The 243,793-nt window shown below is 36.8% G+C and overlaps 1 protein-coding gene across 1 annotated transcript; it reads left to right on the top strand.

Annotated features, from left to right (window-relative positions):
• The first annotated feature begins 1,473 nt into the window (after nucleotides 1-1,473).
• Nucleotides 1,474-186,427, top strand: LMX1A (LIM homeobox transcription factor 1 alpha). Its single transcript, XM_003767377.2, has 8 exons — nucleotides 1,474-1,587; nucleotides 4,661-4,847; nucleotides 132,393-132,625; nucleotides 175,395-175,567; nucleotides 178,218-178,295; nucleotides 181,291-181,360; nucleotides 183,853-184,023; nucleotides 186,216-186,427. The coding sequence occupies exons 1-8, from the start codon at nucleotides 1,512-1,514 to the stop codon at nucleotides 186,374-186,376; spliced, it is 1,149 nt and encodes a 382-aa protein (XP_003767425.1). The 5' UTR covers nucleotides 1,474-1,511; the 3' UTR covers nucleotides 186,377-186,427.
• The last annotated feature ends 57,366 nt before the right edge of the window (nucleotides 186,428-243,793 follow it).

Below are 243,793 nucleotides of genomic sequence, written 5' to 3'. Positions count from 1 at the left end.
CCAAGGGACTTGCTTCCGACCCTCCCCTTCCTTCTTTCCCTCCTACATGAGAGCACAACACACACACACACACACACACACACACACACACACGCACGCACAGCTCAGTAACAAGGAATCCGCCAGAAGGAAAGAGGATCCGAACCCGCACCCCGAGACCCCGTGCTCCCCTCTATCACTCCAATCCGTAACTAGTTCGGAGAAGCGCACCGAGCCGTTCGTAGGCCCGCGGGCCGGCTGCGGCCAACACAGCGGGATTCCGGGAAGCCGAGGCTCCAGCTGCTCCCGACGCTAGTGGAGGCAGCGTGGGCCGGTCGGTGAGGGAAACGCGCGGCCGGCTGCTTAGGGAAGTGGCAGTGGAGCACGGGCCAGCCCCTCCTCCAGCTGCCCACCCAGCTTAGCCGTCTCCCGTGGCGGACCTTTCTTCGGCGGAGCTCGCTCTCCGGGCCGCTGCCCTGCCGGGACCGACTAGCTCGCGTCTGACTTTGTCTCTCCTTCGGGGACCCGGCTCTCTCCAATCAGGTAAGTTTGCCTGCTTCCACCGCCCGGATCTAGCGGCTCTCGATCGCCTGTGTAGTTGAAAGTTTATTTGAAATGCGCCCAATACTGAAACCGTGCAGTTCCCTCCCCCGCACAACTGCCCTGGCCTGGCCCGGCTGATGGGACTCTCTTGGCACCCCCCCCCCCCCCGACCCACCTCCCCAGCTCGGGCCTCCTCTCTCTCCTCTGTGAGACTAGTGGAAAGGGTCGATCGGGCGCCCCCAATCAGCCAGTCCCGTGAGGTAGAGCTCAGAGCCTTAGCTCAAACCACCTTCCCTTCATCTCAGTCGCGCGATTACTCCGGTTGCCTGGAGGTGAAGGCCGATGCTGAGCTAGAGATGAAACGGGGGTGTCGGGTGGGACCGAAAACCCAATGCAAGTAGGTAGGTTCAGAGCAGAGAGACACAGAGAGGCTACCCCCTAGATTTCCATTGCATTACTGCCCCTCTCCCAATAGTCAGACTCCCACTTAGGCTCTGGGGTTTAAAAAAAAAAAAAAAAAAAAAGAAACAAAAGTGAACAGACATAAGTGGAGATTTCTGGATTAAGGGTGCTCCGGTTTGGGAGATGAGAGATGGAGAGAAAATTTGGGGTGCCCCGAGGCAGAGAGACTTGGGGGAGGGAGCTGACTTGGCCCTAATGACTCAATTCGCTGTCACTAAAAACAATCAGCTCGACCCCGTGCACCTTCTCTGTGACCTGTCTCCCACTCCCTTCTCTCACCCACCCCCTTCTCTGCCCCCTCCTCCCCCCCTCCCGGCAATGTCTCTCTCCTCTAGACCCTCCTCTCCTCTCTTTCAGTCTAACTCGGACACTCCCTCTTGCCTTTCCCTTGGGTGTGTGGCGCCTGTCTGTGGTGTGTCCAGGTCGGTCTCGGGAGGGGTAGTCCGAAGGGAACAGCAAGTCCCTTTGCTCTTCTTTCCCAAGCAGGTCGGCTCCCCTCCCACTCCCTGGTCCCCGGAAATCTCACCATGCTGGACGGACTAAAGATGGAAGAGAACTTTCAGAGCGCGATCGAGACTTCGGCCTCCTTTTCCTCGCTGCTGGGTAAGTGGAGACAGGGAGTGTGTGTGTGTGTGTGTGTGTGTGTGTGTGTTGGGGGGTGCTTCCCGCGATTCCCCAGTGCCCTCCTCTCGAAGTCTCGCCTCTGATCCTCTTCGCGGACTGAGAGCCGAGTTTGGGCAGCCTTGGAAGAGGGAATTCTCTCGGATTCCTATGGAGTTCTCTCTAGGATTCCTTTCGAAAGTACCAGCATTCGGCCTCTCACCTTATTAGAGACACATGCAGTTCCCTCCAGAACAACACACAGCAACGCAACTCACTTGGTATTCTTTCCCCACCAAAACCAATCCCAGAAACTACGCCAGCCTCTCCAACCCTGCGCACAGAGCGCGGAATTCCCCAATCCCGGGAGGAGCCCGGGAACTGGGGCAACTTCTCCTAGAAGTGGCAAGCCATTAAAAACCCTCTCTTTTAATCTATTAGCATATCGACGTCTTCTAAATGCTCCCCTTTTTCTTCTGGCTCTGTCTCCCCCCAAGTTTTCCCCATCTTAGGGAGGAGGAGAAGGTGAGGTTGGGCATCTCGAGGCCTTCTCCTCTGCCCTTGGTCAGGTAGGGTCAGACTCAGGCGCTGCTCAAGTTCGAGGCTATTTCTTTGACTTCTCTACCACCCGGGACTTGGAAGCCCGTGGCAGGGGCGGGGCAGGGGCGGAAAGAGAAGACTTTTGGGTTCTGGAACATTTCCTGGGGTTCCTTTAAGTGAAGAAAGACGAAAGAAATCACGCCTAGAACTTATCGGGAAAGGCACTGGGCTACAGAGTATTTTACTCTTGGATCTGAAGCTGGGAGCCTTGGGTTATCTCTGCTGAGGTCTTCCAGGCCTTCGTGTACTAACATTACTTGGTTTCGGCTCTTCCCTTTTCCCCACGGACCTTCCTGTGTCGATTGTGGCTCAGATAGCCCGGGACCGAAGGAATTGGGGATCCAGAGAAAAGGGTTGTTTGAGTTCCCTTTGAGCCGTTTCGCAGATAGATCCACAGTCACCCCTGTGGATGTGTATTCCCTTTCTCTCATGGACAGGGAAAAGAATGGGTGTAGGTTATATCGTTATTGTTGTTATTATTATTAAGATAATTTCGTTTTTATTTTTTAAACATTTACACCACAGGGACGGAATAAGGAGAGACAAGTATGACTGGATAAGTCAGTTTAAGGGAAGAATCTGACGCCCTTGGACATTTCCCCTTTTTCTGTCCATTCTCCCCTAAATTCCCTAAAAATAAGACGAATTAAGTCCTGGTCTCAGGTAGGAGCAGCCTCCCAAGCTTTGGTCAGCCCAGGTAGTCCTTGATTTCACTTTGAACTCAACCAACAGAATCCACAACTTTGCTTTTCTTTCCACTACCACCTAGGAGATATTCTCTCTCTCTCTCTCTCTCTCTCTCTCTCTCTCTCTCTTCTCTGTGTCCTCTCTCTCTGTTTCTCTTCTCTGTGTCCTCTCTCTCTGTTTCTCTTCTCCGTGTCCTCTCTCTCTGTGTGTCCTCTCTCTCTCTCTCTCTGTCTCTCTCTCTGTCTCTCTTCTTTCTTCTTCTTCTTCTTCTTCTTCTTCTTCTTCTTCTTCTTCTTCTTCTTCTTCTTCTTCTTCTTCTTCTTCTTCTTCTTTTCTTCTTCTTCTTCTTCTTCTTCTTCTTCTTCTTCTTCTTCTTCTTCTTCTTCTTCTTCTTCTTTTCTTCTTCTTCTTCTTCTTCCTCTCTGTCTCTCTCTGTCTCTCTCTCTTCCCTTTACCAGGATGCTTAGAGACTACCACCTATAAATCTATGAGTGTCTTTGGATGACAATAGAGAAATTTCAGGCAATGTCATTTATCTGAGAATATTTCTCTCCAGGGATTGGGGATGCATTCCCCGCACCCTTTTTACGGCTCCGTCTTTCACTTCATATATATATATATATATATATATACACACACGTTTCTTTTCTCCAAAGAAAAAGCCAGAAACAAATACGGGTAAAGGCTTGAATCCCTTTGCGAAAGCATACGTTCCTAATAACTTCAAATAATACCTTCCAAGCCCAGCCTTTGCTTCCGTCTGGGAACGTGAAAGAGGATAAATCGAGACAAAAAACAAAACACAAAAAATCCTGTTAAAATAAGGAAGGGGGGCACATTAAAAGGAGAGGGAAAAGATAATTTCTTTCGCTTTTTCTATCAAATTTTCGTTACACTTGTTGTGATCCCACGGAAGTGTGCTGGGCCTCCCGAATCTGAACCCCGTAGTTCATCCCAGCGATTTTGGAACAATCTTGCACCCGGTGGGGCTTCTTTGGGATTCTTTCTGTCTCCAGGTTTTTACTAGGTCGCTGAGTCGGGTCACCAAATTGGAAACCATTCCAGGGTTTTCCCATCCGCGGTCCTGGAGGCTGAAATTTTGTGGGTTCATTGTTGGGAGAAATAATTATCTTTGCGGAGACGCAGGCGTGATTTCCCAATGCCTCGGGGTAACTCCGGTAGAAAACAATATGTTATATTAATAATAATGGCAAATAATCATTTGTTTTTCAATATGTCTCATTCAAAACCGTTAGTTCGCCGTCTAACCGTTTTATTCCATTTATCCGGGTAAGCGAACGCGTGTGCTTAAAACTGATCGAGAATATCTAAAGCAACCATTAACTACGGATTAATCTTCACTTGCCTAACCGGCGCGAGCTTAAATTTATAACTACATAGACCTCCCCCCACCCCCACCCCCAATAAATGTAGGTTTCTACCTTCTCTCCCTGTACCCCTCCCCCTTCTTCTAACAGGGTAAGAATGAAACAAAAACAGAATTCCACTGGTCCCAGTTAATTAGAAAGGACAATTTCGTTCTGACATTTCTCTGTAGCTCTCCTCAACTCAGTTAATTCGTTCTTCTCCGAGTCCTTGGCTCGAACCCTGTCTGGGACGAGCGGTCTTTGCTGTCGTAGTAAGTTAGGTGCCTTTCAGAAACCAAGCGGCGTCTGGGACTGGAAGGCCAGCAGCAGGGGTGACAAGTCCAGGGGAGGGTGAGGAGAGTTTGGCGCGGTCTCAGTGGCCTTCGGTGCCAATCTCCCGGTGTTGATGTGTCTGCTTGCAGGGAGAGCCGTGAATCCCAAGTCGGTTTGTGAGGGCTGTCAGCGGGTCATTTCGGACAGATTTCTGCTACGACTCAATGACAGCTTCTGGCATGAACAGTGTGTTCAATGCGCCTCTTGCAAAGAGCCCCTGGAGACCACCTGCTTCTACAGAGACAAGAAACTCTACTGCAAATACGACTATGAGAAGTAAGTGGCGGCATCCTCCTCCCCTTCCTCCCCCCGCCCCCCCGCCCCAGGCGCCCCGGGAGAGGGCCCACAGTGCTGCTTTGCCTTTGTCTGCGTCCACGGACGCACATACACACGTGTAAAGACTGGGGCATACTGGGAGACACAAAAGTATATCGATAAGTATCATAAAACAGAATCCTCAGGAGTGATTTCTTCCTCTCCCTATTTCTCTCTCTCTCTCTCTCTCTCTCTCTCTCTCTCTCTCTCTCTCTCTCTCTCTCTCACACACACACACACACACACACACACACACGGACAAACAAATGAAGCTGCCCGGATTCGCGTTGCATTGCTGTCTCATTTCCCAAAGGAACCAGTCAGTGATTCTCTTGTTCCTCGCTCTCTCCTTTCCTGTTCCCAATTCTCCCAATGATTTCCCTGACATGTTCTAGTTGTGACTTCTTGTGGCTCTTTTCTCTTAAAAAAAATCCCAGGAAAGTGTTCCACAGGACCCCCGAGGTTTCCAGTGTTCGCACCTCCCAAGGGAAGGACTCGATCCTTCTTTTTCTTTCTTTCTTTTTTTTTTTCTTTTAATGTCTCTTGCCCTCTCTTTTCTGTGCACACACGAAAAACCTTCCTTCAGAGTCCGCTGACCAGCAGCATCTGACTAGGGGCTGTTGTGATGGTTGGGGCGGTTGGAGTCCCCAGTTTATTAGGGAAAGTATATTGATTAGTGTCTATTCGAGAGCAATGAATAGTGCTATTTTAAACATCGGGCAAAGGCATAAAATCTTGAAAACTATTGCTGTGACTATTTTCTGAGCAGAAGTGAACGGAAAAGGGTGGTGGTGAGGGGAGAGGGAAGGTCTTTTATTTGGTAAAAGAGTGTTTCACAGTTGGGTCTTTTATTTAATAAAGGGGTCTTTCGTAGTTGAGCTGTCTAGCCTCCGCCAAGCCCTTTAAGACAAATTTCCAAATTATGGCAATAGCTTTCAGGTACTATAGAGGTGAGATGTGAGAATCTTACTACCACTTTTATTTCTCTGGGTTACTGCTTTACTATCCTTCCCAGAATCTTCCTTACCATCTACCTTAATTCACACTCTTGTGACTACCTTAGCTATCGGGTCCTGGGGATCGTTCATACTAAACCTAAGAGGGTCCGAGGCCCCATTCACCACTCCCTACTCGAATTGCCCTAATTTACCCTAAATCTCTTTCCCAGTTAATATGATTCTGATCAGTCATAGGTTTAGATTCATTGTTTTTAAAGGATTTGGGACATTTTTTAAGAAAAAAAGGGGGCTCTAGCTACAGAAACATCTTAAAAAAATAAAATTGGTATCGCTTTTTGGTTTCTTAAAGGAGTCAGGCTGGATGAGACCAGGGGAAAAGGGAGTTAAAGGAATTTGCTAGTTCTTTCCCCGGCAGAGCTGGAGTGGAGTGGAAAGTGAAAATTGTATGGAGAGAACTACTACTTTCCCTGGTGGAGATCCCTACTTAATAAAGACATTAGCTAAAGATGGCTAGGAAGAGTAGGGGAGGAAAAGGGAGTGATTGAAAAAGATTCTGACTTGACTCTTGTATTTGTGTGAAAGGGCTAGTGTGCATATATTTCACAATTGTCATTAAATATGGCCCTCGAATAAAATGGATTAAAGTATATAAGCAGAATCAAAGGAGGATTAGTCTGTTTGGAAAATGGTTTCCTTTGTGTTATTCAAAATATGCAATAGGGGTGTGCCTAAGGAGTCTTAATACAACAAAAGACATTGAGAAAAAACAGATATATTGGCACTGTTACTACCATGTTTCCAGAGAAATTTACTAAAATACTGTCACTTAACAATTACACTCAAGGGGTGCACGCTCAAGAAATTTTTTTCATCACTTTGTGCTGCTTTGAGGTAGTATGGTTTGTGTTCTATCTCCCCTTCCCCTTTCATATGAGAATAGTGTAGGTCAGTTTCCAAAAAAAGATCATATTAAACTGCCCCTCTTTTTTTAGCTTGTTATTATACAATGCCAAAATCTTTGGATGAAAAGTAGAAAATCCAGGAAATCAATGAGATATTATGTCTCTACAATTTTAACTACAAAGCCCATTTGAAATGGCTGGTCCATTGTTTATTTCCCCCCAAGGGATTTTGATATTGAATTTGTGAAGTTTTTATGTTTTAATTTATGAACTCCAAGGTATACCTATCTTCATGCAACTTAAAGCATTAGAGTTTGGAAGTACGTTTAAGTTAATAGATATAAGTGGATTTTTATTCAGTTTGTTATTTAAAGAATAAAGAAAAATCAAAGATAAACTTTAAAGTCAATGTGATTAGTTGTGGCAAATCTTTATTAAGGAATCCTGCCAATATCAAAAAGAAAAGACAATCTTAAAACAACAACAACAACAACAAAACTTTACAATGTCCTCCCTATTTCCCTTCCCCCTATTTCAAACTTTCAGTTTCTGAACATGATTTGAGCCCCTTAGCTCATTTTGATTCTGCCCTATTCACAAAGCTATTTTTACTATAATAGATGTATTGTTCATCTAACTAACTGTGAGGCTTGTAAGTGAGGGATATCAGAGGTATTGAGATACATTGTCTCATTAAAAAAAAAAACACAACTTTCCCCCTCAATTTCAATAGCACAGATTGCTTTCATAGATGTCCCAAAATAAGTTTATTAAATGAAATAAAGCAAAGATATCAGAATGACAAATATTAATTGAACAATTCTTAAATAGAAAATACTGTTTATATTCTATGCCCATTTTATTTTAAAAGACATGGTCTTTGTTATTGATCAGTTTATAAACTAATTCTACAAATGGACAAAACAAGTCCTTAAAAAGTTTTCAGACCTTGTCTCCTCCCCCTTTTTCAGTATTGAAATTCTACAGTTTTCATTTTGGGGACTTTTTGTCATTGTGAAGAGTCTGATGATCTTGGAGTCAGGAAGATATATGTTCAAATGCCAATCCTTACACTTTCAAGGCAGGTGAGCTTGGATAAGTTGTTTAAATTCCATGTGCTTCAAGCAACTTTCCAGGATTACAACAAAATAAGAGACAGACTGTGAATTTGCTCTGGTGAAGGGAATTTTCACTCTGAGGAAATAGTAGATCTTAAAAAGTATTCCATTAAACCTGGGCAAATTGGTCATTCTCACAAGGTTATAGTGAAGACAGAGATTAAGATAGAAATTGGGCATATGTGGCATTCAAGATGATTTAAGGGGGAAAAGAAAGAGGAAGATGAACTCTGGTTTAAATAATTCTTTTGTGTTAAAGTTCTATTTTTATTTTAACTGCATCATTAGGAAAAAGAAATCTAATGGCTAAAAATGGCTAAAATAAGAGAGGACTCTGACATACATAGGGGCAATTTAAGCAATGTTCTGTTTGGCTACTATTTGGTTCTCCAGTGGCATGTCCTCTGTAGTTCTATGATTTCAAGAAAGCCCCTCAAGAGTGTAAACTTTCCTTCATCATCAAATTATCTTCTCCAACAAATCAAAAAGGAAATTTGATTGATATTTCTCAGTGAATGCAACAGTTGTTTGAGTATCCTAGAGGGACCCCCATTCAGTGAAGAGCAAATATTTGTGTTCTTAAACTTTGGTATCATGCACTAGAGTGACCTAGGAAGTAGCCTTCAAGTAATCACTCAGATCAATTAGAAATCAAGGGAAAGAGAATAAACATTTATTAAGTATCTACTATATGCTAGGGAGCAACTATACCAAGCATTTTAGATAGAAAATTGTTCTGATTCCATTCATTTTTACTCACAATAAACTTCTTGGAAGTAACTTGTCCAATATTTGTATGAATTCCATCATATTTTGAATTCTTTTATAAGGCTAGACTATGCCATCTAACATTGATTTAGGTGATAAAAATCTGGATATTTAGATACTGGCTTTAAATATCTTAAAAAGCCAGAAAATTATTTGACAATTAATATTATTTTTCCCCAATTCAGGGATTTCTACTTATGCAACTCTTGTTCTTTATTTAAGTGAGTTCCTCTGTGATCTGGTTAGTTCAGAGTTTTCCCTGAATTACTTCCAAACAAATTCTATAGTTGGACTTAAGTCAGGGATAGAAGAAGATGCTGAATAATGGGAATGTGGTAATACAATAGATAATTAAGACTTCTGGAAAAAAAATCCCATGTCAAAATTAAGTATATATCATTACTTTCATGTGCTAGGAGTCTGGGTGCATCGGGCTCAGGCTATTTCCCCTCACATATTTGGACAAGTTTATCATCATCTTTAGATTGTCTGAGACATCCTAGGAGCTGTGTGGGCTAGTATTGCTGTCATCATTGTCTGTTTCCACAACATCATAACTCCCCACATGTCAGCAAATCTCCTTGAGAAACCTTTCCTCAGAGGGAGGATTTCTGTGTTGTCTTCCCTCCCTCCTTTTCTCATTTTTGGAACAGAACAATTATCCGAAGAGAGGGATTTAACTGGAGAAAGAAAGTGAATATCACACATAAGGGCCTGCATGTCTTTGGAGCCTGCTGATTGGCAGCCCTGCAGTGAAAATACAGCAGTGATAGGAATCTCTATTAAGACTTGGAATAAACCAGTTCTACATTTGATCCATTCAGAGGAGGACGTATGTGTGTATCTGGCAGTGTGGAGGGGGGGAGGGGTTCAATTTGATTTTGTCAGAGTTAACATTACTTGGAGATCACAACTAGTTATGCAGTTGCTCATAAAAGGAAGCCACAAATGAAATTATAGAGACAATTGTTTGTTTTGCTTGACTTTATCTTTTTTGGCTTGGCTCCTAGAGTAATAAAATTTAAGGGATATAAAAAAAAATCAAACACAGGGAGGCAATAAATTGTTGACTGCTTCGTTAAGTTGCAGAGAACTCATTTGATCTGCATCTCATAAACTCAGATCCACCTTGATCTGAGATTCTTTTTTTTTTATTTAAAAACAATTTTAAGGCAGATTTGTCTTTTCTTGGTTGCAAAGGGTGACTGGAAACTATCTTATTCCAAGGTGTTTTCTGGGTCTTTCCTCCTTCATAGTAAGTATAGACCAGCTGACACTAAAATAATAATAATAATAAAAAAGAAATCAATGGGATAAGGAATATGGAAATGAAGGGTAGGAGCTAGGAGCAAAAAAAAAAAAAAAAAAATGATATTAACATTATGTATCGCTTCCCCTAACTTTTATCCACAACCTGGCTTTGTGATATCTTTTATGATCTTAATACTTATCGAGAAACCTTTCTGAATAGGTTCTTTAGTCTTTTTGAGCATATTGGTCGTTCCAGTACTTTTTGCTATGTATTTTACTTTGAAACAAATTGACCAGAATAGAGGTCTGTAATTAGATTCCCCCCCACACACACCCGTGTAGATTTCTCACCTCTTAACTTTCATTAATGTTGATTTTAACCTTTGATCTAAGCAAAATAATGACACAAATGCTTGGGAGATTTTTTTGTTGTTTTAAACTAGAGAGGTTTTTTAATGATTCTGAACAAATATTGTTTGTCTTCTAAAAAGTTTCCTTAGCTAAATTACCAACAATTTGAGAAAAGAAAAATAGATTTGGGTTCTAATGTTGGGAAGTAAGGAAATGGGTAAAGATTTGTTTTATTAAAGTACAACTTAAACTATCAAAAATAGATAATGAATACAATTGATGTATTATACTATACATATATATATTTAACATATCAATTTATTACTGACATAGCAAGTTATATATATAAATGTATACATATATAGATAAACATACGTATACATGCATATATATACATATAAATACATATACATAAACATGCAAACATATACATATACACATATTCTTTGTAACAAATCAGTGGAATTGATTATATCTCTGTTTTCAATTAGATTATTAAATGAATTTGGAAAAATATTCTGAAAAGTATGTTTGTTTCTATCCTCCTAAAGCTTCTGAAACAGGTAGTTATTCTCCTTCAATTTCAATCAATTCAACAAATATTATTGTTTGAAATCTCAGCTATTCTTTACTGCTCTTTAATTTGATTTTGTGTGTGCTTCTGATAATGAAATAATGTGTAGAAAGTGCTCTGTAAACCTCAACGCCCATTTAATGTAAGCTATTATTAATAATTAGTTGTCTTATTGTAAACCTTTAGAGGGAAGCTCATTAGAGATTTGTTTATAGGAGAGAGGGGGAAATCTCTTTTTTCCTCCAAGAAGCATGCTGTTGCTCTCCTCCAGAGGTGTCCTCTCTCTAGGGCTAAGAATCAGTCTCTAAGGACTTACCATATCACTTTGCTCTGTGTTTCCCAGAGAGAATATAGAAAAGCGTTCTGTCTGGAAGCCCCTTAGGCTTTTGGTGGGGAGAGACCAGTTTCCTTTTGGAGTTAATGTCTACTAGGCTCTGGGAGAAAATATCAGAGGGAATATACAAGAGATTCCTCTCTCCTTTGTGTTCAGAGGAAGGCATGTTTTCTAGCACTTCAGGGAGAATCAGGCTTAATGTTTCTTATGATTTAAATTTTCCCCTGAGTTCTTTGAATGACAGTGCAGGGTGCCTGATTCAACTTATTGCAATTAAAATTAGTTATGTCATAGTTGACCAGTGAGGACTGGAGCTTTGTGTCTTTTGTCATATGTTAAAGCGAACCAGCATCTAAGTGAAAGGTAGCAGACCAACTCGTGGAGACAAAGCTGATGTCTTTCAAATGTCAAATTGTTGTTTTAATTTAAACATGAACTACCACCGCCATACTTTAACCAAGGTGAAGTTAATAAAATTGCTCTGGCTCTGGCATTAATTAGCAGAGGAGGATTAGCATTATTTTGGCGAAAAGGAGGCATAAACATTGTAATCTTAGCTACATGTTTGTTTTCACACTACTGAAAATAAATAAAATGGGAATTAGGGAAGGGATTAAGTTTCTCTGGGAGTTAGATAGTAGAACCCATTGAAATAAGGAAAAAATCCTGAACTCAGTTAAGACATTTCCTAAGAAATAAAATTGTTGCCGTCTTATCCCAAATATCTTGTGTCTGCTCTGTTCTTGGGGAAAATGACTTCTAGGCACTTGGGAAGGATTTTGGAGTTCTCCCTCCCTCCCCTATCCCTTTCTCCTAAATCAGGGAGAGAAAATAATTTTTAGAGGTCAACACCTGACTTACATGCATGGATTAGCAAGCCTTTAATGAGACCATGGCCAACTCCCCCACTTATATAATTGCACCATAATGTCATGGCAACTAAAAATACATTAGGGGTTGAGTCTGTTCCTAGTCCTTTAACTGAAGTCACATGAAATATCTTGGTCTCATCCAGCCTTTCAGGATTCCAAAGTGAGGATTCTATTTTTGGATAACAGCAAATAAACTTGGATTATAGTTCTCTTCATATTGTTCTTTTTACTCCTCTCCATTAGATTTGTTGTTGTTTTTAATCATTATCATATTATAGACAGACACTGATAAATATCTGGCAGACATAGAGTAGGGCTTCCATGTCTAACCAGGCAGATTAGAAGAGAATAAAAAGAAGGTCAAATAAAATACTCAATACTCATTTCACTTGCTGGATTTAAACCTCATACTAAATCTAAATCTAAATCTAAATCTATCTATACTTAGGCCTTTCCAAATCTCTTCCCTTCTCTAACTTTTACTATTGCAAAAATCTTGGAATTGTACAACTATCAAGGCCACATATCTGTGATGAATGAGTCCAATGTCCAGCAGATCAATGGGTTTCCCACCTAAGACAACAATACATTTTCCCCCATTGTCACATTGACAGATGGTTATCTCAGTAACTCAGTATTGGTCATGTAGACTCTGAAACATGGGCCAACCATACTGTAAACCCAGTCATTTCCGTCATTTCCTCATCCTGAGTTGGGTGGTGAGGGATATTATTATCAGGATTCTGTGATCATCATTGCTATTAGCAACTCTTTATTGCATGGATGGATGCCTGTCACGTTCGTTTGTCTGGTGTTGAGTTTTACTTACTGTTAGACAAAGGAGGATTTGCATGTTATAGTGCTTTAGAGAGGCATTTGATACTTATGGTTAGATCAGAGTTTGGATACCTGTTACCTGAAGGTAGCATGCTTTAGGAGAAAAAGTGTTGGGCTATGAGTCAAAAGACTTTGACCTCTGCCACTAGCTAGTTGGGTCAGGTTAGGAGGTCATTGGATAAATTTTGATCCCAGTTTCATCCTCTATAAAATGAAGCTATATACTAGTAATTTCTAAGGTTCTCACTAGGTTTCATATTTGGTATCTCTTATCTTCATTTTTCCTCCCCAGACTAAAAAGGTAGAAAGGAAAGAGGAAGGAAACATTTAACACAAGAAAAGAAGAATTTGTGAAAGGAATTCTGGGTAGAAGGTTTATCTTTTGTTTCTCCAGAAGAGTGCCTAACTTTTCATCCCTCAGAGGACTGACCAATTGTCTTCACATTCCTGTTTTGCTGACATACCAAAAGGGTCCTCTGGATGTTTCTCATTTTCTAAATCAACCCCCACCCCCTCTTTTACACCTCATCCTTTCTTTCACTCACTTTTAGGTTTACTCTTCCCTATCCTAGCCTAAGTAGCCTTTAAAAGGATTTAATACAAAACAAAACAAAACAACTAAAAAAAAAAAAAAAAAAAAACCTGATCTCTAGATTAGCCTCTTAAGCTCATTAAAGTTCCCTTAAATACTGCAATGTTGGGCTCCTAGGGGATATCCCCCCCAAACCATATTTTCATTCTTAACATTGTTGTCATTCACCATGAGGCAGATTAAGGCAAGCTCCCCCTGAGCCCCAGAAATAGGCCCTCACTCTCTGTAGGGGGTAACCGAATAGGTCTTTGTTTGAGCCCAAGGACAGCATGCAACCAAAAGATGGAGGATGCTGGGCCTTCGTTCTAGAATGGAGGTAAGGGTAGAAGGAGAAAGAGGAAGAGATGGATTGCTTTTCTACCATTAATTTTGAAATCTTAAGAAGAGGTGCTAAGTTCTATGGATACTGAACAGCTGCGGGGAGGAGTTGGGGATCCTAGTGTTTGGGGAGCACTTTTCTTGGATCTAGTTTACCTTAGACCACCGTTTCTAGTCATTGCCATTGGAATACAGGGATTGGAGAAGGGATAGTTAAGGTAAGCAGCTACTGTTAGCCTGGGTTTCATGAGCTGACCTCGTGCAAGAGTAAATACTGAAGGTGAGAAGATCTCAGGGATTCTCTCTCCTGGAACTCTAGCCCTAAGGATAAAGCAAGATTCCTGAGCATTGCCTCAGACATCCCAAGCTCTTCAGAACCAGGTACTTATTTTTGACCACATTGAAACTGTGGTTAATTATGTAATTTTAGCCCTTCTCCTCTCCTCCTTCTCCTTTTCTCCTCCTCCCCCTCCTCTTCAAAGCTCCTCCTTAATACTCTCCACCCCCTCCCTGTCATCACAGGCTTCATTTCCTAATGCTGGCTCTTAGGGAGATCTTTTTGGTTTTGACAGTGGAACAAATCCCTTTTAACATAACCATCACTGCTCTCCTCCCCTGCTGCTGTTCCTCCCCTCCCTCCTTTTTCCCATTTGCCCCTCCTTATATAGTAGTGGAGAAAACTATTGAGAGTATACCTCTTGCCCCAAGGCTTCCATATTCACCCTGAGGCACAGTGGCTGTTGCCTGAGCTCCTAAGAGTGAGGGAGAGGAAAATCCCTTAATAGCAGCCCACATTTATGGTGTTTTAAGATTTACTAAAGCAAAGTCCTTTATTTCACAACCATCTTTGGAGATGGGTAACTCAGCTGTTGTTTGTCATTCCATTGCAGAATCTCAGGTTCCAAGAGGTAAAAGCTAGAGTCAGTATCAGTATTGGGATTCAAATTGAGCTCTTTCCCCTTTCACAGGCTCTTTGGTAATGTAGAAGGCAAATATGATAGGATGCCTTGATCCTCCAAAGAGGAGAAAAGTCTCAAAAGGATCCAGTATTTTTCTTTGACAAGTACTTTCTACAATAATGACTATCCACTCTCTCCCCCTAACCTGCTAAGTCCATCTCTTTCTTCTGATGCTATTCCTTAGTCATAGCATGGTATAATGGCACTTTGGAGGTTAATATCCTCAGCTGCTCACTTTCACTACTTCACCTATCCTATCTAATTTTAGATCTTGCAGCTTGTACCTTGACATCATCTTTCATTGTCCCCTTCCTTCCACTCATCCAACTACAATCCTGTGCAGGCTCTCCTAAACTTTTATAGTCACACAAGCCTGTAATCCCTGCTACTAAGGGAGGCTGAAGCTGGTGGATAAATTGAGTTCAGGAGTAGTAAACTACATTAGGGCTAATACCCATCGAGTGTCTGTACCAAGTTTTGCATTAATGTGCCTCTGGAATCATGGGGCCACCAGGCTGCCTAAGTAGAGGTATACCTAGCCCATCTAGTAGTGGGGTTGGATATATGAATAGCTGCTGCACTTTTAGCTTTGTCAAGCTATGGAAACTGAGCCTAAAAAAAGTTCTGCAAAAACTGGAAAAAATATTTTATAAAAACAACATGCTGTTTTGTATAGTCCCATGAAAGCATCCATTTGTTATCTGCTATATTTCATGTGCGCAAATAACTTTGATGTGCTACAATCAGTAGAATATGTATTCTCAGTTGTTTTTCTAGGAAGGGAAGAAGTTTATATACTAAACTATCACACTAGTTGATGTAAAATGCAGGAACAAATAAGACAGAAGTAAAGTTGAGAAAATTGTCAAATGGTGTGTTTACATGTGTGTGTGTGTGCATGTGTGTACTGTGCATGTATGTGTGTTGCATGATTGTCCTAAGTATAAAAGTAGCATGGCAGCCAGTTTCAGCATTATTACTAAAATTCTACCCCAAATTATCTTTTTCTCACTGGTCCAGTTATGGTCACATAAAAGATCATTAAAGATTCATTCATTTGAGTTAAGCACTCTCCTTGTTAAAAGGCATATATTCCTAGAAAAGTAAAACCTAAGTCATTTAAATGACCTCACTGAAGTTTTTTTCAAATAATTCATTATGGGTTGGAGGTGACCTTGTGATCTATACCAAAGAAGTGTGGAGTCAGTAGGCCCTGCTAAGTTAGAGGGACTTTGGATGTGATGGGTCACCGTCCTGGTTAATGACCACCTTATCTGTTCTCCTATTTCAGGAAAGCCCCAGCCACAATTCAGTCTGATTCCCAGCCATCTTCTCAATTCCTTTACCAAAGTCTTTTCTTCCAGATTCTTGCCTTTCCCTTTCCAACTCTCCATTTGCCATTTTTGGAACCATGATCAAAGCAACTTCTCAGTTTGTCCTGTGGAACTGGGTCTTGACAAATAAGAGTCAATCTTCCAGATATTTAATCTCAGGCAGTTTTCTAAGTAGCAGCTTAGAAATGTAAGAAAATGTAAGTGAAAATGTAAGACTTGGATTTAAAAAGTCTAAAAAATATGTGATGATGCCATACAATACTCTGTGTTTCACTCTAAGTGTAATCTCATGCTTACCATCAAACGTCTCTTATAGGCTCCTTATTTAGTCTGTTTCACAATTACCTTATTACATTTGCAAAGATTCTTCTACCAATGTGATGATTTTTAACAACTTATAAATCCCATTTCTTGCTAAAAAGAGTAGAGGATTTTATTATCCTTCCTTTCTATTTCTATTCTCTTCTATTCAAGTAGCATTGAGAAACTTTTAACTGCCAGAAGCTGTTCGCACTTTCAGCAGTGGAATTGTTAGAAAGAAATCCTGAGTTGTTAGAAAACACCACACTATTCACTTCATTCTACTCCATTTCCTAACATCCCTTTTGACGATGTGACAGTAATGAATATCAATTCAATAAGTATGTAGTAAGCATCTGCTATGTATGAAAGCAGTGATTATAGACTTCTTGAGTAAATGACTTGTCTCAGGTCTTCCTGACTCCAGGCCCTGCTCCCTATCTATGCCATCTAGCTGTCCTCTCATTAGGTGCAATGAATACATTTCAATGGATTCTTCCATCTTCTTGTGGGTTACAAATACTCCTTTGCTTTTAAATTCCAGTTGTCCCAGTACCTCAGTAAAACACTACATAGAAAGAGTTAATATCTATCTTCAGTCTTGTTTTTCTGGGCTTTAGTTATGGAGGCACCCAAAATGACTTCTTGGGAAATTTCCTCTGTAAATAGATTCCAGGGCTCAAGAAACTTAAGACAGCTGCGTGACCCTGGACAAGTCATTTATTCCTAGCAGCTGCCAAATTAGAATCAATGCATTTTCTGTTGTTATTGCTGATGTTTTTTTCTTTTTTCATACAAGAATCTCTTCTTGGATCTGGGAAAATTCAGAGTCACATGATATTTTAAAGTAAAGGAGACCAAGGTATTCACCTAGTCAGTGCTATTCACCTAGATTGATGCTGTTCAATCAGCAATCATTTAAGTATTTATGAAGTAGGGAGCTCTGGCAATATCAAGACAGACAAAACCCTCAAATACTACCTGGTCATATTGAATTTACACAATAATTAGATTGACAATATGTGAATAAATAAGTACATATAAGATATAATACCATAGTGGTACAGTCTTAACTTTTCTAGGTCATATGCTTGGTTAATTAGTTTGCTTATTTTAATTGTCATCTATTATGTATGAATAATTTTTATTAAAAAAGATAAATCCTTATGATATATCATTTGATTCAGATAACTAGTTTCAGCAAGAGCATAATTTTTAATTTATAAAAATGAAAATGAATTTAAAATGATCAACTAATAGCTATAAAAATATCATGTTATAGGATGAAAGCTGTTAAAGGAATACAAATTTTATATTTAATGTTTTATTTTTCCAAAGTAAAACTATCTTCACCTCCTAGATATTGTCTACAAGTGTCAGGCAGCCCAGGGCATAGCCATCAAGACAGATCCCTGAGGCATTGTCCATTATATGTGCCCGCTTATTTTTCCTTCCTCTGCTCTTATTACTTCCTTTCTCTTCCTTTCCTTTATTTTTTTTTTCTTTCTTCCTTTTCTTGCTTAGTCACAATAGTGGTAGTCAGAACCAAAAAGGTAATTCCACCACTACCCTGTGAAATTAGCAATGTTTAGTATTGATCACTCAGTATTGATGATTCTAACAATAACACTAATAATCTGGGCCATTGGATTTCGAGCTGGGAGGTGTTTTTGATTTTTTCCAATCCAGGAATTCTTAACTAGTTCTCTAAGATTACATGAATAAATTTCAGACAGTCTATGAACATGGAAGGGGAAAAAAAACCTACCTCTTTATTTTCCTTTGTAATCCTATGTATTATGCATTTAAAAACATTTTGAGAAGGGGTCCTTGAGTTACTCTATTAAAGATGTCCATGATACAAGAAAGATGAATACCTGCTCTGTTCCATTCTTGTTATTTCGCAGATGGTAGACCTGAATAGGAAGTTACAAGCTGGTAGGACATAAGTTCCTTGGTTTAGAATTGGAAGCCATTCTGACCCAGCCCCCCATTTTATCCATGATGATACTGAAGGTCAGTTCGAGGAAATGATATTCTTTAAAGCATTGAGTTTGTAAATGACAGATCACATGCTCAACATGGGTCTTCTTACTATATCACACTGCCCTGGCTATTAATCTGTGATTGTGTGTCAAGACAACAAAAGTCAATTTACTATGTATGTGCACTCATATATTTATGTTTGTGTTTGCTGATATACTTGTTTTATATCATAAAACTCAAACTAATTTATGGAGTGAAATTTTCACTTTTCAACTGATTGCATTGGTTGGTATAGTGTGCAGTGAATTTTTTACTTTTCAACTGGTTGCTCTGGTATAGCATAGAATTAAAATGAATGTATCAGAAGGGGTGATGGGATGGAGAACTTTAAAAAAAATTACAATACTTAATGGAATATTATTTTTCGATTTCCCCGTTGACAGTTAAAGAGCAAGGGCCAAATGAAATGCATTCTTTTAAATGGCAACATTGACACAGTGGGATTGTAGAAAAGCCATTAGCAGCCAAACCTAGTTAATATCAGCTCAGGTAATGCTGCTCCATCATTTGGCCCTCCCCTGTCTCAATTATTAAAGGATTAAAGGACAACCCCAATAGACTTCTTTAAAAGTTTAATGATGCTGAGAATTATAGAGGTTGAACTATTAAGAGGCAGCTGATTTCAGCTTTGGCCCTGAGATTGTTGGTTAACCAGAGAGGAAAAGAGGTTGAAAAGCTCACATTACCTTTATATCATGGGGAAAAACCACACTATAGGAAGAGCTATGAAGCAGTGTTGGTTGATAAAGTTGGTTCAGGGCATGATATACTCTTTTATGACCTTCAACAATCTGTTATTCCATATAGTGGGTACTTCCTTCACCAAGAAAGTTTACAACCCTTTCCTTTGTTAGTTAGCATTTTCATGACTTACTTTGTCCAAAAATATTTATTACCTGGCAACTGAAGATCCTTGATGCTAAAGATGCTAGTCTGCTGGTGATAAACAAAGAATCGATCAATGATCTCATTCTCCAAACCTTTCTGACATGGAAAGATCTACCAGAGTTTATCCTTGTCATTCTCACAGCCTTCAGGAAGCCAGAGTCAAGTCTCCACCCTCCAGAGTAGAAACCTAGTGGAAAAGTAAAAGAAATAGGTTTTCTTATTTAGTGTGTAAGACTGAACTTATTTACAGAGATCCTAGTCAATTGTACCAACAATCTAAATAGGAATTTTCTTTTCTTTTACTTGAAATGTTGGAGATTCCTTTAGTTAGATATAGAGCTAATTGTAAAATAAATATTCAAAAACCCATCAGGTTTGTGAATCATAGAATTTGAGTTATTTTATCCATTAGTTAGTCACACTATTTAATTTACACCTTTTTGTAATGAAAGACATATATTGGGCCCAACGGATATGCTGGTGACAGAGGCCAAACTTGATGGGATCCTACCCACATTTTTGACCTTGTTAACTTTCAGATACTAAGAATGAGCTAATTAGCTACAAATAGAGTAGTCAAAACTCACAGACACTTTGGATGCAATAAATTCTGTATACATATGGCTTGAAGGAAATCCAAAGGTCATCTTAAGTTATCAGGGAAGAATAATATGCCTACTCTTTTCTCAATGGGTGACCACTTGTTTTACTCAAAAAGAAAACCAGAAGATTGTACAAATTTCCTTAGTAAGCCTGGTCAATGCCTAATAGTTCTTAACATTAAGAAATTGGATAACAAGGTATGGTGGAATGGACTCGATCCTAAGTCAGAAAACTGGAGTTCTAGGCTAGCTCAACTACTTATTAGCTATGTGATTTTGCAAAAGTTATTTTTGCAACTCTGATGGTCCTTAGTTTCCTTATTTGTAAAACAAGGTGTCTAGACTACATGAACTGCAGGACTCCTAAACATGTTTTATTGATTTTAAATGATCCATAACACTTCTTGCTGTGCCTAAATTAATTTCTTATTGGGTCTTTCTTTCAGAACAGAAAATTATCATCTTTCCTAGTCAGATCAAATCATCTAAGTTCATTTCATCTTTTCTGGCCGCTTCTAAGTTGGGAAGTACCAGGAAGAAGTGTATTTTCTCTATAGCATGAGGTACTGAGCTGTGATCTGACCACAATGCTGAGTAACCTCTAAGATTAATTTCTTTGTACTTCCTGGTTTCTCTTAAGACCCCTGACATTTGCGCAGGGAAATAAGTCTGATGAGTGAATTGCAACTTGTCTTAAAAAAATTGTCTGGAGAGTGTCATAAGTTCAAATTTTATGCTCCCAAGAAAACATTTCAGAAGAGAAAAAAATCCTCTTTGTCCTTTATTAATCACCAGATGAACAAATCTCCATGGGAAAGTGGGTTCATCCTTTTAGGAGTTTCCTAAAGTTCAGGGTTGTTTGGGCAGTAGTTTTTTTTTTTTTATAGCTCCTGAATAAATGAATTTCCTTTTTAAAATTTATTTTTTTTTGAATGAATCTATTTCCAGATAGTCTTTTGTTAGACTACATATATTTGACCTCAACATGGAATCAATCAATTATTACTCATTCAGAATTGCCACCATACTAATATAACAAACTGGGAGGAAACCTGGATATGGAGTCAGAATGCTGTGGTCCAAGCTTAGACCTATTGCCAACAACCTGTGTGACTTGGGGCAAGTCCCTTGATTTCTCTGTAGCTCAGTATTCTCATCCAATAAATGAGACAACGGGACTACATGATAATATATATATGATAAAAATTTAGACCTGGGAAGGAACTTACATATACATATATAGTCAAAATTTTTATCATCTGATTGATAATTGTTTCAGGAGGCAATGTGTTCCCCAACCCCATGGTTTTTCAGCAAAGGCTGGATGACCATTTGTTGGGTATATGGTTGCAAGGATTTTTCAGGTAGATAGGCTCTAGGATCCTTCCACTTCTGAGATTCTGGAAAACGGATGATCTGCAAGTAATACTCTATCCCCCTTCTGGTAATTAATGCCATCCTTCGATTTCTTTAAAAGATTTTCTTAAATCAAGTGTATAAGAAAAAGGTGTGAGGCAAAGGAGGGGAAGAAAAATCAGGTTTTGTCTGGATAGTTGTTTTAGGATTCCATCTGGAAGAAAGGGATTATATTAACCATGTCCATAGACTGAGAATAAACTGGCACAGGAGCTGGGTGATGCCAGGAGTTGAGGAATGATAGTAATGGAGTGACTCTGCCGATGGCAGCCATCCAGGATGAGGTGGCTCAGCTTGAGCCAAAGACAATAAGTGTGATGGTGAGGGTGAGAGGCAGTCACAAACAGCTAACAGCTCAGCAGGCAGTAGCCATGGTTGTTGTCTAAATCAGTGTGGAAAGGACAACTGGGCACACAATTTTTTTTTCTTTTCTTCACCTCTAAGTTGCATTATCATATGCAGGGAAAGACAAAGTCAGCAGTTTTCTCTTCAAAAATGGAAAGCAATGACATTGCTGTACACAATCAAATACACAGAAACACATGCACCAAGTTATATATACCCCAAAGCTAACCTAAACTAATCAGGTAGCCTCCAGAAATTGTCATCACATTTAGTATTTGCTGACACTTCTCAATCCAATGTGTAATTTAATGATTTATCAACCAAATGAATTTTTATCCAGTTATTCTCATGAAGATATTTTATTTTGAGAGAGGCATAGAAACTTTGACCTCTGCTTCAGACCTGGGCTGGTTCATCTCTCCTTAGGAAGCTTGGTAATCCTCATTACGCTAGTCACAGGTTTAGTGTAGACACTTGATGAATGGTATTATAGAGCTAAGAATTCTCAAGTCTAAGTCAAGACACCTTCTTGATTCTGAACAATTACATATCTTTCTAAAAAAGTATTGAGTCTGATTTCATAGAATGAATTACTGAAAGGATAAAAGTAAAGTCTTGTATTTAGTTTCAAAAAACTCATCTTCACAAATAAAATATGGAAGAAAAGTGGCTAGATAACAATTACTTTAGAAATAATCTCACAATTTTAGTGGATTTTAGTGCAGTTTCAGTAGGTATGAAGAGTGTGCTATGGAAGCCACCAATGCTATAGGACTATAGAGTGCATTAAGAATCATATTCCAGACTAAACAGGTGTTAGTTCCTCTGGTGTCTATTCTACTCATGCTCCATCTGGAGTGTTATTTTCACCGTTGAGCCTTGAAGTTCAGGAAGGATGTTGTAAAGTTATGGAGAGGAGAAATCAGAATGGCAAAGGACATGCCAGAGAAGCATGAGTTGAAGAAATTGTAGATGTTTTGATTGTAGAAGACTTAGAAGAAGCATAGTAGTTATTTCCAAAGCTTTAAGAGCTGTTATAAGAGAAATTAGTTTTATTCTACATGGTCCCAGGGGTTAAAACTAAGGACAATGAGTCAAAGCTTATAAATAAGAAGATTCTAGCTTAATGTAAAAGGAGGGAAACTTTCATTTTTTGCAACATCTCTCCAATATTCTCTTCTGTGATACTTCCATAAGAGCAGTTCAGGTCTTCATTACATCATGCTTGGATTATTACAATAATCTGCTGGTAGGTCTGCCTGCCTCAAGTCTCTCCCCATGACAATCTATCCTTTTCTCTGACATTCTTAAAATGCAGTTCCATCCTCCTACTCAATAAATTTCAGTTGTTCCCAATTGCCTCTAGGAGCAAATACAAAATGCTGTTTGGCATTCAAAGCCATCATAAATAACCCTCTCATGCCTTTCCAGTCTTTTTACACCTTATTCCCAGACATGTACTTTTCACATCAATGGCATTAGCCTGGCAGATACTCCATAAACAAGGGACCCCTCTCAATTCTGGGCATTTTCTCTGATTATCCCCAATGCCTGCATCATTCTCCCTTCTTCTCTTTGAGTACTGCCTTCCCTGGTTTGCTTTATATCTTAAAGAAAATGCCACCTTCTATAGGAAACCTCCAAACCCTCTTAATTCTAGTACCTTCCCTCTGTTAATTTTTAAAAATTAACCCATATATCACTTTGTACAGATTTGATTGTATCTCCCCATTAAGATGGAAGCTCTTTGAAGGCAGGTACTGTCTTTTGCCTCTGTTCTGTAGCTCCAGTGGTTAGCACAGTATCTGATGCATAATAGACACTTAATCTTTGTTGATTTTTTGATTCTGCAAAGCATAAATTTCCCCCCTGTGTCTCTCCTATTCAGAGCCATACCCCATAACAAAAACCTTTAAAATTTGTGGAAGAAAAAAGTTCATACATTGAAAAAAATTGATAATATAGTCAATGTTCCACACTTATAGACATTTACTTCCCACCTTTGCAAAGTAGATTTTGAGGTTTCTTAAAAATCAGCAGTTCTACAAAAAAAGAATGATTAGAAAATAATAACTCATCATTTTATTAGCCTAAATAAAAACTATTGGTGTGCTCACAGCATGAAATAAAGGTAGAACTATAAATAAATTATTGTTTCAATGAATACTTTAAGGATACATGATTTCACTGGCAGAGACTTTCTCCACTGAAGACAAATGCAATATTGCATACCTAACTGTCTAGTTTCATGAGTTGTACTGGTTGCAAAGAGTTCATCAGTTGATGTTCAAGCCTTAATGAGCTAGTCAGCTATAAAATCTGTTGCTTATTCTTGAGGGCATAGAATTTCCATAGAGGGAAAAATATATCAGGAGGTTGAGAAAAAGCTGTAATGAATCTTGATTTGTAAAGTTTCTTCCAATGTTACTATCCCTCTTCTTTACTGATTTCTGAAAGATCTTGTCAACAGATTGAATACAGGAACTGAGATAGTGAATAGTCTAGGATGACTTCCATGCTATTAACTTGAGGGACTGGGAGGATGTTGTTGCCTATTATAGTAGCAGGGAAGATTTTTCACATGGATTACATTCTAGCCAAATCTCTCTCCTCCAACACATAAAAAATATTAACCTTGGAAATAGCAATATGATTACTAACATTCTCTGATCCTTTTAGCTTATCTTTATAGAAAAAAGACAGGCTATTGAAAACATGTGATAATAGGCTAGTTTGGGTTTTTTATCCTTTGCTCTCAAAAAAGATCAATGACATCACCCTGGTAATATCTTGACTTTTGAGTGAGGCACCAATCTCAGAACAATTCAAATTGCACTTGATTTAAAAGCCAATAGAGAAACTTATGCATCCGAGATGGTGAAAAAGTTACTTTCAAAAGGATCTATAAATAAAAAATTTGAGCTGGTCAGGTAACTAGAGGAAAAGGTAACAATGATACTAGCTAGCATTTTTATAGTGTCTTAAGGTTTTCAAAGCATTTTTCATATAGTTACCTCAACTGAAGTCCTATACAGCCACCCATAAAATACTAAGGGTAACAGAGGAAGGCTTATGGTACATTGGATAGATCCTCAATTCATTGGAATTACATAGGATTTTTTTTCCCTATATTTCCTTCTGTTTTATATTGTTCCCTGCAGTACATTTTTGATTTTTTCTCCATTCTTCCCTAGAGAAGATCACAATTAAACATTAATGTATATTCCTAGATGCACACATATATTTAAAGCCATATTGTATATATTTCTAATGATGCATTCTTTCTTTGGAAGTGGATATAATCTTCCTTTAGAAGTCAAAGTGTTTCCATGTTTTTCTACCATTAACTGGTTGATCGTTTTTTATAGCAAATGATATTCCATCATAATCGCATACTCCAACTTGTTTAGTCATACCCCAATTGAAGAACATCCATCATTTTAACCAATCTGATGGGCATAAGAGCATATATTTACCTTTTAATTGTTTTTTTTTTTTTTTTTTTTTTTAAAGAGCTCTTTCCCCGAAATACCTTCCCAAGGTTTGTAATACAAGTTTTGTTGTTCTGTTTAGATGATGAGAAAAATGAGACTTTGGGATATCAAATGACTGATTCATAATTATCTAGAGAGTAAGCCTCAGAGCCTTCTAAATATTGTGAGAAGATGAGATCTACATTTTTGAATTTATTGGCAGTGCATTAGAATGGAATAAATATGACATTTTAGTTGGAGGGCTTGGATTCAAATGTTAGTCCCATTATGTATGTCGTGTGTGGTCTTGGGCCCATTTCTAAGGTTAATTTTCCTTATTAGTTTTTTTTAAGGGGGGGTGAGTAGAAGGATTAAGGTAGATCATGTCCAAGATCCCATTCAACTTCAATTCTATGATCCTATGAACTTAGATTTCATCATGCATTCCATATACATAAAGGATTGGGTAGTTTAGCCCTAGAAATCCTTTCCATCTTGGAAATTCCTAATTAGTCGAGTTTTAAGACCTGATGTAGCATTGAATTCAACCTCAATTGAGGCTGAATGTGCTACTGAAAATGCCAGAAGGACGTTATGTAATTATCCATTTAGTGTGTGCTTGTTGAGGGCAGATTGCCATTTAGTAGGCACTTCATAAATGCTTTTTGAATGACTAAAACACAACTTTGAATCAGATGTATGTATTTGTATGAGGTGAATAACAGCATTAGGATAAACAAAGTCTTCAAATATTGAAGCACTTTATTTGGTTTGTTGGCCCTATTAAGGAAGACTTGATGGTTTTGCATATTAAGATCACTCCCTTAAGACTAAGGGAGAGATAAAACAATTTGCCTAAGGTCACACATGCACAGCTAGTTAGTGGCAGGCACCAGAATCCAAGTCATGTCTTATTTCTCCAATACTTTGTTTGATTTTAGACACTTTGTTCACCCCCAAAGCTTTTTTAATACTTGCAGTTGCTTATGTTGCTGTTCGATCACGCCTAATACTTTATGACCCTATTTAGTGTTTTCTTGACTGAGACATCATAATGGTTTGCCATTTCTTTCTTAGCTCCCTTTACAAATGAGAAAATGGAGGCAAATGGGATTAAATGATTTGCCTAGAGTCACACAGCTAGTGAGTGTCTGATGTCACATTTAAACTCAGGAAGATAAGTATTCCTGATTGCAGGTGAGGTATTCTATCCATTAGACCACCTACCTGTCCTAGTAACTAATAGTTGCTTCTAGCACTCAACTATTCTTTGCATTTCATCTTGTCTTTGCTAAATTAGCTCAGTAGATTTGCATATTTTTACATTATTCATAAAGTAGTACCTGAAGTTTTTTGACTGCATAAGTTAACTTTAGATAAACAAACAATGTGGTTGACATCTTTTTGGGCCAAAGAATCTCTGATGTCTATGAATAATGAAGCAAATATCTTAGCTTTTGTTTGCCTTTTCTAGGTGCCATTCCTTGTATTTCTCAGCTTAGTAGGTCTGTTGGCTTATAGAGATGCACCTCAATATATTTGGTCATAACATCTTGCATTTTTACTGATCCAATTAATAGAAAATTCAAACGGCTTTTTAGACATGGTGGTGCTAGAGTCAGACAAAATTGAATTTAAATCCCACCTTTGATGCTTGTTAGCTGTGTGACCATGGAAAAATCACTTAATCTCAATGAGTCACAGTTTTCTCATCTGTAAAGTGGGAACACTAATACCCATGGTACTTAGCTCACAGAGTAATATCTCAGATAAGATAATGCATATAAACTCTTTTCGGTTTTTTAAAGCAGTGGTTATTATGCTTAGAATCTCACTATATAGCTGAAGAAAAATGTAAGACACAGAGAGGAAAATATTTTAAGGTAATTTGAAGAGTCAATACTAAGGACAGGAAGACTAGTGTCTTGATTTCTTGGCTGAGATTAACTGTGACTGACTGATTCTTTTACTTCTCTAACATGTTCCTTGTATCACCAAGAAGATAATTGCTCTAATATTATTATTATTTGATTTTCTCACTTACTTCCATGGTGTTACAATGGGAATCTTTCTGGGACAAGTCACTATTCTGTTACTATACTTTTATATTTAATGTTCTATAGATTATAATCTTGCCAGATAAAACAACTACCTTGTCTAGTTGAATAAAGGTATTAGTGGGTAAACTTGCTCTCCAGAGGCTCCCCATAAGCATTCTTGGTACAATTTCAATAGCAAACAACATAACAGGGATGATATATGTTTAAAACATTTTGTTCGATAGAGCTTAGAAATTATGACTATTTGCAATGGCAAAATCTATCAAAAATGTTGCTATAAATTTTTATAAATCCATATTATGTATAGTCAATTATAGGCAATATTTCAGTCTATAATAATGATCTAGTTTGAGTACTGTTTATTAATTGAGTTCTCTAACATATTTTGAAGTCCACATTGTGGTAGGAGTCCATTAAAGATAATGAGTTTCTGATGTGTAATTCTAATTTTTCTAGATACGTGGTGGATATTAATTATTTGTAGTCTGCCATAATATCATATAATTTATTATTCACTTGCATAATCTACATTGATCACTAAATTTGGACTCTTCTGCATGACTCCTTTATTGTTTCTAGTGACAGTAACCCAGTCCTGAATTGTCATCATATGTTTTTCCATTTTCAATATCAAGTACACATTAAATCATTTGTTTGAAGTTCTTCACTAACATAACTATTGCTTGATTCATATATATGTCACTCATCCAGGGCTTTTTGATTCCAAGCTTGGGTTTTAGCCATTTAAAAGACTCCACCTTGGGGTAAACAACTTCAAGTTACATTCAACAAATTAAATGTTGTAATGATGCTTTTAGGCTTTACTATTGCTCATTGAAGTGGTGCTTGCTTGTTCCAAAAATATTTCTATAGGTTTTGATTTGTGTTCAAAGAATAACTGACAGCCTTCTTCCTCATTTTTGATGAAGAGGTATCAATTTCTTGACAGGTGTCTTAGAATGATGGGTCCTATGTTTTGTTAAAATGTATAGATTTTTGTTAGGGTCCTGGTCAAATCCATTATGATCCATTTTAAAGTCTAAAAATGTACATTAAGACTGATACTGCATGGATGTTAGTTAAGTCCTTGAAATATGCTTTTTCCATTCAAAGATTTTATTTCACGACCCCATCCTTTCTCTCTCTTTTTCTTTCTTTCTTTTTTTCTTCCTTCTTTCCTTCCTTCCTTCCTTCCTTCCTTCCTTCCTTCCTTCCTTCCTTCCTTCCTTCCTTCCTTCCTTCCTTCCTTTCTTTCTGTCTTTCTCTCTCTCTCTCTCTCGCTCCTCTTTCTTGTTCTTCTCATCTTCCTCCTCCTCCCCCTTCTTTTCCTATTCTTCTTCCTTTTCCATTTCATTATCCTCTTCTTGTCCTTTTCTCTGTAGTATTGTTTTACAAAGCACTTTCCACATAACATCACCATGAGATGAAATATATATTTCAAATATTTTTCTCAATTTGTAGATGAGAAAACTGAGGCCCAGAGAGGGGAAGCTATTTGACCATAGCAACACACTAATGTTAAAAGAGATATTGTATAATCTCTTGACAACTATACAACTGGAATTAAAGTTTTCTCTATCTTGCCAGGCCCGTTTTCTCTTACAGGTAGGGATGAGGTGGTGGATGCCTAGGGAGACTAGGAAACAGTACATTTTAACATCACTAATTTCTATTCTTATCAATAGTATTAACATATTAATATAATGTTTTAAAGTTAACAAAACACTTTACATGCATTTTCTCATTTGATGTGAAGAAAGCAAAATTCAAAATTAAACCCACTCTTATTTTTATTCTGCCTTTAGTTTTTGAGTGAAGGGGACTAAAGTGTCCAATCCTCCATGACTCATTTACACAGCTGTGGCATCTGGCAGTTTGCCAGAAGCCTCCATCCTGTCCTGCACGAGCTGTTAAGACATCCCTCCAGGAACGAGATGAGTTGTGTTTGAATTTTGTCCAGTTCAGACATAGTCATTGCTTTGGGGAGAATTTGGAAGGTCACACAGGTTGTAAATGATAGCGATGAGATCAGTAGTCGATTCCTCCACTTCTAAATCTAGTGTTGAATATATTATATTCCACTGTCTAGTAGCCTGTTCAGAGTCATGGATTGATAGGTTAATTGAAAAAGGAGTAGAGCCATGAACCTGTTGGCCTTCTCCACTGGTCACTTGTTTCTATGAGCAGCAGACTTAGAATTGAAGGAAAAGATCAAAGAAGAACACAGTCAAAGATATATTAAATATTCATTAAATGTTCTCCTTATTTCTTTTCTTCCCACTTTCATTCCTTTTAGCTTTCTACTCTCGCATTTAACTGGAACATTGAAATGCCAAATATTGAAATATGCACAGCAACTTTTCTTGTCCATCCTCTATGTGAGGGAGGAATATTTGTAAATTACTTCCTCTTAGGATCCCTGATTGGATGAGGTAATGGCAGTACCGGAGATGGAATGGGCCTCTCCCCACCTTAAAGAATTCCTAGGGAAAGGTTTCTAAGGTCCTGCATAAAGCTGGATGGATTTACATTGTAGACAATGGTGCTTTCACAGTTTTTAATTACACTTGACTTCTTCCAAAGCCTCCTGCTGGCAGTAGCTACCTTGTTGAAAAGGGACCAGATTTGGGCTGCTGGCACCCTCTGGCCAGAACTGTATGACCAGCCTTTACATGGCTGTTACAATGAGGCTTTGGCTCCTAGGACAATGCCTGTGTTGTGGAAAGGAGGAGTTTGATTTTTCCAGGGGGGATATTATTTTGAAATTCCAAATGGCCTCTAAGTGACAGGACTAGCTACGTTCAAGTTTTGGCCCTCTGGTGGCAGGTGGATTCTGGAGTGAGTTTGGGATTTCAGCACTCACATTTTCTTATATTACTGTGCCAATAGCAATGTCCTGAGCATGAAACAGAAGAAAAACTACTTTAGTAGGAGTCAGAAGACCTGATAGCTCTACTAGTAAATATTTGTGTGACTTTGTAAAAATCTCTTACATTTTAGTAGCCTCATATTTCCCATATATAGGATAATTGTGGTTGGACAAAATGATCTCTTGAGTCCTTTCTATCCCTAAATCATTTTATCCTATAGAACCTTGAAAACAAGGAATTCTGGACATAAGAACATCTTTTTCTTTAATATTTGCTTTTGCCTCTACGTTTGATCAGTCTTCCTTTGGACCAAATAGTTACTTGGTTTGCTGTGCTCCTGAAGCCAATTTAGTTGCATGTTGGTAGCAGCTTTGGACAGGGGATAAAGTACAGTTCTTTAAGGTTTCTAGTACTGAGAGATTTCTTGAAAGCTGTGGTCCTGGACTGTTAACTATAAATTTAGTTTGATGAAAAGGGCCTAATTCACTCCAAGTTCAAAAGCCACCTACCAATAATCTTAGTTTCTCATCTGTAAAATGAGGAGATTGGGCTAATTGACCTTAAAAATACCATCTTGATCTAAATCTGTGATTTCAACATCCTCTGATGCTTTAATCAAGACCTTATGGATCTGAACTGATTCACAGATAAAGTACTATATTAAACTCTATATTATGCATACTATACTAAAAAGTATATAGGAGGACTGATTGTTCTCCAGAGGGAAGAGGCAAGTCATGGCTACTAGTTTATCCTGCGAGACTTAGTTGGTTCTAGCCTTGACTACTTGGATATAGCAGCCACTGTGGATCCAAGGACAGGAGATTAAATCAGCTCTGGCTCTGTTCTGTTACTGCCAATTTCTCAATGCTAACTCTCCCCTGTGGATGACTGTCTTGAAAGGGAATACAATGGAAAGCTGAGCCCTGGCACTCGCTTGGAGGCTGGAAGGTGCTTATGGTTAATATCCTCTTTATTTACAGATATTCCTCACTGATCTAGGGAGTACCACTTGGTGCCCAGAGGGCAGAGAGAAATACCGAGTCTCCCAGGCCATCATATGGAAATCAGTTTTACTGACAGCTCAGGCTTGTCCAAAACCCGACCACCTTCCTTTCCATCTCCTCCCCTCTCTCTTTTCCGCTTTTTCCCCTCCCCCTCCGCTGAGTTTCTTTAATCATTACTTCCACCCAGCCTTCTCCAGCCTATTGGAAAGGTCTTAGAAGCCAGTGATGGATTTGACTGAACAGTGTGTAATATAAAAGGGCAGAGCTGGGCCTGAAGGGACCAGGAGCTGCACTAGCTCTGTTATTGCTTCCTCCAACAGGCCAGTGCTGGGGAGCTCCACTGGGATTACTCACACAATATTACTGCCACTGGTGAAGGTGGAGGGAGGAAGGGGGGGGGGGGGCAGGAGAGGGGGAGGGGCTGAGGATTACCGGAGGTGCTGCTGCTGATCACAAAAATAAAAATAATAAAAATATTATAATAATAGTAAAAACAGTAATGATTCTGTTTTCCAGGTTTATTAATTTTGGGAAGTCTGGTTTATTAACTTTTCCTGGCTTATTAACTTTGAGAAGTCAGTGCTCATCACAGCAAATGCCTGAGGCTTGTCTAATGTGCTAGAGCTCATCAGTCCGAGGCACTCCAAGAGAAAGCAGAGCGCAGGAGGGAGGGGGAGACAGGAGGAGGGAGGAGTGGTGATATTTAAAGTAATTAGAGAGACTTTATTGAAATCAAATGCATGGGCAAGAGATGGTAATTAACTGAGAGAAGGGGATGCTATGTTCTTTCCATACACAAGGACCACTGGGCTGTCTTGGATAATCCTCATCTTGGGGCACTGGATGGTTTGTGAAAAGACACCATTTGGAGAAATTTTGAAAAAGAGAAATCAAATTTAATGATGCAGGTGAAAGGCATTTTTGTGGCTCCTTTCTCTGCATTACTGATGTAAAATGAATCTGAGGAGAACAAGAAAACAGACAAAGTATTGTGATGTTTTTAAAAGACTAAATGAGGATATCCTGGATGTAATAAAAATATTCTTTCTATGTCCTTGAAGTCATCCACTATTATCAAGAATCTCATACACACTAAAGGGGAAGAAAACACCAGAAAGCAGTCCAAGGAGAAAAAATTTGGAATTTTGAGTGGACTAGAACAAAAGGTAGATATTGGGCATTAAGACTTCACATCAAATAATCCCCAGTGAAAATATAATAATTGTCAAGTGCATTTCTGTTACTAATATAATGCTACATAAATTTTATTGTTAATATGAATATACTAACATATCTTTTTCCTTTGATCCTCACAAAAAACCTGTGAGGTGGGTATTATGGGTATTATTAATCTAATTCTACTGATTAGGAAAATAGAGATAATAAATGACTTGGCTGCAGTCACACAAGCTCTTGAGTCAATGGTAGCTGTGGGATTCAAACTCAGGTTATAAAACCACATAAAATCTTAATCCAAATCCTCATTTTACAAATTAGGAAACCGAGGACTATACTGAACTGGAGAAGAATGTGGCAAACAACTCCAATATCTTTTCCAAGGAAACCCCAAAAGGGGTCATGAAGAGTTAGACACAACTGAAAAATGACTGAATAACAAACAAGAATAATTAGTTAAAATAGAAAACTACCAGATTTGTTTCTCCCCTATCTGTATGTATCATATTTCAACCTAAACATGGTCAAGCTAGCGGCCTCCTTCTCTCCTGTGGTTACACAAGATCCTCTCCAGAGTCCTATATCTTAAGGTCTCAGGTTCTTCTCCCACTTGTCCTAAGTGCCAGCATTACAAACTCTCTCTCTGATGATTCCACTCTTGTTTAGAACATGCAGTAAACCACTCTATAATTCAACCATAAGCACCAAAATACTGAGTTGAAGATAAATTCTTAGATCAGGATATAGAAGATCTTCCTTTGGTAAATGTAGGAAAGCTTAAACTATGACAAAAAAGTCCTACTTCAGGATCAATTGTAGAATGTAGGATCCAGAATCACCATGACAAAGTCATAGTTGCTACAGTCTTAACTGCATGCCACCATTTTATTCTTCCCACTCTGATGGGTCTGAATGACTCTTTGTATCAAAGGCATCTTCCGAAGACAGTTCATTGAAAGAAATAAGGTTCTAGAGCCACCATTCCATTCTGTTCATGATTATGTTTTCTAGATCATAGAGACGTCCATCATTTTGTAGGTGAGGAAATTCTTGAGTCCCAAGAAAAAGAACTGATTTGGCCAATGTTACCTGAAAAGAAAGCATCAAAGCTGAGATTTGATTTTTGTTTTACCAGGAAAACATTCTCCCTAGTTGAAGAAGCACCATGGCTAGTTAGTACTTGGCTACTGCTGGAAATAATGTGGTTGAGTTTTTCTCCTAACCTACAAGTGGAATAGTTAAATACCTTGTTAACTTTATTGAGCACCTGCTGTTTTAAGATCATTGAGCTAGAGCCCATGGGAGGACATAAGAAAAACCCAAGAGCTGGTCTTTGTGCTTAGTGACTCACAGTCTACATAAGATAATATGTACACATTAGAAATAGTATGAGACATCAGCTGCAGCATAAGTAATGGTTATAATTTTATGACATTATGATTTTTTTCAAATTACCTTCTTACTGATTTTATTCCCCACTATGATGTCGGCAGACTGAACAGTTTATTACTTATATAAGAAATTTCTCTCATAGTATGGTTCTATTGGGATCATGTTCTCTTTACTAGTCAATTAAACTTTTAAACATAATCAGTTCTTAACATGGAGAACTCTTAATACTGCTGTTGCCAGTAAATAAGGGTCTTTTAAAAATTGTCTCTCAAAATCTCAAAAAAAGTCTTTCACTATTAAAAAGTTATCAAGATGAGGCCATTCTAATAATCATTTACAGTTAAAACTTTTAATTTTATATGAAGGTAATTAAAATTGAGACTATATTGTGATAAAAGTGAGATTACTGTTTATATAATCAGTATATATCATATAAATGATATCAGTATATATCATATAAATGACTACACACAAAAATCCAAACAAAAATAAGTAGTGTGAGAACAATTGGGAGAGATGCAAAAGGCAATGGGACAAATAAAATATACAAATTATTTATTTTCCTCATAAGGAAAATGATGTTTGGGAAAAGACGCATCAGTGAAATAGGGTAGAGTAAAGCTGAATCTCAGTGCTGTCTGCTTAGCATGTAGTAAGCACTTAATAAATACTTTTCATTCATTTTCTAGTCATATGGAATCTGAGATCACAAGTTCCATTCTCGACTTTGCTTCTTGATTCCACTGTGAACGTTTCATCCTTGAAAGTTTCAGTTTTCTCATTTGCTTCAGAAGATTGAACTAAATGTCCTTTAAGGTTCTTTCTAGAGCTGACTTTAGGATTTTATAGGCGGTATGATATGGTGTAAAGGGAAGGGAAGAGAAGAAGTATTTAGTAAGTGTGAGCCATGTGCTAAGCATTTAATAAATAGTTCATTTTTACCCTGGGGGAGGGGGGGATAGATGCTATTACCATACTCATTTTACAGTCAAGAAAACTGAGGCAGATGCAGATTCAGGGACTTGTCTAGGGTCATATAGCTAGTAAGTGTCTAAGGCTATATTTAAACTCAAATCTTCCCGACTCCTGTTGCACTGCTCTGTGCATAATGGTGTCCCCCAGCCACTTAGCACAGTAGTCTTAGAACTAGATGATCTGGATCGGAGTGCCAGCTGTCTGAATATGTACAAGTCACATTTAACTTTAGGTTCCTATTTTTTTTTTTAAATAAGGCTTTAGGACAATTTAAGGGAGTCCTTGAATAAGGCATTGGACTTATACTGACAGGGAGGAGGGAGAAGGGCCTTCTTGTTAGAGGGAATCATATATGAGATAATGAATGTATTCTACTGCAAGAAGCATGTTGGAGGTTTTATCTTCCAAGGTGGTAAGAGGGGATTGAGAAATAATGCAACATGTCAAGGGTGTCAAACTTAGACCAGCTGAAGTTTTCAAGTTAACCCAAACCAGATTAAAATGTAAGTGGGGAAAGTTTAACACAATAAATGAAAACACAATAAAACCTAGATAATGCTAATTTGTGTTTTCTAAGGCAATATGCTGTCCTCAGGGATCTGTTTCTGAGTCTGACAACCAAGAGGGATGGCTTGGAATCCCATAGCCTCTCTTGTATATCAATTATGAAACTCTGGGAAAACTCTAGGATTCTGAAATCTGGTTCAGAGAAGTTGCCAACCTACATTCATGGAAGAAGTTTGGATTTCCTTAGTGGTAGAGACTAGAGTTTCTTAAACTTTTTCCACTCCTTATCACTTTTCTCCTGAGAAATTTTTATGTGACTACAGGTATGTAGGTATAAAAAATAGGTATACAAATAAAACATTGTCTAATAATAAATCATAATTTTGTCATCTCGCATTTAATTACAAGATCCCAAGACTGTGACCCACAATTTAAAATTCTGTAGCGTAGACCCATGGAATCACATATCTTTACCCACAAGCACAAAAGGGGGAAAGAGGCAGCAAGTAAACCTATTTGACTTGGGAAAAAAAAGGGTTGAATTGGAAGAAAGAAAAGAAAAAGGAGATAAGCAGAAGCAGGGAATGTGATTAGGATATAATGTAAAAGGTGTGAGCTTCACATAATTATTAACATGGACTATTGTGTATTCTTTTTCACAGATGTGAGTAATGAACTTGTCTAAGGAAGTTGATTTTGTATATGGGATGGGACAGGGTGTTGAAAAATTAGAGAAGAACAACTAGAAACCAGTTTTACAAATGAAAAAGGAGGTTAAAAGTGCATCAATTTCTTCTGTCTGTGTAATGTTTTCTCATTTTCCTTTCCACCCATTCGCCAACATCATCCACAAATCTCTCTCAGTCCATTCTATGGGAAATCTTATTTTGTAGTCTCTGAATTGGCAGATGTTTTCTAGAGAGTAGTCTGCCTTTCCCCCATTCACTAAACCTGGCCCCCATGTCAGACTGAGCTCATCCTTGTTTCCACCATGCTTTGAGAGGTCTGTGGATGTAAAGGGCAGGGAATGCATTTAGTAAGTTCTGCGAACGTTTCTGAATGCTGAGGTTTCCGGCATTTGACCTGTGGGATTTCTCTGAAGTTTTGTTTGAAACCACAAATGCCTTACTCCTTTCCAGAACTCCTCACCCCAACACCTCCCAGTCAGAGAATGCTTCAGAGATGGAGACTGAGCAGGATAATTACATAGGGTAATAGTTCTGTTGTTCTTGAAAGGACCTGTTTGGCCAGTGAAAGGTGTTGGGCTGACAAGCCTTCAATCAGAGGTACCTACGAGGCTCACCCATTCTTCTGGCACCAGTAATGTACTCATTTCTTATCCGATATTGTCTCTCTCTTCATTTTTCTCCTCCTTCCGCCCCTCAGCATTTCTCTCCATAATTTTCATTTGAACATGAGAGAGACCTTACTTAGAGAACAATGAATTCTACCTGCTAGAAAGTTAAGGAATTTGTCCAAAATCACACACCAGATCTTCCTGACTTCAGTCCCTATGCTTTATCCACTAAACTCCCCAGGGCTATGCTTGAACCCAGGCCCACAAAGGGGAGGGAGGAATGTATATAGGGAAAAAGATTTAAATCCTAAGATTTTGGAGACTTCATGGTATAATAGACTCCATGGGCACTGGATTTGACATTAGAATAAAAATGGATTCAAATTCTGCCTCAGACATTTACTAGATCTCAGTTTCCTCCTCTGTAAAATGATGATTGGATTTAATGGAATCTAAAGGTCCTTTTTGCTCTATAATTCTGTATCTTCTTTTTTTGTTCCTATATTTTTTTTCTTTTTGCATATGAAACTGTCAAACTATTATGGCTACAATTTGCTTTCTCTTTTAAATATATAATAAAATTATGTCTTTTTTTCCTCTCCCTTCCTCCTCCCTTTCCCATAGCTATCATCAGACACAAATATGTAAATATATGCAAAATCATTCTATCTGTACTTCTATTTATCATTTTTTCCTCTGGTTGTAGATACATTGTTCTTATGTCCTTTGTAGTTAATTTTGATATTTAAAATAGTCGAAATGACTTATTTGTTTAAAGTTGTTATTAAAACAGTATTGTTACTACTGTATATAGCATTCTTTTGGTTCTGCTCATTTATTGTTCATTATTTCATGTAAATCTATTCATGTTTTTCTGAAATTATTGTGCTCATCATTTTGTATAGAACAACAGTATCACATTACAATCATATGCTCTAACTTATTCAACCATTCCCTATCTGAAGGACATCCTCATAGTTTCCAGTTTTTTTGCCACCACAGAAAGAGCTAGTATAAATATTTTAGAACATATACGTTATTTTCTTTTTCCCTACTCATCTTGAGAAATAGACCTAATAGGGGGTTTGCTGGTCAAAGGCTAGAGACAGTTTTATAATGTTTTGGTTATTATGAGTATCTTCTTGATGTCAAGAGGTTCAAGGAAGTCCTCAAGTACACAGAGTGAACTCCCTTTGGAGAATTTATGAGGGGCCATGGATATCAGTTGCCTAGAAAGACCAGATTTGGAAAGTTTGTAAATAAGCAATATATATATATATATATATATATATATATATATATATATATATAGTTTTTTTCTTTCCTACTTGACTTCATTGATATGGGGAACTCCAAATGGGGAAAATCCCCTTACCAATAAAGTTTGTTAATTATTCAACTCCAACTTAGAGAGTTTCCTGTGCCACTTGAGGGTGAGTGACTTTAACTCAGATGTCCCTGACTTTAAAACCAAGCTTCTATAAACTACACCTGCAAGACACAACAGGGAGTTTTATCTAACTTTGTGAGATTCTTGTAATATAATTAGGATAGTTCTTGGTAATCCTAGTGGCAAGATAAAAAAAAAAAAATTAGAGAATTGGAATTTGAGCAGGGAGGGGCCATTGAGTCCAATCTTTACTTGAAAAGCATTTTTACTCTAACATTCCCCACTTCTCAAAGACATCTCTAATTATTAATAGACTTTTTCTCTTCAATATTCAGCCTTATCTGTTTCTTTTGTGCAGTTGCCATCTAGTTCTTCTGATTGTGCCCTGGAGGAACAAAAATAATAAATTTAATTCTTCTATATTTATTTTAAGGTTGCCTCTTCCAAGCCTTCTCTTCTCCAGACTAAACATATCTAATTCTTTCAAGAGCTGTTCAAGTGACACAGACTCAGGTGACCCTTACCATCCTCGTTATTGTTTAGTTGTGTCCAACTCTTTGTGACCACATGGACTGTGTCATCCCAATACCATCCATGATGTATTCTTGGCAAAGATACTGGAGTGGTTTGCTATTTCCTTCTCCTTTGGATTAAGGAAAATAGAGGTTAAGTGACCTGCCAAAGATCACACACCTGTGAGTATTTGAGACCAGGTTTGAACTCAGGCCTTCCTGACTCCAGGCCCAGGGCTCTATCCACTGTGCTACCCAGCTACCTCACCATCCTGGTTGCCCTCCATATATTCTTCAGCTTTTCAATGTTCTTCTTAAACTTTGATGCACAGAAGTGAGGTTTGAAGAAGCCAGAGCACTCATGAGAGCAGCTGATGGTACAGTGGATGGAGTGCTGGTCTAGAGTTAAGAAGCCCTGAATTCAAATCTAACCTCAGGTACGTACTAATTATGTGACCATAAGCAAGTCACTTCATTTCTGTTTGTCTTAGTTTTCTTAGGTGTGGGGGTGAGAATAGCACCTACTTCGCAGGATTGTTTTGAGCATCAAATGAGGTAATATTTGTAAAGGTGCTAATTAGCACAGTGCCTAACACAAACCAGGTACTACACAAATGCTTGTTCCCTTCCCCTTCCAGTGCACAGTAGACTCTTACCTTCCTCTACCTGGAAGCTATACTTCCTCTTAATTCAGGTTAAGGCTGAATTAACTTTTTTGATTGCCATGTTCTGCTGCTAACTTGTACTGATTATGCAGTTCACTAAAACCTTTAGATCTTTTTTCAAAGCATTTGTATAATTAAGCCTCCTTCACCTTAGTGACAGTTAAGACTGTGGTGGGCTCACTATGAGTACTAAGTAAATACTTAGATTCATGGACTTTGTCTTTGTATTGAAACACATAACAATGCATTACATACATACATACATGTATACATATATTTATATTAAATATATGTATACATGTATGCATATATAGGTATACATATAAGCACATACCTACACTGATGTATGAATGTGTGCATGTGTATATATGTATATATTTGGTGTTTAATAAATGTTTATTGACTTGAATTAAATGGACTGTATTTAGACTATGAAACTAAAAGAAGTGAAGGACTGGAAGGATTATGGAAGCAACAGAAACAGAAATGAGGAAAGAGAGAAAAGGTTTTTTTTTTTTTTTTTTGATGGAAATAAGAGGAAGAATCAGTTTCTATTTGCAAAATGTTGAGTTTGAGATGCTGGAAAAATACTGAGTTGGGATAACTTCTACTTGGTGCTTCATGATTATATTCAGAAGTAGACTAGGATTGAATTATAGATTTGGAAATCATTTTCATGGAGACAAAGTTGAATCCTTGGGGTTTAATGATATCACTGAGAGAAGATTTGGAGAGAGGAGAGAAAAGGGTCCAGAACAGAGTCTTGGGATATCCTTACTCATAGCTGGTACATCATGGATCAAGCAAAGAATACTGAAGAACAGCTCAACAAGTAGGGGGATGATCAGGAGAGACTTGTCCTAACAACCCAAGGAAGAGAGAATAATTGGAAAAGGGATAGTTAATTAGTCTGTAGGTATTTGAACAGGAATTTTCCTTACAACAGCTCAGGCCTTCATTTTAGGACTTCTAGCAGGCAGTAAGCCACTATCTCCTGATGCAGGAAGACATTAGTAATTAAGCACAAATATTCTTGAGTCTCACAAGTCTTAAGTCAGTTATTTAACCTTTCAACCATGCAGTTAATTGACTAATTATTTACATTTTATAAATATGATATAATTAGACTATATAAACAATAAAAATGAGGTGAAATAAAAATTAAAAATATATGAAAAACAAATAAAACAAAATGATAATAAAATAAAAGAATAATAAAAATAGGGGGGGAAAGGAAATGGGAAAAATATAAATGCCAGTTGCAACCATCTTTTCTGGTTTATATTTCAACAGGTTTATTGCCTCCCAAAAGTAATTCTCTGATGTGGTTTCAGTTTATTCTGATGATGTTTGTGAGTATATTTAGTCACAAAAGCTTCAAAAAAATCAAAACAAAATTACCTTTCAGTCATTTTAACTTTAAAAAAATAAATGTGGACTACAACTCTCTTGTGGGAAGTATGTAATAAAATAATAATAAAAAAAAAAAAAAACAAAAATGAACATCCAAAGAAGTAAGAATGGTGACTTCAGAATGGGAATTTGCCATAACTCTCACTATTCTATGGTTGATAGGACAGGTAGGCAAACATGGTAGGCTCATAGAATGTTAGAAGTAGCAAGGATTTCAGAAGTCATCTAGGCTACCTTACTCACATGTCAGAAAATTGAACTATTTAGTCAGGAACTTATCTTGGCTGTTATTGGCAGGTGGCTGAACTCCTGGTGGGCTGGCCTCCTGTTCTACTGGAATTATTCATCGAATATTAGGTTTCTTTTCTGTTGGCTACTGTCACATATCACTAGGATGCCTGGGCCATTCTGTCATGTTTGCAGATTGCAGAAGAAAATATCAACTGGTCCTTGCAGCCTCCAGAGCCAGAATTCTGCAAGTAAGACTCATTTGTCACTCGACTATTGCCATGGTCTCCTAACATGGCTTATCACTACCACTTTATTCCCTCTCTAATCCATCCTTCTTCATATTTCTGTCACTTGGGTCTTCTTTATTCGAAGATCTGACTACATCACTCTTTTTGCTCCAAATCCATTTATGAATAGCTTTCTAATGCCTTACAAAAATATTTAAATCTCCTTAACCTGGTATTCAAGGCCATCCCTTATTTGGTGCTATTCTTTCTCTGTCTCTCTTTCTGTCTCTCTGTCTCTGGCTGTCTCTGTCTTTGTCTCTGTCTCTGTTTCTCTCGGTGTCTCTCTCTTTCTGTCTTGTCTATCTTTTTGTTTCTGTCTCTCTCTCTCTTTCATTCTCTCTTTCTGTCTCTGTCTCTTTCTTTATCCCTGCTATATATGCCATACTTCAGATTAAATGTCTCCCTACTACCCCACCCCATTATCTAGCTTTTCCTTGAACAGTCCCAAGGAAGAGAAAAGTCATGCCTTTTGGGGGCAGCTGTCTCACTCTAAGAGAGCTATAAGCACTTCTTCCTTATATTAAACTAAACTTGCTAATTTGAAGATTTTCATGAATTAATCCTAGTTCTGTCTTCTAGGTCCTACCAGGACAATCACAGTCCTTCTCAATCTTTCAGATGCTTGTAGACCTTCAATAACTAAAGACAGATATCATGATCCCATTCAATATCTTGTCCAAGCTAAATAAACATCCTCACTTCTGTTAGGGCATGTTCTCTAGGACCTTGATCATCATCAGTTTATTACTTGTTGTTTAGATGTTTTTCTGTAGCATCTGACTTTTGGGGGGCTATCTTGGCTAATATTGGAATAGTTTGCCATTTCCTTTTCCAACTCATTTTACAGATAAGGAAACTGAAGAAAACAATATTAAGTGACTTCCCCAGGGTCACACAAGTAGTAACTGAGGCTGGATTTGAACTCAGGTCCTCCTGACTCTATGGCCAGAGTTCTATCCAATGTGCCATTTTGCTCTTCTCCCTAACCCCCTTTGAATTTTGAATTTATTGTTAATCTTCCATATACACACACACACACACACACACACAGAAGTGAGCATAGGACTCCAGATGTGAAATGTCTACTCACAGCAGAGTACAGCAGGGCTACCATCCCCTGCCTCATTCTCAATCCTCTGGTTCTCTTAATGTAGTGCACGGAGCCCTGGGCCTGAAGTCAGGAAAAAACAAATTTGCCTGCTTTAGACTCTTAATGCACATATTACCTTCCTTCATGTAACTGTCTGCCTAAGTTTTTCCTTCTGTAAAATGGGGTTAGTAATAAAACCTCCCTCCCAGGGTTGTTATGAGGATAAAATTAGATATTTATAAAGTTCTTTGTACACTTTAAAACACAAAGTCTGAACCACTATTATTACTCATTTAATCTCAAATTACATTTAGGTTTCTATCCATTTTATCATACTGAATTTGTACTTTCCCACAAATAGTTAGCTCTTGTCTCTCTTTCTGATCCACATGATGTTTTTCTCTTCCTTGAAGGAAGAGGTGCTTTCCCTCATAGGTTCATGGAGAAAAGTGCCCCAAGATACATTGCTTTTGTGGCAACTATTAATTGCTTCCTGAATTTATAGAACATAAATAAAATAGGTTGCCAGGGAATGAATTACTGAGTGGATAAATGCCATGCCATAAATGCATTGTTGACCTTGACCCCAGAAGATGACGTGTGATCCAAGAAAGCTCTCAAGAAATTTACCAGAACCTATTTCAGCTGAAGGTGATGTGTTTTAAATCCTCAAGTAATGCAATGAGGGAATCAAATTAGATAATAGTTTGCAGAAACCTGCTGGGCAGGAAGCCCCAAGGAGAATGGCTTCATCCCTCAGCATTATCATACTGCAGTGTTTTGGGGCATACCTATGTTCCATTGGGTTTTAGTTGTGTGTTGACCTGTATTTGCTTAATGACACCCTGGCTAGAGTTCTAAGTCCACATTTCGTCCTTCAGATCTGGGGTCATTTTAGCATTGAGGTGCTTTATTATTTTCATTAAAATGGGAATTCTTATTTTCTTATTTTTTAAGATCTAATTTTTAATTAACCTAGAAGGAAGGAAGAGTAAAGAGGTCAGAGATTTAGATAAAAGCATAGGATTTTAAATGGGAGGGAACCTTGGAGACCTTATTTTTGTAGATTAGGAAACTGAGACCCAGAGAGGGTGATTTGCTGAAGGTCACACAAATAATTGCATCCATTCCTCTGGCCTCCTTTGCAGTGGTCTCCATTAAGATTTTTCAGAGAACCACATCCAGGTGTAGCAAATAATTTGGTGGGTTCTAAATGCAATTTCAGATAATTTGCATATCAACCCAACTTTAAAAGTAAAGGGAAAAGTAATAATAGATGACATTTGTATATCATTTATCAAAGCAAGATACATACATTTTCTCATTTCTTCCCCACAATGACATTGACGTAGGCAATTATCCCCAAATTCAGATAAAGAAATAAAAAATGAGACATTTTTAAATGACTTTCCAGTGACCATATAACCAATAAGTGGCGAGATGGACTCTGAATGCAGGTTTTCCCAGATTTAAAGTTCAGACCTTTAACAAACATATTGGAAGTTTCTAGTACTCCTTTCCTTGCCTTACTTTACCCTAAGGCACTGAGGACAAATACAAGAGTCCAAAGAAATGTTTGAAGTCTAAACCAGAGTGTTCTATGACAAAGAGAAGAGAAAAACAAACTTACATATCAATTTATGCTATATTGCATACCTACTAAGTACAGGACATTTTGATACAAGTGCCTTCTACAAAGTATAATGAATAAATTTAACAAATAATTATTAAATTAAATTCAACAAACATTTCTTTAATCGGTAAACTATTATTTATTTTTACTTCACCAATAAATCCCAATATATCACACCATCTTTCTCCTTCTAAAGGGCCATCCCTTATAACAAATAATTTTTTCAAAAACATATTAAGGACAATGAACCAAATCTTCAATAAAATCTGATGTTATATCCAGACTTCCACACCCATAGGCTCCATAAAGGACAGAAACTTGGAAGGAAAAATGGAGATAATTTGTTGAACCTCTATCAGTTACCATTTCATGGTCTTCTCTCATTTAGTGGCATAAAGACATAGCCCAGGCTCCCCTATTTAGTCTTGTTTTCACAAGGGAGAGGCAACATGGTACATAAATAAAGCTCTGGACTTGAAATCAAAATTGATTTCTGGTCCCCACTCTGCAACCTACTGGCTAAATGACTATGAAAAAAATCCTGTAAATTCTCCAAATCACAATTTTTCTCATCTGTAAAAAGTAATATTGCAGTCCCATACCTTCCATTTAAGTCTTACTTTGAATCCTCATTGTGTCAAAACGTAGACTTTGGGTCTAGCCAAATTGGCCTTGCCTCCATTCTTCCCTGTATATCTCTAGTCTTTCTACATTTGCATTGACCAGAGAATTATCATAAAATCTCTCTTCCTTTAAGATACTACTCTGACACCCCCATTTTTTGGGATGAAGACTATTCTGATTTCTAGAGCCCCCTTCTAATTTCTAGTGTGTCACCCCTCCCAAACCACCTTAATATTTAACTATTTTGTATGTATTTGTATTTGTATTTATTCACTTTGTTGCATATATATATATGTTCATTGTCTCCCCCATTTCAATGTAAGATCTTTGAATGTAGATTTTTTCCTTGTCTTTGTTTATGAGATTTCCCATCAATAGGAGGATGTTCTGCCTTATTCTCCCAGAGCCAGGTCAGCTACTCCTGCTGCTCCTCAGGATTCTAGGGGTAACTAGGTGGTACAGTGAACAGTACAATGGGCATGAAATCAGGAAGCCTCACCTTTATTAGTTCAAATTTGACCATGTATTAGCTGTGGGATCCTGGGCAAATCACCTAACTTTGCTTCAGTTTCTTATTTGTAAAATGAGGAAGAGCTGGACAGGATTGCAAAACAACAGCAGCAAAGTTCTAAGGTACCTTGAGGTATTGGGGCATCTTCTCAGGCCTTTAACTCTAACCCCTACCAAATGCATTACACACATTGTTAGGTTTCAGTGACTAGGAATCAAAGGAAGACTGTATAAAAATTGAACGTAGGATAGTAGCAAGGTGAAGAAAAGAGACAGGAGAAATGATATGTAGAGGGTAACAGGAACAAGAGGTTAAAAGGAGAGATATGAGGTCTCCAAACACTACCTTTACTTGCTTTATAATCTAGGACACCATGCTGATTATAGGTTGCTAGACACCATGCTGTCATGAATGAGCTTACCTATGAGAAAAAAATTCTATGCGTGAGCAACAGCTGCTCTTTAGTCTGACAAAAAATCTCTCTTGAAGGAGATGGGGTAAGTAGGATTTAGTCTGATGGGATTGGTTTAAGGACAACAATACAAAATGAGCTGGCTAATTCTCACTTCACTGGTTCATTAACCACAGGTAGGGGATTTTAACCTTTTTACTGAGAAAGCAATGGGGAACTGCATCTGGGATGCTCTGCACCCTTGTTATATTTCTTCCTAACTACTCAGTGCTAATCAACTCCAGGTGTTTTACTTCAAAACTGACATTGACAGTGGGTAGCTAACAATATCAACTAACAATATCAACACAAAGACTTCCATATACTTAGAAAGTTGGTCTAGGGTTTGAACCAGCCTTATTGCAGGCCAAGACATTAGTGCTACGAGGTAGTTTGAATTAATCCCTACACTTTTACAGCACCAATGCCACCATGACCTGAGACCATAGAGAAAACAGGGGACAGTTTGAGTGAACTTTGCCCCTGGACAGATTGACCTTGGACCACATGGGCCTTTTGGAAAGGAATTTATTGGACTAGTTTAGTACTTTGGAAGAGGAGCTCAAGAAAACCTAGGGAACTTCCTTCCCAACTGCTTTAATATTCAAGACAAGATTTTTAAAAAATCTGCTTCTATGTTTCTGTAGGTTGCTTTTATTGCCTTGGGTACTGCCTTTTTTGATGTTGTTCAGTCATGTCTGACTCTTTGAAACTCCATTTGGGGTTTTCTTTGCAGTGAAACTGGAGTTCCTTCTCCACCTCATTTTACAAATGAGGAAATTGAGGCAAACAGAATTAAATGACCTGTCCAGGGTTACACAGTTAATAAATATCTGAGTTTGAATTTGAACTCTGAAGATAAACCATCCTGATTTCAACCCAGCACTCTATCTACTGTGCAGTCTAGATTCTCTGGCTACTGCCTTTACCTGGAGACTATGGAAAATATATTTTTATCAAAGAATTGGATTATTTGAACTCTTGGGCTTTGAGTTTTCCATTGCACTCCAATCATGGAACCATAACTTGGACACTTTATTGTGAACAGGTAGCACATGTATGTTCAGGGCATAGAAAACAAGCTCATGTCCACTCAATCCTTGCAAAATATAGGAAGAGAAAGAGATTTCCTTTTATATGCTTATTGAGAGGATTAGAGGAGAGGGAAGCAAGAGAGTATTGCTTAGGAAATGTGGAGGGAACCAGAGAAAAGATGGGAATGGTCAGATAGGGGAGGACCAATGAGGAACTGTGGCTAGCACTGACCAACTGTGAAATTCCACTAGAATGTGGGAGTCCAGGGGTTATGGTTTAGCAAGTAAACATGACACTTGCTGAACAAGGTGACAGGAGAGAGAACAGGGAGGGATAGAGCAAGAGGGGGAAAGAAAGATGTGAGTAGGACCCAGTGAGGGGATAAAATATACCATTGGATATTTGGAAACATTTGTTTAAAAGATAGAAGGTTGAAATCCAGAACTATCCTCTCCCCTTACTCTCTGATCAATCCAAACTAGCCTTCTTTCTGTTCCTAACATAAAGACATGCCATGGTCTATCTCTATGATTTTGCTGTCTACCAGACCTGGACTTCTCTCTTTCGTCCACTTTTTGGAATCCCTAATTTCTTTCAAAGGTCAAATTAACTACCAAATCCTTCAGCTGCTAGTGTCTCCCTCTCTTCCATCTACCATGTAATTATCATGAATATATCATGAATCTCTCCTCCTCCCTCTTTTCCTTCTTCCTTCCATCTTTCCCTCCCCCCTCTCTCTTCCTTCCTCCCTATCTCCCTTCCCTCCTCTCTTTTCTCATAGTCTCTCCTCCTCCAATTGAATTTAGGCTTCGTAAAGACAAAGACTATTGCACTTTTGTCTTTGTATCGTAAGAGCTTAATAAATGTTGATTGAATGATTGGAATGGAAAAAGGGAGAAAAAGTAGCAGCTTAGTGATTATAACATTAAATTGATGCTGATAGGCAGCTAGGTGGTGCAGTGGATAGAGTATCAGCCCTGAAGTCAGGAGAACCTGAGTTCAAATCTGGCCTCAGACACTTAACACTTCCCAGCTGTGTGACCCTCAGCAAGTCACTTAATCCCAATTGCCTCAGCAAAAAAAAAAATCAAATACTACTGAATTAATATAAGAGCTCCTTTGATGTATGTGAGAACTCCTATGATGGAGATCACATCTCAGCTATAATTTTAAAGATAATAATAGATTTAGAACAGAACAGATCTTTGAGATGGGAAAACTAAGCCCCATCAAAGTTAAATGGCTTGCTCTTTTGTCAGTTTTTCAAAATGTCCAGTGATATGCCAAATTCTAAAAACAGGGGTCATAGCCAAAATCTTAGTCTTGAAACAAAAGACATTTAGACAATGATTCACTTCAAAATAGAGAATTGGTTTCCTGAGATCTTCCTGAGGTCTGCTGGGAAGTTGGTGTATGAATTTTTTGAAGTTTGAGAGATATTTCTTTGGCCCACTAATGGGTCTTCATCCAAAATACCGAAGTAATACTCTGTTCTAATGTTCATAGTTTTTGCCCATGGTGATTTCTACCATACTCATGGCCCTGCTCTTACAGCTTGCTGGGAGGACTGTGTTATTTCACATGGAGGCGTTGGCTTGTGGAGATGTTTGCTGCCTTCCTTAGGGAGCTGCCTTTCTTGCCTCTGTCTGTTTGCTGTTAACTCTCCTTAACTTGGCAACAAAGTTGGAGTTGGGCCTTTGCCATCTTCAGTATAACTACCAGCCACCTCCCTTTGGGCCACCCAGTCAGTGTTATATTCCGAAGGCAGTGTGGCCCAAATTATGTTCTGTGGAACCCAAATTCGATATACATAGGGTTTTCATGACAGAATTTTTATAGTATGGAATCCATATTTTTCAGCTAAAATATGAAATTATTTAGGTATGAAAATTTGTGTAAAAACTTGTAAAAATATGCTTCATTTCCTCAATTTGGCTCCAAAGGTTTATCCACTCATCTTTTTTCTGAAGATTCCAAAATCTTTAGAATTCTTTCACTGGCATTTGTGGGATATGTCAATATTTCAAGCCTAGAAATGTTCCAAGGCTAAATTAGTCCTAAAGTATAATGGAAAATGGCAACTGAAGCTTTGGTCAAGTGGCTGCCCTGTGACTTTCCTTGGCCAAAAAAGCAAATGATGGCTAATAATTAACTAATAGAGAAATAGCTACACTTTCTAAAGATAATAACCTCAGTGCTTATATTAGTCCAGTTTTAGATCTCAAAAAAGAGAAACAGTCATTCCCAGCTCTAATCTAACTACAATGTTTATTAATAGTAGACAGACCACTGGTAGAACTTTTACTTGTGCAAAAATGATATAAGGAGACATGCATCTTCCTCACTAATAGCTTAGATAAGAATATGGGTTTGGATTGGCTAAATAAAGCTACACATGTAACTATAACTCAGAAATTTGATTCTTCTCAGATTGTCCTGATAAAGAATGGCCAAGGGTGAACAGGTTCTATGAGATTTGATAGTGGAATAGACAAAGGGAGTCAGAGTCTTTTACAAAAGTACCCATCAAAGATAAATACATCCTAGGCTACCATTGAATATGCCTACCATGAATTGGTGAGTCATTCTGATTTATATCCTGTCACTGAACCCAGATAACTCTGTAGGAAAAAGTGAGAACTTTGTATAACCCTCCTTCATTCAAATCCAACTCATTTGCATGCCATGATATCATCTTCTTGGAGTCATGGTCCTCTTCAAGAATGAAGGACAAACAACAAAAAATAAAAATAAATATAAGAGTTGATAAAATTCTTTTGGCATCAGAGGATTCTGTACTAATGCATTCATCTATCACTCCAATTGGATGGGAGTGAAATTGTTCTACAAGTCCCCTTTTCTCCTAAGCTGAGAGGACCAGTCTAACCTGTGTGTACTAGTATGCTTAAAATACTTTATTCATTATAGAACCTCATTAATTAGCTTTAAAGCCAGTTTTCTACCTGTTAGTTTTCCCCTCTCCCAATTTATCTTATACTGTGATGTAGAATCAGTCTTTTTTCCCCCTGAGGCAATTGGAGTTATACAACTTGCCCAGGGTCACACAGCTAGGAAATATTAACTGTCTTAGATCAGATTTGAACTCAGGTCCTCCTGACATTAGGGCTGGCACTCTGTTCACTGTATCATCTAGCTTCCCCTCAATCAGTCTTTCTAATATACAGATCTGATCACATCATTCTACTGATCAAAAGTTTTCAATGATTCTCCCCTTCCTATTGTCTTCTATATAAAGTCTACAGTCAAGAGTGTGTAGCATTCAAGACCCTCTACAATCTGGCCTTACCCTAACCTTATAAACCTCAGTTCCCATTTTATTCCTTCAATTGTTATATTCTAGCCAAATTGAACTCCCTGCTATGTTCCAACACATTTCACCCTTTCTAGCTCCTTCACCTTTTTATATACTTTTCTTCATGCACAGAATACTATTCTTTCTCTATCTCTACTTATTGAAATCCTACCTCTTTTTCAAAGATCAGTTAAAATACAACCCCTTTTATAGTGATCCAACCACTCAGAAATGATTTTTCTCTCCTCCAAAATTTTATGGTCTTATGCATATCTCTTTTTATATACTTATATTTTTATAAATTATATGTATATTTGTGTATATATCACATATATATACACATATGTATATATATATATATATATACATATACATACAGGTAGGTAGATAGATAATCTGTTTTCTAAGAGGCAATAATGTACTTGAAGACAGGGACTATATCTTGTTGAGATCTGTGTATTTCTGTCAGTCTCTAGCCCAATATGTTATACTTAACAGATAGTTAATATATATTTCTGGAATGAATAAATTAATGATAACTATAAATTATATGCACTTTAAGATTTGCAAAAATTCTTTAGAAATATTATCTTATTTGAATGAATGAATGAATGAAAAATATGGCACTAGATAAGAAGATGCTTACTCTTAGAGAAGCAAGGTACAAATGATTAATATTTTTTGAAGGTCCTAAAGTTTACTTAGAGGATTTTCAGTCATTATGAGGATTATTTTTGACTTGAACTGCTTCCCATAGGAGAATTCTCAGAATCACTATGGGAGAGACACTAAAGTTCCAGCTAAATCTGAACTTCTGAGAACAGCCATCTTCCTTCTCCCTGCTTTATCCCTTTCTAAGCTCTCCTCCCTCCTACTTTGTGAAGGTGAGAATGTTGAAGATTTCAGTCTTTCTCCTCATTCTTGGAGTTATTCAGATATTTAAGGCTGGCCCTGATCTCAAAGTTGATACATGGATCCTTTTTCTCCCTTTTATCTTTACTATAAGAGCTATGGATTGGAACAGGTTTCAATACCTATATGAAGGCTCTGAGGGGACATTAAAATGTAAATTCTAAAACCACTTTTGTCTTGTCATTCTCAATGCCTACGGTAGTGCCTTGCACTTAAAATTTATGTATTGATTTGGATTGAATAATATTATTTTCGAATTGTATTGACGAGGAAGCATGGCATACTGGAAAGAGCATTGAATTTAAAATCAGAGTATCCAGTTCAAATTTCTGTTCCATCCCTATCTTTACATTCTTTGGCAAATCTCCAGTTCTCATCTTCTTCATCGGTAAAAGGGGAGCATCAATCTAAATGACTTATAATATCCCTTCTAGCTCTAAGTTTTATCATTCAAACTTGAAACTCTCAATCTTTAAACTAGTAGGATCTTAGAAATCACATACTCAAACTTCCTATCATACAGCAAGATCATGGCAAATCTTTGATTAGAGCATAGCTTTCTTTTCTTTTCCTTTTTTTAATTAAAGCTTTTTATTTACAAATCATATACATGGGTAATTTTTCAACACTGACCCTTTGTAAAACCTTGTGTTCCAAATTTCCTCCTCCTTCCCTCTCTCCTAGAGGCAGGCAAGCCAATACATGTTAAATATAGAACATAGGTTTCTTGATTTCAAAATGTCATAGGATTTATAGCTGGGTTAGATTTTATTTCAATCCCTCATTTCATAGATGGCAAAATACCCTATGTTATAAAGGTAGAAAGTACAACTGGAATTCAAATCCAGGTTCTCTGACCCAAGATTTAATGTTCTTTCCCTTCCCCTAAATATAAAGGCAAAGGTCAAAGATACCATAGAATGCAGCCAAGGCTTTTAATGTGATCCTTTGGGTTTTGGCTAGCCACTGATTCATGTATCCTATAACTTCCAAAGTAATATGGAACTCCACTCAATGGGGTCTCCAGGACGTTTCTATAATTTTAACATTTTAATTCTGAACTTTTCTTAGGTGATGATAGGTGGGCTCTTAGCTTTTTGACTGCAGTACATGGGCTCCCAAGGGGCAGTTTCTCTTCCCGGTGAGGGTCAGGATTGAGCCAGATTGGATTTGGGAAACTGGCCAGATGTTTTTAAGAGTCCACTTTAGTGCATTTATGCTTTAGGCTCATTCACATGACATTGAGAATGTAACATGAGGGTGACTGGGCTAGGATTGGTTCTTGGCACACAGGAGATACTTTTTCACATCATTAGGAACTTCAGAGCAGGTATTTATCACTTTGGTCCTGTCTGCTGTTGTATAGTTGTACAGAACACACATTTCCAGGGACATTCAGATGAGTAGATAAGATTTACTCTGGCCATTGTAGAAGCAGCATATAATTAGCCAAGATAAGTCTCAAGGGATCCCAGAACCTTTAAAAATATTAGTATTGATGGTTGGTGATGATGATCAAAAGATTCCTAAGTGGGAATTTGCATAGTGCAGTGGAAAGAGAGCTGGTTTGGGGTTCCAATGTTGCTTTGATCATAGTTACTTTTATGATCTTTGGAAAATAACTTCCCTGAGTCTTAGTTTTTGTTTGTAAAGTGAGAAAGCTTGTCTGATGGTCCATAACATTTGTTCCTAGTCCTAAATTTGTTATTTTGTGATTATCTAATGGATTTCATTCCTCGGTATATAATGGAATCCCAAGAACACAGTATCCTTCATGTGAACTATAGATCGTTTTAAAAAATGTAGCAGCTAGAAGATTCTGGGAGCTCTTTCATTGTAAGATGATAGAAATCTCCCTTTACTTATCAGTGACTTGAACCAAATCTCGGTTTGGGCTCTCTTTGAGAGAAAACATACTCCTGGATTTTGTCCTCTTTATACTAACCCATCATGGGAAATCAGTAACAATATCTCTACCATGAAATATGGTAATTCAGCTCAATAAGCATTTAATAAACCCTTAATAATGGACTGTCCAGGTGCTGAGAAACACAGATAAATAAGAGGGATTGTGGCTTTATAAGTTTAATTATTATGCAAAATAGAACCATAGTTCACAGAGCTACATGGAAATTTATGATTTTTCCAAAGTCATATAACTAGTACATGACTTATAGGGTGGAAAGAATGCTAGACTTAGCAGAAGCAGCTCAGTAGATAGAGCTATGGGCCCAAAGTCAGGAAGATTTGAGTTCAAATCCAGCCTCTGACACTTGCTGGCTGTATGACTATGGATAAATCACTTAATTTCTATCTGCCTCTGTTTCCACAGTTGTAAAATGGGCATAATAATCATACCTAATTCTCAGATTGTTTTAAGGAGTGAAGAAAATACTATTTGTCAAGCCCTTTGCAAAGTGCCTTCCATATTGTAGGTGGCTAATAATTGCTTATTTTCTTCTTTCATCAGAGTCAGAGGACTTCGTTTCATTCCTGGCCCTAAGAATTATCTTTCTGAGTCTCAGTTTCCTTATCTGCTTAAGTTAGAAGTACCAGACTAGCTGTTAATGAGGAAGGTATTTTATAAATTTTAAAATGCTTTATAAATATGTTATTATTAATGACCTTAGTACCATGACTCTGAATCTTGTATTTTCCTTCAATCTTTTGTGATGCTTCAGAAACATTGTAGATGAGTAAGCAACTAAATAATATTCATAAAGAAATAAAATGAATGAAATATTACATAAATTCTAAAAAAATTGGGATTGAAAGGTGGGGTGGTCCTGGAAGACTTCACAGAGGAGGTAGCATTTGTGTAAGATCTTGAAGAATAGTCTGATTTTCACAGGTGGAGATGGAGGTAGGATGGGAACTCAACCTAATAACTAGTATAAATGAATAAAATATTCAAGAGCATATAGAAATAGTATAGAAAGCATATAAATGAACAAAGCTTAGAGACTGGGAATTCAGCGAGAGTGTGGCAAAGTGAGGATGAGCATAGGTACACTATACATTTGCAAGGGAGCCGAAATCTCATTACAGCAAATTTAATCATGATAAAGTCTCTAGACTAAATTAGCAGTTCTTACATTTGTGTGAATGTGTGTGCATGTGTGTGTGTGTGTGTGTGTGTCTGCATGTATGTTTGATCAGATCCCTTTGGCAGGCTGATGAAGCCCATGGCCTCCTCAGAATTATATTTTTAACTAATGGAAGGGAATGTTAAATTTTAGGTAGGGGTTAGTGAAAAAAAGGAATTTTATTCCCGTTTAGATACTTTGAAATTTATACATGGATCTCTTGAGAGTCTGTGGACCCCAAGTTAAGACCATTTTTTTTTGTCTTTTGCTGCTTTGGTGACATCATGATAAGAGATTCTCTAAAGAAATAATCTTATTCAAAAAGTATTTATTTGTTCCCTGGCCATATAATAGTCACTTTCTATAACTAGAATGCCTGGTTGTATGGAAAGAGGAAAGTTGAACATTTCATAGTTCAAGAACCAAAGTTCTTATCACTCAAGTGAAACTCTTTAAACTTAACAACTGTTAAACTTGTGCTAAAATATCTGTCACTTTTGCCAGAAAAGTCTCCCTCACCTTTCTTATCATTCACCTGAATAAGCCACATTTTCTTATAAAAGAGATATAAAATAGGATTGGAGAGTAAGGAGAATAATGATTAGCTATACATCCTTAACTCACTCTTTGTCCCTTTCCCTCTTCCCCCAGAACTATTTTATTATATGACCTTGAAAGATCATCTTCAGACCTGGGATTCTCCTCTGTGACAGGTCAGAACTGACTTCTCCAAGATTTAAGGAAAATTAAAGTCACATAAAATATGAGAAATGGAAGAGATCTTGGAGATCATTTAATCCAATCCTGGTATTTTATCGATGAGTTTTCCAAGGTCATATCAGGGATAGAATCTTCTTACCTTATAACAGTGACAGTCAACTATCTGGGTCAATAGGCAGGGACCATTTTTTTTCTCCGAACTTGGAGAGAAAAGAGGTGATCATTGCTTTGATTGGGCAGATTCAACTGAATTTGGAGGAGATATAACCTTCTGTGAAAAGACACCTTACTTTATGAGACAAATTGTCTTTGATCACTGCCCCTTTGTACTGCTTTGTGGTTTATTAAATCTGGTATACTCTTTGGCTTAACCCCTTCTCAGCATTATGACAATGCTTCTGGATCGTGGCTTGAGTATATTTCTTCTGCTTTATGTTCATCTGAGCCTGTTAGTTGTTCTTAATCATCAGCACATGTTGGCCCCTTCTCCACAGGGCTTGGGGACCTAACAGTTACGTGTTTGGGAAGTGAAGAAAGAAGATCAGTGAACTGGTTTTTAAGATTCTGGTGATGTCAGGCACACTGTTCTCATGTGGGAAAGGTGTTAGGTACAATACAAGGGGAGGTGAATTCAGAATTACCAACAATCGTCTGCAGAGTTTTTTTTTTTTTTTCTGGAATGGGTGTTTCATAGCTAGGAGAACCAAGTGGGGTCTTGAGAAGGTGGAAGAAGCATTGTTATTGTTGCATTCTTCTAAGAGGTGGAAGAGACAAGGATGGGTCATACTCAACATCCTAGACTAGAAATAGAAATATGAGCTGTCAGTCTACTCACCCCCTCCCAGGACTTCCTTGGATTTGCCTCTAAGGGCTTTCAGTAGGCAGAAGGTGCCTTCCCAATGCCAGAACTTTTTTTTTCAGATTTTTGCTATTAAAGTTGATCCCATACATCAGTAAGTGGAAGGCGAGTCTTAAAATTCAGGATCCAAGAGGATTGTACAGCAGCTCATGCCAATGGCTGGGGGGTGGGGAACTCCCAGTGTGTTTGTTGCTTGGATCCAGGAGTGAGGGCTCAGCATCATTCACTCTGTCAGGATATCTCGATGTTAATCACTTCCAAATGGCGTGGATACAGAGAGAGGGCTCTTTCCCCAATCACCCGAGGAATGTCTTGACTTAGGACAGAAAGGGAGGTTTTCCATGAGCAACTTCTCTTTCCAAAAAGGATCGGCAGTAGAATACTAGACGCCCATGAGCCTCTCCTAGCATCATCTATATTAATAACCATGTCTAAGAAACAGAGGGAGAGAGGAAAATAATCCAGGGCAGTGTCATATCTCATCTGTTGACCTACAAGGTTTTTTCAGGATAAACCACTGGCCAATTAATGACACCTTATGTATAGGCTGAGCTCTTTTGCAAGACAGATGTGTGTGTGTGTGTGTGTGTGTGTGTATACACGCTTGCATGCATATGAATTGGTATAATATATATTGTCTCTAGATAAATATATATCATATAGAATGTGTATCACTCAAACACAAGTTTCCACAGGCCCATTGACTTTAGAGCACTTTGGGAAGTAAGAGAAAAGAAAGCCAGTAGCTTGTGAAATTTCTTCATCCTATATCCCAATTCAGTCCAATTCAGCAAGAATTTATTAAATGTCTGCTATGTGCCAGGCACTCTGCCAGGAGACACAAAGGCAAAAAAAAAGAATTCCTTGTCTTGAGGAGCTTATATTCTATTAGGGGCATACATTATTAAAACAGATAGGCATATTTATGATACCTTCATCGGTTTGAGCCTTCATCACTGTAGTCACAAGGATGAGCCCTGGTGTTCCTCTGCAGGTACTCTAAAGTTTCTGTAGGCTGGTGAAAGTATCACCATATCCCTGGGTTCCAGGACACCTCAGAAATGGTCTAATGCTTTTTGCAGGGGGTTGGGGGGTGAACTGTGTACTTGCTTTTAAAAATAGGAATCTTTTGACAATGATATTTAAAAATAATCAGTTGTCTTTGTAATTCTATGCATCTTATTTCATTCCCTTAAAAACAGCATTTTATGAATGGCTCTGCAGATTTCACTAGATTGCTAAAGGGGCCATCACACACACACACACACACACACACACACACACACACACACACAAAGGGGAATCACTCCTGTCCCAAGACAACCCTTTCCTTGAGGCTGGAGTGTTTTTTCCATCCTCAATGTCAGTAGACAGAAGTGCCTTCCCAGTGCCATGTTGAACTTGAACCCAAGAGTGGGAAGAACAGAGCACTGAATCTAGTGCTAGAGTATCCATGGTTGAATCTTTTTCTTTTTCTTTTTTTTTAAATAAAAAATTCTATTTAATTTGAACTAATTATGTTACCTCTGTAACAACAATGGCAAACAATCTTTGTTGAACATACCTCAAACAATCCATGATTTGAATCTAATAATAATTATGATGGTGATGATGAGTAGTATTCATAAAATATTAGTATATGCTGGGTACTGTGATAAGCACTTTATAAATATTACCTCATTTAATTCTCATGACATGAGTGGAAAGTTGGTACTATTATCATTCCTATTTTAGACTGGAATCAGAGGCAAAAAGAAGTTAAATAACTTGCCCAGAATCGTAAAGCTAGTACTTAAGGTGTTATTTGAACTCAGTTCTTTTTGATTCCAGACCCAGCACTCCTTATACTAGGGAGGCTTGTATATGAATATATCATTTAGATGATGTGACTTTTATCATCACAATCTCTCTGAAAATCAGGGACTTCATCTGTAAATGAAGAGGTTAGACTTGGGGCTTCAGTGTTAAAGTTATATTACCTAGTCATAAGAAACTAGCTAGTGGTCTAATCCTGAAAAATAAGCAAACAAACAAATCAACCTTGGCCTTAATAGGCATGATTTCATGCTATGCCATTAATTTCAAGAGTTTGACAATGTCTATACTTCTGTTTTGAGTGTAGTATAATAACTTTGTTTTATATTTTTTTACTTCTTCATTGAGAGGTAGTGTGATATTAGAGATAATGCATGAAGCTAAGAAGATCAGAGTTCAAATTCTGACTTTGATATATAATAGATATATTACTCTGGACAAGATATGACCTATCAGGGTCCCAGACAACTCTCAAGATCAAAAGGTGCAGAGAAGGTGCCAATCTGTATGGGTAGAAGGAGTTTCTCACCTGGAATTTCTGTATATTAATTAAATAACAGGTCCATTTCCTATCCCTGATTATTGGTATCTGAACGAACAGCAATTTCATTAAGTTGGCTCTATCTCTCTATCTCAGTCTTTCTGTTCCCCACCCCCCAATCTACCATCTTTCTTCCTCTGACATTGAATTATATTAACTTTTACTGAATTCTGTATTTCTTGCCATCTTATTATCTCCAGAACAAAAATTAAAAAACAAAAATTAAATAAAAAAAAAGAAAAAAAACTTTACTGAAGAAGTTCAATGACTGAAAAGTTTTCTTTTTTTTTATTGTTAATAGTATTTTATTTTTCCAAATACATTCAAAGATCTGAAAAGCTTTCAAGGCACTTTTCAAAAACATGGTAATCCATGCTAATGAAATTCTTAGCTGCCTGTTACCTGGTTTCATTGAAGTACTGAGTCTGTAGGCCAGCTTGAATACATGGGATTCATAGGGGAATGGTAGTAGTATAATTTTTAATATTATCATTTTTCTGCTTAATCTTTTAACACAAAAATAAGAGATTGTATTTACACAAACCCATGGAAGAAAGCCTGCAGAAGGTTTGTGAAAGCATAATTTGGAATGGACAGTGAGATTTCAGGCTTAATTAAGAACTTCTAAAACCAAACCAAACCAAAACAAAAAAGAACCCTTGATGAAAGGGAAGTTATCAGATTAATTTATGAAGAACTTGTAGATAAGATCTAGGGTTAGGGGCAAACAGAAAGGTACTCCCTTATAACCTGATGAATTTATGCAGATGTACAGGTGTGTATGTGTGTAAGAGAAAGACAGACAGCCATACAGTGTAAGAGGGAGAAAAATGGAGAGTAAAAAAGGGGGGGGGGGAAGAAGGCAAAAGAGAGAGAGAGAGAGAGAGAGAGAGAGAGAAAGAGAGAGACAGAGACACACACACACACACACACACACACACAGAATTGCAGAAAAGTGGATAGAATGATGAAAAGACTGGAGACCATGCTTTAAGAAAATACATCTAAGGAACTAGAGATATTTAGCCTGGATAAGAAAAAAACTTAAGGCATATAAAGATACCTGTTTTTTTTTTTTTTTTTGTTTTGTTTTGTTTTGTTTTGTTTTGTTTTTTACATATTTGATGGGCTACCCTTTTGAAAAGGGATCAGACTTCTTCTATATGGACATAGAAGACTGAACTAGGAGAGAAGCAGAAAAGAAAAAAATAAAACAAAACTTTTTGACCCAATGAGTTGTCTAAGTAGAACAGGCCATCTTGTAAGGTGTTAAGTTTGCCATTGTTGTAAATCCTTAAGCATTAGTGCTTGTGCTGCTTATAGAGGAAACTGTAGAAGAGATTCTTAGCAAGCTCCAGTTCAGACGAGGTGATCTCAGAAGGTTCCTCCCAACTCTGAGATTCTATGAGGTGTTGCTGATCAGATATGTAAGATGTTACCATATTTTAAACTTGTTTCTTTAAAAAAAATTTTAAAAAGTTTTGCTGATAAATTTTGTTCTTATGTCACATTCACTTCTTGATATAAACCTTCCCTTTTCCCAAATTGACTCCTTTTAGTAAACAAAACAATCAAACGAAACCAAATGATGCAAAGAAAAGACATGACAAGGTACGTAACATTTTGTCCCGTAGTCTCCCACCTCTCTGCTGAAGAGAGGGAAATTTCATTATCTGTTCTCCAGAAGCAAGGTCAGTTATCAGCTTTTTGTATTTTAGTTCTCTCTCTCTCTCTCTCTCTCTCTCTCTCTCTCTCCATCTATTTCCCTTCTTAACCCCTCCCCTTTCTCTTCTTCTCCCTTCTTTCTTTCCCATCCCTCCATCCTCTCTCTTTCTCTATCTCTGTATCTCTCCCTCTTCTTTGCTTTTTAATTCGCTCTTTCTCTCTCTTCTTCTCCCTTGCTACTTTTCCTCCTCCCTCCATCTTTCTTTTTCTGTCTCCCTTTACTTCCCTTCTTAATTCTCCCCCTCTCTCTCATTCCCTTTGTCTTTATCTCTGTTTCAGCATTTCTGTTTTTCTCTCCCTCCCCCTTTCTTTCTCTTTCTCCCTCCATCTCCTTCCTTCTTTTCTCTTTCCTTTCTCTGGTTCTCCAGCTTTCAGCTAAGATGGCATTGCTTCCTGAATTGGTCAGCAGAATAAATGGGGTGCCATTTGTCTCTCTGTCATTTCTGGAGCGGGAAGGAAAGTTCATCCTGCCTTGCCTAGACTGGGATTCCCTGTTGCTTTGCACCAGAGAGTTCACATTACCACTACCCATATGCACAGCCACGGCATCTGTCTTCTGCTAGAGAAAACACATGGAGAATCTCTGGCAGCAGCCATGGATGACAGTTGACCTCCTACTGACCATTGCATTGTGTGCTCGGTTAGGCCATGGCGGGAAAAAGGAGGAAAGCATAGTATACCACAGATCACCCCCATCAGTATTCAGCAGAAATGCTGAGAGTATGAAGTCACCCCAAGGAAACCAGGCTCCCCACCATATCATCTCTGGGAAAGACTCTGAGTATAAAATACCTGTACTACTTAAGCATTCACCAGCCTGCTCTTAGGGAAGACCAAGAGAATTGACAATACTGGACTTATTCATGGCCTAGTCTAAATTGTACATAGTTGTCAATTCCAAGGTATTTAAAGCATTCCAGTTGAGACTGGGGTGGGGGGAGGAGAAGGCTTAGCCGGTTGTTGGTAATGGTGGATGTGAGATAAAGAATGGAGCTGGAGTATGTACAGTTGCATTGGCAGGCTAATGATGAGAATTTTTTGGATGAAGTTATGGTGAAGATTTATCTTCTCATCCTTCAGAAACAAGCAGTAACAAGAAGTAGGCTCGGTGAGTAGCTATGCAAAGTTCACATATGGCTTTGTGTGTGCAGTAATATCTCATCAGTAAGCTTTTGCTTACAACAGCCTTACTCTTAGGTTGTGTCCTATTTACCTACTTTCCCAATTCATCCTATTATTCAGGAGCTTTGAGGAACCTGTGAAAATCTACAGGTCAGTATGATGTCAAAGGTAGAAATAAACTAAATTTGAAATGGGTATGCTGTGAATGCCTGTAAGTCTATGGGAAGGTCAATAGTGTATTCAAGTTGGTTTTTAAGGGAATAAGGAAAGTTTAGGGATTCAGGATAGTTTAAAGTTAGCTAAGGATAAGGATGAAGAGGTGACAATATCAACTTCCTTCTCTCTCTGATCCAAGGCTGCTCTCTAGTCATCTCAATCCTGTTTGCAAGACATAAGCTAAAAAGGGAGAGGATTAACTTTCTGTCTATGTTCAATTATTAGTTCCAAGGGAAAAATCAAGTTATATGAAACCTTTGCGAGCACTCTCAAGATCATCTCCGCTTAAGAAGAAAAAAGTACAACACAAGGATTTCCTACTCCAACTTGTTTCCAGGAATAGCTAATAAATCAAATTTCACTTGTACCAAAAATTTTATAGTCTCTTGGATTCCATTGTTACTAAATCTGACTTTCAATGCTTAGTTGGAGAGAGCAGATCACTAAGCATTCAGAGGAATGGTAGGTAGGATTTCCCATGGCCAAATCTTCTAGGTTGAGTCAGCTCAAGAGGGCTAGGAAACTCTCAAGGATAAAACATTATACATATAAAGGGTATCTCAATGAGGGTGGAAAGGGAAAGTTTTTTTTAATGTGGATACACAGGAAATTCAGTGAACCACAACAACTTAGATTATTTTTAAAGACAAAGAAAAGATGGATATAGAGATAAGTTAGAAATCAAAAAGGCAAGAATTATGTCAGAAACATCAAAATTAAAAATGAAGGAATGAAGAGACATTTATTAATCACTTAGCATGGACCACATTAAGTCTGGCAAGGAATCTAAAGATAAAGTGAATTTCTAAAAGTTATATTAAAGAGGGTTAATAAAGAAGGGAAAGGTGTGCTACTCAGTGTATACAAGATAAAGATAACATGATGGAGAGAAGTTGGAGCCAGCCAACTTTCATTTTGCTATTGCTTCCTTTGCCAAGGAAAATGTTCTTTGGATTGGAAAGGACTGGACAAATATAACTAATAGGAGTTAAGAAGCAAAATAAATATGGATATTGTCACCTAGCAGCTCTTGATGAGTTCAAGTCACTAGGCGTGAATGAAGTATTTCCTGGGTACAGAAAAAACTGGGAGATGTGATATTGCTAAACCACTATCAATGATTTCTGAAAGATTATATAGAATGAGAGCGGCTTTACAGGATTAGAGAAGAAAAAATGTTCTGATTTTTAAAAAAGATTAGAAAAACACAGCACAAGTAAAGTGCCTTGAAAGATAATAGGCTCTTTCTCATTAGTTGCTTAAACCAAAGGGTGGATGACTACTTATGTGTATTACAGAGTGAACTCTTATTCCAGTTATGGATGAGAAAAGATGGCTTCTAAAAAGGATTAGAAGAGATATTGTAATTTTCTTAAATGCTTCAATTCTTTGCGCTCTTCACTTAATTTGTTGGTGTATAAATAGCTTTGCCCATTCAAAATAGAGCCCATTTAAATTGGCTTTAGATAAGGTCCCCTTTAAATAAAGCACTTTGAAATAATTCTGAAGCACCATAGTTTTTTTTTTTAAAGTTGAAAAGGCCACCTCATCTAATTTATTCTTTTTACACATGAAGCTAATATATAAATTTAGTAGTAAAGGCCTGATCTCTTTGGATTGAATACTTTTCCCACCACAATTATAGAGTAGAGTTGTAGATTGCCTATTATATAAATTTTCTTGGCTTTTAATGTCTAGCCAAGGAGATGCTGCATAAATGTTTGTGGATTAATTGTTGGGTCAATTTGTATTCTAAATGTCTGTTGCCTACATAGAGCTCCCCAAATGTGGTAAAATATTTTAAATCTTTCCTTCTTGTCTATGCTCACTGTTTTGTAAATTTTATTTAATATTTATTTATTATTATTATTTAATAGAATATTATTTTATTATTTTTTTGAGAATGGGTATTTCTATCTTTGGGCAGCTAAGTGGCACAGTAGATAGAGTTCTGGGCCTGAAGTCAGGAAGACTCATGTTTCTGAGTTCAGATATGACCTTAGACACTTATTAGCTGTGTGATCTCGGCAAGTCATTTAACCTTGCTTCCTCAATTCATCATGTGTAAAATGAGCTGGTGAAGTAAATGACAAACTACAATATTGCCTTTGTAAAGAAAAGCCCAAATGGGAACATATAGAATCAAACATGACAGAAAGTTGTTGTTGTTCAGTTGTATCAATCTTGCCTAGGTTGGACTTGTAGTGGCTACAGTTGATTGGCATGGGAGCATTAGCCCGTTATGTGTTTTTCCACCTGTCCTGCTTTACTTTCCTTAGCCAGCCTGATACCCCTCCCTACCAGCCACAACTACTAAGGGATCACCATAATGGTTCCAGACTTAATACAGACACTAGGACCATTTAACATGCTTTAATTCATGACTCCTGATCTCAAATCAACCACCAGCTTCAAACTTTCTAGTGACAGGAATGACACAACCATTTTTAAAGCATTATTTAAAAGTAAGGTTTTTTTTTTTTTATCATCATAATAATTCTTATTAGCAATTATGGCACCAGAAATAAAGACAGAACTAGAAACTGGAAGAGGTTAATTGAGGGATTAATTCTACTTTGATTGGTATCCCACTAGCTTATTTCCTGATGTTTCTCCTACTCTTTTATCCCAGACCCCTTCTTATTGAAGTAGCCCATCCTTTCAGGGAATGACAAGTGTGCTGATTCCCTTCCCCTCCTTTTCTCTATCTACAAAAATATTAGCCCTGTAATTATTCTTTGACTTCTTTGCTCTATTCTAAATGACTCTGAAAACTAGAGTTAATTAGATGAAGTATTTCTTATTAATGTGCTTTCTAAGTAATGGGTTAATTTTATCAAGAAGCAGATCTTTTTGATAGGAATCTGTTAGGCTCAGTTTCCTTAGCTCTGAAATGGAAATTATTCAGTAATATTAGTCCTACCCACTTAACAAGGATTTAATGAAAATAGCATACTATAAATGCTGATAAATAAATAAACACACACACACACACACACACACACACACACACACACACCCTTATGATTATCTATGCTAATAATGGAAGGTAAGGAAAGTAGCAAATTGGGGTGGAAAGAATTCTAGATTTGGCATCTGGGACCTGAGCTAGTTCTGCTTTTCATTAACTGTGTGATCTTGGGAAAGTCACTTACCTCTCTTGGGCTTAATTTCTCGTCAAGTGAGGGGTTGGATTAGATGAATTTCAGTGTTCCTTCCAACTGTGGTTCCTATGATCCTAAGGAATAGATAATATAAAACAGATAATCCATCATTTATGTTGGAGAGGCTCTGGCTTCATTCCAATACATACTTACACAGACACATCCTCTTCCCGGTTATATTCCGGTCCTCTCAGCTCAATTCTTTGATCAATAGCCCAATCCTAGTGGAGTATGAGGCCTCTCATGTTTAAGATAATACACAAAGAAGATACTGAAATCCAAGGCTTGACAAATTCAGCAAGTGATGATGCCATGATTCTTGGAATTTATTATTGTTCACATCGAATATTTTGAGGGGTGAGTCTTTGAAGATCAGTGAGTTCAAGCTCTTCCTCCTTTGTCTAGGGACAAATTAATTCACTTTTTTGGCACTCAGTTTTCTTGTCTATAAAATGGGGATAATAATTGAACCAACTCACAGAGTTGTGTGGATCAAATTAGGTAATGTATGTTTGTCTACATTTTTTCATACCAAACTACAGAAACATTTAGAAAGTTGCTCAATTTTCTCAGCAGGCACTGCCTCTGTTCCATCTTAGATTTGAGATTTCCTGTCAGCTATACAAGAACAAAGGAAAGCAATAAGTAGAGCTTATCATTAGATTATAAGCTCCTTGAGGGTAGGGACTGACTTTTGTTTATTTTTATATGTCTATTACTTAGCACATTGTCTGGCACTTACTAGTCACTTAATAAATATTGATTGAGTAAATGAATGAGCTCAAGGAATGTCTTCTTGCTGCTTCATAAGTGATCCAGGCAGATGGACTCGGTCTCCACTTTGTCTTTCTAGGAGGATTCTTCAAGACATGGCAGCCAAATCTCAGTTTTATTGACTTAGATTTTAGAAATAAATGAATGGATGAATAAATAAATAAATATACAAATAAATAAATAAATATGTGCGCATGTGTGTGCGGCTGCCTGTGTGTGTGCACATCTTAATTTGAGGGTAATTTGATAGAGAAGGGCATATTTGTCTAACTTTTCTCTAATCCACTTGCAAGTAATAAAATAATAATTTGTTATAAAAATAATTACTCGTTTCCTGTAAATGGAGATAATAATAGCAGCTACTTCATAGGGTCATGTATCAAATAACAAAATGTAGAACAGTATATTTCAGACATGTATTTTATAAAATGAAGTCTATAGTTAGTCTTGACTTGTTTTCCTCAGTACAAAGAGATCTCCTCAAGGAAATTTCCTCAGCCACTGAATGTCTACAACTGTTCTCTAACATGGAATCTTAGGGGGTTGACTGGGACACTGAGATATCTACCTAGCCATATTTTCCTAATGTTAAAGTGGGCCTTTTATCTACTCTACTAGACTCTTAATCTATATATATATGTACAGGTATATTTATATGTATATGTATGTGAATATATTGTTGTTCAGTTATTTAGTTTTGTCCAATTATTTTTGATCCCATGGAAAATCTTAATATTGTCCATGGGATTTTCTTGGCAAAGACATTGGAGTCATTTTCTTTTCGAGCATATCACCTTTTGTCAGAACCTGTCCACTATGATGTATCTTACGTAACCTGTACATCATAGTTCATAGTTTCATTGACATATGCAAGCCCTTCCTGCATGAAAGTTCAGTGACCCAGGAAGAGACACACACCCATATATATGTTTTTCTATAGAAATATATACATGTGCATATAAATATGTTTGTGTATGTATATGAGTATGAAATGAAGGAACTAATGATTACAGAAGATGTTTCCCAGTTGGTCAAGGGCAGAGCCAAGATGAAGAATGGAAATTTCTTAGTTTTCTGTGCAGATCACTTTCCACTACCCCACAAATGGGCTGGGTTGAGACAAACTGGGTATAATATAGAGAAGAATAATTTTATATCTTACCTTTAACCTTAAAAACAATTTGTTTTCTGTTGTAAACCGCAATAACTGATGTTTCTCCATGGCTTTAAGGTATATAAAGCACTTGCTCATATTCACCTTTGAAAACATAAAACATAAATATTTTACCCACCTATTAAAGATAAGAAAACAAACTTTCAAGACAGGAAGTAGTTTGTCTGAGCTCATAGACCTGGAGAGTTGTAGAGCTTAGATTTCAACCCAGGTGTACTTATTCCAGATCCACTGCCGGTCCCATGAGAATTTACTGCAGTTATTGACTATGTTTAGACTAAGGATAATGTGTCATATTGTTGTTTAAAAAGAAACATTTTGGTGCCAAAGAATAGAGTAGGCCCTTAGTGAATCTCTTTTGAATGGATCTCTTCTTGGAATCTGGTGAAGCTATTTTCTTATCTATCTATCAGTTCAGCCTTGGTTGTATCTGCTGCCCTTCTCTCCCCACCCCCATTCTCCTTTCCTCTTTGTGGATATAGTGGACTGTTGCTGGGAAAGAAGGATAACTGGCTGCTGGGTAGGATGATGTCTGGAGGAATAGGTCATTGCGATGTGAAAGCCAAGTCCGTGACCAGCATGGTCTCAAAGGGGCTTACATTTTGTGGTTATTTGGACAAGAACAAGAGGAACTCTTCCAACTAAGGAATGCAATTTCCCTCTTCTCATCTGTCTTGTATTTTTTTCTAAATGTGGGGAGAAACTCTAAGCTACACCAAAGCATCAGGAGAAGATATAAAGTCATACACCAACAAAGCTTGTTGGTCCCTAGGACAGTTGAATTAAGTTAAATATCAGTTGGGAACCAAAGCCTGAATGGCCTCTTCATGGCTAAATAGAACAGAAAATCCAATAACTTTTGAGATGTTTCAAGGAAGAAGTATAATATTAAGAATAAATAAAAATAGTGATAGAGGGTCAATCTTCAAGTCAAGAAGATCTAGGTTCAAAATCGGCATTTTATATACTGGTTGTATAATCCTGGGTAAAGGCATTTAATATTTCAGACAATATATTAAGATTACAAGATTACACATTGAAGATCAAATATTAGTTTGCAACAGTAAATGGAATTTCCTCTCAGGGAGCTCCCTATTTGAATGATATCATGTCTGATCCAATCAATAATGACAACAACAAAATGTGAATGTGAGCTCAGAGGAATGTAACACTTCAAGGGTCATGAAGCCAGTTCTTTACTTATTTTGCTCAGGGGGCACTTCACAGACAGGGTAGGGTGTATGTCTGAGTTTTTTTTTTTTCAATCTTCTAGTTTAGTATGAGAATCTTTGACCAAAATATGTATTCTCTCATCCTTATTTAGATGTTAGACTGAAATGCAAGGATTATGGTACAATTTGTCAAGAAGATTTTAGGGTTACTGTTTTAGGAAACTCCACAATATCTTGGTGACAAATGAAATAAATGGGTACCACTAACACTGTACAACTATGAATGACTATGCCATAGATTATACAAGTCTTTCCAGGTTTCTTTGAAACTACCCCTTTCATTTAATCATTTTTTACTCTACCATGGTATTTCATTACATTCATATACCAAAATCTGTTTAATCATTCTCCAGAAAATGAATCTCCCTGAGTTGCCAATTCTTTGTCACCACAAAAAGAGTTGCTTTAAGCACATTTGTACACATAGGTCCTTTTACTTTTTCTTTGATCTCTTAGGGGCATAAGCCAAAGAGAAGTATTGCTTGGGTTCTTGGAGGCTGTGAGATACAGTTTAAAGAAAAATTGTTACTTCTTAGTCTGGTCCTCAAAAGATGAACCTCTATCAAAATCACTTCCAAGTTAGCAGGATTTGTCAGAGTGTGTATTTTATTTTCTAAGTCCTTTGCCAATGTAAAAGTCCTTTGACCTTGATAAAAGTAAAAAAAAAAAAAAAAGATTTTTCAGGAAGTCTAGGCTTGAGTCTTAGGTTTTGGAAAAGTTTTCTTAAAATATAATAATTTATATAATACATTTATATCATTTATATAATCAATTTAACTCATTAATATAATTTTGCCATTAGCTAAATGGCTGTGATTTTGGGTGCCAGAGAAGTACATTTGGAAAATAATTTCTCTTTTTGTTTCTTTTTAAAGAGCGCCCTCTCCTCCAGGAAAAACCTGGGTCTATGTAAATGGAAGATTAAAGGATGACTTAACTTGGGTACACAGCCATCTGGGAATACACCTGTGTGTATGGGAAGACCCATTTTCTACCTCCTCCTTGAGTCATATCCTTGAAGTCAATACTCTTATTTTTACTTTCCTAGGAGAGTTGGTTCTTGTTGGCATGAGTGCACTCAAGGGACTCATTGTGTAGAGAGCAAGAGATTTAAGTGGCTTATAGACTCATTCAACATTAGAGCAAGGAGAACACTCAGACATCATCTTGTCCAACCAGCTCATTTTACAGATGACGAAATCAAGACTCAGAAGAGTTAAGTAATAGGTCATATGGATAGGTACAATTAGAGCCAGGATAGGACCCAGGTGTCTGGATTTTTAGACTAAGGCTCCATCCATTAGTCCATGATGTGAGATTAACAAGAATGTCTTTGCAAGAGTATTTCAGTACAGTATTTTTTTTTTTATTGGAGAAGGACCTTTTTTTATTAAATCTTTTTTTTTTAATTTTTAGAAGTTATGTATGGATAAATGTCAACATTCACCTTTGCAAAACCTGTGTTTCACATTTTTCTCTCCCTTCCCCTCCTCCTTCCCCTCTCCCCTAGATGGAAAGTAAGGCAATATATGTTAAACATGTGCAATTCTTCTATACATATTTCTACAATTATCATGCTGCTCAAGAAAAATCAGTGCAAAAAGGGAAAAAAATGAGGAAGAAAACAAAATGCAAGCAAACAACAACAAAAAGAGTAAAAATATGATGTGGTGATCTACACTCAGTCTCCATAGTCCTCTCTCTGGGGACAGACGACTCTCTTCATCACAGGACCTTTGAAACTGGCCTGAATCATCTCATTGTTGAAAAGAGACACATCCATCAGAATTAATCATTGTATTATCTTTCTGTTGCTGTGTACAATGATTTCCTGGTTCTACTTACTTCACTTAGCATCAGTTCACGTAAGTCTCTCCAGGCCTCTTTGAAATCATCCTGATGATCATTTCTTATAGAACAATAATATTTCCTAACATTCATATACCATAATTTATTCAGCCATTCTCCAACTGATGGGGATCCACTCAGTTTCCAGTTTTTTTTTTCCACTTTAAGGGCTGTCACAAACATTTTTGCAAATATAGGTCCCCTCCTTCCTTTATACACTGCTGGATCAAAAGGTATGCACAGTTTGAAAGCCCTTTGGGCATAGTTCCAAATTGCTCTTCAGAATGGTTGAATCAGTTTACAACTTCACCAACAGTGTAATGGTATTCCAGTTTTCAGATACCCCCACCAACATTCATCATTATCTTTTCCTGTCATCTTAGTCAATCTGAGAGGTATGTAGTGGTACTTCAGAGTTGTCTTAATTTGCATTTCTTGGATCAATAGTGATTTAGAGCACCTTTTCATATAACTAGAAATGGTTTCAATTTCTGCATCTGAAAATAATCTGTTCATATCTTTAGACCATTTATCAATTGGAGATTGGCTTGAATTCTTATAAATTTGAGTCAATTCTCTATTTTAGAAATGAGGTCTTTTATCAGAAGCCTTGAATGTACATTTTTCCCAGTTTACTGTTTCCCTGCTAATGTTTTCTGCATTGATTTTATTTGTACAAAACCTTTTTAACTTAATATAATCAAAGAGGAGGAGCTTTTAATCCCAATCAGTAAGATAGAATTTGAAGCAGAGAAGTGACCACAATAATAAATTATCTGATCTGGCCACAGTATTGTAATGGGTTAAAATGAATTGGAATGTACAACTTTGGTAGGTTGTGAATTCCTCTTACTAAATGTACTCAAGCATATTTTGCTTTGGGTGAGAGTTATATCACATGACTCCTATGGTACCTTTTGATCAGTCAGTCAATCAACATTCATTTATTAAATGCTTACTATGTGTCATTTAGTGTTATACCTAAGTGGTGCTATGAATGGAAACAACTTGACTCCAACAAGCTTTCATTTCAAAGGGGGAAGACAAAACATAAAAGTCAGATTAAAGGGGAAGAAGGAATATACCAAAGTAGGGGGAGTGTACTATAGTGGGGGCCTAATAGATGTCTGGACAGTCAGGAACTGTGTCAAGAGGGTGGTGAAGATAATGAAGAATGAAAATGGCTGATTTGATCACTTCCTCAAAGTATAGATTTTTGGAGCAAATCACCAATTGATAGAGGATAATATAGTAGTGGAGGAATTTTTCAGGGTATGTGTGCACAAAGTTAATATATATCTATATCTATCTAGGTATATATATGCATATACACATATATACATATATAATGTGTGTTTGTGTGTACAGGAATTCATATATTATATATATAAGGTAGTTTGGGAGAAAGTACCAGAAGTTTGGGGGCTCAGGAAAGGCTTCATGCAGAAAGTGGTATCTGAGCTACCTTTTTAGAGGAAGAGAAAAACAGTGAGACTTGAGTTAGGAGAGACTACATGCTAAGTATGGGGAGTGGAGTCTGTTAAGGTACAAAGAAGGAAGATGAAGTATCATGTAGAGAAAGCCGCTTTGGCTATATTGCTGTGTCTCAGGAATCAGGAAATTTTGGTTGTGGCTAGTTTGTAGAGCATTTGCAAAAGCTAAAGAGAAGAAATTCTACTCTCATTTAGGCAGCCTTCCACAGCTTTGGCCCATACCTGTGACTCTTTATTCCCCACCCTTTGAAAGTATAACTTCCCTGGAGGCCATTCCCTTGGGATTCTACTCTTTATGAGGGGGACCACTTTCATGGAGTTAATATCTGATGTAGGGATATGGTGGAAAGAATATTGGATTTGGAAAGAAAGGACTTGGCTTCAAATACTGCCTCTGCTTCTTGCTACCTAGGTGATCTTTGAACAATCATTTAATATTCCTAGACCTCAGTTTCCTTATTTATACACCGTGGGATTGTAGTAGGACCATCAAAGAGCCTTTGGGATATTTTTTGTTGTTGTTGTTGGTCATGCCAGGTCAAGGCAAGGTGGCACATCAAATATGGTAAGATTATAAGTGTGGGGACGGGTCAGAGAAAGCATGAAGTAAGAGAGGTTGTGAGAGGTCTGCTCATGTCAACAATATTACATGCAAGTGCTATTCAAATATCATGCAAATTAACACTGGGAGTTCTAGCATGGATGAAAGGTGATGCAAATTTGCTTTTAATTTCCTTTTGTACAGTTGAATGTGCTGTCAGGGCACCCAGGGGGCTCCTTGTGGGCAGAGTGATAAGCACTGCTTTGGGGTGAACTATGAAATTCGCATCTTGCCTAAATATGGCAGACTCAGTGGAAGCACAGAGTACCACTTATGAGCCCCACTTCTTATTGCAGAGGAGCCCTGCTATCTGTGTTCCCCCAGTGACCAAAAGACTAAGACACAAGGGAGATAAGAGAAAAAAGAAGAGAGGAAGAAAATACATTACATATAAAGTTAAAGGCTTTCAATTTAAATCTTATCTTTTGCTACTTGCTGGGGATGTCACATTGAGCAAGTCATTTAGCCACTCTGACTCTTGGTTTCTGTAAAATCCTGTCCAGTACTGATCTATGACTCATCCAAAGCAGATAAATGTTCTACAATGACTAGGTCCAGGTTCTGGTGAAGGGAAAACATTGAGGTAATCTAGTTGACTTTTCCTCTACAGAACTAGGAAAATTGCAATTTATATAGGGGGCTGTCCATGGATATACCTCCATTCCTGCTTACTTTACAGTAAGCTTTTAGGCAGCTTTAGGTAGAATAATCAGGTTTATAGCAGGTTTTCAGCCACTGGGGTGGCTAGCTACTTTGGCTGAGGAAAATAATAGAGGCATTCTATATTGACTACTAATATTGCAATACTGGGAAGTGCCGTCCCAGGAGCCGCCATTTTGGCAGTATTTATCAAGACCTGCCTCAATAAGAAACAACTTGTGACCCCTGGTGTTCTTGAGGAGACTGCCCTCATGTGTAGTAGCCACAAACTAACCAATAAATCTAGATAGTTAAGTGTAGATGTACCAGAGTAACTATGGAGAATAAAAAATCTCAGTAACCTGGCAGAGTCTCCTCAGAGCTAAATTTGAAGTCAAATAAACTGAAGCATTGAAACAGGCATGAGGGGTGACTATAATTTAACATGTTTTTATTTTTTGTGGCTGAACTACTCGTTCTACCTCTACTGATCAGTGACTTTTTTGCAGTTTATAATCCCGGAGAATTGCCTGGGAACTTGAAAGATAAGTGATGGACACAGTCACCCAGAAAGTCTATTTCTGAAAAGCAACTTGAACTCATGTCTTTCTGACCCCATATTTCTACCTGGAAAGCTGAAGGGCATCGGGTTTAGAGTCACTGGGTTAAAAGTCAGTTACATCTGGCTTTAAGACACTTCCTAACTGTAGAACAAGTCATTTAATAGCTGCCTACCTCAGTTTCCTCATCTGTAAAATAAAGATAATGATTATACTTACCTCCTTGGATTTTTGTGAAGATAAAATGAGATATTTGTAAGGCACTTTGCAAGCCTTAAAGAACTATACAAATGCTATCATCCTTAACAATTATCATTATCATCATTATCTGTATACTTATTTATTAATAATCTATAATGAATCCTATACATCTGGTACTTTTGTATAGATGGGATGCTGACGGTCTTAAATTTTTTTTTGATTCTGACATTTTTAAAGCCATCCTAGGTCAGGTCCTAAACCCCAAACCAGATTCAGGATGGTAGGAATGTGGGAAGTTAAAAGGAGAGTTTTGTAGGGAAAACTTCAGGGAGAAAAAAACAGGGTCCTAAGAGATAGGAATGGTTAAGGTAGAAGAAGGCATTGGGAAACCACAGGAAATATTTGAACCAAAGGATGTATAAACGGAAGAAATAATTTTGTTCTGTTTCCTTTTTATTAGCAGCAAGGAAACTGAGATCCCCAGAGAAACACAGTAGTTTTCATAACATCCAAGATCTGAAATTTATTTGGACCTCAGAGTCCATCCATTCCAACATTCTCATTTCACAAATGATAAAGCTGAGCCTACTAAAGTTAAAGGACTTGGGCAATGTCATACAGGCAATAAGTATCAGGATTTGTTTATCAGGAGTAGGATTTGAACCAGGGGTATTTTGACTTTAGATTCACAGCTCTTTCTACTATACTATGCTGCTACTTGTCCAGGGTCACTGAGGAGTTCAATAATAGAGTCTATACCAAGATCTAGATCCTTTGACCTCAACTCAATCTGCTGCTTTACTATGATTTATCTTAATAGTTGAAGAGAAAAATGCAGTATCAAATATCGAAAAGAACTCTAGTAAATCACTTCATTATTATTGTTGCTAATAATGGTGATAATAATATTTTTTTCTTGGGACTTCTGGAACTTTTTCTCTGTTGCCCTGTTAGCAGTTACTTATGCAGAGGCTCCAAGAAAGAAATATGTTTTAACATCCTGAAACTGAATTATTAAATGGGGATTAACTTGGTGTTGACTTTTCTTCATGGCTGATTTGCAGTATAAACTGGGTTTAAGGCATCTTTTGCTAAAACCTTTTGGATTTCGCTGGATCGCGTTGGATGAGACATTCATTAAAGATTTCATGCTGATGTTATTTGTTTAGGCTTTGATGCCCTTTTTCTGTTTTTTCCCCTTTTATTCAATAATGATATCTTTCAGACAGAGAATACCTTCCATCCTGAGGTATTAAAGGCTTTCTGTGAGAGAGAGCATGGCCTACTGGCTAGTGAATATGCCAAAAATTATCAGAAGATCTTATTTCCCATTCTTTGGTTGGTTCCTGTGCAATTACACATCCACAGTCAACTTTAGATATAGCTTATCTACACAGTATGATTTTAAAGACCCAATAAAGGTCTCTTTACATCTTCTCAGGGATTTCAGTGGTTTCTTAAAGATTAGGTCTCAGGTATCAAATTCAATCCTAAAATGCAAATATCTAGAGAAGAACTGAAAGTATAGTGGTTGATAGAATGTGGGTTTTAGAGTAAATGATTTGGTTTCAAATTCCACCTCTAATTCTAATTAACCATGTGATCAGAGGTAAATTACTTAACCCTTTTGAACTTTAAGCAACTCTTTGAATCTCTACTATCTAAACATGGGTTCAGGACTGCCTTGGTGAAAGGAACTTATACAAGAAGTTTCCACAAATCAAAACATGGGGCCTTGATATATTGGCTTATTTCCTGGATCACTGATTTTAATTCATACTAAAGTATGAGAAAATATTTGATTTTTTTTTTATTGAGATTCATTTGAAATAAAGAGAAGAGAGGGAAATGAATTCTTAGGCTTGTGGAAGAGAAGAAATGAGAGGAGTGAGCCATAAAAAGGAGATTAAGGCCACAGGAAAGGAAGACTTGAAGACAATGGGGTAACCTATCCTGAAAATAACCTCTAAGGTAACTTTTGATTTCTTCAATGAAGACATAAATATAAGAATGATGACAGATTTGTCTATTGGAGATCAGAGCTCACAAAGAATATAAAATTCTGGAGATGAGAATTCAGTAGGTGAGATGAGGAAGCTCAGATCATGTGGAAACTGACATTCTTTGTGGTCTTTAAAGTCTTTCATTGCATGGGAGGTTTAGTCTTGTGTGGATGCATACCAGACGTTCCACCCAGCTTTGTTTCCTTTGGTATCCCCCCATGAAAGGTTGTCTGTAAAAGTGCAGTAGAATAGTCCAGCACAGTCATCAACTCAGTGGACTCTTAGGGATGTTTTAGAGCAGTCAAACATTCGTCCATAACACCAGTGGCTTGAATCAAGCTCTGTATTCTAGAAATGGAGAACACATTCTGGACCTCCATTTTATACCCATCTTTAACTCATTCAGTACAATTTACCTTTGTTTATCCAAGCTGTGGGTTACAACCCTCACATAATGTAATAACCTCTGACCTACCTACATGATAGTAGACTGACCTTGGAATCAGGAAGACCTGAGTTTTAAGAACCTTTTTCTGAAATATTTTTTTGTTGTGTGAACATGGTTAAGAGTGAGTGAAACTCTTCAAGATAATAGGTTTTTGACAAGTAGTAGCTCTTGATCAGTGGAGAGGCTTTCTACCGAGAATTCCTCACATTGTTGAAATCACAAGTCTTGATCCTTCTAAAATGCCCTCAACCACATTGGGTAATTGTTGGGTAAAGTATCCAGCACTAGCATTTCCACAAAGGTCCACTTTAGAAAAAACAGACATAAGGCAACCTAGGGCTTATCTGGAAATTGGATATAAAATAGTGGGAAGTTGAGGATTGAGGACAAATAGAAAAAGAGTCAAGATGATTAATTCCTAATGACTCCTTGTGTTTGAAAAACATTTTTGAATCAGAAAAACTCATCTTCATTTTCTATCCATACTTACTCCTCCTTTTCCTCCTCCTCCTTTTTTCCTTCTCTTTCTTTTCAGTTAATTCCTTAAATTTTAATCTCCTAAAGAGTAAGGACCAGATATCTGTTATGTCCTACATAATGTTTAGTATGTTTGAGACATTTATTTATTTATTTGTTGAATAAATTGTAAGTCAATCAACTGACAAATTAGGTCAACAAACTTCTGTTTGAAAAAACATTACATTTAGAGTAATACATGTATTTCTAGAGGGAAACTTCTAAAGTGATATGTAATAGCTGCTTTTGTTTCCAAATAACCCTTTACTAACCAAACAAATATTTAGAAAGGAAGAGCAGTAAATGTACAATATCCTTTCCTCTGATTGTATAGGACCTACATACTAGAGTTGGATGCACTGATAGCAGGCCCATTTGTTTGGTTTGCTTATAACAGTGACCTGAGTTTCATGTTTGTCTGGGCCCCCAGCTTGCCTGCTTCTTTGTGGGAGAGTAAGTATTCTCTTGAGCCAGGAAGTAGTGACTTGGCTCCACAGGGATTTACTTGATCACTGATTCAGGGAAATGACCACTTTCCCTGTTTCTTTTTAAAATAAATCCTTTGTGTGGGTAGGAAGTTATTTTCTCTGCCATAAGAATCATTCCACCTTGTACCATTAAACTGTTTTAAATTTCTTTTTATTTTTTTCTTAATAGTAATTTCTAGATTTTTACCAAATTTTTTGGTATCTTTTTTTGGTACCTTTTTGGTATCTATTTGGTATATATTTGTACCTTTAGTATCTTTACCAGATTTACCAAATAAATCTTCCTTTATAACTAAGCAACACCAGCCAATACATTTACCATATCTGACCTAATACTACACCGATTAGCCTTCATTTCTCCAACAAAAAAGAGGGAGGTACATGTCTATTTTTTTTTTCCTATTGGCCAAATTCAATCATTATAATCATACAATGTTTAGTTTAATTTTATTGTGTTTTTTTTGTTCTTGACATTGTTACAGTTATTGTTATACAGTTATACTATGTTGTTACAATAATTAGGCCATTTAAATCAAGTTCAAGCAGTTTTTTCCTCTTCAGCTTTGTAGAATTTAAAAATGGATGAGTTCAGTCACAATTGCTCTGAGTCTCTGGTTAGGAAGTGTCAGGAGGAACTCATCTCATGTACTGAAATAGTAATGACAGGAGAAAAGATTACTGATTTAGGATGAACCATTTCACTTTTGCTGGGGGCCTCCTTGAAAAACTGGGACCATCAACTTCTCCTTATTTCTAGCTAATCTCTGGTCTCTGTAGATAAGGTAAAATTTTGTTTACTGGAAAAATTGGGATAACAAAATAAATTTCTTTTATAGTTTTTGTCAATAGATGAACATCTAGTGGAGAAGTTGAGGAATAAGCTATCCCTTTTGGAGGATTTCACTTACCTTGAGTTTTCTGCTCTGAGGTGCTTGTAGAGCAAGTGTCCCTTTTTAATAGCTCCCTTCTTTTATAGCTCAGTCCTGCCACTGCTCCTCAGAAATGTGCTAAAAATCCATCTTCCCAAATTTCTGAATTTTGTTCTTGTACCTCCTCTTCCTGGATAATTCTTAACTCATTTAATAATTTGCAATCATCTCTCAGACGGACATCGCCAAGTTTCCCTGTCCAATGGAAGAGATTTCCTCTCTTAATCATTTCACTTCATCCAATAATTTTCAAAGACTTTTAAAGTTCATTCACACTTAGTATAAGGTTTTTAATTGTTTGAGGCATGTTTTTACCTAATTTATATCCCTTTACTAGTTTTCTATTGGTTTTATATATGTCTAATTGCTGCTGTATTTTGGATATCAGACTTTAATCAAAGATATTTTATGCCCAGTCCTGTTCTCCACCCCATCCCCTTTAGTCTATTTCCCTTCTTAGGCAAATTGCATTGATTTTGATAGTGCAAAAGCTTTTAAATTTCAAGTTTTTAAAAATGATATATTCTACCTTTTGGAATCTCCTGAGTCCTTTTTTAGAAATAAATTCTCACTCTAATCAGATTTGTATCTCTTTCACAAATATCCCCTTTAATTGTCCTTATCTTTTTCTTTATGATGAGATCTTTTATACTTAGGTTGATTCTCTATTTGGAAACAAATGCAATACATGGCTGGAAGATGGTGGTCTAAATATATTCTGACAAATGAATATCCTGTTTTTCAAGAAGTTTTCATTGATAAAGGAGTTCTTATCCATGTAGGTTTCATTCTTGAATTCATCAATTACATGGATACGAAATTTAATTATTCATTATCTTGATTATCTAGTATGTTCCACTGGTCCACTTTTCATATATATATATATATATATATATATATATACCTTTCTAATTTAGTTTGAGATTTTAAGTGCAATTTGCTCCATCTTTTCTTAATGTTTTCTTGAAAAGGGAGATTCTTGACTTTGTGTTCCATGAAATAGATTTTTAAATAATTTAATCTGTCTAGTTCTAAATAGTAACCCCTTGGTGTCTGAATCATATAGTACTAAATGGTTAAATCATTTTCATTTTTATTATAGTGGCATATTCCCAAATGATCAATAAATATCCCATTCACTTCATCTTTTCTTTCTGTTTCTTTTCTTTCTTTCTTTCTTTTCTTTTCTTTTCTTTTTTTTTTTTTTTTTTGGTGAAAGCATTTGCTATTTACTATAGCAGCATGAAAAAAGACAAAAAATCAACAACAATAAATACATTTACTTAGAAACCTTAAAAAAAAAAGAGAACCACTAAATAGCTCAAACTCATAAACACATCTTGCATGTAGTAATTATGCACTGTTATTACAAAAGAAATTTGCTCCTTTAAGAATTAGCCTTTATTTCTGTAAAAAATATTTTTAATTGCTTTTATCTAAATCTTGAATTTGCCTTGGTAGACTGACTTTCAGACATTTTATTTACTTTCTAGTTATTTTAAGTGAGACTTCTCTATCATTTCATTCTAGTTTTCATTATTGCTAGATAGAATTACTAATGAGTCTTGTGAATCTTTTTTTTTTTTTAATTTTGTTACTTTGTTAAAGTTTTAAGTTGCTTTTAATAGCTTCTTTGCTGGCTCTCTTAGATTTTCTAAGTACTAAACATCCTATCATTTGCACATAGGAATCATTTTGCCTCTTCTTTCCAATATTTATGTCATCAATTCATTTTCTTATCTTGTTGCTTCTACTACCAATTGTAGGATTATTTCAATCTATGGTGCTTTACTTTGAGAGTTTCTCATGTTTCTCTGTTACCAATAATGCCAGCTTTTGGTTTTAGATATATAATTTAAAATATTAATAAGTGGTCTGTCTGTGCTTTTTAGAACATTAATATAAATGAATACTATCTTTTGTCAAAGTCAAAAGACTGCTATATTTTTATATCTATGGATTCAATCATGTGATATTGATGTTTTCTTTTTAATATGATCATGTTATTTCCTAATGTGTCATCAAGCCATCTTGTTATAAATCCACCTTGGTTGTTATGAATTTTTTTTAATATATTGATAGTTTTTTACTAGAATTTTCAAAACATTACATCAATATACCTTATATTTCTTTTCTTCTGATTCATTCTTCTATGAATTGAGGGAAGAAAAAGAAGCATTTATTAAGTACTTACTATGTGCCAGTCCTGTATTAAATGTTTTACAAATATTATCTAATTTAATTCTCACAAGAATACTGGGAGGTACTATTATTATTATTGTTTTTTAGTCAAGAAAACTGAAATAGAAATTAGTGATTTCCAGGGTCACACCTTCAGGGATTAATTTGAACTTAGGATTTTCTGACTAGTGCTCTATCTATTGCCACCCAGCTACCACTAACTTGGAAAAAGGATGAATATTTTAAAAAGGAAAATAACATTTTATTAGTATGTAAGTGGTTTTGATCTTGCAGACCCCCTGAAAGCCTGTCAGGGACACCCAGGGTTCTGTGGACCACTTCTTGAGAATGATCTAGTCCAATTTCACATTTACAAATAAGAAAATTAATCCTAAAAAGTTGGGTAGCTTTCTTAAAGTCAGAGTCACAGCATTTCATATTTGGGAAGACTCTTGGAGCTTTTTCATTCATTTATTCAATTTATTAAATATCTATCAACAGTAATAGCTAACATTATATAGCACTAAATGCTTTACAGTTATGATCTCATTTGATCCCCAGAACAATCTTGGGAGGTAGGTGCTATATTGTATCCATTTTACAGATGAGAAAACTATAATTAAACAAATTATGTGACTTGTCTAGGTTCATATCTCTTGTAGTGTCTGAGGCTGAATTTGTAGTCAGGTCTTTCTGATTTTAGACTCCATGCTGTATGCTCTATGGTACCACCAGACTCTGTACTAAGCACTAGGATTCATCTTCTTATTGAACCCATGGGATTCATTTAGGGGACAATTTGGAAAGGAAAGAATAAGGTTATAAACTAGGATGGTGGTTCTTGAATGGAAAGAAATATTTAGATATGACAGATATCAAGGAAGTATAATCAACAAGAACTAGTTGATATGGCTGAGAGAGAAGGAAAACTCAAAGATAACTGGGGGCTTACAAACTCCAAGAGTGAGTAGAAACATAGGGCAGTTCTTGACAGAAATAGGAAAATTAGGAGAAACAGTAAGCCTAGGGTCAGTTGAGTTTTCACCGTAAATCCAGTTAATTCATGGGGGCAGAATTTGTGTTATCCAAACTTAGTCTATCATGTAACATACAGTAGATATTTAATAATTATTTGTTGAATTATATGAAATTGAATTGAATGAGAAGTTATGGTACATTGGCTATTAAGTGTTCTAAGAATTGATCGACTTATTGGACTTACAAGGACCTTAAATTATACTTGCTTTGTGGGAATATTAAGAATGTATTTTGAAGGAGTTAAGTCCTATCTAGTACCAAAACCAACCTTTGGCATTTTAGAAAGTAACTTTATTTAAATGGTCTCCAGCCATCCACTTTGATGAGATTCCATACATCAATAAATTTAATTTATTTAGTTATTATTGACCCCATTTGTGGTTTTCTTGGCATAGATACTGGAGTGGTATGTCATTTCCTTCTCCAGATCATTTTACATATAAGGAAACTAAAGCAAACCTGTTTTAGTGACTTGCCCAGAATAACACACCTAGTAAGTTTCTGAGGTCAGATTTTTACTTTGGTCTTCCTGATTCCAGGTCCAGAGTTCTATCCATTTTTACCACTTAGCTGCTCCAAATTCATTTTGAGAAATATTTATTAAATGATCACTGGATGCAGTGTGTTGTGTATATTGTGCTGAGCTGGGAGATTAGCACTTGCCTTCATGCAGTTTATAGTCTAGTAGCCAAATCTCACACAAAACACAATGATAGTAAACAATACATACTATGTCCAATTTAGAAATGTACAGTCAAAGGGTTATGTGAAGTCTGAAGTAGATGAAGGCAGTGACTGACTGGGGGAAGAGGAGGGATCTTTGTTATAATGCTCAGGCTTTGAGAGGCTAGTCCATTCTTTAGCTACAGGCTGGATAGACCCTTCCCATGTTGCATATATCCCTTCCTTTCTGTTCTATGTTTTGATAGTTTTCAACAACTTCTGGCCCTGAGTCATTTTCCTCATTTCTATACCCCGATGATACCACAGGTTTCTATGTATGGTTTTTACAACTTCCAAAGTGAAAACAAATGTTTCTTTCTTTTTTTTTTTTTTTTTTTTTGGTTTGTTTTTGTAAAAGGCTTCTATGAAATAAGTGAAAGAGATGTTCTTAATAGCCATAAAAGCTTATTTTTATCAGTTCACTTTAAAAATCATAAGGAAACTTAGTCCCAAATACTGAATCTTTCTGTTTTCTTTTAGTTTATTTTTGGCCTTTTGCCAACTTCTAGCTTAAGAGCTACATCCCCCATCAAGCCTCCTGTGCCTCACCAGCTCACATGGGACTTTCCATCTTCTGAAAATTAGCAATGGAGACAGAATCATAGGGTTAGTTTTCAGGCCCCCTATTCACTAACATGTAAAAAGTTCCCAACTTTCTCACCTCTAAAATGAGGGCAACCAAGAGACCTCTAACTCAGTCCAACAGACATGTATGAAACACCTTGATGTGCCAGGCTATGCTAGCCCCAGAGAAGGCAAAGACAGAAATGCTGCTGAAGATCTCTAAGATCCTTTCCATCCATCTGTGCCATTCGGGGATTCTAGAATTCCACTTCTTTGAATTTCTTTCAACAATTTCTAAAAACCAGTGCTGTCCAACAGTGGAATGTGATACCCTAGAGAGCAGTGGGCTGCAAGTACAGGTTGATATATGGAAGGGGCAATTTCTGCATGTGGTGAGAGGTTAGACTTGCTGACCTCCAAGATTTCATCTTCCTATAATTTGGTATGAATCACATAACATATACATAATACATACATAATATATATACTGTATATATATATATATATATATATATATATAGTAAACATAATATTAGAGGCAGATATGATTTTGCTCATTTTAAAGGTCTAAAAGCCTATGTAAGTTAATTCCAAGGATACATGTTTTCTTTGAGTTCTTTGCAATTCTATGGGAACCTCTATCATCCTATTTGGTAGAATGACTCTAAATTTCCTAAGGTCAGGAGCAATTCTATAGAGAGTCAGTCAGTCAGTCAATAATCAGCTATTAAGTGTCTGTTATATATGATGTGATACAGTGATTCAAAAGTGAAATTTCAAAACCAAGACAACCTAGGATTGAATTCTGCTTCTGATACTTACTCATTGTGGCATTGAAGAGAAGTCAATTTAATTTCTCTGAACCTCAGTTTAGTCACCTATAAAATGGGGATTCTGATAATTTCCAGCTTATAGGGTTATTAGGACAAAAGTGTTTAAAGAACTGCATAAATGAGATGATTCTCATAATAACTTTCACATATGACATGGATGTCCATGTGACTTGGATAAGCCTTTGCAAAGTAAATCACTTTTGCTTGCAAATCTTAAGGATACATACATATGTGTATGTATACATACACACATACATACATATATACATAAATACATATTCCAGTTACTATTTGTATCAAGTAGGCTATATGTACACACACACACACATATTCCAGTTACATCAAAGATATATATATATTTATAGATTCTATAGATATCTATAGATATCTATAAATATATAAAATCAGTTATTTGTATCAAATAGGCAACATGTCTGTGTGCCAGTTATTTGTATCTCCCAAAGAGCTTAACATTACAACGTTAATATTAATAATAACTCACACAAGACATTTGAAGGCTGGCAAATTCCTTTCCTGACAAACACACTGTGAGGACAGTTAGTCTGAAGATGTATTCCTCACAAATAGGATTGTAAAGCCTATAGGATGTAGTAGAAAGTATACTGTATCAGTGAAAACTATTCAAATTTTGATTCTGACACATTTTCTGTAGAAAATCTTTTTTCCTTTCTGTGCCTTATCTATAAAATGAGAGTAAGATTATAACTACCTATCTCACAGGGTTGTTATGGGGGAAGGGAATAAATATTTATATAGCACCTACTATGTGCTATGCACTATGTGTACTATGCTAAGTAATTTTTACAAATATCTCATTTTCCTCCATTATAACCCTGGTAGGTAATTGCTATTATTCTCATTTTTATAAAATTTATTTTTGTTATTGAGTTGTTTCTGTCATGACTAAATCTCTGTGACCCTGTATTGAGTTTTCTTGGTAGAGATACTGCAGTGATTTGCCAGTTCCTTCTCTAGCTCATTTATGCAAATGAGAAAACTGACACAAACAGGATTAACCATTTGTAAAGCACTTAGCCCAGTGCCTGGCACACAGTAGGTACTCTATAAATGTTAGCTATTATTGAAGTTAAGTGACTTACAGCAAGTGAGCTAGGAAATATCTTGAGGGCATATCTGAAGTCTGGTCTTCCTTATTCTAGACCTTGTGTTCAATCTACCGTGTCACCAGCTGGTTCATAATAATGAAAATTTTTTTTCAGCCTTGAAGCAAAATATAAATGAGAGCTATCATTAGGAGGAGGAGGAGGAGATGGAAGCAGAGGAGGAGGAGGGAGAGGAGTATAGGAATAGGGTAAAAGAGAAATATCAGGACATCTATCTCAATTTTCTTTTCATTATACTGTGCTTTCTCATGGCAGCTAGGTTATGTGTATTAATTATAAATGATTATACAATATTGCTATCACACATTTATATAAGTTTTAAGGTCTATAAAAGTACTTTTTTCATACAGTCTTATACAGAAGGTAATGTGAGGATTATTTTACAGACTAGGGTGTTACGTCTTGGAGAGGCTGTGACTTCCCCAGGATTTGAACCTTGCTCTCCTAACTCAAACCCCAGATCTTTTTACACTGAGCCATGAGATATGTTATATAGCTAAATGGTGCATCAGATAGAGTGCCAATCTTGAAGTCAGAAAGACTCATTTTCCTGAGTTCAAAATCTGGTCTCAGATACTTTTTGTGACCCTGGCAATTCCATTTGCCTCAGTTTCCTCATCTGTAAAATGAGCTGGAAAAGGAAATGACCAACAACTCCAGCTTCTTTGTCAAGAAAACCCAAAGTGGAGTTGCAAAGAGTCGTTCACGACAAAACAAATAAGTCATGTTGTATACATGAATCATTATAGGTAGATACATAAATAAATTACAACCAAGGCAAGTGTTACAAAGCATGAGGTGCTCCCTTAGTTAAGCAGTGGAGGAGGAGTTAACTGGGATGGTGGAAGACTTTCCTATTTTCACTAATCATTATTACTAACAGGTTGTAAGCTTCCCTCCTTCTCTTATTCCATTATACTGTAACACTGCAAATACTATTAGGACCATCTAAGTTCAGTGTCCTATGTCAAAGTCCCAAGTGCTCTGCGTCACTTATTGCTTCTATCATGGAAGTGATTTTGTAAATGATTTGACAAGCATCTAGCCGTGATCTGCTCTGAGTTTTGTAGCTGGAGTGCTGTAGTTGACATAAGCTGAAACTCTGCTTTCCAAAACTAACACCATCAAACATCAAATCTTATAAACTTTGTAACTGTGGAAAGAAGGCAGGTCCCATTGAAAAGGCTACGCCATCTGAGTCACATTTCTGCAAAAAGAGTGTTTGGATTCACTGGAGAAAATAATTTTTATGCACTTCGGCTCTGTCTCTTCAGTTGAGCTTGGGTGACAAATTGCATTGAAACACACATGTAAGGGTGCTCTCTAGTGCACAAAGCTTTGAATGAAGGATTCCCTTTCCCAGATAATTCCATCTGCAATGCAGCTCTGCTCTAAGCGGTCTGTGTGCAAGGAGATTGAAACAGCTGTTTTTCATTTGTTTGTCAATGAGAGTTAAAAAAAGAGCTAAGCACAGATTTCAGTGACTTTTAGCCCATCTTTGTGAGTCTTTCCCCATAAAACAACAGGGTTGGTTGAGGGTTTTTTTGTATTTTTTTTTCCTTTCTCATTTTGGAGGGAAGGGGGGAGCATCCAGATGGATACATAACCATAACTTTGTCGTCGTTACCCTGAGAGATTAGATGAGGGCAAGCTAATGATAGTGGTGTCGGATATGGGTGCTTCTGTTATAGCATTTTCTGAGACACCCCCAGTGGGGGACCAGAACTTTGTTTGCTCTATCTTCATCACCCAGCTGCTAACCCCAGTGACTCATTCTCTTTAAATTAGATATTACCTAGTGATTTTTATAGAGTTACAGCTAAAGGAAATCCGAGAGGAGATAGCCTTCCTCTTTTTTAATTAGAATGCTGGGTCTTTGCTTCAAGACTGCTAGCGCACATCTGTAGCAGGGCAGCTTCAGTGACAGCAATAATGTACCATGAATTTTAAATATCTGAAGAGGATTTATTTGAAGAGCTCTGTTATTCCTGCTGGTGGTTGTATGCTTGTGTTTGTGTGTGCACACTCGTGTGGGCACAGGCTTGGCTCCTCATACAGATGTTTGAACAGTCCCTGGGGAATATAAATTTTCTGTTATAAAGGAGTTGGGGGGGGGGGAGTCTTCACTTGTAACCTAGGAGATATAGGATCCAGCCAGAGTCTGAAGCTTGCTTTAACCACATCTTGCCTGCTTAAGGTACCTTCATTCGCCCAGGGGGAGGTTTCCTCAGTGTTGGAGACAGCTGCCTGCTGTTCTCTAGCACATAAATCCCTGGGGAGAAATAAGAGCTAAGTGGTTGTTACAAAGCGGTGACGGGTTTGAATCCCACAGCTATTCACTGGGACTTTGTTCGTCCCTTTAAATAACACTTTTTATCCCATGTGCTTTTCACCTAGGGATCTCAAAGCACCTTTTCAAACCTCAATATTAGAAGGGAACTCAAGAGTTCATCTGGTGCATTCCCTTGTTGCCTGTCATTTGTCCATGTACACAGAGCATCAGAAGGAGAGAAACAGAGAGATGGAAACAGAGACAGATAAAGACAGAGCAAGATAGAGACAAAAACAGAGAGAGAGACGTAGAGAGGCAGAGGCAGAAAGAGATAGAGACAGAGACAACAACAGAGAGAAACATAGAGAGACAAAGACAGAAGAGACAGAGAGACAGACACACAGAGAGGTAGACACACCCATTCTCCCCCACCCCACTCTATACAGAGAGACAGAGACACAGAGGCAGAGACAGAGATAGAAAGAGATAGAGAGAGACAGAGAAAACAGAGAGATGCAGAAAGAGACATACAAAGAGACAAAGACAGCAAGACACATGCCCCCCCTCCCCCCCCACATATATGTAGAGAGAGACAGAGACAGAGAGAGAGACACACACACACACACACACAGAAACAGAGAGAGAGAGAGAGAGAGAGAGAGAGAGAGAGAGAGATTGACTGTCAAAGATAGAGAGACCACCCATAGAGAGGCAGAGACAGAGACAACAACAGAGAAAGACAGTAAGAGACAGAAAGAAAGATACACAGAGAGATAGACAGGGACACACACAGAAGCGGAAACAGAGAGACAGAGATAGAGAGAGACAGAGACAGAAAGAGAAAGAGACAGAAACAACAACAGAGAGACATACAGAGAGACAAGGACAGCAAGACAGAGGCAGAGACAGAGTGAGACACACACATATAGAGACAGACAGACAGAGAGTAGTCAGACTTTTTAACTGTTCTTTCTTCCTGTACCATCGTACCATCCCTGCCCATTCTCCCCACCCCCCCTTCCCCAACATGGGCAAAACATTGAAATCTTTATTTTATAGTGTTGTCACACAAAAACCTTAGGTCATGTTTGTTCCAGGAAAATAAGAGTAGTTAAAAACCAAATGACTTGGAGGTGATTTAAAACGCCTCATCTGGATTTAACACACTTCAGTTTTATTATTCAAGTTACATACTAAAGTTAATGAATAACTATCTTTGCCTATACAGATCATGGGGCTAAACAAGGGGTCAGAGCTAAGTAGTTAGTTCTCTGAATATGTATCCCTAACTTTACACAATGCACAATATAAATTAAATTTTATATTTAAATCAGATTTTTAAATTCACTGAGTGGGGACAGGGAAGATTATTGTTTGTTAATAAAACTTTTATAAATCAAAGAAACCATTTTGCAATGTGAAAAAGCCAATCTCCCTCGATTTATGCATTTATAAAATTGAATTTTTGTATGCTGATTTTTCTTAATGGGAAATACCTTGCTGCTTAGTGTTAAATTATCATATGGCCATCTTTTGATTTTCAGAAAAGGCATTTAACATATTAAAATACTACCAAATATGCCCCCAATTCATTAAAATAAATCTAAATCAATATACGTTTAAAAGCATCTATAAATAACTTCATTGTCAATGTCCAATGTCTACACTTGTGATTTCATTGATGTAGGGAATTCCTGGTGAGGAAATTCCTTCTATCCACTTGAAGATCAGGAATTGTTTTGAAATTTATAGTCTTAAGGAGTTGCCTGGGATACCCAGAGGTTAAAAGACCAGTTCATGGTCACAAGAACAGTAACTATATGCCAACTTGAACCCAAATGGTTCTGACTCCAAAGAAAGTGCTCTCTCCACTATATTAGCCCCATTGCTTCTCATGCATATAACTATGCACAAAATATTGCTTAAGGTATGCATATAAGCAAAGTGTTATTTGATTCAGCATTCATTGAACCCCACTATTCATTGTGGAAAAAGTAAGGAAAATAAGTGGCTAGGCTTGGAGTCAGGAAGACCTAGCTTCAAATGCTGCCTCTGTAATTTAGCATGCAAAAATCCTAAAATCATCAGGGTTAGTGCAGAAAGGAGCTACAGAAGCTATACAGTTGTAGATACCAAGGCCTAGGGTAATAAAAATATTATCCAAGCCCTTGGTTTAATTCAATATTATCGGTATTATCAATAGAATTTTAATGATACAATATTAATATTATAAAATGAAATATTTGCAAGGTAGTGGCTGGCAGATAGTAGGTGCTTAAAAAAATGTTCATTTCCTCCCTTTTGATCTGTCTTCAGAGACCTTAGGAGTCATTTGACAAAGTTCAAACAGATAGGAAGAATTGGAGATGGAATTTGAACCTAGATCCTCTGGTTCCATGATAATTTCATTGCTTACAACTTTGCTGTGCCTCGTGATTTTCTCAGATTGCAAGTTATCAATGAGTTAAAAAAAAACACAATATTAATCATCAAAGATTTTTTGCTTGGGGAGAGGGTGCAACCCACTGATAGATAAGTAAATACAAGATAATATGAAGAAGGAGGGAACATTAATTGGGGCAGGAGCGTAGAGTCAGCTCTAGAAGGAAGCTATCACTTGATATTTCTCCTCCATTAATTGGCTATAAAGTCTGCTGCTCTTGGTAGTTCCATTTCTTCCCCTATCATTCTTGTCTAAATTCTCTGAACTGATTTCTAACTTCTTTATTCAACTGAAACAACTCTCTTGAAAGTTCCCAGGGATCTCTTAATTGCCAAATCTAATGGTCTCTTCTCAGAATTCAGCTTTATTGACATCTCTACAGCAGGCCATCTCCTTCTAGATAATATCTCTTCACTTTCATGGCTCTACTCTCTTGGGTTCTCCTCCTATCTGGGTGACCATCCCTCAATCTCTTCATATGTCATTTGTGCCTACAGTGAGTGTCCCTTAAGACTGTCCTGTGTCTTCTTTTCTCATTATCTTACTTGATAATCTCATCAATTTACCAAGATTAGAAACTTTGGGGATGTCCTCAGTCCTCTCTTTTGCTTCTCCATATATACAATCAGTCACCAAATTTTGTAACTTCTTTCTCTACAATATTGCACATGCATGTCCCCATTTCTCTAGTCACACAGCTTCTCTCTGTATATCTCTTCTCACTTGTACAACTACAATAGCTTTTCAATTGATTACTTGTCTCATTTCTTCTTTCCTTATTCCATTCTCTACTCAATTGCCAAAATGATGTTCCTCAAGTGTAGCTCTGACCATGATACCCCTTGTCAATAACCTGCTTAGATGGTACAGTGGATAAAGAATTGAATGTAAAGTCAGGAAGACTTAAGTTCAAGTTCAGTCTCTGACACTTACTATGTGACCTCAGGTACTTGAGTTTTATTTGCCTCAGTTTCCTCATCAGTAAAATGGGGATAACAGTAGCACATACCTCCCAGTCTTGTGAGGATAAAATTAAATAATTTTATAAAGCACTTTGTGCAACCCTTAAAACACTATTTAAGTACTAACTATTGCTATTTTTAAGATAAAATATAAAGTTCTGCATTTGATATTTTTTACAACCTGGCTCCTTCTTAACTTTGTTATTTCTCTGTCTCTGTCTAAATCTTTCTGTTTCTTTTTTCTTCCCCTTTTTCTCTCTTTCTTTCCTCCCTCCCTCATTTCTTTCTTGTTCCCTTTTTTTTTTCAGCTGATAAGCTGAGATGGGAAAATTAATATGTCTGTTACTTAATAGAGTAACCATAAGACTTGCCCAAGACACAAAGTTAAATAGCTTTCAAAGGGTGATACAATAAAGAAGTATTAGAGGCCTCATTTGAACTCAGACCTTTCTGACGTGCAGCTCCACAATTTTATCTACTTTATTTGCTGCCTTTGTTATATATGCAATAGGGGTTTCATAGTGTTTGCTGGATTTGATCAATGATTGGAAGAAGGACATGTTCTTATTATAAGTATATGGTTTGCCATATGGAATTAAGTAATTCTTGCTGAATATGATGAGATTCAATGCTGTGATTCATATGACTGGAATGAGTCTTGAGAAGTCTAGAACCTATTGGGATCTAGTTTATCATTCTGGTCCTCTCAAGCAGACAACTAACCTGTGCCTGAGAAATACTCATCCATTCTGCTTTTTTTTAAGACCTCCGGAGAAGATTGTGCAATGACCTTGGTAATCCTTCCCAGTATTTAACAATTGATGCTTGTGGAAAACTCTTCTGTATATCTCACTTAAATCCCCAATCTTTAGTTTAAGCCCCTTTCTTTTTATTTGTTCCTCGGTGGAGATGGAGAACAGCTGGTCATCATACACCATGTAATAAGTCTTCATATGCTGGAAACTCATATGTATGCATTCACCTTGGAGACTTAAGATCTCTCTTGCCTAATGTGCTGGCGGTCTGTATTCCCCCAGGCAATCTTGGGATGTAAAACAGGGCTTAGTTTAGGGGAAAAGAAAAGAGAACTGGCAGTATCTCTGATTAGACACCACAGGTTTTCCTTTCCAGATTTGATCCTTGTTTTTGTGGGTGTGGTAAGAAGTTGCCGAGAGAATCCTACTGCATTAGTATTGGAAAGGATCTTAATATGAGAGCTGAGGAACCTGAAGACTGGACAGGTTAAATAATTTATTCAAGGCCACACAGCAAGCTGTGGTAGAATTAGAACAAGAACATGGATCTCTTGACTTCCACAGGTCTGGACTTCATCACATTGTTTCTCAAATTTTGGGTATTCTATAACACTGAGAAAACTTCATGTTTTAACTTTTGCAAAATGTGGCCAAATAATAATGCTCGTACCATCAACATCACAGGGTTGTGATGAGGATCCAATGAGATCATCCATGTGAACAGCTCTATAAAATTTTTACATTTCCTATAAAAATACTATTGTAGTCATTGCCCTAGTGAATGAAATAAGAAGAGGATCCATGCGTTCACTGATATCCATTATGTGCATTGAACTCTACTCAATTCTGGGAATAGAAAGGCCAAGCAAGATACAGACCCTGTCCTTGAGAAGCTTATATCATATACACACATATATACATATATATGTATGTATATATACATATATGTGTGTGTGTGTTATATGCCTATTTCTGCTGAAAGTGCTGCCATTTTCTAGTTCATCTAGAACTTCCTTCCTTCCTCCTTCCTTCCTTCCTTCCTTCCTTCCTTCCTTCCTTCCTTCCTTCCTTCCTTCCTTCCTTCCTTCCTTCTCTCTCTCTCTCTCTCTCTCTCTCTCTCTCTCTCTCTCCCCTCCTGTATATATTGACATATACTGTAACTACTTATTTGTGTGCATGTTGCATTACCCCAGTGGAAGATAAACTCTTTGAGGTTTCATTTTAGCCCTGAGCAGAATGCCTTGTTCATAGTAGGTGTTAATAAATGTTGGATTGATTTGAACTAAACTATAATACAAGGTAGCATGTGACAAAGCCGCAAGAGAGGTCACACAAAGAGGAATCAAAGTTTGAGGAGGGAGATCCCCCTGCATTAGATGGGGAATCTAAGAAGTCTTTCTGTTGTCTTTCTGCATAGTTATTTTAGAAGATGAGAAACACTCGGATGAAGATTATCTGTATTTTCCCAGTGGGTGCTCCAGTACTCGACTCAGCTTACTCTGAATGGAGGGACTTCCCTGTTGGCAAATCTACTTGCCTAAAGCAGAAACTCCAATAAATCTTGATGAAAATGAAATCTCTAACTAGAGAAGGAAAGTTTAAACAGCCCTGTGGGCATATTCTAATCAGTACTTACTAATATCAGCCAGCATGGATTTGAATGTCTCAGTTCCCAGAGGAGAGAGATGAGGTAGGCACCATGGTATGGTGGTGAAATGCCGTTGGCTGTAATTAACTCTGACCTCTGCTGCCTGCTGGCTGCCTCCCTCACTCTGATCTGTCGCTGTGACTCACAGAATTCACCTTCTGTATTTGTTCTTGTTTTTTGTAGTGTATGTTTTAAATCCTCCTCAGAAGACCCATTTTGGTAAGATCTCTTTACCCCTATACCCACACAAAACCTACATAATTAGAATGCTCAATTCTCAAAAATCACTTTTCCTCAAAATAATCACATTGCTTGGGGTTCTCATTGCTCTCATAGTTACTGGGCAAGTCTGTGATGTTAAGTTAAGGGGGGTGGTAGGGAAAGTGTATTGGTCTTCCATTTCACTTTGTATAAACCAAAAGGAGTTTGAAATTTTTATTTCTCCTTCCAACAAGAAGAAGAGATGGAACTGAAATGAATAAAAATACCAAGTGATTTGCATATGGTATCAGGAAGATTATTAAAATATGATGATGATGTCATGTTTTATAGACATTTAATTATCTTTGTCTCTGCTTCTATTTATCTATTTATTTATTAGTCTTATTGAGGTTATTATTATTGCTAATGACATCAAGATTTATTCATCTATCATTCCTTGTTTTGAACAACAGCCCTCTTCTCCAGAACAAGATGCTAAGTCCTAAGTATGATAGATAGATAGATGTAAATGCACAGTCTCCCATTTAGGTTCAAAACACCAACTTCACAACTTAGCCTTAGTTTAATGTTTAGATAAAGCTTTACCTCATTTCTGCTAGGGGCATGAGACTCCAACAATGATAGCTAGAATGTAGGATATTACTTGGTAAGCACACCAGAGAGATATGTAACAAAATGCTCTATGAGGTCCAAGAAGGAAAATGGGAAAACCATCAAAGTGGAGCATTGTGATAGAGTGGAGTGGGAGCTTCATATGACGCTGAAGGACCTGGATGTGAATCCTGCCTCTACCAAATTTTACTTTATCATTTTAGCCAGTTAAAACAAATACGCAGCTGAAATCTTGTAGAATGGAATAACTAACACATTGAATGAGAAAGTTAGAATCAGAAAAAGATCTTGGAAGTGGAAGATGTTGGGCCACATTGAATAAGCCAAAATTTAGAATAATGAAAACATAGATTTTCGGATTGAAAGAAATGTTAGGGGTCATCTAGTCTAATCTTTCTATTTATAAATAAGGAAAGCTCAAAGAAATAGTCTTTTTCTCAAGATCACATAGAAGGTATTTGGGATTAGAATCCAGGTCTTCTAATTTATGCGTGTATGTATACACATATAAACATATATGTGTATACAATATACACATGTGTATATACACACATGTATATATACACATGTATAACACAATTATATAAATATCTATCTATTGTATATAATGTAATTGTATAACATACTACATATAATTATTTTATGTCATATATAATACAATAAATACTGGATATTTTGAGATGCAAAGTCCCCCACTTGGCTTCAAAACACCAATTTCATAAATACAAGATAGCTACTGTTGGAATATTTACCATGATAATAAACTGGGATTTTAGTATAATACAAGTCCATTATGGATTGACAATGTATCATGGCAGCTAAAAAGAGTTAATTTACCATTTAGCTGCATTAAAAGAGTTACAATCTGCTGATTGGGGGAAATGAAAGTCCCTCTGTACTTTGATTGCTTGTGGCATGTCTGAAATGTTCTGTTCAGTTGTGGGTGCCACATTTGTAGGAGAACACTGAATTGTTCTGGGAGAAGAGAAACTTGCAAACACTACCATCTAAGGATTAACTGAAAGAACAGATATATTTAGTTTAGAAAAGAAAAGACTAAGGTGGGAATATGGCACTGGAATTGGAGAATTTCAAAGGCCATCATTTGGAAATGGGCTCAGAATTGATCTCTATTTCTGAGGGCTAAACTAAAAGAAATGGGGGAAATTACAAAGAAGCAAGATGTGGCTTAATATAAAGAAAAAAATCCTTAAAAAATTAAAGCTTTCCAGAAGTGGAATGGGCACTTCAAAAGGTAGTGGCTTCCGTTTCTTATACGATATTTTGTAGAGGGGAATTCTTGTACAGATACCAGATGGATGGGGGATTCTTTTCTACTCTTTGAGATTTTGTCTCAATTCTTTGAATTCATTTTATATTTCTGGATCTCAGTTTTCTCATTTTTAAGGTGAGGATGCTGAATTAGACTCTAAAAGTCTCTTTACTTTGTAAACCTAATGCTTTGGCTGTGAGTTTTATATTTACATAGACTGGTTAGCTTTCAGTCTATTCCATATTCCATGATTCTATTGCTAAACAGCTGAAGGACGCATTTATCATGGATTACAATAAAGGGGGTGGGATGGGGGATGAGGAAATATGGATAAAGCTGCTCAAAATCATTGTCATGTCAAGAAAAAATTAGTCAAATCATGTGAGTCATAGAATTGAAGCAGAAGAAACCATAAAGATTATCTATTAGAACTCTCTCATTTTATAAATAAGAAAATTGAGTTCTGAAGATATGAAGCAGTTTCTCAGAAATAAAATAGCCAGTTTATAACAATAATAATAGTTACTTCTACCATGTGTCAGGCGCTATGCTAAGTGCATATTTATCTTAACAAAAACTATGGGATATAAGTGCTATTATTCTTCCCCCATTATAGTTGAGGAAACTGAGGCAGCCAGAGGTAGTGACTTTCGCACACAGGGTCATACAGCTAGTGTCTGAAGCTGGATTTGAACTCAGGGTTTCCTGACTCTAGATCCAGCATTCAATTCACTGGGCCATCCAGCTGAGCTAGAAATAAAACTCAGGATTCTATACTTCTACAAAGTGTGGTTGCTTTATTACTTCCCAGTAGATCCATAGAACTAGAGTTCATTCAAGAAAAATGCGCAAGCCACATTTGTAGAGCATTTATGTGTTAAGTTCTAAACAGGCTGATCCAAAAGTGAAGTTTGGAGCTTATTAAAAAATAATTTGAACTTAGACTTTTAGGATATCCTGCTCATCTTTGGATTCAATGCATACAAATAAATATGTGTAAGAAGATACCATTAAATTTATAGATAGAATATCTTTCAATTCCTTCCTCCTCCCCCAAAAGACCTTAGCTACAAATACCCAGAAGCAACATGCTTCTGTGCATATACAGATGACAATAATTATCCATTAGTATCATGAAACACTGAACCTGAGCTTAGACAGACTTCAAGGGATAATGGAGTAAAGAGGAACCTGGAATGCTATGGCCCATAGGGTCCCAAAGAGTCAGACAAGAGTGAACCACAACAAAAAACCCATCATTAATATGAGGTTCACTATAAGGAATAGTGAAAAGAATGCTAGATTTTGAGTCATAGGAAATGCTTTCAAATTCTAGATTTGTTGCTTAATATTTGTGTAACCTTGATGCTATACACATGTATGCATATTGTATATGTACATGTATATAAATGAATATATACACATTTATATTATTATATTAAACACATAAATGATATTTTACAATATTATATCTAAAACAAAATATATGATATCTTAAGAACAGTATAGTATCATATATAACATGGTACAGGGGCAAATGACCTATTGGGTTACTATGTCCTCAAATATAAATTGAGGAACGTATACTAGATGACTTCTAATTTCTTTTCTAGCTCAAACATCTATGACGTGGCTGGTAAACAGCAGAGCCCAACTTTATACTCAAGTATGTTGATTCCAAATAGATCATTCTTTCCACCACAATATATATTGACCCCATAGTCAATGATGCTATTGCTAGACAATTATTTTTTTTTCTATAGGTTTATGTGACATGAAACAGGCCATATGTAAAGATAATTTTCGATTTGAGGCCGTAGCCACTATTTGTAGCAAATCTATCAATATTTGTGACTCAATCTAGAACTATAACTAGAGTTGGGTGACTGATGATTTGTCCTTGGGCACTGCATTTTAGAGATACCCAAAATACCATATATCCCTTCAAAAACAGCTTGGTATCTAGTTATCTATAAAAATCTATATATATGTCAATTGAGATTCATAATTAGGTTAGTATTAGTTATCAATAAAATTAGTTAAATTAAGAAGATAGATCAGATTCTAAATATCATCCAACTATGATTTACTCTGATAGTGAACAGTAATCAATAGCTCCTCCTCTACCCAACTGAATTTATCTTAGTTATTTTTTGGGGTTTTTTTCACATCATAAATTACAAAGTACATTTAAGGGCTTGCTTTTGCTACTTGTTATGTATCAAAATTGCTAGTTACAATTTTGATTCTTTTTTATACTTAACCTGAAACCTTTGCTTCAAGAGTTACTCTGTTTCTTAGATCTATAGTGCAGATTGTTCCATTTGCTACTGTTGTATCTCATCAAGGCATACTAGAAAGGTGTGTGAGCTTCAAGATATCTTTCATTCATTTTCTCTGTCTTCCATGGGTTTCTCTCTTGAGCTTATCAGAAATAAACCAGATTTTATTTATAAAATATATTTTTTATGATAATTCAAAGCAAACTTGCCTTCTAAAATTCATTTGAAGGCTTCAAAAAGTCTGGCCAAATAGCTCTGGTTTGAATCTGCCTGTTAGTTGCTCTCTCAGTTGTTGGTTCTCAATGGAAATTGGGATGGGAAGCTGCCCATATCTACTTGGGGTCTATCTGACTCCACAGGATTTAGAAAATGCTTAGTAAAGTTAAACACCTTGTATTTCTGTGTATCCTTTCTCAGAGGCACTAAAACTGTTTTATACCCCTCATCTTATTCATTACTTCAACACCCCTGGGAGGTTGATGAAGGACAGGTATTGTTATTCCGTTTTATGGAGGGGAAACCCCCTCTCCCCCCCACAAAGAAACTTGCCTAAGGTCACAGAATTAGCCAGGGGTAGATCTGAGCCTAGAGAAATCAGGGCTAATTTAACAGACATTGGATGAATGCTTTTTCCTGCAGTGAGAAAAAACCAAAATGTTGATTTCATGAAAATTGCCTCTAGTCATAAAGTGGGCACTCAACCTAGTCTCTAAACCTTTAGATTCTTGCTCATTATTAGCGTGGATAAAATACCCATTCAATTCAGAGATTCTGGGGAGACTAGTTATGTGAGAAAAGAAATCTCAATATTACGTAGAAACTTGAAGACTAAAAGGAAGTAGAGACTGCCCAGTTTCCAAATAACCATAGGATAATAAAATAGGGTATCTGTATTCCATAGTTAATGTGCTTATTTTTATGCTTCTTACCTCTTGAATAGCTCAGAGAAAATCTTGCAATGGGAAATTAATTCTTTTGCCTCTGATACTATTAATTACTATTTACTATTAGAATGAATTATAGATGGATGGTTTTAAGAATCTGATCTATCTTTTAACTAATTTTAATTGATAACTAATTAAGAATCTGATCTATCTTTTAACTAATTTTAATTGATAACTAATCTACCATATTATACCAGCTATTTCCGCTTATGATAATAATGATGAGGATAATGGTGATGGTATTTTTTAAAGGAGCCTACAGAAAAGAATCCTGCATCCCAACACTTTTATTCAATTTCAAAAAGTCGATCATTTTATTCACTTGGGTAGTTCACCAAACAATAAATATGAAAGAACTAAAGTAGGTTATTGACTTGGCCTATGATAATTTTTGTCTAGCTTTATCTATGATAAGTACAAGAAGAACAAAATTACTATTCACTATTAGAGTGACTCATAGATGGATGGTATTAAGAATCTGATTTTTATTTAATTTTAATTGATAACTAGTCTACCATATCATGCCAGCTATCTCTGCATAGGATAATAATGATGAGGATAATGGTGATAATATTTTTCCCCAAAGGTCACAGAAAAGAATCCTGCATCCCAACACTTTTAGTCAATTTCAAAAATTCACCTGGGTAGTTCACCAAACAATAAATACGAAAGAACAAAAGTAGACTATTGACCTGTCCTATGCCAATTTTTAGCAATGGTAAACAAAAGTCAGCAGCAAATAATAAAAAAATAAATATGATCATTTGAACACGGGTGAGAACAAAAGTAGGCTCTTGACTTGTCCTATGACAATTTTTGTTTGAGCTTTACCAATGGTAAAGACAAGAACAAAAGTCAGCAACAAATAATAAAATTATAAATATGATCATTTGAACATGGGTGAGAATAGCATGTAGGACTGGGCCTCTACATGAACAGGAGTGTCTTCACCAATAAGATTCATAAAAATAATAGTATTAAAAGCCCAATGTAAGAAAATTTCTCATTTAAGCCCCAAAAGGTTATTTGAGCAAAGAATTCAACAAGCCTTGGGTCTTTATTTATTTATTTATTTTGCCAGTCAGAAATGAGTCCCTTATGGCCAAATGGTAGTCCAGTGGGGGAAATCCTGAGTTCTGCACCCTCCTGTGGAGAAGACAGCCTCGGGAGCCACAAATGTGAGGGCCACATCTTAAAGGGCTACCATTTACCTTGGTTGCTAAGACCCTCTGAGCCCGAGGTGAGGAATTCTGATTGGCAGAAGCTGGAGGAATTTAGACAAGGGAGAAGAGCCCGGAAAAACGGGAAGCTTAGAGTGGTGACTTGGGTTGAGGAGCAGCAGAGTGATTCAATAAGCCCGAATCTGCTGAGAATACATTTTACGAACATGCAGCTAAGTTGGCTGCCTTTGTTTGGGGGTTTGTTAAGCATTATCTAAAGAATGCCATGGTTCAGCCTGCTCGGTGTGAAGCCTAATTCTTCCCCTTTCTGGAGCCACGGCCTGGTGTGTTCAATTTTTCTCTCTCCATAGGGCTGCGGGCTCTCTGGTACTCCAGCCAAAAAAGCACTCATATTTTAGCAAGCTTAGCCCTGGCCTGGTTGCCAGGCAGTAAAACGAGCACTTGCCCGCCCCAGGGAGAGGGGGACCGGGAGAATGGAAAGGGGTCATGTAAACTAGCACTGAAGCCCTCCCCTCAAATCTCCACTTGAGAGCCAGCCCCTTTGGGTAGTTGATATGTTTATTGGTGGGGAAGGAATAATGCGGCACACACCCAAACTGTGTTCATTTGTTGGAACTAATAATACAAATTATGATTTGTCCAAGGATGATAAGAATACCGTCAGTTTTTTCTCTCCTTTCTTTGGGGATCCTCACACTGCTTCTGAATTCAGTCTCTGATCTCCCCATTTAACAGATGAGGGAAATTGAGACAAAACAGTAAAGAAGTGGTACCCTTCTTCTCCCCATCCCCAAACCTCTCAATTTTCGACCCTCCTTCCCTTCTCACACAATTTCCTCCTGAGCAAAGAGCTAGAATGATCTCTTACCCTGTTTCCAGATCTCTTGGGATAGAATCACTTCCAAAAGCGAAAATTAATATTCAGTTCAAATCTATAAGCATTGTATGTGAAAATGAATATGTATGGAGACTCTGTCCCAAGGCTCATGGCTCTGAACTAGGTACTCTGGGGCCTTGGTAGGGGAAATGCCTGGTTCCAGGCCTCTCCAGTGATGTGCTGCCATGGAGAGAGGGGACCAGTGATTGCTGGCTGAGGTGATGTTTTTCGGGGAAGAGGCCTCTCTGTCCTACTGGTAGAGCCTCCACCCTGTTATTTTATCCAGACCACAGAATCTCTGTCAGATGATAATGGATTTTAGGCTCAGTTGGATGAGCTTGTGAACTAAATAACCAACATTTGGAAAACTCCTTATTCCACTCTAGGGTAGATATGAATTGGGCAGCCCCAGGGTTTAGGTCAGTGGCAGAGATTTAAAGTCTTGACTTCTTATGTAAAACTTTCAGAAGGTATCAGTTCCCCATTTTCTTTATCAACAGAAAAATAGCTGAATTTCAAACAGAATTTATTCCCTCCCCCACCTTTTAAAATTCTGGGTTGTTTGGGCAGACTCCCGTTTTTACTCAATACTGTCTATTACTTAATGTCTCTTGGGCAGAGAGGCCTCCAGTGTGGAGAGTAATCCTGTAGTAGCATTAAAACCCCAGTGCCATGGCCACTGTTGCATATGGTATGTAGACTGTACTCTATGTTCTTCTAGACCTCAGTTCTTAGATATCACAAACCTCTGTATGGTTAGAATGCCGTGAGGGAGACACACTACTTTAGGGCCTATTTGGACTGGCTTGGGAATGTGGGGGTTTTTTTCTGAGAGAACCACATCTCACAATGTCTGTGGCTTTGGGCAATGTTCTCCCTAGAGGATCAGCTGGTGGAAGAAATCGACAAGCTGAATTGATTCCTTTGCCCACATCTTCCAACCTAACTGCCAATCAAAATCCAGAAATGACTCAAGTTAGGTGTCACTGCATGTCCCCCTGAAGCATCCAAATTAGTGGGGCTAAGAGAAGGAGGGAGGGAACTGAAGTAGAAAGGGGATAGAAATAGAGGGAATAAGGGGGTAATTGTAACAGAATAGAATCAGAGAGGAGAAAATGTCTCCTAGTTACTGAAAAAACATGGTATCTAGTGTGTACCAAGGAGAACTGAGAGAATATGAAAGGGAAGAAAACTAAGAAAGAAAGAGGAATTGGTATTTCTTTGAGAGAAAAAAGACACAAGGAAAAGATAGAGGCCTTTTTTTTTTTTAATTAAGTCTATGTTTTAGTGGTAGATGCTGACACAGATAACTTTAGAAGAGTGCTTGGCACTCAGCTAGCCATCATCTCTAAAATGATAACTTATTGTTCTATAGAAGTTTTAAATTTGCAAAACAGCTTTCTTACAATAGATAGGAATCATAATTTCTTTTTACAGACAAAGAAATGGAGCCCCTGTAAGATCAAATGACTTATTCAGATATTATGACACTGGAACCCAAATCTCATACCTTGAAGTCCAATGCTCTATGCCCTAAGGCAGACTGACTCTCAATCTGGAGTGCCACTGCCTCTGTTACTCTTCCTCCCCTCCTCTCTCCCTTCTTCCCTCCCTTCCTTCCTTTCTTCCTCCCTCCCTCCCTCCCTTTCTCCCTCTCTCTCTCTCTCTCTTTCTCCCTTCTTTCCTTCCTTCTGATCCTTTTCTCCTCCCTCCCTCCCTCCTTTCTTTCCTCCTTTCTTTCTTTCCTTCCTTTTCCTTCCTTCCTTCCTCCCTCCCTCCCTCCCTCCTTCTTCCTTCCTTCCTTCCTTCCTTCCTTCCTTCCTTCCTTCCTTCCTTTCTTTCTTTCTTTCTTTCTTTCTTTCTTTCTTTCTTTCTTTCTTTCTTTCTTTCTTTCTTTCTTTCTTCCTTTCTTTCCTTTCTTCCTGCTTTTATTCTTTTTGTCTTGAAAGTAACTGGATCCCTCCCTCCAAATTTACAAAAAAAAAGCTTTCCCAAATTGCTCTCTTGGTGCTAGAATGACTACCCAGAACTGAAAGGGAGCAGCCTGCTCATGGCCACAATAGAGTAAATAAATGCCATGAATTTCTTCTTTATTCCTTTCTTGGCACCATTTGTCAGGAGGGAGAAGAAAAAGGATGAGCTGTAGAAAAGGCAGCTCAGGCATTCTGATTAGCCTGCTCCATTGCTGTGACCATGTGTGCAGCTGGAGAATCCCTGGGCAGCTCTAATCCTGCTCTTGTCACTCAAAGCCATACGGGGATTGTGACTCAACATATAGGAAGACCCAGATGAGTGGCATCATCACATGGTGAAATAACCTGCTCATGGCCCCCAAGTGGTCTCCCAGTTACACATGAAGTCCTGGAATTTCCCATCGTTAAAAGAGGGACTTAGCTATGACATTATGGAAGCCAGGGTTTCTGGTTGTGAGCCATCGCATTAAATGAGAAGGTCATCAGGTGTCAAAGCAACTTCACTGAGCAGGTATACTGCATACAGAGTCATGGTGCTTAATGCTTCCCATAATCCTCTGTGGCACTGATTACCCTGCAGCCTTTGGCATTCGAGCCCAATCTTTTTTTCTTCCTTAATCTATTTGTATACCATCCCAAATCACATGCATTCACAAACTATTGTACTTATGCACCGTATTCTCATATCTACTCTCAAATCATCTATTTGCATAAAATTAGAAAGTTCTAGATTTAGAATTTAACTTTTAAAATATGAATGGTATAGAGAAGAACACCAGATGAAGAATCCAGAATTCGAAGGTTAGCTTTCAGCTCCTCCTCCATCTCCTTATTTCTCTGTGATACTTCAATGTCCAATTCCTCATTTTCCTCACTTGAAAATTAATAATTTCCAGCAATAGTAGAAATAACAATAATCATAGTCATTATTTGTATAATGTTTTGAGGTTTGTATACATTTGTATATATTATTTCTTTTGATTCTTACAATAACTTATCAGTTGGTGACTTCCATTTTACAGATAATGAGGTTGAAAGATCTTACGTGGTTTACCCAGAGTCACACAGCTATTATCTGAGATAGGATTATAAATTCAGAAGGTCCTAACTCCAAGCACAGCATATCTAACCATTATTCTATCTGGCTTGGGTATAAAACTATATGTTCCTTAGTAATCTCTTAGGAATGTTATTCTAAAAAATCTATTTGGAAAAGAGATGTGTCTCTCTCTGTGTGTGTGTATAGGAACTGGATTTTGGCCATTGAATTTTCAGCTCTTTATGTGATGATCTTTCCTAGACACTTCATTATTTTAAGAATTAAATTCTAATTCCAGAATATTGTAATTTTCTAAAAAGAGATGATCGTTAATATATATAAATATACACATATGTTCTTTGCATCTCTCAAAAACATTTTTTAATGATTATCCTCACTAGTATACTGAAGAACATAATAACATTCATTATTAAGTGATATTAAGTGATACTCTTATAAGGTCATATTAGTGGCAACATAAAAGTATATTACCATGGCCTCAAATCTTTATCCACCTCTCAGTCTGTTATAAAAGTGTAGCATCTAATATAGTGCCTGATATTATCAAGTACTTAAAAATAATTGTTGATTGGTTGTTAGTGGTATAGTTAACATTTGCCCATATAATAACTCTTATCAGAGTTGTAACTAGGATGAGGCAAATGACTTTCTGTCCTTTTCTTGCTGTCTTGAGGTATCTTGGCCCTTTCTTGATTTGTGACATGTGGCACGGTCCCATTCGTTCAGCTGGCCTCTGATCCTGGAACTATAGCACCCTTTCTTTGGATTTCACTTTTTTGCCCTTCTCTCCATGAATACATAGAATCAATTTCTTGGAGTTAGGGTACTCCCTCACCAAGCACAACTCCATCTGTGGCTGGCCTAATCTCCCTGTCATCAGGATCCCCGTTTCTTCACATAATCCAAGATCAATCTTCCTCTCCCTCCCCGTCCATCCCCACGTAGAAGAATTCTTAGTTATAACTGTTTCCCTGAGGTCCACAGATGTGCCTCTCCTGCTGGAACAGCTGCAAACTTGTGTCTCTGCTTTGTAGTGGAAGATAAGGCTTGGGTGCATTCAGTCCTTTATCTCACGCAGAAGTTAGAGTCATTTTACATTGGAATAGCTCCTTCTCTTCCAGGAAATGGGTTTTAATTTTTGAGAGACTCAAAAAAAGAAGGAGTCTCCCCCTACAGTCTCAGACTTCTGGTTTAGCGACATAAGATAGAGAGACTTCCACAATATATCGTGACCCTGGGAGTTCAAGTTTGGAGAGGAGAGACAGAAAATGCATTCTCAAGTCCGTTGTCTGGGGACGATTGCTTTCCGCTCTTTCTGATTAGCCCCCCTCTCCGCCATGCCTTTTTCTCCTGCTCCCCCTTCCCCCTCCCCCCCCCCCCCCGCTCTTTCTCCTCTCATCCCCCTTCTTCCTCCCCTCGGTCTCTTTCTCCCCGAGATGTGTGCATCTCATCTCCGAAGCCCATCACTCATTTCTTGGCTTTTCTTTGGAAAACCTCAGTACGCCGCTCCCAAACAGAATTGTGGTTACCTTCAAGCCTAGCCCCAGCCTGCTCTTGTTCTGTGAGTTGGCTGACGTTCAAACTCAGAGGGAGGAACACACACACGCACACCCCCTCCCCCCAGCAGCACTATAAAAATCTTCAGAAACCAGAGGGACTGAAGCAAAATCCTCCCGATTGCGTTCTCCCCTTATCGTTCTCTCGCATCTCCTCTTTTACCCCTCCCCCCAGCTTACTAGGGGCTGGAGAAGAGCATTTGACTTAGCTGCCGGGATAAAAGCTCCTCTTTCCCCGGAGACGGATTATTCTGTGTTTGTTTGGCCTCTGGACTTAGCATATAAAGGGAAGGAGAAAGACTCTCGCTGAGGAGTTGGGCACCTGTAAGGGAAGAAAAAGCGAGAGTGTGGGAGGTGAGGGAGGGGGAGGGGCAAGCCATTCTTACATGTAAGCGTAGAAGCTAGAGTAGGGAAACTGAACCAGTGTTTAGTTCCAGTCACTTGGAAGGAAGTTCCCCTCCCCTCTCCCGTTATTAGCAACAGTCAGGATTGCTATGACATCCATTGGCATTTTTATTTGCGTTTTTCTCACAAATCCTAATGAGCAGATCATGTTGGCACTTCATTTGGCACTGTGGATGAAGGCAGTCTGTTGTTGTTGGGGTACGATTCACACTTGCTAATGAATGATTTCCATTAGTGTATTAAACGGCAGGGCCAAGCACGTTAACATCGAAAACCCAGAAGCCATTCATTTGTCTAGTGAAAACTCCCTTCTAGGATGCTCAGATGTCAGAGGCTATGAAAATAATAATAATTAAAAAAAGTCTTATAGACCTTGTCTATAGGGACATCGTCGATACCTTGACTGATTAATGTTGGCAACATCTGTTGCAAATTACGGGTTTGAATTTGATTTCTTCAGTTATTCCCCAGTTTTCTTCCTTTCCTCTTCTATTAAATGTGCACAGCGCTATATAATACGTTTGTGTGAATGTGTATGTGCGTGCATGGATATTATTTCTTATTATTTTCAAAGTAGGATTTAAGAATTATATCCTTAAAATAAATCAAAAGTCTCTTGCCCAAAGTACAGGGGAAAACAGAGGCAAAATGAATCAGTCTCATTGTATATGATCTTCATAACCTCCATGCCAAGAGTGCCATCAAGTGTCAAAGGGCTAAATAACCATGAGCCTGCGGATGGATACCATGTCACACAGCTCTCTATGGGTGACATGACCGACCATCACGTCTACCTCCTTCGCCTCCTCCGTTCCTCTTTTTCTACCTCCAAACCCCAGGGATCCAGATTTTGGAAAATAGGTCAAACCAAGACTGTTTTTGATTGTTTCTCTATTCCTAGAGAGAGACCATATCCTATAGCTTCTCAAGTCTAGGAACCCAAGTCCTAAAACCGCTAAAAGAAAATGTCTTGTGCTTGTCTGTTTTACTTCATTAAGAATGAAAGCTCCCAGGTGGTAGGGTGCTATTTTTCTATTCCTTCTGCACAGTGCCTAGCACATGTGGGGGACTTCAACGAATGAGTATTGTTGCTGAGGTGAAGGCAACTCCCTAAAGAAAACAAGGGAATGTCAGAACAGCTTTGCAATCGTACCTTCAGCCAGCTGTTGGGCCAACTTCCAGTTTTGTCTCTGGAACAACCAAAAAAGATCCCAACATCCATCCCTATTACTTTCTGTTAATTCTTGACTATGCCTTTGTCCACATGTATTCACCATTCCTGGAGACCAGATGAGGCTGGCTGACATCTCAAGATGAAAAATCTATATACTAAAACTCTTCATGTGAGCCGTTTAACACATATACAACACACAAGCCAAGACCCAAGTAAGACTCTCTCTCAATATGAGCATTTCAATCTATTATCATTAAGCAGAGGTGGGAAAAGAAGAGTCTCTCTTTGGTTACATCGTCAGTCCTAAAGTGAGGTACTTCACCACTTTGGTTCATGCCGTTGTTTATCAAATGCCTGATCCTATTTACATTTTGCAGAAATGGTCTGACCAATATTTACTTTCTGTGGAGTAGAGGGATAGGGAAATTGCAGGGACATAGGTTCATAGGATCATAGATTTTGAAGTGGAAAGGACCTTAGAAAGTCAGGAATTCCCATAGAATGGAAGTTTCTTGATAATAGGAAGCATTCATTCTTTGTATTTATATTTCTAGTACCTAGCATAATGCTTGACCTAGGAGGTCCTTAGTAAATTCTTACTGTTTCTCATAAGTGACTTGCCTAGGGTCATGTAATTAGTAAGGGACTGAGGAAAAATTCCGACTCAGCTCCTCTTGACTGTAAGCCTAGCACTATAGCAACTATGCTATGTGGAATGCTTCCTGCATATGCAAAATATAGTAATTTCTTAATAAGTATTCACTGGATTGTAGTATATTGAATAGAGGGCCGAGAATGGGAACATTCCTCTTCCTCTTGGATCATCTTTGACACTTAATCCACAGTATTATCTTGGTTCCTTACTTTGTACATTGTAATGGGGGTTCTTTTCCCATTTTGCCTAGGACATAGATTACAAGAATTGGGAAATGCTTGGAGATTAAGTCCAGTTTGCTTTGCAGGCAACATGGTATAATGGAAAAAATGGAAAAATGAAAATGGCTATGGACTGATGTCAAATCTCAACCCTGAGGTTTCATAGCTGTGTAAACTTGAGCAAAAAATTTCCCTTCTAACCTAAAGGGTTTCATTCTTTTCATCTATAATCTGTAATTTACCTAATTTCTAAAATTCCCTCCAGCTTTAAATCTTCAGTACTTTAGTATAGACAAGATCTTGAAGATCTTAGAAACATGGAAAAAGAGGCCCAGAAAACCTAAATAGAACCCAAGTTCAAACAAGGAGCCCTGAGAGAGCTCCAGCCTGACCCTTGACTCATAAATTTAAAGTTTATAGTAAAGTTGGATAAGGACCATATGAACCAAATGAAAACAGTCACTTTTTCTTTTCCAGATCTACTCTAACCAAACTGCTTGTTTGGTCACTTTGTGACTTTAATTATCTGTTTCTATAGCTCTTCTAGTACCCTGAATTGACTTTTTTTTTTTAGCTTTAGTGTGATCTAGCATAAATAAACATTTATGCAAATTGGTCCAATTCTGAAACTTAATGAAAATCAAATTACTACCATTATAAGTATAGTGATATTTGCACTACACCAGAAGGATAATAATTTATTAAAATTAATTAAATAATAAATAAATTTTATTTATTTAATAATAAATAATAATATAAATAATAAATACAATTTATTAAAAGAAATCTATAAGTACATTTTTCAATATGGCAATGGCAAAGTGGATAGAATGCTGGCCTAGAGTCAGGAAGACTTCCATTCCTTAATTCAAATCTAGCCTCAGACACTTACTAGCTGTGTGACCCTGGGCAAGTCCCTTAATCCTTCTTGCCTGTTTCTTCATCTGTGAAATGAACTGGAGGAGGTAATAGCAAACCACTCTAGTAAGTTTGCCAATTGGCAATTGGGTCTCGAAGAGCTAGATATGACTGAAAAACAACAACAAATTTTTTAATGTAGTAAATAAAATTTTTTAAAAATGAAGTGACTTCCTTCAAGATTTTTATTTGGATGGGGTAAATCATAGCCTACTTTATGTGACTCTTGTTCATGCTCTCCCATTAGTTTTTCACAAGGAGTCCCATCAAACAAATTAGAGACCTTCTTCTAGGTGTCTTGATATTTTGTAGGATACAATGGGGTATATCCTCAGTGGACTCTGTCTCACTCTTTATAGGTATCTGCCTATTCCCTTTTCTAGTCATATGTCTCTTTTTTGGTGTCTTTTTATATTAATTCTTCATGGATTGTAAGTCTATTTATGCTCACCATATATCTCCATGGTCCTTTGGGTGACCTGTAGGTCACAATTGTAGTTGTGTTATTTCTGCGATTGTTGTTCAGTTGTTTCTTTGTGACCCCATTTGGAGTTTTCTTGGCAAAGATACTGGAGTGGTTTGCCATTTCCATCTTGAGCTCATTTTATAGATGAGGAAACCGAGGCAAACAGGGTTAAATGACTTGCCCAGGATCACACAACTAGTGTTTGAGGTCAGATTTAAACTCAAGTCTTCCTTACTCTAGTCCCAATGCTGCATGCACTGAACCATATAGCTTCCCATCTTGAGACATGGAATTCCTATCGATGATCTACTGCCATATGGTAGAATTGACTACTACTAATATCGAATGACTCTATGGTTGCCCTCCCCTATACCATACATTTGAGCACTCCATATTTATTAAAGCTTAAAGCAAACAAGAAAGGAAGGAAGAGTTGATTTCAAGTCAACCCCATAACCATTATGACTTTCTCCAAAAGATATTAGTAACAATCATTATATAACTTTGCCATAGTTAAATTATAGGTTTAAGCCCTGTATATCTTATCATGCATGCCTTATCCTATACAGCGGGGCTTTCAAGATACTACCTCTCCCATCACAGAATAACACATATTTTCATGGTCATACACAAGGATACTAGTGTTAAAAATGTCTTATCTGTTTTATCTCAGGAAAAAGCTTGAGGTCATTAAACATTTTGCACAATTCTCCAAATCTAATCCTCTTCTCCCCAATCTCCTTTGTTTTCAACTCTGGGACCAGTTTATTTTCTATTTGCTTTGTTTTACAAAATTCATTCAACTGAAATAGCTCTATGGTCAATGAGCCTTCTTCAACCACTTCTTTTTTCCGTTAGTGGTTAATTAGACTAAATTATTATAAACAATACAATACATCACACTTAGGAAGGTCTGAAATATTCCAGAGGTTGATGAAACCATCAGAGGGTCATCCCCAAACTGGAGCATCCAGAGGAGCCTCTCATGTACAGAGAAGCCTTTTTCCATTTCAACCCAACATGGGACAATCAATCAGCAAACTCTTATCAAGTAAGAGCCAATTATGAGTCAGGAAGTACCCTAAAGTACCAGGGATAAAAAAAAACAGAAGTGAAAAAGTTCCTGCTTTCAAGTAATGTTTAAGCTATCAGATATCCTCATTCTTTTCCCAGTTTTATGTCTCATTTGATCTTAATAAAATGAATAATTATCTTTTATTTTACTTTTTAATGGAATTAAATAGATCATCTATTCACTCTTGGAAAGCTACCTTGATTACATTAAATTTAAAAAAGCATCAAGAGGAACTTGTAGATAGAGGGCTGGACCCTCAATTAGAAAGACCCAAGTTCAAATTTAACCTTAGGTATTCACTAGCTTTGTGAATCTGGGCAGGTCACTCTCTGCCCCAGTATGGGGATAATAACATTTACCAATCCAGTCATTTCCAGGATCAAAGAGATAATATTTGCAAAATTATTTCCAAACTTCAAAATGCTATATAAATGCTAATTATTATAATGAGTGCTATAAACATTTGATTATTTAGGGGGGAACTATTGATTCATTGATTCACTAAACATATAGTAGTTAGATAACAATGTTAACATAGAATTTTAAAGTTTCTAAATCATATTGTATTACAGATGGATAGCTGCCAGGTGGGTACTAATATCTACATTTTAGGATTAGGGTTATGATTGTAGTAAGGAAACTGAAGCTTCGAGGTGAAATGATTTGGTCCATGTTTATATGGCTACATGAGAATTAGGAGAAGGATTCAGATATTCCTGATTATGGGATTCTATCCACTGTACCATCTTGTCTCTTTACTGTACTTGTACAGTTGAATTTTTAAAATCCAAGTATATAGGCTTTATACTTAAGTCTACTAAATGCTAACTTGTTAAATTTGACCCATGATTTTAACATATCAAAAATGTGGGATTCTGATCATGTTACCCCAAATATTAGGTATTTTTTCCACCTTTCTAATATCAGTAAAATTGGAAAGCACACTATATACTTAATTATCCATCTCATCAACAAGAATATGGAGTAGCATAAGATCAAAGCCCTCTAGGGCACTGCACTAGAGATGTACTTCCAATTAAATTAGACACAATCCTCTAGGATGGTTATAGTGAGTACAGAAGAGAGGATATAAACAGAAGAGAGATTTTGGAGGTAGAATCAACAAGAGTTGGTAACTGATTGTATTTGTGAGGTGAGGAAGACAAAAAATAGCATCCTAGGTTAGAGTTGGAAAGAACCTTGGAAGACATTTAATTCAAACCCATAATTTCACAAATGAGGAAGTAAATAGTGAAGGAGTAACATGATTTTCACACAATCACACAGATAATTAATAACAGCCAAGATTTAAACCCCATCCATAGACTACAAATTCAAAAGTTTTCCAAGAGTAAAAAATTATTGAGTTTACAAGCTGAGTTACTAGAAAGATGTAGTGTCACCACTATAGAGAGGGAAAAAGAAGTTTGGAGAGGGCAAGATTTTGAGAAGAATAGAGGAATTTTATTTTCAATATGTTGAGTCTAAGGAGCCAGTGGGACATCTACAAGCAGAATCATCTAGCAGGCAGTTGGAAATATGGAACTATAACTAAGAAGAGAAGATAGGAGGTAGGGCTAAAATATAGAGTTGAGAGTTTTCTGCTTAAAGGTGATATTTAAAGTTATGAAAGCAGAAAATCACCAAGGAATTGAGGCTATCTAGGGGAGAGAACCAAAGAAAGAACATTGGGAAATACCCATATTTAAGGAAACATTAGGATTTAATTAAATATGATAAATTAATTTTAAACCAATAAATCTTTTAAGTGCTTAGTAGATTCAGGACTATGATAAGCATTGGGGATACAAATAAAAAATATACAGTACTTGCCCTCAGGACACTTACAATCTAATGGGAAGGCAACTTCCCAAAAAGGAAACTGGAAAGTATGGAGAAGGTACAGGAACATGTTATTTCATGGAGTGGAAACCAAACAGAGCTGCTGATGGAGAGTCAAGTTACAGGGGAGGTTGTGCGTCCTATAAAGGAATGCTTTGGGAAGAGTTAAGTGCTCTACTTTCCATTCTCTTCTGCAATCTGAGGGAAGAAGCAATTCAGAATGAGTTGAGAAAGTATACATTATCCATTCTTCATGGCAATGAGATGCCATTGGTTGGTTTATTCTGAGAGGAAAGGCAAGTTGTTCCATGAAGTTGAAGCTAAATAACATTGCTATTAAAGAACAACATAGAAATCAGCAAAGGAAACATGGGAATTTTCAGGTAGATTAGAGTCCTAAGAAGTGTCATGGAAGCCAGGAGAAGGGAGGATATCAAAAAGAGAAGGGAGGAAGGACAGATTGTCACATGTTTCTGAGAAGTTAAGGAGATTGAAAACAAAAAGAAAAGTCATTGCTTTTCATAATGAGGAAGTTATTTATGACATTGGAGGAAACTGTTATGGGAAAGTAGTGGAAGGTGAATTGCAAGAGTTTGAAAAGTGAAGGGTGAAGAGGAAGCAGGTAGGTGGCTCAGTTCTATCCACTAGACCTGAAATCATGAAGACCCATTTTTCTGAGTTCAAATCTGGCCATGGACACTTATTTCACTTAACCCTGTTTGCCTCGGTTTCCTCCTCTGTAAAGGGGAATGGAGAAGGAAATGGCAAACCACTTCCATATTTTTGCCAAGAAGTCTCCAAATGGGATCACACAGTTGGACATGAAAATGACTCAACAACAAAGAGAAAAGGATAATGTTGTGTGGGGGGGATTGTGATATAGTCAAGGGAAAGTTGTTTATTTAAAGATGGGTAAGAAGGGGGCATATGTATAGGCTGAGAGAAGGGAGAGACTTAAGCTTGAATAAAAGGGTATGATCTAAGATGGAAGAAGGTAATGGAGGAAATGAGAGGAGACCCATCTCTTCTGAGATTGGGAAAAAGGAAGAAAAAAAAATGAGGAAAACGAGAGTCTTAGAGAAGACTGCAGGAAAGTTAAAGGGGTTTCTATATAGATTCTATATTCCTAGGCAGTTGGTTTAGTGGCAACAATATTTGACTTAGTGTCATAAAATACCCGAGTGTGAATGTTACCTCAGATATTTGCCTGCCATGTGCTTTTGGGGCAAGTCATCTAAGTGTTTTCAACTTTAGGTACCCCGTCTGTAAAATAATAACAAAAGCATCTATCTCAAAGAATCATTGTGAGAATCAAATTATGTAAAATGCTTTGCAAATTTTAAAATGTGACACTGGCCAAGTCATTTAACATCTGTAAAATGAGGTTGATTTAAATTTTCCCTAAGAGCTATTCCAGTTCTAAATTCTATGAAATGCTTGATTACTATTATTATTAATTACAATTAACATTTTTTACCATTAATAACACAATCGCTATTAAAATACTATTAATTAAAATTAATGCTATCAAATATTATTAATAATGACACATTGCTATAAAGCATTTTGCTTCAAAACATTTTATATAAATATTTTATTTGAGAGGCAGCTAGATGGCACAGAGAATAAAGTTGGGGGATTGGAATCAGATGAACTGAGTTCAAATTTGACTTCTGAGATTTACTAGCTACATAACCCTGGGTAAAACACACAATCCTATCTCCCTCAGCTCCTTAATTGTAAATAGAGATAATAAGTGTACCCATCTCCTATGGTTGTAGTGAGGAATCAAAATGAGATAATATTTGCAAAACCCTTAGTACGGTGCCTGATACAGAGTAGGCATTTAATAATTGTCCCCTCCCAGATATATTTATTTATTTAGGTTTTTTTTTGGACTAGGTGAAAGAAGAGATTATTTGTCTCAATTGCTACCTGACCTTAATCACTGAATGGATGCCACCTCTGTCAAACTGAGAGTTGTTGAAGATCTTAGCTTAAAAAGGTCAAGGTCTATTATTTTATCCAGGAACATTTCCAGTCATTTTGATCTATATCTTGCCACTGGACCCAGATGGCTTTGGAGGGGAAAGGAGGAAGGTGACCTTGCACAGCCCTTGTCACTGAAATCCAATTCACTTGTATGTCATGGCATCACCTTCTTGAAGTCTTGGTCTTCTTTGAGAACAAAGGACAAACAATAACCATCTTCAGAACACTCCCCTTGAGGCAAGTTGAGCCCATAAGATTATACCCATTTTATAAATGAGAAACTGACCTTCTAGAAGCTGAGGAATTGTCCAAGATCACACAGTGGTTGGATAGTAAAGCCAAAACTCAAATTCAGAAGTATTGATCTGGATCCATTCCTTATCTACATTACATTAGTTTTATTGCCTGTTTTAACCCTCATACCCCATCCCCACAGAATCAGCCTTTCATTTGTTTGAGGGGCCTGAATTTACCAGATGTTTAAGCATCATGCAGACTCAGCTTGGGAATCAAGGTTTTTCTGAAGCATAGCCCAGGCAGGGCTCTGGACATTTGGATTATACTGCTTCTTTGACATCCATGCCAATAAGGATTTCCTCCTCCTTATTTGGAGGTGACATCCTGGGCAGTGTGATTTCCCACATGCAGCTTGGCTGAGAGGGCAAATACATTTCTGGCAGGGCCTTGCGCATCGGTCACGAGCAGAAGCTGTCATTGGGGCATTCGAGCAATGGCTATCCCAGGCACCAATAGGAGGGTTGGTTATTGTGTTTGCCATACTTGTTGCTATTCCATCTGCCTTTCCCTGCAGGGTCTCTCCTTGTCATCCAGAATCACACTTGAGCTGTTTATAGCAATGATGCCTTGAGTCAGGCAGATGCCTGAGTAACAGATTCAATGAAGTACACAGATTTATAGAATTTTGAACTGGAAGGAGCCTTATAGGTCGCGTGGTCCAATCACTTTGCTTTGCAGAACAGGAAAATGAGATCCAGAAGAGATTGACTCAAGTAGGTTGCGTAGCAAATTAGGAGCAAAGCCAAGACTAGAACCCATCATAAAACCTCAGCAATGTAGTCCCATGTTCAAGTTTCCCATCCCACACTGCTGCCTGCCAGATCCAGGGTTAGTCCTTTGGTATCTAAAGCTGCAGTTGGGGGAAATCATCATGTAAGACCCTGCGAAATTCTTTGTTCTGGAGTTGCTTGGGTGATGAGCAGGAATAACAGCTTAGGAATTCTCAGTGATTATTTCTCCCTCATAGTAACAGAAATCTACTCTCCAGATGTGCTCATAAAGGTACCTTCTCCTTGTGGCCTGGGACAGAATTATCTTCAGAGTTCCAAATGCCATTTCTTCTCTTGCTCCCCCTCCTCCCCTACTTCTATATGTTTTGTGACATCCTAAGATTGGATTCTAACCTAAGTGGGTTTATGAGTTCAAGGCTTCCCTCAACTGGCCTCTTCCTAAACCACACCATCAATTACTATCACTCAGAGATCCTTGTACAGATCTCTGGCAATATAGCCTGATTTCTCTGGGCCTCATGGGGTCATCGTGGTTCCCTTGGCTGACTTATTTCAGCACTCACTGGACAGTGGAACACAGCCAGCTGACTTCCCTTTCTATCCTCATCTCTCTACCTTCCATCATCCTCTCCTGCCACTACCCAACTCCCCCGTATTGTTCCTAGGTTAGTGTTGATGGAGGAATTGCATGCAGTTAAAGAACTGAGCTCTAAACTTGTATGTTGGGAGTAAGTTTTGGAGCAGGAGAATCCTTTCTGTGTCATGCTTGCCACCAGAACATTGGTCCTGCCACTTTAAATGAGCAGATGAGGTTGGCTGATGCTTCAGCCACCGTGTAACCGGATCTCCATGGGCTTTTGAAAAATGGAACTCTTTTCAGCAGCAAATGTTTGCAATTAACTTTAACATATGGTGGAATTTGTTTTTGTGTCTGTAAAGCATGATAGACTCCAAGTATCTGGCAGAGAGAGCACTAGGGATGTCATTCCCCTCTGCTTAACTAGCAGAAGGCTCGTCCAATTTAAGTGTGGGCATCAGGACACTTGGTGAGGGAAAGAGTGATCAATCAGGGGATTCAAGAGTCTTGAAAGCTCTCCTAGGATCAGGAAGAAAAACACTACTTCCTTAGTTGGAAAACCATCTTTCTGGAAAGCATAGTTACCTGGCCAACATAAGCAAGCTTGGAAGCTCTCTTCCAACTGTGATAATGCCCAGAAGCCTCTTGTCTTGAGGTGTGTGGCAAATGGTTCTCAATATTGGTTGTTGCTGAGTATGGCAAACAAATGCCCAGACTTCTGACAAAAACTCTGAGACAATAGTTCTGCTCTTCTCTTCAATCTTGTCTTGTCAATCAATGAATCTATATATTTAAAATGTTCTATGTATTCAAACTGTTCTATATATTTTGAAATTAATGTTGTACAATATGTTGAGAAATAGGTAGGGAGACTGGACAAGCTAGAGATAGCAATCCTTGGTTGTGATATTTTCCCTGCCACTAGTTTCCTTAAATAAAATTCATGATTGAATTCAGATTACACCACCTAACCTTTTGAGGTTACTTCCAGTTCTAGGATTCCATTTTTTTTTATTAAAACTTTTTATTTTCAAAACATATGTATGGGTAGTTTTTCAACATTAACCCTAAAAACTTTGTGTTCCAAATTTTCCCTCCTTCCCCCCCCCATCTCCCACAGATGGCAAGTAATCCAATATATGTTAAACATAGTAAAAATATATTAAATCCAATATATGCATACATATTTATACAGTTATCTTGCTGCACAAGAAAAATCTAATTAAAAAGGAAAAAAATGAGAAAAAATACAAGCAAACAACAAAAAGAGTGAAAATGCTATGTTGCGATCCACATTCAGTTCCCACAGTCCTCTCTCTGGGTGTAGATGGTTCTCTTCATCACAAGTTCATTAGAACTGACCTGAATCATCTCATTGTTGAAAAGAGCCACATCCATCAGAATTGATCATCATACAATCTTGTTGCTGCCATGTATAATGTTCTAGGATTCCACTATTCTATGATACTAATACATACTTTCAATTATTGTTGACTAAAATGAGGAACACATAGATAAGTCTTACCTGGTTAACTGTCATTATATTTAACATAAGCTGAGTATATACCTAATTAGACCCTTCACTGAGAGTTTCAGTTTTTAAATTCCTTAGACCCTATTTTAATGGCATGTAAGTAGCAGGATCTGGATTTTTGGTCCCTCACCCCACTCTGATTTTTTTCACAAGCTAGTCAGGAATTTGTTCATTGGAATTATAGATGCTAAGAGGTGGAAGGAATTTTCCAGGTTATTTTCCAGGTAAAAAAGTTGAGGCCCAGAAAGAATAAATAGCTTATTGAGGGGCCTGGAGCTTGTTAAAAAGGCAGAAACATTCCGCTGTCTACATGCTCTTAGACAAATCACTTGTGATTTTAGTATGTGCAGAAGAGACTAGAGAGCTTTCCAAGTGGAAATATAGGCCAATATTTTGGCAGCCTTCTGCAGTGCAAGAGAATTCTCCTCCTCTTCCTCCTCCTCCTCCTACTCCTCTTCCTCTTCCTCTTCCTTCTCCTCCTCCTCCTCCTCCTCCCCCTTTTCTTCTTTCTTTTCCTCCTTCTCCTCCTTCTTTTCTTCCTCATCTTTTATTCTTTCTCCTGCTCCTCCTTCCTCATTCTCCTCCTTCTTTCTTTCTCCCTTCCTTTCTTTCTTCAATTCTGCTCATACTCTTTATTCAGAACCATTTAGGTTCCTAAATCAATACATCAAAAAAATCTTCCTCATCTTTTGCAAATTAAAAAAAAAATAGTCAAATAGTTATGTGGCATGTATGTAGTACAGTGCTTTGTTCATCACAGGCACTAAGTAAATGTATACATGCACAAATATAGCACAGCCCCTGCTTTAGTGGATTCCCTTACAATATGCTATATTTGATATTACCACTTTTCCTATTTCCCCACTGTGATGACATTAACTGGCTTTTATTCCTTTTCTGTTCTTTCCTAGAAACAAAATATTAAGGTCGATTCAGTCGTATCCTAAAGATGACAACCTTACTTTCACACTTTAGTTGGGGTGTCTTAGATACATTTAATGTAATCATCATTATTTCATCATCTCAAATCACATGCAGCTGTGATTGCTTATGGCCATGGCTCAGAGCTTTCATTAGCCTGCTTGGACTCCTACCTAAGATGTGATTAGCTGGTATGAGATCGAGCGGAGACTTCCTTTGCTAGAATGGAGGTTAGGGAAGTAGAGAGCGATCCTGTCTTCTATCTACAGGGTCATCAGGGCAGGTCGATGGTGAGACCTAAAATCCCAACTCCCATTGTTTCAGGGACAGTTCCCACATTTATACTATTAGTTCACTGAACTCTGACCTTTCACTTTCTATTGTGAAAATGAAAACATGGATCCAATCCAATAGACCTTTGGGTAGCCGGATCTCAGCAGGACCATTTCTAAGCTCTCTTACCCCCAGCCTTTGGATTGATAACACCCTCTTCAGGCAATCTCCAAATATAGTCTAGACTCATTATCTAGCCTTCTTTTGTCTGAGGGCCTCAAAAGAACTGAAGTGCACTTGGTGAGATAATGGGAGTAAATGATGAAACAGGAAATCCATCTCTGGGCATCTTTTGGCAAGTCAGTGGTGGCTTAGCTCAGGAATGAGATAATGAGTCTTGGCTATTCAGAAGAGGCTTCATGCAGTCTTAAGACCTAATCTGTCAGTGAACTTGTGTCGGTGTCCTGGTTTTTGAGCTTGGTGCTTCTGAATGTATAAGATAATTCCTGGCAAGTTATTTTTTTTTTTTTTTACTTGGATTCATTGGAAATCTCAGAAGATTCCTGGTCCTTGGTCCACACACACTGACCCAAGAATATACATTCAGTTCTCTCATTCATCCCAAGCATCTTGTTATACTTTGACAGATTTTTATTATATTGGCTTCCCTGGCAAAATGTTCCCCTGTGAAGCATAGCTAAAAAGGTAAGTGGGATTATAAATGGGCCTTCTAATAGCCATGCTTCCTGCTGATCATAATAGCTGACATTTATAGTAGTTTATGGTTACAAAGCTCTTTATATTCACTCATTTGAGCCTCACAACAGCTGTGTGATTTATGTGGCACAAGTGCCATGATCTCCATTTTACAGGTGAAGTAATTGAGGCCCCATAGAAATTAAGTGACTTGGCCATGATCACACAGCTTAGCCATTGTCAGCATGCCAGGACTAGAACTCAAGACTCCAAGTGGAGTGTTTTTTCCACTACTACACACAGTTTCTCATGATAGTTCTGTTTAAGGTTCACAGGGGTCTTAAGGGTAATGTGTGGGTGTGTTTACTTTGAATCCTCCAAGCCAACAGCAACTCTCAATTTCATGCTTGTGCAATCTCCATTTTATGGTTTGCTGGGAATCCATGGATCATTTCCTTCTGTCACCTAGCTCATTCCTGGACCAACTCCTACTGCCTTCTCTCTCTATGAGTTCATCCACACAGCTGTGGTCCATCAAAAAGAAAAGTGAATATAGAATCTTGTGTTCAAAATCTGGCCCTATCACTTGGTATTTTTTTGATCCTGGCCAAAACATTTAATCATCTTTCAATCTCCCTTCATTTTTGTCATTTGTAAAACCAGCAAATTGGATTAGAAGATGGATAACTCCAAAGGTCACTTTCAGATCTAATCTATCATCACAGATTTTGCGATTGATCGATAAAAAATTGCTTCAAGTATTCCATTAAATTCAAAAACATTTCTTAACTACCTACTATGGGTAAGGAATAGTATCAAGGATGCAGATATCAGTTAAACAGTTCTTTTATTCAAGGATATCACTAAGAGGGTTGGTTATATATTGCATATATTATAGGCTTATAATTTTGTTGTTGTCCAGTTGTTTCCAATTCTTCCAGTTACTCGAAGCTCTAGCAGCAAAACAGATCACTGGCATTACTAATGGAGTGGTAAGATGAAGATAATCCTGCTATTCAACATTTCTACTTAAAAACCTTCCAACAGCTCCTATTTTTTAACCAATAAAGTAAAAACTCCTCATTTTAGCATTTAAGGCTTTACAGAGAGTCTGGCTTCAACCTAGCTTCCTAGTTGTATTCTACTTGGCATTTCTTATATTTCTTCAAAACTGGACTGCTTACCATTTGACTTTCCTAATAAATTAGCAAGAATCAATTAAATAACTAATATTCCAAATAGGGGGCAGTTAATTGATGCAGTGTATAGAGCACCAGCCCTGAAGTCAGGAAAACCTGTGTTCAAATCTGGCCTCAGATATTTAACATTTCCTAGCTGTGTGATTCTGGGCAAGTCACTTAACCCCAATTGGCACTGGAGATTCAGACATAATTTAATCCCTGCCCTCATCATACCACTCCATCAATAAAGGCAGTGATCTATTTTTTTTTTTTTTTTTTTTTTTTTTTGCTGCTAGAGCTGTAAGTAACATGATCAGAAGGGAAAACCATGACTATGAACAATAGACTGGGGTAGGAAGAACACGGAGGCAAGACGACCAGTTGGGCAGCTATTACAGTAGTCTGAACTAGAAAGGATGAGGACTAAAGAAAAGGTTGTTCATGTAAGAGTGGAAAGGATAAGCAAATTCTGATTCAGAGTCAGAAAGGACTGGTTTAAAGGTTTGACTTTGCACTGATCATGTGATTCCATTTTTACTTCTCATGGCCCTAAGCATCTCTTTAGGATTATTGATTTCATTAGAGGAGCCAATCTACATTAGTGTGTGTGTGTATATATATATATATATATATATATATATATATATATATATATGTACTATATATAAATATAGTATATTAGTAATTTTTCCATTGGGAATTATCTATACTAATGAAATCAAAGGTCCAAGCCAAAATTTAAGAAGTCACATTTTCTCCCTCACAAAATAATCAAATAACCAAAAGTTGCCTCTGTTTATTTGTCAGGATTTCAAAATATTTAATGATCAATATCCAGATCCTCATTTTTACCAATGAAGGAAACAAACGTTTTCATTTTGAAAGTTATTCGATTATTGGTCAAGTCCTGGGCATTGTGTTCAGTGAATGAATGTGTGTGGTGTGTGTGTGTGTGTGTGTGTGACAGAGAGAAAGAGAGAGAGAGACAGAGAGAGAGAGAGACAGAGAGAGAGAGAGAGAGGAAGAGGAGGAGGGGGGAGGAAGAGAGAGGGAGAAGGACAGGGACAGGGAGATTTAGTGAAATCTGGCCTTATAACTAGTCACTTCTATGCTCTGTCCCTTGCAAACTTAACATGAGGTTTATTAGGTGGCTTCATATGGAAAAACAAAACAAAACAAAATTCAACACAGCCAGTTGAAATGGTGATTTGGCAAGAGCTTTAAAAATTGTTTCAGTTGTCCTGTCTGTGGTTATAAGAAACCATCAGTGCTTTCTCATCTCATTCTGCCCTGTAAACAGAACATCTGTAAGATGAATGGAATGAGTAAGGATTGCCATTAAGAAAATGCCTTTTCTTCTTTCCTTTCTCCCAAGCTAAGTACAGTCCTCCTAAGGATTCATTAGTTCCATTGGCAGCATATTTTCACCAATTGTGTTAAATGTCTTTCATTTCACCTACCCCTGCTAGCTCTAAATCCTGTGATGCAGGTTGGCAGCTGTTTGAGGCTTGGTGGGGTGCTCCTAATACAATACAAAACCACATTTGCTCATTAACCTAGTACTCCATAAACTGTCTTTGTGAGCTCAGGTAAGCTCTCCATATTAAGAAATGAAGAGGGGGAATGGGGTGGGGGGAACTGACAAAAAGAGAGCCAAAAGGCAGACCCAATTTAATTTCTTCCTACTCTTCTATCAAGTTCTGCCTTCTAATACTTTCCCTAGTGGTTATCTTGATACCAAAATGAAAGGAAAGGTGATATCTTTACTGCCTGAATTAAACCAGCCAGAAGAAGGGAAGGGAAGGGAAGGGAAAGGGAAAGGGGAAAAGAAAGGGAAAGGGAAAGGGAGCATTTATTAAATGTCTACAATGTGGCAGGCACAGTGTAGTGATTTACAAATATTATCTCATTTGATACTTATAACAACCCTGAGAGTAGGTTTTATTATTATCCCTTATTCCACAGTTGAAGAAACTGAGGAAGAAAAAGGTTCTTCAGTCACATAGCTAAAAAGTTCTTGGGGAAGGACTATTGTCCCCCTTTGCTACCCAGGCAGCAGGAGAGAGAGCTCTGTATTTTAAATCCAAAGGTCTGAGACTTGATAACTAATTGACCTCTAGTAGATCATTCTTCATTTCTCAGCATCATTTCTTTCATCTGTAAAATAAAGGGGGATGGTAGAGGTTACTAGCATCCCTCTTTTTTCAGAATCCTACAATTCCTCGAGCTTTTGCTTATTCTCATAAAGCTCAAAAGTATTCAGCCAGAAGATTCTTGAAGCTTGTCCTGACCAGAGCATTAGGAACTCTAAAGGCCCTGGATGGATCCAGGAAATCTGTTTTGTAGTGGTTTGTATTAGTGAGTTCCAAGTCTAGCTTCTGATACTGCTCTGTTATCAGCCCTAACTCTTGAGATCAGATCGCTAAATTTCCAATGTGAGCATTTATACCTCAACTATCAACAAATGCTACATATCAGGTCTTGTTTTATTGTTTTATTAATTGTATAGACTTAAAAATGTTATATTAAAATAATTTGCTCTTCAGTTCTTTTATTTATGTCTGGTTTCCAATTTGAGGTTTTCTTGGTAGAGATACTGGAATGATTTGCCATTTCCTTTTCCAGTTCCTTTTCCAGTTGAGAAAGTGAGCTAAACAGAGTTAAATGACTTGCCCAGAGTGACACAGCTAGTAAGTGTCTGAGGTCAGATTTTAACTCAGGAAGATGAGTCTTCCTGACTCTGGATCCAATGCTCTATCCACTGTGTCACCTAGCTGCCCCTAAAATATATAGAGAATAAACATTAAAAATGTAAAAAAGTGTTGTGTTTACATTTTTTTTCAAAGAGCTGGTTGTTAATCTTTTATCAGCAGACCCTTTTCCTTGTGTGTTGGAAAACTTCTGGAAGAGGAGTATTGTAAAAGAGAATCAACAACGAGTTGTCTTGAATCCAAAATGGTCAGCAATTGCTGGCCTGAAGAATGATTTCCAAATCTGTGTGCAATCTCATATGTGTATGTGTGTGTTTGTCTGCATAAAATGTTGCTGATTCCAAAAGCAAGCATCCTATTTCTCGAAGATTTTTTGTGGTTCTCTTTTTCTTCATGTCTGTCCCTGTTTTCTAATCCTCTGAATGGGGCTGGATATAGGGAGGAGCGCTATGTGAAGAGAAGCCAGGCAGAAAATCACATCCCAGACTTGAACATGAATGATGTGGTTTAGCTGGGCGGCTTGTTGGCTGGCACAACACACTTGCCACCATTCCTCCTGGTTTTTCCATTTCCACACAATATTTCTTCCTTGTTTCAGTGCAACTTCCAGGGCTCATGCTATCTGGAATTAACTTAGCTTATATCTTAAAATTGGCACCTCTTTCTTTCCTCTTCTATCCTCTTCTTTCTTCTTTCCCTCCTTCCTTCTCTCCACCCTTTTCTTCCTTCCTTCCTTCCTTCCTTCCTTCCTTCCTTCCTTCCTTCCTTCCTTCCTTCCTTCCTTATTTAAATAAAGATGTCTAGAAATCTTAAAATCTAACCCATGATTGTTACAGTCCCACTGCTAAATGGGAAGTAGTCCTAGACTTTCATTCAGGGAATCTGGGTTCTAAGAGCAGTTTCACTATTGACTCATTCATTCTAAGATATAGTACAAAACATGTCGATCCTTAGTAAACTCAGTTTTACCGCTTGTAAAATGGGATAAAAATACCTGCTGCAACTACTTCAAAGGGATGCCATGATGCTCTATAAATATTATTATACTATAAATATTACTATATTGCTATGAATATAACACTACAGAAATGTCAGTTATTATTGTCATCATTACTGATACTTCAAGGGTTTCCATTTCCTTAAATTTAAAACACTGCAGTAATTCAAAATATTTACCCCTATCTTCTGTGCTCAAAACCAGAGGCCAAGGAGTTATAAACCTTCCCTAAGGAAGCTCTTGTGAAGATCTTTACTTCTTGGTGGAAGAATTTAACTCCTTCCACCTACTGTAGTAATTAATGGGGGATTTTCTCTCTTTTTAGATTTCAGAGGTTCCTAGAATGGGAGCATCAGGCTGTTTTTAGTATCAAAGTTATGACAACAGCATGTTATTGACCTACCACACAATAACAATAATGAGAAATGATGGGATGACATGGGAACCTAGCAATGCTCCCTCAAGGGGTCTCAAGAGCTTTCTCATAAAAATGCTGTAATACTCTTGTCTTCCCAGGATAACACACACACACATACACACACACACACACACACACACACACACACACAAACCCCACCAAAACGTACATTCTTTGTAAGAGTATACATTGTATTGGCCACTTGCCATCCAGTCAAACCAAAAATTATGGAACAAAAGGAATCAGTGCCCAGAATATCAACTAAAAATACCCTATTCCCCCCTGCTTTCTTGTTTGCTGGGTATGGTTAGGAGGGTCCCAAGAGGATAATAATGATGAAAGGAAAAAGGAAAACTCACATTTTCAAAGGAAATCAAGTCTTTAGCCCCCTAAAAAGAAATATATTTTCCGTATGTCTGTTTTATGTTTCATACCATTTTTTGGTATGTTTGTGTGACAATAGGGAAAGACAATATTATATGTTGTGTCATCTCAACCATGGGCCATTGGAATCCAGGGTTTCCTGGAATTCTTAAATTCTTTGAACTTTTTAATAGGCAGTTTTCTGGATGTTGGCAGAGGAGAGGTATAGGAAAAAAGAAATAAGAAATCCTATCTAGGAAGAACAGGAGTGGTGTATGCATACATTTGCACATGAGCATAAACATAGACACAATTGTTTTATTAGTTCCTTTGGTTTAAACATGATATTAAAGTTAGAGATTTTTCACCTTTGTGTAGACCAATTGCCTCTACATGTTTCTATAGTCTATGGCCATTAACTGAATGTTGAGCTTCAGTTCACCATCTTGTTGCTGATTCACTTATCTTAAAGAGAAAGGATTATCAAGAGAATATCAAGAGAAAGGATTCAAAACTCCTACCTTATTGATGGTGGTCAGCTTACTAAGTATTAAACAGCTTACTAAAAATGACATGAAAAGAGCAATAGACTTGAGAGGCAGGAGTACTGGGCTCTAGTTCTGGCTGCTTTACGGTTTTGAACAATTTAATTGACTCTGTCAGTGTCATTTTCTGTATATATTTTTGTCATTATAAATCACATGTGAAAATGATGTCTTTATAGGATAATATTGGAATAAGTTAGTGACTGTTGAATGAACAGGATGATATCTGATTTTCTGAACATACATTAGACTGTTAGCAGTGAATGTGGCTAATATCATTAACTGACTAAGATCAACATTTTCTTTGGTTTGGACTATAGCTATAATTGCCCAAATGAAGGGGTAGAGGGTTTTTCTGTTTGAGTTGAAGAATCTCGCATTTCAAGTTTCTCATGTTGAACTGTGAAAGAGGCAATAATTTTTGACTAAAATTAAGACCAAAAAAATAATTAATATTCAACTGAAGTTAATATTATCATTTAGTCTGCTGAAGGAAAAAAACATATTATAAGAGTTTTTAAATGGACATATTTTCTTTAATATTATGAATTATCATAAAATTCTGTATATAAGAATATAAAATATGAAAATCAATTCTTTTAAAGAAAGAATAAACCAGCCAACTACTTGAAAACAAATTGCCTATAATATACTTTAAATGCACTTGCTAAAAATTATGGCTTTAGTTTTGTTGGCTGATGGGTGAAATTCATCACTTTCCTCCCGAGTAAGGCCTAATGTTTACAAAACGACCAGTACAGGGACAGACATGGAGGCATTATGCAAACCAGATCTTTCACCCACTCCTTCAATCCCATTGTATATCCTTGCTTGTATACAGTTCACCAAGATCCACAGGAGATAGGATTTTCTGACTGCCTGTGCCAGCCATCTATTGTTCTCCATTTTCTCACCATTATGGAGGCATGAAGCTCTGCCTGCCATAGAAGATACTGCCCTTTCTATTGTCCCTACAGACTTTCCCACCACTTTTCGTACTGAACGCATGAGTTGTTTATTATGATAGTGTTGGCTCAGCCTCAAGGACAAGGACCTTATGAGAGCAGAAAAACTTGGATGATGTCTATGACCAGAAGTGATGCTTTCAGTGGCCCTGAGTCTTTTGTGTCTTCTTCTCCTGCCCTTTCTCCTCCACGTGCAGTAACTATGTGGACTCTCAGACTCCCAGCAGCAGATTTCTCTGATCGACAGCTTTGGCCTATAGCCAGTACTTGATGTGACTGGATGACCTTAGCTGTCAAGGACAGTTGGATATTGAGTGGATGAGTGTTGTCATACTGTCCCCTAGTGGAGAGGGTGGAAACAATTTGATGGCTAATTAACCCCCCACCCCTCCTCCCCCCCACCTTAAAATTCTAACATCTTTGAATCATAAAATGTTATTGCTGGGAGAAACGTGTGTTCAGATTGTTCAATTCCTTAATTTTTTTTAGATAAGCAAACTGAGTCTCAGACAGGAGGAATAACTTGCCTAAAGTCACACAATGAATTGGTAGAAGAGCAAGGCCTGGAACTCAGGTCTTGTTTCCTAAGCAACTAAAGTCAACAAATACAAGTGCTTATTAATGTGAAACATTATGATAGGCACTGGAGATACATATTCGAGAAAAGGATGACAAAGTCCGTGTCGTCATGGAGTTTGCATTTAGTACAATTTTTTTTTAATATCTTCCCCCCCTCCCTTTCCTACTTTGTATAATTTATGATCTAGAATGAAACTTGGAGATTATACAGTCAAGTCCCTCTAATTATATAAGTTTTACAGCATAGTTTGATGTATTTGTAGATAATCTTTTTAGGATTTAGTTACCAATGGTGCTAAATGGTACTTATAGAAGTCATTAGGTATCTTTTGATAAACTATAGGCAGTGGAAAACAAAGAAAGGGAGATGATAAATAAAATGTGAGAGAGATTCAGAGAAGATTGTTGCATACAGATCGAGGGACACTGTATTTTGCATTAGTACAAACAATATCTAAAGTCTTTTATCCAGTTATGAGTGCTGCATTTTGGAAAGGAGACACATCCAGAGCCGTTGTCATGAAGAAGGTGATGAGAATGGTGTGGGGATGTGAAACAATACTATGTGAAGGGAAGCTGAAATAATGAAAACTGCTCAGGCTGGAGAAGAGAGGACTTAAGGATATGGGGTTGGGTCCACAGGACACATCATATGAAAGAGGGATTATATTTATTTTGTTTAAAAGTACAGGTAAGAACTATCATACAATTTGGGATGCAAGGGTCCTTGGAGATCATCCAGTCCAATACTCGTGTTGATCTTATTTTCATTAAGGAAATTGGTTGCCAAAGATCAATGTGTTTGCGAAAGATCAAAGTTTTTGAGAAGCAAATTTTGACTCAATATAAAACTGCCACTAATTATTGACTCAACTACCTACTACTCTCTAGAAACCAATCACTTATCTCTCCCAGTTGAAGGGATGTAAATTGGTTTTAGCAAATGGGGGAAAGTTTTAAATGTTGATTGATTAAGGTATTAAGAGACACAGTGGAGAGAGTGATGGATCTGGAGTTCACAAAACTTGAATTCAAATCCAGACACTTAGTAGTGTGTGATCCTGAACAAATCATTTAAACTTTGTCTACTTATGTTTCCTCATTTGAATAATGGAGTTAATATTAATACCTACATCACAGGGTTATGAAGATATTATTTAAATGATTTGCAAATCATGAAACATGATATAAATGCTAGATATTCAATGAAGAAAAGTAATACTTTTCTAGGACTATGTTTCTTAACCTGAGACTTAATGAAGTTACAAAGAGATCCCAGAACCTAGAGCCAGGTATTTCTGAACATTCATTTGATATGAATTGTCCCAGTGGACAAAGAGCCAGAGCTGGAGTTAGAAAGACTTGACTTTCAATTAGGCTTTATATACTTACTTGTTGTACAACTCTGGGCAAATTACTTAACCTTGGCTTGCCTCAGTTTCCTCATCTGCAAAACTGGGATAATAATAGGACCTACCTCCTAGAATTACTGTAAAGATCAAATGAGTTAATAATTGTAAAACATTTAACACAGTATCACTTACATAATAAGTGCTACATAAATATTGTTGTGGTTAGTTCAAATAACTACAGGTGCTATAATGATCCAAGTTAGATTTTATGCCCTAGGTATTATCTCTCTAACATTTCTTCCCATTTTCTCTGGGATATCTGGCTAATAGGGAGGCAGGAATTGCAAACCACTAAACACTGGTGATACTATTTACAAAACAGTGGAACCAGTAATGTGAGTATTGTACCTTCTCTGGGGCCACTTTCCCTACTGGGTATTCATATTCACAGAGTGGTGTTCTCTGAGGATGTAGCTTATAATTCTTACTCTCAAATATATCTGAGGATCTGGGGTTTCTAATACTGTTGATCCTGATCCTTCATCAATGTATTCCCCATTATCAGTAAATCAGTTGAACTCTATTACCTATTAGTAGAGAGATTTATTGAGAAGGTACAGAAAGAACAATTGGTGTGAAACATTGAAAAACATGAAGACAGCTAGATGACACAGTAGTTAAAGTTGTTGCCCAGAAAACTTAGATTGTAGCCTGAACCAGATTAAAATGCAATTGAGAAATGATTAACAAAATTAATGGAAATAAAATACCACATAAATAATGTAAATTTATGATTTCCTAAGTCAAGATGTGGATCCTCCAGGGATCTCTTTCTATTTCAGTTTTATACCTTTGGAGTAGAGGCCAAATGTGGCCTAGGGACACTATCTAACTCATGGCCACAAAAGGTTTGTCCTCTCAAGGAGCCCTTACAAGATTACCCTTAAATTAAGCTCTCTGCTGGGCAGTCAACCACTGCTGGCCTGACCTGAGCACATCACCTTATTGGGCTAGGTCTTTCAGATGGTACCCTATAATCTTTCCAGACCTTGCTGTGCCCAATAAGGTTTCAGGCTGGGCATATGCTTCTCTAGGTTGGTTCTTTATTACTCTCTTGAGTCCTAAGACTACTGGTAATAGGCCCAGTGAATTCTACTCTTGATTCTGATAAGACCTCAGTACCTCCTGAAGTGGCCAGTTTGCCATTCTAATCTTAGAATATATATTTGCCTAGATCAGAAAAGTATAAACACAAAAGTATCAGTAGAGACATGTGTCCAAGCACATCTAGTGAGTAGTTAGGAGAAGTAGACAGCTGTTTCTCTCCCACTGAGAGCTCAAAATTGTCCTAACTTGATGAAGACCACAAAAGAAATAGTGAAAGTCATAGTCATACACCTCCTGCATTCATACCTAGTCTTAGCTCAATGTTTCCTGCATCAGTGATTCTACAGTCAATCAGAGATATCTGATCACACAAGACTGACTCTTCAGTAATTCCTAACCAGAAACCATGCCATCAAGTATTTACGTGATTGGACTAGAAGCTAAAAGAGAATATTTGCACATGCTTCATGTACTGGCTCTTATGGGTCAATCTACCTATGTTACATGAGTCTGCTGAATTCCATTGAGCTAATCTAAATCATAGTTTCTGGTTTAAGGAGCATGATATCTATTCTAGAGGGCTACTCCACAGTGATGGGGTGATTGTTTCATTTTTTTCCCACAGTGCATACAATGTTAGATCTGAAAGGGAGCTTAGAATTTATCTGGTTCAATTTCCCCATCTTACTGGTAACAAAACAGTCCTTTAGATGGAAGTTTGCCACTTTCTTTTGTGTCATGCCTCTGGCAGTCTGGTGAGCCAGTATAAGGACCTTTGAAATAGCATGACTTGTCTAAGGCTATTCTGCTGAATCATGGCAGAGCTGGGATTGTAAATTGACTCTTGTCACTGGAAGCCTAGTACACTTTGAGCTACAGGATGCTCACAGTCATGGTGATCACTCACCTATGCAGATTGGGATTTGGAAGAAATAACAGCTATTGTCTACTTCTTTGGCTTCAAGAAGTCCTTGGCATAGAAAACAGGAAGGGAATCCCTTGCTAAACAATTGGGAGCAGAAGAAATTCTAGGGATAAAGGCAGAGCTTCTTGCTCCGCTGAAGGATCTGAGAATATTGGTAAGCCCTGTTTGACTTTTCAAGGCACTGCCAGTCTGCCAGGCTCTGTACCCTCAGTGAGGTTTCATTAACATTCAAAGGGGGAAGTTACCATGGAGGAAACCACTCAGGGCAGCAGGAAAAGACAGGCTGTGTTTTAATTACTACTTGGACTTTTGAACAAATCCTTTCCTCTGCTTGGCTGAGCCTTAGAGAAAACAACTGGTGGGAGGCATGTATTCAGCAGCTGGATCCACAGTGGTACCCATACAGCTGTGTACACATCTGGCAAACAGGTGTTGAAATGCATGTTCCTTCCCTCCTTGGATCAATAATGGGGTTGGTGCTTTCTGGTGGTCGAAAGGTAAATTGTCTGTGGGCTTGGTCTGGGCACAGAAAGGACAAGTTGATGGCTCCAGTTTCTCAAGGAGGGCCCTAGAGAAAGTGAAATGGTCCCTCCTAAGTCAGTAATCTCTGCTCCTGTCGCTACTATTTCAGGACATGACTTGGGTCCCTCCTGACACTTCCTCCTATCACTCTTGAGTCAACATGGCATGCTCTTTGTTGGGCTACCCCTATTCAAATCCTCCTCTCCAGCTTGGGGGAAGTCATAGACATGGGGGTTGGTGAAGGGGGAGGAGGAGATTAACAGGCTTGAAGTTGGACAAGCACAGATGCTCCCACCTGCTGCTGTCGATTCTCAAATGCTTGTTGACTCTCTGGGAGCGTTTGTCCTGAGTCTGTTTCACAGTTCATTCCAGGGGAAGGGGAGGAGAAGGAGGGCCCAGGGACAAAGGGACTTTGGTCGTCTCCTGGAAGGGTCTTGATTAGTTTGCTCAGGTTAGCAAACAGCAAATGCAATCTCAACACACAAGAGATGTTTCTCTCTCTCTCTCTCTCTCTCTCTCTCTCTCTCTCTCTCTCTCTCTCTCTCTCTGTCTGTCTCTCTCTGTCTCTGTCTGTCTGTCTGTCTCTCTCTCTGTCTCTCTCTCTCTCTCTCTCTGTCTCTCTGTCTCTCTGTCTCTCTGTCTCTCTTTCTGTCTGTCTGTCTCTGTTTCTTTGTGAATCTCTCTGTATATTTCTATCTCCCTCTCCCTCTCTGCCATCTCCCTCTCTGTCTGTCTGTCTTTCCCTCCCTGTCATTCTTTCTCTGTTTCTCTCTTTGTCTTTGTTTCTCTTTTTCCCTCTCTGTCTCTCACTTCTCTCCCTCTCTGTCTCTTGCTCTCTTCCTTCTTCCCTTTCTCTCTCTCTCTCTCTCTCTCTCTCTCTCTCTCTCTCTCTCTGTGTTTCTCTTTTTCTGTTTCTGCCTCCGTCTCTGTATCTCTGCCTGTTTCAGTTTCTGTTTCTCTGTTTTTCTGTGTATGTATATGCACAGGTCCAATACAGAATATATAATTTTGGGTTGGGGAGAGAAAAGAAAATGCCCAGGGGTCTGGTGTACCGAGACACAATGAAGAAACTCATACTTAGTCTGACCACCCCTCTGTCAAAGGAAGGGGAAGTAGGAAAGCCACAGGAGATGATGAGGGTTGGTATAGGAGGAGACATGTTGAACTTGACATATGGAGAGGCCAGTTCAAATGGCAGATCAAATACTTTTGAGATGTGTGACTGTAGCTAGAACTCTGAATCCCTTTCCTCATCTGTAATGTGTGGATAATAATCTATCACCCAGCTCATAAGTCTGTTGTGAGAAAAGTGTTTTAAATTTGAAGCTGTTTGATAGAAGTGGGTCCCCAAAACCTACCAACATATTAGCAAAGGAAACTCTTCATTGCTATCCCTGCTTCCCAGCTGTCCCCTTTCCTTCAGGGGATGAAGGGTATGGTTGGCATGTAGAGAGATTTCTCTGTGACCTTAAGTATTGTTTCTAGTTATATATGAAGGAGGGTCCAGGAAGTCCCTATGTGAATGGGAGTCCAAGGAGGAGACAAGAATTTGGGGAGCAGTTCTGTCCTTGAACTGCTTTGAATTCACTGACAAGTGGAGTGATGCTTCTGGTAGGCTGGCCTCTGTTGGGGTGAATCATTCTTGGTGGGTAGCTCTGGGAGGCTTCCCTTTGCTCCGCTACCATTCTGCTGCCCTGGACTGCATTTCTTCCTTCTCTCTGTTGCTCTATTACCAATACTTATTTCTCCTTCTTCCTCTGCTCTTAGAATACCCCTTCTTTGGAAAGTTTCCCAGATGAAACCCATCCCCTTCTGATCACTCTGTAACTCTATCTTCTCAATATTTAATGAATTCAGAATCAGAAAATCAGATTTTTAGAGTAAGAAGGGGCTTTAGAAAAAAAAGAAGCACAACTATGCATGGTTTATACTATGCATTGGATTCAGGGTGAAGAAAGCTGGAACTCAAATAGAGTTTCACATATTTACTAATTAGATGAGCCTGCTCTACCTCACTTGTTCATACCCAGAATATAGAGTGAGATTAGGGCATCTTTGTTTCAAATGCATTTTCCAGATATATCCAATTGCTGCAGCATCTGTGTCCAAAACCAGAGATTTTTGATAGTCATTCATCCTTCTATAAGACAAGGTGAGAAGTCAGAAATAATTTGCCATATTCTATGAGTTTCTAAGAAGACGGGGGTAGGATAGATTTTTTTATTGGGCTCCTAATTGTGTGGTCAGGACAGAATGTACTTAATGCAATCTATAATTAATTTAATAATGACTGGCACAGACAATAAGTAGTGTAAGAAATCAGAATAAGGAAAATCAATTTAGACTGGTATGATCTAGGAAAATTTTATTGATGAAGTAAGGATTGCTTTGAATCTTGAAGGATGAATAGGAGTGAAACAGAAAAAGGAAAGGTGAAGATGTTCTAGGTTGAAGACTTGAGAGAATAAAAAATAGGAACACATATTAGTTATTTGAGTATGTGAATTTTATGTCCCTGTTGGATTCTGTGAGAGCTTTTTATGTGTTTTTTGACTTTGTATAATGCTTAACAAAATGCTCATCATTTAATAAATGCTTGTTTAATGAATGAATGATTCTATTAGTAAGTATATTAAGGAGCTACTATGTTCCAGAAGCTTACAATCTAATTGGAGAGACATGTGTGATGACCGCATATTTTAAAATCAGCCAGAGTCAGGAATTCAGGTTAAGGGAAAATCCTTGATCTTTATTCTTTGTGGAGGTGAAGGGGAAATGGCGATACCAAGTGAGAGCAGTTGCCCCATGAATCCAGCCAGCAGTGCCTCTGCCTCTCTCACTCCACCCACCAAATTGTCTCTACGTCATTTCCTATACAACACATCAAAACTTGCACAGAGAGTGGGTGGGCCCATTCTTTCTCCAAGTATATATTAATAGAGCATTTCCAATTGTCATTTAGCCTCACGTACTTGGGACCTCAATTCAATGACTCAAGAGCTTCAGCCCATTATAAACATGCTTACAATTCTATATAAACTAAGGTATATAGAGGTAATGGAGATGGAAGGCTTGTTCCAGGCACAGGAGATAAACTACAACAATGAGGGGGCATGTCTAAAAGTTTAAGGTAAAGATAGAAAGATAGGCTGAGGTTAGATTAACTGCATTAGATCATTTTCATTTTCAGGTTGTCCCCTCTCTCTGGGATATTCTTTCAGGCCCTTCATTCTACACACAATCCTGTCTTTGCCATGCTCAACTCTTCCTTTCTTCCCTCATTTCTCTTATCTCTCCTCTTCTCTCTGCTGCTTCTGATCCACTCTAACCCCTAGCCAGAGTCTAGGATGGAACCCAGAACAGAAGGGCCTTCAATATTGCTGTAGTCTGTGATATTTTGTGTAAGTTATTGACTTGAATTACTTTAATAGTAGAAGAAATATTTATGATGCTGAAAAAAAAATTGAATTTGAGTTCATCCCCTTCAAAAAAATGTTTGAATACACACCATCCTAAATCTGGCCACTCATTTGAACTCATCACTTTCCCCTCCACCCCCAATTGCAATTTGATTCAACAACCTCAGATAATCCTAGAATTATTGCAAAATAAATCGATTTTAAATTTCCCCATGTCTAGGAGTCAGCTGGATTTTCAGGAAGTTCACCCAGATCCCTCTAACCCCAAAGAACTTTTTACTTGTGACTGGTTTAGGGGGAGAAGTCCCAGAGCTAATGTTCTCTCAATCTGAGGGCTCTTGGTTTCTCCCCTTCCAGGTTGTTTGCTGTCAAATGTGGTGGTTGTTTTGAGGCCATTGCACCTAATGAATTTGTTATGAGGGCCCAGAAAAGCGTTTACCACCTGAGCTGCTTCTGCTGCTGCGTCTGTGAGCGTCAACTCCAAAAGGGTGATGAGTTTGTTCTCAAAGAGGGACAGCTGCTCTGTAAGGGTGACTATGAGAAGGAGCGAGAGCTGCTCAGCCTGGTGAGCCCAGTGGCTTCAGATTCTGGTAAGTACACTAGTGGGAGGGAGAATGGGAGGAGAAAGTGTATGGGGCAGTCATGGATAACTGGACTGGGAACCAGGAGATCCAAAGTCTTGGATCATGTTATCTGGAAACTCATTGTGAATCTAAGGAATGGCAACTTTTCTTTCCTTCAATTTCCCATCCATAAAATAAGGATACTTCTTTCTAGGTAGAGATTAATGTATTTTGGGGATTGTAACTGGAATGTTGCTTTCCCCCTTCTTCAATTATCCTAGATCACCATTGACTCCTTAATGGCCCTGAAGAGAGATGGAAAGAAGAATGGGAATAATAAATTATGTCTCAGAACAACTTTTACCTCTTCAGAAGAAATAAAATTATTTTTTTTCTAAACTCAGATTAGATTTTTATGAAGGTAGAATTGATGCTACTTAGCAAATAACTGAATATTAAGGGTGGAAGAGGGTAAGGAGTTGAGGATGACTCCTAGATTGCAAGCTTAAGTGAATTGGAGGATGGTAATATCTTCTGCAATAATAGAAAAGATAATTAAGTTAAATTCTAAAAGATGATGCTCTAGTTTTCCATCCTTCTGTGCAAAATTATTTTACTAGAGGCTCACGCCCTGTATAAAGCAGTCATTTGCTTTCTGCCTTTCATGGTTCTTGAAGGTCTATAACCTATTGCAGAAATGTTTTTGTTTGTTTGTTTGTTTGTTTTTTTTCTTTGCTGAGGCAATTGGGGTTAAGTGACTTGCCGAGGGTCACTCAGCCAGGAAGTGTTAAGTGACTGAGTTTAGATTTGAACTCAGGTTCTCCTGACTTCAGGGCTGGTGCTTTATCTACTACACCAACTAGCTGCCCCCTATTGTGGAAATATGAAAAAAAAAAAAGGGACCATCACTCTGTCCACATAAGCATCATATAATTCTGATTGGATGAAAACATGGGACAGTGATGATCATTTGTTGATTTCAACTTCTAATTTAATTCATGGTGATCTGTTCTGAAGTCATCACCATTCTGTAAAAAAACTTTACAAGGCCAAACCCTTTATGATGTTTTTATAGCAGCAGTAATTTAAGACTGGAAGATATGGCATCGAAAAAGCTTGAATTTGAATCCTATGTTCTACTTACTAAATGCATATCATTTAGACCTTTTCCTCTGTAAAGTGGCAATTATAGCACCTTTCAAAAAGTTTTTGTAAAGTCCAAATAAGATATAAACATATACAAATATGTGTGCATTCACATATGTAACATATACATATATATATATATATAATCCACATGTGCATATATACATATGTCAGTGAACAATATATAGACTTTGCTGTTTTTACTGTATTCAGCCACGTATGATTTCATGACCTTTTTTTTTTTTTTTTTTTTTGATAAAAATACTAGAATGGTTTGTCATTTCATTCTCCAGTTCAATTTAGAGGAAACTGAAGCAAGTGGGGTTAAGTAGGATTAAGACATACAATATATCTATATATGTGTGCACACATATATAATACATATTATATTTATATATTATTTTCTATATGTAATATATCACACGATATATCATATAATTATATGTATTTATTTTATATCATATATTGCATATGCAAATATATATTTGTGCACAAATACATGCATATGTATATACATACCTATACATCTACATGATATTCCAAAAGTTTTAGTGCAGTTTCAAGCATCAGTCACTTTAAATTGCACTAAGACTTTGGGACACCTCGTATATCACTGTTTATATGACAGCTACTATTGTACTTGCTTTATGCTTGCAAGTTCCAATTTCTTTTTCTCTGAAAGGGTCTTGTAGCACAAATTTGCCTTTATTAGAATAACAATTGCTCACATGTCTGTATTTCCACTTTAAGGTTTATAAAGTACTTCCCATTCCCAACACCCTTTTGAAATAGGCTGTAACAATGTTATTATTCCTATTTAAACTATGGGAAAAAATGAGTTCCAGAGAGCTTTGTGACTTATATAAACTCACATAGTTAGGGGTATAATAGTAGCTTTCAAACACTTGAAAGTTTGTCATATGGAAGAGGGATTATATTTGTTCAGTCTGACCCTGGAAGGCAAGGGCTAATAATTGGATGTTACATAGAGGCAAATTGCAGCTCAACAGGAGGAAACCTTTCTTAACAAAGAAGATTGTGCAGAAGTAGAATGTAGTTAGTATCCTATGGTAGCAGTGAAGGGAGAAGAGGAGTTAGTAGGGAAACTTTGTTCTTTATTATCAGAGGTTTTTAGCCAGAGATTCAGGAAGTGCTGTTTAGGTATGTTAGTGTAAATTTGATTCATGATTCGCTTAGGGAATTCCTAGAGTACCTGTTGCATCCATTATAGTTTTATGATTTGAAGTATTAAAATCAATTTGTTCTGTGTTCCTTAAATCTCCTTTTGTTTCTTTTGCCCATTGGCTTAACCCTGATGCCAATTACTCCATATTAACCTTCTCCCCAACATCTATCACAGAAAAAAATGCCCCATTTTAGTCTGTATTGTTCATGTTATGTGTACAGTATCGTGATCAATTTGGGACCCCATGTTTTTTTTTTTTTTTTAATTAAAGCTTTTTAATTTTCAAAAGATATGCATGGATAATTTTTAAACATTAACTCTTGCAAAACCTTGTGTTCCAATTTTTGCTTCTTCCCCCACCTCCTCCCCTAGATAACAAATAATCCAATATATGTTATACATGGTAAAATATATGTTCATTACAACATATGCATACATATTTAAACAATTATCTTGCTGCACAAGAAAAATCAAAGCAAAAAGGGGGGAAAATGAGAAATAAAATAAAATGCAAGCAAACAACAAAGAGTGCAAATGCTAGGTTTTGATCCATACTCAGTTCCCACAGTCCTCTTTCTGGAAGAACATGTTTTCAGAAGGATGTTGATAAACTGGGCCAAGCCCAGGAGAGTGTGTTCAAGATGATGATTTATGTTAATGTTAAATATTAGGTGAGAAATCAATTAGGCTGTTAGATAGCACAGTAACTAGAATGCAGGGTTATCTTCTGGAGTTTGAATCCAACCTCTGACACAGTGGCTGTATGACCTTGGGGAAGTCATTTCACCATGTTTGCCTCAGTTCCTTCATGTGCAAAATGAACTGGAGAAAGAAATGGCAAACCATACCAGTATCTTTGCCAAGAGAAAACCAAATGGAGTCATATGAGTCAGACAGGACTGAAATGAATGAACAACAACAAAGTCTATATATTGTTATTCAGACAGTACTATTGTAGACTGGTTAGATCACACTTAGAATATTGTGTTTTCTTATGAAGAACATTAATAGATTGGAAGGCATCTAGAAGAAGGTGACAGGGATGGTAGAGGGTCTCAAGTTCATGGAGAATGAAGCTCTGTTAAAGAAAATGGAATGTTGAGCCTGGAAACAAAGCATTAGTGGCTATGTGATGGGTGTCTTCAAGCATATAAAGGACTGCTATCTGAAGGGGGGGATTATACTTGTCCTATTAGATCCGTATGACAGAATTTGGAGCAATAGGGAGATTTACAAAAAGAAAATTTACAAAATTTGCAAAAGTTTAAGTTTCATATAAGGAATCACTAGTTGACAGTTAATCAAACATTGAATGGGATGCCAATGAATGTAGTGCATGCCTCTTTGGAGATCTTTGGACCCTTGTAGAAAGATTCTTTTCAGGTATATTTTAGACTCAAATGCACACTTCATGTCCCTTCAAACTCTGGAATGTTGCAATTTTGTGATTGTATAATCTGGCAGAACTGAGAACAGATTCAGGGCATTTACTCATTGTTGATCTGCTATTCTTTCATCCTTGGGTCTGTGCTTTGCCTGTGGTCTTGAGGCAGAATCATTAAAGTCGTGATGGATTCTGTAGCCAGCATCAGAAAACTTCCAACAAGCTGGCTGGCAAATCCTCCCGTTGCCAGGGTTACTAAGGAAAGCATCTCGGCCTGCTCCCTCCCCTTTTGGAGTGAAAACAATGGGAATAATAGCTCATGTTTATATAGCACTTTAAGGTTTACAAAACCCTTTCCTCACAACAACCCTGTGAAGTAGATAGTAGAGGGATTATCCCCATCTTACATATGAAGAAACCCAGTCTCCAAGAAGTTAAGTGTCTAGCTCAGTGTCACCCAGCAATAAGTAGCAAAGGTGGGATTTGAACCTCGCTCTCTCATGACCTCAGTTTTTTCTTCTACACAATTCTTTCCTCTGAAATGGCCCCAGGATGATGGCCTTTTCTAAAGAGACAGTTTGGTGTCTGACTTTATTTGAAGTAGCTTGAATCTAGGAACCCTAGATTCAAATCATGCTTGAAGCAATTACAAGCCATGTGATTTTGGTCAATTAACAAATTAATCCCTTTGAGCTTCAGTTGCCCCATCTATAAAATGGGGATAATAATTCTTATGCCACCTGTCCCAGAGGGTAACTGAGAAGAAAACACTTTATAAGCCTGAAAGTGCTGTATGAGTATGTCACGATTATCAAGTGAGATTTCTTCCTTTTGAGAGCTCAATAATAATCTGTCTAATATCTTACCAGGAATCACTATTGCAAAAAGAGAAGGGGATGTATATGATTTTTTCAAAAATAGAAACAACAGGACTCAGCAGCAGGTGAGGTGACAGTGTTATACTGATTAAGTATATTAGCTGTGAATTAGAAGTAGAGAAAAAGTGAACAGCTGATTTTGTAGAGGGTATGGAGGAACAGGAGATTACAAAAAGAAGCTGAGACCCTAGTCTTATAAATGGAAAAGTGATTCCTGGTAAAATATTAGACTAAATTATTAATAATCTCTCAAAAGGGAGAAGTGGTCACTTGATAAGCACTTTCAGGCTTACAAATCTCTCATCCATTATTTCTTGTTGTGAAGTCATTTTTCATTTGTGTCCAACTGCTCATGACCCCATTTCTTGGCAGAGATCTTGGAGTGGCTTGCTATTTCATCCTTCAGCTCATTTAATAGATAAGGAAACTGAGGCAAATAGGGTTAAGTGACTTGTTCAGAGTCACGCAGCTAGTACGTGTCTAAGGCTGTATTTGAACTCAGGAAGAAGAGTTTTTCTGTCTACAGATCCAACTCTCTATGTAATATGTTACCACCTAACTGTGCTATACTATCTTTTACATACTTGCCAAAATGATCCTCCTAAAATGGTCTGACCATGTCACTTACCCTACTCTGTAAATTCTAGTGACTTCCTATTGCTTCCTGGATCAAATATAAAATCCTTGATTTGGCTTTTATAGCTTTCATAATCTATCCCCTTCCTATCTTTCTAGTTTTTTTTTTTTAATACTTTCCTTTAGTATAATATGATCTAACAATATAGACATTCTACCTATTACTCAAACACGCCATCTGTCATCTGTGCCTTTTCACTTACCTTCCTCCACTTCTAGAGTACTGTTCTCCTCCTCACCCTACCCTAATTTTGTTTCTGCCTCTTGACTTCCCTGGCTTCTTCAAGAATTAACTCAAATCCTATGTTTTTTTTTTTTTTTTTTTTTTTTTTTTTTTTTAAGAAGAAGCCTTTCTTAGTCCTTTTCAGCATTAGTTTCTTCTTTCTGATATTACCCTCAATTTAACTTGGAATTTTCTGGCCCATACATAGTATTTTACATGTTGTTTCTTCTATTCTGTTCTTGAGAACAGGAATAGTTTCTGCTGCTTGTGGTGATGGCAATGGTGGTGGTGGTGGTGGTGTGTGTGTGTGTGAATGTGTGTGTGTGTGTTTTATTTTGATATCCCCAGTGACTGGTATATAATAGGTGGCAATTGTTCGCTTGTTTGGATATCCTTCCAATGGAAGAAGAAATTAAAATGTCATCTCTTCAGTCTTCATTCAGGATTTCAGAACCATGAGAGTTCTTTCTATTCTGCCTTCTTCCAGACTTGCATCAGAAAAAGAAGGTCAAGAGTCACTGGCTTCAATGATTTTTATAAGATACTCTTTAGGGTACTTGCTTTAGGAAGGCAGCATATTTTCTGACTAGTTTTCAAGTCATCCATCTCTCAAATGTCATCCAACATTTCTCCTCTCCCAAGTCCATAGCAGGGTAATTCATTCCTTTCATTGGGAATGCTCCTTGATGTTTGGTGGAACACAGAGTGCTACCAGTGTCTCAGATACTGCCTATTTGTATTCTATGGGAAAAAGCTCTGATTCGTGGTATAGGTTCTATCTGCTCCTCTTCATGTTTCATTCTTGGGCTGACCCATCTTTTGACACAAATATTTTTGATTTCCCACCATTCCTCAGTCACCATAACCAATGAAGACCATTTACTATGGAGCAGAGGAGTAATGGTCTATCTCAGTGCAGGGATCTTCCATACTGATGTAATCGCAAGTCTGTAAAGTTAAAGAAGGATTTGCCGAGTACCAGTTGTAGGCTGCTGAATGGTACAATGGATAGAATGCTGGACCTGGAATCAGGCAGAACTCAAATCCTGCTTCAGACTTTTATCAGTTATGTGACTCCAGAACCCTTTGTCTCAATTTCCTCATCTATAAAATAGGATATATAGTAGTACCTATTACTCAAGGTTACCATGAGGACCGATTGGGATACGATTTGTAAATCATTTTCCAAAGCTTAAAGCTCTATGTAACTGCTAGTTATGTGCTCAGCATTGTGTTAAGTATCATGGTGATAAGAAAAGAAGTAGAAGACAGGGTCATGGAGAATTAATTCTACCAGGTTCTTGGGTTAATGATCTGTCTTGATTATAGTCACATCTCTGTCAGATAAGTATAAAATTAAGACAGTATTATTTTCAAAAAGATTTCTAGCTCTGATGTTGTGAGCTGCAGGACTGAAGAAGAGAGGTGCCTTCTGCACTTGTGCATTGAAGGGATGGGTTGATTTCCAGATACCTATCTACTTGAAATCAATTGATTTACTGATTTATATTGTGATTTGTTCAATGGACTTTATTGATCATAGGTAGGTCATCATTCTTGAATTGCTGAAAGTTAATAGGAAACAGATAAATGGCATCAACATTTCCAGAGTACTTAAATAATCACTGATTCTTCCTATTGATAGACAGTCCTCAAACTTTGAATTCAGTCACTGTTAACTAACATTTTGTTGGATTTGTTCCAGAGTTCTTATATTCTTTCCAGAACTGTACTAGGAGATATAAAGATGAAATAAAATATAGTATCTATCACTAATGATCATTGGGAACATTATCCCATCCTAAACAACAGGATATATTTCTTCCTTTAAGAAGATCATAGTCTAGGATGCAGAGCCAAGATGGCAAAGTAAAGGCAAGAACTCGACCAACCTGTCCCCGAAATCTCTCCAGATTCCTCTAAATAATGATTCTAAAGAAGCTTATGATCTAGTTAAAGAGTATCTCCAAAGATAACAATAATGTGTAATATTATATGATAATTACATTAGAAAATCACAATAAAGTATTATGAGAGGCCTTCAGGGAAAGGTTGTTACCAATTCTTATTTATACTTTGGTCTCATTTTTTTTCAGTTTTCAAGATACACTTCTTTACTTTATCATGACTATACAGAGAAACAGTCATTCCTTTATCTTGCTATCACTTACAGGTATTCTGTTTCCATGTCTAAAAATTATAAAATTGTTTTATCTGATGATACCTTTTACTCATTTTAGGTTTCCCTTTGCTTTACAACTCCTAACCCTGGTCTTTGTCCAAATCATGGTCTTCCTCATTTCACATAACTCAGATATCTTACCTCTCCAACTATCTCCTCTTTAATCACAATTTCACAGAAAGCGGTCACCCTTCTCTATATCAAGTTCAAAACTTGATCCAATCCCCTCTTATATTCTCCAGCATACTACTTCCAAAACCATCTCCTGTCCTCTCTCTTAGCTTCATTCTCTCCATATTTATCAGCTATTTCTTTGCTTCCTACAGATAAAGCTATGTATCTTCTATCCTCAAAAACCCTCACTTGATTCCATAATTCCAAATAATTATGATACTACATCCCTCATTCCCTTCCTAACTGAACTCCTTGGAAAAGTCACTGACGCTACATATCTCCACTTCTTCTTTGTCTCTTTTAAACCATATCCATTCTCAGTTTTAATCTCACTGTTCAAATGAAACTACTCTCTCCAAAGTTACCCAAAACTTCTCAATTGCTAGATCTAACAGCCTTTTCTCAATCTTTATTCTTATTGACCTTTCTTCAGTCTTTGCCATTGTTTATGACTTTCTTTCTCCCTGGATGTTCTTAACTCTCAAAGTTTTCATTACACAATTATTATCTGATTTTATTCCTATTATGCACTCACTTTTTTGCAGTGTCTTTTCCTTGATTTCCATCCATGTCATGCCTATTAATGCTAGGGGAACCCAAGGGTATCTCTTGGGCTCTTTTTTCTCTCAACATTATAGTTTTTCACTTGGGGATGTCATCAGATACCATAGGTTCAATGATTATTTCTAGGCAAAAAATTCTCAGATCTATATAAACAGGTGTAACCTCACTCTTGGACCTATTGGACATTTTGAAATGGGTATCTCACAGATATTTCAAATATCTTTTTAAAAATTCCCCATTAACTTTCCCCCAAGCCCTTTCCTATTTCCAACTTGTCTATTACTACAGGGGGGTATCACCATTCTCCAATTTATTAAAGCCCTCAAACTTTGTGGCATCCTCAAATGCTCATTTTTAAGCCTCTCCTCATGCTAATCCATATGCACTTGACTACCAAAGTGATTTTCCTAAAGTGTAATTCTGACCATGTCATCTTTCCCCTTTTCAATTACCTCTAGAGCTTTCCTTTTATCTCTAAGATTCAACCTAAATTGCTCTGTTTGACATATAAATGTCTTTATGACCTGGACCCTTCTTATCTTTCTAATTATATACTTACTCCTTTCCATCAACTCTATAATCCAGCTATATTGGACTATTTTGATATTTCTTATACACTGTACCCCATCTCCTGATTTCATTCATTGTGCTGTCTGTTCCCCATGCCTGGAATCTTCTGCTCCCTTATATTTTCCTCTGATTTGCCCTGGTTTTCTTCTTGACTTAACAAATCCCACTTTTTGAAGAAGGCTTTTCCCTGTCTCCCAAGCTGCTAAAGGGAGGATACTTAGTTCCCCCTCTTTTTTGTTCACAGAACAAGTTTATGCCTTGTTAGGAAAATATATTTAAATGCATAAAATAAAACATATAGGATTACAAAGGAAAATGATTCTAATGTAATAATATTTGAAAAAAAAATAAGTTCAAAGTCCCCAGATTAACAACTCGTATAGGTCTTTTGTCTTTAAAGTTGTCTTCCATTCATTCTCTTTATATCAATATCTTTTATGTATAAAATTATTTAAATATTTTGTCCCATTGAAATATAATCTCCTAGAGAGTAGGGAATTTTTTTTTCTTTATATCCTTACTGCTTAGTTCAGTGCTTCCACATAGTGAATAAAATAAATGCTCAAAAACTAACTAGTAGTAAAATCAGATATGTATGCAAATAATTTCAACATAAGAATAGGATAAATGCAAAGAAGATATTGAAAGTTACAAATGAGAGATTCAAGGAGAAATTATTGCTTCCTATTGGGGGTAGTAGAGAGACATAGAAAACCTTAAGTGCCTTGAATGAAGAGAAATATTTCAATAGGTGAGAGAGGGTGGGGTGGCCTATTAGAAATTCAGGGGGAAATGTGAGTAAAGGCATGGATATAAGAGACAGTAGGGTTAGGACAGAGAATGATAAGCAAGTTCATTGTGTCTGAAAGGGAAAGATTATGAAGGGAAATAATTTGAGCTTACCCAAATAAGATGATTTCTTGATATTCAAAATTGTTGCCATGGAACAGAACAAATCTAACTTGCCTTTATAGGGACTTAATCCATGACTTTGTCCTCAATAGCACCATTCTCCAATCAAATATGCCAGAAAGAAATAATGAATCCCTTGCTATCAAAAAGCCCAGGAAATTTTTACTGCATAATATTGCATTAACATTCTGACTTGGACCTCATAAATCACATTTCATAAATTCAACTAATGCATTTTCTAAAAGATTTGAATACTGATCTTGACATGCTAGTATGACTTCTGAACAAGGGATCTCAGCATAGAGGGGGAAAAAAATCACCTCCAAATGCCCTAAGTCCTGGAGTCAATGGAGAAAGAAAAGCACTAAAGGCTTCTGAATACAATTTGTAGGTTTGGAAAATGTGTGTTTGAAGAAGGTTCAAATGATGGTGGACTGTATGTTTATATGTCTTATTAAGGATTGGGAGTGAACCAGGTTATTGCTTTCTCTGAATACTTCGGTGATGGATGTCATAAAAGTACATAGATGCCAGATAAAGTCAGAGCTAATCCAACCCTTTACCCTCTGTAGACCTCCCTATAATAACCAAGAAATAAAAACCTGAGGGAATGAAAAACCAGGTCTACATTTCAAGGACCAGATGCATAGCTTTATTTGCCTTTCCACACTGGCATATTAACCAATGTTTGTAGCATGTGTTTAGCATGCTGCTGTGATCATAGAAGACTAAGAGCACTGTTGTGTATATGTGTTAGGTATGATCAAAGGGAATGCACCCCAAATGCAGATCACTGAAAAAGCAACAGCAAATATTGAAAACAAATGTGCAATTGAATCAATTAATCAACTATTGAATGGCTATGTTATAGTTGGCATAGTAAGGCATGCAGATGAAATAAATAAGATAGAACCACTGTATAAGGTATTGAGACTAACATAAACATCCCTCAACCCTTTGAAGGATTTGTGATCTCATATACCTAGGTACTTCTTCCATTAGAAGCGATAACATTCTATCTCTACTTTGACATCCTGTGGAACACGTCCAACTTTCCCATAGATCTTCCAAAAAAGAGTTACCCCACTCTAAAGACCTTCCTCTAAGTCTTTTTACATGTTACAAATATCATTGTACTTGTCAAACCTCTTTTAAATTTCATCTTATTAGACTTGATCTATCATTTAGACCTACTTAAGTTTATGAAGGATCCCATCTTCATTCCCCTATATGTTAGCCCTCCTCAGTTTTTGTTATCTGGAAATCTGATAAATGCATAATGTCTATTTCTACAATAGGAATTCTTTACCTTATTTATATCATAGATTCCTTTGACAGTCCAGTGAATTCTCTGTGCTCCTTTTTGGAATAACCTTCTTTATTACATATGATTAAATATAGATTGCAAATGAAACTAAATATATTTAAATTGGGATCAATTATTTAAAAAAGTCAAGGTCAGGGGCCTCCAGGTTAAGAACTTCTGATCAAAATAGTAATTAAATGTTAAAAAGCATAATACCAAAGATAGATTATTGAAGGTCTCCATTGGAGAAGTTCTTCTGGTTTTACTTTGGTAAATTAATTGGTATTTTATAGGTAAATTGGTATATTATTGGTAAATTAATTACTATTCTCTAGCACCAGATACTCTATTAGTTTTGAATCTATCTAAATACTTTGTCAGTTAGCCCAATTATATTTTTCTTGTCTGTAAGAATATCATGAAAAAAATTAAAGTTTAACTGTATTGAAAAGAATTGTAGTTGGGGAGGTAAGATAAATACAAGTGAGAAAGTAATCAATGAAATTGTACCAGGAAGAAGGTAAATAATAGATAACTAACAATAAATAATATGAACTATCTGTCCTTTAGAAGATGAGATGAGGGAGAAATAGTTTCCTTCTTGATAGGGCCAAGAAAGGCTTCATGGAGGAGATGGGAGGTAAATAGGATATTAAAAGATGGCTATGAGTAACCATAGAATAATTATAGAAGAACATTAGTACATTAAAGACGTAGAGTACGATATGAACAAAGGCATTAAAATTAGTTAGGGTATTATTTGGGTGACATTAGAATATTTGGATATCCAAAAGAAGAACCAGTTATCCTGATCTATATCTTCACCCATACACTAACTAGCCCTTTAGTCTGATAAGATTCTTCTATATCATACAGGAGAAGGAGGTGACAGACTTTGTCTTGAGGATGAATTGTATTATAATAATAACAATAATTATACACTGATATTCATAAGAAGATAATCTTATTGAATCACTACATGCTTTAAATTGTTTTCCTGATGGAGGATTTCTACCGATCTCAACATTCTAGTTTCTCTAGTGGCTTATAGTTGTGTTGTGAAAGAGAAATATGAGTTGAAATGATGTAGTCACAGAATGGAGGAAAACTAGATGGAACAACAGCAACAGAAGTCAGAACAAGTCTCAAACAATGCAATTAATCACCTACTGTAATCAGCCATATGAATCATCTTGAATTAATCAGAAGTAAGGCACATATCTTAAATCCACTATAATACCTGAAAATTTTTCCAAGGGAATCCCAGCTGAAGTCTTGGTTATGCGCTAATCTAATTCCTTGGAGAATCTAAGACATTGTTACCTGAAACTTGAGAGATAATACCTTGCTATCAATGGATCATCCTTTATTCTTTTATAGAACAGTAGCATCCATCATAATAGAAAGGTGAGAGTAGAAAGCCATTCAGGCAGCAGAGTTGAGAGCCCTAGGGGTCTGGTTATTGGGAGGTGAATTGAGCGAGAGTCACCTCTTTGGATTGACTTGACCCTAAACTGACTGTATCCATTTCAGTGAGTTGTCAGTGCAATGCTCATCATAACAGTTTTGCCAGAGGCCTCAAACTGAACAAACACTCACTGGGAGGAAAATGACCTGTTGCTGTAAACCTTAACGATTTTAAAAAGCAGTTAGATGTGACTACAACCTTCAGGTTTTTCTATATTTATCACTTTTCCTCCAGTGGCAGTTACTGATAAAAATCATTAATGGGATCCTATTTTGTATTAATGAAGAGAGACAATAAATATGAAAAAATGGATTCTTGAAATACTGAATTATTGTCATTAACATAATTTTGGTAATCTTAGTGAATTAGAACATCATGTTTTTCTTGTGGTTTAGGAATGACTTTTCTCCTAAGGTAAAAAAGACATCAATAAAACATATGGACATTACTTTGGAATAATTCCTAGATCCAGGCCTAAAACATATCCCAAAACATGAAGGAAAAAGTATAATCTTCATTTGTTTCAGAGTCGTGGTCCATCCAGCCTTACAAGTGACTTTACGGGATGTTTATTGGGAGAGCACAGTACTTGTTCTAGGTAATTTCATCTTCAAAGATTAGAAAATGAACCTTGAAATTTTCTTTTAAACTTACTGTTTTATTAAAAAATATATTTATTGAAACTGTCAGTGTAAACAACAATAAGACTGCATGTGAGTGAGTGTGTGTTAAAAGTGTATTTTAAAGCTTAAAAGTTAAGTTTTAAAATATATAGTAGAACATGCAGGAAAGGTTGTTTTTATACCAAATCGCATATAAGTTTCTAAGGTGTCTTTCTTTAGACAATATCTCAGCATTTAGAAGGTTTGGCCTTTGGGAGATATGAGAGTATTCATCTTCAAAGAGACAAATGACTAAGTGGACTTAAGAAATTTTTCCTAAATCAATCAACAAAAGAGGACTAACAAAATAACCACAATCCCTGCTTTCTTGTCCTATCTTATCTCCACCATTGGTTCTCAGGTAAGTGGGAGAGCTGAAGGAGGAAAAAGGCTATGGTGTTCTCCATCTTGCTCAAACTCCATCCCCTGCCAAATAAGCTTCCAGTCTGTGGTGAGAGTGTGGGAGGCTAGACACTGACCATATATGACTATTCAAGTCTATCACTATTGCCCTCACTCCTGTGCTATCCTCCCTCTACTATTTAATCCATCAAGTACTTCCTGAGAATTTATAGTAGATTATAGTAGATGTTGTTTTAATATTACCATTACTCTTTCTCCTGCCTCTTACCCCTACTTCCACCTGCCTCTTCCACCCCCAACCTGTAACCTCAAAGCTTCTTCTCAAGGGGTTGAGGATAAATAGGTGGGCTGGGCTTAGAAGCTCATTTCCTTCTCAGATGGATGGAGAGAGGGAAGATAAGCTGTTCTAGCCAAGCTCGGATGTGGAAACATGGGAGTGCCTGAAGCAATGTATTTAGAGTCTGATTCCTTCTTCTACTATTCAATTTTCATTTATGTCACCGTAAGCAAATAACTTAGTCTCTTCAGATCTCAATTTCCTCATCTGTAAAATGAAAAAGTTGGATTGGACCAATGGTTCACTTAGAAACAGGGGTCACTAATTTGTACATAAGGATCCTTGTTGGATGCATATTGACTTAGTTTTAAACTGTAATATTATATATTTTGTTGTATTTTTATTTATTTCATGAAATATTTGCCAATTGCATGTTAATCTAATTTGGATCCCTTTTAGGAGATGCTGCTCCTGGGCCACGTGTTTGTCATCTTTGGGAGGGATATCTAAATATCCTCCTGCCTTAAATTTCTCCTCACTGCAGTCCAATTTCCACTTTTGTTAAGCACACATATCTACTCAGTGAACTTTTTGCTTCTCCATTGGCTCTAAGATAAAATCAAACTTCTTTGTTTGGCTTTTAAAGCCTTTGACCCTCCCCAAGTTATCTTTTCAGTCTTGTTTTCTATTACTCTCCTTACACCCTGTGGGTGATTTCATCAAATTAGCCTTTCTTTTTTCTTCACATATGGTCTCTTCTCTCATCTCTGTGATTTTGCAGTGATCATCTTCCACGATGAGAAATACTGTCTTCCTTACCTCCACCTCCTCGAATTCCTCCCTTGAAGGACAAAGCTTCCTTGAAGACAAAGCTCAAGCACCATTTCCCAAATAAAATCTTTACTGACTTCCTCTTTTTGACAACTTTAAACATCCTCATTTCTTATTTTCCTTCTATTTAATCATCTTATACTCACATTTATTATTTTTACATTATATATACATATATGTACACATATAGATGCACTATATACATAAATATATGAGTGCGTGTATTGCATGTATATAACCACTTCACAGAATGGATTGTTTCATTTGTATTTGTTTTTTGTATGCCAAGTGGCACAGTACCTGACACATAGCTGGCATTTAAAAGTTTGCCAGTTGATTGATTATCTGGATGACCTATAAGGTCCCTTTCTAGTTTAAATCTGTGATCTCCACTGCAACCACCTATTATATCCAGGGCTTGAATTAAAAGCAGATGATGAGGAACTAAGGCAAACTCAAAGCATTTTGAAACCTTACTTTTACTTCCTTCCTCTTTTCCTTTCTGGCCTAATACTACTGGGTGCAGGTAATGATGCTCAGAGGAGATTTGGTGCCTGCAAAGGGTCATATAATTCTTTCCCAATTCATCCTGGTTTAGGATGAATTCAGGTTCCACGTTTGCAGACAGGCCTGAAGCATGAGGTTACCCCCTCCGTACGCTTAAAGTGGGGGCTATGTATGGGGGAGATCTCCTGTTTCCTTGACAACCCCATCTGGGTCTTGCTCTAGTTCAATGCCGTTTGAATTCCACTCCAACTCGGTGGCGTTCGCTAGTTATTTTTCTCTCCCCCCTACTTCATCCAAGACGGGAGTCAATACCGGGTGACTCTCACACGGGTCAGCCCCTGGCCAGCCGGGCACGGAGGTGGTGGATGATAGGTTGAGAGTGGAGGGAAGCGCGCGGGGTAGTGGGAAGCAGAGGACGGGATGTAAATTTCACCCATGCGAGGCCGCGAGCAAGGTGCTCCCCACTCCAGGGTCTGAGCCCCCTGCATTAAATAAGCCCCGCGCATTCTGCCTGCCTTTTCAAAGACGCCTTTAGAAATGTAAGCGGGTGAGAAGAGGACACAAACGAAAGGCAGTTTTATGAGAAAATGCAGATAAAGAGCCAGGCGGTAGAGCCATATGTTCCCCGTAATCTCCAAAGCCCTCACTTCAATTAGAGCCTCCCCTGAGTTCTAATGCCCAATCCTAAGTAAACACGCTGCTCTCAAAGAGGAACTCGGTTTCCAATTAAAAGTGTACTAACATTTCTCCTTTCCTTAATTCCCCCCCGAACCAAAGAATTTCTTCATCTCCAGCCCGGGGAGAATGGAGTCCTCGGGTTTGTTTTTTCTCTCCCTCCCTCTCTCCCTCAGTCTGTGTCCCTGGCTCTCGGTCCCCTCCGGAGCCCCGCGGGTCGCACAGAGGTCACAGCCACAGCCGGCAATCCGAAGCCTGGCCCGCCCGCCCGCTACCCCCCTCCCCTTTTCTCTCTCCCCCCCCCCCCCTTCCTTCCCTGGGCCGCCGCTTTCCCATGTTACGTCAGGCGGGGCCTGCCAGATTAATTCCTACCTTGTTCGTGGAGGACTGGCGAGGCAGAGTTAATTAAAAGTAATACCACGTTAAATCCGCCCCGGCTTTCTTAACTGGAGAGGAGCTGGGCCTTAGTGGGGAGGAGGGGAAGAAAGAAAGCCAGAGTAAGCTTTCCTGGAGCAGGTGTTTGCGCTTGGGGGGTTGGGGGAGCAGGGGCTTGGTTAGTGGTTTGGGGAGAACTACTTTAACTTGCATCGTAGGGTGTCTTCCTGCTACCCCGTTTTCTTCCACCTGCCATTCTGCATGCTGCCCAGGCAAGGATGGGGAAAGGAAGGGTTTTTGTTGTTCTTTTGGGGTTCCTGCAGATTTAGTGCTTGCTGGCCTCAAAGCTGGAATCTGCAGGAGTTTCTGAGATTCTCCAGGGCAATATTCGGGGGCTTTCCCCACCCCCGTAGAGATTTTTTTTTTCTGTCATCTTTCTCCACGATCTCTTTTCCTGCCCCCCAGCTATTAACAGAATCCATAATTAGAAGGGAGCTACTGATGGTGAATATCAAGAGCTCCACAACATATGCACCCTACTTCCTGATGAAATAAGTTGCATGAGCTGAACCTGAATCTCATTGACATTCAATTTCTCCAAGATGGCATTGACAGAGTGCTTCTCTGGGGTCTATTCCTCTGGGGGAAAAAAGTGGGGAGATAGTTGAAAGTAGCAGGCTTGATATCATCACAAATGAGATAGATATATGTAAAGCACTCTGCAGATTGTAAATTGCTATAAATATCCTTTGTTGATATTTAACTAGGTTTCTGATGGGAAAAAAAGGTTGACATTCCCTCTTGTTTCCCATAACCAAAAGGAAATATAGAATTGGGTAATTATCAAGGGTTGGAGGACAGGGCCCTACAGGATAATTTAAGTGAAGGATGTTTTCCCTTTTCCTGTCTAAATGATTGGTTCTTTGCTCAAGCAGTGAAGACTTGTCCTCTCACTGTTTTCTGATTCCCTCCCTCCCTCCCCCCCACCTAGTTGATTTCAACCAGGTGGCTGCAGAGGGCTCATGTTAAAGTAGGGAGCCACCATTTCATGTCCTTCCTACATTAAGACAGTAGAAACAAGTAAGCAAGATTCAGTAGATGTCCTTAGACACATTTTTAAAGACTATTTCATAAATAGAGGCTAGTATTTCTGAAGCTTGTTTGATTTTGTAGATTGAACAGTGTTAAATTAAATCAATGGAATCTTCCAGCTGTTCAGATGTTATCTTGGTGTGGGTAGACTCAATCTGTTTTAGGCTCCAAAGTGTTAAGTCCTTGATTCTCTGCTTTTTTTCAGACAACTAAGTTTCCTTTCCAACAATTGAACCCATACACATATTTCAGTTATTTGTCAATCTGTCCCTTACACCCTCACCAAATTATGTAGATAGATAAGCACATACATCATGCACACATAAATACCCACCCTCACACCCATATCCCAGCCCAACCAAGTAACCAGTATGGGGACTACAACTTTCCCCTTTAATCCAGGATGGTTTATGGAAAAATAATAATATAATCTATAAAAGACTCAACGAGCATTTCAAGATACTAAGTATAAATATAGATAAAATATAAATTACTCTCTTGGAATTTAAAGTCCTTCACAAACTAGTCCTTGTTAATTTTTCGCCTCTTTATACATTATTCTTTTCCATGCATGGTCTCCTTCCTGTTCTCACACACAACTCTTTGCCATTTCTATGTCTTTGCTTTTGCCTCTTCTTATTCCTGAAAAGCTTTTCTCTCCTTACCTCTATCTTTTATACTTCATGGTTTCCTTCAAGAGTCAGCTCAGGCCTTTCCTGTTTTCCCCGGCTGATAACGCCTTCTTCTATAGTGCTGCTTTATATTTATTTAGCATATATCTTCTACCTATGTCTATGTTTACTTTATATATGCTTTGTTGTAAGTCCCTTGACAGTAGAAACAGTTTCATTTCAGAAATTTTTTTTTTTTTATGGATTGTGGTCTACATTGCATGTGATGTATATTGTAAAACTAGTATTCTGGGTGATATGGAGTTTATACACTGGAGAAATTAGAAAACGTTAGAATAATCAGGGAAGGATTTATGTAACAGGTGTGCCTTAAGCTAGAAGTTTCTAATCTCCTGGTCATAAACTGGGCAAAACCAGTGTATGAGAAATGAGCATAAAAAGCTTCAGGATGGGTATAAGAAGCTTCAGGATGGGGGAATCTAATGGGGCAAAAAATTTTACTAGATACTTGAAGTCTGGCTTCTAATTCTGGTTGTGTCACTAATTCTCTCTTTGACTTTGGGAAAGCCCTCAGATTCTGTGTTTGTAAAATGAGGGAGTTGGAATATGTGATTTCTAAGATTTTGTTCAACTTTATGTACTTTGGTAAATCCTGATACACCAAGGACACCTTCAAAGTATGCCTGTGTCCCCACACTCTAGTTGGCAAAGTGGTATGTTAGGTGATTTGACAAAGAAGCAGGGATGCCACAGCTGGCATTATCTGATATAACAGCTGGGGTGTGATGAAAGGGAATTACCATTCTAGAAGAGGAGCAAATGAGGTCACCAAACTTGATTTCTGCAAAAGTTAGGAACAAAAGGGAAGGAGACATTGCCCTAGGAAAAGACTTGGGTTTTGTATGTATCTTCTTTCATACTATTTTCATATAAATTTCTCAAATAAGATTTGAAAAGCTCTACTTCTACTTCCTGATGGGGATAGGTCAGTTCTGTCATATTGGGGATAGGTCACTTCTCCCATACCAGTAAGAGTGGAATCTGGGATTTCAGTATATCAGTCCAAATGTCTTGAGATACCCAGACATAACAAGTGCTACTGCAGATTCCATTATGTTCCCTCTACTAAATAAGGCAGAAAAGCAAACTAATTTTGTAAATATATTCACTGATAAGTGATAATACAGGAGGTTTTTCCTTCAAACCAGTGCTTCCATTGTGGTGAGAACAAAGAAGGGATGGTGTCATGTGTATACCAATACAGGTAGGTGGGATGATATCTTTGAGTAAGGTGCTACCTCCTCAACCATACAATGAAGATTATTTATAGTGAAGTTAGACCATCTAATGAAAAGCCTAATTTTACAGATAATGAAAAAGGGCTCAGAGATTTGAAGTTACTTATTCAAAATCACATAACAATCAGTGGCAGAGTCAGGGACTCAAACCCAGATCATAGGATTCCTAGATTAGTCATGTTCATATCTTTCTTGTGTCTTATTTATTAGTTCAAGTAATTTTACCATTTTGTTTCTTATTATGAGTAGGGATAATATGTAAATAAGGTAACATGACCCAGTGGATAAAATTCTGGAATTAAGGGTCAGAAAGACCTGACTGAAACTTGCTTCTTATACTTATCACGCACATAAGACCAACTCTTTTACTTATATATTGGGCCACAGAACCGGGAATGTAAAAATGAAACTGGGTGTCTCTGAGGAGTTTAGTATATCAGAGAAAGATTGCTATTTTTAATTCTGAAATAAAGCAAATTAAATTAATACTTTCCCCCCTTCTATTTCTGCTGGTTCAAAGCCTCAATCAAATATTACTTTATCCATGAAACCTTTTTTGCTCAACCTCTTCCCTTAATATTGTGAGTTAATGTATCTCCTTTTTCTGAATTCTTATGTCACTATTTTTGAATTTATGTATTTTTGGTTACTTGTTTATGCCTTAATTCCCTAATTAGATTATCAACTCTCTGAATTTATAAATAAGACCATGTTGTACTTATTTTTATATCTCCCCTATGTCTAAACATAGTAAATACTTGAGAAATCTTTATTGAATCAAGAGAACTATTAATTTGACTCCACCAGGACTCCACTGGAATAGCAGCTTTTCAGTTAAGTCCATATAATACCATAACACCCTTTAAATGGTTTAATGAAAATTAAAAAAAAAACAACAACTTCTAAAAACTGTACTCCCAAGAGAATTTTTTTGGATTATTTATCACTCATCTTTTTGGGATGTCATGTAGATCCAATCTGAGAGAGTGTTTTGGACACACATGAACAAGTATTAACATTCTGAAACTAGGAATTGTTTGCTAATTGGAGAAGAGGAAGATGAATGAATGTATGGATTAAATGGCCTCTATATATTCTGCCTAAATAGTGGTTGGTCGTCTTTCATTCTCAAAGAGACCAAAATGACATCACTATGTTAGAATCGAGTTACAGTGGGTCTAATTGTGGACGATCATATCAATATGAGCTCAGAATGGTCTGCCACAGGTTGGACACAAATAGTTTATATAACTATTTTGGGGTGGACTCTCTAATTCTGCATTTCTCACATTTCTCTTGTGGTAATTCACTTCTGCTTTGCACCTTCTTTGATGAGGGCACACCGTGCTGGGCAATCTTGTGCTAGTACTCCCATGTCATACAATCAATTCTAAAGTTCTTAAGAGAGACCTTGAGGGTGTCCTTGTATCACTTTTTCCTGATCATCTTGGGAGCACTTGCCCTGTGTAAGATCTCCATAAAATAGTCTTTTTGACAAGTGTATGTTTGGCATTCAAAAAATGTGGCCAGCCCAAAGGAGTTGTGCTCTCTGCAGTAGAGTTGGAATGCTTGGCGGTTTAGTTTGAGAGCGGTTGAGGATGTAGCATCATTTATCTCTCAAGATGTCTATAATCCCAACTATTTCAAAATCTTTTTAGCAATTTGATTAAGATGAATTAGATCCCTAAAGTAGACCTTCATTTATCTGGTCATTGGACATGCCAAATTCTAGCTAAGTTATTTGAAAGAAGGCTATTGCATAGTTTTTTTTTTTTTTTAGCCTATATGAAAAAAAAAGTTACTTATTTTAAAAAAGCCTTAACATCTTCTAATGGAAGAAACTTTGCATACCATCTATTGTATTTACAGGTAATGCAAAAGGTCCCAGGGAGTTTAAGTGATTTGGTCATAGTCACACAGCAATCCATAGTGGGGTGGGATTTAGACTTATATCACAAGAACAAATCATTCATCTTCTCATTGTCACATTACCTTTCTAGTGTTAAGAGCTATGTAGATGACCTAGCCCCGTGGATGAACTTTTAAACTTGAGTCAGAAAGGCCTGATGTTGAAGCTTACTTTGAATACTTACCAGCTGTGTGAACACGGGCAAATCACATAACTTCTCCAAACCTTGCTTATAAATTGGAATGTATAAATTTGCTATATATATGAAATTGGAATAATATTCTTAGTCATACTTAATTCACAGGATTATATGAAGCATAAATAAAACTGTATAGGGATACCTTGTATGTAAAGTATTTTCAAAACCCTAAATATCAGCTATTGTTATTGTTGCATACTAAGATTGGAAGCAAATTGAATGAATGAAAAAGCATTTATTAGATAGTTGTGTGCAAAGCACTGTCCAGAATATTGGAACATGAATAGAAATACAAGATAGTCCCTGTTCTCATAGAGCTCACATTCTAATAGAATAGATAAAACATCTAGGAGGTTTCAGTTGAAGAGCAGATGGAAAGATCCTGTGGTCCTTAGAGCAAATCAGTAAAGCAGATGGTGGAAGAATTGGGCCTAATGCCAGTCTTCAATTCAGGTTTATTGTGGGATGGAATGAGACACTCATGAGTCATTGAACAGTAAACAAAAGAAAGTTTACTTAGCTCTAATATAGCATGGATATGCAACAAGGATACAGTGACACTTAGCTTCTTTTGATGTATCCTGCTCTTTGGAAAGGAGTTATTTGGAAATGAGTCTAGTTATTAAGTTGGAGATGATGAAAGATGTAGAAACTAGTATGATCTTCATAAAGCCACCAGATTAGAAGGATGCAGCTTCTTTGTGACTAGAACATTTTATGCCCTTAAGGTGACCAAAAAGCTGTTTGGAACTGTAAGGAAGCTGGGAGCCAATCAAGTGTAATAGCATTTTATCTTCTTTTAAGGAAAAGCTAATTTCTGTTTCAGGAGAGAAGGAGGGGGTGTCTGGAACTGCCCCACATCGAGAATAAAGGTAAAGGATATGCCAGGAAAATTAGGTTCTAGATACAATTTTGTTTCCCTTTGGGGAAGACTAAAACCTCTAGCATGAGGGAAGGAAGAGGTGAAGACCCAATCCATGTAAAGAAATGCTGGTGAATATTAGTCCTATTACAGATGGTTACACATTTTTCTTAGTGCCATTTTCCTTGATAAAACCATGTCAGTTTCTGATGGTGAATAATTTGATAAAACTAAAGACTTTGAGAACTTTTTTCCTTCTGTCTCTTCAATAGCTAACTGTCAAGGAGGTAAGGGAAGTCACATCTGTGGAAGCAGTTACCAGGGCACATATTTAAAAGAGTAACCCCTTCCCTTGGTTAATGACTATGGGAGATAGAAGAAAGCTGGGTTAGTAGTTTGAAGGTGCTTTTTAGTGGGTATTTTAGTTTTAATCACCCAAACCCTACATGTGTAAGTCTGAGATAGTTTTCATCATTGAATTAAACATAACATCTCTTGTCTTCCTCTACTCTATTCTAACCTTGTGTTCTGAAATGTTCTTCCAACTCTACCAGACTCTGACCATGGTGCTGAATACAGATGTATTATTAAGATCACTACTTCAAGCTTTCTTCTCACTTCTCGAATACCATTTCTCCCACTTATTCAAAGTCTAATTACTGAGGATGGAATGGGAGAGAAAGAGAACAAAACTGTTAATTCTTACTATTTTGGGTTGTCTGATTTTTACTCTGATGTGAACTTCATACAACTTGAATATGTCCCATTCTGTAAGACTTAGGAAATAAAGAAGTATCTACAAATTTAATTGGTAACATCTAAGGCAATTACAATGGAATATAGCCAGAAAATTTAGTCCAGTTTTTAAAAATTAAATTCATAAAGATAGGCAGTTTTCCCATTTTTCAAAGGGGTCCTTCATCTATACCCTCTATGGTGATAATAAGTATCATGCAAAAGGACTATAAAGGAGAATATCAGAGCTGAAAGGCATCTTGGAAATCACCTAGCCACTTTTCTTATTTTACAGATGAGGAAAATGAAACCTAAAGATTTTCTAAATGGAATATATTTCATTAGAAGCTAGACCATTACTTTTCTCTGTACCATGTGTTATGAAAGAGAAAATGAATTATTTAAGTGAACTCATAGAAATAATAGCTTCTCTTGAGATTGGTCTTGTTCTAGGAGCTGAGAAATTTAGAGTACATTTATCACCTGTCTTCCTTTTGTATATGTGACTATCAATTACTTTGAAAATATAAGGTGGAACATGGTACTTAGATTGTCTTGATGCTGGTGCTGGTCACCACTGCCCCATACTAATATTATAGATTACCTGTCTGTTGATTTTTCTCATATTTGAGTTATTTTAATAGAATCTGTGATCTCCCTGATATGGGTAGTTCCTCTACTGGTTCAGACACCAAGCCATCCTTGCTTTTTTATCTTTTGTCATTTTTGTTCATGTTTTCTTATAACTCTATATGAGGACTCTGCTCAATTAAATTCATACCTTTCTTTGATTCATAGTATCATAAGTGTTTCACTTGAAAGGGACCTTAGGAATCATCTACTTCATTCTCTTTCCCCTCAACCCAGTTTTACACAAAAGGTTACTGAAACTCACAGGGATTATGTGATTTGATCAAGATTGCATCTCCTCTCCTTTTTCTAATTTTACAGATGAGGAAACAGATTCAAAGAGGTGATATAATTTTCTCATGTTCATAAAGTTAGCAGATGGCAGACCAGGGATACCAGTATAGCATCCAATTGTATCTATGTTATAATGCAGTCCTTCTCTGGTTATATATGTCCTCGCTGACGTCTTTCATGTCTTTTTCTATATCTATGGCAAGACATCAAAGACAATAACACTTCCTATTCATATTTCTATTGTTTCTTGATCACCTAAACCTTTTGTTTTTCTTAATCATATTCAATTAATTTTGATCCTATAGAATTGAAAATATTCCTCAAATCACTTAGCTTATAATTGTACATATATAGTCATATATATATATATATATATATATATATATATATAATCCTTATAGTATAAGGACACTAAACTTGGAACCTCTTATTCACTGACATCCTTTGTTTCAGATATTTATATGATTTTTTCTATTGAGAGGGCCTTGAAAACTGTTTTTCCTTTTACAAAACTCTTGAGTTACCACTTCCCCTCCATAGTATCTGCAAAAAGTTGTTTCTCAACAAATGAGTTACATACCAATGTGAAGAAAAGTCTCATGAAGCCATGTAAGTACCTAGAAAGAGGGTTTTTGTGGTAATCAAAAACAAGATGATACTCTTTAGAGAAAAAAAAAGTTCACCATAAGTATGAAATGATGAGTTTCAACTCTATTACAATCCAAGAAAAGGGACTAAAGAGTCATTACAGACTTTTCTTTGAAGATTGTATATGATCCAAAAGTTCATCACTTTAATACGATACTCTTTTAATGTTTCTATGTAAAAACAAGTGTTTTAGATGCATAAAATTATAAATATTCCAAAGGGCAGAAGAAAGGTGTAGAGTGGGAATAAGTGGATTGTTGTGCATAACCAATAACAACATGTGCGTTAGTAGTAATGGAACATGTGCAAATAGTGAGAATAAGAGATAATAGCTTGCTAATCAAAATGACACATTGGGATGCAAAAGATTTCGGGAAAAGAAAGAACTCTTCGGCATTGGGGAATTCTGTGAAAGATTTATTGAAAAACTTAAACAAGAGTATCATAAGAGAGGCTGGGCTAAAGCAGGATACCAGCAGAGTAATAATAATTAGCATTTCTATTATGCCTTAGGGTTTACAAAGCCTTAAATTTAATTTTCTTGTTTGAGCCTTCAAAACAACCCTGTGAGCCAGTTCTTACAAGTGTTATTATTCCCATTTTATGGATGAGAAAAATGAAGTTCAGATATTTGCTCAGTGTCACACAACTAAAGGTGTCAGAAATAGGATTTGAACCCAAGTGTTCCAAACTCCAAGTCCAGCACTATCTTCACTGAGTTGTGTTGCTTAGGATTATACATTTAAAGCTGAAGGACTCTTAACATGAAAACCCCTTAATTTTACAGATGAGGAAACTCATACTCCAAAAGATAATAGAACGTTTTTATAACCATAAAGGTAGAAAATGGTTAGACCAGGTATGGGAATCCAATTCTTTTGACTTTTGATCCACCATCATTTCCACAATGAATTCATACATCAAACAAGTTACTCCAAAGATACATAAGCCCAATGTGTACCTGTGACCTAACTAGCTTTGTTTGCCTTTAGCAAGGATATTAGAAACAAAACAGAAAATGATATCTTACCCACATGAAAAAGCATGATATATTCATGCACCTTCTATTTTTCTTAAAAATTAAAGACAAAGCTGGAAAAGGTTCAGAGATAGGCAAATTATAAAGATAAAAATTGGGTCGGGCATTGCTATGTGACATTCACAAGATTATTAATATAATAGACAAGCACTGAAAAAAGGATATGATTGATACATAAGGATACAAAACCTTAAGATTCGTGTTTCTTTTTTAAAATTATGGTGCTGATAGAGTGAGTATGGATTTGTTTATCAAATCTTAGAACACTACTTACGGGGTATCCTATGAAGCATAAAAGTTCTTTAAAAAACACTTCTTAAATTAACAAATACTGTGATCTCAACTGTGAGCAGTGTTCCATATTCTTTTCACTCACACAACTGACATCTGATTTCAGTCCTCTCACTTGGACTATCATAGTAGTTTCCTTATTGACATCCCAATTTCCAGTTTCTCCCCTCTCCAATCCATCCTTCACAGAGTTGCCAAAATAACCTTCTAGAAATTAGACAGATAGATAGATGATAAAACATTATAAACATTTATGAAGTGCTTTCTGTGTGTCAGGCACTATTCTAAGTATTAGTTATACAAAACCAAGAAAAGGTGGTTCCTACTCTCAAGGACTTTGAACTTAATTAGGGAAAGACAAAATAAAAAGGAGAGCTGGAAAAATAGAGAAAAGAGGTAGTAGAGTACGTGTAGAAGAAGGATTCCCCAAAACAGGGCTAGGAAACTGGTATAGAAGTGAAGAAAATTTCACAGTGGTGGGGCTGACTGAAGAAAGTACAGAATAAATATCATGACTGATCTTTTTCATGATATGATGGCTCCAGGTAGGAACTTATAAATCATTGAATGATTTATCCTTGGCAATCTGACAGCTTTTGTAGGAAAGGAGCAAACCATTTCATCTACTAGCCCCTTGACTTGGAAAGGCTGTCCCACACACTCAGAATACATTCTGTCCCAATTTTTGTTTCTGAAATATTTATCTTCTTTCAAGATTTGTTTTGATGCCAGCTATGTCATAGAAGTATTTTTTTAAAAATAATAGCTTTTTTCTTCTTATACATGCAAAGATAGTTTTCAACATTCACCCTTTCAAAACCTTGTGTTCCAATTTCTCTTTCTCCTTTCTCCCCTAGAAAGCAAATAATCCAATATAGATTAGACATGTTCTATTGGGGTTGCAGGCTGGAGTCTCAAGTCATCCCCAAAGAATTTGTAGGCATTGGAAGAATAGGCTAAATTCTAAAAGGAATTAGCAAAGAAAGGAATGTTAGAAATTAGCAGGGAGAAACACAAATTTCCTAATAGAACTCACAATTATCCAGGAGGATGATGACATTAAAAGGAAGACACTATAAAGTGGGAGTTTGCCATTGACTGGTGGACTGACCTTATAGAGACATTAGCCAGGTGAAGCTTTTTCTGATGCTTCTAGTCATCAGTATTCTCTTCATCAAAATATCTCTTATTATTATTAGCTGTGTAAGTACACCTCCACTCAGGACAGTTCCTTAGAGACAGAGAAGTACTTTCCTCTTAGTAACCCTAGTGCTAACATGATACCTTACAAAATATTTAACAAATACTTACTGAATTGAATTGAATTAAAAGGTTTATCTTGAATATAGGTGGTTTGGGTGAAAAATATTTTTAAGTATTTCAAATGCATTCATAAATATTTATGAAACATTACAATAAATTTTTGAATAAAGCTATAATAATTTTGAGTATTTCTCTAATTTTGATGTTAATAGAAAGGGTCACAATAATCTTCTCCCGAATATATCTCAATAAGGCTAGATTGACACACTCTTTGGACAGAAAATGTAGCCACCAATAAAAGAAGAATCTTATTTGTCTGACATCAGAATCTTCAGTCCTCATATGTCCTTTTGACAGATAGTAGACCTGCTGCTCAATTGGTTGCCTAGACTAGGATCCCATTTCTTATAAGGCTTATTTCCTCACCACATGAAGAGACATATAGGTAGACATTCTTATCTTTTTGAAATCTATTAAATTCAATCGAATCCAAATAAAGAAATTTCTAGTAAAGATGTAGTGCATGCAAAGCCATGTATTAAATTCTAGGAGAGTCAGGCAATCATTGTGCAAAGAGCTAAGAATATAAAGAAAGGTTAAAAAAAAGTTCCTTCTTTCAAGGAACTCACATTATAATGGGGGAGACAATGTCTAAATAATAATGTCCAAACAAGTTACATATAGAATAAATTGTGGGTAATCACTCAGAGGGAAATCACTAAGATTAAGGAGATCTGACAAAGGTTTCTTGCAGAATAAAAATAAATAATGAAAGAATAAAGGGGTTTTATTAAGAACTTAGTATGTGTTAAGCAATATGCTAAGTACTGCATGAAAATTATGAGATAGAGAAGGGGAAGAAAAAAGAAGAGAAAGAAGATAGAAGAGAGAGAGAAAAGAGAAAAAGAAAGGGGGAGAGAGAGAGAGAGCAAGGGAAAGAGAGAGAGAAAGAGAGGAAAAGAGAGAAAGAGAGGAAAAGAGAGAGAGAGAGAGAGAGAGAGAGAGAGAGAGAGAGAGAGAGAGAGAGAGATTCTCAAGTAGCTTTTTCTTCTAAAAGGTAATCCCACAGATTAAATAATTTTAGGGTCCATAAAAGAACCAAGAATTCCCAAGGGAGCAGTAGTTGAAGAGTTGTCAAAACCAAGAGTCCCTGGGTGGAATCAGCTGGTCAAATGACAGTGTCTAGATGGCTGGAGGCCATGGAGTAGGGCAGATAGTAAGACCTGGGCAACATCTATTTTGCTGCAAGGCTTTTAGTGAGTGGGAGATTCTCAGATCATCCAAGTAGTATGAACAGCCATGTCATTCTTTTTATCTGTCCTCTTGTATAGTTTTGGCATCCCAGGTTGGGGAAAGGACAATGGGAAAGCAAGAGGAAAAGAGAGCATCCATCTTCAAATAGCTTATACTATAGTTTACATTTAGAAGTAGTTATTTCTGAAAGAAGGGTCTAGAGGAAAACAGGATAACTAGGAGAGTTTAACAAGAGGGTGAGACGGAGAAAAAGTACCAGCTTCTGCTTGAAGATAAAAAAAAAGAAATGGTTTTGTTGTACAAGCATATTCATGAACACAAACATAAACACATTTATATTTTTAGATATATGTATAAGAGGCAGCATGATATAATGGTTAAGGAGCAGGTCTTGGAGTCTGAAATTCCTGTGTTTCAAATCTTGTCTCTATTGCTTACTAGGAATGTAACTATAATGCTTCAAACAGTCCTTTAAGTTGTTGATCTGTTGTAGTTGAAAGAATTTGTGCACCAGGAATTCCCTATTCTGATGAAATCCAAGTATGGATCGAAATGTTCATTTTCTTTTATTTATTCACATGTATGTGTAAGATAGCATCTATTTCTACATATGAGATAATACTTATAAAGTGTTGGGGGAAGAGGAAGGGAATAAACATTTATTAAATGCACATGGGTCATGCACCGTGCTAAGTGCTTCATAAATATCTCATTTCACCTTCACAATCACCTAGCGGCTAAATGCTATTACGATTCCCAATTTATAGATGAGGAAACTGAAGTAGACAGGTGTTAAGTAATTTGTACAAAGTCACATAGTGAATATCTGAGATTGTTTATTTTTTGTTTTGTTTTTCCAACATTAGCAAAGTACTTTTACTTTCCAAACAGGTTCCCATTTTATCTTTACAATAACATGATGAAGTAGGGAAGAAACCACAGTATTTTCACACCCATTGTACCACACATACTTGACTCTGACTCTAGAGACAGAGGCTGAGGCTGAGGCTGTATTTAATTTCAGGTGTTCCTGACTTCAAGTCTCACACTCTTATCTGCTGTACCGCTTAGCCACCTAGTATCTGGCACATACTAGGCACAATATATTTAGTTGGTAGCTAGTATTATTTCCACTTACTTCATCTTTATTTGACCTTCACATTTGGAAGAGCAAATCAAATCCTCTGAATGCCTTCCCTCCAAAGGGCTTTGAGGATTTTAATAACCATAAGGATCATACTAAGAGTCTGACCAGAAAGAATTATGGACAAATTTATTTTCTGAAAGTTGACAGTAAGAGTGCCTCTCCATTGTTCACACTTCCTCATCTCAAATTATCTAACAGCTCAAGTGCCATTTTTTTTGGCAACTGTAGGTGTTTCCTGATCCCCTCTCCCTATTCACCAAGTTACTAATGCTTTCCCTTCCAAGGTGATCTGCTTTCTACATGTGTCCCACATAAATTACATAGTTATAGGTAGTCTCTCTCAAAACAAAAACCTCTTACAGGTAGTATCTGTTTCCTCTCTCACTATGCATCCCTACAATTGATCACAGCAATCATAGTGATGCTTACTAGAGCAGTCCTGTATTTTCTTAAAAAATGGAGCTGGTGAAGAATATTGCTATATTGGTCATAGATTCAAGGTTAATTCACTTCCTAAAGTGATCATGATAACACCATCAGTTACTTTTGATACTGCATCTAGTGCCCACAGCAAAATGAGATGTAATCTTCATTCACATCGCCATATTACAGCCTTCAGCCCAGCCCTCCCAAGGGATAATTAGCATGAACACTTCCCAAATGGATCCTTATGACGGATTTATGACTAATTAAAGGGAAGTTCATCCTCTGTAAAATATTCATGCCCTCTTTGACTCACCAGGTGTCGAGAGATATTAAGAACGGTGGCTATCCAGTCTTCTGTGTCATAAACAAGGCCTCTTAATTATGAAGCCCAATGCAAGCTGATCAGGATTAGGGATTCTCAGCCAAATGTTCTTTCCCCTCATTGGTGTTGCACAGAGTTAAATAACCCAGAGTGTAAACTGCTGCAGTGATGGGGCAAGAGAGAAGAAATTGATGCATTCTATATCTTCAGGTCAATACTAAAGAGACAGAATTATTAGGGTCTATAAACAATAGGAAAATCATGTCTCATTAGTCAGTCAAAAAGAAGAGAAACTGCTTACTTCTATCCTTATATCCTTTCATTGACTGTTATAACTTACTTGGATTTGTAAAATAGTAATTATTTCCAAAAATTGGAAAGGCTAAACTCTATTATTCTGGGATGTGATTAGATGATGCATGTGAATTCAAGGCTCAATTCACTTTAATAGTTATTGCATCCACCATGTGCCATGTATTGTGCTAGATTATAGGGATAAAAATGAAAAAAAAAACACAAATCAGTACCGGCCCTCAAGAAACTTACTTTCTACCACTGAATAAAAAATAGATACATAATTCAATAAACATTTATATACATACAATCTTTCAGAAATTGTGTTAAGCGCTTACATAAGTAAATAAATGTTAGGTATAGACAAAGAAATATACACACACACACACAGACAGAGACAGATACTGACACAAAGACAAAGAAACAGAGACACAGAGAAAAAGAGAGACAGAGATAGAGAGAAAGAGAAAGAAAGAGAGAGAAAGCACTAATAACTGGGATAAGAAGGTTTGCTCTATATAACAAGTGGTACATGAGATGTTCTTTGAAGGAAGCTGAAAATTGTAATTGGCAGGCATGAGGAGGAAATATATTCTAGGCCCTTCTGCAAAGGCAAGAAGGCAGAAGATAAAATACAGTATATAAGGGAACAGTTGGCATGCTAGTTTGAACAGAGTGATGAATACAGAAAGGAAGAGGTCATAATGTGAAATATCAATGAAAAGGTAGGCTGTAGCCATTTTGGAGAGGGCTTTAAGGGATAGTCTGAGAAGTTTGTATTTTATCCTCAGTCATGCAATTCAATTTTATTGAACTTGATCTATTTTTATTGAGGATTATAGTTGATTCAACATATATTTGAGTAACTTACTCTGTGATCAATACCTTGCTAAGTACTGTGGGGAGTACAAAGATGGATATCCCACAGTCACTATGCTGGTGAACCTTAAGGTGAGCCCTGAGTTAAGCCCATAGATACACTAAAATATTATAGGACATGGCTATATCTCTCATGGGGATTTTTCTTGGGGATGGGAAAGAACATATATCTTGATGGAATGCTAACAAACAAATAAATCAGAAAATAATAGGAGACAGCTTGATGATAATTAGGGAGGGGAGGGAAGAGATAAGGTATCTATTAAGTACCTACTATGTGCCAAGCACTGTGCTAAGTAAGCACTTTATAAATATGAACTCATCTGATGTTCACAACAACCTTGTCTTGAAAATAGTACTGGGATTAGGGCAGAGAATCTGGGTTGAAATTCCAAGTCTCCTCTTTACTGTGTGATCCTGTTTGCATCATTTTATCTTTCTTGAGCTTCCTAACCTAGAAAATGAGGATGATATAAATAGTCCACATTTCTATAGCATTCTAAAGTTTGTAAGGCTTTTTCTTCACAAAAATCCTGGGTGATGACGAATGCAATTATCCCAATTTTACAGATGAGCTTAGAGAGATAAAATGAGTGTTTAGAGTAACACAGCTAGCTAGCTTTGTGGGCTTTGTACTTGCTCCAAATATTCAGATCCAGGCTCCCTATTTCTATGTTCCAGAACTTCCTTTCCTGTGTCCTGTACTGGTTCACCATACTTGTACAACATCACAGGATTATTGTAAAGGAAAAAAAAAACTTGGTAAATTTTAGAGTCATTTTTGTTTGGGCAAGGGCAGAGTCAGGGGATCTGATCTGAGATTTTTTTGTTTGTTTCATTTCAGTCATATATGACTGTGATCCATTTGGGTTTTCTTGGCAAAAATGCAGGGGTGGTCTGCTATTTCCTTCTCCAGTTCATTTTACAGATGAGGAAATTGAGGCAAACAGGATTCAGAAACTTGCCCAATGTGGCACAGCTAGTAAATATCCAAGGCCAGAGATGAATTCGTCTTCCTAATTCTAGTTTTGGAGCTCATTCAGTTCCCTACTCCACCTAGCTGCTTTTATTGGTTTAGAAAATTCCTAATCTGCAATTTATAGTCTATGCTACCTGGGACACTCCGAAGTTAAATGACTTGCCTTGGATCATCGAACCAGGATGTATCATAGCAGGCACTTGAACCCAGGTCTCACTCTCTCCCTACTATATTAGGCTTCCCTCAGACCATAAATTACTAACATTACTTCTAACATTAATACAATTACTAATATTAACTAACATTACTAGTTGCTAGTTACTAACATTAATAGAATTATAATTCATCTTAAATTGAATATAATCACAAGAATTGAAAATTTAACAGCCAGCAAGAATAAGGTGGGCATTAAGGACAAAGTGACCAAGGTTGGTTGGGGTTATCAGGGAAAAGTCCATGGAGGAAACTCCATGGGGACTCATGATAAGCTGTAAAGAGATAAATGGAATTTCCTAAGAGGAGAGGAAGAAGTTATTTAAAATAACTGTGATGTGAATTATTTTGCAGGTATTATACTTTATTGGTACAATGATTTTTATGTTAGCAGACAAGACAACCTGACATTTTTCACACAGAAATTTAAGTCAATGCTTCAGTAACTTGACTTTAGGGCATACATTGTACAAACAAGTTTTATTGGCTCGAAGAATGATTAGGGGAGGGGATTCCAGGCAAGGGAAGCAGTCTGAGCAAATGTGCACAGGTAGGGATGAAGAAGTTTCTAGAGCATGAGGAGGAGATTGAGTTGGCTGGTGGGGAGCATATGCCCTGAGAAGAAGTTGATAGTATGAATAGAATATGTAAAGCTTTGAATGCCAGGATGAGAAATTTGTGCTTGATTGCTTAGGTTAAGGAGAGAGTTGGCAGGTACTTTGGCAGAGGAGATGCATACAAAGGAGATGATGACCTCTGACATTTGTATGGGCTAATTTATGGTTCTATATATCTGCTTTGGAGTTTTCCAGTGCTGGTATAATTTGACCTCCTTCCTCCCAATATACATGTATGTATTCATAAAGATGAATGTAATTTCTTTTTCCTTTTAATTTTCACGATGTCTGCACCATTTTGGTGGTACAGTGGATTGAGAGCATGAGACTTAGAAATCAGGAAAAGTTTAATTCAAATTTGGCCTAATATATCTACTAGCTGTGCAATCCTGGGCAAGTCATTTAATGCTGTTGCTTCAGTTTCCTCATCTTTAAAATAAACTGGAGAAGGAAATAGCAAACCACTCCAGTATCTTTGCCAAGAAAACTACAGTTGGGGTCATGAAAAGACAGGACTGAGACAACCAAACAACAACATGGATACTTTCAATTTTTTTTCTTAGTGTGAATTTATTTATTTATTTATTTTTTAAATATATTTTTTTTTTTTTTTAAATAGCCTTTTATTTACAGGATATATGCATGGGTAACTTTACAGCCTTAACAATTGCCAAACCTCTTGTTCCAATTTTTTACCTCTTACCCCCCCATCCCCTCCCCTAGATGGCAGGATGACCAGTAGATGTTAAATATATTAAAATATAAATTAGATAGTGTGAATTTATTTAAAGAAAATCTTTTTGTGATGACTAGTTTATTTTTTTTTATTTATTTATTTTTATTAAATAACTTTTTATTGACAGAACCCATGCCAGGGTAATTTTTTCAAATTATCCCTTGCACTCACTTCTGTTCTGATTTTTCCTCCTCCCTCCAATTTCCCCAAGATGGCAAGCAGTCCTATACATGGTTAAATAGATTGGTAGATCTTGATACAATATATGTGTGCAGAACCGAACAGTTTTCTTGTTGCTCAGGGAGAATTGGATTTAGAAGGTATAAATAACCTGGGAAGAAGAACAAAAGGCAAAAGAACCATTCATTTCCTATGTTCTTTTCTTTGGGTGTAAAGGTTTTGTCCATCCTTATCAATTGAAAGTAAGTTAGATCTTGTCTTTTGTTGAAGAAACCACCTTATCAGAATACATCCTCATAATATTTGGTTAGGTATAACTTTTCCTGGTTCTGCCTTATTTCGCTCAGATTCAGTTCATGTAGGTCTCCCAATCCTCTCTGTATTTATCCTCTGGTTATTTCTTAAGAAAATAATATTCCATTTATTATATACCAAATTTACCAACCATTTCTCCAATTGATGGATCTTTCTTTTCCAACTTCTGGGCCACTACAAACAGGGCTGCCACAAACATTTTGGCACATATGGGTCCTTTTCCCTTTTTTAGTATCTCTTTGGGGTATAAGCCCAGTAGAGACACTGCTGGATCAAAGGGTATGCACAGTTTTATAACTTTTGGGCATAGTTCCAAATTGCTCTCCAGAATGGCTGGATGTTATTCACAATTCCACCAACAATGTATCAGTGTCTCTGTTTTCCCACATCCCTCCAACATTCTGCATTATCTTTTCTCTGTTATTCTGGCCAATCTGACAGGTGTATAGTGGTATGTAATGACTAGTTTAAAACTATTCAATTTAAAAGGGTTTTTAGGAAAAAAGGTTAGGGAAAAGGAAAGAGAAGGAAGAAGAAATTAAAGAAATAAAAAGAAAGACTGAGACAGACAGAGGCAGAGAGAAATAAAAACAAATATCAAGGGAGAGAGAAATAGAGGCACAGATAAATGAAGAGTGATAAAGAGACAGAGATAGAGAACAAAAGAGGTAAATTTAGAGAGACAGAGACAGATAAAAGAATGAAAAATAAAAAAGAGAATAAAAATAAAAGGGGGAGAGAGGAGGAGGAGGAGGAGGAGGAGGAGGAAAAGAAGAAGAAGAAGAAGAAGAAGAAGAAGAAGAAGAAGAAGAAGAAGAAGAAGAAGAAGAAGAAGAAGAAGAAAGAGGAGGAGGAGGAGGAGGAGGAGAGAAACAGAGAAGTAGAGACAGAGAAATAGAGAGACATAGAAAGAGACAGACATAGAGAGAGACACAGAGACACAGACAGAAAGAGACACACAGGGAGAGATACTGAGAAAGACAGAAAGAGATAGAAACAGAGAGAAAGAGAGGAGGAGGAGGAGGAAGAGAAGAGGAGGAGGAGGAGGGAGAGAGAGAAGAAGGAGGAGGAGGAGGAGGAGGAAGAGAGAAAGAAAGAAAGAGAGAAGAGGAAGAAGAAGGAGGAGGAGAGGACAGAAACATAGAGAAAGAGAGAGAAATAGACAGAGAGACAGCATAAAGAGAGACACACAGAGACAGAGAGAGACACAGGGAGAGATAGAGAGAGAGAGAGAGAGAGAGAAGACATAGAACCAGATAAGGAAGAAAAAAGAGAGTGGAAGGAATAGAAAGAGGAAAAGGGAGAAAAAGAAATCAAGACAAGGAAAGGAAAGAACAGAAAGAGGACCAAGAAATGGGAAAGGAAAGAATGACAGAAGCCAAAGGATAAAAGAAAGAGGAGAGAGAACAGCATAGAGGAGGAAAGAGGAATCTCATTCCCTCTGGGTTTATGTGAATTTAAAAATACCTAGTCTCAATGCAGATCAGTATTAGTCCCTCCAATCAGTGTCAGTACTGCTATTTTTCCCACAAAGCTCCATGCACAGTTTCCTTTTTATACATATCAGCCAGTAGAGAGAAGAGGGAGAGAGTCATTCATTCAGAAGCACCAAAAGTCCCTTGACTTAAACAAAGACATTTAACTTCATAATTTATAGGAGTCCATCAAATACAAAAATGGGAGCTATCTTAGAGATCTTCATCTCCTATATACCTATTTTGAAAATAAGGAAACTGAGACCCAGATAAATTAGTTTTGGAAATATTAAATATTTAGATTCAATGCTGTCTACTTTCAAATTCATTATTCTTGGTACTAAAGTGTAATTACTTCTCAGAATGATAACAGAGCAAAAGAAAACATGTTTTTCCACCACTTCATTCAGCGTTTTAAACAAGTAGATCACTTATGTTAATAGTTAATAGTGTATTTGTAACAAAACCTTGAAACTTTTCAGTAGGTCTCCCAGCAGGTGTATTTCACCTGCTTGCTCTTGGTCCTCTGTTTATTGAGAATGAGCCAGCCCCTCATTATCCTGCCAGGATTAACACTTAGAACTGGGAGCCAGGATTAGCACCTAGAGCTGGGAGCTGGGATAATTTTTCTTCTAACCTTTAAAATGAACACACCTTCTTCCACCCAGGTGCAAAATCCAAGGTATCGATGCCAATCTTTCTGCTTGAATCAATCTTGCTTGCTGCTGCCAAACTAATTTTCCTAAAACATCAATCTTATTATGTCACTCCATGCTCAAGAAACTAGAATGGCTCCCAACTGTTCATAACACTGAACCTATAAATTCTGCCTGACTTTCAAGGCTTTCATCAACAGTATCATGTCTCATCTCATTCTATTTATCCCCTACCTCCTTACCCCCAGTTTTCCTATACAAGAGTCTTATAGTTTTCTCCATTTCTCTTTACAAATATATGCTTATTTTCACCTCCATGATAGTAAGTAGTTTATTCTGTTTTTGTAGCTTTGAACATTCTTCTTATTTCACCCTAATCAAAACATCTCCATTAGTAAAGTCGCACTTGGTCTCATTTACCTATTCCATGAAACTTTTCCTGATTTCCTCTACCCTAAAATCCTTCTTCTCTATGTCAGGCCCTCACCACCTGTTACTTTGAGTATTACAATAGTTTTGTAATTAGTCTTCCTGCCTCGTCTCTCTCCACTTCAAGTCATCCTTCACTCATCTGTGAAAGTGATTTGCCTAAAGTGTAGATCTACTTGCTGCTGGTCAGTAATTTCCACTGATTCCCTATTATCTTCATGATCTCCCTTTTTCCCTTTCCAGTCATTATACCTACTCCCCTCCATGCACTGGTCAATGAAATCTATTTGCCATTCTCTGAATATGACTCTCCATCTCTGTGCCACTTCCCTGATAGCTGCCATTCTTGGATTCCTCTCTCGCCTCAACCCATCCATTAGCTTTCCAGGATTTCTTTATGACTCCAGAAGCTTTTCCTGAGTCCATCGGTAGTACTTTCCCTCTGGTTGTCATCCTGCTATCTTACTGTATGTAGCTGCAGTCACTGGATACTGGGCTTTATGAGTTGATTTCTTGTTTATTGAGAAGAGGGGTTTGTATTATGGGATGCACACTAGAAGTTGGCTTTGTATATTTCTCTCCCCATCCCCCATTCAGACCCTTCTTCCCCTTTACCAGAACTTGGGTCACCATGAATTCTAACACACCACTCCCACCCAACAAACACAATATTTATAAGTATAATCTCTTTGAGAAGCATCTAAGAACCTCCCTTGCCTCTCCCTTCCTCAGCAAAGGGGTCTGCTCCCTCCCTTTCCTTCTCATTTTAAACTGAAGCTCAGATGTCTCTTTTACTGTTTACACACCGCTGGGATTTTTCCAACAACCTGAAAGGAATCTTCAAGGCCCCACAGGTAGCCAGGCCAATTTCAGAGCCATAAACCATGGCACGGCCTTTCATGTGGGGCTGCTTATGTCATAAATGAGTGGGAGAAACAGGCAAAACAGAGGGGGGTTGCTGGTACCAGAACTAGCATTTTTTACAAGAAGTTGGGGGAGAAAAGGCCTTAGGATACAAGTTCAAACTTTACACAGAACAAATTCATCTCCACCTGGTAGGAGAATGTGTGGAGACTTAATCTCTGGACTTTCCCTTCAGGAGTCAGATTTATGTTGCATTTATGATGAAATTGCCTCCAGTTCTGCTGACATTGGCTGTCAGGGAGCAACAAGTGGAGTTCTTTTCATCTCAGCCTAGGAGTGTCAGAGTAAATTATGATGAGTGGATTTGGAAGGAGGAGACTTGGAACCATGAAGAGGGCTTTTCCTCCCATTTGTTGTTTGTCTTTCCCCTCCTTCTGCCATCTTTTCCTCTTCCATCACTCTCTTGCAGCATTAGGAGGTGTATCCAAAGGTCCAGCAAATTTCTCCCCCTTGGCAAAATGCTGAGCTTGTGACATATGCTAGGTTCTTACCAGTTTGACCAAGAATGATATACTGCCCAAGTATCATGGCAAAGGCAGGCTCCAGTTGCCTTAAATCTATCAACAGAACAGAGACTACCTTAGCTCAAATGTCTCACTAGTTTACTCCATGTACCCTCCTCCCCAGTGTGATCTCCAACTGGGATAAAACCCAGGAGAGACCTCACAAACCCACAATTCAGATTGGACAGACTTTTATCTTCCATCCTTTCATCACATCTGATTCCAGATCAGTATACATTGCATTGTGAAGGGAGGAGGAGGGAGATGGGAGAAGAAACTAGCAGCCAGAACAGAGCCCTACTTTGTGCATAATCTCTTGTCCTACTTAGGCTTCTTAGTCCACCCCTGAAACACATAACAACCACCCCAATTCTTAGCCATGCTAATGTTCATTCTTGACTTTCAGGCCAAGTCTACAATCTACCACCCTGGCCCCCAGTCTCTATATTCACATTTTCTTACTCTTTATTTCTCACTTTTCCTATGCACTTGAAAACTTTCTAAGGGCTGATTCTCACTGACGCTCCTGGTCTTCTGGTGCTGTACAGCTTTTAAATCCTAACTAGGTCTGCAACATTACCAATCTACATAAGCCCAGAACATTTCAGTAGCTATTCAAAAAAACAAGTATTTTTGAGGAACAGCAAGTAAGAGTGTAGCTGAATCTTAATAGTATGTAGAGGAGGCTAAAATATAAGATTAAAAAGGTAGGAAGAAATGAGGTTGTTGTTCAATTGTATCTGACCTTGTGACATAATTTTGGGTTTTCTTGGCAAAGATACAGGAGTGCTTCACCATTTCCTCCTTCAGTAGATCACCTTTTGTTAGAATTCTCCATCATGACCTGTCTTTCCTGGGTAACTCTGCATGACAGAGCTCATATTTTTATTGAGCTACACAAATCCCTCCACCATAACACGGTAGTGATCCAGGAGAGAAAAAGAGAGTTATTGACTGCTTAAAGATCTGAAGCGGTTATTCAATTGACCAAGTGAATAGGCTTAGCTCTGAGAAAAATTTGAAAAAAAAAGGGAGTCTGTAGGATTCCACAACACCTTGCTCCTCTGTTTCACTGTTTTTCATTGTTCCTCACCAGGCACTCTATTCTCTAATATTCTTTTTTCTTCTGTCCAAAATTAAAACAACAATAAATTAAAAAAAAACTCATTTACTCACAGGGATAATTGACTGATAACATTATTATCCTTTCCATGTGTATGTGTATTTGAATAGGCATCATAGTTAAAGGAATAAAGTTTTGTGAAGAAATCTGAAGAACATGTATTCTATTAAATTACAAGTATGGGTTTTTTCACGTTCAAACAAACAAAAAAAAGCATCTTCCTTAAAAATAAATGATTTAGTTTTGGGAGAAAGTCAAAGTTCATAATCAAGTGATTTAGATAAAAAGTTAAAAAGTATTAAATTTTGTGATGAAACCAGCATATTACTTATTCTATTAATGTAAAATAATTTCTAACCTTCAAAAGAAGAAACAAAAAAGATATATTCCTTTAAAAATCATTTTGTTTTGGGAGAAAGGCAAAGTTGACAATCTCAGAAATAAAAGAATTTATCTAAAAAGTGAACAATATAAATTTATGCAGATATTTACTTTTAGGAGGAAAAGATTGAGTGCATAAGATAGAAGGAGACCTGAAGGAAGAAGTTTGAATTGAAGAAAAGTTCGTTTTTTTGTGGATTTTTTTTGTCCTTTTTTCTGGACTCTTCTATTTAGCTACTTCTAAGGAAAATAGTTCTGCAGAAGGAATTAGAAAGGATATTATTTATCAACATGTAATCTACACACTGATCTCCATATTACAGATTAGAAGTCTGGGATTTAGAGGAGTTAAAGGACAAATTAGTAGTAGAGATAGAACAGAGGATCAAGAACGGAGGGGGAATGATTTCCAATTTAGGAAATCATGTGAATTCAATTTTCATGAAGTAGGAGGACACAGAAAGAGTTCCCAGAATCAGTCTCAGGACTAGAAGGTATCCCATATCCATCTGGTAGAATCCCCTCTACAGGATCCTAAAGAAATATCTAACTTTCATTTGAAAACTTATAATGAAAGAGTCCCTTGAGTGTTAGTAGCAGCTTATTTCATTTTTGGATTGGTCTGATTGTTAGGAACTAGTTATTGTATGAGGGCTATTTTCTGTCTTTCTGGCACTGTTTCCACATGTTGCTCTTACTTTGACACAATAGGACAAAGAAGGACAAGCTTATTATTTGAACATTTCAGCCTTCTATGTGGGGTCACTATATATGCTCACTAAAACTTTTCCAGGATGTCTTACAACACACTGAAATCTCCAGATAATTTTCTTTCTCAGAGAAATTCATCTAAATAATTGATAACAATTGGTGAAATGATAGCTAAGAGTAGCTAGGTAGTGAAGTAAATAGAATGCTCAATCTGGAATCAAGAAGACTCATCTATATGAACTTAAATCCAGCCTCAGGCACTTACTAGCTGTATGACTTGGGCAAGTCACTTAACTCCATTGAACTCAATTTCTTCATCTGTCAAATGACTTGTAGAAGAAAATGGCCCATCACTTATTGTCTGCCAAGAAAACTCCAAATGGATCATGAAGAGTTGGATATAACTGAAACAAATGAACAATAATATTGATTAAAGTCAAGCTCAAGGGTGTGAAGGAGCCAGCTGGAACCAGCTGATTATTAAATTTTTAGTGTGAGTGCTTTTATTTCAGAAATTGGCAAACAATGAAGATATATTATTTTGTTGATTGTCTAAACTCAAGAAAGTAGTGGAGAAAATGCTGGTAACATAAATGAAATTTGAAAATGTGTTATGGATATATTTTTCTCCTGGAAAGTTGGTTGTTAAATATTTACTATTCTCCCTCAAAGTTAGTTAGAATAGATAGGTAAATAAAGTACATTTTGATGATCCTTTTGAGTTCAGAAGCAGCTTTTCTTGAGCAAAACTAAGAGAAGATTCAAAGCTTGGACCTGAGAGAGAACATTAAATTTAGAGTAAGTTTAACCTGAGATTCTTAACAATTACTTTGAAAGAGAGAGAGAGATTCCACAATACATTTTGTACTCAAGCACTGATCTCTATTTTTAATCTTGAGCCATATCATATCTCGTCTATCATTTTCTTATATTGAATACTAACCATTTCATATTGTTATTCTAATAGTTATACTTTAGCAAAAAGTTACCATAAAATTCTCTGATAATTTTTCTTTTTTAATTAAAGCTTTTCATTTTAAAAAATATATATGAATAATTTTCAACATTCACCCTTAAAAAACCTTGTGTTCTAATTTTCTTCCCTTTCTTCCCCCCACATCCTCCCCTAGACAGCAAGTGATACAATATATGTTAAACATGTGCAATTCTTCTAGACATATTTCCACAAATATCATTCTGCACAAGAAAAATTAGATTGAAAAAGGAGAAGATGAGAAGAAAATAAAATGCAAGCAAACAACAACAAAAAGATTGAAAATATTATGTTGTGCTTTACATTCAGTTCCCACTGCCCTCTCTCTGGATGCAGATGACTTTCTTGTGAGGAAGACCATTGGAACTGGTCTGAGTCATATGATAACCTTTCAAATTTTAAATTTCTAATGATCAATGAGGTGGGATGGCTTGCTTTTCCTTTCCAATTTTTGAAGCTGGGGGTAATCTGAATGCTGAATCTGTTGATGAGAGAGCACTGCTTTCCACCTGGCAATAACCATTAGTGTTGCAAACTTGATGCTTCTAAAGACACAATAAACCTCTACAGTGCCATTCTTATATGACACAGTGGAAAGAACAATTAATTTGGAGTCAGATCATCTGGATTTGAATCCCAACTCTGGATGACATTGGGGAAGTTATTTTACCTCTCTGGACTTCAGTTTCTTCACATGTATTTGACTACAAAACGCCCAGGCCACCTTACATCTCAAAGCCCAAGATCATTTTAGCATAATTGTAATAAGCACTAGCAAAAAATCACCAGCTATAACGGGCACCCAGCAGTATCAGAGAAGAAGTTATGTGTGTTTATATGTGTGTTTGATTAGGAAATTGTATTCTTTGATCCTCTGAAATGATACCATTTACAAGCACCTACTCTGTACATATAGAAGGCAAGCTTTGTGGCTAAGGAATTAGGTAAATAATTTGGGGGCAACCCCCCCATGAATTCCAGTAAGATACTTTCAATAGATGTTCAACATGACTTTTTTCTTTTTCAGGGAAGAGCGATGATGAAGATAGCCTTTGCAAGGCAGGCCATGGGACAGGAAAAGGGGTTGCTGAGGATGGCAAGGACCACAAGCGCCCCAAACGCCCCAGGACCATCCTGACTACTCAGCAGCGTAGAGCATTTAAGGCCTCATTTGAAGTCTCCTCCAAGCCATGCAGGAAGGTACTGTATAAAGAAAGAGGAGAATAATTGCCCATACCTGTATCACATCTCTTTCTGATGAGGAATCAAGAAAGAGTGAGTCCTCTTAAGAATAATTTTAACCTTGCATCCACAAGTACCCTTCTCTCCTTCCCATAAACATAAGTTACACTCACTTCATTCATTCATGCATTTATTAATTTGACCCTAATTGGCTCAGAGTGAATGTAAATAATAATTGTTTCTGTTTTGGTCAGAAAATGAGGGTCTTCCTTTGCCAGATTGATTTCTTTTGGACTAGGTAAAATAGGCCATTTTCTGCCTCATTTCTTACCTAGCTTTAATCATTGATTAGGCAGTCAAATTAAGATCTGTTAAAGACCTTAGCTTAAGAAGGCCAGTCTCCTATTGCATCTAGGGCCAAATCTAAGCATCCTGATCTATAGCTGATCACTGAACCCAGATGGTTCCAGGGGAAAAGTGAAGCTGGTGAATGCACAGCTCTTCCTAAATTAAATCTAATTCACTTGCATGCTGGTCCTCTTCCAGAAAAGGACAAACAGCAACAACAAATAAATATTTAAATACTTCTTTTATACAGCACATGGTACTGAGGGAAGTTCAAAATTTAGATTAGCCAGGGTCTCTGCCCTGGGTGCCAGTGTAGAGCCCAGTGAGAGGATAAGATACACAGACTGAGACCTATATTATATAAATGTATTAAAGGGATGTATTAAAAAAGATTTTGTGAAGTCTGAGCACATATACAGACAGAAAACATGGTCAAGAGTTAGGGAAAGCTTGAGTATTAGGACATCATGGCAGATGGAGAAATTAAACATTGGTTTCACCTTCCTATTTGAACAAAAAATTTCAAGATCTTCTCTCTTTGCTTTCATCACTAACACTGTTTCTTTTGATCTTCTAAAGGAAGTAGTTTATTTTTAAAATCCTACTTCTCTTAGAAGTTTTCCTCACTAATCAAAACATGTGCTTAGTTTTGCCACAAATATACATAAACATAAAATAACTTTTCATTCTCACTATCCATGAGCAAAAATGCTTAATTATTACAGAGAAATAATGCAAACTTCTTAACATTGTTTTAAATTGTATTTCTCTAATAACAATTTAGAGCATTCTTAATATATCTACAAATAACTTTGATTTCTTTTTCTGAAACTGTTCATATTCTTTCACAATTTATGAATTACATAAGGACTCTGATTTTTAAATTGTTCCCTATACATTTGAAAAATGAGACCTTTATCAGAGAAACTTTTTATAAAATATTTTAATATTACTTCAAATTGTTGTGGGACTTATGCACCTTGTAGGCAGCAAATCTGACACCTCCATGTTAGACCAACCATTGCACAAATAATGCAAGAAGTTCCATTAGAACAGTAGAAAGGACATGAATATTCCCCATTTTACAAATGGGGAAATTGAGGATCAAGGTTACATTGCTTGTCTATGGATATACTGCTAAGAAGCATAAGAGGTAAAGCCTTGAACCAAGCTTTCTGCTAACTTCAGGTCCAGTTGTCTTTTGGCTACACCATGATATCTCTAAATAAATCAAGGGAAAATATGGCAACATTCAAAGCAAATTAAAGTGCAAAAAGACAACCATAAAACAAAAAGCAATAAGTCTCTTTTAAAGGTAATTTTCACAGTAACCCTCAAGCTCTGTGTGTCTGTTAATAAATGTGTTGAGGCTAATGTTCAACAATGGGCTAGTGTCCAACATCTGCTGAAAGAGTTGGCTAATGTTCAATATAAACTCAAATCCTAGGAAACACCTCTGTGAGGTGTTTCCAACCTTTGAGTTCATGATTGTTTCTTATGAGATGTAGTTCTTGAATTAAACTTTATAGAGGGGATTTTTCTTATTACTTGGATCACTTGATTTCTAACCAGTAGCTAGGTTTTTGACCTCTTGTGCAGTATTTACTTATAACTCATGACTTTTTCAGCTCCAATTGCTTCATGTCATAAGACTTATCAAAAGTCACCCATTTGTATACTTATTGTATGTTCCAAACTTTTAGTTAAAACAAGTGTTAAATGAGAAAGTATATAGGTTTCAACATATTCAGACAAACCTTCTTCTTTTGATCTTATTATAAAACATCTTTTCTATTCTTGTATCTACTCTGTGTTCTTCCATCCATACTTCTTGTTAGTAATGACAGGCATGGATTCATAGGCATATGAACTTGAGTTGCTTTGCTGATATATTATGTATGTCATCAAATAATTACAAATATAAAAAATATACAGGACATCACAAAAGTCTTAAGCCATTAAAACTTGACACTGCAAAAAGACATCTGCGATATCCTATACATATGGAGTTTTATTCAGTTTCATTATTGTTTAATATAAGGTTATTAGCCAAAAAAACCCTTAACTGATCTTCCTCAACTTTTATGATAATTTTGAATAAAATATTTCAATTTTTTCTAAACTACTGATTCCCCATCCTCTCCATTAAGAAAAGAACACCTGGGCACAGGAAATTCTGTTTATTAGAGGAAAAGAAGGTATTATTCATGACAAATGTATGTAATATAATAAGAAATGTTTCCACATCTTTCCCCCTTTTTGAAATTTTAATGTTTCTAACTTTCTAATTTTAACATTTCTTATTTTCTATCTTTTAAAGGTAAGAGAGACTTTGGCTGCTGAGACAGGGTTGAGTGTTCGTGTTGTTCAAGTTTGGTTCCAAAATCAGAGAGCTAAGGTAATCTCCCTTTTGAATTTTATACCACTCAAATCCCTTGAGATATTGCTGTGTTTCTGAAAAAAAATAGTGATAAGAGGAGATCATTTGTTATAGCCATGTTATTTAATCCCATACTCACTGACTGGATGCATCTCTTCATATCTGGAGGAATGCTTTACTTTGGTGGTTAGAAAAGGAGGCTTTAATTTAAGCAGATAGTAAATATTCTCCTAAAATGTATTGTAAATTTCGATCTATATATTCAAGACTGAAGCTAGTACATGAATAATAATAGCTGATATTTATATAGTGTGTCCCGAAAGTCTTAATGTGACTTTTGGAACACCCTAATCATATAAGTTTTGTTGTTTCATTTCTGGTTAGTGTAAATGATGTCATTAACTCAAACAAGTATTTAAAAAACCCACCTAATTGGTATTTCAAATAAACAGACTGGCTACTCCTCCTCCTACTTTTCTTCATCTTTCTCCTCCTCCTCTTCCTCTTCCTTCTCCTACTACTACCACCAATACCACTATCACTACTACAACTATCCTATTATTGTTATTACTACTACCTTAACTTAAAAGAATACTAAGCATTTTAATGTACATTGTATCAAATGCACCCAAGAAGTATTATTGTTACGTAGAGCTTTCCATTAAAAAAATCTCATTTGATATTCATCAGTACAATTAGATGCTACTTTAAGGTAATCTAAATAATGTTATCCCTATTTATGGGTGAGACAACCGAGCTGAGATATTACCTAGTAACAGATGGATCGTGTACTCCAACTGAGGCCTGCAGTTTCCAAGTCCAGTCTTCTTTCTTATATACTAAATTTACTTATTAATAGTCATTGGATTTTCTAATGCTTTGAGATAATTCTCATTTTTAAAACAAAAGCTCTTTGAAGTGTGTAGTATGAGCCCAATCTCATTCAAATAGTATATGGCAGAACCAAGAATTAATCCAGCTCTCTTGACTCTGAATGAATTAGGGAGAAGGGGAGGGAATTTCACTTCAAAAACATAGTCCTTTCTAACATGTGCCTTTCCATTTTGTCAATCTTCCCCATTCACAGGGACAAAGCTTTCCTATTGCCACTTGTTTTCTAAAAGCTTCATTCTGGCCTGCCTTCTATAGTAGCAGCCCATGCTCTCTGACTCATTTTTTCCCATCTATTCTGTTAGGACTTTTATTTATTGCCTGATATGCCTTATCTGTTAATAGGGGGACTTGGAGTAGGTCTAGCTTCTCAGGTCCCTTATAGCATATACGTTTATGATCAAACCAAAAAAATCAATTTACATTATATTACATATTACAATTTACATTGTGTGATATTGGACAATTCACTTACTTTCTCTAGGCTTCCTTTTCCTCCTGCTTGCTAAGTGAAGAGATTGATACAAAACAATCTCTAAGATTTCTTTCAACTCTAAATCATATGTGGCTCTAAAGGCATTTTCTTCAAATCAATAGGCAGGCCATTTATTGTACCTTTCTATTAGGTCAGCCCCCAGGCTATGCCATACAATAATACATGTACCATACAGCACAAGGCAGGAAGAGTATTGCATATAGACAGAGTTGGGAAACCTAGGTTGGAACCCTGTATTCAGCACTTATAAACTACATGATCATAGGTTTGTCACTTAATTTTTCCAAATATTAGATTGTATGTCTGCAAAGCCAGATTGATATTATTTTATTATCCATTTCACAGGACTAAGAAGAATTTTACAAAAGTTTTGCAATTCTAAAATGTTTTAGGAATAGGAGTTATTGTTATTATTAGAAATGACTAGACCTGCAGATATGTTTCATTTGTGGCAATGATTATTGTTAGGAAATTAAGGCAATTTATTTATTCTCCACTCTATTTTACCTGTTAGCTATTATGGATTCATAGCTCTTCTATTTTGAGAATCATTTCATTTAGTTCACACACACATACAATGCCTAAATGAAATGATTTTCAAAATAGAAGAGCTATGAATTTATATATATGCACACACAGATATATGTATGTGTGTGTGTGTGTGTGTGTGTGTGTATGAGTATGAAACTGGGTAAAATGGTTACTGCTCTAGATCAGCCTTGAACCCCAATACTAGGGACCTTCATCAATCAACTTTTACTTTGTGTGATGACCGCGTATTTTAAAATCAGCCGGAGTCAGGAATTCAGGTTAGGGGAAAATCGTCAGTCATTATTCTCAGTGAAGAAGGATCAGAGGTAGAAGAGAATGGGCAATAGCAATGTGTGCAGCTGAGTCAAGAAGCTAGCTAGACCAGCAGCCACATGACCAGCAGCTATGAGCATAGAACCCAGGCCAAATCTCTCCCAGCCTCTCTTCCTGTCTCTCTGCCTCCACCCACCAAAATCGTCATTTCCTATACAACACATCAGGACTTGCACAGAGAGTGGGCGGGGGCCATTCTTTATCCAAGCATGTATATTAATATAGTCCAATTACTATTTAGCCTCACGTGCTTGGGACCTCAGTGCATCAACTCAAGCCTCAGCCCATTACAACTTTGTCCTCTACACTGTTCCTCACCCTTGAAAATGTATAAACCTTGTTTACTATTCATTCTGAGAATTTCTGCTTCATCTTCCTTGATCTAGAAGTCAGTAAATCCTAATTGATCCAAATTAGGTTTCTAGGTCAATCTGTTGTTTTTGTTCCCAACATAGTCACTGTCTTTTACATTGAAACAGGGCTCTTTATGTGTCTGTCTTCACACTTAGAAAATAGCTCTGCAAATGAGATATAACTAGTTGCAAGGTCCCCAGTGGAACCATTTCCCCAAAATGTCTGGATCTGAGAAGCAAGCCTCTTCCTCAAATGCACACCTGAGGAAGCAGGGTCCTGTGGTTTCACTAATCTGACAGTCTTATTTCTAAGGCCATCCCTCTGCCTTTCCTTCTCTCTCCCATCTTCCCAGTCATTAAGCTATTGCAGGTGGGCTCAGTTCTAACTCTCTTATTCCTTCTTCACCAGATGAAGAAGTTGGCAAGGCGACAGCAGCAGCAACAGCAAGATCAGCAGAACACACAGAGGCTGAGTACAGGTGAGGTGATGCCCCCTTCTCAGCAGCTAGTGCTATATTTCCTTCTCTATTTCTTCCCAGAATACAGCATGAGACTTCATTATCCACTACTAAGTGACACTGACCCAACTCTTCATTGAAATGACTGATGCTCCATCTATCACCTCATTCCACTATCATCCTTAGAGTGGGGACTGAGACCATTTTACCTCTTCCAGAGGTCAATTGATAGTTGTGGCAGAGCTTCAGAGTGCAGGATGCGTAACTAATGATGGCAACAGTAGCTTATTTATTATGCTGCTAACCATTAATTCCTTATTGTCATCATCTTCTCTGTTTGTCCATTCCGGATAAGATTCTTTTTCTGGGCTAATGTAGCATGAGATGGCTAAAGAGTGAAATGGATAAAGTGCTGGGCCTGAAGTCAAGAAAATCTGAGTTCAAACCCAGGCTCAGATACTTATTAGCTGTAAGATCCTAGGCATGTCACTTAAGCTCTGTTTGCCTCAGTTTTGTCAACTATAAAATTGAACTGATTTCAACACCTTCCTCCCAGGTTATTGTGAGCATCAAATTAGATAATATTAATAAAGGCATATAATAGGTACTATATAAATGCTTATCCCTTCCTTAAAGAAAGGAAAAACTTATCATCTTTCATTAAGCCTCTTTCAGTAACATAAATGTCTTACAATTTTTTGTATTATTTTGTTTTGTTATAATAAAAATGTATTCCCTGATTCTGCAAGGAGGTTATTCAAGGCAATGCATTTAAAAATTCTTGAATTAGTGTGATAGACATGCTTGAGTATGGACTGGACATGCTAAGACATGTGGCTTGGCACCTGCTCTAGCATGTCTGTGATGGGAACAATGCCATATGTGTATGAGTGGAAGCTGCTTTATATAATTAGGATCCCCCCATATAATTAGTGAAAGAGTAGCATTTTTCTTAAGACCTGTTTATTTTCATCTTCCTCAATATAGCTCTTGTTATTTCGCATGGTTCTTTTATCAAGATCTTTTTGGTACTATATCTTTCTACTAAGTATTGAATTGAATGTGGTTCTAGATTATAATGTGTGGTCCTAGTTTTGGCCTTTGTAACTCAGAGGCCTTCTACAGCCAGTGAATTTCTTTGTCATTTATCTCTTGAATTAGGATCACTGTCATTATCATATGAGAGATTCACTGGAAAAGGAAGTAATACAAAAGCTGACAAAGATGTTGGACAAATGCATCTTCAGCTTACTATCCTACATGGTCCGGTGGGAAAAAAAGACCATGTTTGAGGGCTGGCTCTGTATTTAAATCTACCATTTCTGTATAATCCTTAAGGCTATTTTAAAGAGCAAAGTAGGATCATAGGAAAGAATAAAGTTTCTGTATTCCAACCAGCTTATTCCACAGATAAGAAAGCTGAGATCCAGATAGATAATGCAACATGCCCAAAGTTACACTGACATTTAGCATCAAAACCGAAATTCCAATCAGGTTCTCTGATACAAAATTATTCATTCTAGAAGATCTTATATTTCTACATTTGGAAAAGACCTCAGAGATCATTTAGTCCAGACTTGTCATTTTATAGACAAGGAACCTGAAACCCATCAAGCTAAAGTGACATATCAAAGATCATACAAATAGGAGGCATCATAGCAAAGATTTTATCTTTTGATTTCAGGTTCAAATAATTATTAATCTTCATTTTATTCTGCATATAGCTTATATGTACAAAGCCATTTGCACATTATCTTTCATATTAGACTTAAAGTGCCTTAAGGACATGGACTTTCTTTTGCCCTATTTTGCATTCCTATGGCTTAACATAATGCTTGTCACACAGTAAATTCTTAATAAATTTTAGTAAATAATATTAATAATAATAATTTCCAATGGACCAGAACTTGGGCAAGTTTAAATTCAAGTCATTGTTAAGAGGACTTTGAAAGATGACTACCCTAAATTAAGCAGAGTGATGGGAAAGGATGCCTCAAAGGACTATGGGATTAGAAGTGCTTGGTGTGTCCAGGATCCATTAATTTGGGGATCTCAAGAGATCCTCCTATAACAGCTCCATAGACATCAAACCACTAAGGCAGATGGCAAGTATTTAGCACCTTTTTAATTGTAGGTGAAAAAAAGAGACTTAGACTGTTGGTTATAATGACATGACAAGGTGAGGGCCTGATCTGAGGTCATCTGGTTCAGTTCCCTACCCACCCCAGAAGGGAGCTTTGGGAGAGTTAACAATATGTTACACCCACACTGAGAAGCAAATCAAGTGAATCATCATTTATTAAGTACTTACTGTGTGACAAAACACTGTGCTAAGTGTTGGGAAACACAAATAACAAGCAGAAATCAAGACAGTCCCTATCCTCAAGGAGATTATATTCTAGTGAAAAAATACTCATTACAATAGATGGCAGATAATTGGGTGAGACTAAACCAGGATAATCCCTCTTTTCTTCCAGAATATTGAAAATGATCTCTCCTTCTTTGTTCTACAGCTCAGACAAATGGTGGAGGAAATACTGGAATGGAAGGGATCATGAATCCCTATACTGCACTTCCAACCCCACAGCAGCTCTTGGCCATTGAACAGAGTGTGTACAATTCAGATCCCTTTCGACAAGGGCTCACCCCACCTCAGATGCCTGGAGATCACATGCACCCGTATGGTAAGATAGTCAAAATGCTGCCAGGACTGAATTCAAGAAATTCTCTACTTGCAAATAGGCTTTTCCATATTTCCTTTATCAGGCTGCTTCCTGAGCAAGATTAAGTGACTGGCCCACTATCAAACTGCTAGTAACTGTCTGAGACCAGATTATGAACATAAGTCTTTTTGACTCTTAAATTTGGCACTCTACCCACTGGGCCACCTAGGAGCATGACTATTTCTATTTCAACAATGCAACTGAGTTTTCAAATCCTACCAGAATTGGCAGAGTAGAGGAGCTCATTAAATAATTTCTAACAAAAATGCCTCTGATCAAGGTAAGATTCTTTAACTGAGCAAGTAAATTACCTGTGAGAATAGATATATAAGTAGGAGTTTTTCTACTTGCCTTTCTCTATTGTGAATCCTAGCAAGTGTTCTGATATAATCCAAGGACTATAAATCAACCTTTAATGGTTAAAAAGTTTTTTTCTGAATTAGATTAGATTTATATGTTGAGTACAGTCAATCTATAGAAAATCTTCCCTAACTTAGTTCTAAATAACTACAGAAAATCACTCATCTTCCTAACTTTCCATTTAAATAACTTTTAGTAGATTAGTATATAGGAACCAGGTGTAAGAACCAAGTTTCAATCCTAAAGTTGCACTTTAGCAAAGGAAAATGAGATTAATAGATATAATGGAAGTCAAAAATTAGCTTTTTACAAAGAAAAATTCATATTGACCAATATTCTGTAAAATGTAGTAAAGAATTGTTGCTAAGATTAAATATAAAGTTTTTTTTTTTCAGGCAGGAGGGAACATCAAACCATGGCTATGGTGGCAAGATCAATCACAAATTATGGACCTTAAGTCAACTTTCTTTGTTCACTGGTGTCCTTACACATTCAATTGCTGTATGGCACCAGCCCCCTCTGCTGTCTAGTAGCAGATACCAGTAGAGTCCTTCATTAAATCATGAAACTATTCCATGTATATTTTTGCTGGGTTCCTCCAGTGTACTTCCCTTTACTCAGACTCAAAGAGTATACTTTTTCTCTAGTTATTATATAGAGTTATCTCTTGTCTCAGGGACAAAGTCATCTATTTCTTTGCATTTCCCAAAGAATCTAGGGTTGGGAACACTATGGACACTAAGTAAATGAGGCAGCTGGGTGGTTGAAGGGATAGAGCCACAGGTTATGGAATATGAAGGACCAGAGTTCAAATTCTGACTCAGACACTAGCTACAGACTCCAGAAAAGTCACTTAACCTCTGACTTCCTTGGTTTCCTCCTTTGTAAAATGATAAATGTAAAAATAATGAAACAAATCATGTTTGTAAAATAATATATAATTAAATAATATACTATATACACTATAATATAGAAATACTCCATAAAGTAGTTATAAACATACAATTTTAAAACAGCACTTCTCTCCTAGGGTTGTGAGAATAAAATGAAGCAATATTTGTAAAGCACTTTGCTAGCTTTTTATGTTTAAAACTTTTTAAATAGTGCTATATAATCTCTAAGCTACCTATTAAATATTCATTGAATAGAACATGAAATTCTCTTGAAGCTTTACTGTTATTTTACCATTCGTTGAATATCGTTTTCTAGATCCAACCTTCTTCGTGTAAAAACTTGAATAGCAATTCCATCCAACACTGCCTTTTTCTTTTACTGATCATATATAGAGTGATGGACAAATCACTTAACCTCATTGGATATTAGCTTCTTCCTGTGTGGGATGGAGCTGATTGCATCCAGGAGTGATGAAGTTCAAACTTTACCGTAAGGCAGATGAGGTAGTGTAATATGGATGTATGTTGGTAACAATAAATATTCAAAAGTTGTGCTATTGTTAGCTAGAAGGAGAGCTCTAAGGGTGGAGCAGCATGCCTTCCTTTGAGCCTGGATCATGAGTTATGCTGGACCATATATAGTGGCACATGGCTATATTCAGTTTAACCTTCTGTTATAATTTCTTTTAATAGGTAAATATTTATTAGATACTATTTCACAGCAGTTGCACATATAAGTCTTATTTTCTTAAAAGGATAGCCAGATTCTTGAGGACTGTTGTCAAATAGCTACTTTTGTCAGCATATATAGTCTTTACTTGATAAATATTCATTGAATTGATTTGTATTTTTCGAGTAATAAAAGGTGAACTTCATGCTGGTGTTTTATTTCCATTTCAGGTGCTGAGCCCCTTTTCCATGATCTAGATAGTGATGACACCTCCCTCAGTAACCTGGGTGATTGTTTCCTAGCAACCTCTGAAGCTGGACCTCTGCAGTCCCGGGTGGGGAACCCCATCGACCACCTGTATTCCATGCAGAATTCTTATTTCACTTCTTGAATCCACCCTTAGAATCCAGTGACTAGGCTCCCAAGTAAAACAAGCATATTAAACCAGGGGTCAATTGGCCTTAGTTTGGGAGGTTAGGGAAGAAGGGGGCGGGGGAGGGGCCTTTCTTGGGGATGCTGTATAATAACAATATGGTATAGCCCGGCATTTCCAAAGACTGAATACGTTATGGATTGCATAGTTTAATGTTTCTATAAGAGTCATAGCATTAGATATGAAGACGTGTTTATCATTAAGGACAGGGACTTTTAATATAGACATTCTCATGCAAATTAGGTACCTAGAGACTCCTAACAACTTCCCACTATTTTGGGGAAGCTCTTGTCAAGAGTTGCATGCGTCTATCTATCTATGTAACCATAAACAGATGGACGTGTGTGTAAGTGTGTGTAACCTTTCATACTTTATCATCAAAGTTTATTCCTAATTGTAACAGGCAGCAACTGTACAGCGAAAGTAACTTTATTTTCAGTGTGAACTCTATTTAAGGAAATGCTTGATGCACTTAAGTTATAAATGAGATAATTTACTTTTATAAACTTTATTTTTAGTTGGAGATTTGTTGGCCAGGGCAGGATTGCCGATTCATCTAGTCTGATTATAGGTTGTTTAGTTTTCATTGCTAGGGGTTGAGTTCTAAAAAGTGATTGGTCCTTGTTGATGGGGGCCCCCAGTAACTAGTGGCTTAGTTGGGAGAGAACAATGTCTCATAACATTAGTGGAGAGCTCAGAGCCAGGATGATTAATGACAACACTCAGCTGCTGGATAATATTGGGCAAGTCTTTTAACCTCATTGGGCTGCGGCTTCCTCCAGTATGACATGAGGCTGATGGAACTTACCTACCTCACCCAGGAGCACTGAAGCTTAATCCTTATTGAAAAGCAAACAAAGAGGGGTGCAATACCAATCTGTGCTATTGTTATTCAATATAGAAGGCTTTCACTACTGTTGGATTAATATGAAGATGCAGCTCTGGGAGGAGAGCGGAATGACTTTTCTTCAGCCTTAGGCGTTTGGGCAACATTACCTACCTGGTTTCCAATTGTAGAGCCCAGAATTTTAAAGATGATATCTCAGATGTGGAGGAGGGTCTATAGTCCTGGAGATTTTATTTCTCAACGATATCCAGTAACTCAAGGAATCCTCGAGAGACAATTTTGATGGAAGCCAGTGGCAACATCCTTTGGAGTCACTTTTCTGACCATGGCTATATTCAATTCAATAGCCATTGCACATAAGGATATGGTTCCACACCCTATTCCCTAAATGTGGTGCTAGAGTGAGATATTTCTTTGTCAGGAGGCCTCCTGGAAAACTCAAACAAGGAAATGGGGGCAGTGGGGAAGTTGGGTTGGCCTCCATTTCTCCAAGAGGGAATTGTTTAAGACTTGGCTTCACTTGTGGGGAAGCAAAAAGAACCTTGGACATAATGTCCCCAAGGCCAGAGGAAACACGTCCTCTCTATTCTAGATTCTATGTTGTGTGATTTTGTGCTGTTGTTTATAATTTATGCAAGCAAATAAAAAAAGCCAATCTGGTGAATGAAAATACCTAAAACTCTGTAGCTCTCTGCTGGTGACTGTGGATAAGGATCAGTCAGAGAATATAGCAGGATTTATGGGATTAAAAATGAATGAGATCCCTACTTCAATATAAGATTATTGAAATGACATTAAAAAACTTCTTTAAAATGTACTGTCTCTTTTTTTTTTATTTGGGATCAAGAGTGGCAACCTTGATATATCTTTGTATTTCCTTGGATATATAAGGGAGGAAGATAAATAAATGTATCTGGGGAAATTGTGGCCAAAGAGTTCCCATATGTTGTCCAGATAGGCCAGGGAAAGGCCTACATTTTTGAAGATTTCCTCACATCCACAGGATTCTTCTATGAAAATAATTACATCATTCACCATTAACCATATATTTAATTTACCTACAATGTTCCTGATATATCAAATTAATATATTCCATGGATGCCAGAATAGAGAAAAAAGGAGAAGGTAGTTTTTATTGTTAGGAAAATTCTAAATCCTCATAGTGAAGAGGGCATCATGAAAAAGGATGATTAGCCTGACTAGAATGAAACACAACCTCAAACTTAAAAATTTGCTTTATGTTCAAGGATTTTCTCTTATACTGACATTCTTTGGGATTGAACTTGAAGATTTTACATAACCTTCATTTCCAAATATATATATATATATATATATATATATATATATATATATATATATATATATATATATATATATATATATCCATCCACTAATCAGAGGTAGATACCATAAAAGTGGGCTCTTTAACAAAGATATTTTAAAAAAGATAGAGAAAGAAAGGAGCTCAGCATTATTCATCAACATGTGAACCAAGAATGATAGATACAGTGTTGCACATTAGGGATACCCTAACTCTGCAAAGAATGGAGGAAGATACATATTCTCATCTCTTCTTCAGCTGTTTGGTCATTATTATTAACTACCAGTATAGGTTTTTATTTTTTTCTATTTAAATTAAGCACATTGTTTTCTTGATTTTATTTATTTCAATTTTCATCATTTATATCTTCCTATAATCTTATATCTTCCTGTCTTTTTCAATTATAATTTTTAGCACGCTAAAATTCCTTTACATTTTGTACATTCCCTAATCAGTAAGTATCAATAAGTCTCTATTTAATAATGTTATCAATATTTTGGTACATATGAGTTCCTTTTTTCAATCTTTGACCTCTTTTGGATACATACATAGCAGTGAAATCTGTGACAAAATGTATGTCCATTTCTGTACTTAAAAAAATCATCATTCCCTATTACTTTTCAGAATGGTTAGAACACATCACAGCTCTAACAGTGTGTTAATAATAGATTGAATTTATATAGTTCTTTAAACTTTGCAAAGCCCTTTGCATATATGTGATTTTATTTTCATAACAACTGTGGGAGATGGGTTTTATTTTCATTCCCATTTAAGAGATAATGAAACTGAAACAGACAGTGAGCATATTACTTGCCCGGTATCACACCAAGCTTACAAATTTCCGAAACTAGAACTGAACTACTCCTCTGGACTCCAGATATAGCACTCTATTCACTGCATTACTTAACTTCCTGTCTTACTATAATACCCCTGTATTAACTACTACCATTTTTGCTATGTTTGTTAATTTGCTAGATGTAAGACAAAAACCACAGTTTTTTGATTTGCATTTGTATTATTGTTAGTTATTTAGAACAGTCTTTCACGTGATTGTTAATAGTTTGTAATTCTTTTGATTAACTATAAAAAATGATTCATTGGAAATGGATCTTGATCTTCTATGTTTCTCTTAGTGACCTATCTATCTTAGATATCAATACCATATTTTTGTATCCTCAACAATTAGCACAACTACTGGCAGGTTCAATAAGTACTTTTCTGTTCATTTTCCTTCCTTCATATCAAGAAATGCAAGAAATCCTTCTCTTTTTGCCCCTTTCTCTTCTCCCCATGCAGCAATGCCTATTGACTTAAAAAGATTTCTTCTGACTCTAGTTTTGTTAAATATAAATGTCCATACAAAAAATCAGTGTGTCTGATCTCTGTGTCAGGAGAGGCCATTTCTTTCAACTTCTGTTTGATAAGGCCTCATTTCTATACCAACAATTATTCAATCCTCTTCATAGAGACTTCACACACACACACACACACACACACACACACACACACACTTTAAAGTTAAGAAAACAGGAAAGTGAAGTAATTTATGTGAAGTCACACAATTATTAAATGTCAGAAAAAAATGTTAACTTGTCTTCCAACTCTAAATATAGTGTTTATTCTTCACTGAATAAATGGGAGGGGCCTATGTCTAGCTTCTGGATCCCATTATCAATAGCTATATGACTCTAGCTACATCATTTCATCTGGTTGGACTGTGGTTTCTGGAAAATGATGATTCAACTAAATTTAACAAACATTTAATAATAATCTATGTGCAAAGTGCTATTATAAAAACCAGGAATGCTAAGGCAAAAAACACCCTTTGCCCTCAAGGAGCATAAATGGTTGTTCTAAGGCCCAGGTTCTTAAGTTGTGGTTTGTAACCCTATGTGGAGTCTTATAACTGAATGTGGGGTTACAAAATTATGATTTATTATCAGTAAATATTTGATTTGTATACCTGTATACCCAGGTAACAAAAATTTTTCAGGTGACAAAGAGGTTGAAAAATGTTTAAGGAGTCCTGTACTAAGAATATACACATGCAAAATTAACATCTTCTCTGATTCTCCCCCCGACCTCCTTCTCTACATTTTCCCTCTGCTGGATTCCTCTGCAATACTATTAATAACCCTCAAGCCTCAAACTCTTAGGCCTTCTGATAATTTATGCTTATATAACACTGAAAAGTTAATGAGGCTCATTTCTTATAACAATCTTTTAAGGTAAGACTTATAAATAGTATTATTCCAATGTTGCATATGAAGCAAATGGGACCCAAAATGCTTCTCGAATCATGGTCACACAGAAAGGAAATATTAGGTTTAGACTCAAGGCCTTTGACTATCAAATCAATGTTCTAATACCTGAGGGTTACTGAATGAATCAACTTTCTCTCTCTTGAACAATTCCAAAGGAAAAAGACTTGGGGAAGAAAGAGTGGTCTTCAGTGTGAGTAGTCTGTTGAACAATGTTGGAGAAAAAAGTCTAGAAGGTCAGCAAAGCTCAGAGAGGACTTCAGGAAATGTATTAAACTATTGAACACCTACTTTGTTCAAGATCCAATTCTGAGTGCTATCCCATAGTGAAGAATAAAGAGCAAAACCTTCAGGATGACTGTCATCTCAAAATAGACTCCAAAATCCCTGCTCATTCCAATGTTGCTAAGTCACAGTCCTGCTTTCCTCTAGTAGCTTGTCCCTGAGCTATGGAGAAGTAGGTTCTTTTGTTTTGTTTAAGAACACAGATAAAATCCCAATGGCAAATAAATGTTCAGATCTTTGAGACTAAAGGAGAGACAATCAAGGTCTATGGCAATCTTTCCAACCATATGATCAAGCTTTCTGGGGTAGATATTTAGGAGAGAGACTGCAATTCTTACTTCTATTTATCTCTAGTGCTTATCACAAAGTCTAGCACATTAAGCACTTAAATGTTTACTTCTCCTATTTATCCATCTATCTATCTAATCTATCAGGTATCTATGTATTGGTTTATCTATCTATCAGATATCTATCTATTGATATGTCTGTCTATCTAATCTATTCTGCTTTCCAGAAGGATCCAAGTCAAACTAAACCATGGATCAAAATGATGGTGGGAGAGACAAAAGGGAATCAGGGGTAAAGATTATATTCATTAGTTGAATGACATGCATTTTCATCTAAAGATACAAGAATGGAACCAACATTGGTGTTTCTTCATTACCATACCCAGCAAAAATACACCTCAGTGGAAAAAATTTTAAACAGGAATACAACATACAAATAATCATATAGAGATTCCTCTAATGTCAGGATTTCTGTCTATGTAGACTGACAAGGAATTTAGTTTTTGATGAGGGGACCTTATAAATTATCCTTCAAATCCCATTTCATAAGCAACCTATTCATAAGACATTGCCCAGGTCACAAAGAAAAACAAGGCCTTTGAAAAAACTTGTTTTCCTTATATTACTGAAGCATAGAATGACCCTGTGTAATCTATATCTATTCAGACAAGGTTTCATAGAGGATTAAATAATGAATTGGTGACTTTAGGACATCACAAAATGTAGAAAATTAAGGCCAATGAATATAGTAAATGATATTTATAGATATATATATATATATATTTATATAGATTATATTATATAATTATATAAATTTATATTTATATATAAATATATATTATATATATTTATATTTATTTATAGATATATATATTTTATATTTATAGTAAATACAGTAAATCTTGAATATAGTAAAAGTGATTGAGTCATCTTGGTTTCACAAACATTGTTTTACCCATTTCCTGTGAACAATCTCATAACTAGGATGTGAAACTTAAGGCTGAAATGTAAAAGGTACTGAACGCAATTATACTCCTTTCAGTAACATGGAAGCAACTGAATTTAGTACATAGAAAGAATAGTTTAAAATGGAAGGCACCAATTCATCTTTTCTCCACAAGTTACCTCATTGTGACTGATAAATATCTAACAGAGGATGGTATTCTAGGATCTTTCTCCTTCTTTATTCTACCAAATTCAACTAATCTCTAAAAGTTGATTTGAAGGATTTTTTTTTTAAGGCTATTTCAGGCACCTCTGTGAACCTTGATTCATTTACCAACATTCTAGTTATAAATTTATTTATAAAGATAGATTGTTGTTTAGGGCTCAGGTGTGATAGGCAAGCCAGACTAGAGAAGAGCAGCAGGGGAGTCAGGATCTCTACTGTATGAATTTCCAAAAACAAATCAGGTCACAAGAAGGCTTTGGGAAGGAGAAGGGTTTGATTGAGGGACTGACCTTTCTGCTAGGGTTGGAACATTCCATAAACAACCTCTCTATTGTCCTAAGATTTTGCCCCATGGCCAACATGAGATTTGCTGGAAGATTACCTTTCAATTGAGGAGCTTGATTAGATGCTATCAGGAAGAGGGAACGAGTTTGCTCTGAGTGATCTTATGTTAATTAACTGGCTCTGCCAGGACAAATACACATGTGATAAAAGGGAGTTAAATGGTGGAGGTTCCTCAAAGTCAGCTACAGGGCTGGGATGGCTCATCAAATGCCCCAGACTCTGCACAAACTCTTAAATAGAGAGCTGAGACACCTACATTATAGTTTTTACAAGCAAAAAAAAATTAAAATAAAAAGCTCAAATGTACAGTAGAGAAGGCAATGAAGCAAAAGTTGTTTTTTGGGCAAGGAATGGGAGAATAGTGAAAAAGATGGTTTTATCATCTTCATTTTTTTTATGGAGTCATAGATTTTGATCTGGAAAAAAAAAACTTTAGAAGTCATCTAGTTCAATATCTTTATTTTAGAAATAAGGAAACTAACACCCAGAGACTCAAAAAAAAATCAAGGTCAAACATCAATTTCACCATTAGAGATGTTATAAGGGATGTTTTTATGACTCACCATAATCCTTTCATTCTTTTTCCAATCCTTTGTTCTTGTTCTCACCCCTCACTCCTGTGTATGTGGCAGAGAGAGTGACAAGAGAGGGACAATTTCTGAACACCAAGAAGTCAAAGGGGTGAGCAATTATTCAATGAAATAGGACCAAGTAGACAATTAACCTAAGTTTTGTTTAGGTTGTGAATTATTGTGAATTACCTATTATGGCATTGTCCAAATTTGTTAAATACTTAGGAATGTTGGTAGATTTTGTCTAAGATTAGCTCTCTCACTGTGACCAAACTGAAGTAGAATATAACTTTTGCTTTATTTGCTTCTCCCACCCTGAGCTATGTGGAGAATGATAGAGGAGAGGGGACTGTCATCTAACCAGTGTGTTGTTTTTATTGTTTAGGTGTATCTTACTCTTTATGACTCTCATTTGGGATTTTCTTGGCAAAAATAATGAAGTTGTTTGACATTTCCTTCTACAGTTCATTTTACAGATGAGGAAACTGAGGCAAGGAGAATTAAGTGCCTTGTATAAGGACACACAGCTAGTAAATAGAGATTTGACATTCTGGATTTCTGCCTATTGGCATGGTTGTGTAGAACAGCCATAATAAACATGAAAAATAAGATATTTTAGTTTGCTATTGTAATATATATGTCTGGGCTCATTGTCCTGTATAGTACTCCAATTAGAAGAGAAGAATTCTAGAGCTTGGATGCTATTTTTTCCCTTAGGATTTCAGGAAATTTTGAGGACCTGTACATGGTTTTTCTAATTCTATTGGTCTTGAGCACTTTCTAGTGTACTTTTCCAAATGATTTTCTATTGATATCAATTAGCCAGACAGCCTTACTTCACATTTAGAAACAAGTATTTACCAAGTTGGTATAGTCAAACAATTGATTCAATATACTTTCTTCAAAATCAGGGGTACATCTCCAATGAAAACATAGAATCCAAGGAAAATGGGCTCAAACTTATGGGACATTTGCAAAAGGAACAACTCCTATCTCTTGAAAGTTATTTAGTTGAAAGTCCCTTTTTTTCCTTGATGAGGCCCTCCTGGAGTGTAGGTCACAGCTGAACTCTTTGTAGAGTCCTGAAGATGCCTTTCATTGGCATATATAATTTCTCTTTGCTTCCAGCATATACACCATCTCTAGACTCTACTGGATACTTCCAGGATGTCAATGAGAAATTCAAGTTTCTTGACCTTTAAGAATCCACAAGATTTTTTTCTGATTAAGAATGAGGGAAACATAGAGGATCTTTTCTTCCCCATTTCTATCCCCTTCCCTCCAAATCAAGTAATCAGGGATTTAGCTAGAGCTGTTTTCTCCACTTTCCTGCCAGATACTTGAATGCTAGATTCTGATGGGTTATTTTATTCTAGTTTGATATTTTTATCTAAAACTGATAAGGTGTGACTCAGTTTCTTTAGCCAAATATTAGCCAATCTAAATACATTTCCTATGAAACATCACTCTTTTTCATTCAATGGCTCAGATAGTTCCATTTCTTCTCCACTTGAATAAACAAGTTACTATGGACTTTGCTTATTGACAGATTGCATAGAGATGTTTTGGCCTTATTCATACTTCAGATTCAATCTAGGGGTCCTTCTAATAGTTTAGATTTGTTCTTGCTACATATCACCAAATTTCTCAGTTAAGGGCAGAATATATAATAAAAGCAAGCTAGTTCAGGAAATGTCTCAGAATGTACCTTCTGAGCTGAACTATTCATTCACAGGTTAAGCAAGTTAATTCATTCATTTTTAGTTCAATCTTGCTTGAATACTCACTTATTTTCTTTTTTTATTTCATTGATGTCTTTCGTTTTTGAATTACAAATATTTATAGATTATTTTAATTAGAGGGCTCTTGTAACAAAATAATATAATTTAAAAAACTAATAATATGGTATACTTGTTTAAAAGTATATGCAATATTTCTCCTTTGGGAAGAGGACAAGAGAATTTTTTACTATCTTCTTAAATCTGATTTTGTGGTTCAGAGGTAATGAAAAAGGTATTAATAATAAAATATTTTAACTCAAGATGAGCACCAATAATGGACATAGGTGGTAGTGCTGGGGATAAAAGAAAATCAAAACAAGTAGAATATATCATATAGTTCTATATATCCATATGAAAAAAACATAATGTGAAGCATGAAAATTACAAAAAAAGGATATGGTTAAATGTCACAGTAAGGGACACAAGAAGAACTCCTATAGGAGTTTAAGAAATGGAGCTCATGACTTTCAAACAATTTTTGAATTATTGGCATCTCAGAACTGGATAAGCTCTTGTCCCAGTCAAGTGATTTAATATCTTTGAACCTAAAAGTACATAATAAAAATGGCCAAGTTGATTTCCATTATAAGAAAGCAGAAATTAATAAAGCACATAGACTGTCCTGATGAAGTAAAGTCACTTGACTAAGGGAAACTGCATCTTCTCTGAAGAAACTACTGAAAGCACTTGAAGGTTAGCATCTAATTGGAAGTTTACTGGAGGCTGTGAGTTTCGAGCCATTATCAGGGATATTTGAAAAAATGGGGAGAATGGGAGGGGTACCACAAAGATAGAGAAGGATTAGAAAATTTTCAAAAAGGGAAGCAATCAGAGTCTACAACTTCTTGGCCAGGGAATTTAATTTCCAATCCTTGACAAATTTCTAAAAAACAATATTAAATAAAGGGTTAGTAAATGACCATAAAGGAAGTGTTGATTCTAAATAACCATCATGATTTAGGAAGAAAATATTGCTATATTAATTTGATTTGATGAGGTCAATAAATTAGTAAATAAGGAGAATGCTAAAAAATAATTTACTTAGATGCAGAAAACTTTTGCTAAAGTATGTCATGCTACTTTTATGAACAAAAGAAGAGATGTGGGTGAGATGATTATACATGTAAATGTGTTTTTGAACTGGTTAAAGACTAGACTCAAAAAAAAATAGCCATTAATGGTTTGAAAAGCCTTTAATAAAATGTCTAGTGATGTATAACAGAGGTCTGCTCTTGGAGCCATACTACTTAATGTTTTCAACAATATCTTAGATAAAGACCCACATGGCATACTTACCAAATTTGTAGATGAAACCATCTGTAGAGTGAGTTAAAATACCTGATGACAGATTAAAAATCCTTAAAGATATTAACAGGTTAGAACATTGGGCTGTGAATCTAATAAGAAGAAATACAATAGAGATAACTGTAAAGTCTTTTACTTGGGTTAAAATGTAAGCTTATAATAAAGTATAGTATGGGATAAATATGGTTATGCAAATCTGTCCAAAAAAGACCTAGGGTTTTAGTGGATTTCAGGTTCTATATTAGTCAATAAGTTGATATATCAACAACAACAACAACAACAACAACAACAACAACAAACTAATGTGATCATGTATTGCATTGAGAGGCAATCATAAGGGAGCAAGGTAAGTGTCCCTTGAACTCCAACTTAATGTTTATTAAATTATTTGTTCCTCATTATTGAGGTATTGGTTGAGTTATATATTGGATATTGTGTTCAGTTTTAGGCTATTTAATTTAGGAAGGACATTAATAATACATGTGTGTGTGTGTGTGTGTGTGTGTGTGTGTGTATGTATGTATGTATGAAACTACCTACAGGAAAGTGATGTAAATATCCATTGAATGAAGTAGAAATATTGAACCTAGGGTTATGGGAAGACACACATGATAGCTGCTTTCAAGAATTGGAAGAAAGATTAATTAGCTTATTTTTATGTCTTAGAAATGAAGTAGGAGAAATGGGGGAAATCTGAAAGGTAACAAAAAAGACACAGATCTTTTCAACCATCTTGTCTCACTGGTTCTTTCACTGAGTCAACTATGTGAAGTAAGCTAAGTCATACATTAATAAGAATAATACCTTATATTTGTATTGTGCTTTACAGTTTGCACAATCCTTTCTCCTAAAGTAATAAGTGTTTGTTGACTGACTGATTGAATGTTCAGTGATTGCATATATCAAGAAGGTTGCTCCAGTTTTTCATTGAAAAATAGTTTGATAGTTGCTTTTTGATTGATTTGTCCCCAATCATAGTTCAGAATGAAATAAAACAGGTCAGTATACTGAAAAGATCAGGGAATCTGGAATCAAAAAAAATGGGTTGGAATTTCATTTTTGCCCCTCATTGCCTATAAAATTAATGTGGTCCAGTACTTAGGAAGTATGTAGCAATAATCCTAAAGCCACCTGGCCTTGAGAATGATATAGTTAGAAATGATATATTTCTTCCATTAGACTATCCTGCCCCAGTTTACTGGGGCAGTTTACTATTGCCCAGTTTACCAGAATGCTCAGCCCACAAAAAGTGCTGGCTGTCAGACAACAGCCAATGATAACACGGTTTCTAAGACTAATGAACCACAATAATGAGGTGCTTAAAGTTGACCCAAGCATAGAAAAAGTTTGTATGTCTACCACTTGAATTAGTGATGTTTCAGGCCTAAAACATGCCTCCAGAAGGTTCCCCCATGATCTCTGCTAACATAATTATGGGTACTGACCTGCTCACAAAGTCAGAACCAGAACAGTCCTCAACTCCATCTCTAAGTCATAAAATTAGCATATCAATGACATGAAACACCTGTTTTCTCTAATTTTTCCTGAAAAATTTATTTTCCTGCTCCTGGTTCTTTGCTAATTTCTTTTGGAACTTAGCCTACTTTAATTGGCATTATCATAATAAATTGTGCCCCTTGACTATGGGTCTGAGCCTGTAAACTCATGACCTTAGATGCTGATCTGGACCCTCAACATTTTTGGAGTCTCCCTTGAACTTCAACTTAATGTTTATTAAATTATTTGGTCCTCATTATTGAGTTCACATGGCAAAACAAAAGGGAATTGGACAATTAGAAAACTTTTTTTCATTTGGTGTAAAGAAATTTGAAAGAGCTTCTTTTAGAAAGGTGGTTCACTGATAAAAGTATCCAAAATTGCATCAAGTTAGCTTTTTAATTGTATTAATGGAAGAAAAAGATGGATCACTTTTTGGGAGGAAATTAAAGAGTGTCACATTTATTGCAGGCAGGCAGGCAGTTGAGTCCCTAAATTAAGATGAGAAGAAAACTTAGGACTTTTGGGGGAAGTTCTGAAATTTAGAATTGGATGGGATTTTAGAGGTTATTTAGGTAAAAATATTTATTTTTATAAATGAGAAGATAGAGATCCAATAAGTCAAGCAATTCTCCAAAGTAAAAGAAGTAATCAGCAGGAAAAAAAGAATATGATCTCTAGCATTCTGATGCCAGATCCAACTATCTTTTCCCTTTACCACAGCACTACATTTGGAAGGATCAATCTTCTAGTGCTTACAGTTTAACAGGAATTATATCTAGTTTTAAAAAAAGCAACACTAGGGTAGGGTGAAGGAACACTTTAAAATTTCCCATTTAAACACAGATGTTTAGTGTAAAAATTTCTGCTGTCCAAATCACACAGATATTAATTATGTGTTGTCATATCCTAAGAGCCATAGAAAAAATAATGCCTCTAGCAAGCAGTAACATGCAGGTATACAACTTTTAAATGCAAGGAACCATGTTAAGTACTGTTCTGGATTCTCAGATACCATGTTTGAATCTTAGAGTCCTGAAAGGCAGAAAGATTATATTACACATTCTAATCTCCAATTTGCTGGCTTCTTTGGGATGGGAAATACACATTTTCAAGGAATAGCTTGCTTTTTGTATATAAAGGATGGTAGCAAAAAAAAAGCCTTCCCAAAAATAAACTGGAAACAAACTGGTTTCCCAATGATGAAGAGATAGTTAAACAAATTGTGAGATGTACTTGTAATACAACATACTAAACCATAAAAACTATGACTATGAGGAATTTGGAGAAACATGGGAAGACTTATATGGGCTCTTGTAGACCAAAGAAAGAATCAGGAGAACAAATTATACAATGACCACAATAATATAAAAGAACATAGAAAGAAAGTGCAATTTCAATGACCAATCTTTATCCCAGAGAACACATGATGGCATACAATTCCCCTCATTCAGTGATAATTAAGTGAATATGAATGTAGAAGGTTGTGTATTTACATGTATAATGTGAGTTATGTTTCCTGTTGGTTGGTTTTGACTAAGTATTTTTCTTTGCCACAATTGAAAATCCTATGGAAATGTTGGTGGGATGGTGGCATATAGTATTGAATGACTGTGGTGTAAAAATCAAGAGGCATCGATAAAACTTTTTAAAAGAGGGAATTGTTGTTTACAAATAAAAACCTTACCATGACAGTCCCAGTGGTCAAATACCAATGTTTCTCTGAGCCTAGAATATCACAGACACTTTGGTTTTTGTCTGGTTGGGCAGACTAAAAAAAAGAGATCATGTTGCTTTTAGATCTCCTACCCTTGAAGAAAAGAGAGGGATCAATTTTCTGTAAACGACCACAGGGTTTGCTCTTTGACCTCAGATGCACGCATAGCTCTGGGAAGCAGTTGCTTTCCCCTGCAGGACTGTGACAAGTTTTTCTTACGAGGGGCTTCCTGCAAAGTAGATTTATTGGACTTTTGTTTCTCCAAAGAAGAAAAACTCTTTTCTAACTTCCTTATGTAAGTAGGTTTGGCATTATTCCAATGAAAACAGCACTGTCCTTTGCTTATGTCTTTGTAGTCAAAATAAAAAGGATCAAGTCATCAAGCACTGAATTTGGGACAGAATAAACAGGGAATTCATTTAATTCACATGTGGTGGATCTCCCACTGATTCAGATAATTTTGGCTATATCTATGGGATACCCAAACAGATGGGTATCATTCAACTCAATCATTTAGTTGAAAAAATACCAAATAAAGTACAGGAAGGAATGAAAAAGAAAAGAAATAAGGTAGGAGAGGGGAAGAAATGTTAAAGGTGTGTTCTTTGGATTGACCCATGAATTTAGATAGCATACTTCCATCTCTAGATCTAAATACTTAGCTAGTGCAATGGAAGACAATCAAGCTATTAATAATCATATGAAAGAATGTTTCAAATCATTAAATGTAATAGAAATGCAAGTTATATTTAGCTCACTCCAAAGAGATGGAAAGAACTGATGAAAATAGACACACATTCACTGTTGGTTATCTAACCACTTTGAAAATAAATGTGCAAAAATGAAAGAAAAATAACAAAAACAGAGTCACAGCAATACTATGTAAAATGACAATAGCAATTCAAAAACAAAGGATAACAAACCTAAATGTTTTATATATTTATAAAATATACAAAATTTGGCCATGCAGTAGAGTTGAAAAATGCCCTTTCCTTCTCTCTTTGAAAAGATAAGGGACTATATGTGTGTTTTCTTGAATACACAGACAGACACAAATGATATATTGATTACTTTTGCTAATGTTTTTAAAACCTTTGTTATAAATCTTACCTTTCAGGCATCCATCCACTGTTGATTATATACAAAAAGAGTGACTGAAAAAATGTTAATTTCATCCTAAATTCGGATAAGGTAAATTCATTATTACAACATGGAGACTGAAAGAGTCTAGAGTGTCTTGGTTAGCAAACATCTGGCTAACCTGCCAAATGAAGAGAATATCTTTCAAAGATAATACTAAGTTAGCATGTAAACTGGTTTGTAAAAATTCATGATAAAATTTGATGAGTAATTATGAGTAATATCATCTCATAAAGCAGTAGGGGACTGTAAAGGGAAGAAAATGAGAAAAGAATTGCTAAAAAAAAACCCCAACAAACTAAACATTTCAAGAAACTTCTCTCCATCAAGCATAGTAGAACTATAAGATTTAGATTCTAATATATCAGTGCTGGGTTTGCTTACAGAAGAGATAGAAAAGACATTAACATAATTGATGACAAACCTTCCCAGGATAGGTACCAGAGGTAATATAGTTGTAAAGACATTGTGGGACATTTTATATATATATATATATGAAATAGAGAACATCAATAATTACTTATTTTCCTATCTTTACAAAATCCTCATGAGCATCATCTATACATGAATACAGGGCTTCCTTATTAAAGACACCAGTGGGAACCAAGTGAGCTTTTGCACAATTGATTGAAAGATATTTGCTTATTGGCTGTCAATCACAAATGAATGCTTGATTTAATAGACCAAAATGTCACCTTTAGAAAAGCTTTTACAGCAGAGTATTTCCTATCCATTTTCCAAGATCATTCAGAATTCTTTGGAAGATGTAACAATTGAAAAATCATGTTCAGTGACTCTCTGTTGATAGACATCTATCAAGGAGATAGATGATTGTCAAAATATTTGCCACTGTGAATATAAATATCCAGCAAGAGTCCAAATTAATGAGTGATTCTTTAGAAAGGGAAAGTTCTTCCAGATGTGTTGTTTTTAGATGATTTTGTACTTATTGCATCAAACCCTAAGATATCATAGGGCTTTCTAGAAGGGATATGTAATCAGAACTCAAAAGAGTTGGCCTGTCCATCCATATGGAAAAGCCTAAGTAGATGAAAAATATCTGTTACCCAGATTTCAATATGCCTATTGGGTGGAGTTTACCCCATGGTATGTCAGTCTTGGACAAATGGACAATGAACTATAAAAATTGTAAAAGAGGCTAGAGTGCTTTAGGGAAATTACAAAGTTCTTTTTATTGACTCCAAGCTTCTCATGATATCAAAGGCTCATCTTTTCAACATTAACATTTTATTGTTGCTACTATATGGTAGCAAGGTCACTTTCTTCAGTGAATAAAGATTAATATCACACAGAGGGCAATGGGAAGTTACATGACATATATGAAATAGCTGAAACATATAACAAATAATAATTCTGCATATATATATGCATATTATATATATATATATATATATATATATATATATATATATATATATATGACAATCTCAGAGAAGGTGCTGACATCTTGGATGAATTTCTAGTGGTGAATGTTTGGAAGAACATGGCCATGATTCTTACAGGATGGGGAAAAATGGATAGATTATAGGATCAAAAGACAATAGATTTATTTGAGCAGCTATATGATACAATGGATAGAGTGTTGAACTTGAAGTCAGGAAGGTCTGAGTTCAAATGTGTTTATTAGATATATGACCTAAGCAAGTCACTTCACTTCTGTTTTCCACAGTTTAATTATCTATAAAAATGTATAGTAATAGCATTGATCTTCAGGGTTGTGAAGATCAAATGTTATCATGTTTGTAGAATGCTTTGAATATACCTGGCATATAGTCGAAATTATAAAAATATTAGCTATTATGCTTATCATCATCATCATTATTATTGATGAAATGGGATGTTGGATCTAGCTTAATTGTTTTGTGGATGAAAAAATAAAGATCAGTTAAGCTATTTACCCAGAGTTAGTTTTTAAATTTTTTTCTGCTAAGGTAAGATTTGAATTCTGGCCTTATATTGCATCCAGCACCTTATCCATTGTACCTATTGTGGACTATTTTTTTAACAGATATAAAATTACTCATTAGTGTTCCTCAACTTTGTGTTCTGTACCATTAGAAACTGCTTTTGAGCCAATGAGATTTCTGATCAGAGGATATTCTACATATTTCCTGGCATCACTAGCAATCATAGCACTTTTTCTAACAACAACAACAAAAAAGTTGGGTGCAAAGTAGATATGGTTCAAAAATGGGGAAATAGCCAGAAAACTGGTATGTGAACATAATAGAACCTTCTTGTTGAGTAAAAAAATATGAGAAATTCAGGGAAAAAACACATGAAAACACTGTCATCTGCTCATAAAATTCTGTTAATTTAAGTCTGAATTAGGAGAGCAATACATCCAAAGACATTAATAATGTAGATTAAGATAATACCCAATGACCTTATAATACATATTATATAAGTACACTGTTTAATTTTGGTTCCAAAGAACTGGTAGTGAAACCCACTTCCTTTCAGTAGAAAGGTGATGGACAATGGGTTGAATGTTTGTATATGATATCAGACACATTTAAGGCAACAGATTATTTTGCTCACCTGTTGTTGTTTCATATACAAGTGAGTTTTATTATGTGTGGGGTAGACCCTATTAGAAAGTAAAAATTGCGTGAAATTTTTAAAAAGCATCAGTAAAACATTTTAGATGTCTTTTTACAAAAATACTAAGATGTTGATACCTTTTCTAACATATATTTTCAAGTATCCAAATACGCAAAATTACAGAAGCCATCTCAAATATTCATATGGAGTATTTATGTTTGACCTGTGGCAGAGCATTCTGAGCTTCTATTGGTCTGATCAGCCACAGTTGAACACACTGTAACTCGACCTAATATAGTGATATCATTTTGATCCTCTTTTAAAACAAAGGATAACAAAAAAATATCCGTTGCAGATTTAACTTTCTTAGGCAGATGGTTAGCATAGTTATTATCTGCTTAAGTAGCTGTATGCATATCAACAATAACAATATCCAACAATTCAATTATAAAATCAGTCAAAATGGTTTGTGACTCTATTCATAAAAATTTTAATCAATTGCCTGCTCCATTCCTTCCCTCGCTTTTTAATGAGTTGCCTTATTTCTGTACCAAAAGCATTCTGGTGAATCTTGGGCTACTTAATATTGATTGATTTAAAGTTTCTTTCCACCAGAGGGCATCAATCAGATGAAAAGACAAAAATAAAATAGTTAGTTTATTAGTTTATTATCATGAAAGCAGCTTTTGTGACCCTTAGCAGCTACACCAGGTTGAATATCAGCTGATAGGAATTTGATGTCAAACTTTGTTCATATCAGTTTCCCCCCTTTTCTATTAAGCTTTTTGTTTCAGTGGACTGTGTACTCCCTCTGATGGACATTTTCACTTACTATGTCGATGAGACACAATCCTCAATCCCACATTACATTTTGCTGATACTTTTTGCTTCGTGGAATCAATTCTGTTCTCATGTCAAATTACCTGTCAGCATTTCATGATGAAAGATGGTCTCCAATTCAGATCAGTTCTCAGTTTCAGGTAATCACAGACTTTGTTCATTCCCAAACTTTGTGCCTTTGTTTCCCCATTTCCATGCCTCCTGCTTTCTCATTTGGAACACTCTTCCCTCATTCTTGTGGGTGGTTCAAATTTAATGCTGAATTCTTGGCCAGTTCCACATTTACTTTTTCATGAAGTTTGACTAGACTAACTTGTCTTTCCCCACCTGCCTTGATCTAAATCTCCTCACTAACTGCCATGATACCATTAAGAGAACATTCTTTCCTTTCCATCTTCCTCTTAATCATACCAAAACTACCTGGCCATTGTTCCTGGAAAGGGTATACTGATCTGTTCCCGGAAAGATCTTTTCACTATCCCAGTAACATTCTAAACAGAAATTCCCCACTTAGTCACTATTCTTCAAATTGTTGTTTCCCCCTTGCCCCAGTCCCATTCAAATGTAAATACTTTGAGAGCAGAGGCTGTATTTTGCTTTGGTATTAAAGCTTTATGCTTTTCTTTGCAAATAAATGTTTTATTTTTTGCATTAAATTCTAGCAGCTCCCAAGAGTACCTAATATTATATTACATTAATTTATGAATTAATAATCAAATATTTGAGATAGAAGGAAACATTTAGAAATGTAATGTAACTTCACATTACAGATGAGAAAGTTGAGGTGCAGAAAATTAAAGTAAATAAATGGGAAGATAGAGAGATAGGAGGGAGAGGAAAATGAAAGTAGAAAAGACAGACTAAGGAGAAAACAAGGAAACAAATCTTCACCAGAAAGTTAACAAGGTTTATTGTAAGGTCTTTTTAAAAATCTTTCCTTTTATCTAGAAATTTGCCCCATATACCCTACTCTCAGGCGTCCAATGTCCATAGTAAAATTGGATGTCTCCAGGAATTAGTAAACGAATTCAAAGGGAATTACACAAATGACAAGGTTTAATATACCACTCTCTAAGGGTTTTGAGCATTTCTTTCTAGGGATTTTCAGGCATAAGTAAGAGGCATAATGCTGCTGGAGAGGGGAAAAGGGGAATATTCCCATTGCCCCTGAAATTATAGCATATGGGGACTGCCTACTGGGCTTATGGTGAGTAAGTCTCACCCTGCAGAGTAGCATTTCTTCCATGACAAGTTGCTATCCATTCCTGACTAGTCCTTTTTCCAATGCCCAACTTGGTCTAAGAAGATTTTGCAGGTTTCTAATAGACATGAGATATCCAAATGGTCATCTACACCTATCAATTGTCTGTTCCACTTTATATACAGATTAGGTTACTGAGTTTCTGTGGCTAGAGCATGGCTGGTTGATGACAAATTATCTTCTCCTGATCACTGAACCATGTTCTTTTATCCTCCTTTTCACCCTTTGCTTTTAGAATAACTGACAGCTTGAGAGATCTTCCAGTTGTGAGGAGCCCCAGGGTTGGTCACTGAAGCAACAAAACTCTGCACCTTTCTCTATGCCCTTTCATATCTCAGCACTCACTTCAATGAGAGCTGTGTTATCAGGTGGCACAGTTTTCCTCAGTGTCTACAAGGTTTCTTTATTCAGCTCTAGATCTCCTACAAACCTCAGGGTCCCAGGGTCAGTGACTCAAACAACTGGTTTGTAGCTTTCAGGTCCCCGGAGGAATCACCTGGCCTTGGGGAGCCACTGTCACCTGATAGGAGAAAGTTTGCTTTGCTCTTGAGTGAAGGCCAACAACTCGATGATAAATCTGGATTGAGTTTTTACCCTATTCATTGTTCAACCTGATAACTCTTCAGCTAAATTAAAAGCCAATTCCCAGTGCCCTTTAGCCTTGTTGTAGCTAACACAACCCCAGTCCTGTAGGATTTCATCAGGAAAAACTAGTGGAAACAATTCTATAACCTAGCTTACTAAACATTAGCCTTGTACAACTCTGCATTTGGTCATCTCTAAGAGCCTTTCCGATTCTAAAACCTGTGCCCTATGTTCTGATATTTGAGGCTCCCAGGGAAGAAGAAAATCCTTAATACTATGCAATCCAACAAATCTGTATTAATTAGAATCAGACATAATCCATCCACACTAAAGTTAAAGTATTCAAAAATTTGACCCTGGACATTTCCACCATTTTGGTGAAAAGCTAGAGAGTTCTTAGAGGAAACAGAAATATTAATATTTAAGTTAGTCCAAAGAATTCTCCAATCTTTCTTTCTAAGAACTTGAATGCTTATTCCTGATAGAGATAGGGAGAATTTCTCTTGCACAGACTACACAGTAGAATGATTTAGATAAACTGGAGATTTGTAAAGGCTAGGGCAAACTAATTGAGGTATATTGTGGGAGGGTGCTGTGACAGAGAAAAAGCTAGTGCTGGGATAGAGAAAAAGCTAGACTTGAGTCTCTGAAGATCTGGGTTCAAGTGTTGCCACTGCACATACTGACTGTGTGACCCTAGATAAGTTATTTAAATTCTCAATGCTCTAGGCAAGACTCTTGAACACCATATGTTGCAGAGAAGGTATCAACCTGATTGGGAGAGGAAATTTGCTCTTCTAAGATTTCCTTATGTCAATTAACACAGAAACTGACATAGTAGAAAGATCACTAGGTTTGGAATTCAAAGATCCAGATTCAAATCCTGACTCTGTCTTCTATTTGTATTATAATGGAAAAGTTATCTAACCTTTTTCAGCATATTTTTTAATTATAGTTTTTTTTATTTATAAAATATATACATGGATAATTTTTGACATTTACTCCTACAAAACCCTGTGTTCAAAATTTTCTCCGCCCTTCCCCTCATCCCCCAGTTGGTGCAATTCTTTTATAATATTTCCACAAATATCATGTTGCAAAAAAAAAAAAAAATCAGATCCAAAATGAAAAAAATGAGAAAGAAAACAAAATGCAAGTAAACAACAACAAAATAGGGAAAATACTATGTTGTGGTCCACATTTAGTTCCCACTGTTCTCTCTTTGGGTGCAAATAGTTTTCTCCATAACAAAACCACTAGAACTGGTCTGAATTACCTCATTGTTGATGAGAGTCACATCCATCAGAATTGATCATCACATAATCTTGCTGTTGCTGTGTATAATGATCTTCTGGTTCTGTTCATTTAATTTAGCATAAGTTTATGTAAGTCTCTTCAGGCGTCTCTGAAATCATCCTGCTGATCGTTTCTTACAGAACAATAATATTCCATAATAATATTTCATAGACCATAACTTGTTCAGCCATTCTCAAATTGATGGGCATCTACTATGTTTCCAGTTTCTTGTCACTAAAAAATGGAGTGTCACAAATGTTTTTGATGTGGGTCCCTTTCCCTCCTTTATGATCTCTTTAGGATACAAGCCCAGCAGAAACAACTGCTGGATCAAAGGATATGCACAATTTGATAGCCCTTTGGGCATAATTCCAAATTTTATCCTAATTTTTTTTACCTGTAAAACTAAATGGTAGATTAGATGGCTTCTGATGATCCTTCTAATTAAAAATCTATTATTCCATGATCTGATGTCAATGTATTTAACTTCTGGGATTAACAGACACAGCCCTCTTTTCAAAGTTCTCATTTTCTTTGACCCTCATCTATTTTCCACTGGACCTCTCAGTCCCGTTCTTTGCCATCACCAATCACTGGATATTTCGTTCGTTTACTCCTTCACCCATTTAAAAAACATTTATTAAGTACCTACTGTGAGTAAGAACACTGGAATAGGTAAAGATGATGATATAAAGAAGTATAATACATGGTCCGAGGACGTTATAGACTTATGAACTAATTAAATTACCTTAACATAAAATTAGATGTAAAACTGACTGGACATTTGGAAAATGGACATTTGGAAACAAATGGGCCCATTCTTCTTAATGACCCAAAAAGGTCAAAATCATAGTTGCTATAAAACTCACCCACTTTCAATAACATTTGCTTTCCAGAAGTTCCTATTCTTGAAGTCCTTAGTGGATTATAGATTGAGGTAGCTTCCCATTGCACAGGGCCTTCACAAGGCCTCACCTACACTAAACAAGGATCCAGAGACATTTCTCTGAATGTTTTGCCATCAGTATATATGAGTGATTCCTATCAGCCTTTATTTAAAACTTCTACCAGATTTAACCCCCCCCCCCCTTTTAAGGTCCATATTTTTTTGTTATCATTGTTTAGTTGTTTCAGTTGTGCAGTTTGTGACTACATTTGGGGTTTTCACTGGAATGATTTGCCATTTCTTTCTCCAGCTCATTTGACAGATGAGGGAATTGAGGCAAACAAGGGTAAGTGGACTAAAATTACTGAAAAACAAGTATTTATACACACAGAATTGAAAGACACAATTGTATGGTTATCCCTCACAGAATCCTACAGATATGTGGTTATGTCAATTATAGCAGGGGAGAATTAGATGAAAGGACTCCATGACCCGGCCTTTAATTTAGCAGAAGAATTACCAGTCAGAACAACAAATAAGATAAAAACATATCCCTGATTTATCATCTAGCTGATGACCCCCTCTCAACAATAAAGCAAACTTTTTCTTATCAGGTGACAAGGTCATCTAGTGATTTCTGGCGAAAAATTCTTTAAGGAACCTGAAATTCCCAAGGCATTTGTTTGAGTCACTGACCCTAGTGCTCTGAGATTTGTAGGAGGTTCAGGACTGAATAAAGAAACCTTGTAGGAGCTGAGGAACACTATCCCCCTGATAATATAACCCTTATTGATTGCTTCAGAAACAGACACTGAGAAATTAAAGGATGCAAGGGTAGCTGGAGGCAGCAGTCATGTTGTTTCAATGACCAGTACTGATGCATCTCTGACCCAAAAGGATATTTAATGCCTTGTCAGGTCTAGAAGGAAAGAGTGAAAAGGTGATGACAAAAATTTGGTTCAATGGAAAAAGACAATTCATCAGTGACAAGCCATATCCCAATCAGGAATCAGTTTAATTGCCAGACCTACCTAGTACAAAGCAAAACAGAGGCCCGGAGAATTAGATTAGAGCCCTCATGTATTTTATAACTGTTTCTAGATTAGTGTTATACCAGTCACATTTCCTAAAAAGTTTCTAATTCTTAACAACACGGCTCTGTGGGAAGACAGATTCAGCCTTAGAATTGTGCATGTGTGTGGTTAAACAGGGCCAACCTGACTCATAGGCTAGAAAGCCTGCATAATCCTGACCATAGTAAATTTAGTAAATTAGTAAAAAAAAAATTTAGTAAATGTCTAAGGTAGGATCTGAGCTCAGATTTTCTTTATTACAAATCTAGCATTCATTCACTGCATCATCTGGCCACAAAATAAGATAATAATTGTCTAAGGGGAGCCTACCAAGAGAATGCGCAGTCTAGTAGAGTGTGAACTCTTTTAAGAGGAGTGATTGTTTCATTTTGGAAAGGAATGCTAAGGACAACAAAAATTTGGTTTTTGCTTGTTTATTTTTATTGAAATAAAAAATAGACTCAAAGAATAGATATGGGTTTTATTTAAAAGGTTGATAAGGACAAGGTTTGAGAAGGAGACCACAAGTAGTTGAGGGGGGAAGATGAGGAACTGTTTTCTGTAAATAATGCTGTCTAAATTGCATCTTGAAGGAAAAGAAGGATTGCTCTCTGAGAAAGAAGTAACCAGCCATTTTTGCATAATCAGCCATAACCTATCGCAGAACCACAAATTTCCAGTTTTAGGGACTTTAGGAGTTGTCTCGTCCAACTTGCCCTCAGACAACAACCCCCATGATGATATCTAGCATGATTATCCAGCTGTGACTTAACCCTACATAGGAGCTAATTTAACCCACTCCCTTCCAAGGCATTCATTCTACTTTTGACCAATTCTTATTTTGAGAGTTTTCAGTCAGATCAAATCTATATCTTCCTCTTTTAAACTTTCACCCATCATTCTCTGGGTTTGACCTATAGAATCTCTTCTAAAGCACTTGCTGCTTTGTCAGATTCCAGCATTCAGGATGGAAGCCCTTCTTTGCTACCATCCATGGCCCTTTATAATGTGTAGAGGCTGCTCCAAGATCTGGATTCTGGAAGTCAAGCAAGAAACCTCAACTTCGAATGTAATGCTAATAAGGAATGAATTTAAGTCTGATTTGTCCCTTACAAAGAGACCACTCTGTCCTTCCTTTGGAGCACAAGAGTCTTGTTTCAGCCTATCAGTCCTGGCCACCCTGGCTTAGCTACTGTCTCACCTCGTGCAGTACGCCAGGCCCAGCCTGATAACATCACTTCAGGCATAGTGGGCACATTGTGTACATTCAGGGATCCAATTACCTAGGACAGGCTTGAGTGCAGAAGGCCAAGAATGAGGGAATGATGAAGTGAAAAAAAACAGTATTCAAGAGGAGTGTTTTGGAAATCCTGTAGAAGGCTTTCTGTCCTTTTTTCCTGAAGGCATTTCCCAATCAGACTCCTTGATTTCTAGAATCCAATTTGGTAAACAAAAAGTATTTGGGACAATATGCTGAAACGTGTGTGTGTGTGTGTGTGTGTGTGTGTGTGTGTGTATGTGTACTGTGAACAGCTGGAGGTGAGTCAGTTTGCTAATCCAACTACTTCTTTTGATTCTGCTGAGCATTTGCTCTGTGGCAGACTCTAGCCTCCCATTCCTCCCAAATAGTATTGTCAAGTGATATTTTATCTCTAGAAGCCAATGGCACTGAAACAGTCTCAGGATGTACATGAGACAGTTCCCTCAGCTCTCCCTTCTGAGGGTGTCATCAGGAAATTACTTTTAATAAATTTCTTTCCTCTCTTCCCCTAAGCACTAGTTTCTATTAAGGATTCAAGTCTTACAAACTCCTCGAAGGATGGATGTACTGAATCTTTCTTGGATTTATGTCCAAATCTCTGAGCCACAAACAGATTGGATGATCAAGTCACCCAAAACATCTGAAGTGATTCACAACAAAATTCAGAACTACACAATTTGTTTTCACATCTCTTCCTCCTCATGGATGCCCCTTCCCTTCTTCCCTGACTATCCAAGACTCCCATCTTATACATTGCCAAAGTACTCCATTTAGGAACTCCCATTGGGAACTTCTCCTCAATATCTCAGACTTTTCCCTTTCTCCTTCTCACTATGGAAATGTGCCTATCTATGCCACATTCTCTCAGGGAGCTGATAAGTGATAGGAGCTAATTTTATAAACTAGTTTTTGCCAAGGTGCTGATGACCTATAAAGATGCTGCCACTAACTACTCTCCCCAGCCCTCCATGTTCCTCCTCCTTCACCCAAAATATTGCTTTCAAAAGGGACTTTACCCAAAAGATGATTTGTGATAGTAGGAGTTTTAGGCATTGGGACAGAAAAGAAGGACATTTTCCCTTACCTTTCAGGAAATATCAAGTACTGGCTGCCACATTCGACCTATTATAGAGTTACCCCTATGAGGCCATAAAGTAAAGGTCACACAGAGGTGGGTAATTTGGCCAGAGAGCTGGCCTCTAAAATCGAGAAGAGCTGGGGTTAAGTCCCAACTTTAACATTCATTGGTTGTATGAGCCTGGGAAAGTTACATCATTTTTCAGGGTTCTTGGCAACTCTTTAAGGCTCATAATTTGCTGAGAAATTAATAACTCATACTGGTAAAGGAAGTCATCTCACTGTGTAGTGAGGAAGCTCTCTACATTAATGAAATCAAGCATCCATATTCCTACTGCTCTCTCTCCCTCATAATGCAAGTGGTGCATGGAAAGTTTCTTCTTCTGTATCTCTTGAAAGGATGTGTTAGTATGTCTTATGGAGCTAAGATAGAATAATAAAGCTGGCTGTCTCATTGAGCTGTATAGACACATTGCAGATACACTATCTGTATCCAAAGATTTCCTGTGCAAACTAGTTGTGATACAAAATAAAGTAAGAAACACTTCTCTAGCTATATACGTTTTAAAGCTTTTTAGCCTACCTTGCATTAACTGAGAGATAAGAATAGACATTTCTCACAGATCATTGGTTTTCCCATACTCATGTAATATGAGGTGTATCCACTGTCCACAAAGGACTGGCCTATCTAGTGTAATGCCTTACTCAACCTTTTTCAGGACTACTCATCCACCATTGGTGTCTACCTGGCACTCAACTCTCATCTGTGGCTCCAAGGAGCAATTGTATGTGTACTAGCCATACTGTGGTAAAACCATCTTAGCAGAGGGCTAAACTAGGGTTCAGGATAACTGGCAGTCCTCAAACCCATTGGTGAGTTAGAAGGATGTCTCCCTGAAGCATGTGAAGACTTCCTCTTCCATAATGGACAGATGAAAGCAATTTTTTCCAATGGCCATGAAAGCAGCTGACTCAAGCTCTGTGGAGTGCTTACAGCTTGGTCAGACATTGAAGACGCTAAAGTTATCCATTTCATCCTGATGATTTTGTACAAGTCTGCCACACTTAAATACCTTCACTCATGAGCCAAGATCTCACTCAGTGAAGTCACTGGTCCTCTTCAAAAACTAAGGATGAACAATAACAACTTCACAAAAATGGCATTTCAATAAGCTTCCAATGGTCTTTTACTTCTCTTTCTCTTCTTTCTAGGATAGCACAAAAAGCAGAATTTAGTTTACAGGTAACTGGGCAAAAGTCCAGTCACTGAGTCATGTCCTGGTTCAGTCCCCTCACTTAAAAAAGGCAGAGTGTTATTTTTATTTCTGTTTTTAAAGATGATATACTCAAGGCCTAAATGAATGATTTTTCTAAATAGTTTTTACATTAGTAGTAGATGGGAGAGCTCACATTTTCCTTCTAGTAATACAAGGTTCCTTTTTGTCACACTACTTGTCCCTATGAAATAGAGATAAGGTTTGCACTTGGGGTTTCACTGATTTAGGACAATCATAGGTAAGGCAACTCTCTCTACCAATGATGGTTTGCATCTTCTCCACAACCTAGTCTTAGAATGTTCTGAGAAATTAGGTGATTGGCCAAATCTTGTGTCCAGTAGGTATCAGAAGCAGGTCCTGAGTCTGTCTGTATGCATTTAGACTCATATGATTTCCTCTGGCAAAACTTCAAATTAAGCCCAACTAACTTCTTTTGGATTAGTCCTCAGACAGAGATATTATTGCAGCTCTTTTCTTGAGAATTAAAAGGAAAGTCAGTCAGAAACAGGTCTTCATTCAAATGATGAGAGATGAGAATATGCATTGATTACCATATAAAGATTAGGGGTGATTTTTTTTTTCTATTGGAATATAGGGAATAGATGGATGTAAGAAATATAATATATGGATAGGGAATATTCTGAATGTTTGTATGTAAGTGTGTTTATAAGTTTATAGATTGGGATTTGTGTATGAATATATGTTCAAATGTGTAAATGAGTGAATATGTGAAAATGTATATGAATGTATATGTGAACATGTGCACATGGATGATTGCATGAGTGTATTGTGAGTGGATGTAATATATAGCAAATAAATAGGTGGTCAGAGTTAGGATTAAGATCTCAAAAAGCTAGAGCTCTGGGATAGATCAAAGAATAAGAATTGTAATAACTTAAAAGATAATTAACTTCCCAATGACATGACAAGGGAGTCATCAATCAACCAATCTAACCAATCTATCAATAAGCATTTATTATGCTTCTATTTAAGATATGGTTATATGGCACTTTTTCTCCTGAAAGGTACATTTGAGAATTTTAGAAGATTGTATTTTCAATATGAGTCAATATTGTGATTATGTAAAGAAAAAAAGTCAATGAGATCTTAGGTTTGATTTATTTTGGGAAGCTTGGTTTTTAGGAATAAGGAGGTGGTAGTTCTCTATGTCCTAAATCAGACAACAGCCAAAACATCTCATTCAGTTCTAGCAAATCCATCATGAGAAGAACATTGATGACACAGAGAAAATCAAGAGGAGGAGCATGAGCAGATTGCCAAAAGGTCTTGGAATGATGTCATATAAGGATCTCTTGAGAGACTTAGCAATGTTTTATCTAAAGAAGAGAAGACTCAGTTGATGAGATAGTTATCTTTAAGAATTTGAAGAGCTCTATTTTGGAAGGAGGATTGGATTTGTTCTGTTTGACACCAGAGTACAGAGTCAGGAACCACAGATAGAAAATGAAAAGAGTAAAATTTGTTAGGTGTTATATAGAAAAAAAAACACAAAGTAAAGCAAAACAAACAAACAAAAATCCTTCCTCCTTAGAATAAAATGGTTTTGTGGCATAATGGATAGTGTACTGGCCATGGAGTTAGGAAGTTCTTAGTTCAAATCCCACTTCAGGTAATTATTAGCTGTGTGATCCTAAGCAAATTATGTAACCACTCTCTGCCTCAGTTTCCCTATTTATAAAATGGATCATAGAGGACATCTACTTCCGAGGACTATTATGAAGCTAACATGAGATTATTTTTGTAAAGCACTTTACAAATTTGAAAGTACTATATAAATGCTAGCTTTTAGTAGAACTATTAAAAAGTAGGGGAAACTTGGGAGATAGTAAGTTCTCTTTTCTTCCCCCTCCCCAAATTGGAGAAGTTGAATGAATGTGACAGAAGTATAAAATCTGAGTGTGGTCATTTAGTTCAACCTATACCCTAATGAAGTCCAAACTATAATATATTTAACAATGGTCATATGTCCTTTGTTTAAAGACCCCTGGAGAAGAGTAAGGAACTTATTACTTCTATAACAACGCATTTCACTTCAGATTAGCTTTAATTATTTTGTTAGGAAAGTTTGTTGCGATGAGCATTCTTTTTCATGTTTATTTTTGGCAAGATTCCTGCTGGGGGCCCTTCCTACTGAAATTCAAATTTCAGATACCAAGTATAAATGTGTAGATAAGAGTATACATATGAATGTGTGTATATTAATTTTCCCATATAAATGTAACCATGTGTGTAACCATATAAATGTGTGCATGAATGCATACATGTACAAGTAGGTGTATCTGTATAAATGAGGGAACAGCTATGAGTATGGATCAATATAAGGGTGTGCATGTATGTTAAGGGTATATGTGTGCATATAAAAGAATTAATGGGGATATACTGGGGTTGGTTGATATGTGAGGATAGCCACGTGTTCATATTAAGCTGGTAGTTGCTAGCTTACTTAATTTACTAAATTCCTTGTTCGTCTCCCTTTTATCTTTGAAAGGATCATGTTTTTCAAAGCTGCATCATTCCTCAAAGTTCTTTACAAAGGCAGATTTCATTTTTCTCCTATTCCCCACCCACTCTGTGTGTCTATTGATCCTTAGTAGGACAGATAACCTAGAAGGAAGTGGATGCCACAAAGAGCTGCTTCCCACTGGGAGGCAGATCTATCATCCCTTGCCTTTTACCTCATCCCAGCTGCCCATGAGCAGATGTGTCTTTGTTTTTTTCTCATCTAAGGATTCCTTCTGATATGAAACTAATTTTTATTTGGACTTCAGAAGTTGAAGATAAAAGAATCAGAAGAGATAAGAGCCAGTTATTAACAGATTGGAAATTGTCTTTTGACAAAAGACCCAAAGTGTTGGAACGTTTTAACTTCTAGAAGGGTATATTGAGAGAATCACTGATCCCTATGCAGCCATACTGTTAAATGGTATCATTGGGGATTAATAGAAATAGCAGTGGAATTAACAAATTAAATTTGTTATGAAGAAGCATCTCTGAAATTTCAAATTCTCATCAAGTGATGATCCCCTAACTTAGGTCAATCATTACCCTTTGGTCTTTAGGTTTTATGTAGATTCAAATTTCTCAAATGAGAAGGGATCACAGAAACCCCTTCCCATTCTGATAGTCTATGATACTGGTTCATTATTTTGCATACAGAATGACAGACAAAAAACAAAATACTCACATTTTAGCTAACTTAATTGAGCAATATAGATCATAATATCAAACTTGTTACTTTTTACAAATGGATATGAAAAAATCTGCTTGGTAAATTCCATTATGACCAAAGGAAGTCGAGTGAATTACAGAGTTCTGTATATAGAATTAGGAAATTTGGGTTTGGATATTATACCTGACCCAACTTTTTGACCCTAGACAGATTGTTTTATCTCTGTTTCTGTTTTCTCATTTGAAAAATGGGGGTGATATGAACTGTAGTATCTACTTTACAGGATTCTGGGAAGCTCAACAGAGATAATGTATATAAAGGGTACATGGATATCAGTTATTTAATAATTATTTTTTAAAGATTATCTATTAAATGCTTGCTATGTACAGGGTATACCAAAAGTCTAAGGACTCATTTTGACCCAAGGATCTCTAGGGAGATAGGCTTCCCCAACATGTCTGAAAGACAGTATTTCTCTTTTTCTTTTCTCCATGGAGTAAATCCCAAGTCAGAAACCATGTGTTTATCTAAGAGAAGTTATGAAGGCTGTCTCTTTTCTCAAAAGCATTTGCACAGTCTCCATCCCTCATGTAGCACTCTCCAATTTGGAGAGTCTCATGAACAATTCTCCAGGTTAAATTGTAAGCCTGAGTTACATGAGAAAAGTGGAATGTGGCAAGAGGTAGCTGTGGAAAGAAGCATACATTCAGAGATGATGTGGTAGATTTTTATGGCATTTTAAGTTTTGCTTTAAGTATCACTCCAGCAACAGACTAGGTCTGCTTTCTGAAGAGCAGAAGGCTCACCATTTGGGGATGAATTCTTTGGCCATGGCAACTCATGAAACAAAGAACAAAATGATTGTGCAATATAACCAAAGAGTAACTTTGAAGAAGAGTGAGAACAAAAAAATTCATGAGAAATGTAAAATAGGAAAAAAAGATGAATCAGTCATGTAATGAGGGTGGAGAGTGAGATTCTCCTCTGGTATCATTGCAAATTCAGAAGAAATAAGGAAGGCCTACACTGAATCCTTGGCATCCCCTATGGTCAACTTATGGGAACATAGGAATAAAACTCATGCAAAATGGCCTTCAATTTGCACTGACAGAGTATGAAGTAAACTTCCAAAGTAATAAGATTATAGATCCATTTGAAAGCAGAGAATTATGGTTTATAAATAAATCTATGAGTTCAGGCTTTTATTATCAAAGCCATTTTACAGAAGATGAATATGAGAATCTGAGAGGTTACATAATTTGTCCATCACAGGGTTATTAAGTGTCATAAACGGGATTGAAACTCATATATTTCCAACTGTAGAATATAATTCATTGTACTTCACAGACTCTTAGTCTAATGCAGGAATCAAAAGGAAGGAATTTACTAGGAAGTATGAAGCTGGGATTTAATCTTTTCATAGAAAAGGGAAATTTCTTGGGAAGGGACCCTCTTGAATTCAAGAGTTTATAAATTTGATCTTCCAGAGAGATAAGAGGATGGTGTCTGAGCAAGTAGAATATTAGAGCAAGAAGAATATTACCTACAGCTGGAGGTGGGACTGAGGGAACTAAAATTATGACATGGGTAACATTTGGGTGACATATGACATGACACAGAGTGGAAGGAATAGGGAGAAACAACAGATGAAGACCTTGACTTCCAATGTTATTACAGATAGTGAAGATCCAAGTGAAGGCATTTTTGCCTTTTGGGGGGAACCCAAATCATAAAACAGTCCTTTCTCTTTCATAGTGATTCTATAGAACTCTGAGAGCAGTGTGGGGATTTTATTGTAATATTAGAATATTGCCATGTTGGTAACTATAACTCTTGAATATTCATTTCTATGAAATAAAGACTGCCTTCTACATGGTCAGTATTTGTTACCTTATAGGAGTCAGGAACCCCATTACCAACATACAGAAATCTAGAAATAAATATATTTGGAGATTTTCCAGAATAAATTCTGGGTGGAGGCATATGAGGTCAGCACTTGCAGACTAGGAGCCTGAGGAAACACCAAGATTACAAATTATGTAAATATAAACATGTAGATATTCTCTTAGGTCTAAGATAAAAGAGTCATGTGAGATACTATGTTATTCCATTCTTCTATCCAATTGAAAAACATGTTTTTAAAAAAAATTCTAATTTATTCCAATTACATATGAAAATAATTTTTAACATTTGGCTTTAAAAAATGAATTCCAAATTCTCTCCATCTCCCTCCTCTGTGAGAGGTACATACATGTGCAATCATGAGAAACATATGTCCATATTACCTACATTGTAAAAGACAAAAAAAAAAAAAAAACAAGGGGGGAAAAAAACAAGAAAATGAAGTTTAAAAAAGTATGCTTTGATCTGCGTTCAGACTTCATCAATTCTTTCTCTGGAGGTGGATAACATATTTCATCATAAGTCCTTCAGAATTGCTCTGGATTATTGTATTGCTGAGAAGAACTAAGTCATTCACAGTTGATCATTACACAATATTATTATTACTGTGTACAATATTTTCCTAATTCTGTTCACTTCACTTTGCATTCTTTCAAGATTTTTCTGACGACATCCTGCTCATCATTTCTTATAGTACAATAGTATTCTATGACAATCATATGCCACAATTTCTTCAGTCATCTAATTTTGGCTATCTTGGCCTTGTGTTAAATCATCAATTTTATATGCCACAATACCTTTTTATCTCTTGTTTGGTTATAAGTTTTTCCCTTATACATACATTTGAAAAGTAAACTTTTCCATGATTTCCTAATTTGTTTATGACATCACTTTTTGTGGCTAACATTATGTATCCATTTTAACGTTTTCTTGTTATATGGTGTGAAATGGTCTATATCTAATTTCGGCCAAACAGCTCTTCAGTTATTCCAGAATTTTTTGTTAAACATTTTTTTTATCTCAAAGGCTTGGGTATTTGAGTCTATCAAACACTACAGCACTGTAGTGATTTGTTTTATGTCCTGATCTATTCTTCTGGTTTGAGATGTGGTATGGCTGGGCCACCTTCCTTCCCATTCCTCCTCTCCCCATCTCCCACTGATTCCCATGATATTCTTGAGCTTTTGTTCTTCCAGGTGAAATTCATTATTATTTTTTCTAGCTCTAAAAATATTTTTTGTTATGTAGTTTGGTATGACATTGAATAATAAATTATTTTAGGTGGACTTGTAATTCATTTATAAGGCTTTTGACCTGAGATAAATAGCTTAATTTCCCAGGGCCTCAGTTTTCTTATCTTATAAAATAGATGGCATTTGAGCCTAGATCCTTCTGACCCTGGGTCCAACCTTATATTTTCTGTGCCATACTGCTTTTGATATTTGAAGCCCTCTATCCTGTCCTCTTTAAGATAGATTAAACATATCTATTTTCTTTTAAAAAATGTTATTGTTATTCTGAATTTGACAGAAATCAACATAGATTTTCATATACAAATAAAAGTAGAAAATGAAAATTGCATATAAAACCACATCTCTAATAAGTGATGCTAATTTTTATTAGTATATAATACATTCAACATGTCAGTTTAAAAATAGTCCTTGTTTGTAACTTCCTCTGAACTTCTTTTCTCTTTCCTCATGAATTTTTAAAATGCTCTGATTATATATTTTTCTTTCTTTTCTAATTTTTAGTATGTATATTGTTAGGTTCTTCCCTTCCACCTAATCTCGGGTTCTCACCAAAAAAAAAACTTACAGATGGATTGATTTTTCCTTTCTTCCCTATAATGAGATTAAGCTTTAGTCTTTGCTAATTGTGACTGCTGTCCCTCTTTAGTATTTTCATCAGAGATTGCCTTTGTATGTATGGGGATAGATGAGTTATAGTCATTACAGAATGGAAAGTGAATACAGGTTAAAACTCACTCTGAGTCACTTTGACTTTTCCTGGTATACTGAGATTTTTCTGGTAATGAGATGCCACCTGTGACTAGCAGAATAATGTAGTTTTTAAGACTAAAATAGATGATACAGATTATTTTCTTTACCTTCATCATTTTAGCCAGTGAGTCAGAAAACATTTATTGGACCCTATTGCATACTAGGCATTTTAATAAGAACTGGGGATACAAAGATAACTAATAGTAGTTCCTATGCTTGAAAAGCTCACATCATAATGACAGACATAAAATGTAAGTAACTAGACATATACAGAGTTATCTACAGAGTGAATGAAAAGTAATTTTAGTGGTGAAGGTACTAGCAGCTGGAGGCATTGGGATCTCCTACAGAAGAAGGGATTTGACCTGAGTCACCTGAAACCCAGAGCAGGAAATGACTTGATGGATTAGATGGGTGTGTGAATTTGTAAAATTATTCTACACAGACTTCTATTTATCAATTCTTTTTCTAGAGCAGATACCATCTTCCCTTATATGTCCTTTATAGATAATTTGGATATTTTTAATAGCCAAAATAACTCGTTTGCTTTTTTCTTGCGGGCCATTCCATCTCCATGATCCTAAGTTTCATAGTCTCTGTGTGGTCTCTCTGAAATTATCCAAGGGGATTAGTTGACCTACCAGGCTGTACCTCTGTGGATCTATTAGGGGTGGTAGAATTCACAGATACATGAGCTCTCTGATGAATTCAAGGAGAGAACCTTGAGACTGGGGATAGAGAGGGAAGTTAGGAAAAGCAAACTCCCTTTCAGCACCCCACCCCCATACCTCTGCATTAGGGGACAGACAAGTGTTCCATGGTGCTTGGCGAGAAGCAGGCTTATAGTTACTCCTGGCTGTACAGAATTACAGATAAACCCTCCATCTCTGTAGATCTGACAAGCAGCTTAAGAAAATCAGTCATTTGATGCACCCAGCCCGACATCCAATGATGACTCAGTAGCAGTGCCAAGAAAAGCAATGAAGATAAAGAGAAAAACCCCTGAGAGGAGAGTGCATCCAGCATCTCTCAGTCATCACAGCTGACTTTTCTCACTGCTGAATACATGGATTGTTCACATTCTTGACTCGACCCAGGTGAGCAGGTGCACTCAGGTAGAGGCTCCATCCTTTCCCTTCACCTGCAGCACCAAGGAGCCTCACGGACAGGGCATCAGACAGACCTGCTATTGTAGTCCTGCATACAGTGATATATCAAATGCATCTTAAGAAGGAATTGGGGCCTGGGGTTCCTTGGCCTCCTAAGCTTGGAGTGATGGTGAGGGAAAATGACGAACCTTAAGAAGATCTGATTTTCTTAACGAAGAAAACAATGTCGGCACAACTATGTCTAGTAGTTTTTTGGGGGGCAATTTTTCTAAGGCAGTCTAATGCTGAGGGGAAGCCACTGTGGTTCCGGTTTAAAAAAAAAGAACATAAATTTTGTCTTCCACAGTGCTTAAACTCCAGAACTATTTAACATATTGAGCTTCTTCTGGGATATCTGTCAACAAGGATTAACATTCAATTGATGGATCTGGGCTCAGGCTTAAGTGAACTGGTAATATCTAACCCTACTGACCAGAAATCTGGCTTTGTGTCTCTTGTTGACCCCTGCAGGCTCCCTTGAATCAGTGGCAAAGCAACCTAATCAGACTGGTTTAGGGCACAGGTAAGCAGCTTTCCCATTTGCCAGGTGTGCCCACTCTATGAGCCTGGACCAACCACAATAGTAACATCTGCCCACCATCTGCCCTTCCTCTCTGTGTGATTGCCAAAATAAAATGCCTATTATATTCTGAGTTACAACTTCATTATTTACTGACCTTATTTCATGTATGTGTTCCTCTTTCATTTTTGAATATTAAAATAGAAAAGCTGACAAGGACTGAGTAGTATAGGATTAAGAGATCATCTATCTAGTTCAGTTCCTTACAGATGAGAAAATTTAATCCCAGAAAAGGAAAGTGAGTTTACTTAGATGACCTAAGTAGTATTCAGCAAGGGTTTAAGACTAGGTCCCATAGTATAAGGGAAAAAATTGGTACTAATTAGAGCTATATACATACATAAACACACACACAAAAACATACACATATCCCATGGTATAAGGGGAAAAAAACTTGGTAACAATTGGAGATAAAATATATAAATACACATATATGTCAACCAGTATGACTCAGGAGGAAGTGAGTTTTTCCTCACTTGATGTCTTCAAGAAAAGAAATGGCTTCTTATGTGAGGGTGGGGGTGGGGAAAGATGATGTTAATGAAGGAAATATTTGTGGAGCTGAGGTTTTGCTTCATGGTTTCTGAGGTCTCTTCTAATTTGGTGGTCTTGTGTTATGGGAGGAAAGGCCCTTAACTGATATTCTTACATGATGTTAATAGAACAAATGCTGAAAAGGTGTTAAACACTCCTAGGACCCAAATCAGATGGCAATGTAATTGAGAAATAGCTAACAAAATAAGTTATTTTGTGGTTTTCAATTAGATAGATATTGTGGTTTTCCAAGTCAAGATGTAGCCAAAACTGGATTCTTTCCCTATAGTTTAGTGGCCCCTGGTTGCTCTTTGAATTTGACACCATTACTCTAATGGATGGACGAGCAAGGCAGAAAGGCCGGGATTCAAGTCCTGATTCCAATACATAATAGGAGATCCTATGCAAGTTCTTTAACCCTTAGTGTTTGAAGTAAGTCTATGATTTCATTAATGTTCAACTCAAATATAAACTGATCTCTGTGGCCACAAATTTACTTTGAAAACCACAAATTGGTGGTATCAATGTTGTATTAAGGACAAATATTTGCTTAGAGTAAAGAATGTTGGACCTGAAATTAGGAAGACTCATTTTCCTGAGTTCAATTATAGCCTCATACACATACTAGCTGTATGACAGTGGGAAAATTGATATGCCCTGTTTGCCTCAGTTACCTCAACTGTAAAATGAACTGGAAAGAGAAATGGCAAATAACTCTTTGCCAAGCAAATCTCAAATGGGGACACAGAGAGTTCTCAGAGACATGACTGAATAACAACATATTATATTCTATTTTAAAATTTTTATTAGACATTTCCCAATGACATTTTAATCTGGACCAGGTATCAATGAAAAGTTTGTGGGTGATGTGTCCCACTGACCCCAAGTTTAACATTTTTGCATAAATGGCAATTAAATAAGAGATGTTCATCAATGGAAGGAGCCTCCACTGAGACTGCTATTCCCTTCATCCTTTTCAAGCCTTTACCATCCTGAGGTTAGCTCTGGCATTCAAAGCTCTTCATAACCCAGCCCCTTCTTATTTGTTTAAATTTTCGGATATTTCTCTCTTCTCCAAATCCTCTATGATGCAGGAGCATGGGTCTGTTTGCTGCTCCTCCAACAAAATACTCACTTGATGTCTTCATATCCAGGTTCAGGGAATTTTCACTCGCTATTTATTCCCTATTCCTAGATCTCTTTCCTTCCTCATTTCCCTCCACTTCTTTCAAGTCTCTTACCTTCTGAAACAAGCTTTCCCCAGTCCTCCTCAGTCTTAGTGCCTTCCCTCTGTAACCACTTCTAATTTATCCTATATTTATCTTGTTTGTACATAGTTGTTTGCATGTTATCTCTCCCATTAGAATGTGAGCTCTTTGCAAGTTTGGATGGTTTTGTGTCTTCTTTGTATCACTAGTGTTTAGCACAGTGTCTGGCACACTGACATTGAGTTCCTATACCAATGAAATTACAGTTCATGACTGACAATAATATAATAATATTAATAATGATAATGATAATGTCTTCAATGCTATGTACAACTGGCAAATCCAGATCCCATTCCTCTGAACTTCATCCTTATTTTTTAGCTATGGTTTCTAAGTCAATATAGATAGTGCCTGTCGCCTATTTAAATATTCCTTTTTAATATTTACATAGCTTCTTTCATTCAAAGAGTTGAAAAACTGAAGCTTAATCTTAGAAGTTTAATTTTATATCTAGCACTGACAGGGACAGGGGAAGCTGGAAAGAGCATAGCAACTATGAAAACACGGGGTGAAATGAGAAAGGTATTTGTAAAAAGAGATGAAAGAATAGACTGGAATAATGATTGCATAGCATGTAATTCAAGTTGAAGATTACTAAAGTTTGGAGAGTCCATTTCCTAATGTTTGTCATCAGTCCATTTAGAAACAGGAACAAAGTTATTCTCTTGGTCTCTTCTATTATTTCTATCAATCAGATCAGTGCTAAGTATAAGACTAGGATTCTAAGTCTTAGTTTCTTGGGGAATAAATATCCTTATGGATTGCCAACTCACCAAACTATTAGAACATAATGATATGGCTGATTTAGAACTAGGAGAGACTTCAGAGAGCATTGAGGCCAATATTTACATTTTGTAGATGAGAAAACTGAAGCTCATAGATATTAAATGCCTTGCTCAGGGTCACTTAGACTCAATAAATGTCTGAGGAAGAATTTGAACTTAAGTCTTTCTCATCCACACCCATATTTTCTCCAAAACTCCAACAGTATTTATTTTGTCTGATTATCATTTATCATTTAGTAAAGAGTGACCTATATTATAATTATTGGAAGTGATCATTTATCTTCAAACAGATTATGGAATACTGGACAACAAGACCCTTTTCTTATCCTTCTGTCCTTCTCCCACCTCCAGTGACAAATACACTGGAGCCATTCATAAAAACATAATAAAATGACATATTGATTAAAGATGGAACAGAATACAGGAGGTATTTAGGTCTGGGGATTGGAAGCTTGCTACAAACTAAAAATGTCATAGATGGGGCAAAATAATAATGATAAGAGAAATAATAACTATATTTAGTAAAAATGATAACTTTGTTTTTGGCTATTTGAGTTGAATAACATATTGATTTAGTTTTTGTTAGATGAAATAAATAAGTTAATCTTTCTGTTATTTCTTCCAGTTCATTCATTCATTTGTAATAAGAATCTGGAGTCTGAATGCAATTTATGCAAGTGAAGAAGTTGCTTTCAGAATAGTAGTGATAAAATTCAGGCAAAGGCCTTGGAGTGGCTAACCATGAATAGTCAAACTCCTGGTTCTGTAGCTAATTCAAGTTGTCTAACCACATAATGAATGGGATGCTCCTTGGCTAGCTGTAGAGGAATTTACAATTTCTTAGCTGGCTTGAATTGTCAATCTCTTGTCTCAAATCTTTCCCTTCTGCTGCTCTCTTAATTCCTTTGTCCACAGTGTTGAGTCAGTGACCAACAAGTGAGAATAATGGGAAAATAGCCTGTGAGACCTTCTCCCCTGTGGTGTCATGCACCACGAGAAGGAGTCTCAGTCTTTGGCTTTTGCATTTGTTCTTTTACTTTTTAGCTCAAGGTATTGGGGCCTCCATGAATAAATGAGTTTCACAATATTCATTGGATTACTTAGCGTTCTGGCATTCCAGAGGACAAAAGGTACTTGTTACTTAGAAATTTCAGAATTTGGATTCCAGAATCAGTGAATCCCCAGAGCTTCAAGGAACAAAGAGTGACTTCAGGGACAAACTCTGTGGCCACAGCCCAATTGTAGCTAGAAGCAATGGAAACTTTGGACATAAACTTGGTGGGACCAACTCTGTGTTAGATGTGAGCCAAACTGAATCAGCTCTCTCTAGAAATGGAAGTGGTGTGAAGGGGTATGTATCCCCAAAATACTGGGTAAATATTTGTGCTTCATTCTTGCAAAATCTTTGAAGTTAAGTATCCCTTTGTAAAAACTCCCCAGTATCAAAAAATAAATGGATTGGGATGTTGTACACTGAAAGTTAAGGATGGGAATTAGGGGAAAATGTGGCTGATGGAGGCTCTAACCGATGACAGTAGTGAAGAAAAAATGTCCTATAGACACCTCAGAAAATCCTAGATCCTCAGATATAGCAATATGAATCTAAGAGAGTGAGTCAGAGCATACTTTTTTCTACAGATAATAATCAGTAAGTATATGGGGCACTTATTATATATATAACATTTAAAGCATCAAGAAGTTATAAAGCAGAATTACATAAATCACATTAGATGACCTTAAACGTTCCTCTCAGCTCTAAAATTCTAAGTTTCCATGATCCAGAACATCTAATTCTATTCTCTGATTTAGATGATGAGAGGACACATAGACATATCCAAGATAAACTAACAGTACACTCTATATTATTGTCTAGTTATTTTGGTGGAATGAGATGTTGAGTTAGTTTTTGTTAGATGAAGTAAATTAATCTTTCAAGCTACTATCCCTACTCTTTATCCAGCTTAATGGCTAATGGACCAATTGGAAGTCTCCAGGCTGGGAAAGTCATAAAAAATGACCTGTTCATGTGTGTATGAAGATGGGAAGTGGGTATTTGGAAGAGAAGGTCAGGAAGGAACACATTCTCAGAAAAAAAGAGAGGAAGGGAAGAAGTCATACCCCTAGTACCTGTATTTTTTTTTTTTGCTTTTTTTTTCTGCCTAGCTAGAATTAGACAGTCTGTACAACAATCAAATTTAGAATTCACATATTTTTATATTGCCCATTGCCACAGTGGATAGGGTTTTGGGCTTGGAGTCAGGGATACCTAAGTTTAAATTTAGCTTCAGACACTTATCCTCTGTGTGATCCTGGGCAAGTCACTTAATTTATAATTGCCTCATATTCCTCAATTCTACAATAAGAATCATAATAGCACCTACCATACAAAGTTTTTCTGAAGATCAAATGAAATAATAATTCTATAGGATTTAGCACGGTTCCTACCATGTGTTGTTTAATTATTTTGGTCATGTCCAACTCTTAACGATCCTATTTATGATTTTCCTAGTAAAGCTACTGGAGGGATTTGCCATTTAAAGAAATTGAGGCAAATAGGGTTAAGTGACTTATCCAGGGTCACACAGCGAATAAATGTCTGATTCTGGATGCCAGATCATTAGATCTTATTACACAAAATCTCAGAAGTGAATTGGACATGATCATGATCAAGATACTGTTGCATTCTGTACCTTAAGAGTGTACTGCTCCCTCCTCCTTGCCTAAGAAAGACAAAATTGGTTTAAGAATGAAATGGAACAAGTCAAACTAATTATATCTACCAATAATGGGATTGGGTTTAAAAATGGCAGCAATACTTCCAGCTTGGGCAAGATAGAGAAAGCAGTCTAAATAAATAGACACACACAAAAAAAAACAAGTAAGCAAACTAATGAATGAACAAATGAATAAATAAATGCAAGAATGAATGAACAAATAAGCAAGGAAATTTTTTTTTAAATCATGGAAGTTTTGGTTTTATTTCCTTATTTGAGAGGATAACTACATTAATAGGATGGAAAATCTAGTAGACTTTAATTACTCAAAAGATCATAAAACCTCTATTGTCTTCATTTTAAATACAGAAGAATAAATAGAGAATAAATGGAGAGTTTGCCAAGGCCTATTTGCCAAACTCTCTCATGCTATCATTATGGATAAGGGAGAGCTGTGGGTCAAAAGATATGGCATAGTTTTCTGGCTTTGTAACTTGTTGGATGACTGGACAAAAAAAGAGAGTCATTAATAGATCTATGTCAGCTTAAAAGAAGGTCTCCATTGAAGTGGCCCAAAGACCTATTACTGAACTGATCATTTAATATTTCTATCAATGACTTTAATGAAGGTATAGAAAGCATGATTGTCAAAATTTCAATTGATTAAATGGGGGGAAAATCGCCAACATGTTGAATAACAAAAGTCAGTTTCTTCAATAAATAAGCTGAAATTTAATAGGAGTGAGAACAAACATAATATCTTTGATCTGAGTTTTTTAAGAGTCAATTTCATCCAGTTCAGGCTGGAGAAAATATTGCTCTTCAATATGAGAATGTTATACATATTGAATAAAATATCTGGCGGAAGGGAAGTTAGGGGGATGAAACTTCATTAAAAAAGCCAACAATATATATGTTGCCAAAACAGTTGATATCATCCTAGACTACACACACACACACACACACACACACGTGTGCGTGCACCTGTACGTATGTATATAGCATCCAAAACACAAAGGAGGTAGTAGTTTCATTTTACTTTCCTCTGGTCGTATCACATTTAGAATCTTGTACTTAGATCTTGGTGCTATATTTTAGGAAGGTTGTAGAGGAGTTGTAGTGTATCCAGTAATAACAATGAGAATTGTCAGAGATATATAGATCACATCACATGAGGATTAATCAAGGAATGATGGAGGTTTAGCCTGGAAAAGGGAAGTATTAAGGGAGATATGGTCGTTACTTTAAAAAAATTGAAGGGATGTAATAGCAAAGAAGGATTACACTTGTCCTGCTTTACTTCATAGGGGAGAACTTAAAATAAGGTTTGGAAACCATAAAGAGATTTAGGTTTATTATAAAGCAGAATTTCCTAATAGTTAAAATGAGTCATTCTTTTTAGGAATTTAAAGCAGTTAGGAGTTTAAAGCAGTTAAAGTTGGACAAGTTCCTGCCTTTACTTCACCATCTTGCCTCCATCTCCCTAACAGTTAACACTAGGAAAAGTGGGAAGAACTTCCTTTGGAAGTTGTGGTTCCTCCTAAGTGGAGATCTTCAAGAGAAGCACCCTGATTTAGTAGAAATAAAAACTACATATGTTGTCATGTTATCTATATGTTAATTTTTAAAATTAACTGTTACAAGAGAAGAAGGGCTTTTTAAATGATTGTTATAAAAAATAGTTGGAAAATTCTTTTGTAGCTCAAATACTCTCTAACTCTGTTTCTTTCATTTGACATTTGACCATTTGGAGACCATTATGGTAGCATGGTTTAATGGAAATGATGTTGGAAATATAAGAGGAGTCAGATTATGACTTTTCTTCTTACTACTTGTGTGTTCTTGAGAATATCAGCTAAACTCATGGACCTCATTATCCTCAATGAGAGAGTACGAATGAAGATTCCTTCCAGAACTAATGCTGTGATCTTATCACATAAACTATCTTTATTATAGTAATCACACCTTAGATTTGGAAGTTGGACCTAAGCAATATGCTTTTGATCCTTCTAATGAATATTACAAATTCCTCAGGGTCCTTAGATGGCTTTCTGATCTCTAGGCACTGATCTCCCTTTCTCTCACCACCCCTCTGTTTTTTTTTTTTTTTTTTTTTGAGCTAACTCGAAAAAACAATATTTCAACTCATGGGACCTACAGTAGTGACCTCAGTTTTATGCTAGAGGCCAATGATTCATTCCCAGGGTTTGTAATTAGGTTTAATGATGAAGTTGGTTAAGAGCTTCAATAATCAAAAATGCAGGTTGAAGAGGTCAAAAATGCATCTAGTAGCTGCTCTCCTGTTCTCCATTCCGGTGCCGGTGTTCTCACATTACTCTCTTTTAGACCACAGAATGCCATAATCATGGGGAGGGAACTTTAACCAGACATCTGCTGAGGAAACAAGTGGACCTATTCATATATATAATCAAAGAGACTCCCAAATTACACAAGCAAAATTGGTGATCCGGAATCCAACTAGTAGAAGAGAGATGCTGGAGACCCTTCGTCCTAATAAGTAGAAACTGATTGACATCATGAAAATTGAAGGGAAGATTAGTACAAGTGACTGAAAGTTATTTTGATGTAGTACAGCATGCAGAGCAGAGTTGATGAAGGGATGGCAGTGGGAGGTCATAGACTAATACCATTACACAAAATTGTTTGTGAGAAAACAAATGGTACTAGTTTTGGAGTTAGGAATTCTAAGTTCAAAATCTGGATCTGTCACTTTCTAGCTATACACCCTTGGGCAAGCTATTGCAACTCTCCCGGCCTCAGTTTCCTTATCTGAGGAAAGCAGACTATTTGAGCCATAAAATCAATCAATAAAGCCTAGGAAATTCAAGAGCATGGGGCAAGAAATCCAGAAAATGGTGTGATGAGAAGAAATAGCAAATTCATCATCATGACAAAAGCAACATATGATTAATGTCTGTATAACAAATGATCTGGAAAATATTCTGCATTTTATGTAATACAATATTTTATGTAAGTATTGTATTTTGTATTTATTGACAATTTAATGACAGTTTTCACCACAAAACAGACAAACAAAAAACCAACCAAGCAAACAAACAAAAAGTAACCAATAAAAATCCTAATGTGAGCTTAAGCTACATAGTATCCTATGCTGAGGCGGTAACAACCTCACTATTCTCTGCCTCTATAAGAGATATCTGGAATCCTAAATTCAGTGCTAGGCAGCCAGTTTTAAGAAGAAACTTGATACATTGAAGAACATCCTGAGAAGGGCATGCTAGCTGGCAAATGACTATCTCTTATGAGAATTAGATCAAGAGACTTGGAATATTTAGCCTGGAGAAGAGAAGATTTTAGGATGGACAAAACAGTCACATTAAAAAAAATAAAGGGCTGTAATATGTTTTTTATTATCACAAGTTTATCATATAGATATAGATATAGATAGATAGATAGATATTGACATCTACATCATTTAAAATGATTGTTCAATCATTTTAGTCATATCTGAATTTTTGTGACACTATTTAGGCTTTTCTTAGCAAAGACACTGAAGTAGTTTGCCATTTCCTTTTCAAGTTCATTTTATAGGTGATGAACTAAGGCAAAAGGGTTAAGTGACTTGCCCAGGATCACACAGCTAGTGAATGTCTGAGACTGGATTTGAATCCAGGAAGATAAGTCTTCCTAACTGCAGAGTCAGTGCTCTCTATATAATGCCACCTAGCTGCCCTATAAATATGATAACTCCTGATGAATTTTTAATCCTATTCTTATGGAAAACATGGACTAATTGATTATGAATTTCTATAGTCAAAGAATTAATGACTGATGTCAACCTGGAGGGAAATCTATTTCAGAATGCCATGGTCATCTGTTTTCCCCCCCAAAAGAATGACTTGAGTGAAGTTATAGAAATCACGCTTAGTCAATGTGTAAATGACTTGATTCAAATACTCATCAGATTGCAATCTGAATTTATAAGATCTCAATAACCTAGAATGCTAGGCTGAAACAAAGAAGATAAAATCTAGAAAAAATAAATGTAAAGTCTGACAGATAGATAAAAAAAAAAAACACCCTCATAAATATAGAATAGGGAGGCATGTTTAAAAAGTTGCATATCTAAAAACAAATTTGAGAATTTTAATGAAATGCAAACTCAGAATAAATCCTAATGTGACATGTTGGCCAACAATGCTATTAGGACCTTCAATTGCATTATGAGTCACATCCATTAGATTGTGAGCTCTTTGAAGGCCAGGGACTGTCTTTTGTCTCTTTTGGTATTCTTAGCACTTATACCTGGTACATACAATACATTTGATTGATGTCTAACATTGATTAATGGATGAAAGCCATAGTATACTCTACTTGTGTTAGTTCACAACTAGAAATATGATGTTCAATTAGTGCTTTTTAATCTAGGAATCAAATTATAGGAAGGAGACCAATAAGTTGGAGTGATGGTGAGAGATTGAAGGCTGGGCTACTTGAAGACTGGTGGGAATAATTGGACGTGGTTAGCTATGAAATAAGAAGTAGAGGAGAAGCAGGCATTGTTAGCTGCATTAAATAATTGTAGAGTTATAATATGAAAAGAGATTATATTACTTGGTACCACATGACAGAGTTAGAAGAAGGAAGCACAAATTATAAGGAATTAGATTCCAAATCATCATAAGGAAAAACTTCCTACCATCAAAGCTGTCCTATAATTATAATAGACTGCCTTTGCAGGTAATGGATTCCCTATCTTCCAAGATTTTCAGATGGTTTGTTACAAAGCAAGAATGAAGAAGGAGATTTTTTTTGTTCTGCTAGGAGTTATACTTTGAGGCCCTTGACATTTCTTTTGATTCTGATATTCTGATTCTATAACCCATGGAGATGTTCATCTATGACTTCTTTTGGCTGGGGAATCTATACCTTTAGGAAAGGAATAATTTTGATCTCCTCAAAAATTTTGTCTCATCAACTTTCAGCTTCACAGTGAGGCCCTTGGTCAAAAAGGATTATTAAGCTCCTTTAGAAAAACCTTACCTCTATTTATGTCATGCCAATAAGGGTCAGTTAGTTGGTAAAAAAAATTTCCTAATTTTCTACATAGGTTAAGAATTGTGCTAAGTACTTTAATAATATTATATCATTTGATCCTTCTAACAACTCTGACAGATAAATACTACTGTTATTCTCATTTTACAGTTAAGGAGGCTGAGGCAAACAGTGACACATAATTTGTCCAATGTCACAGAGTAAGATCCTGAGGTCAGATTCTATCTCAGTTCTTCTTAAGTATAGGCCCAATACTTTATCCATTTCAGCACTTAGCAACTTCAAAGGCAAAAGTGAAGAAAGATTTAAAGAACAATGCAGCCTTTGCTGTCATGGAACTCACAGATCAAGTGAGGAGACAACAAACAAATGACTTTGTACAACCTGAAGATATATAGATAAGGTGGAAATAATCAACAGAGAAAAGGCACTAGCTTTAAGAGTGTGCTCTTCTTTATTTGCTATTCCTTAAAGCAAAGAAATGGCATGGTATAATGAAAAAAACACTAGTTTTGGATTGAGAGTCTAGGGTTCCTACTCATTCTCTATTATGCATGCTACCTGTGAAGGAGAAGAAAGAAGAAAGCAGAAGAAGAAAGAAGAAAGAAGAAAGGAGAAGAAGAAGAAGAAGAAGAAGAAGAAGAAGAAGAAGAAGAAGAAGAAGAAGAAGAAGAAGAAGAAGAAGAAGAAGAAGAAGAAGAAGAAGAAGAAGAAGAGGAAGAGGAAGAGGAAGAGGAAGAAGGAGGAAGAAGGAGGAAGAAGGAGGAAGAAGGAGGAAGAAGAAAGAGGAGGAGGAGATGGTAGCATTTATATTGCACTTTAAGGATTGCAAAGAACTTTACAAATATTATCCAATTTTATTCTCCTAACAACAACTCTTAATAATAGCTCTTCAACTTGTTTTCCTAGCTGATCTCTGAGATCCCTACCAGATCTAACCTTGCAGGAACTTGTCCCTCAACTACCTTCTTACTTAGGATCATTCATTTTAAAAGACTAGGGATTCTATAAATCATAGTTTTACACATAGGTAACCTGAGTCCCAGAAAAGTTAAACTATTTGCTTGGAGTCACAAAGTAAATGAAAGCCCTGGGATTTGAAACTTAGTTTTGTAGCCTAAATCCTATGTTCTTTCCACTTTAGTGTAGTCTTGTACATTGTTGCATATTCTCCCTTTGCTTTCTCTGTTACAATAATTAGTTTGTTCAATGCATAGAGGCAATGTAGTAGCCCCTAAAGTCCATTTTTAGTTAAGCTTTAGAAAGTTTATTTTATATGAAAAGTTCTAGTTACAATAATATAATATATCTACTTATAATCTAGTTATAATTAATGAACCCTTAGGAAGAATTCTTAACATTCAGTTTGAATTTGTTAACTAAACTTGTATTTATAAATAAACAAATAAATAGGTATCAATATAAGCATAGATTATTTATGATATCTGTATATGTATATAATAGCATTTTATACTGCTTTGAGGTATTCAAAACTCTTTACAAATATTGTTTCATTTTATCCTCACCATAATTCTGTGAGTTAAGTGATATTATATTATTGATCTCATTTTATAGATGGAAAACTTGAGGTGGGCAGAAGGTAAGGGACTTGCTTAGGATCATAGAACTAATGTCTAAGAGTGGATTTAAAGAAGTAAGGTTTTTCTCACTCTAGCACTAGCATGCTATAACTATGGAGAGAGAGAGAAAGAGACAGACAGACAGAGAGAAACAAAGAGAGAAAGAGACAGACAGAGAGACAGAAAGACAGTGACAGAGAGACAGAAAGATATAGAAGAGATACAGAGAAAAAGAAGAGGAGAGGGAGAGAAAGATCTATATAGATATAGATGTAGACACAGATGTAGATGTAGACATAGATACAAAGTCACAAGAAATGACAGATACAAAGAATATTGTTAACTCCTAGCCTCTTAGTGGGAAATTCTATGTACTGGAGATATTTGGATAATAAAAGTAACCAGGATAAAAAAAGTAACCAGTCATGCTGGTTACATTATAATGTTTTGATAGGCAGCTTTCAGGAAAGGAAGTAGAGAAAAGAAGTGACCTTTTTTTTTCTATCCACTTAGATCCTTCTCATCACACATATAGAACCAGGCGTTCTTTTTAACATGTCCTTTTTCTGATGTAGCTCCTTCTTCTCTTTGCTTCGTGCTCAATCCAAACTCTTGAAATCAGATATTTCTAGTCTGTTTTTTTAAAATGAAAGATGTAAATCTATGATCTCTTATGTTCTTATGAAATTCTCCATTAGGGAATAATGACTGATAGGAGAGATATTCTTGAATCTTGTATTGCTAGAGAAGAGGAAGACATCTAGCAACTGAGGGGAGGGGGAAAAGATCTCCTCAGAATATGGAGAAGAAAGAAGTGAAGAATTCTTGAAGGTCTGTGAGAATACCAGAGATAATCTACTTCAAAGTTTTGCTAGGGAGAGAGCTTTGGTACCAGAGGTCCCAGTGCTGAAAGAAGTTATTGGATTGCTGAACAAGATGATTTTTATCTATCTATACTTTAATTGTGAGAAGTAGTAAATAACCTAAAGCCCACAAAACCAAGGTCCAAGAGCTATGATGCTCTGCACAGTGATGGTGGTGAGGCCTACTTTTCAGACACTTAGCTGGAAAGCCCTTCTTCTCTCCATTCATGTGAGCTATCATGGCATGGAAGAAAACCTTACACTCTCCATAGAATTATTGGCTGCAAGTGATGCATTCTCTGCCCCCACCAGACCTGGGATCAATTTTTTTGGAAGTGAGATTTAGGAAGAGCATAAAAACTATTTGCAGATAATTTGAAGTATTCCCAAGAAGGGGCATTAGTTTGTTCTTAAAAAATAGAGTTCAGATATAGAAATATTGGGTGGAAGTAGCAAAGAGGCATATTTAAACTTTATGTAAGGAAAAAATTTTAATAATTATTCCTACTAAGGAGTGGAATGAGCTATAAAAGTGCATGGCAGAGAACAAAAGAAAATCCTACAAGGAAGCAAAGAAAAGATAGACAACCATAAATATAATCTCTTCTATTATTATATATGCTTTCTTGAAAGAGAAAGTTATTACTACATATTTTGAATCCTCCCTGATATTCTGCTGGGCACATGTCAATGTTATTTTTATATTCCTTTTCCAACTTTCTTTTTCTATTTTGTATTGATTATAAGTAAATTAATATTAAAATGAATAATTAAGAAATAAAAAGTTGAACAGGTTTTCTCAGGGCCTCCTATGTGTCTCCTCACTAGATGAGTTTCACATATGTATGATGTCTGTGGGCTTTTTTGTCAATTATGGATTGAACTTCTTCCTTTCCTTTTTCACTTTGGAATTTTGTGATTCTATAGTTCATTAAAAAAAATACAACATTGCTCTTGCCTCCCTTACTTCTTATCTGACTTCTCTTCTAAGCTGTCTTTGGTGAATAATTATCCACGTCACAACGGATGTCCCTCAAGGTTCTTTGCCGAGTCTGATTCTCTACTATTTCCCTCATTCCACTTGAGTGTACCCCCCATCCTTGCAGTCATTCTCACTTCTCCCTTTACCTCAATCTCCATGTCTAAGTAGTTGCCAATTCTTATAATTTCTCTCTTCATAGCACCTTTTACCTCCATTCACACAGATATTCTAGTGTTCAGGCCCTTATCACTTTTACATTATTGAAATAGCCTACTAATTAGCCAGCCTCCTCACCTAAAATTTCACCACACTTTAATCATTTGGAGACTTAGCTGCCAAAGGAATTTTCTTAGAACTCAATTCTGACCATGCCATTACCTCTATTTGGTCCCCTTTTAAACTTCTTTATAATATAGCTCCTTCCTATCTTTCCAGATCTCATTTCCAGGCCACTTATGTATTCTACATTCTGGTCATAATGGCTGACTTATACCTCACACACAGCACTTTGTGACAGATCTTAGGACCTCTGCATCGGCTGACTCCCATTCCTAAAAGGCACTCCTCCTCCAACTCTGATTATTGGAATCACTGTCTTCCTTTAAATATCAGCTCAAGCACAACTTTACTTAATCTTCACCCTCCACTCCCCAATTGCTAGTGTCCTTTTTTCCCAGACTAACTTACATCATTTTCTCTGTTTCTGTCTCTTTCCCCTTTCTTTTTCTCTCTATTTCTCTTGATCTGTTTCTTTTTCTTCTGTCTCTTTCTGTCTCTGTCTCTTTCTCTGTATCTCTGTCTGCCTTTCTTCATGCCTCCTTCCCTGTCTCACCTTCCCTTACTTTTTCTCTCTCTTTCCCTTTCCCTTCCTCCTCTCCCTCTATAATAGTTACATGTATGTAAATTTTCTCTTGAATTAAAATGTAAACTCCTCAAGGGAATGGATTGTTTTGATTTTATCACTGTATTCCCAGCCCCCACTACATGGCCTGACCCATATAGGCAGGTAGGAAAAGAGACACTGGGCATCAGGATGAACTGACTTCAAACTCCAACTTTGGTACTTCCTAATTGTGTGATCCTAGGCAAATCATTAAATCATGTTTGCCTCAGTTTCCTCATCTGTAAAATGAGCAGGAGAAGGAAATTGCAAACTATTCCAGTATCTTTGCCAAGAAAAGCTCAAGTGAAGTCAGGAAGAATTAGACATAACTGAACCAAATGAACAACAAATATCCAAAATATAGGTAGGGGAGCATCTATACCAAACATCCTTCTCCCAAACCAGTCTTCTGAACAACCTTAAAAGTATCTTTGTAGAGAAACCACAATGAGTCCATGAGTGAATGCTTCTGTGTTTCACAGGGTAAATGAATGCTTACTGAATCCTTAAGAGAAGTGGATTGCTGTTCATTGAAAACATGTCCATGATTTGGAATTAAAATCCTTTCATTCAAGACAGAACTCTGATATATAATAACTGTGTGACCATAGACCAATATCTTGACATCTCCCAGACTCAATTTCTTTGTCTCTGCAATAAGGTTTGTAATGTAGGCAGAACCCATCACCCAGATGTTATAAAAAGGCTCTTTGTCAACTCACAGGAGGAATATAAATATCAATTGCTCATATACTAATGTCCTATCATTTCACTGATGTGGGAACTCCCAATATGAGCTCCTTTCACTGAGGCAGATCACAACTCCTTTTGAACTAATGATCTTAGAGGCTGGAGGCTGAGAGAGATTGAATGAGCTGTCTGTGGTCAATCAATTAAATATAATGTTTAAATAATTGATTTACAGTTGGAGACAAGTCAAGGGCATACATATTCTATACTTTATAAGTGAAGAAGCCAAGGTCAAGAGAGTTTAAATCACTTGTCCAGGGTCTCCTGGAGAAAGCTTAAATTTTGCAATACCTGACTCTCAGCTCTCCAGCATACTTCTCAGAACACCATGCTGCCTTCTGGTTTCATAGATGGGATTAAAATAATCTTTCTGAGGGTGTCATTACACAACTGCTCTATTTATCTTAATAATAATTAATAGAATCCAAGGTAGATGATCACATGATAAAACTATTTACTATGCAATTTAGTAAGTGCAAATGAAAACAACTACAAAATGGTAGTTTCACTGGCCAATTAAATAGAAAGGATGATTTTAAAAATATTTTATTTTTCCCAATTACATGTAAATATAGTTTTCAACATTCATTTTTAAAAGATTTTGAGTTCCATATTTTCCCCCCTCTTCTTGCCCTTCAATCTGCTGGCAGTTATATAATGTATAATCATAGTCAACATATTTCCACATTAGTAGTGTTATAAAAAGAATAATCAGAACAAAAGGGAAAAACCATAAGAAAAAAACAAGTGAAAACAGTATGCTGCAATGTGCATTCATTCTCCATTATTCTTACTCTGGATATAAATGGCATTTTTAGTCATGATTCTTTTAGAATTGTCTAGGATCATTACAATTCTAAGAAGAGTTAAGTCTATCAAAATTGAGCATCCTACAATGTTGCCATTACAGTGTACACTGTTCTCCTTATTCTGCTCAAGAAAGGATGATTTTTAACATCCCATCATGCTCATCATCTTATGAAATGAAGTCTATGTCTACATAAAGCCAACAAAACCAGTCAACTCAGCTTATCTTCCTTAGTTGCCTTCACAAGGGCTGGTGGGTCTATTCTAGACAAAGGTGAAATGTCATTCACTTGAGTTCATTTTCATGGGGAACAGGGGATGATGAGGTCAAATGTTTCAAAAGTCTCAGCAAAAGGACAGGTTTCAGCTAGGGAGAGCACTGTAGCCCTTTGTCTGTCTGGAAGCCCTGGCACCAGGCTCTTGGCTTCCCTTTGGGAGCCGCTGCACTTGGCCCGGGTTAAGTTGGCCTCACCCATTTAAGAATATTTGATTTTATTGCAAAGCAAAATGCTTTTGAAAAGCTGGGCTATTATCCCTGAAATAGAAAAATTTAAAAAAAAATCTGAAAAGCCCTTTTGAAGTCAGCTACCCAAATGAAACCTGTGACATCAGACAGATGGCAGATAAGAAAGGGGGAAGAACAAGGCAGTCATTGAACATCAGGCCGGCCGGCCGATGCCACACTTTACACCCCACCAATATAAGTCAAAGATGAAAGATGCCCCGGGCAGCCCACCTGACCCCTGTGCCTCAGTTATCTCCATTTGATTGCACAGTGTTTGGCTCTGAACAATCCCTCACTGTCTGCTTTGCACAGGTGAATCTCGGCTCAGCAGCAGCTTGGATGGCTTGGCCAGGGTAGCAGAATACCACGCATAGCACAGGGGGCCGGGGGAGGGCTGACTTGCATGAAGTTCAGGCTTTATTAGTTCTCCTATGTCCCAGCCACTGGGGATGGGGCAGCTAAGTGAAAACTGAGGGGTATATGGAAAGTGAATAGCATATGTGCTGATGCCCCAGAAGCTCATGTCTTCTTGGACAAATTTGAGACTGAAAATGTACATCCTAAGTACCATCTCAAACACACACACACACACACACACACACACACACACACATTCCTTTTGAACTAATGATCTTAGAGGCTGGAGGCCAAGAGAGATTGAATGAGCTGCCTATGGTCTATCAACTACAGGGATTCATGATTTAGAATAGTGTAACAGTAACACTGTATGATGCTCCATTTTGATAGACTTAACTCTTCTTAGTAACATCTTCTTAGATGATCCTAGACAATTCCAAAAGAATCATGATTGAAAATGCCATCCATATTCAGAATAAGAACAACGGGGAGTGAATGCAACTTGCAGTATACTATTTTCACTTGTTTGTTTTTTGTCTCATGGTCTCTTTTGTTGTGATTATTCTTTTACAATATGACTAATGTGGAAATATATATATTTAGTGCAACTTTACCCTCCTCCAATATATACTGCAATCCATCTACAACTCATTGTATAGTCTTCAACATTTGTTGTGGCTCCAAATTGTTTCTCCTGTAGCCAACCTGATAGTGGTTCTTTTTACATATACTGGGCTAGATCTTTAAGTGGCACAGTGGATAGAGCAACCAGCCTGGAGTTAGGAAGATCTTGGTTCAAATTTAGCTTAATACACCAAACTGTGTGACTCTGAGCAAGTCACTTCACCCTGTTTGCATCAGTTTCTTATCTTTCAAATGAGCTGGAGAATGAAATGGTCAACCAGTCCAGTATCTCTGTCAAGAAAACCTCTAATGGGGTCATGAAGAGTTGGATATGACTATAAGACAGAAAGAGAGAGAGAGAGAGAGACAGAGAGACAGAGAAACAGAGAGACAGAAAGAGACAGAAACAGAGACAGATAGAGATACAAAGAGAAATAAAGGGGAGAGCAACAGAAAGAAGAGAGAACTGTTTAGAAGTTCTCACAAGGAAATACCCCCCAGAAAATGTCTGATGAGAGACTGAAGAAATCAACATATTAGCTTGTGACTCCTTAATGCTTAGGAATTTTTTTTAAACACTTTTTTATATCCCAGAAATTAGCACGGTGCCTGGCATACAGCAGGACTTAATAAATGTTTGTTGACTATTTGAGTATGCTGAAATTTTCCATTATTCTACTTTAATAGTGTATATTTTCAAAGGTATAAATTTTCCTTTGGCTGTCTCAGCCACATTGACATTTCATCTCATTGTAATCACTCTCTTTTGTTTCTGTGATTCATTTTGTATTCAGGATGATTTTTACTCATTTTTCAGGAAACCATTACTAAGTCTTTATTTAGGGTTATATATTTTGTTGATCATCAGATGATAGCTATGCTATTTATTCATCCCTGGGTCTATACCCGAAACATTTCCAACTTAGTAGGATCTGTTAGAACATAAAATTCCCTAGATAGTCTTCTGGGATTCAGAATCACCACATTATATGGTGCAGAGATATGAAAGTAGGATTTTGGTAGATTTTATATTATATAGTATATCATTATAAGCTTCTTGAGGACAGAAATTGTCTTTTGCCTTTTTTTATTGTATCCCCATAACTTAGCACAGTGACTGGCAAATAGCAGGCACTTAAATAAATGCTTATTTTATTTTTTAAAATATTAATTTTATAGTATCTATATTTCACAATATAGTAACAACAGTCACCATCTATATAACAAAGAATAAAAAAGAAAGAGAGAAAAAAGTTCAGCAAAACTAGCCAAAATCAATCAAATTCTACACATATGACTTAGTTTGTTGGATATTTTGACAATGTTTCTTTAAACTGCTTCTCCATCTACTGTTCCGCTCAGCTCTTGGAGATATTTCTATTCATACAATTTCAATTATATGTTTATTTCAATTCAATACAAATTGAATATAGAAGAGGATGGAGAATAAGTATTGTAACTGTAAAGACTTTTATATAATACAAAAATCTTAAATGTAAACACACATATATACACCCCACAAAATACATATACAAACAGATATGCCCATATCCACAAACACATACAAGCACACATACACACACATATGGAGATTCACACACATGAGCAAAACTATACACATATGTACATATAAACACATGCATATATTTATTGCATCTTTCAGACATCATATACACATACATCTAGACAGGGTGTCACAAGGTGTCTTGGTGCAGGAAGAATATTGTGACACTCTTTATAATGCTTCCTTCAAAGTGAGTCAAAGACTTCCAACAAGGTGGCTGAGAGTTTGAAACTAAACACAACTTTCTTTGATGATATTTGTAGACATATACATAGTGCTCTAGATTTCTGAATGCTATCCATGTATTATTTCATTTGATTATTGCAATATCTCTATGAGGACAGTTACTGTTATCATACCAGTTTTTAGATGACAAAACTGAAACGTGTGGTTACACAGCTAATAAGCATTGAAGAGGAGATTCAAATGCAGGTTTAATCTTGTCTTCAAGTAAAACACTCTTTTTTTGTTACACTACATTGCTTCTTATAACCATACAATATAAGGAATGCACCAAATATAGTGAAATAACAATGAAAGGCAGAGAGACAGATACAGAGAAGCGGAGACAGAGAGATACACACAGACAGACACACACACAGAGACAGAGACAAAGAAACAGAGAAAGACAGAGATAAAGACAGATACAGAGAGATATACAGAGACAGACAGAGGCAGAGACAGAGACACAGAGAGACAGAGAGATATACACAGAGAGAGAAAATGACAGAGACAGAGACAAAAAGATATACCGAGAGAGACAGAAACAGAAAGACATACACACACAGAAACAGAGACAGAGAGAAACACACAGAAACAGAGACATAGAGATAGAGACAAAGAGATCCAGAGAGAGAGAAAGACAGACACACAGAGAGAAGCACACATACAGATAAAAGACATAGAGAGGCAGAGAGAGGCAAAATCACACAGAAACAGAGAGAGAGAGAGAGAGAGAGAGAGAGAGAGAGAGAGAGAGAGAGAGAGAGAGAGGAGGGAGAAGAACAGAAAGAAGAGAAAACCATTTAGAAATTCTCACAAGGAAATACCCTCCAGAAAATGATGAAAGGCTAAAGAAATCAACATATTAATTTGTGACTCCTTAATACTTATGAATGTCTTTTTACACTTTTTTTGTATCCCAGAAATTAGCACAGTGCCTGGCATGTAGCAGGACTTAATAAATGTTTGTTGGCTATTTGAGTATGCTGAAGTTTTTCATTATTCTACTTTAATAGTGTATGTTTTCAAAGGTATAAATTTTCCTTTGGCTGTCCCAGCCACATTGACATGTCATCTCATTGTTATCACTCTCTTTTGTTTCTGTGATTCATTTTGTTTATTCAGGATTTTTTTACTCATTTTTCAGGAAGCCATTATTAATTCTTTATTTAGTTTTATATATTTTGCTCATATTCTCTGTAGAGGTTATATATTAACTAATGGATGCATTAACTTAAAGAATATTTATTTATAATTTTAACTTTTTTACATGTAACTATAATTTCTCTATACCTTAGAGCAGAAACTGAAATGTTTTTCAGCAAATCAGTGATGAAAAGAATTAAGGACAATGCCTTAAAAAAGATAAGTATACATATGAAATTCAAAAATACAATTATGAAGGAGGGGACAATAGAACAAAGTGAAAAGTCACCAAATTTGAAGAATATAAAAAGTGTCTACAAGCCATGACAATTTATATCCAAGGTAAAGCTTGGTAGGTTCATCCAAGAAGCACTGGCTTTCCAGAAAACTATATGAAAAACAAAATTTGACTATCATAATTTAGAATATCACAAAATAAAATTTCCCAGAAATACTGAAATTTAGGCAATGTATTGTAAGTTGCAATCCATAGTGTCAGTAGCAGAAAGCTATGAATTTGACACCCTCAGATATATTACCATCATCAGATTATAGAGCTTCCTAGTTAAAGAGAAAATACTGCTGAGTCAAAAATAGAAAATGCATCCCAAGGAACTCCAGTTGGAATACTTTGAGGCTGTTCATCTGCAATTGAATATAAAAGAAAAGAGCTGTGAAAAATATACTAAAAAGTAAAGGCTAGCTTCCAAAGATAACTTATCCTGTAAAGCTGGGCATAATATTATGGAAGTAAAAATGAATTCTAACAGAAGAGTGGATTCTACACATTATTTTTTAGAGAATTAAAAATAGAACAAAATCTTTGAATACAAACCCTATATAAAAATTCAGAAAAAAGCAAGTATGCATATCTTAAAAGCACAAAGTGACAGCCTTATGCTTACATACTAAAAATGAAAGATAAAGGTATTATTCCTTGGGATTGCATCTTATCTAAAAGTTATTGAGGAAACATGGAGATTCAGTCCTTGGCTTTGGGTATTCAAAAATGAATAAACTACAGATTGTTTGAGGAGGGAGGAGAGAATTCAATATTTCTTGAAATTGGTGCTCCATAGATGAAGATGTCATTAGATAAGGGATGGGACATAAAGGGAAATCTTGAACAAAATATTTATCTGAGCTAGGCAGGAGAAGCAACAAATAAATAATAGTAAAAGTAAGAGTAGAGGACTGGACTGAATAAGAGAAAGGGAAGAGAAATGGCTGAGTTTTATGGTGGAATCAGAAAGGACATTACTTTAAATAAAACAGACTAAA

The sequence above is a fragment of the Sarcophilus harrisii genome, chromosome 4 (assembly GCF_902635505.1).
Source record: "Sarcophilus harrisii chromosome 4, mSarHar1.11, whole genome shotgun sequence".
Classification (NCBI taxonomy): Eukaryota; Metazoa; Chordata; class Mammalia; order Dasyuromorphia; family Dasyuridae; genus Sarcophilus; species Sarcophilus harrisii.
This window is presented reverse-complemented; position numbering and strand designations above follow the sequence as displayed.

Coding starts and splice junctions, on each gene's coding strand:
- LMX1A (XM_003767377.2), top strand. CDS start 1,512: ATGCTGGACGGACTAAAGATGGAAGAGAACTTTCAGAGCGCGATCGAG. Junction 4,848..132,392: donor TGCAAATACGACTATGAGAA/GTAAGTGGCGGC, acceptor CTCCCCTTCCAG/GTTGTTTGCTGTCAAATGTG. Junction 175,568..178,217: donor CCTCCAAGCCATGCAGGAAG/GTACTGTATAAA, acceptor TATCTTTTAAAG/GTAAGAGAGACTTTGGCTGC.